Consider the following 276,815-nt stretch of genomic DNA (forward strand, 5'->3'; position numbering starts at 1 on the left):
GAGCCCCCAGGCACCCACCTGAGCTGCTCATCCCTCCTTTCCCCAGTGTCCAGACACAATGGAATTATGTAAATTCCATACTGATGGAAGCCAGGACTATTAACTGTGCTGCTTTAATTCTCCCCTGGTATTTACAGTCATTGGGATTTGGGAGCTGATATATATTATTGTTTCATCTGAATATATCTCCAGGCAAGAAAGTTGAGCTGCAAGCACAGAAATGTTCATTGCCCAGATATGAGAGGTCCCTTAGGAGAATATATCAGAGCTACAGCGTCAGCCTGTAAAATATGTGGGAGTGAGAGTAAAATACTGCCTTTGCTGGCCAGCACCTATGAACAGGCTGTGGGGAGGGCTGTGGGAGAAAGGCAGAGCTGGGGGAGGTTTCCCAGGTGGGGGCAGGGATTGGCACATGTCTCCAAGGGAGCATGTGAGCGCCAAGGTAGGGGTTTGCTGTGAACTTTGCCCCAGCAGGGCTGGGCACGGGGTGTGCTCCTGGCAATGCTGCACCCATCGGCAGGCACCTGCCTGCACCGCACAGGCAGCGCTGTGTTTTCTGCCCCTGTGGGATTTTCAGGTCCCCTTGCCCTGGGAAAGGTGTGCAACCACTCCCACCGAGCCAAAGAGATCCTCCCCCAGCCTGGTGGGCTCAACAGGGGTGTCCCAGCCCTTGCCGCATCACCCTCGTAAGTCACCACGTCAGTCCCCAGACAAATGCAGGCTTGTGGCAGAATTAATCATTATGGCAGTTTACAAGGCAATTAAAGGAAGGGGCCATGTGTCTGATTATCCAGCAAATAAGCCTTGGAGAATTACAAACGTATCAGAGGTAGTGGCAATTAACTGCAGTGATCCACGGGAGAGAGCCCCCAGAATAACGCCTCCTCCGGCTGCTGTCCTGCACTCGGGAACTGAGCAATAACACGTGTGAAGATCATAAACTGCATTTCCACATGAAGAATGCCAAGTACTGTATTTATTTATCAGCCAAAAGTGGCGGATTGCTACAAGAAACCTGAACAGCTAGACACTGCAATTATGATATTATTTGAGTATGGCTACATGCTTGCCACACAAATGAAGAAGATGTTCTTCTTGCTCCTTGGTTTAGAAGCTGAGAAAAAACCATATTCCTTCTTGTCTCTGCTGCAACACAAAAGCCATGGCCAACATTGCATTCTCTGGACTGGGATCCTAGAGACAAGGTTAGCCTGGAGTCCCTGGTGCCTTGAGCAGAGATGGGAGGTCTTGCTGTACAAATTCCCGCACAGAGGGACAAAAACAACCTCAAGACCTTTCTTTCTGCAGTGATTCCACCTTCAGAACTGAGAATGAATTTCAGATGATGTCGCGCCCCTGGAGTGGCTACATGAGGCTCCCTGCCAGCCTATGGGACCAGCCTCTCACTACAATGAGCATCTGTTAATACAGTTATTGATTAGTTCACTGACAATTAGTACAGCTGATCAAGCTGAGAATGGCCAAGAGTGATGTTTATGCAGAGTGTGTTTCTCATAACACCATTTAGGGGTGTTTAATGGGCCAGTGAGATAAGAGGAAGAGGAATATTGTATATTATATGGACAGCTCCCATACGGCTGTGAGATGTTCAGGGGATGGGGACGTTGCTCCAGCCTGCTGCTGGAGTACTCCTGCTCCATATGTGGAGCTCTTTGAGAGATTCCCAGGGATGGACTCCCGCTGCCACCAGCTCTCTGCCATGGCAATGGGCCTCTGGGTGCCCCAAACCTTCCAGGCTCTCATGGCTGCCTTGCAGGCTGTGGTGGGGCTGGCTGAGGCTGGCAGGGAGCAATGTTAATTTTAGCTGGCACCTGCTCCGCTCCAGGGAGTGTATTTATTTCAGAAGCACCATGTGTTTGTTTTTCTGAAACAAAAATGTTTCAAGATTTGGGGTTTGTGGAGAACTTCCAAAACCTTGGGATAATTTCAAATTGAAAGGAAACCACGGTGCAAAGATTCAAAATGTCTATGAAGACAAAATCTGAGTTTTCAGGTGGTTTAATTAGCAGTCTGCCTGCACCCCACTAGATATCAAAGATGCGTCTGTGTTCTTAAAAACAGCTCTGAAGCTGTTTCCAGGCCCACCTCTAAAATAAATAAATGCATACATAAGTGTGCGCCTGATGAGAATGAGCTCTGCCAGCTCATCAGAATAAAATGTCAGCAAATGCCAGCAAGTTCCTGACCTTAATTCCAACAGACTTGGAAGTTATTTGCTTCCTTCCCAGACCTTGCTATTTAGATGTTCATCACCAGGTTTTATTGGGCAGAAAAAGCATCTGCTGGCAGTGCTGACCCGCATGCCTTGCTTGGTGCTTCTGCCACCTGGGGCTGTGCAGGTGACCGGAGGGACAAGGTGACTCCCAGCCTGAGCCCACCATGGGCACCACAGGCAGCAAGCTTGGGGATGCCCTGATGCCACACAGGTGGCTCCAGTGCGCTCTCCAACTGCAGGGCCATGACCCTAAAAGAATTTGCTGGTATAGGATTTTGTGGAAGGACATCAAAGCAATGGGGAGCACCGACCTGTGAGCTGGATCCTACCTTTCCTGTGTGGATGCCCGCCTAAGGGCCAATTTGCTTTACAAATTATTGTGCAGAGCTGCAAAGGTGGCCATCTGCTCACTTCTTCTCACGGCCATGCCCTATGATGTTTCCCATTCCCACCTGCATCCAGCACAGTAAAAAATACTTGCATTCCTGCCCAAAAGCCCTTTTATTGTTGCTCGGGGAGGTGGAGCCTCCTGAGCACAAGCAGTGCATGGGGTATTTTCCCCAAACCCACTGTGCTGTGCTGCATAAGCAGCGTGAGCAATGGCAGTACATTAAATCCCTTGTTTTGAGAGCACAGGCAGCAAGAGAAGGGGGGTACCAGCCTCCTGGGGCTGGGGTTCGTGCTCACCATTGCCACCTTTGAGAGCAGCTGTCTCTCCTCCCACAATGCTGTGGCACCGGAGTTGTGGGGAAAGTATTGGGGAAGGTTGCAGCTGCGCCATGCTGGCACCAACAGTGTTTGAGGTACAAAGTACTCTGCAAACATTACATTTTCAGTTAGGTAAAGGACTGAAGGTGGTTCCTGCTACAGACTGTGGATGTCTCAGTAACATATAGGACTTTCTGGTGGGAAAAGTGGCATTTTCACTGTGGTTTTTGTCAGAGTGAGACTAGGTGGTGCAGGCTGACACTCACAGGCCAGGTTGCATTTATAACGTATTTGCACAATACGATCTCTTTTGTAGCTCTGAAACCTGCCAAGACTTTGGGAGGCTTTTTGGGCAAACAAACCACCCTGATACTCTTTTGAGTCCTTTGCTGTTGGGGTATGCGGCTCACCGCAGACCAATGCACAGGCATGTTCCCAAGTGGGATGACAGTGATCTCTCCCCGCTGCACCCCATGACACCCCAGCTGCTGCTGCTGCTGCTGCTGCTGCTGGGGGGGCTCCACAGCTGGGGATGGCCTCCCCAGCGGGCACAATGACCAATCAATGACATGGTTTTCACCTTCCTATCGTGTAAGCACCGCTACAACATCCTCTCGACTTCACAGGATGCCAAAGGCAGTCTGTGAATGGCAGGTAGGGCTGGTTTCCCTGGGGCTCTGGTGCAGAGCAAGGGCAGAACAACCTACACACACACACACACACACCCCCCGAAAGCTGCGGAGAGGCTGAGGAAGGCGACCGCGGACCCTCCGTCCAGTTTGGCTTTTCCGTGCCGCATTTCTCGGCCTTCCCAGGAGATGGCAGGCCAGCCTTACAAATCCACATTCCGCAGATCCCGGGAGAGGCGGGACCGGGACCGGGACCGAGCCGCCGTCCCCGCCCGCTGCCCGCGGGGCTGCTCGGAGGGGACACGGGCGAGTCCTTCGGAATACCCCAGCGGCGGCTCAGGGTCGCAGAGCCGTGTCCCCTGCCATCCGAAGCTCGGCCCTGGTGGGGTCCCCTCGGGCTCGGGGGACACCTCAGCACCCGAGGGCGAGCCCCGGTCCCGCCACCGGGTGGGGACGGACGGGGCTGCGACAACGAGCAAACCGGTTACACAACCTCGACGGGTTATTCCAGGGCTCCTAATTATTGATTTTGAATGGGAGGAGACAGGTTCTGCACTTGTAGGACAAACACGAGTGTGAGAGTTAATTTCCCTCCCTGTCCTTCCCGGATCTCCTGTACCTTGTGGTGCTGGTAAGCTTGGCTCGACACCCTGGGATCGGCAGCCCGGAAAGGCTCTCCCAGGAAGAGGCGGTGGTTTGGCAGGGAGCTGCAAGGGCAGGGAGACGTAAGGTCATTGATCCCAGGAAAAAAAAAAAAAAAAAAAAAAAAGACACCGCTGATTTTTGTAACACAACAGGAAGGTAGAATCATGTGAAGTGCCACAGGTATCCTAAGCTGCCTGTGTGAATGGCTGGAGCATGCCTGATGCAGTGAGTACCCCTCAGTCACACTCGGGGCGTCAGGCAGGTGGGTTTGGGACAAACCAGTTGCAGCAGAGCGGTGCTGTCCCCCAGACTGCTGTTTCCCGTGTCCGTGGTGCAAAAGACCCATGAGTAACTGCAGAGGGAGGCTTGTCCCTTAGTTAAATCCCAATATTTTACAAGCTGGCTCCAGGCTGGCTCCAGGCACTGCAGCAGACAGTGAGAACAGCCACTGCACCGAGGAAGAAGCCAGATGAACAGGCTACGGACTGCCCAGGACATCTGTTAGGAACCCCAGTGCTGCCAGGCAACCCCACCGGGACTGCCTGGAAGGAGCTGGTTTGTTCCCCAGGGTCTGAAGGCTTTCCATCAAACACCCGTGCCTGCACCTGGGGGAACACCTCCCCGAGGGTACCATTCACTGGAGAGATGCTTGCAAGCCCTCCCACATGGGATTCAGTTCTTCCCTGAATCCATGGGGCTTTGCTGGCTGTGGAAATTCTGCAGTCTGCAAGAATGTGTGTCTTCAATCAAATTTAGCACAGGAACAGGGCTCCAGAGAGGCTGTGGGATCTCTGTCCCTGGGGATACTTGCAATATGCCTAGACACAGCCCTGAGCTGCTGCTCTTGTCTCAAAGCTGAAACTTACCCTGCTTGGAGCAGGTGTTGGTTGACAGACTCTCAGGGGACTTCTCCAGTGCCTGTATCATTCCCACCACCTGGGACTTCCATGCTGTCAGCCAAATTTTGCTAGACATAAACAGAAACCTACAGCAAGAACCATGGAGCAGATCCAGGCTCAAGACTGTCCCACCGCCAGCTTCGGCCTGTCCCAGGCTGAAGTGGGTTCAAGCAGGTGTTCAATTCTCTGCACCATTCTCCCCAGGGATCTCTGCAGGTGCAGTCACAACTGCAACACACAGCATTGATCCTCTGCCCTCTCCCAAAACCAGGAGTAAAAGTTTTCAAGAGCCATGGGCTTGCTGGTGTCTTGCCTTCAGTGGGAAATCATCCCACTCTCGATTCACTTGTCCCGGCGCTGACAGCTCTGTGAAATCCCACCCTGGGCCTGGCACGGGGAAACTGGCAGCACAACAGCTGTTCCCACACACCTCTCATGGGCACAACGGAGCACAGGGATTTCTCAGCTTGTCATGTAATTGTCTGTGCCCAGACTGTTAGCTGTGCCTCTGGGGATGGTGGGAAGCCCGCTCTGTTTTGAGTGGAACAATACATTTTTCAGATGTGGCTGAAGTGCTGTGGCTGGCACTGAACTGTGTAACAAACTCAAAGGAAGTTTCACCACATTGATTCAGGCTGAAAAATCAATGGCCCTGGATCTGTTCTGCCCAGGGAAGGATCAACAGTCAGTGCTGCTCTTTGCACTGCAGTCATCTGGAACCCTGAGGGAAGAGGGCTCTGGCTGTAGGAACATGCAAGCAAAGCAAAGCAAGGGTTTTGGGAATTGTGGGTCTCCTGTGGAGAGGGGAGCCTCTGAGGCCGGTGTTGGCTCTTCAGGCACGCTGCAGGGAGATGAGCTCTACAACTGTGGATATCCAAACACAGGATGGAGCCCTACCTGAGGGTGCACTGCGCATGTGGGGGTAAGGGATGCAACAGCCTAGACTTGAGGTCAGATCTATGTGAGTGGCTCCGTGAACACTTGGAAAGCAGCTCTGGGCTGCTCTCAGGGGGTGGGAAGCACATCCGCAGCTTTCGGGACTTTTGTAAGTTAGGGCCGGGGGTCTGGTCGCAAGAGCTGGCCTTTCTTTAAGAGCAAGATGGAGATTCTCCACTTGCCGCTTGCTTGGTTCCCACCGTGTCCGGTGTTGGGACAAAGATTTGCGTGCAGAGTTCCTTGGCCCGGCTCCCCAGCCCGGAGGGATGCGGGTCCCGCTCCCAGCAGTGCCTTGCCCTGTGCTCCCCGGGTGGGCGGCCGGCGCTGCCCACCCTCCCCCAAGCCGTTCCCGAGGCATTGTTTTCCACTTATCCCTTTTTCGGTTGGGTTTTTTTTTTTTTGAAGTTTGGCGGCGGGGCGCAAGCCCGGCCCCGCGCACCCGGTGCCAGCGCTGGCCGCCCCGCGGTGCTGCCGGGGCCGGAGCTCGCCGGGGGAGGGGGCGCGGAGCCCCCCGGCCGCCTCCCGCCCCCCTCGCTCCGCGCGGGCGCGTCCCCGCCCCGGGGCCGGGCGGGGCGGGGGCTCGGCGGCGGCAGGGCCGGGCGCGCTGCAGGGCTGCCCGGCCGCCGCGGGGCCGCCATGCCCGCCAAGTCCAAGTACAACCTGGTGGACGACCGGCACGACCTCCGCATCCCCCTGCACAACGAGGACGCCTTCCAGCACGGCATCTGCTTCGAGGCCAAGGTGGGCGGCGGGCGCGGGGGTGCCGCTGGGGTCGCCGCCCGGCGCTGCGCCCCGACGCTCCGGGATGCACAGTTTTCCAGCTCTCTTTTCGCATAGCTGTGGGGGTTTTGTGCTTTCCCCGGAGCCCTTCCCCTTGGCGTTGCCTGGTCTCCCCCAAACTCAGCTGCAGAGTTGGGCGAGGCTTCCCACCTAATCCCGTAGGGATGCCCAGACCGGTGGGAAGGGTCAGGCTGGAGTGGGATCACCCTCGCGCTTCACCCCAGCATCCCTCCCTGGCCCTGCATCCCTCCAGGGCTCTGCGTGGTGTTGCTTGGGGACGCTGGCCCCAAGAGCGGGGTCTGTGTGCATCTTCCCGGGAAAGAGCGGAGGGCTCAGGCTTTGCTCTGCGGCTCCAGCGCTGTGGGTAGTGCCGGGGCGCCGCTGGGATGGGAGACGGGTGGTTGGGGTCTGCAGGGTGCCTTGAACCCTGGTGCTCCTCTAGCGTGAGCAGCCGGATGAGCTGTGTGCCATTTGCGGTGCAAGCGGTCAGGGACACGCACCCGAAATAAAAGCTTGCTATTTCTCTTTACGTTTATATCCTTGCTAGTGGATTTGGCACCAAGTGCTCTTTTCTTTTTATCTTTTCCGTTGGGACTTTTCTTTCTCTTGCTCCACGTCGGCTGTGGCTTCCCGCAGGCTGGCGCTTGCCATCTCGCAGCAGACTGGGAAAAGCCAAGCTACCGAGCAAGGAACGCTGGCCAGCAGTAAATTGGGAAGGAGCTGGCCAGAAGACTTGGAAAGGGGAAACATGAAATCCTGCCCCGTTTTCTTCTCCTGGGGGACATGGTTATCATGCTGATGGAGGTACTCAAGTGAGGTTGACTTAGGAGAAAAGCCTGGTGTAAAACCGTTCTGAGCGGCAGGAAGGCAGGCGTCTGTCACACATTGTTGTCTTCGGAGAACACGTGCTGTCAGGGGAATAAAATTTGGCATCTAATTGTGTGCAATGCCCTCGGGGCAAGGCTGCGGCTCATCGGAGGTTGTCAAAGTGTTATTTTCCCCCTTTTCCCGGGGCCGGGAGGGTTCTTCTGCAGAGGCCGTCACCTGCCCGATGGCAGGCACTGTGCTGCAGAGAGCAAAACAGTTGTTTATGGAGCAAACTTAAACCTGCTTTGCAACTATTTGCTGGGAAAGGCTGTTCAAGCTCAACTTTGCAGCCTTTCGCTCCTGGGTGATTGGAGCCGATTGCTGTTTTACTGCCAGCACCTGCTCACCCCTCACCTGCGGGGAGGCTGCAAAGCACCTCGCCTTCTATCCCACGTGCCTCTTCCATGCCAGGTTTGGGTGACCCGGCTTGGGGGCTGAGGAGTGGGATAGGGCGTCAGCAGCCTCTGGGTCTGCTCAGGCTTATCTCTGCTCCACGCTGCCGGTCTGGCTGCATTAACGCAGTGCTGCATATTAGCCTTTGTTAGCTCCTCTTTTTCTTATTTGGTATCCGGTGGCACGCGCTAATGCCAAGCACAATCCGTACGAAACCCAGCTTCTGAATTCGTGGGTTTCTCCAGCAGCCCTCGATGCCAGATACAGAATGCAGATGGCTGAGGCAATTACTCTATCCTTTTATTAGATTGCTGGAGATTAATTAAATGCTTACACTCCTTTACTTCCTTTTATCCCCAAGAATCCCAGGCACTTACACCCGCACGGCTCTTGTTGCAGCCAGGCACCCAGCGCGAGTCACAAAAATGCAGAACTCTGATTTAGAGCAGAACTTTGGGGAAGATTAAACCAGAAAAATGCTCATCTGGGGTGTCAGGACTCACATAGCTGTCTCCTAAAATCCTCCTGGGATAGCTGATAGTGCGGGCAGCGGGGATCCCGATGTTACAGCTCAGCAGCTGGATCAGTGCTCTTTGCTCCAGCAGCCTGAGATTCCTGACGAGCTTGCCTGGGGCTCACTGCAGGGGGGTAATGTGGGCCTGAGTTAGTATGTGCTGATTTATTGCTTTAATTTTTAATTGTATTTTTACACTCAGACCTGCTGCTGTCTTTAAGTGGCACGTGTGGTGGGTGCAGTGCATGTTTTGGTCCATCACTAGCAGCTGGCATCCGTGCTCTTGTTCCCCTTGTCTCTCTCCTGAGGGAGTCTTGGCATCCTGGGTGACTGGGTGGCCACTGGCAGTCAGAATTTGAACCTTTGTCAAGCAGAGGGTGATGGACTTGATGTGAGGCAAGCGGTGCTGTCACTTGAGATGTGATGCCATCAGGAGGCTTGTGCCTCTTGTCCCCACTGGAGCCACTTGCAGCCATATGTGCTGGCACAGGGTCACCGAGTCAGAGCAAAGTGTGCCCCAAGGATTATGTTAATCCATTTTCTGGAGATAAATCCAAGAGTTGGAAAATCCCACTCCATCTTCTTAGGAACAGTAATACATTTCACACTTTTGGATCTGTTTTCATTGGCCACTTCTCTTGGCACCAAACCGTGCTGTATCCCAGAGATGCCTTGGTCAGGCTGCAGGAGATCAGAGGAGCTGGCTCCGAGGGGAGGCAAAATGCTTGTTTTCTTCTGTGTCTTGCAGTCTGAATTGTTGAGTAAAATCAAAAGCCTGGTCTCTTGGGTTAGCTGAAATGTTTGGATGAAAGAACTGAGAGCTGCAGCATGGTGCAGGGGAGTGGACAGAAATTCCCACTGGTTTTCTGGTTAAATAAATGGGGATGTAGAGAGGAAAGACACCTCCTGCTCTCATCCACTTCCATGAAGAGAGGAATGTGAGCTTACTCCTTATCTTCCCAAAGCCTTGGTGCTGCAGGACAAAATCCAGGGGCCACCTTTTGCAACACCAGCAGTTCTGTGCATTCAGGAATTATGACTCAGGCTGTTCCAACGCCTCCAGAGAGAGCAGCAGGCAGAGGGAATGGAGTGGGGTGGTGGAGCCTGGCACTGGATTGCCAGACCCTCATCTGTGGAAGTGCAGGGGAGCTGGGTGCTGCTGGGTTTGCTCAGGGACATCATTACTGTCCGTGTCCTGGGCTGGGCTGGCATTTCCTCCTGCCCCAGAGGTCTTGTGGTCCAGAGCAAGGTCCCACCTGCCAAATGCCCATTATTTGGAAACAGCTGTTAATCCTTCAGTCCTGTTAATCCCTTCACAGCACCTTAATGTATGTGGTTCCCAAAGAGGGGGCAGATAGGTGTCTCTCTGCTGCTGCTCCCCCGTGTGCAGGCAAGGGGAGAGGAGGCTGCCCAAACACACCTCAATCCTTGGTGGACCCAGTGCCTGTGGTCTGGGACTGCCATGGGCCTGGGCATCACGTGCTGAAACCTGCTGTCCCTGATACCAGACCTGCTTGCAGATAAATGTGAGACTCAAGGTTCGGGAGGGTTGCTGTTCTTCTGTGCAGCAGGTGGGGTTTTTGGGTTTGGCAGGTGGGGGTTTTTTTTCCCTTAAGTGGTCTTGGCAACCAGGCACTTTCTCTCATTTTTCTCAGTGCTTTTCTCCGCTTCTGTGCGTGGGAAACTGAAGTTGAACTGAGCATCTGCTGCTGTCTATGTTTGGAGATGGGACATGGAGGAGACTTAAGTCTGATCCATTCTGTCCCTTCCTCTGAACCTCTCCAGTCCACCTGCCTACCACCCTCCAGAGGATGCGAGCACCGGCAGGCACTGCCAGTTGCTCCAAAGAGAAATCCTTCATCAGGAAAACAATTATGGCCTCAGGTGAACACTAAGCAGGGAGTACATGTGTGTTTCCACTCCCGTGTATATTTTTATGTACTTAGGGGCTGCAAATATAAGTGTTGGAAGTGAGTTGAATTGCAGGCAGCCCTGATTGAGGTGTTCAGTTCCCCTCCACTGCTTCAGGCACCCTTCCCAGCAAGGGCCCTTTTCCTGGAGGGCTGGGAAGCAGGAGACAGGTTGTGTGAAGCTCTGCACCAGTTTGGCTGCCTGCGAGAGAGTTGGCAGCTCTGTTTGGGGGCTGTTTGTACTGGCAGCTCTGGTGTGCTCTGTTGGGGCTGCTCAGCCCAGAGCAAAGCTGCAGTGTGCCTGAGCCCGGATTGCTCGCTCCAGGCTATAAATAACCTTCCCAAGTCTACGAAGGTTCTTGTCTGAAACAGTGGCATATTTCTGCCATACTTGTTAAGTCAGTTCATAGGCTGCTTAGTGAAGCTCTTAGCAAAGAAAACTCAGTCTGGATTTGGCAAAGCCGTGTGTGCCCAGACTGGGTCCCAGACGGGCGGCGCGTGGGCTCTGCAGATGCCAGAAGGTCCCGAGGGAGCAGCAGCGGGGGTGGGATGCTCCCAGCCCTGCTTTCTGCAGTGCTCTGCTCTTGCACATCCCTGCTGAGGCTGGGTGTAGGTGCAGGAAGCACAGGCCCTGCGTGGGGGCAGCTGTGGGCGGCGTGCCTGGGTGGGGAACGGAAACACGGCGAGTGGACAGTCCTGCTCCACTGGCATGGAAAAGCTTCATCCCTCCTCGGCACCTGCTGGCTCTGTGCCCTGCTGTCCCCGCTGCACAGCCACCTGCAGCAAAGGTGTTTCCCCTTTTCACGTGAGCCCTGCTTTGGCTGGTGGGAGGGGAGGGTGGGTGTGGTGCTCACGGCTCTGGTGAGTGTCTTGGAGTCCCCAGAGCTCTGTGTTTTTGGCAATTGAGCCCTGCTGCAGCTCCTAAGCAGAGCAAGTGCTGCTGGGACCAGCAGGCACATAAGCTCTGATGTCCTTAAGGGTTATCCCTGGCCAGTGCTGCCTGGTGTGAGGGTCCCTGGTGTGTTAATGCCCAGTGTCCAGGTGCACAGCTCTGGATGGGTCTGATCCCCTGCCTCAGACCACCTGGCTGCCAGGGCTGGATGTGCTGTCCTCAGGGTGCAGAGCCCTGCTAAGGGAGGAACTGGGAAAGGCTGAGGTGCCCAGCTCAGCAGAGCACCCGTCTGCTGGACTCAGAATAGAAAGCCAGGGCCTTTTTCCGTTCAAGTCGGCTGGCATCGTGAACTTTCCATCCCTTTTGGCCTCTCAGCCTGCACCACCACAGTCTGAGTAAACTTCCCTCTTTCCATGCAGCAAGGCTGGGTGTTCCTGAGGTGCAGGGCAGAGCTGGGGCCATGCCAGCCCAGACCCTTGGCTCCCCGGGCTGAGGCCATGCATGGGCAACTGGAGAGCAGGAAGAGTGGGACAGCAAAAGTCCTGGGAATGGATTTCTCCTTGCTTTCCCTGACAGCAGCAGCCCGGGGAGAAATCCTTATCAGCCAGACTGCAGACAGACAGGGTGTTCCCCGGGTGCTGGGGAAATGAAGAGGTTTCAGACTGGTGCCTGAGCACTTTGTCCCTCACTTCGTGGCACAGCCATGTGTGGCAGGGCCAATGTCCCAGTACCTGGTGCAGCCTCACACCATCCTGGATTCTGTAGAAATCTGGGGACCCTTGTGCCCCGTATGGGATGGCCCCCATCGGGCTGCTGGTACCTCTGGTAACCCCTCCCTAACCCGGGGGCAGGATCCCCTGTTCAGACAGTGCTCTCCTGGCCCTGAAGACAGCCTGGGGCTGATGCCAGCATGTCCCCCCTCCCTGCTGCCTGCCTGCAGCTCCCATAGAGAAGCCGTGGCTCCTCATCTGTGGCAGGGTCTCTGGCTCGGGGTGGCTCTGGAAGCTGGAAACCGGCAGCCAGCCAGTCCAGGCTCCCCTGTAAGCTGGGGATGATTCAGCCCTGACCTTTGCACGCGGTATTGGGCTGTTGGAGTAGCAGGAAGGCGGCAGCTCCTCCCCAGGAAGGCTTTGGCTGCCCACCTCTGCCCACCACCGATCTCATCAACACCCCTTCCAAGGTGTCCCCTGGCAGTGATGCGATTGGCCTTCAGTTTTCTGAAAATATCTGCCACCTGCTGTCACAGAAAAAGCAACTTCTCAAGAAAATTCATTTCTGACAGAGCAGAAAACGAGCAGTATTAAACAGCCTCGAGGAAAAATGAGAAACTGAGTGACTTGTGCAAACAGTCCCTTGGCAAAGTGCTCCCCTTTGTTTTCTGTTCAAAAAACAAATTTATTTTTTTTTCCTGGCATTTCCCAGAACTGGGCAGATCTTTGGTAAGCCATGGGCAGAGGGTGGGTGGTGTAGGCTGTGTGCAGAGGCCCCTTCCCACTGTGCCTGGGACAGAGAGGAGAGCCTGTTTGCATGGGGAGGGGACAGCAAGCAGAGTCCCTTTGGGTGCTGAGAAGGCCGGTGGGTGATGGCCACCTGTGCCATGGCAGGGGGAGGGACTGCCCTTTCTGGGGAGCCTGGAAGGATGGATGGAAGGCTGGATCCCACACATGGGGATCAGGAGAGGCAGGGCATACGAAGGACCGAAAGCACCCTACAAAAGAGGTGCTTTGTGCTGGTATCACAGCCTTGAGCAGCTCTGGCTGTTGGCATTGTGAGGGCTGCCTTTGTGGGGCTGCCAGGGCTCCTGCTGCATGAGGGACCCCCTTGGCTGCCCATTCACCGTGCGGGTGGCCTTTCTTCTCCTAATTGGGCTGGGGAGGAGGAGGCTGCCCAGGGCTGCCCTCCCCACCTTCAGAGCTCGGGTATCGGTGACCCCCTAATCCCATTTGGCTCTTGGGTGCGGGTGGGAGACTCCAGTTCTGTCCCCCCATCCTTTGGCAGGGTGGTGGGGCCGTGGATCTGGAGGTGATTATTTGGAAAAGCCACATCCTGCATATGTACATATGTTCTCCCCCTTGGTTCGCAGGGGCTTGGGGAGGGTGAGCTCTTTCATGGGTTTATTTTCTTTGTCAGCTCTTTTGCACAGCTTTATTTTCTTCCCTTTTGTCTCGGGCACCTTCCTTTCTCCTTCCTGCCTCCCTTTCCCAGGGGGTCAGCTGGCTGGCACGGATGCTGGCCCAAGCCCTGGGAGCCAGGACAATGGCCCTTGGAGGGACTGGGACCACCGCCGTGTGCCTGGCACCTCGCTGGGGACACGTGTGTGTTAAAAGGAAGGCAAAAATCTGTGCCTGGGAGTCCCCATGTTTTGGGGGGGGGGGGGGGAGGGGGTCTCTGAAGCTCCTGCCCTGGGAGAGAGGGAGCTCAGTGGTGGGTTGGAGTGAGAGGGAAGTATTGCACTGTGGAGGCTCTGGCTGCTTTACTTATCCTCATCTTTACTTCACCTGCTTGTTCCCACACCTATTCCCATAATTAAAATTGGTGCTGTGAGTAGGAGGGCTGGAGGAGAGGGGAGCAGGAGCAGCCCTTGGCGTGCTCATTGCCTGCAAATCACTACTAAATAGGGATGGCTTCTCAGACCATCCCCCCATCTCGCCTGGGAAGTGGTTTAGCTGAAAGACCAACCCCCAGGTCCCCATTTTTGGGGGATACTCACCACACTGTGAGGGGTTACTCTTCTGCAGTGCACTTGTCACATGTGATTTCTGCCCTGAAGGAGAAATCTGTGGAGACTTTGTCCATCTGCTGGGTTGTGTGAAATGTGTAAAAAATACCTGCCTCCAGAGTGGAGGGAGGGGAGGGTGTTTTTGGAGCTGTGAGCGCAGTAATTGTGCGAAGTGAGCCCACACTGGGACTGGATGTGCCGTGGGCTCTGGTGTGAGCACCCACAGGCTGTAGCATACAGCAGGATGCCCTGGAGACCAGGTTTGGAGCAGAGGTGAATCCTGCAGGGTTTGTGACCTGTGCTCCTTGGTTTGGGTACGTGTGAACATGAGCTGGAGAGGGGCACAGATAGGACAGCATCCAGACATCCCTACTGCTGGTGCTGTTTCTCAGGAGGCCTATCCAAGGAGGTGGTGCCTGGCCCAAGGGGGTGTCTGGTTTCTTCTCCATTACATGCTTACAGGGCACCCCAGCCCTGCTGGGCTCACACATGCAGTTGTGGCCATGAGGTTGTGGTGGGCAGCCAGGAACTTGGCGTTGCTGGAATCCATGTGGCCGTGGGAGCCAGCAGTGGATGCAGCTGTGTCCTGCCCAGCTGGCACTGCTTGCCCTGTCCTTGGGCATGGCTGTGTTCTGCACCTGCCCGGGCAAGGAAAGCACAGGGGAAGGAAAGTGATTACCAGGCACTGACCTCATGCAGCTGGGAATAGCTGAAAGAAGATCGGCTTCCTCTGGCTGCAAAAGTCTGTGCTTCTCCAAGTGGTCCTTGGCGGAAAAGTGATGTGGGAAGGCTTGGTGGGGAAGTACAACAGGGATGTTTGCCTGGCAGAGCAGGATGGGGAAAGGCTTCTTCCTCAGGTCCTCATGGTGACTGCAAGTTCAGGGCTCCGGCTGCCTCTGTCCTTCTCCTCAGCTCCTGCTTTTTACTGATGGTGTCCGGAGTTTACATCAGAAACGGGGCTGTATTGATGTCCAAGATGCCTCTCTCGGATGACGTGCCCCTTTGAAGGGGTGGCAGACTGTGTGTAGGGGATGTGACAGGGAGTTCACCCAGAGCTGTGCGCTCTCAGCAGGGCAGTGAGGGGCTGGGCAGCTGGTGCCGCGTGTGCCGCGCGTCGTGGGCTGTAATTCCCGGTTACGTAAGGCTGCCCTGCACCGCGGCAGCCTGCACGGCACGTGACGCACACGCCAGCTGTTTGGGGGTATTTTTATATCCTCTCTCTTCACATCTCCCCTCGGCACTGACGGCCCGGTGCTGGTCACTGGACACCTGCCTCTGTGTCCCCCCATGCAGGAGCTGCACATCTGGGGATGGCCTCGCCGAGCTGCTGGGCTTCTTGGGTTGGGGCGTGGGGCCTTAGCAAGGAGGACTCTCAGAAATGCAGGGCTCTCTGAGTTTCAGCTCATACACAAAGCCTAGGCGTGGTCATGCATCCCCTGCACCGTGCCCTCTCTCCTTAGAGGTGGCAATCCCAGTGGAGAGGAGCTGGGAGTCGCACAGCAACGCTGGGAGAGAAATAACTCCTCTCAGCAGCCTCTGCCTGCGCGGTGACACCTGAACATGTGTTGAGACACTTAGGCACCCATGTCAGTGCTGCTGCTGGAAACCAGTGACCTGGGCTTTCATGGTGTCAGCAGAAGTTATGGCCATATTCACGGGAACACGTAGCCCTGCTGGGTTTAGTGCCCGTGCTGTGCTGCCGAGGGTTACGTCAGCCCCTGTGTCGAGATGAAGCGTGGGAGCACAGAGGGCCAGTAAATAGGCTCAAAATGCTTTTCTTCTAACTACACGTTTTTAGTGCTCAGCATTGACTCTTCATCGCTTGTCTGTTTTCTGATCCTTCTTCAGAATCTGCCCTCTTCCATTTTATTTTTAAAAAGGTTTTTGTTCGGCGTCTCTCCGTGCTGGGTCGCAGTGGCGCTGCCTTTGGTCCCCTTTGAATAGCAAAGCGGCTCCTTTATTCTGGAGGCTAGGCCTGGAGGCTCAGCATCCCTGCAAAAACAGCCATGGTTTTGGCAGGGCTGTAATTGAATAATGCAGGGCCTGTCACAGGACAGGTTGGTCCGGCTATTTTAGGGATATTCCAATATCCAGGTCTGTAATAGATGAGTCACTGCAGCCGAAGGGATATTTGTTTATACCTGTGTGCTTTGATCATGGCCTAGATGAGTGAGTCCTGCTGGCCTGCTGGCTGAAGCTATTTTATTACTAGAAAAAGGGTTTTTGACTACTTGCAATGTTGCGGTGAGGGAACAGCTTCATGATGGGAAGCGTGCAAGGATTCAGGTGCAGCAGGCAAAATGCTGCTCGTTCCCCAGAAGTGACCCTGGGTTCCCTCTGTGGATAGTGTGGATACCACTGAGGCCGTGGTGGGACCGTAGGGTTTCCAGTGCTGTAGGAACTTGACTAATCTCCTTTCTTTCCCTACAGTACATCGGGAGCCTGGATGTGCCACGGCCAAACAGCCGGGTGGAGATCGTGACGGCCATGAGGCGCATCAGGGTGAGTGTGGCCAGAGTGCTCCTTCCCCTTCTGCGTCAGGGTGCCTGGAGTTCTCCTCCATCTGCCTGTGCAGCTTTGTCTTGTGTAAATCCTGTCCTCCAGTGTACTCATAACTCTGTGTTTTTCACTGTCCCTCTCTCTGCTGACATCTCCATGTCACCCGGGCACGGTGCTTGCAGGCTCTGTGTGGCGTAGTCCTGTTTGCAGCATGGCTGTCCCCGCGGTACCTGGGCATCCTGTGCAGTAGCAGGGCTCTGTCAGTGCTCCCAGTGCTGCATCCCGTGCTGTGGGGGCAGGAATGGGGTGGAAGGTGGATGTGGGATGTCAGGCTGCTGGCCGCGGGTGGTAACTGTAGCATGTCCACGATTAGGAGGATTTCCTCATTTTTCGGTCCCAATAACAAAGTAACAACAAGCTACTTGTGCAAGAGGTAGTTTAGGGTTTTACTGCTTGTGTAAGAATTTCAGCAACATGAAAATTCAGGCACTGCCTGGATATGGCAGCAGCTTAGTGCTAAATGGCAATGTGCAAATTAAGGTGCAGAGTAACGAGCTCTGGGGCTGGCCAGCAGTGAGCTTGTTTAATGGTGAGTAGGTCAGGGGGTGTCTGTCATCTGGTAATGAAGTCATCTGGCTTCCCAAAATACTTACAGCCAGGATATGGGACACTCCTGCCGTATAATGCTTGGCCAATAGCCAGGAGAGGAGCTTTTCTTCTGCTCCCCAGCCTCTCACCAGCACAACTGGAAGGTGTTCAGAGGGGGCTGGCAGGGGAGCAAACCATGTACCCCATAACTTGCTGCCCCCAGGCTTAAAACAGCAGGAGCTTGACTGCTCTTCAACAAGGGACAGCCCTTTGGGCTGGACCTCAGTGTGCTGTCTGTGGCCTTGTGGCTGCAGGTGTGGGTAATTTGGTCTGTCCTTGGGCCACAGCAAGGAGTCTACCCTGTCCTCCCAGGATGGCTCTCCCCTGGGAATAACACTCTTCACTGGAAGGACCCGAAGGCACTTGCAGGGACATTGGGTAATGGATGAGCTGTCTTTCTGCTGGTCTCATGGGATCCCATAAGCACCAAAGCTGCTCCTGTCACTGAGCAGCTGTACCAGAGCTTTGCTCCTCTCAGCCCTCCATGCAGTCTCTTGGTATAATCTCATTTTCCCTTTCACCAGAGGAGGAGAGGAGTATCATATCCCAAGGTAAGGAGTATCACATCCAAAGGACACAGATTTCAAGGCTCTTCTGTTTCAAACTTTGAGGGTGTAAATAGTTTGTGGGCTTTCCTCAACAGCTTTCCTATCTTCTATCTTGTCCTCTCCGTGGAGGTTGATGTTGTAACTGGTGCACAAACTGGGAAGTCCTTTATGGCATGAGTTTTTTGTCCAGACGAGGTTTGGGACAGAACAACTGTTATGCCATTGAGAGCTCTTATAAACAGCGGTTTCCTTCACTGCCTTTCAAGACTTCTGAAAGAATGCAGCTCCAGCCCCAAAAATCACAGAGCTCCACCTCAGTATGGGAGGATTGGAACAAATCTGAGGGCTTAAGTAAACCCTGGGGGAAAAAGAAGAGCACCAGAACGTCCGTGTTGACCAATACAAATAAACTCAAGCACAGTCTAGAAAATTCATAGGTACAGCTCTGAATGGCGAGGAAAGGACACAGAGCAGGGTAAAATAATGGTTTCTCATGGTGAATGATGTATTTGAAGCGTGTGCTCAGACTTTCCTCACCTGTGTAAGACAGAAGAGATGCAAGTCATTGAAAGGCTGTGACTTTGCAGATCAGATCTGCCAGAGAGACTTTGAATGTGTGTTTATTTGTTGGGGCTGCTGTTTGTGAGGAGGGTGCCAGGATGGTTGGTTTGATGGCTGTTTACGTGCAAAGCCCCCCCGGTTTCCTGTGCTTTGCCCTGGCTGTGTGCCTGGCAGCAGGACACAGCATTGCTGAGGGCGTTTCTGGCTGGGCTGGGTGCCGGGGGCTCATTTCAGTTTGGCTGGAGCTGAAGGAATGCATGTCCTCCTTAAAGAGCACAGCTACCCTTGTGCTTTACGGAATAAAATAATCCCATAATATTGGCATGGGGAAACCAGAGGAAGAAAAAGTTTATTTAGGCACAGAAAGCAAGCAATGAGAGATCATCAAGTGCAAGCAACAGCAGTTCTGTGTGTAGGGTGAGAAGCAGCTGCTGACCCTGAGGTTTGTGTGGTTTTTAGTGCAGTCCCTGGTTTAGGGGGAAAAGTGCTCTGTCTCAGTTTGTTCCAAGTTAGTCAGTGCTGGTGAAGGAGGGGAACCCTCACCATCCCCTCTGCTGCTTCAGCTCCCCTTTCTCAGTGCTGCCTTCACCATAGCTGCTTTCTGGGCTTTGCCTCTAAATGCTTAAAAAAATGATTCTGCAAAGAAGTGAGGATGCTCTCTGCCCAAGAGTGAGGATCCCAGTGGGGAGGATGCCCTGGAAGCCCCCCGTGACTGCCTGTGCTGGGCTGGGAGCAGGGAGGGACTGGGACAGCAGCAGCAGCACCTCCTGTAGCGCTGCCTCCCTTCTACTCCCCCACACTCGGGGCCTGGCAGATCCTGGCTTCCTGTTTAGATGGAGACCTGACCCTTTGGGGGCACAGAGGAGGACACTGCATAGCTGACATTGCTGGGATGCCTGCTGCAGGCAGGCTCGCTGCTGCTGCCACACTGCAGAGCAGAGCAATGGCCGTGGGCAGGACGGCTCCACCTGAGCCGTGTAGGCTGAGCCCAGATCTGGTCCCTTTTGTGGATCAGGGGTGAGAGGGACTTTAAACAGGGGGTTGGTGTTGCAGGCCACGGATGCCATCCACTTCCTCTGCACTGCTGAAGGGTTGGTGATGCCATGGCCATCCTCGTGGCCCTGACCAGAGGGAGTTTCTGCCCAGAAGTAGGAGAATGTGGAGAACTCCCAGGATTCTTGCAGCTTGGGGTGAGGAGGGAAGGGGAGGTGCTCAGCTGACTGTCTCTGCTTTTCCTTCCTGCGTGGACTGGGCTTGCTGGGGATACAGCCCTCACTGCACTGCCCCTGGTGCAAATCCCTGGCCCTGAAATGACTCAATGGAATGGGACATTAGCCATGCTAGAGATCCACTTGGAGGGCATTTTGTGAGCATTTGCTGCAGCTTTCCTCCGAAACCCACATCTCTCCTGCAGACCACTGATGGCCACATATATAATAAATACAACAGACCAGGGCTTGTTTTCTGGGCAAGCAGCAGGGCTTGTGTGAGTACAACTGGCTCCGTTCCCCTCCTCATCCCAGAACAGGGTGACCCAGTCCATGTTGCTTCATGCTCTGAACTGCTGGAGTAGGTTGGCTTTCAAAATGCTCCTTGGCTCCTCTGGAGGCAAGCTCTAAGGAACAGATCCGTACGTCCAGGAAGTTACCTGTGGGCACCTGAACATCAAAAAACCCCAAATTAAGAGTGGTGTATCTTCCCAACCCTAAAGATTATGAGCTGTTGAAGATTTCAGTTGAAAGTGCCTGGGGAGGTGGCAAGATACCTTTTTCCTTCCCCTCCCTTCCCGATGAGCTCCTGGGCCCTAAGTGACAATGACAACTGTATATTTTTTATGTTGTCATGATGTAAATACATGCAGAGGCTTTCCTCTCTGTGCCCCTGGCATGTCTCCAGTGCAGCCAGTGCTGCCTGGCTGGGGCTTGGTGCTGTGGTTCTAGAGAATTTGGAATTGGCCCTTTTGGATTGCTGAGTGCAGCTTTAATCCAGGTTTTCTTTGGAGCCAGAAAGGATGAAATCCTATATAGGCGCTTCTTAAAAGCTGCCTCTGTGAAAGTCTTCTGCAAGGCTGTTTCTGGGAAGTGTCCAGCTGAGTTTTGCAGGCTCAAAACAGGGAGGCATTCCAAGCACTTGAAAATCTTGCTTCTCTACACCTCCTACTCTGTCAGGTACATCTGATTTTGTGGGACTTTGGCTGCTTTGCATAGCTGAGCTCAGTTTTAGCAAATTGGCAAAACTGCTGAATTTCAACAAGCTTGTGTAAAGAAAGATTTTGCATCCTCTGCAGGCCACAGGTGCAGTTGGACTGGTGTGAAAATTGATGTGTGTGGCCAGTTATTTGTGTGGAGCTCCTGGTGTAACTTGGAGCTTATTTAATTAGAGTATTTCTCAGATATCCCTGCTCCTGCCAATGGTGAATTTTTAAAAGCATGAGGCCATTTACAGCGATGCCTTCCTTTTTTTTCTTCTTTTCTCTCACTGTGCATGGCTGTCCCTGCTGTAGAATGGAGCAGGATTTGGGAGCAAGCTGGCCCTGGTTGCCTGGGACAGCCCACCCCTGTCTGTCTGTGAGGACCAGCACAGTGGGAAGTGGGCTGGCCAGGAGATGCTCAGGCTTTGGCCACCTGAAGAGAACACAGCCTGCTCCGTGCCAAGTCACGGCGCTTGGTGCAAGGTGAATTATTGACGAGCTAATGACTCGATGTGGTTATCCAAGATGAACAAGATTATGTCGTATTAGATCTGGGAGGAACTGAAAGGATGTCTGTAATAATTTCAATTGCTCTTTCAGTGCTCTGACAGTCACAGTAAAGGGGTGAAGCCTTCTGGGCAAGCTCATATTTCTCCTGGCATCACTGGTGCCAGTTAATGTCATGATAAAATAATGGCTAGTCTGGTATTGCTAAGCATGAAATATGCCAGGATCTCATCCTGTGGTTAGCGTTTAATCAATAAACTGGTTAAATTAGTACCCAGATTGATTGGAGCAGCCTTTTGTCCAAGACTGCCCACAGGGAAGGGATGGTTTCTGGGAGAGCTGGCCAAAACGTGGTGACCCTGGCTTTATTGTCTGCCTTAATATCATGGCCAGGTTGGGATGAGTGTTTTCCAGTGGAGCTGTGGGCTCCAATGGAGTGCTTTCCAGTGGAGCAGTGAGTAACGTGAGTTATAATGCACATATAGTAAAATGAGTTTAGGGAGGTAAATGACTCCATGTGGCAGAAGACGGGCATCTGGACTGTTGAAGAGGTGTGAAGTGTGAGCCATTAATACTGGAAAGCAAAGTCTGAGCCCTGGAGGAAGGCAGTGAGGAAAGGGCTTTGGGCACTGCTTGCCAGAGAGACTTTGGGAAGGCGCTGAGAGCCCTGAGACACGAGCAAGTACTGCCTGTGCCGGCTCTCTCCTGAGCGTGCTGGGTCATGCAGTGGCAGGAATGACTGGGCTCAGCCAGACGTCTGACCTGGTGGGTGCTGAGGAGATGAGGAACAGGCACGATCCTTCGTCCCCTGGGAGCTGGCTTGCTAAATAAGTCATGATAAGCACATTGCCTTTCAGCTTCCAGGAATGCCTAATCTAAGAGTTCTCTGCCAAACTTGGGACAGCAGTGTGTCCCTCGTGGCCAGGCTCCAAAACATGGTGGGGTAGACAGGAAAGAGCAGGGAGTTCTCAGCTGGATGGAGGGCTAGGGTGTGGAGCCAGTGAGGATGAAGGAAACTATAACCCAGGTGGGGGAGCGTGGTTTGGGAAAGCTCCTGAGCCAGGAGGTGCATGCCATGTGTGAGACGTCTTCCCCATACCTCCTTGTGTCCCTGAGGAGCTCAGCACTTCTGCTCTGGGCAAGTGTCCCGCGGGCAGGCGACGCTCAGGGCTCTGGCCAGAACACATCGAGTGGCGCTGGGCACACCAGCACAGGCAGCAGTGTTCCTGGTGGGTGATGCTGGCCTGCAGCCAGCCCAGTGCCTTTGAGAGGGCTGGGAGCCAAGCAGGCACCAAGCCCAGGGCAGGACTGGAGCTGCTGGCAAAAAGCTGGGAGGCAGCAGTGCCTTCTGTCCTCTCCAGCCCCATCATACATCCTTGCCCTCCGTTTGCTTGGGTTGGACTTCCCTGGGTTGGACTCAGTTCCTTCTCTGGGAGCCTACGGTGTCTCCCTGTGATTCATCTCCCTCCCTGGCTGGGGGCTTTCCCCATCATGCTCACACTGAGTCACTTTACTGCCTTGTCAGTGCCACTGTCTGAGCCATCAGCAGATATCTGCGGGGAGCTCAAGGGAGAGGATGGGGAGTAATGTCTGTCAGGCTCCCTGAATGTGGGGGGAGGGCAGGCCTTCTCTATCACTCCCTCCCAGCCAGGGGATGCTCTGCTGGCTCCCACCCCCTCTGTAAGTTCACGGCCAGCGTGTAAAGTCATTTCACAAATGTCCATCCTGCATGCCCTTGTGCTTCCTCCTCTTCCTCCTGCTTCCCACTTGCTCTTCCTCAGAAATGGTTCTTCCAGCATGTTTAAGGATTGCACTGGTGGGTTGCACTATCTGTGGGGCACAGCATGCTGCACAGGTGACCCTGGCTTTCCCTGCCTCCTTCCTGTGAGGCTCCTGTGTTGCACAGATGGTTTTGGTAGGGCAGCAGGCTCAGTCCAGTGCCAGGGCTCAGCTGCACCAGCAGCAGGGAAATGTGGTGCTGCAAACCTTGCTCTCTGCAGGAGCACAGACACATGTGGAGTCTGTGGGACTGCAGATGCTACAGGAGCTGCTGGAGCTGCCGACAGGGCTCTCGGCTCTGCCTTTCCCTCCTGCCTAGAAAGGAGTGATTTGTTGCACACTCTGCCTCCCAGGTATGAATGAATTTAGCTTGGCTGTCAAGTCGAGGAGGTCTGCAGCTTGTTCTGGGAGATTTGGGGTTGTGTTAGCGCTAGTGATTGCTGTTTGTGAGGGTTTGAAGAGTTCCTACAGAAGCCATCATCCTTTGATAGCCCTCTGAGTCTTCTGCAAGGTGACAGAGCTGCCTTTGATGGCCTGAGCCTCAGACTTGCATAAACCTCTGCAGAAGGCATTGTTATTGAGGTAAAGGCTGTGCTCGCTGTCACCAGCTGTAACGCACCCAGCTCAGTGCACACCAGCCCCACCACTGTCACCAAGAGGGGACAGTCTCTTCTCCTGCTAGAGGATTGCTAGTGAAGATACCCATCAGCACTTGCCTTTGCATTTTAGAGTAAATTTCTAACTGTGCCTAAGAATAAGCTCCTGGCTGCCTGACAGGTTGTTGATAAGAAAAAAATAGGTTTGAGAGAGGTGTGATGAGGTTTGGCTGATTTCAGGCTCTGTAACTCATCCTGGCACCTCTCAGCAGTATCTGGTCAGTGCAGTGGACAACTGGACCTTTTCCCTGAGTTTGTGTTTCTTCACACCCATGGCATTGCTTTTATTTAGAGATTTTCTCCCTTCTTATTTACTGCAACATGGAATTTTCACGTGTTTTTTAACAAATCAGTGCTTTCATCAGTTTTCTGCCATCATGGCAACATTTTACTCTTGGGATGGAGTGGGACCAAATGCTCCCTGGTGCTGAGTGCTGATGCTGCATGGGCCCGAGCAGGAGAGATGCAGGCAGCCTTATTCTGGGCAGCCACATCTTCCTGCCAGGCTTGAGTGTGTCCAGAGACAATACCTGACTCTTGCTCCATGGTTAAAGGGAGAAATAACCTAGGAAAAGGAGACCAAAGAGTTAATAAAACTCACAAGCAGGGGTCAAGCAATATTTAGTATCCACTTTATGGGTGAGAAACCAAGACACAGGGAGACTGTGACTTGTCAGACTCCTTTTGAGGGAGACATCCCTGTGCAGGGAACTGGGCTGAATTAAAGTCAAACCAAACTGAAGTCAACTTTAAATGCTACTCTTATATATGATCCTTTCTGCTCTTGTGCTTCCCTGCTGGCCCTCAAAGGCCAAGGACCCTTTAATTTAATCTGTTGTGGTGTTCTCTGCTGCATCACCTCAGAAGAGAGACAAAAGTCTGGGGCTGCAGCCTTCTGAAAAAAATGCCACGTGCCCCAGTTTCTTCCTTGCTAAAATTAATTCTTGGTGGTTTTGGCTTGGTGCTGCTGGAAGATGTTCCAAGGGATGCTGTGCACGAGTAGCCGCAAGGGAGGCACAGAGTCAGAGCCTGCCTCGCCGCCTGCAGCAAGGTGAGAGGGATTTTGGTGCGCGGCTCTGTGGCTGCGAGGGCTCCAAGGATGTTACGGCGTGTTCCTGCCCTGTGCGGGAGCAGAGGAAAGGAGCACATCTGTTTAAAAGGAGAGGTTGCAAAATCTATTGTGTGAGCTGGTCTGTGGAATGGGAGTTTAATTAGGGAGTGGGAGGAAAGGATGTATCTGTTGTAGGGTGGCAGAAGGAGCACTGCCCAGAAAAGGGAAAGGAGCCAGACACTCTCCCCATCCCAGCAGAGGAGGCTGTAGCCTGCAGAGCATGCTGAAAGCCCTGGAGGTTCCCTGCTTCCTCCTGCCTGACAAGGCTGTCACCTCACAGGGAGGCTGCTGGGGCCACACAGGGCTGCTGCTTCTCCACGTGGCACTGTGGCCATGGATGTGGCTCCTGGCTGCTCCAGTATCCCTGTAGATGGTAGTTGGTGGGCAAAGTGATCTCCTTCAAATGGGATTTTTGGAAGGCATGGACTTTCCCATCTGAAGTAAAGTCTACCCAGGGCAAAGACTCTAGACAAAGAATTCTCAGAGAAGACAATGTTTCCTTCTCAGGCCAGGCTTCCCTGATTGAGGAAGAGGATCCCAGTGATTCTTAATCTGTTGCTTGTTTTTCAGCAGTGGGAGTGTAACATGATATGGAAAAATCCCCAACCAAACCCAGTTCCCCATGTCACGGGTTTGCATATGGAAACTGCTGATTTGTTCCAGCAGAAGCTGCAAAAACCAGCCTGAAGTGTGTATCTGCCACAGGAAACTTCAGCAGAGATGGTTAAATTCCAGCTTAATTCTTTAACAGGAAACAGCCCAACCTGTGATGTTTTACAGTGCTGTTGTTGGATTGCAGTAGTGATATGCGTCAGAGAGAGCCATCTCTTTCTTTTTCTCTCCAAGGCCTCCGGTTTTGTTTTAGCATTTTGCTCCAATGGCATTTTCTTATTCCCTCTTTACATGATGGATGGGACTGGTCTGGACTCCTTCAAACACTCCCTGATCCTTGGGAACTTGGGGGATATGTGTGTATCTCCAGCACAAAGAGCACATCTGTGCTGACCTTACATGCTAAGAAATCCACATTATCTAAAAGGAGCAAAATCCAGAATGATTGGCCAAAGCTGTTGGTCAGTGTGACTCGGGGTGCAGCTCCCCTTGAGCTTTCTGTGAAAAAAGACCTGTCTTTCTGTTGTTTGAATGGATCCAACTTCAACTCCCAGCTAGCTGATTTTGTGCATTTGCCTAAAGTCAGAGCCTTTGATGTGAGGAAGCTCTTCCCAAGTCCCTGAGCTGTGGACAAGTGCCCACCAAGCCTGCTCTTTGGATAAGCTAAATACAGAGAGTTTGTTTTAACCTCTGGGATGTAGGAGTCTGGGGAAACTGCCTCATGTTCTTGTTCATTTTTTTCTGAACTGTTTTCTGTTTCTTCTTTGAAGTGTATGATAAAGCAGGACATGTTCTGTAGGAATGGGTTGTGTTGGTGGTGATTTCAATAGTGCTGTGGTTTGAGGTGGTGTCACCTTTCTGTTTTGCTGCACATTGCCCAGGACCACACTGTCTTCACAGTGTCCTTTGAACTGGGATGACACCTTGCAATGCCTCCAGGGTCTTTTTAGGATACATTTCTGCCTCCTGGCAGATGCAGTTTCTGTTCCTTTTTCCTGTGTGAGGCTGCTTGGCCAATGGCATATAAAATCATCCTGAAATGAGTAGATGCCAGATTCCTGTACACTTGGCCTGGATAGCAAATACTATTTTTTTTTTTTTTTCCCAGCCCTGCATAAAAATGAGCACTGCTGTGCTTCCCTTGCTGGGGTTTCCTGGAAGCACAGTGGCTTTCTGTCATCTGTCTCTCATTGCTTCATCTCAGGCTCTGCTGCTGAGGTGGATTTCAACCCCTCTTTTCTAACTTCACCTAAAATCTTGGTACTTTTTATTACTTGGAAATTTTTTCTATAATTCTGTCTAAATCTCTCTAAAGGACATTATTCTTGTTGCCTTTAACGTGTAGAATTTAGTGAATGGGTTTTAATACCTGCATTAGTTATTGTTGAAATAGGAACTGTGAAGCAAGAGTGATATGAATAATTACCTCTTTTCTCCAGTTACAACCCAGAAACATTGTTGAGCACTGCCAGCATCTAATGAGCCCCACAGGGCTGGCTTGTTTCTGATGCACCAACCATTTAATGCTGCTGCTCATTCATTCTTTATTAATTGTCTGAATTTCATAATTGCTGATTTAGTTACAGTATTACCAGCCTGCCTTCCTTGGTGTGTCACTGCTTCTCTGCCTGGCTATTCTCATTTGCCTTCTCAACTGGTCTTACTCAAGCTTTTTATGCAACAGTGAGAGAGCAGCTTTGTGGTGAGCAGTAAAAAAAATACCAAAATAAATCCTGTATTTCACAACTTGGGGCGTAAATATCACCATGCTGTGATTTGGCTCACTTTGCTGAGCTGACACCTTTCTGAAGTGCTGTGTGGGTATCTTCTTAGGGTGCCCCTTGCTTTGTCACCTGCCCTCAGGGTGGAATTGGGGTGATTTTGTGCTCTTCTGCCCTGCCTTCAACCCATCCATGTGGGCAGGGATTACCTCAGCTTCCTCGAGGCAGGGTCTGTCTTTGAAAGGATGCATTTGGGGGAGAGAGCTAATCTTGAACACAGAAATTTTGTTTTCCTTCTCAGGTGGAGGAGGGTGCTGGGCTGGACATTGCCTGCACTGCTCAGTCCTGGGGTCCCCCGGGGCATCGGGACTTGCTGGTGCCAGAAAGGGTCAGGAGTTTATTAGGGATCACTTTGTAAAGGGGCGTGACTGAACTGCTGCAAATGGCAATGCTGCCCTTTAAGCCAAGCTTGTTCTAGCACATGGGCTCAAACCTGCTCTGGGCTGGATGAACAGAGGCCATTTCCAGGCTCTTGCAGTTCCTTACCTTCCTCAAAGGGCGGTTGCACCAAGCAGCTTGTGCTGCCTCAGCCTGCATAGGTCAAACCAATGCATGTCTAATTAAAAATACCACAAATTCCAGTCAGATGTGGGCTTTCCAAGGAATGCACTTCTGCTTATTCTAGCAACAGGTGGTAAATATTAAAACATGTACAGCTCATTTCTGGTGTTCTCCCTCCTGGACTATGAAAAGCAGTGCGAGAGCGGTGCCTGCAGATGCACACAGAGCCCGTCCTTGTTTTCCTTAGCTGAAGGAAGCAGCTCCAAGCCCGGCTGTTATTTTTATAACCAGTTTGACCAGTATCCCACACGCACCCACGCACCGGTTCATTCGCACCCTGGCTTGGTCACCGGCGATGGCAGCATGTGAAGGCAGGGGGGAGCTTGCCACCTCCCACACGGGTCCAGTCCATGCTGTTATCACTTCCTTGGCTTTCTGAAAGGAGTTTGGAGATGTTTTCAAGGCTGGGGGATAGCGTGTTGCATGGTCTCCACTGACCTTCAAGCCTGGCTGAGAGGTGCCACTTTTCCCAGCCCATGAGCACCGTACTCACTGCATGTGCCCAGGCTGGAGGAGAAATTATATGGCTGGGGTGGGATGGGATCCCCAGCTTTCTTTCATAAGCTTGGTATTAGTCAAGGCCTCGTGAACAGTAACACTTGCACAAGGACCTTGGTGGCTTTGGTGAGATGCTGGTAGAACTGAGGGGTGTAGCTGGGAAGCGTGCTGCTGCTCCAGCACCTGCATCCCTCATGGCACAGTGCTGCTGCATCCCTCATGGGCACACAGCAAGCTGCTGATGTGTCTCAGGCCTCCTTTGAACCTCTGATTTAAAGGTGTTTAACAAAAAAAAAAAAAACAACACAGAGAGGTATGAAATGCCTGAGGATTTCTTGTAAGGGAGATAAATGGAAGTCTTCAAAAGAGGGGGTTAGCATAAGCTGTTGCCTGTTAACTTTCTCTATTTAACCCTATGACTGATACTGATTTAATTCTTACCAATTCTGATTTCTCTGAGCTTCCTGTGAAACTGCTTCTGCTGCAGATGGCTCGTGAGTGTGTCCCAGTTTGCCACCTCAACTTGTGAAACTCGGAGGTAGTGAGGGGAGGTTGGAGGAAGCGGATGGAGGCAGCTCTCTGGGAGGAAATAGCAAACCGAGCAGAAGGCATTTATTGTGAAGTAGTCAATGTTATTGGAAAACATATTTTGTGTGATAGATGGGTATGCTGCAATCCTGGGATGGTTTTGAAGCAGCAACCTTAACTTTGCTCTGCTGCTCTCACAACATGGGTAATTTTAGCCTGATTCCCATTTATACCCATCGGTACTCACAACCATCACAGACGGTTACCAAAATTAAAACTGAAGTTGGATGGGAAAATAGGCACTGACCTTGTCAGTGCAAACCAAAATCATATCTATTTCAGACAAACACATGTACCTCAGAGCCGCATTTCCCATATGTGCAAATGCAAACTCCAAGGAACTGTGGAAGAGTTTTAAAAAGCATCATCATTAAGCCCAAGAACAAGCATCCAGTACTTCATTATTCCTCCTCTCTTCCCAATTACTGTGCCCTTAAATTTAAGTCCAGTTCATGCTAAAACCACCAGTCATGGGGTGTAGGCAGAAGGACAGGGCAAATTTAATGCTGGTGAGTAGTTTAAACCCAAACTGTCAGGATGGCAGAGGTGTCTGGCATCTTTGGCCATGCCATGCTGGCAGTCTGCTGATGGAGCTGGTGGGAGCCTTCATCCTGGCCTCAGATATCTCCATGTTTCTGTGTCGCACAATGGGATCCATCCCTGCTGCAAGTGTGAGTGCTACAGGCTGGTTTTGTCCTCAGTTTTGGTGGCAGGAGCGGGGAGCCCAAGCAAAATGACCACACCGAGGAGATCCCCAAATTTCCCTGCTTTTCTTGTCTTTTTGTATCCCAGTTCCTGGAGGGAGCAGGAAGGTGCTGCTGGCATCCCATGGCAAGTGCCCTGCTCATGTGTGGAGCATTGGCATGGTAATGGCCAGATTTACAGATGCACAGAGGAACTGGGGTGCAGTGGGATCCCATGGCCCCAGTGAAGGGTATGGGGAGTCCTCAGCCACAGGCAGCAGCACAGCACTTTGGTAGGGTGGCTTAAAGCAGCCTCTTAAAAATGGGTTTTAGTCCGTTTATTGCTGATCACATTAGTAGGCTAAGCAGGTATTTCAGTGTGCTCCCCTCCAGCAAGCCTGATTCCCCTGAGGGCATAAAGTGCAGCCCAGAGCAGTGGACTGTCAGATATTCTGAAGCCTTGTTCAGAAATGCCTTTCAGATGAAGCTGTCTGCCCTCCTGGGAGGTGCCCTGCTTTCCAGCCACTTCATCCCCTAACATCTGCTGCTGCTGCCCCAGTAGGGCTGGAGGAGACATGGACCAGGGTAGGCTGGCAGGTGCCTTTCTGTTTTGGGGGCAGCAGCCTTCAGCAGAAGGGAGTGATGGCTGCTCCATAGCTGGGGACCCTGCTGGCAGGAGCCTGGCTCTCTGCTGCCCTACCCTTCTGACTGTGGGGAGAGGCAGTGCTGCCTCTGCTCCCTGCCCAGCTGTCTGCTGGACACCACACAATATCATGGCTTGGATGGTTGCAGACTCTTCTGATCTGCAAGGCTGCTTCTGGCCAGGTTCTATCTGTTTGCTACTGGGCCAAAGCTGTATTTTAAATCATTCCCTTCTCTCCAGTGCTCTTTCCTTTCAGGCTCAAAGGTACACTTTTCCTCCAATTAACCAGGAAGAAAAAAGAAGGCATGGGGTGTTCTGGCTGCAGTCTGCTCCTGGTGCTTTGGCAGAACCCCGGCACTGAGCTCTCGGTGTTGGTTACCGCACAAAGGGCTAGCAGGAAGCCAGTGCTGCCTTCCTGCTCCTCCTGCTCTCCATGCCCATCCCCAGGGTGGCTTGGCACACCTGGCAGGGAAAAAAGGGCCTTTCCCTCACAGGTTCCTGTTCCCCCACAGCCCGCAGGTGGCTTCTGAGTCATTCCAGGGCACTGGGGTTGGTGCCATTTCTTTGTGTGGTTCAGTAAAGCTTGTGCCCTGTGTTTGCTATTCCTCCCAATTACAGCTGTTAGGATCCCAGCAAGGTTTCTCAGCCTTCCCTCCTGGGAAGCTCCTGGACATTTCTGGGGTTTGCTGCCATTCCCCATGTTTTCAGCAGCAGGAATTGTGAGGTATGTGCTTCCCCCCAGTCGTTAATTCTGGCGCCGTGGAGCCTGTGCCGATTGAACTCAATCCTGGCTGTCATTTTGTAATAAGTTAATTCTTCATCAAGAGCACTGCAGTGCTCCTCCCCCCAAGTGCTGGGAAAGCTGGCGCTGGTCTGGCACGTCTGTCATTAGCCCGGGCTGACCTGGGGTTAAAGTCTAACTCTGGAGGTATTTTATGAGCTGCTGTGGCAGCCAGCTGCGAGGAGGAGCTGCCGTGGGAGCTGCGGGGGCATCGCCATGGGCAGAGCAGCTCTGAGCTGAGGGTGCTCCCAGCAGGGTCCTGCCCAGCCACCCCTCTGCATTCAACACAGGTGGCTCTGGGGCACCCAGCTTTGCTCACAGTTTCATGTCCTTTCTGGATAAACACGTAGAAATACAGCTTGCTGGCAAAAACTACATCCTCTTCTACGCTTTTTCTTACTGCAGATTTTCATCTCCTGCCTCCCAAGCTAGCAGAGCAGCAGTGAGTTCTGTAGGAATTGCTTTTTCCTCGTTAATTGAATTCTCAGAGCACTGCTCTTTCCCCAATACAAGGTACAAGCTTGTAACCTTTTTTCTCTTTTTAAATTTTTTTTTTTGAGGAGGGGGATAGAGGGTGGAAGGGGACAGGGGCAGCTCGATGCATTTAGAGCAACTTCCTTTAAAAAATATTCTCTTTATTTGTATTCTGCTGGCACAATGTGACCATAAAGCATTCCTGGTACTTTCCCTTACTTATGGACAGTGCTAGTGGGCAGACTTAAATCTGTACCTGAGGCAGTTTAGATGGGCTGGAATGAAATGAGGGCATTTTTATTCAGGTTAACGTTTTTCAGATGCTTGTGAATGTGGGGGGGATGATGGATCTAGAAAGACATCATCTCTCCTCCTCAGTGTCTGATCTGCCTGACCTTGTGTGCAGCGCGTGGTTACAAGTTTCCTCACACTTCTGCTGTGCGGAAACATGCTGACAGAGATGGGTAGCATCTTTCTAGGGATGCTGAGTTTTCCCTGCTTTTCACACTTACCCATCTCTCTCGGATTCATACATAATTTTACTCCAAGCTGACAAGGTTACATGCGCTCTCTATTAAGCAACATATGTTACTCCGTTCTCCAGAAAGGGCAATTTTAATACTCTGCCAGTAGGAATACGTTGCGCAATGATGCATACACCAGCTGGCTTCTTTTCCTTCCAAAGTTCTTTAAATACTGAACTCTGCACAAAAGACAGATGTTGAAAATAGACTCCCACTAACCCGAGGTCGACAGTAAGGCTCCTGTGCTCTGATGGAGTAGATGTTTCTTTTCCGTTTGAAAAGATAAGTATGTTTTTTTGTGGGCAGGGTAAAATTAAAGGACAGTCTATTCACTTAGCTGGTTGGATTTTATGAGTGATCTTATATTTCTTTTGCGTTACTGAGACCACCTTTGCCTTTCTTCTTGAATAGTCGTGGGGCTTTTCAACTGATGTATCTCAGATGTCCATTTTCAGTCTTTGGTCAAAAATTTTAATGCAGCTCTTATAGCTTCAGTTGGAGACCAACTGTGGAGCTGTGCAAGTCCAGGAATGGATGATTTTGCTGTGTCCTTTCTCTGTGTATTTCTCTGAAATTAATTCTTCTCTTTCTTCTGGCATTTTCACATTGCTATAAACAAGAATTAATATAATTAACCCAAGCCTGCAGTATTATTACGGATATTTAAAGATCCAGAAACATGCCCAAGATGAGCAAAATGGGTAGAAGGCTAAGAAAGCTCTTCTGTTACGGCTTTTAATTGGTTATAAGTAGTACAGTGAAATGCTACATGATGTGAAACCAAAGGGGATCATGGGAATGCTGTGCAAATCCTCTTTCCTTTCTTGATTTCAAGCTGGATAATTATTTCTGTATCAGTTCTTTATTAAGCTGTAGGCTAGGATTCAGCTCTCCAACTGGAGCCATGGGTAGCTGAGCTTATCATGTGTGAAATGTGTTTTGTCTCCTGAAGCAGTCACCAAATGACAATGCAGTGCCCAGCGAGTGTGGGGTAAATTGCTGTCACTCAGCATACAGAGACACTCCTATTGCACATCTTTGGAAAATGCAGGATATTTTCCCAGCAAGGATTGGGTGGCAGTGGCCCAGTGTCTCTGGAAACATGTGGGTTTTCTTTTCCTGTGGGTCAGCCACTTGTTGTGGATACAGCAGCTGCGGCTGTGGCTGTGCAGACCATCTCAGCGCCCCTGCGGTAGCATTTCCAACCCTGCCATCATCACCTCTGCTCTCTTCCCAGCAGCAGGAAAAGCTAAAATCCTAATGCTTTGCAACCCTCTTAAGCTTTCTCTCTTTGTTTTGCAGCAGAAGGAGGAATGTTGACGAACATGGGCAGACACAGCAGACCTCTGTGCCTGGGCAGAGTTGTCATCAAGAATAACTCCAAGCCAGGGAGGTCCTGATCAGTTGTACAGAGATGTTCTTCCATGGCCCCATTAAGTAAAGGGTTTTGGTTTCTTCCCTTACAGTCTCTGTGGCTCAGATCTCACTTAGAGGAACTGCACAAAAGCTGACACTCCCTTAGACCAAATTAGGCAGCCCCTCAAAATCAGCAATGGCATCTCCTAGCCTGTGGGACCCGGGATGCTTTCCCTGCACGGCCCCGGGATGTGAGAGGCAGTGCGGCTGAATTGCTGTCTTATTGAATCCTCTTCCTTGCTAATTTGTTATTAAATGACGGTTAGTGTTTCATTAGAGCCCCAGTGGGCGCCAGTTCATTAGTGTTTTATTGGCTGGAGCTGCGCTTCGGAGCATGGGAAGCGTGTCCCGGAGAGCCGCTGGGCTCGTTGGACTGATTGCTCTAATGAGCTCTGGGTGAGGTGGGACGGGCAACAGCTCTCTGAACACATGGCTCAGGCTTGCAAAGGAGCTTGGCTCTCCAGTCGGTGTCAGGATAAAGGCCTGGATTTATGGAAGGGTTTAACAAATCTGTCTGGTCGGTCCTTCCGAGAATTTGACTTCTTTGCTTCCGTTGGTTTTTGCTGGAGTTTTGCCATGACCCATCAGCACCAGGGGGCTTTGGCTTCAGCGTTGCAGAGGCACAGTAGCTCTTCCCACAGCATTCCCCCCTGCCAGGCTCAGGGCGAGCCTGGGCAGAATCCCTTGCCTGCAGCCAGGGATTGTGGAAGCCTCCCCGAGGAGCTCTGTGTGATTCTGTCCCTGAAATGTGCCACGGCTGGGTAGCATCTTTGCTGAAACCTCCTGGCCTGTCTGCATTGCTGTCCTGGGGCTGTTACTCACCCAAAAAACCAGGCTAAAAATAGTCTGTCTCACCGTGAGATATTTTTCACTCTTCCAAGACCACATTAGTTAGCACTTGGGGTAACCTGGAATAGAAACCCCACAGCACCAGGAGCTCGGAAATGCAACTGGATGTGTATAATCAGTGATTGTTAGGACCAATAAATCAGGCAGCAGCACCCAAGGTGCCACGCAGTCACCCTGGATGCTGCAGAGAGCATGGAGCTCAGCCTGCAGCTCCTGGAAAATCACATGCAGAGCCTCAGAAAGGACTGGGTTAATTACTCCAAGGTAGTCAGGCTCACCTTTTTAGGGCCAAATCAAGACATTTCTTCAGTGTTAGGTACCAGGCACCAGTCTAGTGTCCTGACAAGACACAAAGAATGGGCTCTTGAATGCAGTTTCATCTCTGCTGATAACGATGGGTTTGGGCCTTGGAAACCCACACTGGTGGGTTCTGTGGTGAAGGACTCTGGTGAGACCCTTCTCCATGAGGAATAAGCCATGCAAGGAGCATGTTGGGGATGTGCTGGGGGCTTTGAGGCTAACCAAAGCCATGGTGGGAGCCTGAGCTCTGCTTTCTGCACCCCATCACCATGGCTTCAGCCCCAGTGTGGATGGGCTTGCCTGCTCTGTGCTCGGGGGAGGGCAGAGCTGTATTCCCCGCACTCTTTTCCAAGCCTTCTGAATCTCCCATCCCCTTCGGCGACTTTAAAATGGCTTTGAGGAATTGTGCTTTCAGGTCTTTTATCATTTGATCACAGGTCAGGGCCAGCAGCTTTTCCTGCCTGCTGGCTCTGGCTGCCAGAGTTAATAGATCACGCGGTGCTGGAAATGTCACAGCGGAGCTGGCGCGGGCCGGAGGCAGGGCACTGCTCCCTCTGCAGAGACACTGCTGAAATAATGAGAGGATAAATCAAATCCCTCTTCTTCAGGCAGGCGAGGTGCAGGATGCAGGGCTTTTTCTGGGCACAGAGGGTCTGTCCCCATGGCTGTGCACAGCTCCTTGCAAGTGGGACCAGCACATCGGGTGCCTGATGTGGCTGCACCTGTGGCAAACCAGTTATGAGACTCCTCGAAAGTCCCACAGCAGGATCAGCCCAAATGGCTTATTTAGCTATTCCTCTGCCAGCCTTCTCCCTGCTTGTAAGACTCTAAATGCCAAAGTGGGTGGATTTGGGGGGAATCTCATTCTCTCCCCAGGCCAGACCAGAGCTTTGTGTTTAGTCACTGATCTTTGGAAATTCCTGTTGGGATTTTTTCCTGTCCAGTGACTTCTAATTGAAGTGGGTAATTGCATTATCCCATCTCCCCTGGAGAGGTTCACAGAGTCCTCAGCAATCATCTTCAGTTTTATACTGAGCCCAAAAATACCCAACTCAAAATGCCATTTCACTTTTCAGAGCTCAGCAATGGCCACAAGCCAGCGGGGCAAATGCAGCCAGGCTGCAGATCCCTGGGGGCTGGCTGGGCTGGGGGGGTGGTGGTCCCTCTGTGGGGAGGCACAGCCCTTCAGAGGGGCAGAACAAATGCATTTGAAACACAAGCTACCATTCCCAGCAGCACTCTGAACTGGGCAAAGTGCTATCCACATCCAGGGGCTGTATTGCTTCGGCGTGTGCTCCTCCAGATGCTGGGCTCGGGGACACTGCAGGGCAGAAAGACCCCTTGTCCTGTCCTAGCATGGATGCTAGGTTGATGTGGGCATGTGGGATCAGGAAAACCTGTCCCTGTCCCTCTTGCCACTTCCTATTGGAGCCTCTTCAGCCCTCCCTGGGGCTGTGCTGGCACAGGAAGGCTAATTCAGGTGTTTTCTTCCATCTCCTGCAGTATGAGTTCAAAGCCAAGAATATCAAGAAGAAGAAAGTGAATCTCATTGTGTCGGTGGATGGCGTGAAAGTCATTCTGAAGAAGAAGAAGAAGGTAGGCAGCACTGGCCGCTGGAGCAGCAGTGCCTCAGCAGCAGAACCCCTCCCCTCCTGGTGCAGGGACCTGCAGCATCCTTGAATTTCTGGGAAAATCTGGTGGGCTGGGAGAGGGAGCGATGGGCTGGGGTTAACCTCATGTGAGTCATGTTCCTGCAGGGTGGCTGAGCCAGTCCTGGAGCAGTGTAGAAGGGGCCCAGGGAGTCCTGTGGGAGGTGATGTGGGATGTGACTGGTCCCCGACAGGACCTGACCCTTGGCAAAGGGTTTCAGGGGAGCAGCAGCAGAGCTGTGACAAGAGCTTCCCAAGTCTGTCCCTGGACTGTCTCTGCCCTGTCCTTGTTCTCAAGGACAGCATCTGACGTACTCATTTTCAGCTTCTTTCATTGCAGAAAAAAGAATGGGCCTGGGATGAGAACAAAATGCTCGTCATGCACGATCCCATCTACAGGTGAGGCTGCTGGGTGAGGGGACGGAGACTTGTGTGGCTCTGCCATGCCACTTACCCACACCACACCAGCACTGTGCTGGGGACTGGAGAGCTGCCACCATCCTGTGGAGGGCAGCTCATGGTGCTTTCCAAAGTCCCTGGCTCTCCTCCTCCATCTTGTTCCCAAAAGCCAATAGCAGGGGGTGTCTGTCCCAGGGAGGCCAAATTGGAGTGAGAGAGGCCCTCAGCTGTGCTGGGGAGGGGGTGGCAGGCACTGGGCAAGGCGGCCAGCTCTGTGAGCAGGCCGGGGGTGAGGTTTGCTTTTCTCCATCCCCAGAGGGCTCCTGGGCCACTGACTCTGTCCCTGGGGGCTGAGCAGAGAAATCCAGTGCTGCCTTTGCAAAATGTTTGCTGCTGCTGAATCAGCAGGCAGATTTTCCCAACTGAGGTAAAACCACTGCCAAAAAAATTTCTGATGGGCTTTAGCAGGGATGTGCTGCAGAGGTTGGGCATGTGCCAGCACCCCGTGCCACAGGAAGCATTGGTTGTGGCCTTGGCCGTCTCCTGGGCACGTGGGTAATGTGTATGCTTATATCGTCCCTTCCATTCTGTCCTTGCAGGATATTCTATGTATCTCATGACTCCCAGGACCTAAAGATCTTCAGCTACATTGCCAGGGATGGGTCTAGCAATGTCTTCAGGTGCAACGTCTTCAAGTCCAAGAAGAAGGTAAAGATGTCGGGATGCAGATCTCATCCTGGTGTGCTCTCGGTGGAGCAGCTGGGGCAGGACTCCATGGCAATGCACTGGAGCTGGCAGCCGGGGCACCCTGGTGATCTGAGACCCTGTGGCAGCACAGAGACCCCTGAGAGCTGTGCCAGGCTCGGGGGTCACCGTGCAGAGGCAGCCCAGCTGAGGTTACATTCCCCCTCTCCTCTCCTGTCCTTGCCTGCCGCAGAGCCAAGCCATGCGCATCGTGCGGACGGTGGGGCAGGCGTTCGAGGTGTGCCACAAGCTGAGCCTGCAGCACACCCAGCAGAACGCGGACGGGCAGGAGGACGGGGACAGCGAGAGGAACGGAGATGACCTGGATGTCCCAGGTATTCCGCAAAGGCGGAGGTGTGGGGTGGCGTGGGGCTCCCGGAGCCTGGCAGATGGGGTTTGCAGAGGCACTGTCTTCCCATACTGCTCCTTGCTGGCTGGCACCTCTGGGCAATGGATTTGCACAGCAATCTGGCTTGCTGTGCTTCAGGCTCAAGCTGCAATCTTGCCCAGCAAGGAACCTTCTCTAGGTGTTAGCCGTGATCCTCTCAGACATCCCCCTTGCTGGGAGCCCATTAGCAGTGCCTGGGACTCTGCTCTGTGCTTGGCTGCACACACTGCAAACATTCCCTCGCTACTTCAGCACAAGAGGCCCCAAGCCCAGATCTTGCTCTTGTCCTGAGGCACGCCTGGGTCTGGGGCCAGCTCTCTGCAGTTCCCTGAATGGACATAGCCACATTCGTGGTCTCCCATCAAACTGTCAGGGCTGCAGGCAGGCTGCAGACCCCGCTTCTTCACAGCCCTGTGGGTAGATGGTGCAGGGATGCCTGGCTGGGGGGCTGCTGGTCCAGCCCCATCACCCTGAGCTCTGCAGGGTCCCAGGGAGCAGCCCTGCTCCTTGGTGCCGGTGCCTGTGCTGGAGGGGAGGCAGATGTTTTACGAGAGGTTAGTCAAACCCTTCCCTTGCCAGGTGGGACACTGGCAGGTCCTGCTGCTTGTCTGTGTGTGGACTGCCTGCCCTGCCCTGCCATGCCATTCTGTGGGCTGGATCCCCCCCATCCCAACAGGAGCAACCTGGGCTGAGCTGCGGTTTCCTGCTTGCCTCTGTGACCAGTGCTGCCGTGATGACCTAATCACTGGGCTGCCCTGGACCGGTCATTGTTTGGTTTTCCTCTGCACAATGTCCCAGCCACGATATGCAGCTCCCTGGGGATCCCAGAGCATCTGTTTTTTGTTTTTCTTTCCCGTAATCTCTTGTTTACCTTTCTTCAGCTTTATCTGTGTTTTCTGTTCTTGATGGCCCGTTTGTCCCACATCAGGGCTTTTAGCTGCCGTTCCCCAGGTTTGGTGTGCTGGGGCTGGGTGTGTTTTTGGCTGCAAGCCTCCTCCTGAGCAACAGCAGGAAGACACAGCCGTGTTTCTCTGTACCTGCTTCCCCCCGGGCTGGAGGGTGGGTGGCATGGGGGCGGTGGGGACCGACTGTGGCACTGTTCGCAGCCGTGGGTGAACAGTAGTGAGCTGCAGGCAGGCCGTGCCCTGCCCTGACCCTGCTCCCACAGCCTGTCGCCTCTCCGGTGCGGAGAGAGTGGCTGCTTCGGCTGAGGAGACCGACATTGATGCCGTGGAGCTGCCACTGCCCGGAGCTGACATCCTGGACTTCAGCCGCGGCGTGACCGACCTCGATGCCGTGGGCAAGGAGGTGGGTGGCCACACCGAGCCCAGGGTCCCTGCCCTCTGCTCTCAGGGGGTGGCACGGCCCCAGCCCTGTGACTCTGGTGTGCATCCAAGGGCTGGGGGGTCGGGAGGGATTGTGCAGCATTCCCCAGCTCCCAGATCAAAGCCATCTGCCGCTGCAGGGCTGCCCTTTGGCTCGGGGCCCAGGGCACTCCTGGAGAGCGCTGTGCCGAGGCTCAGCTATGTGCAGCCACACGGAAAGCATTTGGGGCAGAGCTGATAGGGATTTTTTTCCACTAAAACCACAAAAATAGAAGACTTCTTGATACAGTGGAAATTCCAATGGGAAGCGTCAGCCTTTTCAGGAATTTTCTACAAAACTATTTGGGTTGTTGTTGAAACTGAAAAGGTACTTTTTGCAAAGGTTGTCAGCACCCTTAGCAAAGTGTGCTTTGGCTTTTGATGCAGCTGCTTCTTTTCTGGGTATTTTGGGGGGCTGCTCTGTGCCAAAGCTCGTGTGTGCCCAATGGCTCTCTGAGGTGAGTGCCAGGGGATCACACTTTTGACATTGGTGTTTTGCAGAGCTGCCTCCACCCCGAAGATATCCTGACAGCGTCACCCAAGATGCTGCTGCCCTCATCTGCCCAGCTGCCTGACCTGGGAACACCCCTCTCTGCCCACCACCAGATGCAGCTTCTCCAGCAGCTCCTGCAGCAGCAGCAGCAGCAGACACAAGTGGCCGTGGCGCAGGTTCTCCCCTCTATTCTTTCCCAGGGGCAGTGGCAGGGCTGGGGCACACTACTGAGCCCCTTGGTGCTGCTGGAGTATCCTGCCTGGGGGCAGTGATGAAGGCAGGCAGCTCCATGGGGAGGGGGCTCCATGAGGTGCTTAGGTCTGCTTCCCACCAGGTGTCTTGGGCCTTTGGCTGCTGTGTGCTCGCCAGTGGCCTGCCCCAGTGACTGGTGTGCCTGGGCTGTGCAGCTGGCAGCTCACTCTCCATGCAGCTATTTCTCATTTAAGCAGCCCTGGCTGCTTTATCCAACTCATTACCTGAGCTTTACTTGTTCCCTGACCCCTCACAGAACTCTCTGCAATTCATCAACTTTCTTCCTGGCCTGTGTGATGGGCTCCAGCAGCCTTTCTGTGCTGCCCCGGGGCTTTGCTCCTCTCGCATCAGTAAATCAGTATTTGTTGATCAGTTCCGGCTGAGCTGCTGCCTCCAGAGCCCACGTGCCTTTTGGGGTCACAGGTTGCCAAGTTGCTTTCCCCTCTGGAAGAAGGACCTGCATCCTCGGGGAATCTTTTATGTCTGTCCAAGTATAGTGTTGCTCACAATCCAAAAGGCTCCATGGTGCCTGCTCAGAGTGTAAAGTATTGCACCCCTTGCTCTTGGTCTGGCTTCAGAGAAAGCTGTAAATCCCAGTCCTTGCCTGGCCTCCTGTCACTCCCAGGCTTGCTGTGCTTCAGCTCAGCTCTGCCCAGGGCCACTTGGCTGGCCACGTTTGGGCAGCACCTGCCTGCCAGCATACCTGGCACTGCCTCCTGGTACCCACCTGAGGGGGCAGGTGGCCCCCAGCTGGGCAGCTTTGGGGTCCCTGCAGCTGCAGCAGCAGCTCACAGTTTGTCAGGTACAGAGAACTTCCTCTTCTTCCTCGAAGTCAGCTTCTAGTCCAAGGTAAAATAGCCTTTTGTGTTTGGTGGGGATATTTTTGTTTTCGGGTTATTTTTGTTTTGGGTTTTTTTTGTTTAGTTGTAAATCTGTGCTTTCCTGGTTCCAGTCCTTGCTGGAGAGAGGAGCAGTTGTAGGAGCCATGGGTGGGTGCCAGGAAGGGGTGCTGAGCCAATGTGGCCCCCAGGTCACTGCTATCCCCTTGTGCAGTGTACGTTTCCAAGGTTCTCCTTGCTTGAGTGTGGATCAGAGAGCTGCCCTGGGCAGGAGCTCCTGGCTGTCTGCCCTCAGGGACACGGTGCTGGGGACATAGATGTTTGCATATAGGAAGGTAGTTGTGCTGAAATCAGTGGTGGTCTTGCCTGTGGGCTCCCTGCAGGCATTGCTTCCCAGAGCCAGGCTGAGCAGCCAGCTTGCACCCCCAGAGCCACCACCCCTCAGCAGCACTCTGCCATCTGTGGTACTCCAGCCCCTCCTTGCGACAGGAGCTGCTGGCTGGGCCCTGTTTCTGGGAAAGCTGCCCAAAAAGACAGCTTTTCCAAGGCCAGCTCTGCTGCACGGCTGCGCCCTCGTGCACCTGCAGCACCATCCAGTCGGTCGAGCGTGTCTCCTCTGCTGCATCCATCTGGCTTCCTCCTGGGCTGCCCTTCCCACGCACATCCGCAGCTCATGTGCACAACTGTCAGTTCGGTCAGTGCTGCGCGCCTTGGCCTTGAGCTTTTCCATCAGGGAGGCCAGGGGACAATGTGCTGAGCCCTGGTGTGACACGGCCCACATTCTCCCCATCACATCTGCAGTACCCACAGGGAATGGCTGCTTCATCACTTCATGGGGTAGGACTCTGGTGAGCCCTGGGAGATGAGTAGGGATGGCCAGAGTCGAAGCCCTCCACCCTTGAGCGGCATCTCCCTGTGCTCACCTGCTGTCTTCTGTCCCAGGTCCACCTGCTGAAGGACCAGCTGGCAGCAGAAGCAGCGGCACGGCTGGAGGCCCAGGCTCGTGTGCACCAGCTCCTGCTCCAGAACAAGGACTTGCTGCAGCACATCTCACTCCTGGTCAAACAGGTGCAGGAGCTGGAGCTGAAGCTGGCGGGGAACACGACCAGTAAGCGCTGCCGCCCCTTCCTCTCCCCTCGCAGCTAGCCAGGGCTGTGGGGGACGTGCATGTGGGTGTTTTTCTTGGGATTTTTCATGCATTTCCAGTCATTTTGTTCAGAGGGATATTTGTGCCCTTCTGGCCTGGCTTGTGTGTGTGCAGCAGGGTGCTTGCATGCAGCATGGGAAGGGGCTTGGGGAGGGCTGTATGGACAGGTAGTTGCCTACCTCCATCAGCTATATGTCTGCTTTCCCCAGTGGCTGCATGCTCCAGGCCAGCTCCATACCTGCCCAAGAGCCCCTACTTGACCTTCCTCTCCAGCAGATGTGGCCATCAGCTCCATGCAGGAGCTGGGCTGGAAGACAGTTAACTTTTTGTCCTGCAGAACTGGCCCTTTGTTGGCCAGCAGCAGCTCCTGGCATTAGTGACACCGAATAAGCCCCTGAAAACAGTGACCCCAGACTGTCCTCCTCCGGCCAGTGTGCAGCCAGCCGTGGTGGCCAGGGGATGCCCAGGCAAGCTGGGCCTCTTAGCCGTGCCCTTCTCTTGCAGCAGGCTCCCAGGACAGTCTGCTGGAGATCACCTTCCGCTCCAACGTCCTTCCTGTCCTCTGCGACCCGACCACCCCGCAGCCCGAAGACACCCACCCGCCGCCGCTGGGCCCCAGCTCGGCTTTCCCCAGCACCATGGGCAGCCCCATAGGTAGGAACGACTGTCTGGTGAAGCTGGAGTGCTACCGCTTTCTGCCGGACTCGGGGCCGCCTGCCCCAGAGCCAGCACTGGGCAGCCTGGAGCTCATCAAGTTCCGCGAGTCGGGCATCGCCTCCGAGTACGAGTCCAACACGGACGAGAGCGAGGAGCGCGACTCCTGGTCCCAGGAGGAACCGCCGCGCCTGCTCCACGTCCAGCCCAGGCAGGACCTGGGCGACAGCCTGGAGGACGAGATCGCGGTGTAGGGGTCAGCAGGAGGTGGTGCACAGCAGCCAGGACCTGCTGGAGCTGGGAAGGACCCTGGCCGCAGCCCCATGGCCCTGGCAGGGACAGGACAGCCCGGAGGGAGGGGGGGCAGAGGAGGGAGCAGGAGGATTCCAGCACCCAGTTGGGAGTGTGTGGAGGTGAGGATGGAGCGGTGCCGAGGGCGTGTGCCAGGCGTGCTGTGCTCCAGCATGCGTGGGCTTGTGTGCTGAGCATCCCTGCTTTGCCGCAGACACTGAGCTGACAGCTCCTTGTGCTCCCCCTGGCCCCTGTCTCCCTTCAAACTGTGTGTCAAAGGTCAGGCAGAGGCAAGGCACTTCCTGCTGGATTAGCCCCTTCTGGGGCTGGAGAAGCAGTAAAGCAGAGGAAGGGTTTTACTGGGGGGATGGGAGAGCAGCTCTAGGGCAGTGAGCAGGGACAAGAGGGATAGAGGGGGCAGCGCCGGGGTAGTGAGCAAGGACAGAGCAGCTGGTCTGGCTCTCTGCATGGTGGGCAGGGTGGGGGACAAGTACAGGGCCATGCTAGGTGAGGGTTGGTGACGGTGCACTGTCAGAGTGGGTCTGTGAGCGGGAAGTGAGGCATTAATGGACAGTGGGGATGAGCCTGGAAAGGAGTTTAAGGGGTGAGATGAGGTTGCACAGGCTGGCTGCGTGCAGGGAGTTGCTGGCAGGGTGATGTGGCACTTCCAGGACAGGGTTTATCCCTGCTGAGGCAGGTGGAGGGCGTGTGGGTAGAGCCTGCTTCTCTCCCAGGTGGTGGAGCAGAGAGGAAGGCACAGCTCAGTGTGGAGCAGGCAGCACAAAGCTGTAGAGCATCCTCCCCCTCAGCATCTGATCCTTTGGCTCCTTGGCACAGCTGCCAGGTTTCAAAGCCTTTTTGGTGCTCTGAAGTCACATTTTCAAGCACTTCCCATCACCGCAAACTCCCTGCTTTGCTTTATAGACAAACCCTCCCAATTTCCAAGCAGTTGTTTTGCCCCAGACCAAGGCTGGGAGCTGCAATGCTGGCACTGGCATCTTCAGGGATGAGCACACTTTCAGCCCTCAATGGGGAGTGAACTGCTGGTGTCTGCAGGGGTGCTTCATCACACCTCTGGTTTGCACCCTCTGGAAAAGTGAATCCAAGATCTTGGGATCCCCCACCAGCCCTCGAGAAGCTCATGGCTTAGAGCCTTCTATGGGGGCCTCCAAGGGATCCAGAGCTTGTTTCTTTTCTGCAAACACTTTTATCACCTGCCTGGTGCTGAGCCTCTAGGAGGCCATGATTGAAGGGGTATGAACCAGAGTCCTGATGTCTGCCCTGCTTCACGTGAAAGCACTCGATGAGGTGGGGAATTGGCACAGTTGTCTTCTTCCCCGTCCTCCCTCCTATCCTGCTTCTGCTTTGCTTTGTTGCTTCTTTGCTGCTCTCACCTTTGTCAGCTCTGTCTCTGCTCGATCTGCCTGCAGCTAAACCCTGGCTGACGCCAGCTCTTGCTCTCCTCCAGGACTTGGCCTGGCTGCTGAGGAAGGTCCATCACTTCTCTCTGCCCTGGTCCCTTTGGGACTGAGGGCTGCTGAGGAGTGATGTGTGGATGAGGCCCTGGGGTCAGTACGAGCTGTGCTATGCACCCTCCACCACAAGACAGGACTGGATGGGCTTGAGGAGCTAGTGGGAAGGAAAGAAGGACATGTTTCAGTGTCCCCAGCAGCGCCCTGATGTCCAGGGGAGCTCCTGCACCAGCCACAGGGCAGGCAGAGTGGGAGAGGGTGCTCCTGTCCTCTGGCCACCACTACCTCCATATGCCCTGTCCCACAGAGCTGTAGGCACAGCTGTGTGCCAGCCCCTCTGCTGGGGACCCGACATCCCACTGCCAGCTTGCAGCAGGTGAAGGTGAAAGCAAGGGGTGGGAGGCTGCTCCAGCTAGGGAGAAGAAGTGGGCATGACAGCACGCACCAGCATGGCACTTACAGGGTAGGGATGGTTGGGCTTGGACAGGGATTTCCATGTGGGCAGACAGATTGTTCAGGAGAGGGGACAGCAGGAGCTCAGCTATACACACAGGGCAGATGCAGGGAGAGCCTGGGAGGAGCAACAGCCGGCCAGAGGTCTCTTCCAGGCTGGGCTGCCTCAGGAAGCAGGTGGGGGGAGCCATCTCCTGAGCCACCGCTCTGGTCCATCCCTGCTGCACACACAGAGCTCAGGCCATGTCCTGTGAGCACTGGGCTGTCAGGACCAGCTGTGGCCTCGGGCTCCTGCCCCCCGCTCTGCCCACAGGGGACAGTGGCAGGTGCCCCACAGGCCGAGGGGGTGCTGCCAGCATCATGCTGCACCATGGGTGTACACATGTAAATGACCCCTCCTAAGTCAGCGCTGCCTCCAAGACTCCTCTCTAGCCTCTCACTTTTGTTATGGACCTTGACAGGGGTTTTATAGCTATATTTTTTGTCCTTTCTTTTCCTACAACTGTCGTATTACTAACTGTTGACTCAATCTATCTGGGAAGCCAATCTGTCGATGTAAGTGCACTTAACCCTTGGGTGTTGTCATTAGTCAACTGGCTTTTGCTAAATAAATCTTTCTATTTCTCAAGGCTTTCTGTTGTCTCTTTCTTCTCACTGACTCTCTCTGTACTTCCTTCCCTCTCCACACTGGGTGCCAGCAGTGGCATCCTCTGGCCTTGCAGAGACCCCCTCCAACCTAAGTCTCCTCTCCTGTGGGACCCCTGCTTGTGGTGCCAGCCACAGGCTGCCCATGAGAAGAGCAAGGTGCCCAGAATATTGCTGTGAGTAGAAGGGTTTCAGTCTTCCCCTTCAGCCACTGCACAGCACAGGTTTGTCTCAGGGTTGACCCAACAGCTTGAGGGTGCCTGGGGGCTCCTGGCACCTGCAGAGCTCCCCACGGAGATGCAGAGATGCTAATCAGCACTTCCAGGGGCCCGGGAAATTTTTGGCTGCCGGAGAAGGAAAAGTAGGGAAGAGCCTCTCTTAAAGGATGACAGCAGCATTGGGTAGGCAAAAGGAGAGCACAGGCAGGGCTGAGTGCTCCTGAAGCAATTCATTCTGCCGCTGGCAGGAGTGATGGAGCAGTGCCCTCCCGTGGCAGCCGCCTGGCTGCTGGGACTGCATGGACACCATGGGGGCTGCAGCCTCCCGTGCCTTGAGCTCCTGCTCCCCCAGGGCCTTGGACCTGCGGTAGAACCCCTTGCAGCTGTAGCCCTCCTGGCAGCTGTGCTGGATCTGGGTCTTGACCAACCGCGGTGTGGGGAAGATGTGGCAGCACAACTGGTGGCCATGCTGGAGCACAGGCTGGCACTGGGTAGCAGTGAGTTTGTCCTGGACAATGATGCTGGCTCTGCTGCTGGCCAGCCTGTCCCTCTCAGGGGCTGGGAGGAGCCAGAAGAGAGCTCTTCAAGAGGTTGTCAGGCTGCTGACACTCCCGAGAGGTGGTGTCCAGGCTGGAGGAGAGGCTGCCCGGGCACTGCTGGGTGGCTCTCCTGGTGCAGATGAAGTAGCTGTAGGATGAACCCCAGGGCTGGTAGATGCTGCAGGTCGCTGTTGAGCAGGACTGTGGGACCACAGAACACAGAGGAAAGGGGGTCCCTGTAAGAGTCCAGCCCACCATGAGGTTGGAAGCAGTGCTGGGAACCCTTTCTCTCTGTCCCATGGGATGTGGAAGTGGTTGTCTCTGTCTCAGTATGTGCCCCTGGGATGCAGAGGTAGAGTTGGGCAGAGGATGCTGATGGGCAGCGAGGCCCCAGAACAGCACCAGGCTCATCCAGGAACTGGCTGGAGCCATCATACAGACCCACACTGGCATGGAGGCAGCCACAGGGGGTTTGAGCTGGCACTCCCGGGGGCAGCCCCCACAGCTTGGAGGGCTCTTGCTGGGAAGACATGGTGGAGAAACCAGTGTAGCTCAGAGATGGGGTGTGACTGCAGAGCCCTTTCCCCAGCAAGCACCCGCTGCCACCCACTACACAGACACAGCTTGGGCTGGGCTGAGGGAGCCATGGGTGGGCAGTGCAGAGCCCAGACTATGGGTGCCCCCAGAGAAGGCCCTGTGGCTTTACCAGGGTATGGCTGACAAGGGACCCCCATGTGAGTCCCATCTCTTCAGGCAGCGTGACAGGTCTGAGCAGGGGCTTGGCAGCACAGCTCACCTGGCAATGTGGAAAGGACAGGCCTCTTCCCTTGCCATTCCCCTGGTAAATGCTCGCTTGCACACTCTCTCTCTCTCTCTCTCTCTCTCTCTCTCTCTCTCTCTCTCTCTCTCTCTTTCCACAACCTGCTTCCCAAGTCGCTTGGTGTCAGGTAAGAAAAGCTCTTGGTGTGTTGGCAGTGCCAACGTGGAGCCCTGGGCTCACTGCTACCCTGTCTTGCCCTGTGCTGGTCCCCCATGCATGCACTGCCCTGTGCAGCCCTGGCATGGCCTGGCTGCCCACAGCCTCTGTGGGGCTGTAGGAACATCCTCCCAGTTCCCAAGATTGTGTTCCCACTCTGCTGGTGGGCTGGCCGTGCTGGGGTCCCCCCTCCAGCCTGGCTTACATCTTGTCTGTTCCCTTTCCCCCTCCAGTGGACCAGAGCATGTTTGAGAATGCCAGCGCCAGCACGGCACCCACGCCACAGGCACAGCACATCCCTGCCACGGTGGGCACCCTGCCCCAGCCCAGCCGGCCCACTGGCAGCCAGCACCTCCGCAGCCTGGGCAAGGCCATGGGTGCCAAGGTGAACGACCTCCTGCGCCGCAAGGAGCCGGCCGGCCTGCCCGGCGTGGGAGCCATGGAAGTGAATGCCAGCGCAGGTGCTGTGCTGGGCACAGGACAGCTGGCTGCTGAGGAGGGGTGAGTGTCCCCACAGTGTGCACCCCGGGGCCCTTGGGACAGGCTGGAGGGACCCAGCACAGGGCTGTATGCAACTGTCCCTCTGTGCTTGCAGGGCTGTGGGGCTGGATGCCTTTCCCCGGCTGGAACCCCCGCCTCCCATCACCAAGAAGCGGACGCCGCGCGCCCTGAAGACCCCCCAGGACATGCTCATCGCTCCGCAGCCAGAGGGGACCAGCACGAGGAGCGGCACAGAGGAGCCTCCCGAACCACCCACAGCCCACCCTGACCTCACAGAGGAGCAGCTGGGAATGGGGGACCCATCTCCTCCAGAATGCCCTGGGGTCCCCAGCATGACAGCCACCCTAGAGCCCAGTGGGGACCAGCCTACCAGTGCCTTACCTGTGCCTGACCTCATCCATAAGGGCAGCTGGGAGAGCCAGTGGCAAGTGGGTGAGAGGGCCACCGAGATGTCACCCACCACAGAAAAGCCCTCCCGGAGACCGGGGCTGGAGCATGAGCCACCAGGGAGCACAGGGCGGCTGGAGCCACATACCTCTGGCTGGGAGGTGGAGGGGACCCATCCTGACCTACTGTCCTTTGAGTAGCAGTGGGCAGCTGTGACAGGGGCACTGTGGGGGCTGGCTCTCCCAAACATGTCTCTCGCTGCCACTTGCCTTTTTTGGGGTGATTATTTTGGAGAGGGGGAAGCCTCGGGGTGGAAGGAGCCATTGCTGCCCAGTGTGGGCTCTGGGGAGCCATGACAACCTGCTTCTCCCCAAATTCCCAGGAGGGGCACAGCCTGTCCTGCCATGGCTTCTGCAGCCCCATCCTGAGCCTATTCACCCTGGTCAGGGCCAAGTTCCTGTCCTATCACGGTGCCACTGCCACCCTGTCTGCAGCCAGGGGCCTTGCTGAGCTGGGGACCAAAGGGGGTGTGTGGGGGTAGAAGTGCCTGCCTGCCCCTAACCCCATTAACTCTGCTGGAGTGAGTGGACAGTGAGTGTCCCACAAGCACCACATGCTGTTCCCTGTCTCTGCACTGGCTGCCTTGGAATGGAGGATTTCACAGCTTATGCCGTGTGCTTGCCAAGATACCCCTTCCTGGGGCACCATCAGGCTCACCCAGTCCTAATGCCTCGTGCCAGGAAGGTGCCAGGGAGCCGGGACAGCAGATGCGCCCAAGACCTTCTCCAGGTGCTGACCTCGTGGCGTTATTCTGCCCAGTGCCATCTCTTTGCAGTGGAGCCCCAGATGCAGGAGACCTGGGCTCTGTCAGGGCGCAGGGCTGGACACCTGGGACTGCACAGCTGATGGCCACTGGGCTCTGGTGAGGAGCTGAGCCCTTCCAGCTGCCGTTTGTTTCCTGGTCTCATCCCAGCCACCACAGACAAGACCAAACTGTCTGGACATGCAGCTCTCTCCATGTGGGCCAGTGTCACTGCTCCCCTTTATTTCCTGGGGCAGTGGTCTCTTTGCGAGACTGGGACGCAGGAGGCCATGTGGTTCTCTGATACTGCTGTATGAGTGTTTCCCCATGGATTACAGGAGGGGTTAGCCGGCCTGGAGGCACCTGTGCCAATGCAAGGAAGCAGCTGTGAGATGGATCTTTTTGCTTAGCTTTTATGTACACCCTCACCACAAAGCTAGTTTTGAGAAGGAAAGCTCCAAAGCTCCGATTTGGGTTGGAGAAACCCAGGAGCTCATGGGTGGGCCTGCTCACAGCTTCTTCTGGGCCACGCAGGTGGCTGGGCTGAAGAAATGTCTTCCACCACCCTAAGCCATGCTGTCCCACTGAAGGAAGGAAGCTGAGGTGTAACACGCACAGTGACAATGTGATGGCACTGTCCATGGCTAACCCCAACCCCAGACATCGGGGTGTGTGTGTGTGTGTCTGCTGCCCAGGTCTACACTGCACTGTACGTGTTGATGGAAACCAGGGCTTGTAGCCCCTCTCTGAAGAACCAGCATCTTCCATCGCTGTGATCCCAAGGGAACCTTCCCCTTAAGGGAGGGTCCTCATTCACGGCCGGTCCAGTCCCTTTATTTATGGTGTCGGGGTGTGTGTGCGGTTTGGGACAAGAGATGCAGATTGCACAATAAATTTTTTTTCCTTTTTTACCCACTGATGTGTGGCAGTGCCTTGATGGGAGAGGACACCCTGCACCACCTTTGCACCATCCTGGTGGGGAGCCAGGAGGCGGAGGGGGCGTTTGGTGCTGTCCAGGTTGGGGTGGGGGACGTGGCTGCGCTGCTGCGCTGGGCACTGAGGGGACGGGAGCCCTGGCTGGTGTCTGGGCTGAGGGCGTGCGACCCCCGGGAGTGCTGAAGGTGCTGGAGCCCGCCTGTACCGGGCAGAGGGCGCCGGACCCCGGGGTACCGAGGGGCCCCGCTCCGCCTCGCCCCTCCGGGGGCGGAGCCGCCGGCGGCACCGCCCCGTTTCCGGTGTCATGGCGGCCGGAGCGCGGCGGCGGCCGGGGCCGGGGCGCGCCGCGGGGCAGCGGCGGGGCAGCGGCGGTACGGCGATGTGAGGGGGGACGGCGCCATGTCGGGGTGCGCGTGGGGCGCGGCGCCGCCGCTGCTGGAGGCGCTGGGCCGGCTGTGGGAGGTGCAGGCGCCGCTGGGCAGTGGCTCCTCGGCCTCGGTGTACCGGGTGCGCTGCTGCGGGGACCCCCGGGCCCCCCCCGGCGCCGTCAAGGAGTTCGTGCCGCCCCCGGGGCCGCGGCCCGGCCCCGCCCGCCGCCCCGGCGCCCGCCCGCCCGCCGCCGACTGCGCCGAGTACGGGTTCCGCAAGGAGCGCGCCGCGCTCGAGCAGCTCCGCGGGCACCGCAACATCGGTAACGGCACCCCCGCACCCCACCCTGCACCCCACCCTGCAGCCCGGGCACCCCCTGCTTCCCCCGACCCCTAAACACCCCTTCTCGGGGACCCTCGTAGGCACCCTAGAGCTCCCCCCAGAGTAGTCTCCCCCTGGCCAAACTGGTGTCTCCAAACCACCCTCCCAGCCAGGGAGGGGAACTCCCAACTCCTTTGGGAATACAGGCAGCCTCGCTCCCAAACCCATCCCCAGGCCAATGTGCCCCTCGGATTGGCACCCCTGGGTGGGCAGGTTTGAGGGCCCTACCCTGGACACCTCAAAGCAGCCTCCCTGCAGTGGGTGCTCCCTGGTATCCCCTTGCGGCAGGCTCCTGAGTGCCCCACCGCTTCCCTGGGTGGGGGATCTGCAGGCGACATCCCCAGGGTGGGCAGGAGAGATGGGGAGAGCGAGTCACTGCAGGCCGGGCACCCTTGAGTCTTCCTTTGGGTAGGGTGCCAGAACCCCAGCAAGGACTGTGCTCCCTGTGGGATAGCAGTGGGACAGTGTGTTCCTTCTGGGCTGCACCTCTTGGGTTGCCTTCATGGGTGGGAATGAGCTTGGGAAGGGAGGAAGCCTGTGTGTCAGAGGCGGTTGCTGGAAGTGCCAAAGTTCACTCGCTACTGATATTTTTTGTCGGTGTGAAATGCTTTTTAATGCCACAGTGTGCCTGGGCACCCAGACAGCAGTCGGGTTCCCGCTCTGCAAAGTTTGTCACAGGATGAGATTGACATGTCTCTAAAGAGCGGCACTGTGTCCAGTTTGCCCACTGGGATGTCCTTATCCATGTCCCAGAGATTGTCCTGAGCAGGAGCACTTGGCCCTGTCACTTTAGCAGAGCCTGGGGGCTGTTGTGAGACCAGCCTGTCCTCTGAAGCCCACAGGGGTGGCATGGCTGGTTTTCCCTTGCTTCTTCCTCTCTGGTTCTCTGTCTCTCTGAACATCATCCGCTACAAAACATCTGAGCTGCTTTCCGCAGCTTTTGTGGTCTGGGGCGGTGGAAGGTGCTGGCTGTGTGCTCGTTACCGATGCCTGTCCCCGTGTCTCGTAGTGACACTGTATGGCGTGTTCACCAACCACTACTCTGCCAATGGCCCGTCCCGCTGCCTGCTGCTGGAGCTGCTGGACATCAGCGTGTCCGAGCTGCTGCTGCACTCCAGCAACCAGGGCTGCTCCATGTGGATGATCCAGCACTGCGCCCGAGATGTTCTGGAAGCCCTGGCTTTCCTGCACCACAAAGGCTACGTGCACGCGGACCTCAAGCCACGAAACATCCTGTGGAGTGCAGAGGAGGAGTGCTTTAAGCTCATTGACTTTGGACTTAGCTTCAAAGAGGGGAATCAGGTTTGGAATGCGCTGCTCTTGAGGCAGATGGATCTGTGTTGAGTTGTGTGGCTCTTTGATGTTTTTGATGTGACCTAATCAGAGTAGGAGCTGAGCTAGTGCTGAGGGTTTACTGGGAAAAGCTAAAAATGTTGTCTGGCCCCAGAAACAGAGCTCATGTTCCCATTCTCCTTGCATGTCTCTGGTTTCTGTTGATGTCTTAGCCTTTCTGCTATAAATTCCAATGTTAATGATGCACTGAGGAAAGTGGTGTCTCAGCTTCCTGGGAAGTTTGCTAGTTTTTATGTGGTCAGATGAGTAGGAGCACCCAGAAATGTAGAATTCCCTTTTATCATCCCTTATCATGTGTAGTAGTAATGCAAGCTTTGCCATCAGCCTCCCCAGTCAATGTTATCTCTGTCAGTGTCCTTGTGCTTGTCTTTACTTTCACCCTATCTTCAGCAGCCTTCCTTCCTCAGGAAGTCTGGATGTTTCCTTCCCACGTGTATCAAAAGCCCATAGTCTGGTCCTGGGTGGGCAGTGTCTGTTCTTTACTGACACAGACAGTCTCTGCCTGTTCTGCTCTGCTTTTCCCCTTGCTGGGCTCTTGCTGCATCTTCTTGCTGTCACTTTTGTTTCGGTGATACTGAGTTGTTCGTTGGTCCTTGCCCATTTTATTCTCTTCCATGGCTTCTGATGGAAGCAGAGAGCCTCAGGAGGTTCTGCTGTTGGCTTGATAGAGCTTCCATTCATCCCTCCCTCTCTCAGTAATGGCCTGTGAGGAGTCTCAATAAAGCTTTTCCATCAGGTAACCTTGTAGCACACTTGCCTTTAATCACTGGGTGATGAATGGTAATTTTTTCTGTGTCTTCCTACATTGTCGTGGTTTGTCCCTATTCCACGCACTTTACGTGCTTAGCAGTTTTAAATTTATATACTTTTTTACTGGTTTACCTGGTATTGACAGTACAGCCCACTGATTGTGAATATCAGAGGGTTGTGTGGGTGACCTATCTCTGAATTCTTGGGTACAGGAGTTGTTTTTCATGTTTGGACTTCTTAACTCCTCCATGTTGTCTTCAGTTCTCCCACATTCTTGGCTGAGTTTCTGGTGGTAATCTGTTGCTGTCTATCAGCAAAATACACACTCCTGGTGTCCTGTGTCTAATGCAGATATTTTTATTTAATTCAGGTCTGTGTTTTGCTGCTTGCTGTGTGAGTTGCCTCATAATAGTTGATTGGGTTTTATTTGTTTCCATGGTTTCTTCCAATCTGCTTTCTTTGGGCTGAGTTTCCTTTGCCCTTTCTCAGAAACACACTGGTTATGTGGGTGAACCTTCTGACCTTGCTTTGAATATGCACCAGGTACAGGTGTCCCATCCCCACCCCTTCCTTGGGCTGCAGCCTACATCCATCATTTCCTTATCTGAGTCAAAGACCATGCTACTTTTATTTATGGCAGCCCTGCCAAGCTTATCCTTACACAATTTTTCCTGCCATTACTGTTTAACAGGGAATGGTTATACACAGAGCAAGGTCTCAGCCACTTACAGCTCTGAAAATGCTTTAGGTGGTAGGAGTGAAATTCCATCTTGCTCTTTTTGCTGGTGCCATTCACCACAGTGTTTTCTCTATCTCTAAATGTTGTTTGGGGGGCTGCCAAGTTACTGCTATTGCCATGCTGGAGGTTCTGCTCCCTGCTGATAGGAGGAGGGACACGGATGAGCAGTTTGTGTATCATTTTTAAGTTCATAAACCACTTTTGAGCGCTGTTGCCGGAAGATGTCTTCTGTAAACTTTATTTTCAGTCAGAGAACCACGTAATCTTGGTCTGGATATATTCTTGTGGTAAGAATTCCTAATCCTGTGCCTTACCCAGGAGGAAGTAGGCTTGCATATTCTTCTGTCATTCCTTGAGTTGCATCAGTGTGTCTAAAATGAGCCCGCACGTGTTAAAAAGACATAGCATGCAATTTGTCTGTGGACACTTAGAAGACTTGGCTGGACAAAGCCACAGCTGACTGACCAGGTACTGCCTGGGAGCAGCAGGCTGGACTGGAGCCTTCAGAGCAGCCCCTCCAGACAGTACTTGTGTGATTCTGTAATTCCCTATTTTCTTAGGAGCAGGCAGCATGTGGGCATGTTCTCTCACTGTGCCAACCACAGCAGCTGGGCAGGTATTGATTGCTGCAGCACTTGAGGCTTCAAGGGGAGATGGAAGAGGTGCATGGGAAGTGCCTTTGATGATTTCCTTGTCTGAGCATTTTAGCTGCCTGCTTCATTCTTTTAACATTTTGTTCCAGAGAACATCAGCACTTAAATAATGGCAGCAGCTCCTGATCCTCAGTGCTCAGACAGAGCTGTTTGTGCTCTCAGGCAACCGACGTGGGAGCATATTGTGGGTGTTCAACCCTTATCCCAAAATTTCTAGCATCTTCTGCATGTAGGAGAGGTTAAAGGGCCAGTCCACAGGGACATCCAGCCCCTTCCTCCCAGCAGTGCTGTCTTTCAGAGGTCAGATGTTAGTGCTGTTTTGCTGGGAGATGTTTTTCTTTCAGACAGTCCTGTTTGTTCCTCAGCACAGCAGTATAGGGAGTTGAACTGCCTGCCTCGCACAACTGACTGTACAATGCTTTCTGTCAATTTAGCAATAGTATTTTGGGGACCCATTTGGAAGGACGTCAGAACTGATTTAAGGGTAGAGTGGAGGACCTGTGTGTGGACAATCAACTTTTTCTGTGTGTTTGGTCTCCTGTAGGATGTGAAATATATTCAAACAGACGGGTATCGGGCTCCAGAGGCAGAACTGCAGAACTGCCTGGCGCAGGCAGGGCTCCAGAGCGAGACGGAATGTACCTCTGCTGTGGATCTGTGGAGTCTGGGAATCGTTTTACTGGAAATGTTCTCAGGAATGAAACTGAAACATACAGTCCAATCTCAGGAATGGAAGGTGAGACAGTTCTTGCTTGCACCAAATCAATCCTCCTGCTTCTTGTTCATAATCTGGATTTGTGAGGTAGCACCTGGCAACTAGGTAGTGTTTCCAGGATGTTTATCTAATCCTATTGCCTTGAGAATTAAGGTTCCAGAGCCTTAAAGACCCACCTGCCCTGTGGGACTGGCATGTCTGAATGCCGCCTGTGTTCAGGTTACTGAAATAGGAGTGTTCCAGGAGTCTCTGTTTAGAGCCTGTGTCTTGCCTGGATTTGGTAGGCAAGCTGTGCTGGCTGTAGGTGTGGCACAGGAAGAAAATCAATGGATGATGTCTGTCAGCTAGTCCAGCAGCACAATGACAGAGGAATTATTTGCTGGGTTTAGTTTAATGTTATCTGTAATTTGGAGATCTTCTTGTAAGTGTGTATCCTGAGAAAACAAGAGGAAAGCTCTGTATTGTGAGCCTGACTGTCCTCTGTTCCGTGTGAAATAACTTTTTGTGTTCCCCTTCCCAGAAAGAGTGTCCTTTCAGCATCACAATCTCCACAGTAACAGAAAATTTTCCTGCATGTGGAAATTTCCAGCTTTTGCACAGGCAAATGGGAAATATTTCATTTAATGTGAGCCTGCTAGTTTGACATATGAGGCTTGGCATTGGGGATCTCTCACAAAACCCCAGATACCACAGCCTTCTGCATCCAGTCTGGAAAATGGTGGGGTATTGCAAGCTTTGCACAGTCTGGTTTTTTACCTCCCTAATGGCTGTTTCTTTTTCTTTCCAGACAAACAGTTCTGCCATTGTTGATCGCATATTTGCCAGTGAGGGGGTGGTTAATTCAGCCATTCCAGCTTATCACCTCAGAGACCTTATCAAAAGGTACCGTAGCATATTTGATAACTACTGCTTAAAGATGTGCTCTGTAAAGTCAAGCCTTGCTCTCAGCAACTTGGAGCCCACACCTCACACTTTTCTTTTTCTTTTTTTTTTTTTTTCCAAATCTCCCACTGTGCTGGTAACAAGTGCAAGCATTAGCAGAGATGTTTCAGTTTCTCTGATTTTGGCACAATTTGGAGTAAGCACATAGAGAATATCAGTCATGACGTTGATCATTTGCTGTTTCAGTGTTTTGCACTTTCAGCCAAGAAATTGTATTTGGAGAAAACTGGAGACTTTGCTGCTGTTGGGGATTGTTATCATAAAAATTAGGGAGGGGGCAGAAAGTGCTGCTCTCCACTGCTGTCAAGATTGAAGGGCAACTCTTCTGAGGAGTCTGCCAAGGGGATTGTTTTCACTGTCCTGTGACTGTGCTCTGAGGCTACAGAGGGAATGAGGACACAACTTGGCAGAAATAGTATTAGGAGCCTCTGGTAAAGCCAAGGTAGGGATATTCTCAGGCAGGCTCTGGGTTATTAGCTGCTTTGAATCCCATGTGTGAAAAGATGTGGGAGCACCTTGGAGTGTGATCACTCTCATGAGACTGCGTGTGTGCCTGAGATGTGGGATGAATAGCCTGAGGAGCTGGAGCATGCTGTGTTCTTGTAGACTTGTTGGTGAGCAATTCCTATTACTTGGTGCTGAGAGACATTGAGAAGGAGAGCCTGCTCTACCATCTACCCAAAATGCTTTCAGGGGATCCTGGTGTGCTACAGCTGCAAATTGCAAGATATGCTTTCTGCTCTTCTCCTTGTACCATAACCACCCCAAAGATAGGGTGTTCCTCCATGCTGGCTTCCAGCCTGAGTGGAATTTGTCAGTGCAGGAATGTCACATGCATGAACATAAAGGTGTCTTCTCTTGCAGCATGCTTCATTGTGACCAAGGAAAACGAGCCTCTGCTGAGAAGGCTTTATGCAGCCCGTTCTTCAGCATTCCCTTTGGTAAGCTGTGCCTGTGGCCCCTGCTCAGGGCTCTCTCAGCATGTGCTGGAAGCAGCAGAGAGGGCAATTAACTGTTGTTTCTGGGTCTGTTCTCATTGCTGCTCCTCTGTGGCACTTGCCAACTCTCCATGGCACCACAGGAGGGAGGTCAGAGTGATGCCTGTGCTCTCAGTGCTGCCTGGCCGTCCAGCCCCACAGGCTGTTGCTTTTTCTTAGCTGGACTCTGATGAAATTCTGTCCCCAAGAGTGTATTGGCAGCAGCATTCATCTGAGGGCACAGAAATAACCAGGATATTTACCTAACATTCTGACTGTTGAGGTGCTTTTGAAGAGTTCAGTGCTATATATGGTGAGTGGATGGGTTTTCTTATGCCAAGTGTTTCCCAGTTCAGAAATCACCAGGAATATGAGCACCTTGGGCAGTGGCTGCTGGTGGCATCTGCTGCTGCCTCTGCACAGGTCAGATAGGTGCAGTGTGTTTGTGTGGTGTGAGCCTGTTTCTGCAGTGACTGGTCTGCAGTGACCTGTGTGGCAGGTCATGGACAGATGTCAGTGTCGCTTTCATCTGGTGCTGTCCTTTTGATTTAATAAAATAGTGATGTTTCCTCAAGACCTCCCTGTGTGGATTGCAAGCAGTCAGGAAAAGGTGGGCTGAGACTTCCCTGTTTAGCCTTGTGTCCCTCCCTGTTTTCTGTTCCAAATACAAAATGGAAGCATTCTCCAGAGCTTGTCTGCTTTCAAGAACACCAGTGATGAGCTGTGCATCCAGCTTTTCTGCAGAATAAGTTAATGCTTCGGCTGGGCTAGTATTCTGCCTTGAATCTTAGCCCTGCTTTTCTTAAGCTCCTTGGGGTACCTTGCAGAGAAGGGTATTAAGTATTGCTTCTTGTAGATACTGATATTTCTGTATGTTAGGCAAAGGTAACAAACTCATTCCTGTTTTCAAACTTCACTTGTGTGAGAAACTGGGATTGTTATAATCAAAGCTGCCTTCCATGGCTGAACCTTGCAGCCAGTACTGCTTTAGAGCAGACAGAATTGTATATTGGCAGTGCTTTCTGGCCTGGTTTTAAACACACAGACCTCTAATTGTACTGAGGAAGGTGCTTCTGTGGTTAGTGCTAGGAGCTTATATAACAGCTTCCATTTTTCTTAGTTCTCTTTGCTGCTTCTTTTCTTTGCCAAACTTGCACATACGCTTGTCTGCACAAAGAAGCATTTACTGCTCCTTTCCCAGCAAGTCAGAAAATGATCTGTCATTGCCTTTCACTTGGACACGGCTTTTCTGTTTAGAGCAAAGACAGCTGAGAATGGCTTTCCTTGTCATATACAGCCAAGTCTTGACTTTCCAGTTCATCAAGTTCTTTCCCGTGTTGTCAGTGTGGTTGGTGTCACCTGGCATTTGAAGAGGAGCATAGGAGCTGGGCAGAAGGTACCTCCTAGGGCAGAGGGGTATTGCAAGAAATGTATTTGTCACTTGCGTACAAGAAGACCAGGTGTCTCTGAGTTCTAGAGGTTGGTTTGTCTCCCTCTCTGAAAAAAAAAAACATACGAAATGAAGGACAGGTTTACTTTAGTGTCTTTTCTCCCAGGTAGCAAGTGACAGGACAAGAAGAAACAGCCTCAGGTTGCACCAGAGGAGGTTTAGATCAGTTATAAGGAAAAATTTCTTCAGCAAAAGGGTTTTCAAACATTGGAACAGGCTGCCCAGGGAAGTGGTGGAGTCACTATGCCCATTAAAAGATGTGTGGATGTGGCTCCTGGGGACATTGTTAGTGGTGCGCTTGGAGTTCATGATTTAAAAGGTCTTTTCCAACCTAAACGATTCTATGATTCTGTGAATAAAAGGGGCAGCATATAAACACCATGGTGACATTTAAATGTTCCTTCAGTCTTCATTCATCTGATGTGTCTTGGTTGCAAATACTCCTGTGGAAGAATAGTCTTAGAGGTTTGCTTGGAGCTGGAACATGGCTGGTTGTCTGAAGGCAGCACCTTTCTTCAAAGGGCTGTCCCTGAGAGCTGTTGGGGCATCATCTGTACTGATAAGGCCTTTCATACTCTGAGCTTTTCATAAGGGCTCTTCCGTGACAGGAGGAGATTTACAGCATCTGTGCTTGCCTTGCATCTCTTCTTGCAGTGAGACCCACTTGTTCTGACTGTGCCTGGTGGAGATGTCAGCTCCCTCACAAGCATTATGTGCTTAGCTTGGAAAAGTATTTCCTAGGAAACAATAGTTCACTTTGCACACATGGTAAGAAGGCTCAGACTGGAGAAATGAAGCCATTTCCCTTTTCTCTCCCCTCTGACTGTCAAGTGGCAGAGCTGTGAGGTCCTGCTATTGTGTTCAGCTGCTGTAGCTGCCAAAACAAATAAGCACATTAACACTCTCCAAGTACTGCAAGTTGGGTGCCTAGTTCTTAAATTCATTAATGGCCTGTCACTAGTGTACAGGAACATGAAATCAAGCCTTTTTCCTGGAGAAATGGCATTGTCCCTGTGGCTTTGAGTTTCGAGAGGACTGGTTATCCTCAGGATGTGACTCTCATAGTTTGTCATTAGCTTTTCCTCCTTGACTGTTTCCTTCTCCCACAGTAGCATCTATGCTATCCTGTTGGGCCATCCTGGAGCTGCTTATTTTCTAGAGCCAAGTGCCCTGTGTCCAGCACCCAAAGGGTTTTATTTCTGCTCCTGTGAAGTCCTTCACAGGATCACTGCTCACCCACCTTGTGGCCATGCCTGATTCTACAGCACTGCATTGTTTAAGTAGCTTAGGTGTGGTGGTCTTCAAAACAGTAGATTGCAGTTGGATTTTGGGGGGAGGAGGGTTTATATGGTGTTCAGGGAAGAACTAAGAGATATTCTAAGGAGATCTGAGGCCTTTGCCTTAGTACAGCTGAAGAATTGGAATTAGAGAAGCTGGCCAGCCTGTTTTCAGCTTGTCTGGGAGCAGGGACAGGAAAGGCAAGTTGCAGAGTATTTCTTTCATCTTCTCACATCTCCATATATATGGGGTAGTTTGTTCAACTAGCATAGTTCTTGAGGTCACATCAGTTTCTGAGACTGGGCTAAGTAGACACAATTCTAGCCTTAATTTAAAAAGCAATTTCAGATGCTGGCCTCAGAATAATTGCAGTGCACTGAACCCTTTGGAAGAGTCAGTGCACAGGTAAAGATAAGATGGAAATGGAGAATTCAGACTAGATGCAGTTAATAGTGGAGAGAAGCAAAACTGTACTGCAAAGAGCAGCAGGTGCTTGAGTATAATAATGCATATTGAGTCAACTTGCTGTTTGCTTGCTCCTTTGACATTGACTTCGTTTCTTTAATTCTGTGGGTGTCAAACAGCTCCCCATATTGAAGATTTGGTGATGCTCCCCACACCTGTGCTGAGGCTGCTAAATGTTCTAAGTGATGCTTCTCTGCAGTGTGAAGAAGAATATGAAGGTTGGTGCAATTCCCATATAGCAATGTTGCTTTACAGACTCTGGTTTTTTTGGCTCTGGGGATGTGAGACCAAGCAGGTGAGCAATTAATAGGCACAAGAACAGCAAACAAAGAGCTGCTCAGCTGAGATTTGGTAACAATTTGGGTCAACTGCACCAACAGACAATAGATTGAGAGAGAAAGCAGAGCTTGTAGGGAGTTCTTGAAGAATCCCAGATTTGAAAAGAAAAAAAAAAAGTTTATTTTCTTCTTTGGTTAGATGCCCACTGAATTCATAATGTGTTTGTGGCCCTGAGCTTTTGGATATGTACAAGACTCTGAAGCCCAGTAGCACAGATCCTTAAAAATTTGCTAATGAACTATTCCAGGATCTCAGCAGAAAACTAAAATATCTCAGTGGAGTTCTTAAAGTGTGGTAGATGGCAGGCATGTTGGTGGGATTTGCATTTTTGCTTGCTGTCAAATCCACGTGAGCAGCACAGGTGAGAGAGCTCTGGGGACATGAGTTTAAAGGCCGAGTTCTGCTCACACAAAGAAGGGTTTGTGACAGCTACTTTAGTTCCCTTCCTCCAAGTGCTATAGCAGGCACTTGTAAATCCTCAGTGTTTTAGCTACTGGAACCTGCTGCTGGAGCTTCACTGCCTGCAGGCCTCTGTTCCTGAGCCTCAGTTCAGACACTTCCATCTCATTACGAGGCCATTAAGCAGTGTCAGCTTCTGCTGTGTCACCTTGTGCTTGGTTATTTTAAATTGAGAGGAAAGGAATATTTGTTGTCTGGGTGTTCTTGATGTGTTCATCTCGCCTTCACTTGTTTTTTGGCTCACCTTGGTTTGCAAAGTGAAGGACAACCAGCTCTTTCCTTTCCCAGATATCCTAGAAGACATAAGGGAGGAGTGTCAGAAATATGGACCGGTGGTTTCCTTGCTTATTCCAAAGGAGAATCCTGGTAAAGGCCAAGTAAGTGAATGGAAGGAAGAGGCTCTGTGTTCCCACATACACTCCATGTGCTACAGGACTGCTGCTCAGTGCCTGGAAATCTCCTAGCCGATGGCAGTGCTAAAAATAGATGGCTATTTTGAAGGACAGCACAGGTTCCTTCCTGGTTATATAAGGTTACCTAACCTGGGAGGTGCCCAAACAGCTTTAGCATGGATGGAAGGAATGAAGGGGAGAAGCCAATGGGTGGGAAAGGAATTGCTGAGGATATAGACCACCAGCATACTTTCTCCCACCTTACCAAATGGAGGAGCAGGAGATGAAATCCCAATTTACAGATTCAGCTCTTTCCTTTATAGCTCCAGAGCTCTCTGCTCAACCAAGGATGGAGGGGGAAAATTAGTTTAGGAACGGTTGCCCCCATTGCAGGGGTGGGAAGGGCCAAGTGGCATAGTGCACTGGAAGTCCTATTTCTCCTCTCTCTCTTTCAGGTCTTTGTTGAATATGCAAATGCTGGTGATTCCAAAGCTGCCCAAAAAATGCTGACTGGAAAGATTTTTGATGGCAAGTTTGTTGTGGCTACGTTTTACCCACTGAGTGCCTATAAGAGAGGATATCTGTACCAAAACTTGCTGTAGGCAGTAGCAACAATCAGGAGAGTTGTCTTGCTCCTCTTCCTCACATGTTTTACAGTTGAATGTGCAAAAGAGCTTCCTAGCCCTGCTTCCGAGTCACCTGTGAAGGAGAGATGCAAAGGACTTGAATGGGCTTTGAAACTTTACTGCTGCTTTGTGATGTGCCGAGGAGGCCGGGATGGCTTTCAGCGTGTGCTTGTGTGTGTGTTGTGCTTGCTCATTTACAGGGGTGTGGCTCTGCCCCCTTGGGGGGGCAGGAGTGGTGACAGTGGCAGCCCAAGAGGCTGAGAGATCTTGGCAAGGGCTTTTCAGTGATTTGAAGTGAGACCAAAGTCTTGGCCTTAGCGCTGGGCTTAGCTCCAGGGAGAGGATTTCTTTGCCAAGCTTTCCGATAACGCAAGTACTCCTCTCCAGAGGGGGGAAGAAGGAAGAGGAGGAGGAAGGCTTGCCTGCTTTTTGTTGATACCTGTTATAAATGAAGCAGAAACACCATCCTCTCTAAACCAGAGCAGGGGGACTTCTGAGGCTTCTCATGTAGAGCAGAGGGAGGCAGTGAGATTGGATCTGCTGAGCCTATGGGGTTGCCCTGTTGCCGTGACCTGAGCAGAGCCGTGCGTCTGATGCTGGGCTGGGGCAGTGAGGTGTGGATGATGCTGCCTGTGGGGAGCTGAGCTTGCTTGTATGCCTGGGGTGGGCCAGGACTGATGGTGGAGACCTGGTCAGAGCAGTGCCAGCCTCAGTCCCAACACAACCTGTAAGCACTTTGTAGCCTGAGTAGATGTGAAAACCCTGCCGTGTGGATTCATCTTTCTAGCACATACCCTGTGCTGGCACTGATGCTCCCTAGCTCTGATGCCAAATCATCTGTGATATGTAAGTGTCTCTTGGTGATATTTTTGGAAAGGAGTGCTACAGCACACAGTATTCTTTGTGTCACAGCAGGACTCCTGCCCTGGGAGTCTTATAAGAACAAATATTTGTCCGTTGTAGGTCCCACGCTTGGCTTTTCTGTGTTGCACGTTTTGGTTTTGCATTAACCCATTAAGACTTGTAGATTAGGAGCACTGACACTTTTGGTCCTTCATAGGTTACAAAAAGGGCTTGAGGCAATCTGAGATCCTGTATGGAAAGGGCTTAATCAGTCATCAGACTTGACTGGCCAGGAGAAGGTCTTTCACAGTGTCAGGGACAACAGCCACATGCCTTTGGGGAAGACACTGTGGTGAGCAGCATCACTTCCCCTCCAGAGCACGCTCTGCTCCCGTGGCTTCAGTCAGCTGCTGGCATGGCGTAGGCAGAGGCTGTTTCCTGGGATTTCCAAACCTGTGCACCCAGCGGAGCCTCTCCTGCCAGGGTGGGCACTCTGCTCCTGATGGGCACAGTGTGAAACAGCCCTGTTTAGAGTCACCAGCGCATTCTGGCTTGTGGTCTTGCTACCAGTTTTAGTGAGGAGGAAAGCCCTCCTGAATTCTTTTCTTCAGCTGAAATACTTGCAAACAGCTGCCTGAACCATCCCTGACCTTCCCTGGAATAATACCTGAATTACCTTGTAATTACCAGTTTACTGTTTGCATCTTGCTGATGCTGGACTTGCTGGAATCCTGCACTTAAAAAGTTCCTCTTGATTTTTTGCCCTGTGCGCGGTGTGTCAGGAGATCCAATGTCTGTAGCATTTCATGAGTCTGAGTTCCTCTCTGTGCTGGTGTAGAGTCCTGTCTAGTGTGGCCCTTCCCAAACTCCCCCAGAAAGGACCAATCTCTGAATTCTTCTGTTGCCTTTGAGATGGTGGGCTTGCCAGGGGAAAAAAAAATAAAATCCCACAATGAGTTTTAAGGTGTGATTTGCTGATCAGATTTTTCTGGGAATGATGCTACTTTGGTGTACATAGCTGTCAAGCAGCCTTTGCATAGATGGGGTGTGTGATTCATTGCTTTTAATTTAACTGTCCTTTTAGTGAAGCACCTTTTAGTGTCTGGGAGGAATTGAATGATTAACTGGGTGAGGGTTTTTCCTATGTGGAGAGCAGTGTTTAAAGTATGGTTGGGTCTTGGCTGACCTCCTCAGCTGTGTGTTACTGCTGTCCCTGCAGGTTGAGCCAGGGGTCAAAGCACTTTGGTCCAGACGTGCACACGTTGAATGCCACCATGTCAGCAGCACTGAGCTGGCAGGGGCAGACCCCAGAGCTCCTGCCCTGCTGAGTGCCAGCCCAGGTGGGGCCACAGGGAGCTCCCCTGGGTGCAGGGTATGAGGTCTATCACCCACAGCAGTACTGGGACGGGGAGATGCTGGGATGCAGGTATGGAACTTAAACGTGTTTTGAGTTCTCACATGTATTTGTCTAGGACTGTGAGCTGCTCTGTCATCTTTCAAACCTGACTTTTTCAGTCAGAATTATACTTTGGATTTTCAGCTAAAGATAGAGCTGTGCCAGGATTGATCTTCAGAGAGGAACTACAGCCTGTTCCTGCAGCACAGCAGGTCTTCCACCAGAGTTTGGCTGGGGTTTTGTTCAGCTTCTTTAACAGGGGCTAAATAAATCCTCAAGATGCAAACTCCTGCTACCAGATATTTTTCTCCAGATGTTCACTGACCAGGTTTGAGCACTGAGCTGGGTAAAAACCCCAAAGCTGCTTTTCTTTATATTCCTCCTGGCAAGAGTTGAAGATGTTGATCTCTGTCCTGTCACTGGATCCACCCTTCTGCAGGCTGTGGGGTACAGGGAGGTTTAGAAGCATTGTATTGCTGTTCCTTACCCTCTTCCTTCAAAGACTTTTTCTGTCAAGATGAAGCTCACTCTGGTGTCTCAGTGACCTGGTGTCTCGGCGTAAGTTTTAGCCCTGCTAAAACCTATGAGTTCCTTAACTCTAGATTATATCTGAAGTGTGTGTGGTGATTCCATCCAAGGCATCTGTCGTGGTGTGTCTGGGATGGGCCTGGCTTTCCTCATCTCCAGATGACTGCCTGCTTGAGGTGCAGAAGTGTTGAGGCTTGCCACTCAGATGCTCACTGGGTTTCCTGGTCTGTGCTGCTCCCTCCCAACAACCCTCAGTGTAGCACTGACCTACACAGTTCTACCCTAGTCGTAGGGTCACTGGTATTTCAATCACTGGCCAAAGCACAAGTCAGCTCCAATCTTAGCTGTATTCCTAATTTTATTCTTACTGGTCTTCAGCCTCAAAACAACATAGCCTGAGCACCGTGTTGCACCCAGGTTCTTTCCAGAGGGTTCAGTACACTTCCTCCTACTGTGCCGGATCCTGTAACCACGTGCCTCCCTTCAGATGTCAACTGTTGTATCCCGTCATGCACCGTTGCTGAGCAGATGTGTGCTTGATACAGGTGATTAATAAATGATGCTTCAGTACAAAGTGGTTGTCCAGCATGCCCTTCTTGTGGGACACTGAAATGTCACATAGCTGAGCAAGTGCTCTGTCTGGGGGGACAGGGCTGTGACCCAGCCACGGCAGCGTTGGTATTTATACTCAGCATCTGTGGTTGTCAGAACTCCTTTGCCCCTCTTCTAATTCCCAATAAAGCATTCAGTGTGCATGGAGTATGATTCTTACCCCATAGGCATCCCGAGGGGGGAGAACACAGGTCCAGCCCCTCAACTCATTCCAGCAGTTATGATGGAGTCTTCCCTAGCTTTCCCCCCATTCTCAACTTACTTTTATACTATTTCTTTGTGTTAAGGTGGAGCTTGAGTGACTCTAGTCATACATGCCTTTGTTACTGATTGGTGTAAAATTCTCTTGCTTCACTTTCAAAGATACAATCAAAGAGAATACAGAGTGCCTGCCCAAGGAGGGGTGGTTGTAGCTTGGAGGTGGGGAACTGGGGGATGGAGGGGCCTGTTAATATTACTGTTAGGCTTTAACGAAGCAACTTCATCTAAGGAGAGGGATTTCACCACAGCTGTTGGCTCAGTAGCAGGGCATCTTCCCCTATCTCCTGTGCTTTACAGGGGATATGCAAAGTACCCCTGCAAAGTATCACCTGCAAAGCACCATCGAGTTCCCCCTCCCTGGGAGAATTTCCAGAGCCTAGCTGTGGTGTCTCCACTCTGCTTCCCCACTCTATTCCATCCCCCTTAGCAGATGTGTGTGTATCTGGAGTCATCGTGGAATAGGTTTCCACGCATTCCATCCACGGAGCAGTAGCTGTGATTTACCCTATAATTTCCGCACTGTTACAACTCCTGTTAAGATACTAATCTAACTACTCTGTTTCCTCTGGTTGTGCCCCCAGTTACCTGTCCACAGCGTCCCCCGGCATTCTCCCCCAGCCCCACACGCCGGTGTGGCTGCAAGCCGCGGTGGGTGCGCCGGGGTGACCTCTGCCTGGCCAGAGCCCACCATGTCCCCTCCCGGTCACTCGGGGCGCGGCTTCCTGCGGCAGCTCCGCTTACTCACGGCCCACAGGGGCGCGTTCCTCGCTGGCACTGGCGTAAGGGTATCCGGAATGATGATATCCACAGGCAAAGCGCCTGGTGACGCAGGAACCTTTCCCGGGAGATGCTGCGGGTTGCACAAGGTCCCGCGGCCGCTGTCGGGAGGGGACGCGGGGGCCGAGGCGGCGGCGGGTGAGCAGTTTTTTGGCTGCAGCCCACTCTGGCACGACCCCAGGGCAGCCGTCACGGCACCGAGCCTGGCAGAGCTCGAGAGGCGTTTGGGCTCATGGTGTGGCGCTTGGGGGTGTCCTGTGCAGGGCCGGGAGTTGGACTCGGTGATCCTGAGGGTCCCTTCCAACTCAGCAGATTCTGTCATTCTGGGATACCACGCGACCCCTGATGACGGCACGAGGGGTGTCTGTCTCATCGCTGCTGACGCCACAAGGCTCCCGGGCCCGGCCGGGCTGTTCGGTGCGGGACTCCTCCTCCGCAGGGACCTCGCCTGCGCTTTTTGGGGTGGATTTGGGCTTTTTCCCCCTCCCCTCTCACGGCCCCGAGCCCGCCGGGGCCGCGCGCTGACGTGGCGCGCGTTGCCATGGCAGCCACCGGCGCGCGCGCCCCCGCCGGCGCCGCAGCGGCCGCTCCGATTGGCGGCGGCTCCGCGAGGGGGGCGGGCGGTCTCGTCCCCTCCCCCGGCGCCCATTGGGCGGGCGGCGCGCACCACGTGGCGCGGGGCGCGGCCATTGGCTGGCGGAGGGCTATAAAGCGGCGGCGGGGGGCGGTGGCCCCGCGGCGGCGGGCGGGATGGAGGCGGCCGTGGATCTGGGGAACGCGGCGGTGGCCGAGCTCCGGGAGCGGCTGGCGGCGGGCGGGCAGGACCATGTGCTGCGCTTCTGGCCCGAGCTGGACGGCGCGGCCCGCCGGGCGCTGGCGGCCGAGCTGTGCCACATGGACGTGGCCGAGATCAACCGCTTCTTCCGCCGCGCCCGCGGAGACGGCGGCGGGGCGGCGGCGGCGGCGGGGCTGGACGCGCGCATGGAGCCGGTGCCGCGGGACGTGCTGGGCAGCGCGTCCCGCGACCGCGGGCTGGTGCCGCGCTGGGAGAGCCGCGGTAGGTGCGGGGGGCGGCGGGGCTCGGCGCGGCGCGGAGCCGGCGCGGCGGGCCCCACGCGTGTCTGCTCTCCCAGGGCTGGCGGAGATCGCGGGGAGCCGCGTGGCCGCGCTGCTGCTGGCCGGCGGGCAGGGCACCCGCCTCGGCGTCCCCTACCCCAAGGGCATGTGCGACGTGGGGCTGCCCTCCCGCAAGACCCTCTTCCACCTGCAGGCCCAGCGCCTGCGGCGGCTGCAGCAGCTGGCGGAGGAGCAGCACGGCACTCCCTGCCACATCCCCTGGTGAGCCCCGGCCTCGGGGGGACAGGGCTGGTGGGGTGGTGTCGGCAGGGTCCGGCTAGCACTGCTGGGTCAAGGGCCGGTAGATTGGCATAGCCCTCTGGGTGTCAGCAGCCCGCAATCCTCTGGGTTGGTGCAGTTCCCTTTGGCAGCCCGAGGTTACCCTGGCTTGGTGCAGTTCCCCTTAGTAGCCCCTGGATTGATGCAGAGCCCCTTAGCAGCCCAAGGACCGTGGGCTGGCATAGATCCTGTTGATGCCAGCGATTTTCTAGCCCCTTAGAGTGAGTGGCTCAAGGCTCAGGGTGGCACTGGCAGGTCCCACGTTGTCGGACTCAGTCCCTCGGCCCTTGGGATAGGCTTTCATGTCCCCATGTGGGACAGCAGCCATGCAAGATGGGAGATGAGGGGCTGAGATGCTTTGTTGACAAAACAAGAACTGGTCACTGCAGCTGGGTGTCCCCTGCAGGGTGTTGTATAGTTTTGGAGATACCTCTTGCAAGGAAGGGTGAAACCCTTCACTGGCTTGTCAAAGTGGTGGGACCACAGCAGGTCAGATCCTCCTAAGTGTGGAGGGGGGGAAAAGCGTGTCCTGGGTATTCCCCACATTTGGGATGAGGAGTGTAAGACCCAGCCTCTCTTTCCTGCTCATTGGATGTCTTCTACTCTGCAACAGGTACATCATGACAAGTGGCCGCACTATGGAGTCCACCAAGGAGTTCTTCCAGAAACATCGGTATTTTGGCTTGAAGAAGGAGAATGTCATCTTCTTCCAGCAGGGCATGCTGCCTGCCCTGGGATTCGATGGGAAAATCCTGCTGGAGGAGAAGGGCAAGATTGCTATGGCACCAGGTTGGTGGCCAGCAGCTGACAGGAGAGGTGGCGAGGGGTGAGACATGGTGCTGAGGTCCAGATTTGGAGCTGCAGCCTGCCCAAGGCAGTCTTCAGTGTGACCTGGCCCATGGCTGACTCAGGCTGGGAGGTGTCTGTCTTGGCAGGGAGGACCAGGGTGGGGTGCAGCTGGGCTGATGATCCTCCACATCAGCCCATGGGGAAGGAAGATGAGCATGGGTGGCTGACGGGGCAGCTCCCATGGTGTGTTCCCTCTGCAGATGGCAACGGGGGCCTGTACCGGGCCCTGGGCTCACACGGCATCATGGACGACATGGAGCGGCGGGGGGTGCAGAGTGTCCATGTCTACTGTGTGGACAACATCCTGGTGAAGGTGGCTGACCCCAGGTTCATCGGGTTCTGCTTGGAGAAGGGAGCGGACTGTGGGGCCAAGGTATGGTTTTAGGAGTAGGCAAGTCACTGTTTCTACAGAGCTGGGTGGGATCTGTCCTGCTCCTTGCCTGGCTTCCCTGACTTTTCACCCTTCACTTGCTGGCTTGCCACAACCAGGAGGGATAGCTAAGTAGCTGGAGCTCACTGGTGAAGTAACACATGCTGCCAAAGTCCTACCTGCCCCTTGGATAGTCCTGCCGGCCCCTGGAGGATGTAGGGCATCACTGAGCCCTGCCTGGCACTGCTCTTCTGCCTTTTACAAATGTGGCACCAACAGGCCCAGGGCTCAGAGGTCCCCTAGTCCCTGAGGCCAAGAGGCTGCTTGGGAGCCCTGTGTAGCTGCCTGGCTCACACCCGGATGCTGGGCAGCTCTTTTCCGGGTGGCTGTGGGTAGCACAGGCAGATAGGATCCTGCCATAGGCTGCCAGCTGTCCTCAGCCTGACATCCTGGGCACCAGACCAGGACATGGTGAGTGCAGCTGACGTTGAAGCCAGCCCCATGTCTTGTGGATAGGCCATTGCACACTCAAAGCTTTACTTAAAGACTGGCTTGACAGCCAAAGGTTTTGTTTGCGTTGGGCTCGGCTCTGGCAAACAGGTGAACGGACTTACTGGCCTTGAAGCTTTCAGAGAGTAAGCTGAGAAAGGGAAGGCAATTTCTCCTCCTGGCCTGTATGAAAGAAAAAGGAAATAAACCTTAGCATGCAGAACGGAGAAAGCCCTGTGCCCCTGCATGCCACCCCTCTGTGGTGACAGTGATGGGTAGGGATTTGCTGGGGTATCCCATGCCCAGGTGGAGGTGTGTGGGGTGAAAGGAGGAGGAGGAAGGTCAGGGGGATGGCTCTGCTGAGCCAGCAACCTTCTGGTTGTGCACAGCAAGCTGGCTAAAAATATCCATGCCTGTTGGCTTGGTGCCAGAGCCTGCCTTTGCCCTCTGGATGTGTCTGACACCCTGTCATCCAGCCCTGCCATCTCAGCCTCCTCTAGTCCCCACTGCCAGAAGCACCTGGGAGGGGGGGCTCCAGCATCACTATCCCAGCAGAGGAAAAAGCCTTGTCAGGGCCTGCTTTTTACAAGGGAGTGTGTTTGAAGTGTGGGGCTTTGGGTGCCTTTCCCTGACAGTGCTTCCCTCGGGCAGGTGGTGGAGAAGACCAACCCCACGGAGCCAGTGGGCGTGGTGTGCCGGGTGGACGGCGTGTACCAGGTGGTGGAGTACAGCGAGATCTCCCTGGCCACGGCCCAGAAACGGGGCCCAGACGGGCGGCTGCTCTTCAACGCGGGCAACATCGCCAATCACTACTTCACCACTGCCTTCCTGAAAGATGTGGTCAAGTAAGGGCCTGTTGGGGTGCCGGAACAGGAATTCTGGTGCTGAAGGGCTGGTGCTGAGCGCAGCTGGCTGTGCTTTGCTTTCTGCTGGTTGAGCTTCAGGCGTGCTGGGATGAGGCCCCCCCCACGTCTGCCCCCTGCACAGCTGGTCTGACCCCCACCTCTGTGCACAGTCCCTTCCTTGAGATAAGGTTTCTCTGGGCCTTATCTGGATGCTGCTTCCAGTGTGCAGGCGCATGGGGCCGTCTCTCCTGGCTGCTGTGGGGATGAGCAGCCTGTGCCTTGTGGTGGCCAGGGTCAGAGCAGAGCAGCCATTCTGGTGCAGCAGTGTCTGAGCTGGGGACGTGGCTTGCTCAGGTGAGTGACATCTCTTTCTTGGCCCGTTGCAGCACTTACGAACCACAACTGCAGCACCACGTGGCTGAGAAGAAGATCCCACATGTGGATATCACTACAGGGCAGCTAATCCAACCCGAGAAGCCCAACGGGATTAAGATGGAGAAGTTTGTCTTCGACATCTTCCAGTTTTCCAAGTATGTCCTTTACTCTCTGTGGGGACCAGGCTGCTGGCTCTCCCTGGGGCAGCTCTGGGAGCCCCTGGGGTTGTGGCAGGGTGTGCCCACTGACAATGCCCGGGGATGAGGATAGGATGCCAGCTGCTGTGCTGTCCAGCAGCAGTGGACAGTTGTGCTTGGAGATGAGCAGGGACACGAGCAGCTGGAGGGATGGGTGCTGTGTGCCTCTTGCTTGGCTGAGCCCTGCTTCTTGGCCAGAAGAACATCTGCTGACCCTACAGGCTCAGCCCTCCCCTCCCTCCTGCATGGCTGTGAAAACAGCCCATGGCTGTGGGCTGGGGGAGGACCTTGGGCCCAGCTCAGCCACCCTGCCAGGGGAGAAGCCAAAGTGATGAAGCAGCCACAGTTTCCAAACCCGACCCTGCCATGCTGTGTTCCCCCCAGGAAGTTCGTGGTGTACGAGGTGCTGCGTGAGGATGAATTCTCTCCCCTGAAGAACGCGGACAGCCAGAATGGCAAGGACAACCCCACCACAGCCCGACATGCCTTGATGTCCCTTCACCACTGCTGGGTTCTCAATGCAGGGGGGCACTTCGTGGACGAAAACGGCACACGTATCCCTGCCATACCTCGGTGAGTTGCTTCTCCTGTCACTTCTGCATCCTTTTTGGGCTGGACATCAAGCACAAGCCGCTCCCAGCACAGATAACAGTGCCACTGAAGCAACCAGCTGTGGATCCCCTTTCCTGGGTGATCTGGAGCAGAGCTGGATGTGGGCAGTGTGGTGGCAACAGGAATGGTGCTCAGTCAGCAGCAGACTTCCTTCAACACCTGTGAACTGAATCCTGCCAGCCTTCATTGCACAGACAAGGTTGCCTTTGGAGGGAGGAGGTGGCTCCATAAAGCCAGAGCACACCAGCAGATCCATGCAGCAGCCAGGCTGGCATCAAATCACCCCTCAACCACAGGACCTCCCACCACCCTCTTTAGAGATCAGCAAACCCCAGACTCATTTTGCTCTGTTTTTCCCCCCCTTGCTAACCCTTGTTTATTCCCGTGTAGCGTCACAAACGGAAGGTCAGCTGCCAGCCCAGCAGATGTCAATGACAAGTAACTATACGTGTCCCAAGTGCATGGTGGCGGGGCTGTGCTTAGGGACTAACGGGCTGCAGGCGCAGCAGCGTGCCAGGCTAACGGGGCCGGGGGGCTCGGGGCCGCATGCTGGCGGTGGGGCATGTCACCGCTGGGCACGGTGGACGCCGCTTCTCATGGTGGTGGGCGCAGGGAGATCTGCTCCCTGCTGGGCTCCTTTCTGCAGGGAGAGCTGGCGGGATAACGGGATGGGGCTCATGCTGTCGGTACAGGTGCAGGATGGCAGCAGCCTGCTGCTGACTGCACGCAGCCCCCAAAGGTCACCCCGCAGGCAGGATGCTGTTAGCAAACTCCCTGGCACGTCCTTTGATGACTCTCCCCTAGTCATCACAGCACAGCACGGACTGGTCCCGGCCGATCCCAGAGCTAGGGACGGCTGCCATCTCCCGATGGCCGCCAGGCGTCCAGGCAGACTGAAACGGGATTAAAAACATGAAGCAAACATCAGGCAGGCTTTGATGTAGCATGTGTGAATCTGAGCGCAGCAGCCAGCTGGGCTTTGTGTAACTCCAGCTCTTGAGTTTGGAAGATCCAGACCGTGACACCAGGGAAAGCCCCTGGCTCAGTGCGTGGAAGTTTACGGGAATACACCGGGAAGCTTTAACTCTTCCGTTAGCAGCAGCGTGTTCCGTGGGCATAGAGCTGGTGAGTGTGAATGACTCACAGACTAAGCAATCTGGTTACCTCACCCCCCTCCCCCCCGCAAGCTGTATCTTCAGGTACTTTCTGGTGGAATACAGCTGTTTTATCTCTGTTTTTATTCCAGACTCCAGGTGTTTTCAGGCTTATGATAGGCCATCACACTAGTTACAATGTAGGAGAAAGGATGCACCTTGTCCTACATTTACCCTTCATTACCAGTTAATGTCAATTTTTTTTTTAAACAACTATCTTGAATCTAAGTCCAAGGCAAATACCAGTGTGGGTTGGGATGGGTGATTTTTATTTACTCACACTTGGGACAGGAGGGGGCTGAGTGAGTGCGTGACAGCAGGAACGAGCTTCGAGCTGGGTGAAGGGAGTGTTGTGACAGATGGCATCCTGCCATGCCTGCCTGGCTGCTGTGGCCAGTGGCTGGGAAGGGGCACCCTGGGGTGCTGCTTCTGTGGCTCCTTGTTGGCTCCACCCCCAGACTTACATGCCAGCTGGATCCTGGGATCATCGAAGCAGATCCTATGAATGCTGGTGGCAGCAGGAGCAGGGTCAGGGACCCCTCACAGGCCCCTGCCCAGCAGTGTTGCTGCAGTGGGCAGCTCTGGTGTGGTTCTGACATTTTGCTCACCAGCTGCAGCTCACAGGCAGAACAGAGGAGCCAAGACAGTTGATCTAACAGGCAAAGGCAGGAGGAGCTGCAGGGAGTGTTTCTGAGTGAGCAGAAGGGTTTACTGTGTGTCCTCAGGTTGTGCTATAAGCAAGAGAGGGCTTAAAAAAACCCTCTTGTGTCCAGCCAAATGGGAAGGTGCTCTGTAGGTGCACCTCACCTCACCCCAGGGTGCAGGAGAAGGAGGATGAAGGGGTGACTAGTTTCCATGCAGCATCAAAAATAGCGAGGCTGGGGGCACAGGCACTGCTGTAGTTAGACACATGGAAAGGCATCATGAAAGCCCCATCTAAAGCTCTTTTCCCTTTCAGTCGTTGCTGGTATCTAAGCTTTAGCTCGCACCTCTGTGGAGAGCACGCAAGGCTTGACTAACCCAGGGCAGCTCTGTGCTGGTGGGGTCTGCGTGGGCCGGCAGCCGCCGGGGTCCAGACAGCCCCCGACCTGCGCCTGGCCTCGGCAGATCTTGGGCCCCATCTGTGTCCCCAGTGGGACATCTCTAACTCTCCTGACTGTGTCTTTTTCTCTGCAGCTTGAAGGATGCAAACGACCTGCCAATCCAGTGTGAAATTTCTCCCCTTGTCTCCTACGGAGGAGAAGTGAGTACTGGCTCTGCAGAGCTTGGGGGGCCCTTGCAGATGGACTGGGCTGGCAGGGCACACGTGAGGGGATAAGCCACAGAAGTGTGACTAATCCACTGGGGAGCTTTTTGGGGTGGTGCCCCCCAAGTTGCCAGCACAGGAGGGGAGCAGAGCCACCCCTGAGCAGCTCAGCAGAGCAGATGACGTGTGGTGTGCTCCTAATGAGGCACTTCTCATTCCTGTAGGGTCTGGAAACATACGTGAAGGACCGGGAGTTCCGCACACCTCTGATCATCGATGAGGACGGGATCCATGAGCTGGTGAAGAACGGGATGTAGTGGCAGCATGGTGCCCAGGCAGGGCTCCCATCCTGCCAGGAACTCAGACACATGAAGGTTGATAGCTGGGACTAGTAGGGACTGGTCCTGCTCGCTCCAGCCCTGTGCAGAGGAGGATTTAACCCACTCGGTTCTTGGCACGTTGTATGCTTCTATTTATATTTTAATTTAAAAACCAAACACTATGGGTTCCCCTGCCATAAAGCACAGCTGTGATGCTGCTCTTTGCACTCCAGGCTGCGGGCATTTATTTTTAAACATGTATATAGTAATAGTCATTGTACATGCAGAGAGAGGATTTTTATGGTACGGGGCTGGGTTTAATCTTGAATTTTTATTTTTCTTAAATCTACAGGACAATTTTTTTTTTAATAGGGTCCTTGCCATTGCCCTTGTTCTCCCTTTTGGTCATCCTTTGTATATTGCACAACTGGAAGCACCCAATTAAACTCTGAATCCCTCCTGTTTGTCATCTGGTGGTGTTTGAGTGACAATGACTTTCCACCAAGAGGCTCATGGAGCAGAGAGCCGACTGCATCATGCCAAGTGCAAGGGTTGCTGCCTGGGGTGGCTGCAGACAGGGCCTCAGCCCCACAGTGCTCATTTGGGGTGTTCCTGGAGGAAGCTGAGAGTTGCACCTTCCTCTTACATTTCTGCAAACAGTGGCAAGCCTTGAGCAGGTAGGAACAGGCAGGTGTGTTGCACTGCTGGCATGCTCAGGGTGAAACCAGCCTGGCACTGAGCCTTCAACCAGTGCCGTGTGCCCTCTACTTTTCCTGGAAGGTCTCTTTGGCTCCTGCAAGAGCCCACTGCCACGGAGTGTGGTGTCCTGATTCCCTCGGGCAGATTCCCTGCCGCCTCCCCTCCTGTTGGGGAAGAAGGATAGAGCTTGGCCAGCTCCTCTCCTGATCCTGATGTGGTTACAGCCTCCCACTGCCCCGTGGCTGCCTGGGGACTTGCAGGACTGGGCATGGGACCCAAACCACTCCCTCTGGGGGAAGTCACCACATCTCCCCCCCAGGTGGCTGCTGGGCATCCTAGGCTCAGCCAAGTACTCGGTTCCCTGGGCACTGTGCCTGGGCCACCAGGGCTGTGTGGGGGGTCCTGGCTGGCGCTGTGCCTGCCACTGGCTCACCGCAGGCTGGCTGGGCTGTGTGGCCGAGGCTTTTTGCTTTTTGGCTTTGCAGACCACCACCTTTGCATTAGGTCCTAGGACAGAGCGACGGGGTGCTGGCTGCTGCCGAGTTATTTGAGCACCAATTCCAGGTAGTAGGAGGGGAGTGGAGCAGAGCTGGCTGGTGTTTGTGCTGGTGTACACGTAGGGCAGCCTGTGCTTCTCCCTGCCGGCTGATCTGGGGCAGTACATGGGGCGCTGCTCTGACCTGCTCCCTGCCAGCCCGGAGGAAGCTGTGCCCTGTCTCTGTCACCCTGGGCAGTCCTGGCTCACTGGGTGCTGCAGCCCCTCTCTGGTGGCAGTGATGAGGGTCGCCAGTGTCTGCTGTGGGCGGTGGGTGGCTTCTCCTGCCTGTGATCCAGTTGGTTTGTCTGGAAACTCCAGGCTAAGAGTATGGCAAAGAGGTTGGTTCAGGAGCACAGCTACAGCCCTGGGGCTTTGGGGTGTCTAGTGGGACAGGAAAGCCTTTTAGGGAGTTGCTGGCCTGCTGCCAGAGGTGCTACTTCCCTCCCATAATGTGAGAGTGGAATAAAATACAGCCAAAACAGTCTGGAGAAAAAAAAAAATCTTTAATTGTGGTTTTCGCTGTTGCACGAAAATTATCATGAGCCCATTATTATTATTTTCTCCCTGCTGGGTTGCGTAGCCGGTGGCCACCGTGCCAAGCTAGTGCCTGGAAATGATGTCAAGCCCCCAGCTCCGCATGGAGCTCGGGGAGCTGGAGCACTGATCCCGTGCCCTGTGCCAGGCAGGTCGGCTTCTGGCCGCTGTCCTGGCCACGCGTGCCCGTGCAGGAGTCCCAAACCCGGCGCCGGGGGCCCGGAGAGGGGTAGCCCATGTGGGACCCTCTGGGCTAGCTTTGGGGTCTTGTGGAGCGTCCCCATTGCCCGCATTTTGGGGGTGATGCACCCGGCCCCACAGTGCAGGCGGAGGGTCCTGGACACACGTGCCATGCCACAGCCACGGGGCAAGCATTGGAAAGTGAAACGTTGCCTATTGCTTTAAGTTCCCTTGCTGGCCACGGGGACTTTTTTATTTTTTTCTCTTGCGCTATGAATGGGTTTTGCTGTAAATTATAGCTTTGCGCACATTCCCTCGGGCCGAGGAAAATAACCTCCGCCAAAGAGCCAGCCCGGATCGCTGACTGGCTCCCCCTCTCCGCTCCCTAATTGAAACCAAATGTGCAAGATGTAGGATTGTGGGATTTCTGGCCGGCTCCCAGGAATCCGCAGAATGCGAGCGAGCTCCCAGAGGCATCTTGCATCAGCCCGGGGAAGTTTGCTCCTCGCCTGGCTCTCCCGGCCCGGGCGAGGGGCGAGGAGCCCACCCGCCCTTGGCCACCGCCCCGCTCTGGTGAGTCGCTCTCGGCTGCGTGGGGAGGTGTTGGACCCTCCTAGGCTTGGGGTTTTGGGGGTATGGGTCAAGCGTGCTCCGCGGCAGAGCCCCGGCAGAGGGGCTGCGGTGCGGGTCTGCCTGGGAAGGATCTGGGCAGCAGCGGGGCAGTGTCCTCACTCGGGGAGGTGACAACTGACCCCTTTTCGCCATCTGACCCCCCCCAGTGCCAGCGTTTCCTGGTGTTCCTCCTCAGCTCCCGCCTATGTGTCTGTTGGCACAGTTGGCGGCAGTGCTGGTCAGCCAGAGAGGCCCTGCTGTCCCCAGGGTCCCCCAGCCAGGCACCAGGTCACGCTGCCGAGGGGAACACAAGGGCACTGCTCTGATGTTTGTGAGCATCGTGCCCCAGTCCTGGTGCTGGGCACCCGCTGGTGGCTTCCCAGCCTTGGGTGCGTTGGAGCGATGCTGTGGAGCCCTGCTCCGCAGCGGGGCGATGCCGTGGCACGGAGCGTGGAGCAGGGCTGGGAGCTCTCGGCTGTTGGGGAGCATTGCTGGATGCAGCACCCACGGGATGGTGTCCCCCGGCCCCCAGCTGTGCTCCTGGCAGGTCTCTCCAGGGCAGCTGGAGTCATGAGGATGTGCTGGCTGCTCCTCGCACCCCGGACGGCTGCGATGCCCCAGGCTGAGCCAGCGAGCCCGTGGCTGGGGAGGTGCTTGCTGCTGCAGAAAATGGGGCTGCATCCAGCCCAGAGAAGGTCTAAAATGGCATTTTTGGAAGGGAGGAGTACTACGGGTCCCGGCATGCTGCACTGTGCTCCCACCAAGGCTGTGCCGGCGGCACGGCATGCTGGGGGCTGTAGTGCCAGCTGGGGCAGGGATCCTGAACCCCCTTATCCCAGCTCCCTTGGGCCAGGGTCACAGGGAGCCTGTCGTCACTCGAGGACATTCCCTGAGTGCGGCCTTGATGTGTCCCACCCGCCTGCCATCCCAGCAGGACGGGAGCCCCGGCCCCATGTGAGGACAGGGGCTCTGCAACAGGAGCCCTAGAAGTCCCGGGAGCCTCGTGTCCAGGACCTGGTGTGCACAGATGGTGCAGGCTGCTGCCACCCAACCCTCTCCCCACGGATGATGCTCTTCCAGTGCCAGCAAAGGTGACAGTGCCCAGCTGGGGACCTCACCCTGCTGGGGACCTCACCTGGCACAGGCTGAGAGCAAGAGGGACCATGGGTCCAGGTGGGGTTTATCTCTTAACAAATGTGGATTCAGTTTTGTCCCCAGTTATATCCCTTGGTTATTTCAGTAGAATAAGGAAGGAGGGAAATAAAAAGGGAAAACAAAAAAAAAGCAGCAGCCAAGGGAAACTCAAACCCCGGGCAATGCCAGGGAGGAGCTGAAAAAACTCTCTGCACTAAAACTTTCCAGTGATTGAAAATTTTCAGCAAACATTTTAAGGCAAAGCCTTACAAAACCATCCTTTTTGCAGGGCTGGTGGAACAAAACGGATTTCCAGCTGGGCTGCCACTACTGCCCATGTGTTTGACCGCGTGTCCCTTAGCCCCCAGCCTCATGGCCCGAGTCACTGTCCCCACACACACTGTCCCCCAGCCCCACTCCCCTGAGGCACTATGAGCACTTCCCAATGGCTACGTGGGGATGATTTCCCTATATTAGACTAAATGTAAATGCATCCCCTACAGGAGATTACGGCATGTGGTATCCTGATGCTTAAAGAGTTTACTCAGCCTGAAAGAATAGTGGGGAAAAAACATCCCTGGATATTTTTTGGAATGCAGAAGGAAATTAAGATTTTAATGTTGGGGGGAACTGGCTATCATCAAACGCAGGAGCCTCCTGCGTGTGCCTCTCGGCAATGCAGCTGAAATTCCCAGTTGCAGCTGAGTTAGTTGCAACTAGCTACAGTCTCCCAGCTGGGAATAGGGGAAAAAAAGCAACCACATATGTGCTTTTCAAAAAAAAAGGGAAAAAAATAGAAAAAAGGGGGGAAATCATCCCAAGTGCAAGTGTTTACTTGTGCCTCCTGCAGAGCTCATGGCATTTGGCAGAGTTCCCCAGCGATCCAGCAGGGTGCTGTGGGGTGCACAGAGCCTCTAGCAGAGTGCAGGTGGCAGTTCCTGGGGTTTTACTCTCCTCTTGGGTGTTGGTATGGCCCCAGCAAGGCCCGGTCTCACCCCTGCCACGCCGAACCCCAGCTTTGTCAGTGACCAGGGCCGTATCCAGCTCATCCCAGCCGGCTTTGTGGGATGTGGGCATGTGATATGTGGGAGCTGGTTTGGGTGGGTTTGGCCTTTCTCTTGGTGGTGGGGACAAGGCAGTGTGGTGATGCAGGGACACAACCAGGCATTCACCTGCAGGGTCAGTGGTGCTGGGCTGGTTCAAGATGTGCCAGCCAGGACAGACATCCCTGGTACAGTGGGCTTGACTGGGATTTACCCCAGCAACCAGCCCCCATTTGGCCAGGAGCTGTGGTCTCTTCAACCCCCAGGTTAGTAGATTGTTTTCTCAAAGGTTAGTGTGAGTTTAATCTAGATTAAAACAGCCTTTTTTAACAGAAAGAGAACTAATTGCATCTGGTGCTGGTGTGAAGTGTCCTCTTGGCAAATAAGAGGAGCTCAGGGAGCCTGGGGCAGGGCTGGTTATGTTTAGGGGTGTCCCTGGTGTATCCCCCAGCACCGTGCTGAGCCCCATGGTGGCTACCCAGAGGTGTGTGGGCACAGTGGGAGCTGCTCTGGGGGTTCCTGGCAGCTGAGAGCTGGCTGGAGCCAAGGCAGTGGCTGTGGTGACAGCCCTGACACAAGGGCAGGCACGTCCTGGGGAGATCTCCTTGTGCCGTGGGCTGACCCCTCCGAGGAGAGGCCTCGGCAGCACCAGCCCTTTTTCTCCCCATGCTGCGGGCCGAGTCCCATTCCCAGGACCCCCAGGTCCCCTCCAGCCCCATCCCAGGCTCCCCTCGAGGCAGCGGGTGCGAGCTGGCTCCCACACCCTCTGTCCCTGGGATCCGCTCTGCCATGGGGAGCTGCGGCAGTAAATACGCTGCAAATCTCGGGTGGTTATCTGCGCTCCTCTCTGCGGAGCCAGCAGGCAGGGAAAGCACTCTAGCACCCTGCTATTACTGTCTTATTGTTGTGCAACTTCTTGCGTTCAAAGGCGGCCGAGGGTGGGCGGCCCAGCCAGAGCCTCTGTGCCCCGCGGTGCCCGCAGCCGCTGCTGGCCCAGGGCACAGCCCAGGGAGCTTTCCGTGGGTCCTGTGGCCATTCCACGTGGATGTGGCACACCATGGCTCCCAGGGGTGGTGGCCAGGGTCCCTGTGACCGCCACCACAGATCTGAGGCTTGGGGCTCTGTTCCTCCTGCGAGGCTGAGGTGGGGACATGGGGTCTCGTGCAGGAGAAGTGCTCCGATGCTCAGCTGGCTGCCCCAGGCGGGGCTGGTGTTTGCCCTCTCCTGAGCTGCCCCAGTGTGATGAGCCCTGGCTCTGTCTCCACAGGACTGCCGACATGTCGGCCATCCCCAGGCCGGCCCTGCTGCCACTGCTGCCCCTGCTGCTGCTGCACATCCCACAGGCTGCGAGAGCCCAGGTCAACCCCGGTAAGTGAGACAGGGACCAGGTGCATGCAGGTGCCATAATTTCATTTCCCTGGTCTCTGCTCCTGCCAGATGGCCAGGTTTGGGCTCGCATCATCTCCATCATCTCTGGGACTCTCCTGGCTCTGGCAGCAGCCTGCACCTGCCTGGTCGTTCGGCTGTCCTGCACCTCATGTGGGCACCTGCAGCGGCCTGCAGAGCTCCCTCTGTGTGCCACGGGTGCTGTCCTGCCACTGTCGGACATGGCAAAGCACTACCCCAGAGCCCTGGGCTCTGAGTGGGGCCCTTCCCCTGGGGACTCACTGTGGCTGGAGGCTGCCAGGTGCCAGGGTATTGTTTTCTCTGCTGGGCTGTGCCTTCTCTGGCGGTTTTTGCAGCAAACCAAGGCTGGCTTTAGTGAAGTGGCTTGACTGGGTGCCTGGCTTCTGCTCAGAAACCACAACAGTGCACCAGCCGGCAGCAGAAGTGTGTTTAGATGGCTGTTCCTGCAGGGCTCAGCCCCATCCTGTGCTGCAGGGATGGACAGAGCCCAGGTTTTCCCAGGGTTTCCCCAGGGAGTCCCTGTAACAAGTCCCTTCAAAGGCTTCTTCCATCCGTGGGAGGAGTTAGCTGGGTCTTCCCTGGAGGTTGCATGGTGCTTGCTTAGGGAGGCAATCCTGCTTCTCCTGCAGACATCTATGGCCGGCAGAATTGGATTTGCCTGGCCAGGATTGTTATCACCAAGACAAAAAACATGGGCTGGCTCCATGCTTGGCAAGGATTAAATGGGAATTCAGCGGGAGCTGTGCTCTGCAGAGCATCACGAGTGGGAGAGCAGGAGACAAGAAGAGACGCTCCCACTGTGCCAATGTTCATGATGAAGATGCGCTCATCCCTCTGCCTGATGCAGGGTATGGTCCCTGTGTGAGGTGTCCTGGGGGTGGTGGCACAATGGGATGTGGGTTCCTTGCCAGTGCAGTGCCAGGCGAGCCAGGAGCCGTGGGGGTAGGAGGTGGCCCAGGCACAGTGTTGTGCCTGGTCCTTGCCACCTCGGTGCGGGTGTTTGCTTGGGGTGGTGTGTGGAGGGAGCGCGGTGGGTTGGAGCCGGCAGCCAGACGGTAAACATGGCCAAACAAGCCGCCCTTTCAGCAGTGCTCTTGGCAGCCAGGCGTGAAAAAATAACTCCTGTGAAGCAGCAAGGATGCGGTGCTGAGGGAGTCAGCTGTCACTCGGGGGTGCAGCCCGCCTGCCACCCCGGGTACTTTTCCACTCACAGCCAGGCTGGGAGCAGGGCTGGTGATGGGAGCTGAGGGGTCAGCAGGGAGGATGAGTGCCTGTCTTTGTCACTTGTTCCCCCAGGGACAGGGAGCAGCAGGGCAGCACGGCACAGTTGCTGTTGGTGAGGTTTTTGGGCAAGTGGCCTCCGGACTGAGCCCCCTGGAGCTCAGCTCATGGGGACAGCAGTGCCAGCTCACAGGCTCTCCAGCACAGCTAAGATCCTTGCCAGCAAGTCTGACAAGATCCCTGGGGACAGGGCCCGGTGTGCCTGTCAGCCCTTGGAGCGCCACCTCCCCTTCTTCCCACTTAGCTTCAAGCTGGGCTGGCATCAGCTCCTGGCCAGAGCCTCCATCTGACTGGGAAGGTGCCTGCTTTGGCAGGACTGTCCCATCCTTGCTTCATCCTCTCTCTGTAAGCCAGAGGGATGGAGAGTGCTGCCCTGGGGCTGCAGTGCCTGAGGCACGGCGGATGTGCCCAAGCCCAGGCCATTTCATCTGGTCTCGGAGCCAAGGAGGGATTCCCTCCTGCTCAGCGCCCTGCTGGTCTCATTGCAGCCGTGTGTCGGTACCCCTTGGGAATGTCGGGCGGGCACATCCCTGACGAGGACATCTCAGCCTCCAGCCAGTGGTCTGATTCTACGGCCGCCAAGTATGGACGGTGAGTGTGGGCACCCTCCTGCAATAGCCACAGCAGGGGCTGGGCTGGCATGGAGGGAGAAGGGGCACACCGGACTGGCCTCGGCCACCTGCAAACATCTCCTCCACTCTGGGCTCGCAGGCTGGACTCAGAGGATGGTGATGGAGCCTGGTGCCCCAAGACCGCAGTGGAGCCAAATGACCTGAAGGAGTTCCTGCAGATTGACCTGCGCGCCCTACACTTCATCACGCTGGTGGGCACCCAGGGGCGCCACGCTGAGGGCCATGGCAATGAGTTTGCCCCTATGTATAAAATCAACTACAGCCGGGATGGCACCCGCTGGATCTCCTGGAGGAACCGGCACGGAAAGCAGGTGAGGAGGCAGGTGAGGGCTGCATTGGATGGTAGGTGAGGAGTCTCCTCCTGCCCATCCCCACTGTGCTCCTCTCTCTCCAGGTGCTGGATGGAAACACCAACCCCTATGACATCGTCCTCAAGGACCTGGAGCCGCCCCTCATCGCTCGCTTTGTGCGCTTCATCCCTGTCACTGACCACTCCATGAGCGTCTGCCTGCGCGTGGAGCTGTACGGCTGTGTCTGGCTGGGTGGGTGGTCCTGTCCTGTCCCTGTCCCCGTGTCCCCAGTGCCCACCTGGCCATCCCAGTGGGGGCTGTCTGTCCCGCAGCACCGGGGATTGGTGGGGTGTCCATGCACTCACCCTTCCCCCCCTGCAGATGGGCTGGTGTCCTACAACGCACCAGTCGGGCAGCAGCTCATCCTTCCTGGGGGCACCGTCATCTACCTGAACGACTCTGTGTACGATGGGGCCTTCGGGTACAGGTGAGGACTGCGTGCCACAGGGGCGGCAGGTGTAGGGGCTGTTTCTTCCCTGCACTGTCAGGCTGATGTGCTGATCCTCAGTAGAGCAAATGTTTGTGGTGTCCTTGAGGTGGGGGACATGGCCAGCCTGGGGAGACTGCACATCATGAGGGGGACAGCTTGATGGGGAAAGCAGCCCCAGCCCTTCTCTTGGATTTGCTCTAGCTGCACCACATGTTAGCACCCCACAGCCTTTTCCAGAGAGAACATCAAGAACAAAATTACCCCCTGAGCGTCCCAGAGCCTGTGAGGAGCTGCCAGGGGGTGCTAGGTGGTGGCAGGTTTGTGGGGTTGGTGAGAGTCATGGTCCTTCTGTCCCCTTGCACGTGCCAGCATGACAGAGGGCCTGGGCCAGCTGACGGACGGGGTGTCGGGGCTGGACGACTTCACGCAGACCCACGAGTACCACGTCTGGCCGGGCTACGACTACGTGGGCTGGCGCAATGAGAGCACGGCTGGCGGCTACGTGGAGATCACCTTCGAGTTCGACCGCATCAGGAACTTCACGGCCATGAAGGTCCACACCCCCCCACCCTGTCACCTGTCCCCGTGCCCCTCGGTGGCCGTGCTGACAGGCTGCCCCACAGGTCCACTGCAACAACATGTTCGCCAAAGGGGTGAAGATCTTCAAGGAGGTGCAGTGCTACTTCCGCGCCGATGCCAGCGAGTGGGAGCCCAGCGCCGTCTCCTCGGTGCTGGTGCTGGATGACGTGAACCCCAGCGCCCGTTTTGTCACCGTGCCCCTGCTCCACCGCATGGCCAGTGCCATCAAGTGCCAGTATTACTTCGCTGACACCTGGATGATGTTCAGTGAGATCACCTTCCAGTCAGGTAGCTGTCGCCATGAGCCCTGTGGAGACCGGGCCCTCCTGGGTGGGGGGCTCAAGGCGATAGTGGGGCTGTGGGGCACCCACAGCCCCCACCCTGATGTTCTCTTCTCCCTGGCCAGACGCAGCCATGTACAACAACTCAGTGCCCCCCGCCGAGGCACCTGTGGTCCCCACCACTTATGGTAAGGCATGGGAAGCATGTCACCCTGTGCTGGGTGGGGGGCTGTGCCCCATCCCATGGAGGAAAGGGGCAGGGGCCTCCCCACACCCCACTGTGACCAGCTCTTGCTGTCCCCTTCTCCGGCCAGACCCCACACTCAAGGTAGACGACAGCAACACGCGTATCCTGATCGGGTGCCTGGTGGCCATCATCTTCATCCTGGTGGCCATCATTGTCATCATACTGTGGCGGCAGTTCTGGCAGAAGATGCTGGAGAAGGTGGGCAAGCTTGGCATGGCTGGTGAGGTGCCCTAGGGTGGGGGCTCATTCTGGGTAGGTTCTTCTGGGAGCTCAGCATGGAGAAAACAGACTCCATGCAAGGGCTGATGCTCCCTTCTCCTCCTCAGAAAGGTTGTGCTTTGCACTCATCTCCCAGGCAAGGGGACTTAGCGGAGCAGGGTGGTGGCTTTGGGGCTTGCCTGTTTGTCCATGCCTCTGTCCTGAAGCTGATCTGGGAAAGAGGAGCCTGGGTGTGGAGGGTTCTCACCACAGCCACCACCTAACCAAGGTCATTCACAGAAGTGATGAAGCCAAACCCTTCTCCATAGAGGCAGACAAGAGAAGGGGGGAACATGAGGACAAACCCAGGCAGGTGTTGCAGCCCCACAGAAAAGGCACTAGAGAGGAGGTTTGGGCACATCCCTGGTACCATGGAACACAAGAGACCCCATCCTACCCATGCTGTGGGGAACCCCACCTCTCTCCTCCCTTGCCCCACTGTCACAGGCATCAAGGAGGATGCTGGATGATGAAATGACCGTCAGCCTCTCCCTGCCCAGCGAATCCAGCATGTTCAACCACAACCGCTCCTCCTCCTCCAGCGAGCAGGAGTCCAGCTCCACCTACGACCGCATCTTCCCCCTGGGACCCGACTACCAGGAGCCCTCCCGCCTGATCCGCAAGCTGCCCGAGTTCACCTCGGGGGAGGAGGACACAGGTGAGAGCCAGGACACCCTGCATGCTCAGAGCCATCTACTGTGCCCGAGCCTGCAGCAGCCCTCTCTCCCCAGCCCCAGCTTCTGGCCACTCTCAAATACTTTGTCACAGAGGGGAGAGGTCACACAAGCCCCTGTGCACCCCACACAAAGGTCACACAAAGCCTGTGACTGAGAGCCATCACTAACATCCACTGCCAGACTAAGCTGTGTCCCTCTATCACCCTTGGGATGCTCTGGCACCTCTTCCTCAATGATCTGGAGGTCAGGCATTGATCTCTGCTCATCTGGTGCTCAGGGCTTGATGAGTGTGTTTGCCATTGACGGGGAAGGAGTGGAGCAGCCTGTGATGCCTGCAGGAATGCAGCCCTGTGGGGCGGTGCAGGGGCTCTGGGGAGGACAGGGACGGAGTGTGAGCAGCCACCAGGGAGCAGAGGTGCAAGGCAGGACACCCACGGCAGGGCTGGCCCCGCTGTGTTGTCCCAGGCTGCAGTGGCCCCGCGAAGCCGTTCCAGGCCAGCGTCCCCGAGGGCGTCCCGCACTACGCCGAGGCCGACATTGTGAACCTGCAGGGTGTGACAGGCGGCAACACCTACTCAGTGCCAGCCCTCACCATGGACCTGCTCTCTGGCAAGGATGTGGCTGTCGAGGAGTTCCCCAGGAAGCTGCTGACCTTCAAGGAGAAGCTGGGGGAAGGCCAGTTTGGGGAGGTGAGCAGGAATTGGGCCTGCCCCAAGCAGGGCTCAGGCAAAGCTCCTCCCAGTTCGCAGAGGCTGTGGAAGACTGTCAGTGAGCAGAGGTAATGGCTGCCCCTTGCTCCCCCAGGTTCACCTCTGTGAAGTGGAGGGGATGGAGAAGTTCACAGGGAAGGACTTTGCCCTGGAGGGCTTGGATGGCAGCTCCGACCACCCTGTGCTGGTGGCTGTGAAGATGCTGCGGGCGGACGCCAACAAGAATGCCAGGTAGGGGCTGAGGGGTGCACACACCCCAGCACTGCCCCCCATGCAGAGCCTCACCAGCAGAGCTGGGATGCTTGGAAAGCATCCCCTGTCTCCATCAGCTGTATGCTCAGTGCAGCTGCAAGGACCACACCTCTGAGCTCTCTGGGGATTTTGGGCTGTCACATGTCAGGATCCTTGGTCCTAACCAGCTCCCCAGTGCCTGTCTACCTGCTGAGCCTACCCTGCAGCCCACGTTCCCCAGTTCCAGGGGAGGGGTCCCCCAGGAGGCTTGGGCGGGTGGGTGGCACTCTTGGCCAGTCTGTGCACACCATCATGCCCCTCTGGGTCTGTCTATCCGATCCGTGTGGTTTCTGTTCCGGAAAGGAATGATTTTCTGAAGGAAATCAAGATCATGTCGCGGCTGAAAGACCCCAACATCATCCGGCTGTTGGCAGTGTGCATCACGGATGACCCCCTGTGCATGATCACCGAGTACATGGAGAATGGGGACCTCAACCAGTTCCTGTCCCGCCAGCAGGCAGGCAGCCCCCCCGCTGGCCACGCACCCACTGTCAGGTAGGGCTGCCCAGGAGAACAGGGGCAGGCAGCACTGCTTGCTCCCAGGACACCTCACCTGGGTGCAGCTTCCTTCCTGGGCTTGCTCCTGGGACTCCCGTGCACCCTCCTTCCTTCCTGCCTCCCTCCCTCCCTTCCCTCCCTTTCCTTCCTTCCCAGCACTCATCCCTCCCTTGTGCCCCTGACAGTGACCTGCGGTTCATGGCCACCCAGATTGCCTCGGGCATGAAGTACCTCTCATCCCTCAACTTCGTGCACCGGGACCTGGCCACGCGCAACTGCCTGGTGGGGAAGCACTACACCATCAAGATAGCCGACTTTGGGATGAGCAGGAACCTCTACAGCGGGGACTACTACCGCATCCAGGGCCGGGCGGTGCTCCCCATCCGCTGGATGTCCTGGGAGAGCATCCTGCTGGTACATGGGGGCTGGGGTCCTCTGACAGGCACTGACACGGCTCTGGGGATGCTCAGTGCCTTCTTTCCTGGGGCTGGGGGGTGCAGAAGGGATGGGGAGGTCTCTGCTCTCTGCAGCCCAGATTTGGGGTGAAGCATGGGGAGAGCGGGAGTGGTAGCAGCTTTTTAAGGCAGGCTGGGGGGGACTATGGTGATTTTTGATGTCCCAGTGCAGGACATCCTTTAAGTGGGATACTTGGCATTTTATCCTGGCCACGGTCAGACCAGGAAGAGGGAGCAGTGTCAGTTTTTACCTTTGCAGGGAGCTGGGTCCTTGGCAAGCCCCAGCTCTCAGAGCAGTCACTGCCAGCCAGACCTGGAGCTCACCAGGCCCTGGCCCCAGGCAGAAAGCAGGTCTGTGGGGCCAAGCACCCCTCTGGGCGCAGATCTGGATGCTGAAGCATCCAGGAGAAGGTTTTGATCCCTGAGCATCTACAACTTCTGGAGCAAGATGGGGTAAAGCCCATGCCTGACCTGCTCTGCTCCCTCTGGCCAGGGCAAGTTCACAACAGCCAGTGATGTGTGGGCATTCGGTGTGACGCTGTGGGAGACCTTCACACTCTGCCGGGAGCAGCCCTACTCCCAGATGTCCGATGAGCAGGTCATCGAAAACACCGGCGAGTTCTTCCGGGACCAGGGCCGGCAGGTGGGGATGGGATGGGATGGGATGGGATGGGATGGGATGGGATGGGATGGGATGGGATGGGATGAGATGGGAGGGGCAGCGGTGCACCTGGGACATCAGGGACCTGGGGAAAGACTTTAAGGTGGCTGGATAGGGAGCTTGGCTGTGAGGCAGTTATGGGACAGGAACTCCTCCAGGAAAGAATCCTGGTGAAGGGCCCACCATGGCAAACCCTGCGCTTTACACAGCCCAAGGCACTGCTTGCTCACTGACCCCACTTGAGCGTTTAGGGTCTGGGGGACAGAAGCAAGTGTCCCCAGCCACCTTGCTGTGCCATCTGGGGGTCACCTTGCCCCTGGGCACACAGCAGTGCAGTGCCTCACCCTGGGGCATGGGGAGATGGGGCACCCTGCGAAATGGGGCTCTCCGGGAGCTGGTTTCTGTGGCAGTAACTCTCCCTTTGCCATTTTTGCCTTTTGTTTTGCAGACCTACCTTCCCCAGCCTGCGCTGTGCCCTGACTCAGTCTATAAGCTAATGCTCAGCTGCTGGAGACGGGACACTAAAGACCGTCCCTCCTTCCAGGACATCCATCGCCTTCTCCAGGAGTCAGCCAGTGAAGAATGACCCTTGGCTCCTGTTCATCCTGGTCCCCATCCTTCCCTGTCCCCAGAGGAGCCCCGTATGCAAACTGAAGCCACTTCACTCGGTCTTAGCCATAAACCCCGAGCAGCTGCTCTTGTTCTCATTGTACAGTGAAGCCTCAGAGGAGACCCCCAAGGACAGCAAAGAGCCACGGATGGGGCGGCTCAGACCTCCCGCTTCCTTGCAGACCTGAGCCCGGGAGCAGCACGGGCTGGGATGAGGGTTATTTATTGACGCAGCGCGTTCTTGGTGACAAGGACCAGGACAGAGCGGCTTCTCTTCCCTGGCTGGAGGGCAGGAACTGCAGGTGGCCTTTCTCTGTGAGGAAGCTCAGCCCACGTGCAAGGCAGGCACCTGGGGAAGGGATGTGTGCAGGTGTGTGCCCGCTGGAGCAGGGACAGAGCGGCAGCCACCACCTGCTCAAGGAGGAGCTGGGAGCTGCCACTGCGTCTCACTGGGCTGTGCAATTACAAGGTGAAAACATAGACTCCACGGACATTTGGGGCTTTGGACATGCCACGTGGAGAGGCAGGAACTGCCCTCCCTGCTGGTTATCCCCAGCTGCACAGGGAGAAGACTGAGGGCATTCCCAGCACCTCACCCAGCTGCTGGAGTGGGCAGCCAGGGAGGAGCGGGCATCCTGTGCCGAGGGGACATTCCCTCACTGACCACAGCCACTCCAGTGCAGCTCAACTGCCCACGAAATGCATTTTGGATGCCCCGTGGGTGATGCAGAGCAGCTGGCAGCAGGATGCTAGCACCTTCCACTTCCATGGGGAAATCTCCAGGTCCTCCTCCCCCAGGGTTAACCCACGTGTTCATCTGCCAAGAGAGGAGTGTATGTAGCAGAGTTTCATTGGCAGCTGCCTGATGCCCATGCCTGCAACAGCCCACAGGCATGGAGCAGGGCACTCCAGCTCTCCCTGGCTCTCAGTCTGGGATCACAGTCCAGCTGAAGCACCTGAGCTGGACTCTGCCACCCTGAGCACCCCACAGCATTCTGGCACCAGTCTGTCTTCCCAGATCTGGCAGCATCATGAGCAAACTGGGCAGGTGTCAAAGCCATGTGCCATCAGGACCCCTGGCAGGTTACCAACCATGCCCCAAAATCGGACCCCCTGCAGATGGACAGGAGGAACTTTGGACTTTGAGGGTACACAGACCCCTCCACACTTCTGTACGCATTAGTTCAGCACCATCAGTCGCGCGTGGCACAGTTCCCAGTACCCCCTTGCTAAGGCATGTATATATTCAGTAGATGCACCTATATGTAGGGGCAAACCCGCTGAAGAGACACTTGGTACGAGAATCTGGTTCCATGGTTTCCTTGTGGCACTTCTGAAGGCAGCTCAGCTCGCTGCGGGGCCCTGGAGCTGCACCGTGTGCTTGGGATGTGGTGTGGGAACACAGGTAACAGCCTTAGAGTTAGAGCAAGGATGATCCAGAGACCAGCTGGCTGACCCACACTAGATGTCCATCCCAGGGGGTGGGAGGGAGGCTCAGCATCCACATCAGGACCTGTCCACCAGCAGGACCGGGGCAGGACAGGGGCTCTGGGAGAGGGGAGGGCTGTGCTCTGCAGAGAGACTGGCTGGTCTCCCGTGTGGTCCTGCTGGCCGCGACAGAGGATGTCTCATCCCTGCTGAGTGTGTCGAAGACGAGGACAGGCTTTGTTCCTGTAATGGAATTGGTATCCCTCGGGTGCCCTCTCCGTGCTCAGGGTGAGCTGTGGCCCAGCCCCGCCTCAGCAAGCTGGGAGCTCTGCGGCACGCAGGAGCACATCTGCAGCTCCCAGCGCCCGGGCACCCTGCACGGTCTGCACGGCCCCGCAGTGTTCAACCACACACTGGGCTGTCAGGGGCCAGCTGTGGGGGCTGGTGTGCCCATCCCCTGCTCCCGCTGGGACCCTGAAGAAGCACGGCTCTACCTGAGGTGTCCCGGAGCGCCCTGCGCGCCCAGACCTCCCTGCCACGGCGGCGCCGGGAAACGGGGCCCTGGTGGGCATTTCCTGTGGGCTGCCAAACGTTCCTGTGGGGCAACGGCTGGGGGGCTGAGCGGAGCGGCAGTGAGGGACACAACGGGCTCCTCTTGGCCGGGGAGGGGAAAAGGAAAAGGAAAAGGAAAAGGAAAAGGAAAAGGAAAGCAAGGCAGCAGGGAGACCCGAGCGGAGTGGGCGGGGCTGCGCGGGGTGGGCGTGGCCACCGCGCTGTGGGCGCGGCCGTTGGGCCGGGGCGTGTCCCGCACGTGCGGGAGGCGTGGCCTGCGGGCGCGTGCCGGTGTAGCCCCGCCCCCCGCGCTCGGCTCACCATCACGCCACCGGCGGTGCGGGCCCCGCCCCCCTGCTGCGCGCCCATTGGCTGCGGGGCGGGGCGGGGCGGGGCCCGGGCGCGCGCAGCCCTTATAGCGCGGGGGGCGGCGGGCGCGGGGCAGTCATGGAGCGGGTGGTGCTGGTGACCGGTGCTAGCGGGTGAGCGCCGGGACCGACCGGCCGGACCGCCGGGGGCCGGGAGGCTGGGAGGGGCGGGCTGGCCTGGGCAGGGCTCTCTCTGACACCGTCCCTTTGCAGCGGCGTGGGGCTCGCGCTGTGCCAGCGGCTGCTGGAGGAGGATGGCCGCATCCACCTCTGCATCGCCTGCCGCAACGTGCAGAAGAGCGAAGCCACGCGGGATCTCATCCTGGCCACCCACCCCGCTGCCCAGGTCTCCACCGTGGAAGTGGACCTGGGCAGCCTGGCCTCCATCCTGCGGGCCGCCCGTGAGCTCCGCTGCAGGTATGGGATCTCCGCCCCATCAGACACCCCCCTGCCCGCGCTCCGCCCCGCTGGACACCCCTGTCCCCCCTCCAACCCCGACTCCTCTGCTCTTCTCCACACAGGTTTCAGCGCCTGGATTTTGTCTACCTCAACGCTGGGATCATGCCCAACCCGCACGTGAACTTCAAGGCTCTCTGGCATGGTCTCCTCACCGGGTAGGAGATGTTGCTGGGGGTTCCAGCTCCCCTTTTGTGGGAGGCTCGGGGTGCTGGCATCGTCAAGACGTGCCCTTGGGTCCGATGCTGAAGAGCCTATCTCTCTTCCTGGTGTGACATAGAGCACGTCCCTGTGGGATGCATGGTCTTTTGTGGGGTGGGTTTGGCGACTGAGTGCCGTGCTGGGATGGTCCAAGGCACCCAGTGCCTCTTCTGATCCCAGGTGAGGCCTGCTGTGTGCAAGGGGAGGGCAAGAGGTCACCCAAAGCCTGCAGCCCCGGCACTGCGTGAGAAATGCTGCTGTGTTGAAGTTTAGTCATACTGGGTCTCCTTAATGTTGTTCTCATGCCAGTGTAGGTTTTTGTAGTTTTTAATAGCTGTGGATCACAGTATCTTGTGAAGCTGATGGTGTTGGTATAAACATCAGCTTTTTGGATCAGCAACACGGGGAGGCTGAGCTGGGGAGCACAGTCACTTGTGTGAAGTCTAATAGAACTGTTGGGGTGTTGAGCACTGATGCCAGACTGGTTTCCTTGCCTGTGTTAGGTATGGCCCGAGGGCTTAGTTTCATGCTGGAGCTTAAGTTATCTGAGCGTGAAACGAAGGAAAGAGATGTTTTTAATGGTACTTTACCATGGGAGAGTGAAGGAAGGGACAAGTCTTCTCTGGTCTAGTCAGTATTGAGACACTTGCAAATAAACGACCTGGGATACTCTGTAAACTTTTCCCATCTTTTTTTTTCATGGTTTGATGTTTTCCTTGAAGGTGAATCTGTGTGGAGCCTGTGAGGTGGAGGGTGTTTCCAACGGGCTGAAGTGGGGAAGTGGTAGATTTCTCCTGGCAGTGTCTTTCACTAACTCCTGTCCTTGGCTTCTAGGAAGGTGCTTCACATGCTGACCACTGCAGAAGGCATCATGACCCAGACGGACAGGCTGAATGGAGATGGACTTCAGGAGGTGTTTGCTACCAACCTCTTTGGACACTTTATCCTGGTGAGGCTTCGTATGGAGATTGAACCCTCAGTTTGATGTTTGATGTGGGTAGGGATGGGTCTGGGCAGTACAGATGAATCAGTTCTCACAGGTTTAGATGCTGCAGGCTGACAGATAAAGAATGACAGATAAAGGCCTTGACATTTGTTTAAATAGCAATAAATGGTGACTTTTGTTGCAAGAGTTGATTTAATTTTGAGGTTACTCTAGTGAGCCAGCAGCAGATCGAGGTAAATCATATGTAGTTCTCCATCCAGGACAAATACTAAGGCTTGGTTGTATTAAATTCTGAGGTGCTCAACTGAGCTGTCCAAGAGAATGACAGCTGCTTGTACAAGTGTCTGCTTTTGGCTAGTCTAGGAAAAGCTGGCCAAGAAAGCTGAGAGAAGCCTGTAAATACTGTCAAGTTATGCCCTAAGACTGGGAAATTGATGTGTTAAATAAGTTAACAACTCTTTTTCAGGTTCGTCAGCTTCAGTCTCTGCTCTGCGGTAACGAGAAGCCCTCACGACTCATCTGGACCTCCTCCAGCAATGCCAGGGAGTCTGCCTTCAGCCTCTCTGACTATCAGCATGCCAAGGGGCAGGAATCATACAGTTCCTCTAAATATGCTACTGACCTGACAAGTGTGGTTCTGAACAGGAAATTTAATACTCAGGTGATGATGGGGTTTGTTTCTGAAGAAACCTAACGAGCTGCTACTGTTTGTAATTATCATTACACTGTTGTTACCTAGTTGCATTCATTCACTCATAGCAATCTGCTGCGTTCCTTAGTGCACAGGTAAGAGCTGAACGTGGCTGAGGTTGAACTGGTGGTGTAGGGGGTGGAGAATCTGCCGGAGAGATTGCCAGATTCTGGAGTTCTTGCCAGAAAAACTTCCCAAAGCAGGAGATTTTAGGCATGGTCCCTACTTTGCAAGGTCTGTCTCTTTAGACCAAAGAATTGGTATTAAAAGAGCAAAGATCTTCTGCTTTTTACACTCCCAGTGCTGCCTGCAAGCACTGGAGGTGCAGGCTCTGCTGATGGCTCTGTGCTGCTGCTCAGGTTTGTCACACTGAGGTGCCCTTCCTGTCCTGGGGATTGATGGATTTTGTTGGCAGCTGCAGCCGTGGTCCAGCAGTAGTGGTTGTGCTGTTCTCAAACACTTAAGAGAAAATGGTTTAGTCCTAAAAGGCTGGGCTCTTATCTCCAAAGAAGAGGTAGCCTTTGGTCTGAGAGGGCTGTAATTTGTGGGGTATCTGCTGTGGCTGCTGAGCTGCATGGAGATTACACCAGGAGGCTGCGTTTTCTATCCTGTGAGTTTCTAATGGGCATGGATTTAATGCAAATGTTTCCAATTTGAACCTCTTAAAAATCACTACATCTAATTGCTCTCTGCCCTGGTACTTAGTGGAGTATTACTGTCTGATGTCTATACACACCCTCTCTTGCTGAGGAGTACTGGGAGGGAAGGAGTGTGACCCATTCTCTTAACTGTGGTGTAATTGCACACTGACTTGGTTTTCTCTCTGCAGGGTCTGTATTCCAGTGTTGTTTGTCCTGGGCTTGTTATGTCCAACATGACCTACAGAATTCTGCCTGTTTTTCTGTGGAAGCTCCTCATGCCCATCATGTGGTTGGTAAGTGGATGTCCTGCCTGGTTCTGGGCTGTGACACACTTCACTGCAAGTGATATACAAGCACACTTCTGGCTGCTTGCTGCCTGTGCTGATATAGAGTTCTTCCTTCTGTTGGGCTGGGCAGGCTGGACCCTCTGCAAATGTTCCCTTTCTTATCCTGGGGCCCTGATTTCCAAGCTGAGTTTGGAGGTTGGACACTGTGCACAGGGGCAGGGTTCAGCCCTTCAGGCACAGCAGTGTTTGTCAAGGCTCCCCTTGGAAGGTTTGCCAGTTCTGCTTGGGCTTGTGAAACATCACTGTTTTGCTGGCAGCAGAGCTCAGGACTTGGCCCCAGCTTGGCCCCTGTGCTTTGAAATGCTGTTCATTTCTAGAACAGCCTGTTTTTCAGTCTTGTTCTTTCTATTCCTCTAGAAGGCAGTGTTGCATTTTTCTTTCCAACCCTATGGAAAGCAAAGCCTCCTGCTCTCTATTGCCTCTCCCCCTGCTTCCCCAAAAGTTTCCTTGTCTTTCTTCCTCTGGCCTTCAGCTTTCCAGGTTCACTGCAGTTCTGTCCCTGAAGGCTGCATGCTCTGAGCCTTGATGCTCTTGCTGCAAGAGTGGCCTCTCATCTTTAGCTGCCCCAGTTGCAGCAGCTGATCCTGATGGATCACATTTCTCCCGGCAGCAGAGAGGCAATGCCTTCTCAGTTGTCCTCAAAGCTGGCAGTCCTGCAGATCCCCTCTGCCTCCTGCCATTCCTGCCCTTGAGACCATTCCAGAAGAGGCACCTGCAAGGTGTGTGTGGCCTGTTGGCTCCTGCCTTGGGGTGAGCTCTGTGTGGGAGCGGGGAGTGACACTTGCTGGGGGGCTCCAGAAAGCAGTTCGTAGTGATAAAGGGATGCTTTACTCAGTGTGCAGTGTTACCTATTGCCCACTTTGAGAAGCATTTGTACCTCTGGTAGATTATCTGGATTGTTTGGGCTGCTCAGGGCTTGCCAACAAACCTTGGGCCACAATACAGGTTCTGTCATGTCCTTCTTTTCCCCTCAGATCCGATTTTTTGCTAAAACTTATACTCTGACACCTTATAATGGAGCAGAAGCTCACGTAAGTAGTTCACTACCTGATTTTAATATTCCTTCCTTCTGGGTAGCTCTTCTGGGGTCTTGTGGCTTGAGCAAAGAGCCTCTCAGCAAAGCTGGTGGGTGAGTGCTGTATTTGACCCCCAAATACCATACAGCAGTGAGTGTGGGGCACCAGCTGTCCCCAGGGCTGATCTGCCATGTGGTGCTCTATGACCTTCATCCAGTACCCATAAAATAAATGATTTTGGGGAAAGATCTCGGTCAGAGGAGAACATCTTTGTGCTGCTCTTCCCAGGTGTGGCTGTTCAAACAGAAGCCGGAATACCTGGATTCTCTCGTCAAGTACCACAGCTGCACTTCTGGACTGGGGAAATGCTACATGGAGCCTCGAAAGGTAAATGGAGAGGGAGCTTCCTGCTGCAGGGGACTTGGCTGGGGGTCTGCCATCTGCTTTGCATGGGAGGGTTGGTGCCGAGGGTGTCCTGTGGAAGCAAGGTGCTTGCTGAATGCTGAGCAGCAGGGAGGGACATGGGGTTATCTGCAGTGTTTCCTAGAGTAACTCCTGGCTTAGGCTGGAGTCTGGAAGATAATGGAAATGATGATTAGAACAGGTTAAGTGTGTAATGATGCTTCCCCAAAATATGTTCTGGTTTATGCCCTGCTGACAGATGTCTTTAGCTGGCTCTTTGTGAAGGTGGAAGCTCTGGAAATGCACCCTGCTTATCCCCAGAGCTGTCCTCAGTGTCTGCACTGGCTGCCACCATGGTGATGGTCTCATAGTGTTGTTCTCCTTGTCTTCCAGATGGATGTGGATGAAGACACTGCTGAGAAGTTTTACCAGAAGCTGTTGGAACTGGAGGAGCAGGCTCTAGAGAAATACCGTGATCTCTTAGATTAAGTAAAGCCAGTCTCAGGGGGGTGAGAGTGTTGTATCAGTAACACGGGATTTCTTCATTCTGGTGCTACTTGTGTTTCCAGCCGTTCTGCAGGCACACGGCTTCACACACAATCTTCCTTCTTGTCAGGAGGTGAACAGTTCCTGAAAATGGAAGTGTGAAAACTGAGGAGAAATACTTAGACCTTTTATTATGGGATTTTTCTTTTGGCATAAAACTGGAGACCTTGAGCAGGCAGAGTCTGTCTTAACACAGTTGCAAAGCAGTGTCTTGCAAAAGCATGACTGAACTGTGCATGGTTCAGGAGCAGCCTCAAAACCTGTGGTTTCAATCTGGCTCAGTGCAGTAAAGGCAGCAGTCTGGGGCGCTGCCCTGCATCTTGGCTCTGCTGGTGTTTGTAGGTGGCTCAAACACACCACCTGTGGCTGATCCTGACATACTTGAAGGCTCACCTTCAGCAGAGCTGCTCTTAAACTTGTTCACCAAACCTGGGGCTGGCTGTGCAGACCTGCTCAACAAGATTGAACCTTACTGGCAGGTGGGGTCTGCACAGCAGCTGAAACCAAGCTCCTGAAGAGCTGGCCTGAGAAGCACACACCTGCCTCAACTGTGAGAACAGATGCCTTGCTGTCCCCTGGGTATGGGCACTTAAGGGTTTTAACCATGACTGGCTGGAAAGGATGATGTTAACCTGGACTCAGGGCCAGTCTGCTCTGTTTGGAGCAAGAGTGAGAGGTTACCATGTTGTTTTATCTATTTAACTCTTTTTATATCAAACTATTGTACCAACCATTCTTCCTGTTGTTCATCTGGGGACCCTCACCAAGTACCTGCCACCAAGTAACTTCAAGTGCTGTAATGAATAAATGACTGAAACTGACTTGTCCTTGATGCAGTGGTGTTTTTACTCCAGTGTCCGTCTACTTTTGACTTGGAGGGCTGGAAGGAAGTTTGGTTTGTCGCCTTGTGCTATAAACCTGTGTGTACCTGGGAAGTGTGGAGTCTCCTCTCTGCCTCAGGAGAGCTGTTAACCACCTTTCTGGCTTACTTCTTTAGTTAAGGAAAGATGTGAGTGATTTCTGGAGACTTCAGTGCGGTTTTGTGTGCTGAGCCCCTGTAGGAAGTCTGAGACTATTTCCCAGCCTTGGGCTCTTGGGAGATGTCTCTGGTGCTTGCTCACCCTGCTGTGCCATATAATTACTGGTTTAGTGCTCCCTGGTAAGGGAGCCCGGGCACTTCCCTGGGGCTGCCAGGGATCAGGTGACATTAGAGGGCGGCTGTGCTGTATACCCAGGCTGGTGCCTCCTGCCAGGGTGCCCAGAAAGAGGAGTGGCTCAAGTCTGGGTAGGAAACCTGCACAGAGCTGGCAGCCAGGAGAATCCAGGCTTTTCATGGAGTTGGCGTGCCGGGATACCGATTTAAAGAATCTTGCTTTTATTTTCTAAATTCTTCCCATCCCTCACTGGTTTTGAACAGAGCAGAGGGCTACTGCCAGTGGGGTGGTACCAGCAGTAGAGGTGTGTCAGTCTTGAGTTTGGGCTGAGGAGACCCTGCCAGTTCATCCTTGCGTGAAGACCTGGGCCCCCAGCACTAGTGTGGATAGGAATGTACTTGGTTTTGGCCTGACATTAGAACAGAAGGAGGAGCTGGCCAGTGTGGGGTGGTGCTTCTCCCAGCTGTGGCTGTAGCTGTTCAGAGATGTGAAGCAGATTGGGCTGTGCCTGCGTGGCTGTTTATTTAAATGCAATAAAGCTGGTCCCAGCACCAGATCTGGATTTTCTGGCTTTGTTCAGCTGTGTCCTAAAACACCCTGGCACCAAACCCCTCTATTTCCAGTGCAGTGCCTTCTCTTCTCCACAGGGAAGGAGTCAGTGGCTGGTTGTTCTCTTCAGCTTGGGGCATTTGATCCCCACAGCAGCCTGCAGCAGTGCTTGGCTCCTTGTTCTGGAGAGTGATGAAGCACATTGTCTTGGTTGGTTCTGGATGAGCATCTTGAGCTTTGCTGTGCTCCTGCCCTGGGATGTAGTAGGTGACACTCACTGCCTCCACCTGCCCCAAATCCAGAGGCACTCAGTCATTCCTTATCCCAGCCTCATTCTCTCTCTGGGCTGAGATAAATGAAATAGCAAGGGTTACTTGGAACAGAGTCTGACACAATGCTTCTGAGTTGAGTGCCACTTAGTGGGAAATAGGCCAAGCTGATCACCTGTAGTGCCCTGTGCCAGCTGTGTGCTGGCACTGCAGCTGTGCCAGGCTTAGGATTTGAATGCAGTGAGGTCTGGAGATCCTAGAAGGCATAGCTTTGAATAATCTAGCATAGTTAAGAAAAATAAATGTTTTCTGGTATATGAGTTTGGTGGTTCTGTTGGGGTTTTTTTCTCAAAGCTTGGAAAAAAGGGGAAAGTTTCTAGGATGGGCAGAGGTTGATGACCAGAGGTAGGACCTTTTAGTTTTTATCTCAGGTGTGCCTGTAGGATGAAGTTGGACATTTATCAGGAAAAGTGGGGATGGGATGGGACAAGTGGTTTTTGCCTACGGGGCATGCAGTGTCTGATAAGGGGAGAGGATGTGTGACCAGTCTTTATCCATGACACTGGTGTCAATAAAGCTATGAACATGTTTCTGCTTCATCTTAAAAGCTCTCTCTAGCTCTTCCTTGAGGATTTATGGCTCAGGGCTAGAAAAGATGTGTTTTTCTGTCCTACTGTGAGCTCAGCCTGCTGCATGGTTTAGTTTCCCCTCAGTAGCTGTGATAGCAGCTGGTGCTCTGAGATGTGTGTTACATCCTGGGAGATGCACATGTAGGATTCAGGAGTTGTGGGGGATCAGCTGCAGCACGTGGTTGTGCTTGATGTGGATGCAAAGTGACCTCTGGAGACCTTCAGAGTCACGTGAAGAAGGAAGAAAAGGTGCTAAAACACAAGCTGAGCCCTGGAGAGTTGAACAACCTGAAAAGACGGGATGCACTTGTGGTTTCCCACGAGTTTGGTTCTGCATGGAGCTGGAAATCCACAGTCAGCCCAGGTGTCTCCTAAGGAATGCTCTTCAGTTGGAGGAGGTGCTCCAGTGTTCCATGGCACTTGTCACAGGTCCCTGCTTCTCTGTAGGGGTTCCTGCCTGCTTTTGTGACCCCAGGCATCATTGTCCACGCCTTTCTGCAGAAAAAGACTTGGCTGTGCTCAGCCTCACTTTCTGCCCCTCCCTTCCCTGTGGTGAGAAGCTGGATGTCTTTGCACCTGAAGGATGGGACTGTTTTGTGGTATGGGAGCCATAACCACCTCCCACATTTTGTCTTTTGTCCTGAAGGCATAGGTAGGACCTGGAGCCCTGAAACAGGGACTGACCAGAGGACAGGGCTCAGTTGTTGGCTGCTCCCAAGGGTGCTGTGCCCCTGGTTTGGCTGCCCACCACCCAGCTGGCTGTGAAAAGACCTGGCCAGTGCTGAGGATGTGCAGAGAAGGATGGCTCCTCATGCCCTGCTCCTGGCTAGCAGACACCTGTGCATGGAGCTTAATCCCCCAGCTAATCCCTTTCAGCTAGACCTGACTCCTCTGTGCAATGAAAACAGGTCCTGCCCTGAGCCAGGAGCCCTGTGGTGCAGGGTGGTGAGAAATTCCAGCTGGGATAGGGGAAGAGCTGGCAGCAGCAGCCATGAATCACTGCTGATACAGGAGCTTGCTCTTTGTGATCCTTGGATATGGAGCTTTCCAGAGAACCTCCAGGGCAGGTCTTGAGTGGTTGCCCTATGAAAGCCTGCACAATCAGCTGCGTGATCTGATATCTCATGACCATGCCTCATCCTGAGCCACTGGTTTTTCACCTTTGTGGGCAGACACGTTGCCTTGCTCCAAACAGCCTGAGTTCTCCACTGCTTTTCAGCTCAGCTGGCTTTCAGCTATGTAGGGCATGGATAACAGGAGGGTGGGTGGCAACTGAGCCCTGGCCAAGGGAGGATAAAGCTTGAGATCAGTGTGTCAGCTGAAATCCCGTGGTTGGGTGACCCTTGCCCCTCCAGGAAGGGAAGGGAATGAAAAATAACAACAAGGACTGGCATGTCCCTGTAAACAGGTGGATGTAATACAGCCAGCTTGTTTGGAAAGATCCAGGCTTAGTGGATGGCAACTTTCATGTTGAAAGTCTTGGAGGGGAGCTGCCCAGAGTAGGGAGAGATGTAGCTCTGAAGAGCTGGGTGAGAAATGGGGAGCAGAAACCCCTCTGAGAGTGTTGCAGCAGCATGGCATGGCTGGCTGTCAGGGAAGAGCCAAGAGGGACCTGGATCTGTGTGGGTTTTGCTGAGAATGGGCAAACAGTAGAGCCCTGAGAAGTTTTTGGCTATGAAGAAGAGCTTGCACCTCCAGCCAGCCCTACTCCAGGGGCTGGTGGCCTGAAGGCTGACCCAGGCAGCTCAGGGCTATGTCCAGGTGAGGTCTGAAGTCTCCAGGGATGAACACCTCGCAGTCCCTCCCAGGCCCTGTCCCAGGGCTGCTCTCACACACTGCAGCTTCTCTGCAGCTTCCCAGGGAGAGTGAGGCTGAAGGGTGCAGTGTTGGAGGCTGGGGGCAGAGGTGTGCCATATGGCCAAGGAAATGGGAAAGCCCAAAGAGAGCCAAGACTACCCTCAGGGTCAGGGAGGATTGTCAGTGTTGCTTTGAAAAACAAGGAGTTGTGCCCAGAGGAGAACTCTCAAAGGGAACTCCAGATGGATTCAGGGAGAAGAATCAATGTGAGTGGTAAATTCTTTGTTAAGCTCATCAGCTGATGCTCCTGTGTAAGAGCAGAGCTTGGAGAGGCTATGATGCTGTAATTAGCATTTTAACAAAATGCTCAGTGAGAGGGGCCTGGAAAGGCCCTGCCAGACACCCTCTGCAGATGCAAGGATTTGTATCAAACCAGAGTGCTAGCAGGGGGGAAAACAGGGCAGGCAGATGACATTCACCTTGAGGCAGAGCAGCTGAGCTGCTCGCTGGGCATTCATATCTCCCTTAAAGCTGCCTCAAGCACAGCAAACAGGAGTGTGGCTGGGTAACCAGCCTGGGCTCAAGCTGTGCAAGGCAGCACAGATGCTGAACGTGTATGTAGGACCCTCTTTGGTGAAGGAGAAGCTACTAAGGACAAAGATGACCTCAGGGTGCACCACGGAGGCACAGCTCCAGACTTGCCGTGTTTCTGTCTGTCTCAGCAGAAGCTTAGGTCAGCTCAGCTGGTCTCAGTGGAGCTATGTCCCTTGGAAGCTCCATGAGTCACCGTGGCTGGCACTCCTCTGGGCAGCACATGGCAGGTGAGGGAATATTTCATGTCTTTGTCATCTGAGCAGAAGGTGGCTCATTTTTGGTGAGCCAGGAAAAGCCAAACTGGCTGAGATGGTTTGGATAAGTGACTTCTAAGCAGCAGTGTGTGAAGGCTGTAGGGATGCAGCTCTGTCCTGGCTAGCCTGTGGAGTCCTGGGACGTGTGTGCATGGCCTCCAGGTACCAGGGGTTTATTAATGGCCTTGAAATGCAGTAGCACTACTCAGAGCCAAGCAGATCCTCACACTGCCTACCCACACTCTGCCTGTCAGCAGCTGCCACAGCTCGGGGTTCTGGAGGGCTGGATCGCATCCCTGCCTTGCATTCCTTGGATACCTTTCAACAGGTCATGGCTTCCTTGGCTTTGGGCAGCTCTTGGGCTCACTCAGGCTCTTCCTGCTGTGCCCAGCTCATGATAGGCATTCTTGTCTGGAGAGGGATGTGCTGTCACTTGGGTCTGGGCTGCATGGATGGGAGCAGGCAGAATGTTGTGGGAGGCACGACTCAGGTGCATGTGATGGCAGAGGTGCTGGAGGGTTGGATGGCTCCTCCTCTGGGCTTGCTGCTAGGCAGCGGCAGAGGTCAGGGTCAGTGAAGTTAGGGAGAGAAGCCCACAGCAGGCACATTGCCTTGTGTTTAGGCTGGGAACACCAGATCAAGGTCAGAGGAGTTGGAAAGGCAGGAGCAATTGGCAGCTTGGGCATGGCTCTGTACATGGGCAGTGGGGCACATCTGCAGCTGTTTTGTTACAGACTCACTGCAGTGTTGGTGGCATGGGCTCTGGAGGCCCCTGCTCAAGGATGTCCCTCCTGGAGCAGGACTAGCCAAAGCATTAATAATCCACCTCTTGGTTCCCTGCAGGGCCACATGGTGCTGGCCATGTCCTTGCGTTCTCCTGCTCTCCTTCCCTGCCCGAGCCATGAGGCTTTTGGATTCAAGGGTGTTATGAGCTGGTGTTGTGCACCTGAGGTAAGAGGTCCATCATCTTAGCCAAGCATGGGCTGTAGGGTGAGCTGTCTCCAAGAGGGACAGTGTGTGGGGTTAGTGTAGCACCGGGGCGCTCAGCCATGGGGACATCCATGATGGAGCTCCCGCTCTGCATGGGGTGGGTGCGCTGGCACATGCCCTGCCCCAAAGAGGGGCTTTGGGGGACCCCTCTGCCATGTGCAGGGGGACAAGAAGTCCTTCTGGGACTGAACCTTTGCCTTTCTGAAATCCAGGCATGGGGCCAATGAATCACGCAGCAGCAGGGCAGCCCAGCAGGAAGCTCTGCCGGGTGCAGCTACCTCAGCCTCGTGGGCACCAGTGGCTTCCTCCCACCCACGTGGTGGTGGCCCTTGGCATTTCCATCATCAGCAAAGCCCTTCCGGTGCTCCTGGTGTCCCAGGCACAGTGTTTAATGAGGAGGGACAACGAGGGTAGGACATTCCTGCAGGAAATGTTGCTCCTCCATGAGCATGGTCATTCTCTGACCATGGAGTCTGAGAGCTGTGTCCAGCCTCTGCTCTCCTGTCTTTTCCCAAACTCAAGGACAACAATGTTGGGGTGTCGAGCAGTGGAGTTGGCAAGGATATAGAGGAGAAGGGTGACCATGAAGTCAAGGTGGTTGGGGAAGAAGCTGATGGTGTGGAGGTGTCCTCCCAAACACCTCTTGGGCCCCCAGAAGCCCCCAGGATCTTCAGTGAGGTGTGGCACTGACCATGGTAGAGTGATCTGCCCACGGTATCCCTGAGCAAACAGAGAGCATGTTGGAACAGGTTTCATAGAGTCATGGAATATCCTGAGTTGGAAGGGACACAAGAATCATCAAAGTACAACTCCTGGCCCTGCACAGGACACCCCAAGAATCACACCAGGTGCCTGAGAGCATTGTCCAAATGCTTCTGAAACTCTGGCAGGCATGACCACTTCCCTGGGGAGCCTGTTCCAATGCCTGACAGCTCCCTGGGTGAAGAACCTTCTCCTAACATCCAGCCTAAGCCTTGCTGGACACAGCTTCTTGCTATTCCCTCGGGTTCTATTGCTGGTCACCAGAGACAAGAGATTGGTGCCTGCCCTTCTGCTTCCCCTTGTGAGGAAGCTGTAGACTGCTATGAGGTCTCCCCTCAGTCTCCTCTTTTCCACGCTGATCAAGCCAAGTGACCTGCCTGCTCCTCGTATGGCTTCACTTCCAGGCCCTTCACCATGCTGGCAGCTCTCCTCTGGGCATTAAGAGGACCCCCAGGTGACGCTGGGCAGGTTTGGTGGCACTGGCACTGGTGCCATCTCCAGATGTGCTGCTGGTATATGGTGCCTGCTGGAGAAACCTGTCCCAGCATATCACACTTGTTCAATCAGCTTCCCTGAATGCTGCTGCTCAGGCTGACACTCGCAGCTCGATGCCTGAGGAGCATTGAGTTCACTCATTCCCAAGGGATATGTCAATACTGTCAATTGTGACACAGGCCTCTGTCAGGGAGAGGTCATGTTTTTATCAGGTCTTGCTAATCTCTATTTTCTCCCCACCTTTTTTCCCTGCCCATGCAACCCTCAGTGAGGTGCTCAGCAGTGATTTGATTGCTGTGGGGCAAAGGTAGGCTTTCCCGATGTTTATCAGAGCACAGGTACGTGAGCTGTGGGTCCAACCACGGTGGCCTGGACACCTCAAAACTTCTGCTTGGAGCAGGACAGGCTGTCCTGGACCTGGCCATGCTCACTTTGCCAGCAGTGCTGAATGTTGACCCCCAGCAGCCTCTGCAGGGGCTGGCTGGGGTGCGCAGGCTCGCCTGGGTCTCCCTGCAGAGTCCCCTGACCTCTCAGGTCCACGGTTCAGCTCAGGAGAGTGCAGAGAAGGGTAATAACAAGAGGGACATCCCAAGGTGGGTGCCAACACAGCTGGGAGTCATGTGGGTCAGCCAGGCTGGTTTCTCTGGAGCCAAAAGAACTGGAGCCAACCAGTCCTCAGAGCCTCACTTTTGTCCAAGTTGGAGGTTTCCCCAGAAAATTCTAATGGGGTTTTTGTCTGGGAGATTGAAACAGAAGGTTTTGCTTCCTTGCTTTGTCCTTGAGCAGTTCCATGGCTACCCCAAGCCCCTGCTTCCCCTTGAGGACCCTTCTTGTCCCCTGCCCTGTCTTGGCAGGGTTGCTCTGAGCACAGCTGGGCCAGCATGAAGACAGGGGAGCATGGAGGGGGCCCAGGAGAGGGGGGAAGGTGTGTGGGCAAGGTGCTCCACTCAGGGCTCCATGGAGACATTGCTGTCCTTCTGCACCAGCATGGTAAATCGTGGCTTTTGTCTAAAAAACACTCATTTTGTGCTGAAAATTCATCATGAGAGGTGCTGCTTTTTGTGACGAGGTGCCAGTGCCAGCTTGTCCAGTGTGCAGATGGGTGCTGGTGCAGCCGCCATGCCAAGGGGCAGTGTGGGCACACATGTGCAGTGCCTGGGCATGACACTTCCCACTGGTGAATCCTTCCTGTCACAGCCTCCCACTGAAGGGTGGGATGTGCAGATGTGAGAGGGGCAGAGGGCACAGGCTGATCCTTCCCAAACAGGCCAGAAGTGGAGGGGCAGCTCCTATCCCTGCGTGTCTGAGTGCTGATGCAGCAGCCTGGCAGTGTGTGGGTGTGCTGGAAGTGTGCTGCTGAGGCAGGGCACTGATGTTGGCCAAGTGGCCTCAAAACCCAGGGACTGTCTTGCAGAGCCCCACACAGCAGAGAGGGCACGTGTCTGATGGGACGGGATGTTGTGCTCAAGATTTGTGTTTTGAAACACAGCAAGGCAGAACCTTGCCTTGATCACAGGGGCCAGGATTAATTACAGTGTGAAGTGGGGATGGGTACACTCAGCTGGCATCTCAGGGAGGCTGGATGGAATGCCTGCATCCCTGAAGGTGCTGGGAATGAGTTAGGGCTCAGAGGGATGGACACACCCTTACATTACCCACTGGATTTCTTTGTTGTTTTCTATGCTGTTCAAACCAGGACTAATAGCCAGACCTGTTTTCCTGACTGTGCCATGAGTGGGGTAGCCATGGGGCAGGGGTTTCCATGGATGAAGAGCAGCCTACTCTGTAGGTACCAGTGCTAGCACAGGCACAGGACAGACTCTCTTGATGTGTAGGAAAGCCTAGGTGAGTCCCAAAAGTCTCTGACACTGGTGGGAAAATGTCAGACCTCAGCACCTGCCAGTGTTTGGTGAATGGGAACAGGAAGCCAGGAATTTCAGCATAATTTCATTATAAGGCAGAACCTGTATGAAGCCCTGCTTTCCTCACACTGCAGTGATCTTTGTCACTGAGCTTTGTCATCAGTGCCTGTGCAGCTCAGCTAAGTGCAAGTTCTCCTAAACCCAGCTTTAAGCTGCTCTCATAAGCTCTTACAGGTGGAACAGACCTGTCCAGGGAGCCTGGGGCTCATCCCAGCCAGCTAATGCATCTGACACAGTGCAACTCGCCTGGCCTGCTCCTGATTACAAAAACCATTCTTGGAAAGTTCCATTACTACTGGTTTTTGAACACATTTTTAAATACATTTTTTATTCTGGCTTGGACAGGCCTGCTCTACCTGCCCAGGTATTCTGACGGAGGAATGCTGAAGGGTCAGGCTTGGGGCAGTCATGCCTCCCGCTCCTGTGGACAGCCCTGGAATGGTTTCCGGAGCATGTGCTGCTCTCCCAGGTATCATTTGACACACAGACGTAAACACAAGTCTCACTGCTGAGGTCAGGAGGGAAACCTCTCAAATTGCTGTGCACCTCAGGGTCACATCACGAGTTTTCCTGCCTGGTTAATTCACTCCATGGGACGGATTTCCTCCTTCAGCGGATGGGCGTAGGAAGGAGCTTCCCTCACCCTGGGCACCTGCAGCAAACCTGTGTGGTGGAGCTGTTGCACGAGGCTCTGTCACTTGCTGTGGCTGCTGCCAGGCTGTGTGGCCTCCTGCCATCCCAGCCACACGTTGTGCCAGGTGTGTGCCAGCTGCTGAGTCCGCCTCTCACTTCACAAGCTCGCCTACCTCCGCCAGCCCTTGGCAGCTGCAGGAGTGTTGCCTTCAGGAGCTCTGGCTGCTGCTGGCAGCAGGCGTGGAGCTGTAGAGCCCAGGAACATGGTGACATATTCCAGCAGCCTCTCTCTATATGTGACCTCAGGAAGGCATGGAGACCAGCTCACAGTGCCTTGCAGAATCCAGCGTGGGAATACAGGCCACACCTGCTTTGGTCTCTCTCAGCAGGATGTGGTGCTGACACCCAAGGCCACAGGACCAAAACCCATATGAGCTGAGGCCACAGGGAGATTCTGGGAAGAGCTCCAGCATGTACCAGGAGCGTGCAAGGATCAACCACAGCCTCTAGCTCATCTTGCTCACCTCTGGGCCAGATAACAAGGAAAATTATGTGTCACATCCATGTCATGCTAGGGATCTCTCAGGTTTTGACCCTAAGTTAGTTGATGTGTGTCCTTTTGGCCTGGCAGGAGTGCCTGACAAACTAGAGACTTGGTCTGCCATGTGGTGACAGGCTGGGGAAAATGGGGTGACAGGGACCTCATGCAGTTCAACACAGGGAAGGGCAGAGTCCTGCACCAGGGCACGAACAGCCCCCCACACCAGTATGTGCTGGGCCACCCAGCTGGAAAGCAACCTGTCAGAGAAGGCCCTGAGGGTGCTGGTAGGGAACAAACTGAACGGGAGCCAGGAACACGCCTTGGCAGGGAAAAAGGCAAATGGTGTCCTGGGTGCAATTAGGTGAGGGCTGATAGCAGTCACAGGGGGGATCCTTCCCCTCTGCTCAACGCTGCTCGGCCCACACCTGGAGTGCTGCATCCAGCGTGGGGCTGCCCAGCAACAGGAGAGACACTGGAGAGCTTCCAGTGGGGGGCCACTGCGATGGAGAAGACCCTGGAGCATCTCTCCTGCGAGGAAAGGCCGGGCGCGCTGGGGCTCGTCCCACCTAGAGGAGGCTCGGGGGGTCGCGGGCAGGCCAGCACGGCTCGCTGGCCCCGGTAGGAAGCGTTTTAACTGCGAGGAGCTGTGAGGAGCCGCAGCCCCGAGCGCCCGGGTGTCCGGGCCGGGCGGTGCCGCGCGGGGGAGCTGCGCCCCCGCCAGAGGGACGGGGCCGCACCGGCCGGGAGAGCTGCCGGGCATCCCGGGCGGGAGAGCTGCCGGGCATCCCGGCGGGAGAGCTGCCGGGCATCCCGGGCGGGAGAGCTGCTGGGCATCCCGGCGGGAGAGCTGCCGGGCATCCCGGGCGGGAGAGCTGCCGGGCATCCCGGGCGGGAGAGCTGCCGGGCATCCCGGCGGGAGAGCTGCCGGGCATCCCGGGCGGGAGAGCTGCCGGGCATCCCGGCGGGAGAGCTGCCGGGCATCCCGGGCGGGAGAGCTGCCGGGCATCCCGGCGGGAGAGCTGCCGGGCATCCCGGGCGGGAGAGCTGCCGGGCATCCCGGCGGGAGAGCTGCCGGGCATCCCGGGCGGGAGAGCTGCTGGGCATCCCGGCGGGAGAGCTGCCGGGCATCCCGGCGGGAGAGCTGCCGGGCATCCCGCCGGGTCCGCCCGGGCACCCGCGCCCAGCCCCTGCGTCCCTCGGGAGCGGTCTCCGGGCGAGGGCGGTCACCAGAGACCCCAGCTGTCCCCAAAGGGCAGGATGTGCCGCCGCCTGTGCTGTGTCCCTGTCCCGCCGATCTCAGCACGGCCTGACATGGCAGTGAATGGCTCCCCGCATCCAGTGCCGGGGGCATCCCGGGCCTTAAGCCTCCCACCGCCACACCCGTGGCCTGGTTTGACCCGCAGTGTCTCCCTGCTGCAGGGCCCCCGCACAAGGCTCTGCCCTCGCAGGGGCCCAGACAAGCACAGGGAGGTGAGGCACTAAGGACATGCTTTCAGGGGGCAGGTTTTTGCACTCACGGCTCCAGGCACAGACATGCTCGTTTCCTATCTAGAGACTGTTAAACTCCCTTTTCCCCATGGTGATGGTGATGGTTTTTCTTGTAGCACTTTGAAGAGCATTGTCTACCTGCATCCTCGGGCAGCCCTGGCTTTGCTCAAGCTCAGTAACACAGAATGGGGTCAGGCATGGGGATGCTGGGGCCTCCTGCTTGGAACAAAGTTTGGGCCAGCCTCCATCAGCAAGACAGAAAAGCCAGAACCACACCTTCTTGCTCTGCTGTCCTCCTCAATCTGTGGATTTGTCTTGTTTTTTTCTTGAAGGAGGAATGTTCAGACTCTAGAGATTACTGCTCTGAACCCAGAGTGTCTGTCAATTTCTCTCCGTGCCCCCAAAGGACAACCTTAACCCCATCTTTAACCCAAACTAAATATCACCAGAAATGCTTTCTTCCCCTTAGAAAGAAAAGAAATCAACAGGGGATGTCAGTAACGTATGAAATATTTCCTTTTAATTTTGAAATACTGTGGTTGATTTGTTTTCCATTTTTCCAGGCTTTGAAAGTGATCATTAGGAAAAGGCCTCCACAGACGCTGTTTGCTGTGGCAGCTCTCAGGGCTGGTCTCACTGCCAGCCCTGGCAGTACCATGACTGCACGGGGGTCTGGTCCTCTGGGCCAGGCTGGGGGCTCCAGAAGCCCTGGTCTGGCAGCCTCAGGACAGCCTGTGCTGACAGATGGAGTAGCTGCCCTCAGGGAAGTTGAGCCATGGAAACAGAAGTGAAGGAGCTGATGCTTAAGGGACCTATTGTCCTTGAGACAGGCTGCTGGGGGAGGCTTTTACAAATGCCTTTTTTCCTCCCACTGCTCTCCAGTTGACCAAAGGTTGGCTGTCCTCCTCCCAGCCTCCCTGGTTGCTTCCCCTCCTGCTCTGCTCCACTCAGCCTTGCTGCAGAGCCCACACGGCCCTGCCCCCTTCTCCACAGGCTTCCCTTCCCAGGGAGGCCAGAGGAGAGGGAGGCACAGCGCCATCCCGCACGAATCCTGAGGTCAGCATCTTCTGCCATCTGCTGTGCCACAGCCACTTCCTCTCTCACACAAGATGTTTTCTTCGTGTCTGGCAGCTCCATCCCCACAGAGTGACCGTGGGAGACAGTGGTGGGATGGAGGAGCTGGAGTCCCCCTAAGGAGGGTGCCTGGTCCCAGGGCTGCAGGCACCAGGTTTGGGGTGGTTTTGGGATGCGGGTGCATTAGGGACTGGGGGTGCTTGGCTTGTGCACAGCCTTGCTTCAGCAAGAGCTTACGTGGTCTCTCGTGCCACTTGCTGTGTGTGTGACCTCTGCCTGTGACCCATGGGCATGTTCTGAGGAAAATGTGAGCCCATGCCATAGCTGGGACGTGGTGCTGGCCTGCGTTGGTGTGTTTATAGGCGCATCTCAGTCTTCCTTCCGCGTCAGAGAGGCCCAGCCATAGGCATGGCAGTGCAGACACCTCCGCAGCGGAAGATGCTGTGCCTGTGCTTTCCCTGGGAACAGGGTGTCCAGAACATTTCCGTTTGGCAGGAGGTGCAGAAGGATACAGGACTGCCAGAGCGTGGCCGCTTCCCAACGGCGTCAGCCTGAATTTCGGTGAGCACACAGAGGTCTGCACTCATGGCTGGGAGCCTGCCTTGGAATACGCTGCTTGCGTGACCCCAGTGTGTGCAGTGTGACTGGAGAGCCACGGTGTGCCGTGCCATGCCATCGGGAACATTTCCCTGTCACCCAGAGGATGGAGGGTGATAGACAGGCTTTTCTGGAGATGGAAAAGGAGCCAGGCAGCCCCTAAGGATGGCTTTCCGTCCGCCCCCAGCTCGCTGGCACACAGCAGGAGGTGGGATGCGCAGGTCGGCCGGCTGCTGACCGGCAGCGCAGGCCCTTTGGGGAAGTGGCTGGCGGCTCCTCAGAGCAGCCCCACGTGCGGGGGCTCCCCGCAGCCTGCTCCGGCGGGCGATGCCCGAGTGCCCCCCAGGGCCAGCAGCGGGCTGGGGCCGCGAGGAGCCCCCGCCGCAGGTGGGAAGCGCCGCCCGGGACGGCCCCGGTCCCGCCCCGCCGCCCGCTCGGCCCCGCCCGGGGCTCGTCCCGCCGCCGAAGGGGAAAGGACCGGGAGAGTAGCGGAGGGAGGATCGGAGGGTGGGAGGGAGGACCGGGAGGGACGGCAGGAGGAGGAGCGGGGCGGGAGCCCGGGCCGGCCCCGCCCGCCCCGCCGCTCCGCACCTGAGCGAGCAGCGGCGGCTCCGCGCCGGCCCCGGCCCCGGCCCCTCCGCCGCCCGCCCATGGCTCGGCCGCTGCCGCTGCTGCTCTGCTTGGCCGCGCTGGGCGCCGGCTGCCGGGCAGGGACCCCCCCCGCCGGCACGGCCGGGCCCTCCGCCGAGCCGCTGCAGGACGAGGCGGACAACCAGGAGAACATCCTCTCCCAGGTACCGCCGGGGCTGCGGGGCTGCGGGCACCTCGCGGGTGCTGCACCCGCGGCGTGGGGCTGGGCACTGCCGGGAGGTGCTGTGCGCACCCTGAGGGGTGCTGCGTGATGCTGGGTGTTGTATGTGCTCGACAGAGCTGGGCGATGATGAGTGTACACTGTTGGCGGTGCTGGGCGATGCTGTGCTCGTCCTGGGTGGTGCTGGGTGTACACTCTCGGTGGGGCTGGGTGATGCTGTGCACTCGCCCAGCACTACTGCCGAGCACTGGAGGAAGTTTATCATCTGGCGCTCAGTGAAATCACTGAAGCCCGTCTGGGAGCACTTCACAGACTCCATCCTATCATTTTTCCGGGGGAACTCAGAAAAAGGGGAACTCCTTGGGAGGAGAACTGGTGGAGCCTCTTTGTGTGCCGAGGGGAGGGATCCAGGCTCTTTCCCTGCCAGTGGGATGCGGTGGAGGTTTCTGTTAGATTTGGCTGATCAGGCTGTGTGTTATTATCTGCCCTCGGAAATGGCTAACGCAGAGACTATTGGAAACGTACCGCCAAAGTTATTTTTGTGCTTGGGCTTTCAGAAGCGCTGTCTGCAAATCTCCGTAAAGGAAATTCCTGGCATTGTATAGGGCTAATCAGAAGTACTGCTTCACCACCAGGTTACACTGCTTATATAGGGTGGCTTTCAGTCCCTCTTCCAATGTACCCTTACTCTGCTGGTAAAACAGTCTTGCTCTGGATAGCAGGTGACTTATTTGGTCTTTTGGACATTGAGCATTAAAAGAAAGCAGGATGGGGTTTGTATTTAAAATTATTGTATTTAAAATTTAAATTTTTCATTCTGCACACAGTGGAATAAAAAATACCCGGTTGGAAGAAGCCAGTTTTTATTCCCCTGGTAGGCAGTGATTAGCTCTGCGCTCTCTAGAAAGCTCCTTGGCTGGCAGATTCTGGAGAAGCTGGCCAGTTTCCTCGAGGCTCAGGGTATCCAGAGTGTCCTTGTTTGGACCTTGAGCTCTGGGCCGTGCTTGTCCCTGGCTGTGCAGGCAGAGGACGGCAGGTTTGCTAACTGCTGGTGACCTGTGCTCAGCTGTTAGGTGACTACGACAAGGTGAAGGCGGTGTCCGAAGGCTCCGACTGCCGGTGCAAATGCTTGGTCAGACCCCTGGGCCGCGGCGCCTGCCAAAGGATTAACGAAGGCGCTTTCAGAGCCGAGGATTTTTACACGGTGGAAACCATCACGTCAGGACCCAGCTGCAAGTGTGCGTGCGTGGCCCCCCCCTCGGCCCTCAACCCTTGTGAGGGCGACTTCAGGCTGAAGAAGCTGCGAGAGGCAGACAGCAGCGACCTGAAGGTAGGAGAGCAGCTTGAGCTCCTGACACTTTGGGGACAAGGAGATCTTTTGAAGCCTTTTCTTTCTGAGCTTTTTCTAAAAAAAACCTTTATTTCCTAACATTTTTTTCCCTAAACCATCTCCTAGTTATATTTATATCTGCATGTTTGATATAAAAATCAAGCTCATCTTAAGGGATTGAGTCGAGCAGCTGCAGTGGATGATTCACTCAATTCATCCCGTGCTGCCTGGGGTTCACCGTGGCTTTCTGTGCTGAGAGCCCAGTAGGGACTGGGCTGCTCCCTGCCCTTTGTCCAGCTCCAAATGTCCCTGGAGGACAGCTCTGATCCGCTCAGCAGTTGCCAGGTCTTTTTTCTGTTGCAGAGAGGGACTCCCAAGGACCCACGCAAAAAAGCTGTTTTGGCTTCCATGGGCCAAAAGCTGCTGATGCGTCAGCATGAGGGTGTGATGCACAGCTGGCTGATGGCAGGATGGATTTGTTGTTTTAAATGCTGACACTCCTCCACTATTTAGTATTTTGTCTCTCTAGTAATGTATACCTCTTTTCCAAACGTGACAGTGTTTGTTTTAAGTACTCCTGACTTTTACTGGATGCTGGTGTGGCAGCTGGCAGCAGCCCCTGCTGAATTTTCCAGTTTGCTACCAATGTAAGGCAGCAGAAAGTGCCACTGGCTTGGTCCAATCCTGGGGAGCCCCTGGAGCGGAAGGTTGAGTGCTGGTGGCACTGGTGGCCCCGGATCCCTCTCAGGTGGGAAGGCAGGCGGCACGCGAGGCGCTGTGGGGCAGCTGCCACCGAGGCCACCACGATGGGCTTGTTCTAATTAATTTGGAGCTTGACAATGTGTTTCATCTTGTCGGACTGCAGACAGTTAGCAGCTTCTTGTCCAAGCGCCCCTGCAGCTAGGGAAGATAAACAGACACAGGCAGACAATCCATCATTCCAGGGGAGGAGGAGTCCCAGTCTGGAGTTGTTTGGTGGTCCCTCGTCTGGGGGAAAGCCAGGAGGTCCCACGTGGCCTTAGATGAGAGTCGTGAGCTCTCTGCGGTTAGGGGAGGGACACCCCCCGAGGTGACAGAGGCACCGCTGTGGTCCCTTCCCGGAGGCAGGCAGAGCTCCTGCACCAGCAGCTCCCTGAGCTCTGCAGAGCCGGTCAGCCTGCAGAAGGAGCAGAGCGGCGTGCCTGGCTTTGCCCTTGGCTCCGGCTGCTCTTCCCACTGGGGAGCTGCTCACAGCCAGCTGCGGTGTGAAAGCCTGTCCTCTAGGAACTGGCCCCGGCTCCCCCGCTCATTTCGCAAGGACTCGCAGCCAGGCGATTTCACAAGGTTTATCCAAACACACACACACGGGGGTTTTGTTTTCTGTGCCACCAAGGTCCATCCCAGGAGCTGGGCAGCAGGATTGCTTTCCCTCCAAGCACAGAGCCCCTCCTGGGGTCGGAATCACTGGGAACAGCTGCTTCTTGTAGGAGAGGCTGGGAAGTAGTAGAGGACACAGCTCCAGTTCTTACGCCACTCATGAGGAGCAGCTCCCACAACTCCTCAGTGAGGGACCGGGTGAGGCTATTCCATAGCTCTGAGCAGTCCCAAAGGGTTTTACTTTCTTTGCTGGTCCAACCAGCACTGCTCTTGCCCAGTCCAGCAGCAGGAATGGCACTGGGTCATTTGTATGTTGTGTTTTACCAGACTTTCTTATGATCTGACACAAAAGCCCTGGGTACTCCACGTGTGGGAGAGCTGTGGGAAGTTCCCTCCCTTGGGTGGGCTGGAGGATGAGTCCCTGAGGGAATGGTGAGAAAGAGAGAAAAATCCAGGCAGCAGGAACATAGCCCTGGGCAACCAAACTCAGTTGAATGGCTGCACTGGTCTTCCCAGCTGAAGGTTTCAGTCCCTTTCAGACCTTTCTCAAGGTCCACTGGGAATTCATGGACCATCAGACCACTGAGAGCCAAAGTCCACAGTGGGTGAAGGGAAGGCAGCAGTGAGTTGATAGGAACATCAGTGTGGTCTTTAGGGGAAGGTCAGCATGGTGCTGGCCAGGAGGAGCATAATCTCAGACCTATTTTTGTGAAATTGCAGCATGCTGCCTGTAGGCACAGTGGGTGTTGTGGGGGTCTTGGTGCAGAGACAGTGCGAGGAGGCTGTGTTCAGGATCGTTTGGAAGGAGGTTAATGCAGTCTGCAACCTTTGTGCACTGATGGAAATTCTCCAGCCTGGAGGGAAAGCGCTGGTCTCCAGTGGCTGTCTGGCAGGCTCTGTGCATTGTATCGGTCGTCTCCATCCAGCTCTCAGTGGAAAGTGGATGCATAGCCATAAAACAGCTCTTGTCTCTTAATGCTGCCATTTTATCTGGCCCCAAAAAATCTTTCCTTTGCTGTCAGCTCCACAGGGAGACTGCAGAGGCCGGGGTGGAAACTCCAAGTGCTGCCAGCAGTGCTGCCTGTGATTCTCCCATATTTATGAAGCTCTGTTGACCAGTTTGTAGCTGCTGGGAGAAAATGTCACCACCCTGTAGTAATTCCTATGCATTGAATATCCTGCTCAGCCTTCGGGGCTGTGAAGTCTGCAGCACCACGCTGGACATGTGGGACACATGGGACTAGGGGGAGGTGGCCCAGGAGCACTTCCCACCAGTCCTGCCATGCTCAGTGTTGTCCTCTGTGGAGCAGCACCAGAAACTGGACAAAATGCAGAACAAGGGCATTGCTGTCCAGATCCCCAGGAATGGTGACCAAGGGCTGGTGCTGGCAGGACACGGGCACAGGACTGACTTAAATACAGTGTCTGTGAAATGGGTGGCTGCAGAAGAGGGCAGCATCCCTTTGATAAAATTGTTCTCCAGGAAGGGAACTGCTGCCAGGCTGGCACCGAATTTCTATTTCTTCACTCTTGCAATTTGGGAGTATTTTAAAATATTTTAACAAGTTTCTTCTTGTTCCAGGAAAAAGAGCACAGGATGGCACAAACTCAGAGTCTGATCTCAAACTGAGCTGCCTTTTTCTTGTTGCCTCTTTTGCTGGCAGTCACGTCACTGGTGGAGTAGTTAAGCCTTTGGGCTTGTGGGAGAGCCTGCCTAGAGCTGGCAAAGAGAGCAGCATTTTACCTTGCTCTGCTACTAATCCCCAGCACCCAAAGCGTGCTCCTGAAGCCCTGAGGCTCTGTAGAGGTGCCGTGTGTTGCTCTGCATGCCGTGCTCTGACCAGGGCAGCAATGCAACAGGGAAAACTTGCTTTCTAATCAAAAACCACTCAGATGGGTGCACCGCCCTTGATTTTCCAGCTGAGGAAACTCTGTGGGGTGTGTTACAGCAAGTGCTGCCGCCTGACTCTGTTCTCTCCTTGCCTTGCAGCTCTCCTCCATTGTCGAGATGCTGGAAAGTGCCTTTTATGGCTTGGACCTTCTGAAGCTGCACTCAGTCACAACCAAGCTGGTGGGGCGGGTGGAGAAGCTGGAGGAGGTGAGTCCTGCTCTCAGTGTCCTTGCCCTTGGTGGGACTCCTATCAAGTTCCTGCTGCCTTTGGTGCATTTAGAGCCGCGTTGCTTGGGAAGAAATGTTAATTAAACATTTGGCTGAAACTAAACCAGACCAGACTTGGATGTCTGAACTAGACCGGACCACAGGCAGTGCCCAGTGCATCCCCCACCCCATCAGCCTTGCCTGACCCTCTCCAGCTCCCCCAGTCCCTCAGGGCCTGGACTGGGAGCAGGATCCCAGCTGTGGCCTTACCAGGAGCAGCATCTCCTTTGGGTCAGAAGGCCCTGCTGTTAAGTTTTTCCTCCTCTCGGTTTTACTTGTGTGCTGGTGCGATGGTTGCTCTCAACCAGGAGCTTTTGTGCTGTTCGATGTGGGGGCGAGAGGTTCAGGACTGGTGAAGGGGTACACTCAGCAGGACTGTGGGGAGCCAAGGAGCTCAGATTCCTGAAGGACCAAGTTACGTCTTGGCCTGTATTAAAAAAGAGCAGAGCCCTCAACCTTCCTCTTTATTTTAGAGCAGACTTCCAGTGAAATAATTTTCACTTCCATACAGTTTAATATTTCTTTGGCTAGCACAGCGTAGGGTTTGCAGTTTAAGCTGTGCTCAGCTATGTAGACACAGGTTGCCAGATTAAATACTGGAGTTTTCTCCCGTGGTCCATATCTGGGACGGTAATTCCACATTCTTGTTGGAGTGGAGCAGTCCTGTTCATCTCCAGCCAGGAGGCGAGAGGCAATGATTTATAAAGCCAAAATTCTGCTTGCAAAGTGTTTTGGGAAGGCACGGTGTGCTCCATCCTGAGGTCAGGAAGGAGACAGCTGAGGGGAGCACGCTTGCCTGGGGGGCTCTGGATTTCCAAGCATGGAAATTGACCCAAAAGGGGTTTTGAGGTCTGAAAATAACAAAGCACCAATGTTCCCCTTTGCAGTCCCACCCTCTTCCTGTGGTTCAGTGTGTTCTCCAGTCGTTACTTGGGTTTGCCAAGGGATTATTTCAGGTGGGGTTATCACTGCACTCTGCTGCAGTACCACAGTGGCCCTGCCTACCAGCCAAATTCTGCAGGGGGGTTCAGAGCCAGCAACGCTGGTGGCACACTGGGCACGTGGGGTGACCTTTGCAGCCTGGTCACTCTGCTCACAGCCTGTTGCAGGGAGGCAGATGGGCAGAAAGCTCAGTGGGGCTGAAGTACTTTGGCCAGAGATGGAGCTGTAGAGGTGTAGGAGCTGGGAATTCACAAGCTGGGATCTTTAATTTCCCAGAAGTGTGGCTGCAGGACCATGTAAAAGCAGCTGAAGCTGCCTGCAGGCACTTGGACAGGATGGAGGAAGACAGGAAAGGCCTGGGTTAGAAGGAGATTGCCCAGTGCTCCGGGGCAGAGCCGAGGTGATGCAGGCAGCAGGTGTGAAATGCCTCCTGCTGCTGGCTTAGCATGGAAATTCCTGTTGGGAGGATGTGGAGGAGGATCACACCCTGCATCAGCCTTGGGGTCTGACACAGTGGACAGCTGAGATGCTGAACTGGAGCCTGGCATGGCTTCAAAGCGTCGCCCTCCCAGGCGGGTGTGCTTTTGGCAGCTGCTCCCCGGCGCAGCAGCTGAGCAGCCTCCAGCAGCATCACAGGTCAGGCTTTGGTGCTGCTTCTCCACTCAAGGGGAGGCAAATTCTATCCCTAAGCAGGTCATAAGCCAAACATTACACAGGAGAAGCGATAAGGGCACAAGGCTGTTGGAATCAGTCATCCTCTCCAAAGGAGGATGGTGTTGAAAGCTGCTCCTGGGGGAGCATTGTGAGATCCCCTGTCGCTCTGCTTACTGCGGCAAAACGCTTGCTGAAGCATCCCTGCGTCATTGGACTCGGCCTCCAAATGTCCTGGTAAATCTGTGTGTCTCATGACTCCTGGGTAAAGACTGGGAATTCAGATGCCTGTGGAGGGAGCTGGGGGTTAACCCCTCTGTTTTTGCAGAGATTAGAGGGTTTCATGAGTTCTATCCAGTATAACAAGGTATTTTAGACAGATGGTGTCGGTAGAGGGAAGGAACCCTCAATCCTTGGTCCATGGAGTGCCTTGTCTAGCAAGGCAGCTCCTCTGCTTTGTCTTTAGCTCACAGCTGTCGCATCAGCTGGCAATTCTGAGGTCACAGATGGAGGTCACGGTGGGTTTTAGGAGAAATTAATGGCAGGACAGATTGTAAATGAAGGATCAGGGTAGCCACCCCCAGTGCCTGTGCTAAAGTGCTTTGACTGATGTGCCACCTATCCAAAGCAGTTGCTGTTTGATGTGTAGAAGCCGAGTGATGAGCAGAGACTGCAACAATCCTTTGGGTCCAGGCTGGGGGACTGAGAAGGGCAAGGGGTTTTGCCTGCTGGATGAGCTGCAGCCAGCCCCAGCTCCCTCCTGGTCACTTGACAGCTCTCTGAGGGTCACTGGCTCTTGTCCTGTCCCCAGATTCTCAGATTCTGTGGGAGCAGAGGGTGTTGGGGAGGAGCAGTCCCTGAGTGCTGGCACTGTGTGGCCAGGCCAGGAAACTGAGATTAATAAATGCAAGATGAACTTGCTGCCACAGGCCAAGGACACCAGGATGACTAAAGGTGTTTCAGCTTATCTTTTCCTTCTGTGAGCTGGTGAGTGTGGCTGAAGATGGGGGTTGAAGAACCTCAAGGCCACTCTCCTGCTCCATGGGAACCTGTGGCAAAGTGTGGATCTGGGTTGTGCACACCAGGGATGGAGTTCCTGGATCCCACTGGGGTCAGGGGCATCTTCTTAGCAGCTGAAGTGCCCAGCCCCGTGGAGAATCCCCAGCAATGAGCCCAGGATGGCAGCACAGAGCTCCAGGGCTGTGGTTTGGGGGCCGCAGAACATCCCTTGTGGTTAAGTGGGGTAAAGTCTCCTCTCTCTCTTTTCTAGGGCATGTCCAGGAACTTCACACAGGAAGGCCAGAGGGCAGGAGCCAGCGGGGAGGAGGATCTGCAGGATCCCCCTGGCAGGGAAAACTGTTCCAGCCTCCTCACCAACAGCCTGGCCGACATTGAGAGCTCTCTGCAGCGGGATGCTGAGGCTGCCTACACTCACTCAGAGGTACAGCCACGCAGGCACAGCTCGGTGTCACTGCTGCTGCTCAAGCCAGCCCTGGGCTGTCTCCTGGATGTGGCCACTAGCCTGGGGTGGTTTTCTCCGTGGCTAGAGCGACCCTGTTTGTGTGCCCCCGACTCCAGTCTGTGTGTCTCGGCACAGCCCAGCTGCTGCTGGGACGGGATGTAGGTGGAAACAGAGGGAGGCTGCTCCCTCGGCCTCCCCCCTTCCCACGGGGCTGTTGGTTTTCGAGGTCAGCGGTGGCTGAGCTGCTTGGAAAGCGTGATGTCATTGCGGGGCCGGCTGGGAAGCGGTGGGAAACTCAGAGCCTTTGATTAGAAGGGCTTGGGGCTCGGTGGAGGGACAGCCTGTCGCCTGCCTTCCCTCCCTCCCTCCCTGCCAGGCAATTACCCCTCCACCGCCAGCCCCTGCGCCTGGCCGGCTCCGGGCAGAGGCTCGGGCATCCTTCTGGCCCTGGCATCCTCCTGGCTCGGGCACCCAGCACCACACCGTGGGGTCTGCCCAGCAAGGGGACATCCTCTGCCTGCAGCAGCACTTTCTGTGCAGCCTCAGACAGGGGTGAGCAGGGTGTTTTGGGAAAAGTCCTGTCCAGGGTGTCCTGAAGTTCTTGCTGCTTCAGTGGTGCTATCTAGGATGGCCCGTGCTCCTCCGATCCCTGCTGGGCGACTCCTGGAGCATCCTGCCCTCACCCCAGTGTCCTGCTACAGGGCAGTGGGATGTGTCTGGCGGGGGGGACAGTTAGTGTGTCATTTCCAGCTCAAACAGGGGTGCTCAGCTCCAGAGGATGGCAACAGCCTGCACTTGACCCCACCCCTGCGCTGCGGATGCTGTGGGGATGGGCTCCCCGAGCCCTGGTGGGGTCAGGGCTGGGCTCCCACACGCACACTGTGTCAGCAGGCAGGGAAGTGGCACCAGCCGTGCCGTGCCGTGCCGTGCCGTGCCGTGCCAGCGCTCTCTGCCCCAGGGAGAGCCGTGCCCAGGCGGGGTGTCCGGCCATGCTCCCAGCCCCACTCCCCTGCTCCCCACGCCGTGAGCTGAGCAGCTGCTGCCTGCTGGAGAGGAGCCAGCCCCGGCCAGGCAGGGGAGCGGAGCGTGGGGCTTTTATTACCCCGAGTGACCTCATTTCCCAATATTCCCCTTTTCTCGTTGCTAATTGCAGCAGGGCCCATCTTCTCAGCCAAATGGGCACGGCTTCAACCCTCGGGCTGGCTTTCCGATTTCCTTTAATGAGATGAAATCCTTCAGACCTGAGCTGCAGCAGCTGGTGCCTGCCCCGGGGGCTTCCTGGTCCTTGCCTCGGAAGGTTCCCGCTCCTGCTGGGAAGGTGCCTTCAGCCTCTCTGCCCTGTGAGAGCTCAGTGCACATTGCACACTCTGCAGATCAGCTGCTGGAACCGGCCCCTGGCATGCCAGGGGGTGAGCCCTGCTCTCCCTGCCTGCCCTGCATCCCTGAATCCCACAGCCTGGGCCTTATGGACCCCTGAGTCCTGGAACAGCAGGGTGGCACCAAGGATATGGAGGAGCAGCTCTGCTGTCTCCTGGAGGGTTTCTCGTGGCAGAATGGACTGAGGGAGACCCTGAGGAAGGAGGGAGCTCAGATCCTCCTACCCAGCATGGGGCTGCGCAGCCTGATCTGCCCTGTCGCCAAAACATGGTGTTTCTGGTAACAACCTCCTGTGTCTCTTCCAGGGAAAATATGAAGAAAGATTCCTGAAGGATGAAACTATCTCCCAGCAGATCAACTCTGTGGAATCCCTCTCGGAGCTGCACCTCTCTCTGGAGGACAAGAAGCCTGAGCAGCTCTTGCAGAGGAAGCTGCGGGTGAGGAGCCGGCCTCCTTCCAAGCCCACCATTGTCCGAGGGGTCACCTACTACAAAGCCCAGTCCACCGAGTCAGAGAATGACATCGAGGAGCAACGTGAGTTGGGTATGCAGCCATGGTTGGTGGGATGGCTGGCTGTATCCTGCCGCAGACCAGTGCCTCATCCCCTGGGAATGTGTGCGCAAAGCGAGTGGGAGCAGCAGGGGGAGGTGGGACAGCTGGTACCTCACTGCTGTGCAGCCTTTGAGCTGTGTCTGTGGAGCAGTGAGGCATTGTTATTCCATGGAAAATCACTGCTAGCTAAGGAAATAGGTCACTGCTTTGGTTCAAAACACCCAGCATCAACACCTTTCCAGAAGTAAATGGAGGTTTATTAAATGTGTTCGTGTTTCAAATCTGCCTGCCCAATGGCATCCCGTGAGGTTTGTGCTGTGGAAGGCAGCTCGGAGCTCACAGCCCTGGCTGTGGTGGGAGCAGGGGCTGAGCCCTCAGAGACCCACAGAGTGGGCAGCATGGGCAGAAGGACAAACACCCTCGCTGTGCAAATTGACTTAGCAGAAAGGTTGTCCAGCCCTGCCCTGCAGGGGGGGCTTTGTGAGCCCCTGGACATGAGGAGGAGCAAAGGGTGCCCATCCTGGCTGGGGAGCCCCAGTGGTCCCCGTGGCCTGCCTGAGGTACCTGCTTTGGCATCCCGGGTTAGGTAGGTGGGATCTGGTTGGGAATGAAGCTGGGTCTCCATCCTGCCCAATCAGTCTCTGGGATGTGTCAGGGCAGAATTGCTCTCCATCACCTCCTGCTCTCCCAGCCTGAGGTGGTGGATGTGGCTGTGATGGTCTCGCTCACCTCCTGACACGGGTGCTGTCAGGCTGTGCAGTTCAGCTCTTCTCTGAGGGGACATGGAGAGGGATTTAGTTCCAGACAGCCTGCAGGGGTGGGCAAGGAGCCAGCTGGAGGGGCTGTGGGGGATTGGCTCCCCTCGCTGCGGGGCTGACCCCTGTGCCTGTGTTTGGCAGCGGACGAGCTGTTCAGCGGGGACAACACGGTGGACCTGCTGATCGAGGACCAGCTCCTGAGGCCCAGCAGCAGGGCGGGCGAGGCCGTGAGGAAGCCCTCCCCGGTGGGGTGGCCGCCCACCCCTGGCAGCACTCCCACCACCCTGCCAGCCGCTGGCACTGCTGTGACGGCCACAGTGCCCCCGTCCCCTGCCACACCGGACCCCACCGCTGTGAGCTGGCTGACCCCCACCCCAGAGACCGTGACTGCCCCGGCAGGGCTGGTGGAGGAGGGGACCCCACAGCTAGCGGCAGCCTTGGCCAGCACAGTGGTGGCCACAGCCACGGAGAACCTGCCCGTGGCCACCCCCACTGGAGGCTGGAGTGACATGGAGAGCAGCCCAGGAGCTTGGGTACAGGCGAACACCCCCGCAACACCGGTCAGCCCGGCCATCCCTGCCACCCCAAAGGAGGGCCTGGAGGAGGAGGACATCAGGAACATCATTGGTGAGTGCCTGCAGGTCCTGCACCCATCCAGCTGTGTGTGTGGGGGCTGGCTGGTGCCCACAGTGTGTCCTGCTAAGCAAAGCATACCTGGATTTGGTTGCAGGTGGGAGGTGTCATGGAGATGGTGGCTGGGCAGCACTTCACTGGGGTGCCAAGTTTACTTATGAACTCTGGAACCTACTGGAGTTTCCTCCCACCTTTAGGGGCTGGGCTGGGCAGGGCAAAGAGACAGGACCTGAGGCAGGCAGCAGCCTCAGCTGGAGCAGGAACATGGCTGAGGCTGTGGGGAGATGTTTGCGGTTGAAGCTACACCAGGACGGCAGGGGGTACCTGCTGGGTGAGGAAGGGGCTGGAGGGGGGTGATGCCTCCAAGGTCAATGTGGCCACCCTGCCTCTGGCCTCACAAGCTGCCCACGCAGGGCGCTGCAAGGACACACTGTCCACCATCTCGGGGCCCACCACCCAGAACACCTATGGGCGCAATGAGGGAGCCTGGATGAAGGACCCCCTGGCCCGGGAGGAGCGGATCTATGTCACCAACTACTACTACGGGAACACGCTGGTGGAGTTCAGGAACCTTGACAATTTCAAGCAAGGTGGGTCTGCACTGTCTCTGATAGCATGCTAGCCACTACTCAGCTGATCCAAGTAGCATGCTCATTCCTGGGGATACTACATCGTGGGGGGATGATCTGTCTGGGGACCGTCCCCTCTAGGGTGCTGGCACCTGACATGGGGGGTTCAGAGCATGGGACAGGTCAGGCTGTGGCTGGTGGCCAGGGAGGGAGTGCAGGCAGAGCTGGAGGCAGAGGGTGCTGAGGCATGGCCACCCGCCCCACAGCAAAAGGAGGGTCTCACCAGCCAGTGTCTGCCCTGCAGGTCGCTGGAGCAACTCCTACAAGCTCCCGTACAGCTGGATTGGGACAGGGCATGTTGTCTACAACGGCTCCTTCTACTACAACCGGGCCTTCACGCGCAACATCATCAAGTACGACCTGAAGCAGCGCTACGTGGCTGCCTGGGCCATGCTGCACGATGTGGCCTACGAGGAGTCCACCCCGTGGCGGTGGCGAGGCCACTCGGATGTGGACTTTGCTGTGGACGAGAATGGCCTGTGGGTTATCTACCCGGCCATCAGCTATGAGGGCTTCAACCAGGAGGTGATCGTGCTGAGCAAGCTGAACGCGGCTGACCTCAGCACCCAGAAGGAGACCACGTGGCGGACGGGGCTGCGGAAGAACTTCTACGGGAACTGCTTTGTCATCTGTGGGGTCCTTTATGCAGTCGACAGCTACAACAAGAGGAACGCCAACATCTCCTACGCCTTTGACACGCACACCAACACGCAGATCATCCCCAGGCTGCTCTTTGAGAACGAATACTCCTACACCACGCAAATAGACTATAACCCCAAGGACCGCCTGCTCTACGCCTGGGACAATGGCCACCAAGTCACCTACCATGTCATCTTTGCCTACTGAGACCCCCCACCACAGTGGGGCACTGCGAGCCAGGGGCCACCAGCACCTTTTATTATTATTTTTATTGTTATTATTGTTATTTTGTACAAATTGAAGAGTAAATGATGGGTTTTGTTTCAAGCTGGTTTTTCATGGCGGATTGTAGATCAATCCCCAGGCCAGAACCACCTCCTTCGTCTTTGCTGTATCCTTGCTTCTGATTTTCCTTCCCAAGGGAAGGAGGTTCTCCTTTGGAAGGGCAGCCCCGGCTCTCCTGCCCAGGGAAGAGGAGGTGGCCCAGCCACAGTCCTCCTGATGATGTTTTTAGCTAAAGATGATCAGCAAGACACCCTGAACCAGTGCAAAGCTGCACGCACCAGGTCCCAGCGGGATGCTGATGCCTGCCTGTCCTGGTGGAGGACCTGCATGTCCCATGGGAATGTCCCGTCTCTCAGGACCATCTTCCCAGCTGGCGGCCAGCAGGCCCTTTGGAGATCCTGCTGTACAACGGGGCTGTGAGCACAGCTCCAGCAGCCCCTGGTGCTGGTACTTACACCGAGGACTGTCCCCTCCAGCCGGGGCTCTGCTCTTTGCAGGCCGCTCTGGGGGCTGGGCGCACCCTGAACCCTGACTCATGCCTGGAGGGAGCTGGCGGCGGGAGGGGGATGCTGTAAATACGTGTAGATGGCTTTTGTTTGTTCATTTTGTAACCCAAAGTAGTCCCCCTTGGCAGTTGCTGGGTGAAGGCTCTACTCAGCTGGGTGCTGGGCTGCCTGGGCACGGGCTGGGGAGCCCTGGGGGCTGGTGGAGCCCTTGCTGTGCCACTCCATCTCCTACATTCCCTCTCAGGTCCCTGCCCACCCTGGTCCTGGACCATCAGGATCCCCTCACAGGGGCACAGCCCTTGCCCTCCTGCCCAGCAGCATCTTGTATTTACCTGCTGTCAGTAATAAAGGATCCAGTACCTTCGCAGCTGTTTGGGGCATTCTTTGGCTCTGGTTCACCCTCTGCGTGCATGAAAATGCACAGGGCTTTTTGGGTGGGTTTTGGTTGGTTTGGGGAGAGCCAGTTTACACACCAGATGGGGACAAACCCCAGAGGGCTTTAGGCTGCTTGGGACTGGCACTGGGGCAGGGGGACATGGCCATGTCCTGCCCTGAGCAGAGCTTGTCTCTGACACCTCAAGTTGTCCTCAGGTCACTCAGGCTGCAGTAAGACCCTCATGGGCTCCTCTGCCAGGCTCTGGGTGAGCAGCTTGTGTGGCGTGCCCCCTCTGCAGCAGCAGGAGGGGGACTGGGTACATGTGCCATGCGCAGTGCCAGCACTGTGCCAAGCAGAGCCACACTGCAGCCTAAGAGATGGCAGGCACAGGACAGGTGTCGCTGTAATTTGCCTAAGGAAAACAGCATTAACAAGCACAATAATAAATATTAATAATAAATAAAGGAAGGATTTTATTGCCTTCAGTACTAGGGACACAGAATTACACAGGATGAGAGATGCTCTCCACCACCAGAGCCCAAGGGTGCTGGCTGAGGATGTGGTGCTGCAGCAGTCCTGAGCCCCCACCCCCCACCAGCAGCCCTTCCCCAAATGCCAGGCTGTGCCGCTCCCAGCCACCACCTCCAGCCCCTCCCCAGCTCCCTGGCAGCAAATGCCCCCCAGAGCAGCCAGCCGCCCCCACCCACGGCCGTGGGGGAGCCGCGTGCCTCTGGCTGGGGCACTGCTGGGGTTTTGGACTATTGTGTGAGCTGGCCCACAGTCAGGTGGGCTGGGGCCAGGAAAATGAACTGGTGCAAGTAGAGCAGCCAAACCCCTGGCTGAGCCCGGCTGATTCCCAGCAGCGCGAGCGCCGAGAGGACGGGAGGCAAAGGGCCTGCGCCGAGGACGTGGCAAAGGGCACAGCTTTTCCATGGTGTTGCAAGGCACATACTTCACAGGGGTGTATTGCTCCTCATCCTCCTCCTCACTGCCCCTGGAGCTGTTTGTCTTGCTGCAGGATCAACCTTTATTTCCTAACAGCCACACACATACACTAATAATAATAATTAAAAACCCCACATGAGCCAGTTAGTGCTCACACCATGAAGGAAAGGCAGCTGGCTGGCAAACTGAAGCCCATCATATTCTGTGCGAACTGCAGAGGGGAAAAAAAATAACGTAACTACATGCTGAAGTCATTATGCAAGGCTGATGCTCTGCTGGCGGCTCATCCCAGCTGAGCACCAGTGTGCTGGAGCTCCTGGGCCCAGCTCCGGCCTGGGACTCGGCCAACAAACGTGGGATCAATGAACAGAGCTCCACAGACACTCTGGAATGGCAGCAGTTGGCTGCACTCAGTGTTTGGGGCAAATGGAATGTTCCCCCAGTGCCCAGCGGGTGGCTGTCAGTGCTGGCGAGGCAGAGAGGGGTGTGTGGGGCTTGAGTGTGTGACCTGTGTGGGGCTTCAGGAGAAGGTGCTGTGGCTGTGTCCCATGGAACTGAAGCAGCCCCTCTGCCCCAGCAGGGCCAGTGCTGCTCCACAGGCTGTTGTTAGCAGTGAAAAGTATTAAATAGCACAGACAAAAAACTCACTCAAACAAAAACCAGGAAGAAAAGAAAAAAACCCTAAACTCAAAAAACCTAAACTTCACAAATGCATCTGCTGCGTGAAATCACTTCCCTTGGGCCAAGCCTTCAGCCATGTAGCCATGAGGGCTGGGGCAGGCAGCAGCAGGATCCTGGAGAGCCAGGTGAGGGGTGGGCAGTGTCTCAGAGGCAGCCCAGGCCCCGGGGCAGTGCAGGTTGTTCTGTCTGTAGTGCTTTAGTGGTAAGTGCGGGCTCCCACTGCCCTCCTGGGTGGCTTGGGCTGGGCTGCCCCTCCACACCGCTGCATCCCAGGGCTTTCAGCTGAGGGAAGCTGCACAGGCAGGGATTTGGGCAGGGACTGATGAGGAGTGGGGCTGTCTGGTCAGGCTCAGCACCTGCAGGGGGGAGCTGGACACTGCTTCCTCCTGCTGCCTGGGCACACCACAGTGAGAGAGGCCTGGGTGTCTGCTGTGATGTCTCTGGCTCACCTCCGGCAGCCTAACAGGGACAAAAATTAAAAACAACCCACAATTTTGGACAGTGCATAAGTAGCAAGGATGGCCTGTGTCCCCCCATGCTGCATGGGGCCCCCAGGACTGTCCCTGGCAAGGAGCCAGATGAGCTGCATAATCCCAAGGCAGGATGTGGCCACTGGGTAGGGTCAGGCACAGGAATGGGCTAAAGGGGACTGTCCCTGCCGTGCCCACGTGCCAGGAGCCCCAGGACCTGCCAGGGAAGGGGCTCAGGCTGGCGGCAGGACCTGCTGCATGCCGGGTGCTCCCCTGTGCACTGTCACAGGAGCTACTGCAGGGATTTGACAATGGCCCTCAGGACATGGGGCGTCTCTGGGACGGAGGGGGATGAGCTGTAGAAGGTGCCGGTGTGATTTCTGCGCTGCTCTCGGAGGTACGGAGGGACAGAGGAACTTTTGATATGGAGGATCCTGGTGTCCATCACCTCACAGTCAATCTGCATCATCACCTCATAGTCCTGCCCATTGATCACATTCTCTGCAAAAGTAAGGATTAAGAAAAAAGGTCAGAGGTAGCCCTGCAAGCCAGGGATCCAACAACACTAAAAGCAGAGCTTTCTGGGCCTTTTTTCGTCTGGAGCAGGAGCTGCAGTGGGGGAACTCCCTTTCTGCAGCTGCGCACATGGAGCTCCATCTCACACAGCAGAGCCCCAGACTGCTTGTGACACCTCAAAGAGCCCAGACCACATTTAGCATGTGCAGTCACACCTAGAAATTAATGTCTTTTATTTCCCCTTCTTCATCTGCACATAATTACTGACGGAGTTTGCACTGTGTAACATTTATTACAGAACTGTTGTTCTTGAGCCACTAAAGTATGAGAGCGATTGAAGATACAGTTTATTTAAGAAAGCTGAATGTTTCACTTTTTGTAACCCTCTTGACACTGAGGATCTTGAGGAATTTCTTCACCAGTTTATTAATAAAAAAAAGCTAAAATGTGATCTCTCAAAAGAATTAACTATGCCTCACTCCTGTCCTGACCTGGCTGTTGTACTTGAGTGATGTGGTGACATTGGGCAAGGCCCTGACAGACCCCTGGACACAGGAAGACCCAGACCAGCACGTGGGACCCCAGTGCGGCCCCAGGCCCGGCACATCTGCTGCCACAGGAGCTCCTGGGCTTACAGGCTGTGCACATGGCTAGCATCTGCTGCCTGGATTTAAAGGTGGGAGACTATTCCCTGCAAAGACAGTGTGCCCAGGAATGCAAGAGCTGAGATCGGATTTCCAGGCACGACCAATCCTTTCAGAGTCAGAAGACTGCCACTGGCAGGGTTTCCTTTCTGTGCAGAGGAGGATGGAAGATCACCTAATGGAAAGCGTATGGACTGGAGGAATGCAATATACATTACTAATTTTTACTGTTTTCCTGGATTAACTCTGACTCTGGATGACAGCTGACAACTGTGGCCGGACCCTCTTGTACCCCACGCCACCTGCAGAAGCCATTAGATCAACTATGTCTGGTATAGTAATGAAAAGCAGGAGCAAACCCTTGCTAAGGGGACTGAGAGCCTGCAAGGGAAATCAAAGCTCCCACCTGCAAGAAATGAAATGGAAAAAGCTCTGTATGTGCCACAGAGAGATCGAAGCCAGGAGCAGCTGTGCAAGTCTCTGTGCCACTGAACCAAAACCCCTGACAAGCACCTCGTCCCTCCTGGATGCTGTGCTGCTGATAAAGCCCTGCTGTGACTTCAGGTGCCATGTGCCCAGCCGGGACCCTTTTAGAGGCCATCCCTCCAGGTCACCCTTCCACTCTGCCTTTGGATGTGCTCTTGGCTCCCACCCAACAGGCTCAGGACCAGTCAGCAGAGGGGGCTGGGCTGCTGGTGCCCCTCAGGAGAGGGGGCTGGAAAGGGGAGCACAGGGGCACGAGGGGAAGCTGAGGCGCACAGAGCCTGGAGCCAGCAAATGGGCACACATGGGCTCCCTGTGATACAGCAAGCTGGAAACAGTTCCTCAGCCCTCATGCTGCAGTGATAGGACTCCAGCTATGTGAGAAACAGTGCTCCAAAGCCACAAGTGGGTGAGGTGGGATGGGATGGTGGCCAGGGCCAGGAAAACCTCTTGGTAATGCAGTGAGTTTCCCTGACTGCCCGCAGCAGCCAGCACAGAGGGCTATCATCAGGTTCCCGATCATTGCACAAGACAGAGGGAACAGCAATCCCAAGGGCTGCCCAGGCAAGGGAGGGAGCTGTGCTGTGTGGGTGGCACTGGGGAGCATGGGAACCAGCCCAGCCCATTCCGGCCAGCTGGGATCCCACTTCCCCCAGTGCTGACACAGCTCCCTTGCAACAAAGTGTGCCATGATTAAGCAAGCCACAGCTCTGCTACCCCATGGCAAGAGGGGTTGTGTCTTCTGAGTCCACCACAGCAGAGGGAGCTGGGAGGAATCATGCTCACGATGAGCTCCTCTGGCCAGCAGGCACACAAGGGACGCACACCCCCCAAGAAGACACTCACAAAAAGTACCCAAATCCTGCCCTGGGCCTCTGAGTTAGCCCAGGAATTAGAGGCAGGTTTAAAGCTGGCATCTGATTCTTTCCCTTTTTGGGGTGAAGGTATTGAACTGCTGCAGAAAGCCTCTGCAAAAGGGATTGATCTCACAGGGGTGAGGGCAGTAGTGGGAATGGCTCAATGCCCACTACAGGCATTTCCAGCAGCCTTTCTCATTACCATTAGCTCCCAATGGACACAAGACAGGAGGTGGGATGTTCCCCAAAGACAGCAGTTACTGCTTGGTGCTCCTGCCAGGCACCTGGACCAGCTTCGTTATAAGGAGGGGTCTGAAAGTGGTGACAGCCCCAGGACAACCGGTCCACCCCAGCCCAGGGAAGGGCTGATGCTCTGTGAACACCCAAAACAGCAGGCAAACGTGACCTGAGTGCAGCTGGCACAACCCCCTGTTAGGGAACACCAGCTCACTGTCATTGCAAAGAACGATTCCACACGGCTCCATCCTGAGCTCCATGCCATTACACTGCTTCATGATCTGGATGAGGAATAGACAGCATACTTAGAGATTTCTGGAAGATGCTAAACTGGAGAGATTTCAACCACCTTGGAGTGGCTAGATTGGATGAGACTACAGTTTTGATAAAAGAGAGAAGCTGTCCAAAATCTTCAGAATGCATTTCAACCATGGCCAGAGCTGGAAAACATGAGTAAAAATGGGGCTGGGCAGAAGTACTACAGAAAAACCTTGAGGACTGCAGAGGATCGCTGTGGATAAGCCAGCAAAATGACAGGACTAGAAACAACAGCTCGACTTCAAGAGAAACATATTTAACTTTGACCGAGTTTCTAATGATAATGAAATACAAGCCCTGCATGAAAGTGCCTTGGGGAGATGAGAGGATCTCCATGACGGAGAGTTTTTAAGGAAAGGCTGGATGACCAGCTGCCCATCAGCCCCTTGGGCACCTTGCTCCACACAGGCATACTTGCATTCGCTCCTGGTCTCTCTGATCCTGCCCTTCTGTGAGTTGCAAGTGCCTACTCATGACTACAGCTGCTGTCAGCACCTTCCCAAAACTCAGCACCTGCAGTTGTGGGTTCTCCACTGGACTCCACGGTCTGATCTGATCCCCAGTACAAGCAAATGATTTTGCTTGGTGATTCCTGTGTCAGATCATTTAAAAACAGCCTTGTCAGGCTTTCTCTCCTCCCCCTCCCATGCAGTACCAATATCGGGGAGGCACCAGCAGGGCAGAGGGTGGGATTCCAGAGGGGCCGTTCCCAGTTCCCAGCAGTGAGCTCACCAGCAGCGTGTGGCTGATCCCTGGAGGGGTCAGTGTGTGTAACTGATGCTCAGGCCAGCCTGCACTGCCCTGCCTGAGCACACACCCACCACCCTCCCAGGGAGGCACAGGTAGCAGGGTGTCTGTGAAGCAGGCCTGACAGCCCCAGTGCTGCCTGCTGCTCGTGTGCCAGCACACATTACACAGGGCTGCCTAACGGCCCAGAGCAACGCTGACACTGAGTGATTTCTAAAGTTTATTGTCTTGAATTACCTATGACTGATGTTCCGTGGGATTACGTAAGTGAAAACACAGGAACGGATCTCCTGTAGAGGTGTCTGGATTTATAAATAGATTTATTGCTCCTCTTTGAAGTTCAGAACATACAGTTTCTCACACAGTGCAGACTCAGGCTTAAGGAGCCATCCTTGCTGGACCAAGCACCTGCGCTGCAGTTAATTATTTGTTAACAGGTTTAAAAGCCATGCTTCAGATGATTGACTATTTCAAATTAATAGCAAAGGTAATTGTGCCAAGCGTTGCTGCTCTGACTGCACTTTCCCAAAGAGCCTTGCTAGCTCCTGTGGGCTGTACCAAACTCCCAACACAAGCCTGGTCTAGGAAACAGAAACCTAATTCCCAGTGCTGCTCTCCCCCTAAAAACAATCATGTTGCAATATCCAACAGATGAATGTTGAAGTCTGCCGTCCAAACCAAAACCAAATAAGGCTGAGGGTATTAACTACTGCTACAAATTACTGAGGATGATGGAAGATTGTCTTCATTTGAAGCACTGGATTTTCAAAACTGTCTTACTGAAAAGGCCATAAAACCAAAATCCTCCTTCTTCCCTCAGCAGCACAGACATCCATCAATCAGCTGACTGTTCAAATGTCTGTCTGTGAGACTGAGCACCTACTTCTATGGGAGATGCTCTCTCAGAGAAAGGCAGAAGACAGGCAGAGGACAGGCAATGAAACTTCTGTTCTGCAGTTAGTCAGAACAAATGGTGATGTCAACTGTCTCTCTAGACTTCAATTTTACACATATTGTTGGGCTGTTCAGCCCTACGGACACATCTGTCTTACAGATGTAATTCTGATAATTTATCCTTTCCTGCTTACATACATCTTCCCCAAAAAGCTCTGCTGTAGCAAATGTTCATTGTGAAATGGGTGTCTGCAGAGAAACTGAAACAGAGCTCCCCTGAAAGGCCACCTGAGTTTGCTGGAGTGTTTCAAGGCTGTAACCAAACACCATGGAAAAGCTCTACAGCTTTCTGAAGGTGTACTCACGCCATAGGTACATTTATAGAGCCTTATTCTACCAGAACTATGAATTTTACCTTACTCTGGGCAATATCGCAGTGGATTACCAAAAAAATATTCTGTAGGAGCAATACTTCATCATTCAGTGAGATGCTCAGTCCTCAGACCCTCTCCTAAGGCCCCAGCTGCCTTTGAAGCAGACAACCCGTGTACCTACTGGCTGGTTTCTGAGTAGGTGACTTTAAAATGGTCAGAACCTGCCTGGCTCTGTATCTGCTGTGCTCACTGAACACACATTGAAGGTACTATCAGCCACACAGATCTGGACTACATGTCCTTGCTCCTCGTAAGGTACAGGAAGGGAAATGACTTGCCCCATCCTTACTTTAACTACCTGTCTTTGTCAGTAAGGCTGCAGAATCATCCCCTCCTTGTGGACAACAGCAGAGGGTGAATTTGCCCTTGGAACCAGCTTAATTGATGTCAAAACAGCACACAAAACATCTGTGTGTAGGGTGATCCAAACCCACCAACTCTCTCAAAGCCATCTTTGCTGAACAGCTACTCACACTCTGTGCTTTCCACAATTCCTTCTAAAGAGAAAGTTTTCAGTCTGCATCAGTGTTAATTTACCCTCGGAGCCCCTTCTGCAGGCCCATCTCTCACAGCAGCTGGAACCAGGGCAGCTTTCAAAGAGCCACTGATGTGTTCCAGCACCTGCGTGCTTTGTGCAAGCTGCACCAAGCTGACAATGATAAAGTTTAACTTTAAGAATGATTTAGCACCTAATTACCCAAATAGTTTTTACTGTAACCTGCCCTGGCCCAAACCAGAGCTTATGTTTAGGGTAGCAGGGTTCAGAAAGCGCAAGCTTCAGGAGTTGAAGGCACCAGCTGCACTCTGGCACTGGCCTGTTGAAGGGCTGCAGCTGTCCCCACACATAACTCAGGGGGCTTTCTCCGCATTGTCACTTCTGCAATCTTCCATCTCATCTCTGTTGAGAAGCCCTGACTGTCCTATCCAGCACATCTGGACAATGTTTCCATCTGAAGGGCTGGTATACACTACCAAATAAGTATATAAATGAAGCAGTGTTACAGACTAAAAATACACTCACTGCAACAACGCAGCAGGATTCCTAAAACATTTACAGATTGGCTTATTAGACAGGATTGTTTGAGGCAAGGGAGAAAGTTATAGTGTGACCCAAATAACTCCCCTTTTTAAATGCAAATTCCCACTCGAAACTGCTTCCAAACAGAGCGGTTGCAATGATGTCACCTCTGTGAACTAAGCTGTCCTCAGTTCCTGGCACAGGCTAAGTGAGATCCTGGCATTTCAGTCTCCAGGTCTCCTACCACCTCTCAGACTGTGAGACAGGCATCTCCAGGAGTACAGAAACAGGGCCATGGTCTGAAACACTGGATACACATCATCAAAGTCACTTTGACAAGCCACGAGCTGACAGCAAAGAGACAGGGTCTCTCTCCATCTATTAGATGAGTCTCTCTCATCTATTGGAGCAGTGGTGTCAGGGGTTATCCAAGGGAAATATACACAGGCATGAGAGGTAAGAAGCAAACTGGAGAAAACAAGCTCTCTGTGGCCTCTGAAGTAAATAATGGAGCCGCTGGAGAGACTGGCACTGGCTGTGGGCGAGGAGCATCACGGGCCCTTAGCTTACACCACCGTGTGATTTTGGTCAGCAGCACCTGTGAGCAATGAGGTCTGTGCCAGTTGATGCATTGCAGTACCTGGTCTAGACTGGGAGGTCTCAGGGAGAGGGAAGGAAAGTTGGCTCTTCCCAGGCACCATTTCCCACCTGACTGCCCACCTCTTCTTTCAATCTTCTTTCCTGCTGCAATCACTTCTCTCTAAGGAAAGAACGTGAGCTACAGAGGATATGGCCCAGTGTGGACTTGGTGTGACTGCTCTCATTTTGGAGAGGGAGCCAATGGTCATCTCAGGAAGAGAAGATCAGACTCACCAGTGTTGACCCTTGCAGGCACTTCATTTAAAACTCCCTCGGATGGAGCATTTCTCGGAAAAACTGAGACATTTCTGACAGCTCTGGCTGCGCATATGTGCGTTGTTGGCAGGGTAGCATTGCTGCAGGATGACCATATTTAAAATCTAACCAGCTGTGACAATGCTAATGACAAGAGGAAAAAACCCAAAGAGAAAATAAAGACAAGGGTCAAAGGAGTTCTGCTGCACAAAAAACTCTTGGGAGTGAAGGAAAGAGGCTAGAGGAAGAACAATGCACTTAGAACCATCCCATGCCCACTTGGGAGGCACTAAAAGGATAAACAAACTTCCCCCACTGCCTGCAAATCCAGACATACCCACTTTACAAGACATAAAACTGCACACAGGAGAGTAGCCTGGAAAGGCATTCCAGTAAAGGCTTCTTTAGGGCTGGAGGGCTTGGCCCAGGACGAGGGCACTGCTCCCTGTGAGTGCATCGGGGAAGGACTGGGAGCCATGGCATCTCCCCAGCACAGACCTGCATGTGAATAGACTGGTAACGACCCCTTCATTGCAAAATGAGGCCATCTGTTTCCACCTTCTAGAGAGACCCTAAACTGTGAGTGAGCCTTCCCTCTTGCCTCACAAAAGCTTGCTTCCTTTTAGCAGTCTCAAAGAACTATCTTTTTCCAAGTTTTCTGAACACTCAGGTGTGCTACTGTGCTGAAGAGATCACCCTTATCCTCACTCACTCTCCCTCTGGGGCCTCCAATGGAGCACTAAGGTAGGACTTTCCTCTGCAGGAGCTGTGCTCTCTTCCCAATCTGTTGCATGTGCCAGGACACACTCAACTCTCACAGATTCTGCCAACTTGTGCAAAACTGAGACTTCAGTTGAAGCAATTTTTTAAAAGTTTGCCTTGTCACCTGCCATTTTAATGATATTTATACAGCCTCAGTGGTTAACACCAGCACAAGAACACTTTACTCCTTCCTTTAGCAGTGCTGACTTCCACTTTAAGTGCTCCTTTACACCTTGGTCCTTCCCAGGCACTAGAGATTCCCTGGCAGGCTTACTCTGAAAAATATTTTTATTATTTTTTTTATGCCTCAGGCATGCTGTTCCTCAGTATCTTTTTCTGGCCTAACTTCTCATGGTTTGAAATTTAGTCTGCCAGAAATTATCCTCTTTTTTTCCCCTATTCCCTCATTTGGCTACAATGTCTATTGTTTAAAAGATATCTTCTTACTTCTATGAATTGACGTGAACGTGTTTCTTAAGCCCACTGGATTTTTTAGTGTTCTTTTAAAGATTTTTGCAGTGAGCTTTTAATCTTTAAACAATCTTCATTTGTCAGCATTTTAACCCCACTCATTTTTCCTTTAATGTTTTCCTATTTTATTTAGCCCTTAGCTTTGAACTGTGGCACTTCAAGTTGTAGGCACTTATTGATAGAATTAATTTAACTACTGGACCTAATTTTTATTTTCAAGAGGCAGCATCACATTCTGATTGACATGGGCCCTGCCTATCACCCAGTATCACTTGGATCCTGGTGTTAAAGTGTGTCACTGATTTAAGACAGAGGGCTGGTGGGAGACTCTATTCCCTTACAGTTGAAATGTCTTTATAGTTTGGACAGTATCCAAAGAGTGAGCTGAATTTTCCACCTGTCTCACTTGGATACATAAAGTTACCTCATTTATTTAGATACTGCAATCAGCTCTTGCTCGTAGAGGAGATTTTTAACACCATCTTCTGTCTGTGTGGGGCAAGCACTCCCCTCCCCATGAGCTTCTGTGATTCAGTGCACTTGTCAGTTAATTATGAAACTACTGCAGAGCCTGTCTGAATGCAGCACGCTAATAAAGAGAGCCCTTGCAAACATTTGTGTCTCCCAGCTACAGCAACAGGAGATTTACAGCTTTAATGTACGAGTCCTGCTCTGAAACAGGGGTGCCTCCTTTCCCATGGAGAGGGGCAGCTGGGGCTGGCAGTCATTTCTTCATCCACATTCACCCAAAGGCATTTGTGCTGTACGGGGATAAGGCACAGCCTCTTCCTCTGGGGCTGCTACAGAGTCAGGCAGGATGGAGGGAGATGATTTATTTAATGAAGTGGTGAATGACCCAAAATGTTCTTCAGGAGCCCAGGATGTGTTTTTCAAATACTTTCCAAGCCCAGAAGATGCCCAGGAAGCACACCAGGAAGCACTGGGGTAAGGTGGGCTGTATGAAGAGGTGAGAGAAGTGCAGCATGGAGGACAGACCCAGGATCTGAGGAGCAGGGAGAAGCCTCCCAGCCCTGCTGGCAGGAGTCTCCTTAGAGACTGTGACCCAAACACTGAAACAGGCCCTCTCAGACTGCTGTGTTTTCACCAGTCTCTAGGTTTACTCCAGTGATGTCCTCAAGACACAACTCATAAATGTGAACCTCCTCTACCAGCTCTGTTGCAGCTTTTCATGTTTTTACAGGGTGAGCTCATTATGGATAATTATGCTTCAGATCACTGCAGAAATAAAGAGCTACCAGAGTTGGCCCACGTATCACAAACATTAAACTGTGTTTGCCACCTATAATTTCACACCAAGAGGAATTATATAATCTTGAATTTACGACATTTGAAGATATATTAAGGCAGATTGCCTAGGCTGGAGGCTAGAATTACAACATGCTGCACACAGCACAAGGTAGCCAGGACGGCAACAGTAACCTCACAGATTGGGGTGAAAGTTCCCTCTTTGCTTTGCAGCACAGTGCTCTCTGCAGAGCTTGGGAGAGCACATGTCCATGGCAGCACCAGCATGCAGGGCTAAGGAACATCCAGGAGACACATACACGCTCAGTTCAAACCAATTCTGCGGCTCCGCACTGGTGCCCGTGCTGCCAGCCTATGTCACGGGCTTCTTTTTAATTATACTTCGTGAATTTTATAGAAGTGTGTCATTTGTATGGAAAAACCAATCTGCTGTAATAACTCCACACTGGCATTGGAAACACTAAGCATGAAGCCCAATTAATTGATGACTAATTCTCTACCCCCTTGGTGAACGGCACGTTCCCAACAAAATGCCATCCGCAGCAGTTATCCTGTCTGCACAGGGAACACCAGGCCCACTGCCGCTTGGCCTGCTCCAGCAAAACCCATGAGATACTCTTTTCTGTATTTATTAACAGGCAAAAAGGCACTGAAGATCCTCTGAAATAACCTTCCTGTTATTTTGAATACATAAAAATAGATTACTCATTTAGCAATTTAGGTAAACAGCTCGTTATGAAAACTCATTAGGGAATAAGCCTTCATGATTTCATTTCTTGATCGTTTCCTGTCCAAATAAATAAACATGAACTCAAGTGACACAGATTCCATTACTTTTGTGCACGGATTCTTGAATGATTTCTTTCATACTTTTTTGAATAATTTAATCTCCTCCTTTCTGTCAAAGGCAACATATTAACAAACATGGCTAGGGTGAGCAAAGTCTTTCAAAGATAACAAAAGCTGTTGAAAACTTCTATTTAAGATTTCATCTAGGCAATGATCAATTCTGATTCAAAGAAATGTAGCAAAGTTTGAGGGAATATTTTGTTTTGACAAACTGCACTTCTACATGACTTTGAGAATAGAAATGCAAATATCAGCATCTTACAAGATTATTAAAATCTGTTGTTAAAATTCCTTGTTAAACTATGTTCTGCCATCATTTCAATCCTGACCTCTGAAGCACAGCTTTACATAAGCAGGGGAGCAGAAGTACATCTCTGACATTAGCAAATCCTCGTAATTACAGGAGAACCACAGTACCCTGACATGCTGCTTGTCCATGGCTGCACACAGGAGACTGCAGGCTCTCCCTCTTTCTCAGCCCAGGCTCAGTGATCAGCTGTTGCCGTGAGGTCTGACCGAGAGCTAACCACGGCTCTGATTCTTGCCTAGTCACACTTCACTGAACTACTCTTACTCCTCAACTGGCAGCTCAAGAAGCAAAAGAATGGCAGTTTCAAAATGACTGAAACAAGAGCATTGGACACATTCTCAGACGTACTTCCCTATATCCTGGTGTAGAGAACTTGATGGACTCTCAGTGACTTTCCTGAAAAACCTTAGCAGTCACCCTTCTTTCATCTCACATCTAGGTTGTAATCCCACATACACAACTTCCAGAGCTTTGTACTCACACTACAGCTTGTAAGGCTGTGCTGAGTTCTCAGCACTTTCTGCTAAATGCAGATAGCAAGCAGAAACACTGAGGGAAGTATCTCTATAGCTTGTGCTTGTGCAGTCAAGGGATGTGTTCTCTATACCTGGCAGAGTGGCATGAGCTTCCCAGCCTGGTGCCAAGGACAGCAACTGTGAGAGGGAGCCATGGGCACTGAGACTTGGCTTTTAGGCACAAGGAGAACAACAAAGGACAACAGCTATGGATAACGGGGGCCATCACCCTCCTGGAAACTGTTCTGAAGCTATCCAAAGTGAGAGAGAGGCTTCCCAAGATGTCAAGCAGTAACCTCAAGGGAAGGCAGTTGCTGTTCAGTCAGACATGTATTGTTTTAGACCTTCCTCAGTGACTGACTGGGAATTCTACTTCTTGCTCGGAAAAAGGGAAAGAGCATCTTTTGTTTGCTTGACCCTGGAAGGCAGAGGAAGTTGAAGACTTTATTTATTCAACCCTAAGACATGGGAACTTACAGACCATTGTCACTTCCCAAAGAGCTTTTGTTTTTATTTTGCTCCTCAGTCTGTGTGGGTTCTGTTTGCCTTACAGATTCTTCACAGACAGTTTGCTACCAGCCTTGGACATCTGTGACTTGCTTGCACATGGCTGTCAGTTGAAAGGAGGTTCTTTGTAGCTGCATGCAAATAATCATACTGCTTGATGGCAGAAATCGCTCCAGTTTTGATCAAAAAGCCTTACCACTAGATTTGTTTTCCACCTTTATAATTAGAATGTGTATTTCTGAGCACTTTTGAAGTCTGTTACGTCAGTATGATGATGGATGGCAAGAAGGGAAGCTGAGGGAACTGGTCACGATCAGAAGCTGGCCAACACAACAGAGCACGTGGACTTTGCTGAAGTCATCATTCCATTCCATTTCTGCCTTTGGGAGATTATTTTGCTGCTGGATTTCATGGCAAAAAGCAACCCTTAAGAGAACAGGGCTCCTTAAGAACCCAGAAACATAGAGGTTATCAAGAGTCAGGCACACAAACAGCTACCTCAAAGGCAGACTGAAGACAATCCCCACTGGGCTACATCAGACTAAGGATCCATCCAAAATATTTGTAAAAAATTCAAAACTCTCTCTCTCATGGTTGCCAATTCCAAGAAAATGAGCCTTAGATTTCACCAGGGGCTTTCTCATCAGGTCTCTCACTTTTGTTTTGGCTTAGAGCGCAGACACCAACCCTCAGTTTAAAGAGAGTGAATGATGGAAGGAATTTCACATATAGGGGAACTGTTTTGCACAGGAATCCTAAGAAGAAAAAAAAGGCCTTTTTGGTCTTTGTGCTGCTGCTAGGCCAGCAGTATTCCTGGTGTATACACTGCACAGACACTTAGAGCTGCTCCTACCAAGAGCAAGTGCAAGCTGCAAGAGTACCTCACCTAATCCTAGGGAGAGCTGCATTCCTGAAAGTGGCTTCTTGGGCCAAACATTGACCTGGATCTCTGACACTGCCTCACTGCTGTGTGCTGCAGAGAGCAGTCCTGCTGGGCTGTGCTGGGCTGCAGAGCTGCAGGCATTCTGCAAACAAAAGGCTTGTGGGAAGAGTGGCTCAGCTATGCTGTTCTCTATAGGTTACTTGGATCCAAAGATCGATGTTGTAACCCACTGCATTTTTTACAGCAGTTAAATAAATAGAGGGCTAATGGCAGATGGTTTCACTTAAACTTCAAGAAAGGCACCGCCTATATGTCAATTTGGAATTAGTGTAATGAGCCAACAACATTCTGAATTACAATGAAAGCAAATTTAGGAATGAAACCTACTGGAGACTTAACTGGTCTCAAGTGCATAGTTAGATTTCTAAAATAATAGCTGCAATCCAGCATAACAAACATGACTTGCTTGAAAACAAAAGTCTGAGTTTAACTGTAGACTGCAGTTCGTTTTCATTCCCATGAGAAACTGCAAGACATTTCTTCTTGGAGTAACTTCTCAGGAAGGGATACCAATGGTGCCTTCAAAACCATGCAGAGTAGGACTAGCACTCCCCAGTTCTGCTTTTTTCCTTCCAGGCTTACCAATGCTGAGGTCCTTAGGTACCACCAGGCAGATTTTCTGTGAGTACTGCACGTGTCCACAAATGTTGGGGCTTTGACACTGGGCAGGGGCAGGTCAAAATTGGGCATGGCTGGCTGCAGGGGCCAAAGGGAGAGCTGTACCACAGGACAGCAGCCAGCAGGGGCATGGGACAAGGGCAAAGGGCTCTGAGCATCAGGGGAGGCAAAAAAGGAAAAGCTGCCAGCAAGCATTGACTGTGAACTGGGGGATGGCCCAGCAAACTTGGAAAGGGGCTATGACCCGGGGTGAAGAAGGAAAAGGGACTAAGAGGTGGAGGATTAACATGTATCAATATGTAACAAGTTCCTACACTTAAAAAAATTTACACTTAAACATATTTAACATATGTTAACATATTAAACATATTTAAATAGGCAAATACGCTCCTGTGCACCTGCACAGTGAGGATCTGGTTCTATCCTAAATGCTCACTGAGGGGCATTGGGTGATTGAGGCTGACCCTGAGAAGGAGCACATGGCACAATGTTACAAGGTAATGGCTGATTTTACTCTTTTCCAACACAGAGCAACTGAACACTTGAAAGCAAGTCTTTATCTTGAAAATTAATAACATACTGCTATTGCCTTGAACAAGATCGTCTTTTAAACTTCCATCTTATTGACTGCACACACGTGCATGTACACATCAATCACAGGATTGTCTGCTGACATTTGCCACTACCTCACAGCACGAGGACTGCCTCTTTCCTCCCAGAAAAACTCTTCAGGCTGTAACCTTGACTCTGTTTTGTACCTCGGTGAAAATTGCCAGATCAGTCTTGCAGAACCACATCAGGAACCACCATGCAGAGCCATGCAGGACAGCAGCGGACAATGCATTCTACTTCATACTCATCATCCATACCCCTGTTCTCTGTCCCTGCAGCCAGCAGCAGGAATGGCTCAAGCCAGCTAAACACAGTCTCTAGTGGACCTCAGAAGGCACTAGAGCAATCAAAGTGTGATCAGAAAAGGGTGACTGTCCTGCTGGGAAAAGACTGTCCAAATAGTTCAAATGGCTGGTTCTCAACTGCACTGTCAAGTATTTAATCTTTGGAAACAGCGTCATGGGTAAACTTTAGTACACAGAAAAAGGCCCTGCAGAAGCAAGTGATGAAGTTCTGAAAATGTTTCAAAACAAAGACCCCTTCACTTGCATTCCTGTCATCTCCTCTGCCAGGGCTGTGGCAGTAAAAAGGAAGGGCAAGGAAGTAGCAGTAGAAAAGGTTTCCCTTCTTGCACAGAGATCTGGCTGAGGCACAAGGAAAGAGGGGACAAGTTCCTTCACTGAAAGCTTTGCCAATTTCTCCAAAGGAGACTCGTTCTTTTCCAGCAGCCAACTCTCTGCAGGTGCACAAAGAATTAAGGTGGGCTTAAAAAAAACAGCAGACAGCTGGGAGGAAAGCTTTGTTTTCAGCTAACTTCCAGATGCTTGTGCAGGACGTCTCTAGTCCCCACAGAGGCAGAACAGGGTGGAGAAGCAATGCTCTCAAAGGAGAGAAATGGGTTCCTCTCCAGGCAGAACATTTTAGGGAGTCATTTCTTCCAGGTTATCAATGGTCAAATTAAAAACCAAGCCAAGTTACCTACTGGCTCTTGTGTGTCTTGTAACTTTTTTCCTAACACCTGGCTGGGTGTCACAGAGGAATCCGTGTTTCATGCCGTTGTTTACTTAATGCTATTCTTGTGTCTCATCTGTTTCGACATCTCTGCCCAATTCCCTGGACATTTTTTTTATTTCTTGGATTATGCTGATGTTCCAAAAAAAAATCCCGAAGAACTGAAGAAAATATTTCACGATGTTTCATTATTAATGAAGGATAAGATTTGTCACTGGATTCTGATGCATATTTTCCAAATTATATTTACTCCAACAAATGAAAAGTTATTTCAAGTTAAACAGGACTCAGTAAAACACTAAGAAGAAATACTTTGTAATTTAGAAACAGTGTTTGTACTTCAAGTGATAAAGTGCCCACTTGCATGTGATAATTCAGGTCAGCCAGAAAAGGATTTTTGTAATAGACATAAAAAGGGAGTTTCAGGCAGATAAATGCCAAAAATAATTCTGATACATCTAATAAAAATTCCCCTAGGACAGCTGTACAGATTATCACACTCGGCTGTACTGCATGGGAAAGTGCAATTATCAAAATGCCGAAAGCCTCAACTGATTCTTTTTTCTTAGTTTATGGAAATTCGCAACATCAGATAATGTTTTCGGCATGCTGGGATTTAACAATAACATTTGAGTTTATGATTCACATGTACTGTAAAACACAGATGTTTTAAAAAAGCATTATGTGCACAGTTATCCAGAAAGTAAAGTTTACACTGTTCTGGGCTTCTCAAAGCATTTGAGAGTGTGGCAGTGTGGCCACTCATGTGGCAGTGACCCTGTGCCCCAAACATGTCCTAATTTGGCAGTTCCTCACCATCTGAATTAATGATATATTTGTGCAAGTCATGTCCTGTCTCTCATGTGGGACTGAAATGTTGATCCAGAACATTGCTGTGCACTAATAAGCCTGTGCCCCAGTGCAAAGCTGTTTTTCTCTGCTTTTTTTTCTCTGCAGCACGGTAACATGATGATTATTAATCCTGACCATGCGGTGCTGAGAGGTCCCACTCACACTGAGTGTTGTATAACAGTGTGGTAAACAGCTGAGGAAGGCCACGGAAGGCAGTCAGCATCCTAACAAACCATCAAGGCCAAGGAATTTGCCCTGCTAAGCAGGCGTAGGAGGAACCCAAATGAGGAGATGAGGACAGTCTCCACGGGCTCTGTAAGCCACCAAGTCAGAGAAGTTAAATCCCATTCATGTAACCCTTAATCAGCGGGGTACAAATCACCAGGACTGGACGACACCCTCCATGTCCTTGAAGGAGCCAGAATGCACAACTGCTGGCCAAGTGTCCCACCTCTCCTCACAGTCCGGGTGACTAAGCATAGGGGATTTGCCAGTACCCCATCTCCAGTGGGGACCCTGGCAACTAAACCCCAGTAATGACCAGTTTTACTTCTTTTGCAAAGCTGTAATGAGAGACATTTGGCCTAAGTCTGCTTTTCATGTACGAGTCAGGCACATCACTTTGAAATTGTTCTCTTATCGTTCCCTTTGTTCTTTTGCACTTACCATTGATGTTTACAGCTGGCAGCACTATAGACATCTTTGGTCTCCTGGTCTTGTTATGTGTGGTGGCTGGCAGTAACAGGTGGTCCTGGAAAACAGAAGAAAAGATGTGTTAAATCTACTCTCAAAGTGGAGAGCTGGGAAAATGCCTTTCCATTCTCTCTTACTGGCAGTCCACACGGAACTGTTTACAACAGCTCAGAAAATTCATATTGTTGAGGGAGTCTTCCAAAAGTCACAGCAATTGCTCATGCTGTGTAACCAAGAAGAAATCCCTACTGCATGCAGCAGAATATGAAAAAGCCTTGATCATGTGGAAAGAGATAGAAACTACTATTAAGCCCTCGTTCAGCAGAGTGCTTATGTGTATGATTGAAGTAATTTAACTTGACTTCAATGATATTTAAACGTGGTTAAGGACCTTGCTGAATCGAAGTTTAACTTGCAGAGCTGTTTACTTTATATGTAAGTCATCTTGCTGTCTCTGTCAAGCCCTACACCACACGCCTCGTGCAGCAGGACTGCACTGCTCAGAGTTGGGATGGGGTGTGAAACACAAGCTCTGCTGACAAAACCTTCCAGGGAAGCTGGATGGTAAAGCTGTGCTTTAGTATCTTATCTTTAGTGGGTGCTGCTGTAAGGCAGCAGTGTTCAAACTGACTACCCTGGCTCTGACAGTGGAAGCTGCATCTGGAGGAAATGCTCTGGATACGGACCTGGCCTGCAAGGAAAAATGCAGCCTTTCTTCAGGGTTCTTTTGCTGTGCTGAACTCAAGTTGCTCAACTTGCAGCCTGGAAAAATATGGTTCTTCCCTTATCAATGGAACTTAAAAGCTCTGGTCCAGGCATCTCCCATATTATTCAGCCAGTTTGATGTTCTCCTTTCATGCTTTCCCATGCTTTTTCCACACAAACATCTCATACTTTTGGGCAAGGTTATCTTTTTGGCAGACTGAATGAGACTTCCTTCAGGACACACTAATTTATTAATGTCAGGGTAACTGTAATTTTGCCATTTTAAAATATAAACACTACACTGTTATATTTAAGATTTGGGTAACTGAGTTACACATAAAGTTAGGTGTTAAACATATCAAGATATTCTGTAAATACATTGCAGAAATATCACTCTCTTTTTTTCCCATCAAAAATTTCCCCCCTCAAAACACTGAATGACTGACCATGAGAAGAAAACATTACTTAAATAAATGTCTGCAAAAAACATCTTGGTACCAAAATTATAAAACCACTCTGGTATAATTCTCAGATCACATATGTAATTCCCATTTCACTTCTGAACCACTTAAGACAACATTCACTTAGACAATGAACCTTACATAAAAACTGTTCTCGAAATCCAACGTTCCCAAAGGAACAGGACAAAGATAAGATGTTCATTAAATTACATTTTATAACAATGCCCTTGTCATGATTTGATGACTATTTTTAGCAGAGCTTAAAAAATGTTTATACTGTTTTTTTTCTTTTTTAATGCTTCTGATAGTCCACATCATCATTACCTCCCAAACCACAAGTACTGCACAGATGATCACCTGAGAGTCATTACAAGCAGCAACTGCTTTTTGCTAACCTATCTGAAGATTGGTGCATTAATTTACGCTGCCTTATAATGGCACCTTTATTTACTCTGTGTATGAACTGTATTAAGAACTACCACAAGGACTTTACAGCTGTATCCAAATGTGCTTTGGAGTTGCTGCACAACCTCTCAGTGATTCAACACCAACTGTGGAGAAGACAGACAAACAAAAAGCTCTAAACCCAGACTGCTCCCAGGAGCTAATGTGCAGGATGCACAGACTGTCTGGAAGCTGCCTAGCTACAGTGAGATGTTTTATAAGTCTGGAATTGGTGAAATTTATCTATTTCTCCAATCATCTTTATCTTTAATACACACTGTGACAATCAGTGCAAACTTGCAAAGTTACCTAACTACCCTCACTCTCCTTTGAAGTCAAAAGGGTATGCTGCAGAATATCAGGTATTTTGACCACAGTTAGCCACCCACAACATTCTCAAGCCTGAAAGTCTTCAAATAGTCCAAACCTTTATTTGAAAGCAATACATAATTAATTCTATGCCACAGAAAGGAGTGTACAGATGAGTGATTTGAAAGAAATTAGACATTTAGAAACATCGTTTAGAATGTATTTCTAAAATGTCCTGTACTGTTCTGAAGGATGCTGAATTGCATCCCAGAGGGGGGTGTGACACTATTACTCATCACTAATTTTAAACAGTAGGCAAAAAAAACCCCTTAAATTAAAATGCTGTTCGTGATATTAACACATGGTATAAAACTGAAAATGAATAAAAGCAAATTTTGCAAGTCAGCATCTGGCTCAGGAGCATGAGTGTCAACCAGAGGCAGAATAAGTCAAAACTATTACCCAACAACAGATGGCTTTGGCTGGGACCAGGAGTTACACTCAGACGACAGTTTAAACAGACAAAGCAGACCTGAGACTGCTGGCAGAATGACTGGAAAAATATCAGCCTGGAAAAATATTCCAAATGAGCCCTTGTTTCAGCATTGTCATTTTGCTTTTGATCATCTCTACAGCTCTGTGATACTGAAGCCAGATGAGATGGTCTGACAGATAAATATAGACACAGATACTAAAAATCCAGCCACGAACACATTACCTTCATTTAGTAAGTCTCAACAACACATGGAACTGCAATAAGGATTCTGAGGTTTCTTGCATATCACATCAGTGTTATCAGGACTCTAGCAGGGATTAAGCTTTAGAGCCTCATGTATCTCTAACCCCTACAGCCAAATGGCAGTAGAAATCCTACTCCACTGTGCTAGAATATTCCAAAAGTCCTGCTGCTCTTGCACCTTCAGCCTCAGTCTCATGACATGTGGTTTGGTACTCAAAGTCCCTCCTACCTAGACGCATGAAAAGATGCAGACATTTTAGCTTTTATTAAAAAAACCTGGTTTTAACTCCCATAGTTTAAGGACGTAAACAAAACATCATCACTGCATACCATGAGGTTTCATTAGAGGAAAAAAATGCTAGTCATGGGTCTTTTTGATTTCATTTTGTTTCTTAAACTATCATCACTTCTAAGCTGGGCTCTTGGCTTTTAAATTAGTAGAACTAGCAATATTGCTTGTTTTGGCTTTTGCAATGCATATCCCATCAGCCACAGCACCTCCCAGGGAACAGTCCTGCACCTCCTCCATTCCTGTTTCATTGTGTGACAGAAACACATAGGAATTAATCCTCGCAGTATGCCCACGATGGAGGAAAATATTGCAGGGACTGTTTGGAGGAGAGGTGCACGCATCTGAGGGAATCCCGCGTGACACGGGACACAAAGGAGCGGATTTCCAGCCCCGCAAGGCTCTGCACTCTCAGCATGAGCTGTCTTTCCTCCTATCCCAGAGGTTACTATCTGTCAAATCAATTCCCCCAGATTTTTCTTACCTTCTTAGCTGTTGAGCTTAGGTATGGGTAAGTATTTTTCAAAAGGCTTTTCTGAGGTCTTAATTAACGACACGATGTAGATGTGCTTTGTTAGAGCATATTTAGCACATCTGCCTGTGTGAACACTGCTGGTCGTGCTGCTGCAGGGCAGGCCAAGCCTCTGACCCTTCCCAGTGGCTTGGAGAATGTACCCTGCAAAGTACAGATGTGATCCATGCAGGAGCCAAGGCTCCAGGAACACAGCCCCCAGCCCACTTCCCACGAAGGCTTTGTCAAGATGTCCCAACGAACCCTGCTCTTCGTTAAGAGATCCATCTCTGACAAACCAAGGATAATCTTTTGCAAAAACCAGTGACATTTGTTGCTTTACAGCAATAAAAGCTCTGAGGAGACTGGATTAAAATACCAAAGGAAAACTTTAATGTGCTGTTCTGGCAATTTGCCTTGATGAGGAGATTTGATCTTTACCATTGCCTTGGAGACCACCTCCGTGCTAGAATATTGCAACCAACAAAGGCAGCTGCCCGAGCAGAGGGGGCAAATGGAGCCAGGCGCCTCGGCATGCCAAAGGGCACTCTGTCCAGCAGCTTCCCAAGGCTTCTTACAGCAAACAAACACTGGAGCTGGGCATTTTTTCGTCTCTGTTTATGACTAAGAAGTCTCCCAGGGAATTGTGTGCCTCAACCTCCTCCAGCCTGACTCTTCCCGCTGTGATTCTAGGACCACATTACAGCCACCGCCGACCCAGGCTGAGGAGCTCCCCACATCCCACTGAGGGGCCATTTTTCTTTAATGGCACTGCTTCTGCAGTATTCAACATCTCCTGACAGTTTAAAAGATTATCTGTTAATCTGACCACACCTAGTGATCTCAAGATAAAGCAGATAGAAAAAAAATGCTTTTTCAATCATACAAAAATTGTGCATCAAATCCATGCATTGTCTTTCGAACCTGTTTTTTCTGAACATCTTCAGGGATTTCGAGCCAATGACATGGCACTGGACCTTCTTTACAGGTATGCTTTTGGCAATACAAAGAATGTGCAACAAAAATGTGCTCTCCCAGGCCCAAAAAACTGCATGCTGCTTCAGAGACTCATCCAGAGTACATATACTCCAAGGAGTTAGACTTCTTAAACCCCTGAGCTGACAGAGCCCACGAGCCAGCTTTTTTTCCCACAAACAGCAGATATAACACTTCTAAAAAAATTTCAGGATCATTGTTTCAGGCTTTCTGCTGTTGCCAGAGATGTGATGCGTCTGTCCTGTTCTGCTACACAGACCACTGACCTGGCCCTGAACAGCATCACAGCCTTTGGCACACAACTCCTGGCCAAGAAAGGGTACCTGAGAACTTCATTCACAAGGAATCCAGGGCTGGATCTCAGCAGCTCTCTGAATACAAAAGGAGGTTGTTCCCCAGGGAAGAGAATTCACCAAGGTGCACTCAGAGCCAAGGGGCTGATTCTCATCTACCCCAGCAGTTCCCAACACCACAAAGCACAGATCAGATGTAAATGGGAGTCAGGTCTTGGCATTTCTGGTTTCCACTGCCAGTTCAAAAAGGATATGTATGAAAGTTTACAAATTTGTAGAGGAAATGGCTGTATAATTTCATTATGGATTCATTTGGGTGACGGCAACCATATGGTCCCCTGAGGTTACACCACACTGGAGGCAGCACTGGTCCATCTGAAAATGCTAGAAGTTCCTGAAACACTGCCTTCACTATCAGTGGATGTTAAACGGCAGAAATGCAGAGGGGAGAGTGCCTCTGGAAGCACTTCTGACCCTTTTATCTGAAAAGCATGGGGATAGTTTTGAGAACAGAAAAAAAAAGGAGAGGAAACCAATTAAAACCTCTACACAAACTGTGACTCATAGCCACCACTCTTTGCTCATCATACCATGAACTTAGTAAAGCTGACTTGTTTTTAAAGTTGATGCATTGAGTTTGTTTGCTTGGTTTCTGCGGTTCTTTTTTAAAGATAGACCTTAGAAATCCAAGGAGGTCTACTCACCTCATCATGGATCCTTACAGGGAATCCATGACATGAAAAGTACGGGAGCAGGTGAAACATGGGATAATGACTGCAAGGAACCCACAGAAAACCCACAATAGAATTTCACACGGCATCAGCCTCTCTGCACCACTCTTGACAGCCCACCCTGAGAGGTCCCAGTAGCTTTACCCCTTTGAGTTTAACAATAATCATTTAATTTGGTTTGAAATTGTACCAGTTCTACCTGTATAAACCTTGACATTAACCAGCACACATTAACAGTTTGATTTTGCAGGACAATTAAAGAAGACAGTTTGCAATTGAGAATTCAACCCCTAATCATAGCATCTAATTACTTTTCTAGGTTTTAAGCCCATTTTGAGGGATGGGGAGAAGACTGCCCCAGAACAAGAAAGCTCCAAAAAGTGGTGGGAATAGAGATTCTTTTTCCGCTTTTATTTTTGTCAAAATTGCTCCTTTTCATGCCAGTGCTGTTCCAGTCCCTGTGTTTCTGTGCACAGGTGGTTTTTACAGCCTATACTTTGCGCACAGAGATGGAATGAAGTGAAGAGATATGATTTTTATTTAAGTGTTTTACCAGAAATAGCTCAATCCCACAGTCAATAAAATGTCCTGTAGTGTAAGATTACACCTTTCTGCCATTCCTAGACAAATTTTCATAAATAAAACCTAACTGCACTCTGGAACAGTTTCTAGTCACTGTCCCTGCAGAAGGAGGAGTTGCTATCCAGTTTAGTTTCCACATGAGGGACCTTTTAATGAAGAAGTCTTTAGCCTTTTATTGTAAATTGTGCTACTGCCAGATGTGATATGGCCTGGGCTCCAAAAGCAAACTAACTGGAAAGCACCTCATTGTGAGTCAGAGAGCCTTGTGAAAATCCCAGAGACCTCAGAGGAATGGAAAATTCACTCTGTCACAAGCTTCCTCTGGAAGAGTTTCCCCCACTCCCTTCAAAGGCAGCACTGCTGCTTGTACACGAGCAGGGCTCAGCTTTGGAGTGTTTTCTCAGTGTAAAGGAGAACCAGCAGCAAAGGATCTCCTGGATTAAGAACCAGAAAGGTTATGGAGACTACTAAGAATAACAGAGACCTGCTGGGAACTGTGTCCTTTGCAGTTCACAACCATGCAAAGCATTGTGGAGGTGCACAAAAGGCAGCTGTAAAGCACGTGTCACACAAAGGTGGAAAATATTGATACACTATTCAGTTTTTCTATTTTCATGGCTTATAATCCTTTTATTCAACATACAAGGCTGAAGAGGAGGAATCAATTAAAACCTCTACACAAACAGTGACTCATAGCCACCACTCTTTGCTCATCATACCATGAACTTAGTAAAGTTGAATTGTTTTTAAAGTTGATGCACTGAGTTTTTTTGTTTGCTTGGTGTCTGAGTTTTTTTTAAAGGCAGACATTAGAAATCCAAGGAGATCTACTCACCTCATCATGGATCCTTACAGGGAATCCATGACATGAAGAGTATGGGAGCAGGTGAAAGATGGGATAATGACTGCAAGGAACCCACAGAAAACCCATAATAGAATTTCACACGGCATCAGCCTCTCTGCTATCAGTCTTGAGACAACACTGAAATATGCTGGTTATCAGGTATCTATGGACTCTAGCCAGTGGGCCTCTGAGAAGGCACCGTGTCTCCTTCCAGGAAGTGGAACATGAGCACACTTCCAAAGACACGCTCATTAACCTTCTGTCCTACTGAAACATCTATCTTCATCCTGTTAACCAAGTGACACCAGAGCTGCAAAATTACCAGCTTCTCTCAAGATCCCCATTCCTTTGCAAATCCCTCACTCTGGAATTACCCAAGATGAACCTGCCTCATTTCTACCCAAGCTATTTGAATATCTTTTTTGACTTTGACATCCTAAATAAGAGGCACTAAATACCATCATCCTTGCCCTGTGGATAGGGAATGCCCCAGGAAATCACAGTTTGCAGAAGCTTGAATGAGGCACAGCAACACCAGCCCAATTGCAAGGGAGAATGAGGTGAAGGCACCCCATTTGGACTTTATTTCTATCATAAATGTACTTTTCCTTGTAGTTTTGTCCTTTCTTTATCTGAATAGGAAGGAAAAAGGCCATGTGAACAAGGAGGGCACAGGACAGAGACTGGACAGAAATCCTGCCAATTAAACTTGTCTGCAGAACTGCTCTGCAGGCCCAAAAGTAAAGAACAATGCATGCATTTGCTATGATGTAATTTTGGTTTGGCAGCAGATTAAAAAAAAATTCCTAAATGCAAAGTAAGAGGATGTGAGGGACAGAATTCTATGCTTAAGTAAACAGTTTTGGTTAAAATTGTATAGGAAAGTTCTAAAGGACTTGAAAATGCTTTGATAATTTGTGTGTGTGTTATTTGTGGAAATCAGCTGAGTTTCAAAACAAATTGGAAAAGGTATGTCTAGCTGACTTAGTTCTGTGCATCTGTGAAAGGTAAAAAATCCCAGCTTGTACTCGTGGAAAAGTTCCTCAGTTATGTTTGATAAGGATCAAATTTTCTTCTAAAGGCTCTCTCAATCAAACCAGCATCATAAAATTAAAAATGTTTGCTTCAAATTACTTGAAAATAATGTTTCTCTGCCATCTTCTGTCCTTCCCAGGGGCTATAGGAGCACAGAAATGCAGTTCAACTGTAACTCCCAGCTGAGTCTGTCAACTATCTTTGCAGATTTTACAAAGTTGTAAGACCCAAAAGGAATTAATTGTTTTATTACTACTACCCATAAAAAGAAATTCCCCTCCTTCTATAATTCACTGCAGCGAAGCTCTGCCTGTGCATAGCATCTGTAGGCTATTAGTTTTGCAACTGCAATCTGTAATTGCAAAAACATGTCATTTAGATAGGGCATGTGAATCCAGCCCAGTAAAACCAAAAAGGATATAATCCAGATTCTTTGCTTCTCTCACAAAACATTAACCCAAAGTTGCTATATTTGTCAGCAAGACCTCAGGTCTTCTACAGAAGACAAATCCTGGATTCCCAGAATTACTGCTCAGCTGGAGATGGCCCCAAAAAGCACAGCCAACCCGAACTGTAGTGGAGAATGTTACTATCAGCAAACACCATTTTTCTGCTGGTCTGCCTCTTGCAGCCCAGCCCCACAAGCACAGAGCCAGCCAGGGCATAAAAATGATGCAGTTTCATGGGCACACTCCTTAGAGTGGAGCGTGATCTCTTCAGATCACATTCCCAAGAAACAGAAGTTGGATGGCTAAAAAGAAATTTATGCCAGGCTTTCTCCAAATGCTGGATCAATGTAACACTGGGGTTCCAAAACCATTTGCTAATACAGCTGTCCTCTGCTTTCTCTTCCAGCTGACTTCAAAGCACAGTGAAGTACTAGAACACTTTGATCTCGCTTTGTGGTGACATCTCCATCCTGAGAGCTCTTCAGAGCCCACTTGACAATGCCACAGCCAACCTCACTCACTGTCAGCAGTAGCCTTCCTCCACACAGGAGGGTGGACCAGAAGGCTCTTCAAGCAGCATTTCTAAGATCCATAAGGACCTGGGCTCAAATTTGGAAGACTGTCAAGATCATACTTCTACCTCACCTTTTCCTTGTCTTGCGAACCAGCAGACTTCTCATGAAAAGACTGTATGAGAAAGATGCTGATAGCAATCAGGGTTAAAAAGATACCAAAGATAGCAATCAGGGTTAAATACACATGAGAAGTGTTCAGGAATAGCTACATAAGTCCAGGAAAGGTTACACAGGCTGTGACTGAACGCTCTTCTGGCAGAACAACTTAATTTCAAAGCAGCAGAAAGGATGCCTTCTTACAGAGCAAAAATGCCCACACATGCAGACAGCTGGGAATGCAAGAGAACTTTAAAATCCTAACCAGAAACAACTGTGAAGTAGAGCCAAGACTTCAATCTTTTTTAAATCAAGGCAATTAATCTGATCACAGTGTGTTCATTCCTACAACACATATGGCACAAGATCCAGCCCTGATGTGAAGTTACTGTCTTCTTGCCTTCTGCAGCAACAGAAAGAATTTGAATCTCCCATTCAAGCTCCACACTATGTAAGACAGCTGCAAGCCAAGAAGTAGAGTACCTGCAGTTGTCAATGCAACAGACTCAGCATCTTGGACAGCTCAGCTAAAGAAGCTGAGACACTCAGAATTTGGACACAATGCAGGATTCAGTCTGAAGGGCAACTTTTATTAAGTGGATCCAAACATGTTCCCATGCAAAGAAAAATTACATATATTACTAGTGTACAGGTGAAGATACATTTAAAGCTGTGAATAAAAATACTACTAGACTGCAAAACTCCATTTCACAGAAGCTGCTAATGATTCTAAAAAGTGTGCACCTGGTCCATCATATGGCACAGCAGGACCCAACTGTTCATCAGCCCAAAAACTGAGCGTGCACAGATGCATTTCTGAGTTGAACACCTGCTATTTACCTTAAAACATGTTTTAGTGTCTGCAAAGAGAGCATACTTGCCCTTTGCAGGCAGGAGATCAGGTACTGGATTCAGATCTGGTTTGAGGGAATAAAAAGACAACTGCAGCATACATCTCGCGGTGTGACATCCTCCCTTTCCGGATCCATCCGCTGATCTGTGACTGCTGCCAACTTGCTGGAAATATATTCACTGGGGAGGCTAAGCAAACAAACTGAAAGCAAGGCTAATGACAGGAGGGAATAAAGTAAGTCTGAACTAAATTCAGACCAAACCCAGTGGGAGCCCAACTCAGGGTGCTCCTCTCTCTTCTCCCTGCTGGGACAGCCACAGCTTGCTGCTGCTTGTCCTTGAGTGCCTGTCCTGGTTTCAACTGGGAGAGAGTTAATTTTCTTCTTAGCAGCTGGCATGGTGCCTGTTTTGAATTTATGTAAGAATAAAGTTGATAACACTGATGCTTTGGCTGGTGCTGAGAAGAGCTTACTGTAAATCGAGGACTTTTGGCTCTCCCATGATCTGCCAGTGAGCAGGTGCACTGCTGGGAGCCTGGACAGCTGACCCAAACTGGACAAAGGGATATCCCATACCACAGAACGTTGTGTCCAGTACACAAACTGGGGAGAACTGGCTGGGATTGCTGCTTGGGACAGGCTGGGCATCAGTCAGCAACTGTGCTGTGCACCACTTACTCCTCTCCTCTCTCTCTTTTTCATTATAATTGTTACTACTTTAATTATTATCATATTGCTTTTATTTTAATTATTAAACTGGTTTTATCTTACAAGGTGTACTTTTTTACCCCAGTTGTCCTCCCCCACTGGTGGGGAGACAGGGAGTGAGCAAGTGGCTGCATGGTACTGATTTACTAGATGAGGTTAAACCATGGTACTGCCCAAGAACAGACAGTGGCAGCTTGATTCTCATCTGCAGCCAGAGAGATGCTGCTTCTGAGACCACAGCAGATGTACAGGAAATTAGCAACAAATTTTTCCTAATTGTGGAAGTTGCATCAGTTACACAGAAATACATCAGAGGACTGGAAAGTCTGGGTTAGAAGAGTTTGTTATCCCTCAAATTCTTGGAAAAAGCAACTGGCCATGAGTTAAGTTTCTGGGGATCTCCTCCTGCCCTCCATCCTTTAGCCTCATGTGCTCAGGGTACCTGAATCTCTCTCTAAACCTCTATGAAGCTAACTCCTCTTCATGGAGATGGAGGTAATCACCACCCAAGCAGTGGGAAGAAACGATGTTTTAGGTCACAGGCAGAAAGCTGTTTTATAAACACAGGTATGGGTTTATTACTTTTACTAAACTGCCTTTGACATGGTTTTAAAAAGATAGGTCTCATTTGCATTGTCAGTACCTGCTGGGTAAAGTGGCTTTGAAAGCACCTTTTTATGGAACCTAAAGAATTGGGTGCTCTTTCTTCTCTACCAATTTCTCTCCTCTGATTATAGTACAGAAAGTGGTTTCCCCCTCCTTCCACATTATGTCAAAGTTGAATAAAATAATACCTTTATATAATCACCCACAATGCAAGTGCCACTGCCAAACCCCCAAGAATAAAGCAACACGGGACATAAGGAAAGAAACACACCCAGGTATCACAGAAATAAACGCTCTTCTCAGCGAGCAGTCGGCTGCATTTTTGCCTGAACCCCCCAGATATACCCAGAGCTCTGCAATGACTTCAGCTCAGACCTGGGTGGGTTTCTGCACATCTTGGCAGCAGGGACAGGCAAAGTCCCTGGGCTGCCGATGGCTGGATGGTGGTCTGGCACACTCAGGCCATGGCTGGGGCTCCAAATCCAAGCTGCCTTCTGTTTCCCCCAAAATGCTGGTGCACAGACAACAGAGTTTTCCTATTAGGATGCAGTGGGCTGAATCCAAATTTGATGGCAGCGTTTTAAGCTGTGCAATGTGTATTGCATTCCAGCTGCTTGTTGGAAAGATGTTTCTCATTCTGCAGATCCTGGGACATCTGTATGGCTAAGGATTCATCAACTATTAATACCTTCTTCTAATTAAAGAGATATTCAATATAATGATGTTAAAGAAGTTATTGCCTCTGTTACTAATAATCTCAGTTAAGAGAGTATGAAGATGAACTTTCCTTTCTTTTTTTTTGCCCATTGGTTTGTATTTAGCCTAGCCTGATGAGCTTTCTCCTTTTCACATTTGTATCTACGTTTCACTTCTAAATCTCAATTCTGAGTCCAGATTTTTTGCCAAACGTCTGCTCTGTTTGAATTTCTAGTCTTGCTGAGGAAGACTTAAATCAGTTTTAGAACCAGACATCATTTTATAAGGGAAAAAGGACTATAAACACTTAACATTTCCCCCTTAAAAGAACCCCCTCAGACCAAAACAAGAAAACAATCTGATGGAAAATGGTCTTAAAAGCATATAGAAGGTATGTGATTAACTCATACTTGGAAGCAAAAAGGATCTTGGATGCCTGACATTGAGGATTCTTCCTTAATTACCCCCAAGCTACCTTAAGTGCACTTCAGAATGGCATAGCCTGAGCAATCTGATCCCCATGACCACCGAAAACAGGAGGGTTCCTTCTCCTTCCCTGCCATCCTCTGGCAATTGTCAGACTCTCCTGACAGTCCCCCAAATTCCTCAAGCTGTTTTCCCACCAAGACAATAAAAACGGCCCAAGGAGGGATCTGACCAGAGTATGAACAGCCAAGGAACTGGCATGGACAACAGGAACCCTCCTTTCTGGTGGTGGTAAACCATGTAAATGACTCACTGGTCTTTACCCTCAAGAAGTCCTGGGATCTGCTCATGTAGCTAGGGAAGAAATCAACCAGTTTTGAACAGTGTGAGAGTACTACAGTGCTGTACAAGCCATCATACAAGCCACCCGTACTTGTCCATTGCACAGCTGGTAGAAAACAGCAATTTCCACAGAAAAAGGTTTCTCTTGTGACAACAGTTCGCTTGGATCCTGGTCTGAAGCCTGATAATGGACAAACAGAGCTGTAAACTGGTGCATGAGCATCACACTCCTAGTCCATCTCGTGACTGTGCATGTGAGTAACTGCCTGTCTGCCACAGCAATTGAATTAGCAAGATCACAGGCACCAGATTAGATAAAAGAGAGGGAAAGGTCAGCTTTGGGAAGATAAAAACATGGAGATTCTTGCTTGCATGCTACTCAGAAGACATCAGGCTATGGCTTTCAGGCTGGGCCTGGCTCTCTTCCTGCAGAGTAATATGTTTTCTTCTATCAGTACTTGCCAGCTCTCCACCACATTTAGAACATAACGACTCAAGCAAATAGAAGGCTTTCATCTCCCCACTCAGCGTGAGATCAATTTTTTCCAGCTTTAGCTGTCTCACAGAGCTATCTGGGCTCCCTTTAAAACCTACAGAAGGAAAGGCACCTCTGGAAGGAAATCCAGTCCACGCAAGGGTAGGTGTTTGGGATAGGTGGGGAAAACTGAAAAGAGCTTTTCTGCCTCCATTAAGCAGAGAAGGAGCCTTGAGTGGTGCTTGAGAATTTGTGGTGCCTGTAGTCCATAAAGTAGCAACAACAATCTGTGAAATGATTTAAGAAAGAAGCCAGATGAAATGAAATTAAGGAAGAAAAACAGAAGTATGAGAGGAACACTGCAAATTAAGCAAACCTAAGCCTTTATCAGTGCACTTCTCACTTGACATGTGCCAATAACTTAAGACATCTAGAAGTACAGAAAAATGCTTTTGCCTTCAAGTGTTCTAATTATGTACATTTTTCTCGCGGAACACAAAGTCTCAAGCTAATTTCAACATTTTCTACAAATATTCTGCAAAGTATGATGCAACTGTATCAGCTTCTGGGTAACCACAGAAGCTCTGTTTTCATAAATGTGGGTTTTAAAAATGAAATGCCCCATTGACAACATTTCACCAAACCACTGGAGTTTCCAGCTTTTTTATTTCAAAATACAGGGGACTTTCAGGTCAAAGAAAGCTCTACCAGAATTCTTATCATAGAATAAAGATGTGAGAAATGATGCATGAAAGGTTTTAGGTGAGGACATGCATCAGTGTTTTCTTAGACACTGAGGGTACAAATAATAAGGCAAAATAATTGATTTCACTACACGGATAGCATCAACTGCACGGGCACTTTTTAAATCACCCGAATTACATATGAACCCTCCCCTCTTTTCTTGCTCCTGTACTGGTTTTAATTCTACACAAAAAGATTGAACATCTTAGACACACCACAATTTCTGCAAAATATCAGAGGTACTGAGCAGCCTGAAGGCACCAATCCAAATCCTCTCTTCTAGCTGGAGAGTCACTCAGCTTGCCATTAACCAGTTTAATATGTGTAGTCACAACTCTCTTTATTACCCCAACTCGTCAACAAAAATACCTTATCAGGCTCTTAACATGAAGGTCTACAGAAGAGCAAGAGCCTGAGGCTACATCCTCCTGGTGGATGTGTTCCCTTTCATTTCCATTCCCTCTCGCCCTCTGAACCTCTTCTGGCTTTGCAGAGCTACCCCTGACCCACACAAAGGCAAGTGAACTCCAGACAGTCCCCAGGCTGCAGATCATTTCCCCCTCTCCCTCTGATCCCACACAGATCTGTTTGTAAGCACACCAAGAGCACACACAGCCCTGTTAACAACTGCACGTGCCATTACTGGGAGGGAAACCCAGACCAGGAGCACAGCAACACATCATCTGATGGGCCAGATTGAACACTGTAACTTCCTGCAAGCCAAGGCAGCTGCATCAGGGCTTTGTAAGGACATTTTCAAACAGAAAAAGCACTACAAGCAGGTAGAGGTGATTTGTAACAGAATCGGACAGAAGGTGCCACAGCTGAGGTACAGGGTTCTGGTTTCCTTCTTTTAATCCACACCAGTCTTGTTCTTAGATGCCTATTTCCTTTGAGAATTAAGGTACTGGAAGTGACTTTTACAAGCAAACAGGTAACTTCTCAAATCAACCATCAAGATTTGGAAAGACTAAGTCATAAGGGTGTCAGTTTTGATCCACGTGAAGAGGTTCTACTCTGCTGGACAGTGATGGTTAGAACTGCCAGGAGAGCAGAAGAGGGATGGAGTGCTGCAGGGAATTAAAAGGTAATTATCTGAGAACTTACAGGATGTCAGGTTCTTCTTTCTGGCCTATCCTGCACTCCTTACATGCCTGTGTGCATGACAATGAGACTGAGGGACATACACTCTTTTAAAATGCATTTCTTACCTCCTTTTGACAAGTGCCATGGTGTGGGCAGTATCCTCCTCCTGGACTGCCATACCAAGCCAACACTAACCAACTCTACCCTGAAATGGAAATACCCTGTCACGACATTGTTGTTTACCCAGCTGGCTTCACAACCTTTTTTCAGCATTTGTAGAACCACACCAGTGTTTAGCCTGAACCCCAAGTTCCTTTCTGCTTGTATAAATGTAGTTCTTTACACTTATTCACCTAGAGCTGCAATTACCTGCTTTTGCCAAAATTTTACACCAAGCAAACTGCTGCATCTGTTGCTTTTCTCCAAATGACGGCACGTTTACATCCAGTTTCATGTGGATGAAACATCCAGTGTACATGTTTTTCTATGCTGGCACTTTGGAAACTGAGCTTGAGAAGTCAGGAAACTTCATGCCTGGATTGTATGCAGCACCTCTGCTGCCTGCTGGAGAGTTAAAGCTTACAGCTGGTTAGCAAATGCCAAACAGATGGTCCAGCAAGAGCAAAGAGAAACCCACAGTGTTACTTCCCTGATGTCAAGGAGATGCCCTTCTGGAGATGCTGGTCCCAGAGACAGCAAAATGGTTTCTTTTCAGTCACCTTTTCCAGGAGTCACCTGCCCACTGATTACTCAGAGTCCTTGATGAAAAGCTCCAGGTCCGAGGGCTCAGCACTGTTCTTAGAAAGAAGAGCTCCATGCTGATTTCCTGCAAAGGAGATTAAACAAGAGCCTCCCAGATGCTAACAAGTGACTCAACCTAAGAATCTCCACACTGAGGAACAGCTTGGGAATGTGCACTTCTAGAGTCCCTAGAGCATTGTTTAACACACAGGAGCCTGGTGGGATTCAGATCCAAAGGCCTGTGTTCCTTCCTCACGCGGCGCGACTCTCTGAGCACAGCTCAGAATGCCTTCCTCATATTGGATATAACCCTCTTGGAGACAGCTGACACTTGAAACCTTATTTTGGATAGTCATGAAACCAAGGAGTAACAACAATCACTTATGCAATGCTTAGTGGCACTTTGCCAACCAGTTCCAAGGGCAGTGGCCCATGGCATTTAACAGGAAGTCCACTTCTCCGTGGCATCCTCATTGTGTAACGTGCTGTTCAAGCTGTGCACGTGCCCCTCCTGCACAGCTTTGCCTTCTCTCATGAAAAGCACTTTCCAGCACCAGAATTATTCACAGGCACATTTTAACATTTGCAATCAAAACACAAAGAGGATTTCCTGAACAGTGGTTTCCAGTGTGAAGGATCTCTCAGCTTAGCCCACGGCATTCCAAATTCTTAATCACTAACACAAAGCCTGACAGCCTCTACCAAATGTGCTGGCAAAACTGGAGTTTATCCAACTGCACGGTGAGGAGCAAGCCATGCCAGGCACGAGGCAAAATGAGCTCTTCTCACATCCATTACCATCCCAGTAGATAGACCACAAGCAACTAGGAGACACAGAAGTTGAAAACAAGTTTTATGTTCCACTTTGAAGCAGTTTCAAAGCCAGTTTAAAGATAAAAATGTACAGTTAATTCTATCACACTTCTTGTCCTAGGAGTGTCAGCTATTTAAAAATAAAACCTGGAAGCTGCAAGAGTTCTGTTCGGTCCAGTGGGAGGTGATGATAATCTGCACACACTCATAACAGCACCTGGGCTCTTACTTCATAAAATAAGCTTTGTGTGCTGTCCAGCTAAAAATCTGGCAGAAGGATTAATTCAAACTGGAAGCAAGTAACTTCATCTGACCAGAATTAACTCTAAAAGTGTGCCTAAGACTTTAAATAATGGTCTCAAATGTAATACTGTAATGATTAACATTCACTAAAATGTAGGACACTATCTAATGAAACCAAAACCACCTCAATTCTGCATGCTTTACTTTTATACAGACCCTGTCTAGAGTGTCAGATAAATAAACTGAAAATGAACAGGAAAAATCACTAGTCTTAAGCTGTGGAAGTGTGAAGTACAACTAAAAAAGCAAGCACAAGTATTTTAAAGCGCTCTCTTCATGTACTATCATTCAAGGCAAACAAAGTATCATGAAGGTAATTTTTTCAAGCAGTTCATTCCCACCAAATTCAAGTCAATGTCTTACTGGCTACTGCAGTTCCAGGGCTGAAGGTATCATTTATGACTCTGTTCAGTTAGGGCTCGGCCAACATTGATCCCACAATTAAGTACTGCTACAGATTGTAAGCAAGAGCCCATCGTTCCCTTCTGGGAACTGTTCAGAATAATCTGAGCAAAATTTTCTTCAATGAATACCATGGTATCACTAAAGAAAGATGCATTATCATCTGGCATAATTAAAGTATTACTAATGCATTATTGAACTTGGGTTACTTCCTGAAGGAAGAGAACTGCTTCAGAGCTTCATATTTTCACCACCTGCTCTAACTGAACACACATTAATTGTTTGTGGATAAACTTGTGCTCCTGCTCACTTTGTTGACAGCAGTGTCTGTTCCATACTCTTATTAAATGCTGTTCTGTACTCATTAAGTGAGATACTGCTGACACTTCCTCCACTGAGACCATTCCCACTTTATAATCACATCTTCCTCCCATGCTTCTCAATTATACTTCTCTAGCCTATGCCCACACCAATTTCATAAGCAATGGGTCTTTTACAGAGGTTTTCCAAAACCAACAATCTTTCTTTCCTTCTTGCCCACAACTCTTTGTCTCTCAAGCGTGCAGCACATTTTAAATACATGTATGCTATTACTGGTCACGTCTGCCTGCAACCACTTTGGGTTCTGGAGACATTTTTTGCAGCATGTTTTATTTTCACTGTAATTATCTGCAGTATATGTTGTCCTTCCAAATACTAGTTTAAAAATAACAAAGTATTAGTTAGATCTGGAACGTGTAAAGCTGAAAGAAGTTCAGTGACGGCATTAATATGATTCATGAAGTTCCAGCAACCATAGAGAGGACCAACTAATCAAGACTATACACACAAAATCCAAAAGGAGCTTTGCTTCATGCCAGACATATTCGAGTTGACTTTTCTGCCTCTGCTTATACATCTGTCCTCAACACCACATCCATTCTTGATTTTATTGGGAGGACACTGGGGTTCAAAGGGACCCAAGGAGATAAAAATCAGAGCGACTAAGACTTTGCTTCCAAAATGCCTTGGAATAGATTCCCAAGTAGGAGCAAAGAACAGAGCAAAGGAAACAAAACCCCACTTGATACGACAGGCATTACCTCCCTTCTCAGAAACACCATTCTGCATTGCTGTTCTGCCCCTCCTACCCACTGTTTGCATCTGGCTGAGCCAGGAGGCTGCAGGAGATGCTGCACTGCAGCTGGCACTTGTGGCTGCTCCTCTCTGCCTTCCACCCCTACACACCTGGGGTGTCTCACTGCCTGGCTGCTTCTCTTCCCCCTCCTCTCAGCCCTCCTGCTCTCCACAGCACACACACAGCTCTTTGCTGCTTCACTCCCCAAAGGATGTCCTTACGGTGACAAATGGTGACACAGTCGGGTTTGCTGGAAAATACCAGAAGGTGTTGACAGAAACACTTTTTAAGGAACTGCTGGCCTTAAGCTGCAAATCTAAATTAACTTCTTTTGAGCTTCCTTTTACCCAACTTGCAGTTGTATTGTTCTCATGCACAAGTATTTTGAGAATCCCAGGACTGAGTGAGGCCATTTGTGTTAGCAGACCAACATACATTTTTAGACTTAATTTTAGATTATTAGATTTCTCTCTGGAGGTTTTTAGACTAAGCTCAAAGATGCTACCAAAGACACCATCTTCCCCAGCTGAGTAACAGGAAGAGCACAGAGAAACCTTCTCCCCACCACCTCTCAGGCCCTTTGAAAGTCACCTCTCCCTGATCCCCACCTACCTGAAATATTCCATATCAGAAAGGAAGACAGTTCAAGAAAGACCAGAAAGCAAGCTGGCTTCATTGTTTTTATATGGACCAGGGATTTGGAAGGAAAAAATTCCCTGACACTGAAAGAATCCAAAGTTTAGCCAGAAAAAAGGGAATGTGTAACAAAGAATGCAGCAGGCCAGACTTAATTTTCACTATCAACACTTAGATGGAAACAGGAGGTTTTCATAATGGATTTTCAAATTTGAAAGTCAAATACAGCTGTAGTTTGACAGAAGCTGACTCACTGAGCTTCAGGGCATGGTGAAGCACAATCACACACACTGTTTGCTTCCTCAAATTCTCCCAGAGAGGCAAGAACTGGCCTCACAGAGAAGACAGGCTAAAGGGTGACCTCTGCTCTGAAAAGGAAAGGCAGTTTTATCATGGATACTTTGCGCTGAGCCTCAGTTCTTTTACCACATATTATTCTCAGCTTGTGTATAAAATATAGGACAAGATCTTAAAATCCTACAATCCTGGGATAAAGTAGCTTTTTTCCTCTGAATAGCTAAGCTCAGGCTCCCCTGGAAAAAGGGCAGTTTGTAAAATCTTTTGAAAATCTGCATGTCAACTTGCAACAGTTGCAAACATAGGACTCGAACATAGAGAATAGCAGCTCTATCTCTAGGGGCAGCAGGACTATGTGGGTCTAATCAATTCATCTGAATGAAACACCAAATTACACGTCCCAGCCTGCAGAAATCCACAAAAAAGTCAACAGCAGAAAACTCCATGCTCAGTAAAAACCACCCATTGTCAAGTACAACAAAGTAGGAGGAAAGTATATGTTAGGACTGAATTTCTGGCTGTGAAACACCATCTGAAGCCAACTTCTTATAAAGTTTTGCGTGCAGGATGTAGACGGCATTAGGAGTGCAGTGAGTTGGAACCTGCCTCGTGCTCTCTGAATACACTCAGATTGTTGTTGCTAGAAGTGTGTGCAGCACAGCAAACTGCTGCTGCACAAGCATGTCAAAGCCAGACTTTATAATCTTGCTTCCTGAAAGTTATATAACATCCCAAATACAATTATATCATCCCAAATACAATTAGCACAGCACAGGCTTATTACCAACAGAAGCACATAACAACCTAGACATTTTTATTCTATAAACAAAGAAAGAACAGAAGTTCTGATTAAAATTTGACTTAATAATTTCAGCAAAAAATTGTTTGCAGAACTTGAGAAACCCTTAAATGCTTACTGCCGATGTTGGCTTGTAGGACCAGAAATTCATAATAAGAGGTCCCCCTGAAGCTCTATGGTTTATGGCACTGAAACGGAAATTTATAAAGCAAAATCCTGGTCTTACAGAAGTTGGTAAAGGCTTTGCCATTGATTCCCATAGGGTCAGCATCACTCTTGCCCTAACAAACAGAATCACCTTTTATTACCTACTTTTTACTGCATTCTACTGAAGATGCTGTATATGCACTGCAATAAATGCAAGTGGCAAACTTTGATATTAGGAGACATTTGTGCTTTGAAATAGAGAAAGTAGTGAGAGGAAATGTCCAAAGTCCTCTGAATTTCCCAAGTGAATCAAACTTTAAACTATGTTTTCCTTAAGAACAGTAATTACATTCTTAACCTAAAAAATGTCACTGTCCTTAAATAAACCTGCAGAGATGTCATCAAAGGGTCACTGAGTGAACCTTCCAGGATGGGGAAATCTACTGCTTAATCATTCCAAGTTGTGGGGACTCTGATCCTAACCACATAAGAGTGGAATGATCTGAAGCAGCACTGACAGGCCAAAGTAAATTGGAAGGGATTTGTTTTCTCCAGTGATTTACTTAATTACTTTTCAAATTAAGCTAGCTATTCAGGTAATTCTAGAAACAATCTCAAGGCCTGTACTCTGTGGCAAAACAGATGTGAGCTCTGAGAGACAGCTGTGTGGGTGCCAGGCTTACAGAGAGGCAGCCAGGTGTTCTGTTCCCTGCAAACAGAGCACCTCAGATCCACCAACCCGAGTTTTGTATCCATGCTCCCCTGGGGTTTTAGAAGACATTAAGCAGACTTGGTACCACAGATGTTACAGAGCAGAAATCAAAGGTGTTGGCAGAGCAGCAGACTCTTCCTGTTTAAAAATGACATTACAGACTCCCCTGATAATAGCAGTAAATTAATTTCTTTAGACACTCAGAGCAAAAGCCCTGCTTCTTGTATGGACTCAGCTGATCCAAATGCTACTTTCCTCCTTCCTCCTTAAAAAGGAAAAAAATCCCATGTAATCTTCAACTGTAAATATGTAGATCTGCAAGTCTTCCAAGGCAAGGAAAGAAAATAACATCGATGAGATCATGGGAATCTCAGTTTTACAGGTATCAAGCATCACCAGAACAACATGCAGTGCGCAAGAGCTTTACTTCCCAACCCTGCACTTCCAGAAGCCTTGGCTGAGTCCTACCGTGTAAGAGGCATGGGTAGCCCTAGCAAATCCAAGGAACTCAGGGCAGAGCTCCCGTACTGCAAGTGAGAACACACAAAAAATGTTACATTTTATCACATGCATCCAGGAGAAATGCTAGGGTTTGTGAGGCTGCACATGGAGCAGAAAACGATAACAGATGATCCAGGAACATCAGCTGGAAGGGATCTCCTGAGATCCACAGTCCTACCTTCCACTCAGAGCACGATACCACCAGAACCACCCACTCCCTGGAACCTTCCACTGGATGATTCTTGTTCTATTATGTTATAGGGCTGTTAACAGCTTATTAAGTATGTGGGAGTGTCTGCATGGCAAACTGTGAATGAGGAGAACAAAACCTTTCATCTCCAGGCCTTGGCTCCTCACTTGGACAAGCGCAAGCAACACCAGTGAACTGTGGAACAAACTGAGGAGGAACCAGTCCCCCCTCAGCTCCTAATCATCAGTGAAAAGGGAGCTGCGGTCCAGAGAAAATGAAGTCAGCAATCCCCAGGAGGAGGTGAAAGGGCACCCCCCAGGCTGGGGCCCTGCTGATGGCACCCCTCGGGCTGTGCAGGAGTCCTTTCTTCTGCACTCACAAAAGAATCCAAGCAAGTCATTTAAAAGTGCCTCAGGGCAGAGCTTGCTGCTAGATCAGGTTTGCCCTGTTAAAACAATAAATGAGGTAATGTACAAAACTGCCTTCTATTTGAGGACATTTCATTCATAAAACAGAAATACCAAAAGCTTTGCTACCAAATAAACTTCGCAGATGGGTTTAAAAGGCCTCCGCACCTCTTCCTGCAGGAGAGCAGGGCCAAGCTGTAGGGATTCTGTGGCACAAGGCACACAGCTTCCAAGGACAGCTCTGCAACTTGAAATGGGAGCTGACAACCTCCGGGTCATTAACCCGACAGTGTAAACAGGACCTATGGACACGTACATGCACTCAGGTGGGCTGGAGCAATGGTCCCAAATGCAGACCTCTACAAACACTGTTCTGCTTTGTGTTCTGAGTTTCCAGGAAAACTTTTATTCTCTGCTCCCTTCTCCTCATCCTCAGGATATGTGGAGCCTGGTGCTGGCTATATTTGTGTTGCTAGCTGAAAGAACAGCAGAACATGCCAAGCATTTAATAACAAAATTCCAGCCTTGTGACACAACCCAGTAATCCCAAGACTGGAAACTAACCTCATATTTCTACTCAGCACAAAACCTTAATCCTAAGAAGAGCACCGCTATTTTCATTTTGCCTGAACCTTTCCTACAGATATGCATATCACAAATTAAGAAACTTGCTGTGTACCAGGTGGAACAGAGTCGTATTACCTGTGTACCTATGGCATGTAGAGATTGGTAGAGTTATGACAACACAGAAACTGCTAAAACTAGTTATGATGATCTGTGTGCTCTTACACAGAACTGGCTATAGCTGGATGAGCTGTTGTTGTGGCCACTACTGGTCCCTCACTACCTTGGGACCCCTCTCAGGACACTCCTACAAAGAGGAAACAAATGGAGCTTTGTGGGCTCCTGGGAGGATCATGGCTGGGTGTGAACATGCACAGAACAATTCTCATCTAACACCCCAAATGCAAAATGGCAGGGCAGGAGGCTCAGCAAGCCAAGAGCCCAGATTCAGCCCAGGGACAGATGTGCATTATAGACGTATCTAATGACTCACCAAGACCTCTGCAAAAGGGAGGGAATAAGCTCCTCCAACGCCAGGTTGGTGTTTCAAGCACTGTTTGCCTTGATCATTTCCACCACCAGACCCTAATCAGCTTCTCACTACTGCAGTTGTCCTGGCTTCAACACCAGTCAGGGTTTCAGTGCAGAAAGTGCCATGAGACACCTGAAATTCCATTTTATAACAGCTTTTACTGTCACTAACTGCGCTGCAGATGTGAGGCTGTGCCTGACAAAGCTGCAGCACAAGCCTCTGCTGTATCTCAGCACAGAAAGCAGACCTGCTCATCTGTCTCAACTTACAAGTCACAAAACAGCAGAAAAACTGTGGCCCTACACACAGTCCTGTACAGCTGAGATAAGTGACACATAAAACTGCAAATGCAGGAGTTTTAGGGGAAGATAGAAACTGTATTATGTTAACAGTAATGATTTGTGCAGAGGGTACATTTATTTCTATACCCAGAAGCACAAAAGGTTTGTACTGCTATTTCATAGCTGTAATGTGTAAGTTTAACCACAGGGTTCATGAAATTTTGGGCTGTCTTGCCTTGGAACTACAATGTTTTCTGCAAAGCTCTTTCCATTCCCAATGTGATGGGCACATTTTGCAAAGACCATGATTTGGCCATGTTACCGTAAAGGATATACAGAAGCATCATTTCAAAAGAAACAAATTTACCTGCAACTTTGATTAAGTCATCTTTTGGATCTCTGTTAGAAGCAGTCTTAAGGACACACATAAAAGGCCAGTAGCACCCACTGCTACACTTACTCTGCGGAATGACACCACATAGAATGTATCCTCCCTTCGGTGAATTGCTTCGAAAAAGTCTTGATAGCTCCTCGGAGAGGCATAATACACTTGCAGCTCATTCCCTGAGTTCCTGCTGAAATAAAGAACGGCAAAGGTAATTATTTCAGACAAGACAGTTAATTTCAGTGAGACAGTGACTTTGAAGACCTGCTTTTTAAAGTAACCGCAGTAGCTCTTCATCCACTAAGAGGAGCATGAGGAACACAGGTGAAGACAATGAAACTACTCAGTACTTTTTGAAAGTTCAAGGTGCTTCAAAGGTCTAACTATGGGAAAGATTTCCAGATTTTTGTTCGTGCTTCTGAGGCCAGCAAAAACCTGTTTGCTAGCTCAACAGGAAAAAAAAGCTTCAACCTAAAGTGTCTGAAAAATTGTGATGACTTCTGAAAATAAATTTTAGGATGAAATGTCATTCTGAAATAAAATATAAAACCATTTAATAATTTAATAAATTTATTTTTCTGCTAAGAATCCAAACCACTGAAATTGAAAGAAGTGCAAAGGTAAGCATAAACAGCGCTTTTAATTTACTGTCAGATGACAAATCCACCTTCTTTCTCACCCACCCTTTTTTTTCCACGCTATGTCCTCTGGTCAACTCAAAGACTTGCTCTTGATTTTCAATTTAGACAGAGGAGCAAAAATAAGATACTCACATAATTCTGGCTTATCTTTTCCACGGTTCTCATCTTACACGTATCAGACACAAGGAAAAGATGCTCTAAACCATTCTAAGCCAAAACACTGGCAAGTCCTACAATCATGGTACTTATCCACTGTTTATCTTGGAAAGGTGAGAAGTTCCTAGCATATACTGCTATCATTTATACTTTCCCAATCCCACTCCAAAATAACTTATTTATTTAACACTGGAAAGCTGTACTCAGGGAAACCATTAGCTGAACTTTCAACCTGTCATTTTAATTTCCCCCACTTTAATAGCACACTGTGTTTGTGGCAAGGACATGATCAGGCTATCCCTCCCCTCCCAAGCTGTCTTCTGCTGACCTGGGTTTTGAACTAGGGGGGTTAATTTAGACTATTTTAGTACATTTCTAAAATATAACAAGACACAAATCTATCATCAAGTGACTTTCTCAAGCAGCAATAACAGTAGGCTGTCATTATCTTCTCCTCCACTGCTAACAGAGCCCTGTTGCAAGCAAAGGACTGCAGCTGCCAGGCCAGTTGCCCTTTCACAGGATTGGGGGTGTAAGTCCTGGGGGATCAGGAGCAGGCAGCTCTACACTACACATCCCCTTTTGCACAACTGTGCAAGAGAGGAATCAGCTCCCATCCTTCACACACAGGACACAAAGGCTGGAGCTAATCTGAGCTTGATTACTCATTCATGAAAACACGTAGGCCCACCAAGCCACCCCTGAGATGGAGCACTGAAGCTGGGCTGTGATGAAAGGCACGGCGCCCACGCACTGCTCGGTACAACACATCCTGAAAGCTGACCCGGGGCCCACAGATCTGTGTGCTCGCCCACACTCCACGAGATACAGAGAGACCTAAAAACCAGCTATGGGAGATGACTGTCCCAAAGCTCTTGGAAACCACCGGGCCTTTATAAAGCTGTCCTGGTCACGTAACAAATCAAACACAAAGTGATATCGGGGATTACAGGCAGTACATTGCACCTACCTTTGAACATCATCTGATAACCACCTCTCCATCAAAGGAAGGGAGGAACTTCCGAGCCAAAGCCAGATGTGAAACTACCAGTTGTTTTAGTAACATCTTTGCATATTACAAAAAAGCATCATATTAAACTGTGTATGCCAAACAATGGTGCTGAACCTGGCCATTTATTGGGAGATCAATAAGTCTTTTGTTTTAAAACTTTGAAGGACACTCTGTTATGCACCACAGAGCACTGGGATGTTACACATAGGCTTGTTTCGGGAAGAAATGAGGCAGGACACAGTGCTTTATGCATCAAAACCCGCAATATTAATAGCGCAAAACTTAGGATAACAACTGCAGAGTCTCTTTTTGATACCTGAAGCCTTAAGAAACACACTTACAGAAGTCCTCAACAAAATCACCCCTGAAGAAAGCTACATAGACTATAAAGACATTAGGCTTGAAGATTTTCTTTGAAATCATCTAAAAATTTATCTTCTCCACTGCTCTGACTTCCCTGAAATTCTTTTCAATCCTCAGCTTCCTGATGGAGATGACAATGGAGATGGAGACCACCACTTCTACCAGAGACATTCAGTAAACCTGAAGTTAAGCCTACTTTGAGCAGGAAGTTGCACTAGGGATCTCCTGAGGTCCTTTACAGTCTAAACTACTCTGTGATTTTATGATTTCATGGAGCACCTAATAGCTGATGGCTCTGGGAGGAACTGGAAGTCTGTTCTATGTTCTTAGCAGTTCCAGCACAGTCATAGCATGCAGCTGCCATGACTCACTGGTTCTGTTCATATAAACATCATTAATCTGAAAAAAAACCCAAAAAATCTCACTTCCTTCAGAGCACAACAGATTATTCCATGCAGAGCTACATGATGTTGCACACCGTTTCTAATAATCCAGGTATTTTTTTTCAGAGTAATGCAAGCATGTATATTAAACTGCTTTATGCCATGAGCCTTGTTCATCACTGTTCAGTTAGAACAGCTATCCTTCATCTGCCTGTAGAATTCAAAAAGCTTTTTCTTATTTTTTTTCTTTTAAGTCAAGACATATCAAGATTTGACAGCCTGGTTTCTGTAACATTTGCCTGCAGCTTGCTCTTTTCCTCCAGGCTGATCCTGCTTTCAAAGCAACAATGCAAATGGAAAGGCCACAGCTGTCTTTCTTTCCACAGCAACATTTCAGGTGGTGTTCTCACCAAAAAGTTTCATTTATACTCCATTCTGCTCTTACACTCCTCTTTGGCACCTTAGAGCAGACAGCCTCCTCAACAGTCTCACACAGAATTCAGGAGAGAGAAATTTTGTTTCCCTAATCTTTTCTCTCCAGTACTTCCTGCCACCAGGAAGAGGGACAAGATGGTTATGGGGAGGGGTGGGCAGGGGACATCAGGAAATGCTGCATTAATGTGCTCCAATAATCAGCAATGGAGACAAAGAATGTAAATGAGACATAATGGTACTTTAAGTTCATCATAATAACTTGGTGATAGCTATAATGGCTCTACTCCTGAAGACAGAGAGAAACCTTTCCCTTACCAGATTCATGGCCCTTTGAAACCTTCTTACAAACTAACGATGTTCTCACAGATAGCCCCAAGTTAGTTCCTCCCTAAATATTCAGATCTGTTTAGAAAGGGATTCTGGACAGCAAAGTAAGGATTTTCTTAAAACTCATGGCTAGAAAGACCCTGGAAGAGCGGAGCTGTGATACAGGGGTTCATTTAAGCGTAATATAAATTGTTAGAAGCAGTTATTTGCTAAGGGACAGAAATTAGTCCAAGAAAAGTAGCTGCATTTGGCTTAAGAATCCGGAAAAGATGAAAATGGGCATTCTTTACCAAATGTTGGTGAAAAACTAGGTTAAGTAGAAAGCAGTAACAAAGGAACTGCTCCGCTTTACCTGAGACTGGTGTCTGTGTAAGGCATGGCCATTAGCTGGGAATCTGCTTTGTCACTGAGGGAGCTCTGAAAAAGGGAAGAAGGAAAAAATGACACAAGGTGAAACCAATAAGCATTTCCTTGGTTTGCCACTACATAGAATATAACACACAGAATGGGGTGCAGAGATTAATCAGTGCTCTGCATCAGAAATGTGGATTTTCCCACTGGTGAAACATGAGAAACTGAAATGGTCAGCAATCAAGCTGGAACAACAAAACCAGCAGGATTTTAATACAGCCAAATTTGAAGTCAACATTCAGAGACAAGAAAGGGAGTTTGGCACCATACACAACAGTTCTAAATGCTCTACCATTCTGCTTTGGACATCAGTGAGAAGCATCTGAAGTTTAACACGCAACACTTCTTCCCTAGAAAACTGCAGTATTTCCCACATTGTAATGCTCAATTCCTTTTAAAGCTGGTACTACCCCTAAACAAATTAAATACTTTGAAAATTCATTGTCTTAATTTCAGCTTTGGTATCAGTATACCATGTAGGTAAAAGATTTTTAAAAATGGGAAATATGAGCACAAGTCTCATATAGATATATAAAAATATAAGCACAAGTCTCATATATATATATAGCCATATAGATATATACATATATCTATATGGCTACAATTCTGTAGCCTTACCAAAAAACCATGTATCCCTCTAGCTAAAATTTAAACAATAGAAATATTTCAACAAAACCAATCAGCTTAACAGTGAGTCAAATAAATGTGCTGTAGGTTGTATTTCTCTCCGTTGAGCAATTGCTTATCCTTACAGAAAAGCCACAAAAAGGGTAACTATTGATTTCATTTTAGAAAATGTAGAAGCTATTTTGATGGCTACTAAAGAAATTCAAAACCCTGAATCCAAGAACAGGAATGGAAGAACAACTTTGACAACGTAACAATCAACCAAACCCAGCAATTTCAAATGGGAAGTGTTGGCTGCCCTAATTACAGGCACGATGGCTACTTTTGTCTATAATGACAAGTGCAAACAAGTCAGGGAACGCGGTTCATGAAATTATCTTGTCAGGCCACTGAGGCAGGAGCAGGAAGGGGCGCACCTGTGTGACTCGTGCTTTCTGCTGCTGGTTGTTGGACAGCCTTCGGGATCTGGTTCGCTCCACCTCGTGCCTGTGCACCCATCCTCGGAGTTCATGGGTCAGCCTAGGAAAACACACAGCATCAGCACAGATTTCAAACAAGGCTGCCAGAATATTTCAGTTGCATACAACAGTTTAGCCACTACACAGACACTGAAGATTACTATTATTTTACCTTATGATAACTTATTTTTAATACCATAGTAAGAAAATACAATTTTAAGATTAAATGTGTAAGGGATTATCTATAAAGTATTAGATTCGTGGATGTTTCCACACAAAGTAGATACAGTCCATTCTTTTGTCCAACGAACAGTAATTTTGAAATTACTGGAAGGACTACTGAAATTTAAAATCAAAAGTTGATCAATTCAAGACAAATTATTGGTTAAGGCTAAATTATGGCACATAAATCTGAGAGGAAGAATGGACAGACAATGGAGATAAGGTTAGTGACTCATATCTATGGAAAAAGTGGAGCTAGGTGTTTTCAAACAGTGAACAAAGAACATCTGCAATGTCAGGTTCAGTCTGCTTCTATCAGAAGGTGAAGAATAGAAGACCATCTCTTAAATAATTCAGATGGAAATGGCTTTTAGCTGGACTTGATTTCCAAATAATTAACATTTCTACATATGAAGTGATTTCTCTTTTAAGCCACGAAAGCCACCCAGACAATCAGAAAACTGTTATTTGGTTACTGCAAATGACCAGTGAAGAGAGTGGTGAAAATCATTACTAAAACCATGGAAAGATTACAAAGATCCAAGTGGATCTGTCCTTACAGCAGCAGACACTGGACAGTGCAGACCCTTATGAGACACTGGTCACGTACTGGATGAACACCATGAATGGACAACAACATCATTCGCAGCAGCCCAGTAGCACTCAGCCAACACAGAATTTATATCTCAACTCCTAATAAACTTTAAATGCTCACAAAAGGCAGTTTGCTCACCTCAGCGACTCTGTCCTGTTGATCAGAGGCCGGCAGGGGGGCGGCGGTGGTGAAATATATAACAGAGGTTCTTCTGAGACTATCATTAGTGCTTTGTTATCAGACACAGAATGGTCATACCTGGGAAAAATCAAGAAAAGCACATCAAGAAGTCCCTTAAAAAACTTCATGACCCTTTGACCAAATCCAGAGAATGAGCACTAACACCAGCAGACCCACGAATATTACAGCTGCTCCTGTGAGACCTTTGATGCAGGTGAGTAACAATTCCCATCAAACATCCAATGTTCTCAGTCAATCCCTCAAAGGGGGCTGACAGCTCTCAACACAGGGAAGACAGATGAGCATTAGCAGATGTTGGATCTCTTCCCAAGAAGGCCAGATATTGATAGACTATGTAGTCTGTAAAATATTCCTCACAGAATGCAAACTATGTGATCTCTGTAGACACAACTTTCTTTTTCATTCCAGAGCTGTGCAAGATTTGCTACAGAAATATTACATTTATTATCCACTAAAACCATGCGGATAGACAGACCGTAAGCTATATGACAGCCGAGCAGCCACAAACTATATTACAACTGAGTGGAGAGGATTTACATCTCTGTCTCCAGAATCTAGCTTGGTTTTGATAAAAAGTGAAAAGGAGCATGTATTTCTCAGTACAAAAATCTGTAATACTCTCAGGGCCTCCTGAGGGGTTAACTACTTATCACCAAATACCTAATGTAGTTCTCTCTCTTGATAGGTTATCAATGTAACAGCCTCAGTCCTCTTGGTTTTGACAGACTTGTAGCTCCTGAACCTCAACTTCTTTCTGAAAAATCAGGTATAAGAGCTTATGAAAGCCTTATTCATATCCCCTCTCTTTCCCAGCTTTCTCTCCAACTTCATGTCTGCTTCTCGTGTCTGCTGCATCTAGGACTGATAAAGGAGAATATGCAGCAAAGAGCAAACAGTTTGCCAAACCCAGGGGGAAACAGTGAAAGAGAAGGAGGTACAGGCACAAGCACACCTTCCTAAGAGAACCACTCTACTCTTCTGTCCCATAGGTCATGGTCTAAAATGTACCACACAGGATACAAAGCCCTCACCATGGCTACAGCCTTAAAATGCTCCTGATTTATTGCCTTCTTTTTGCACGGCAAAATACATTAGGGCTTTCTGCACATCTGTGCCTAGCTTTGTTCAACCAGCCAAAACACTCTACTGGAAAGGGACAGTCTAATAGGATAAATCTTGTAAGGGGAAAACATGAGCTGTATTAGCCAGACTTCAATCTGGAGACAATTATATGTTCACTTATGCACTGCATGCTAGAGACCTAGGAAGTCTGAAAGCCAGTATTTAATTAAAAAGTGGATAAGCACAAGGATGGACTTGGACTTTTTAAAATGAAAAAGCACAGTGCTAAGTTCAGAGTGTGTTCTTAGTCGTGAACTTCCCCAGTCTTCTCTTGAGCAACTAAGAAAATAAATATTCCAGCTTAAAAAGTAAGAAGAGATAGATAATATGACAAATATCACAACTATGCAAGCTAAAATATAGATCAGAGGGAAAAAGCAAACAGATGAACTGAAGAAGGTCCTGAAAATCTCGGTGACAAGCACTTGTGGATATGCTCTCTTCCCTAACACTTTGCAGCACAGCCACGTGTACACTTCTGAAGCTCTATGTGTTGGGTACTCTGGCAGATAAAACACCATATTCATTTGAAAAGCAAACTGTGCAGCTTTCAAAACACTGTGTTTAAAACTCAGGTACTCTGTAAAAGAAGCAAGAGCACTGGCCAAAAGGGTGAGCAAGGCAGTGAGGGCTAAAAGCACCACTGCCCTCTGCCACCTAAAATGTTAAAGGTTTCCATCTCACCTATTAGTCTTCTCGGGAATGATGCCCTCAGGTATTTTCTGATCTGTGCTGGACTCCTGGACAGCTGAGAACTCCAGAAGATTTCTGGTCCGGTGGTTAGAACTCACGGTGGAATCAACTCCATTGGGATCCTTTTCAAATACACTGGAAAACATAATAAACATAGCAAAATGTACCACAAACATAAGGGGTCTGCAAGGCACTTTACTGTAAGGCATTAAATACTCAGGTGCAGAAGTTTCTGGCTGCTGTTACAGTACACGGATAAGGTGCATGTCATATCTAATGTAAAAGCTGATGTGTCATTACAATATCATCATTCAAAGCAGTAGCAGTCAGAAAAGCAATTCTGTTCTCTTTTTCAGTTTTAGTTGTTTGAAAGACTGTGATGCTCTGGTTTTCACATTCCCCCACATAAGCTTCACCTGATGAAACTAAGAATACTCTGCTTGTAACCCAGGTCCACAGGCATAAGAAAATTACCTACATTCAAATCAAAGCACTACCAAACTTTAACTTTCATCAGCCTCAAAGTACAATTTACATAGTTTATATGAATACAACATGTAAGAAAAACGTAGCTATCAAATTCCATGCAGCTGCAAGCTTGGAATGTTACGCCAGACATCTACCAGAACTGTACACAAATATGTTCAATTCTACTTGGATTTAGAACAAGTGGCAGGGCCAACAGGCCCATCGGCAGCAGGCCATGGTGCCAGACACCCTGTGGTTCTGGTGTGTACTCGCATGGATGGAAGGAGCCTGGCCTGGGGGCTGCTCAGCCAGCCAGCCATGCAGCACAGGAGTGTCTGTGCTGCTCTCCATGCAAAGAGACGGAGCAACACTGCACATGTGAGCTGGAAACACAACCACACCATTGCTGTACCAGACCTGCATCCTCGGTCACAAGGGTGAGTTACAAGGGAGAACTCTCAAAAGCACAGAAGCAATACTTCAATTTCTCCTCTCCAGAGGCTGGCTTTCCTCTTTCATAACGCGGTTGCTTCCTGAAATATGCATGTTTACAAACCCAAGTCCTAACTTCTTGGCGGACAACAGCAGAGCATCACCAGCAGCAACACAGCGAAAACACAGAAGTGCAACAAGCCCCCAAGCATGCTGATGAGATCTCTGCCATTCATGCTGATCACAGCCCACAGAGTATATTTTAATTCATGCCCCACCCCTCCTGTGCAGCAGAGCGTAAACCCTGCAGGGGAGTATTTCCTGGTTTTACATGGCATCACTTTGCAACAGGCAACAAATACAAATAGAGACAGGCAAAACCTAGCAAGGAGGGCAGATTAAATACTCCACAAATAAGCAGAAGGCAGACAGAATTGCCCAGAAATTCCCTCTCTTTTGCCAACACTTTTGCACTCCTGTTAGTAGCAACCCAGGTGTCCATGAGCACAACTGTGCCATGTTCTGAACCACAGGAGTCAGGACAATCCTAGACCCAGGCTGACGTTGCCTTGATTACCTGCTCTCCTCCGGGTTTCTAGGCAGCAGCATGGAACGAGGGCAGCAGAAATGCTCCAGGCTCTGCTTTCACTTGTGCCAATGGGCAGAAAAATACTTAAGAGTTTCCTTACTGCCTGTGTACACCGGTATCCAAATGTCTTGCTGCTTCTACTGCATGGAAAGCTGGATGGTTTATTCATAACCTCCTATCAGGCAACACCATATCTATCCAATTTTACAGAAATAATCTCCACTACCCACTAGGTTTTATGAGATCACGTTTCTTCTCTGCCAATGAAAGCATCAGCACAACTGGCAGTGTCTCAAGCCCAAGAACCAGAGCTCAAAACTAAGGCTGATGCTTAAACAGATGCCTCATGTTCCTGCTGGAAGCCACCCACCTATGAAATGCCCTTACTGCACTTAATCTGGAGTCATGACAGCCAGAAGTACATGGCAGTTTATTCACTAGACCAAGAATATCCCTCAGAAGATCTGAAAACTGTTAACTCTCCTGCAAATCCTTTCTCCCCAGCCTGAAGTGTATTAGCAATCCAGTTGCTGGACCTCCTGGATCTGGTCTTTCAGCCTGTCCTACTTCTCTCCCTTCCCATTCAAAATGACACATGGAACCAGAGAAACTTCCCATGTAATTAGTTAAAGCCGAGAAAAATCTAAGCAGAAGAACTGTAACAAATTGCATTTTTCCATGATGCTTCTTCCTTCCTATTTGTCTCATTCTGCAAAAATGATTCTTGTTATTTCAGGTTCCAGGCTGGAGAGGTGAAATGTCACATGCAACACATTCCTACTGCAGTTCACCCTGAACTCTGCACAACAGAGACAAATCCAAACCAAGGATAAAGACACACACTGCTCTACAATCACAGCTAATCTTCCCTTTTTCTGATTGAGTTGTTTTACCTACACACCCATTCTAAACCACACACACCTCACTTTACTGCATCAGCTCTAGAAGAGAGGAAATGTTTATTTTCCCTCTTCTCAAGTGTAAAACATCTTTTTCTTTTCATCAAAAATCAGCTGAGCACGGGATGTTTCCACCTGAAAGCAGATACCTTCGGCAGCAAAAGACAAAGAAGGAGGTAAACAGAGTAAGTTTTGCCACCCTTACAGGCATAAACCATGGCTCCCACTTCTGACAATGTGAACACAAACTTGAGAACAAAATATGGTATTAGGGTAATCTTTCCAATGCCCCTTCCTTTATCAGGATTGTTATTTTTCTTTTGAAGCAGGGCTAGCAGCAATTTCTGCTATATGGGCCACTTCTGCCCCTGCCCTTTCCCATTCTTTTTCTAGGACCTTGAAGATGACTGAAAGTTTCCTTCTCAATGTCTCAAATATGTCTGGGGGAAAAAAAAAAAAAAGGAAAAATCCCCTTTGGTGCTGCTTTGGTTTGTGGCAATGACCCAAAACCAAAATAACTATAGTTCTGGATAAGGAAAAGCCCCACAAATTGAAATCCTGCCCCACTTCCACCTTCTAATTACTTGGGGAGTTTTGTTAGTTTTTTCCCATCTGAATAGAAGATGATGTTGTTCTGTTGTATCATTTCCTTCTCTTCCCTTCTCCCATGAGGGAACACCAGTGAAGTTTGTCTATAAATAGGGCTCCATCTTCAGGAAACAAATAGGGGAGGACATGCAGGTAATGGTCCATATCCTCCAGATTCTCCAGGGCCTTTCCTTGCCAAGTGGGTACCTGAGGGTCTGAGACAGGGTATCAGAAATATTCCTCCTTCGACATTTCAAACTAATATGAGGGAAAAAGCATAACTTAGGAGCAAGGAATCCCTTCAAGCAGCTGGCATGAGGATGGACCTCTCCTGCAGAGCTGCATCGGGAAACATCTACTGACCTCAGGCATGCTGAGCTTTACAAGTGCCAAGCAAAACAGCAACAATACAAGCTGCAACAGGAAGGGTCTACAGAACACATCCCAACACCATGACACTGAAGAGGAAGCAAATATTGGGCATTTAAAAACACCAGGCAGAAGAGGCTAGAAAACACAAAAAAGAAAGGTAGAAGATCCCACTCTGAGGGAAAAAAGTTTCAGGAAAGCAGTATTTTCAACTAAGATATCAACAGTTAGTTTAAGAACTGGTTTAATATGACAGATGGCAAAAGCATGGACAGTTTTTTCATTCTGTTGAACTATAAGATGAGAAGTCAGAAAAGGAAGAGCACTTTGGCATACCTGCCCTAAGCAAGCCCCACTATTTGCAGGAACTGAGTTACTGCCCCACATCAAAAGTCACAGAAGACTCAAGCTGAGAATTGGCTCTACTGGACAAGACAGCCTTTTAGAAATTGGAATCTTTCCTGTTTGGCTCGCTCACACACCTGGGGTGCCTAGCAAGGCTTTAAGAGCCTGCATTTGGACATCCCAGATACCGTAAGCATGAAAGGGTTTTCACAAGCCACAAAGACCCTGTCCAAGCTGGCTGAGCTCTCAGCTTGTTTCAGATGCAAAACCAGATCCAAGGGAAGAAAGAAAGAACCACTAAATACTTCATGCAGATGTTTGTTCAGAAGTGTAGATAAATTTGATTATAAGAGGGAAAGAAAAGCAGCACTCCTGCCATGGCTTCTCCAGGCATTCAACGGCACCTGATATTTTAGCTGTATTTTTACTTCTTTGGTTTGAATGTCAGTTTGATGAATGTGAAAGCGAGTCTTGCCAGGAACCCAAACTAAATTTCATTTGTGCTTCTGGCTGAACAAATCCTGTGCACTTCAAGTTTTGAATACTGACATTTAAGTTGTACAGTAATTTGTAGACGAAAGCCAATAGTGATATCATAACAAAGAGTTTTCTGGGGACAGAACCATCTCTGAGTATGAGCTGGGAGGTTTCCAACCAGCTAAAGTTGACATTGCAAGGAGACACCAACCAAAGCCCTTGTCCTCTTCCTAACTGATTCCAGACAAGGCTGCCATAGTGCCAGACACTCTGGAAAGTATTTCTTGTTTCTATTCCTGATGAGTGCACCATCTGCTGACAGCAAGGCTCTGCCTTCTCCTGAGGGCTGCTCCAGAGCTACCCTCTCTGAGTGCTGGGCTGGAGAGAGCAGCTCAGCTTCTTCCCTGCAGGGGAAGAGAAGAAAAGCAACCCAGAGTGGAGTTTTTTGTGTGGTTTTGTTGTGCTTTGCATGTTTAAAAAACAATTTGTTTTTAATAAAGCCCCTGGAAAAGAAAGGAAGAAAGCAAATATTGACACCCAGAGCACTTTATTTTTTGCATGTATTCTGTACCATTATCTGGCCTTTAATGCCAAAGCTTGTGGCTGTGACCAGCAGAGGAAAGAGGAAGGAATCCCTTCCTGCTCCCAGAGTTGTAGTTTGTAAGAAAATCAAAGGAATCCTGTTTTCCTTAAGCAACAACCCATCAAGAGAGGTATTGAAAGGTCTGGAACCTAGACCCAAGTCCAATTTACTCAGCCTGTCCTTTTCCTCTCGATTTCTCCCTCTCTGTTCAAGAAGAAACTACAACACAAGACCAAAGGTGTGCTGCAGAAGCAGTTTTTTGTCTCTGGGCCATCTCCAACACAAATGTACACTCAACTCAGCACTGAAACATGTTCTTTCAGTGCCACAAATGTTACATTAAGTTTCCTGTATTACCAGTGTTAAGAGCCACAAATGTCCTCCGATGCTTCTTCTGTTGTTGCTAAAATACCCAGAGGGCTTCATCTTTCCTTGGCAGACAGAAGACATGGAGCTGGCTAACATGGCACTGTCTCATGCCTCTTGCACTCATCTCAGAGTTTTTTCTTCACATTTCACCAGCTCCTCTCCGCTAGTGTGTAAGACATTTGACTGTCATCATTTGTATATAGGTTTATTATACTTAAGGCTTGCAAAAAGCAGAAAACCAATCCTTTTCTATCCTTCACAAAGGGCAAAAAAAGCCCAGGATTGGATGAACTGAGAAAAAGAAACTCACAGCCCATGATCTGTGGTTCTCTGTCCTCAGAACATCTCTTAGAAATGCTTCAAGCAGTCATTGCAAGTTTGGGAGTTCCTCTTCCATTCCTTCTGCAAGCCATCGGTGGTTCCAACTAACCTGCCCCACTTTGCTCTGGAAAGGAGGGAGGAAGGGAAGAATTGCTAAGGAAACAAAGTAATGTAAGGCAAAAGTAACCCTGTGTTTGAGTTGCTAATCACTGCCCTCCACTTTGGGCAGGTGCCAGACACATGGCTTTAGTCTACTTAGCACATGTTATTCAGTGGGACATTTGGGATGTTTCTGAACATACCAGGACACTGCTTGGGGTCACCTGCCAGGGCAGCACAGAGGTGACTCCAGGCCACGTCAAGACCCTGGCCTGGCTGCTGTGGGTGGGATCTGCACTGACAAACCCCAGCACACAACAGACAGCTCCAACACCTCTGCAGCAACACAACACTTGCTGCATGTGATGATACATGAACAAGATCAGCTCCTTTGCCCACACAGAAAATGCTTCCTATAAGGGAACAACAGCTCTGTTTCTCTAACTTTCCAACACCCCATCACTGAGGTATCCCTACGCTCCTGCTTGCCATAAGATGGGTCTGTTTCCTTAATCACAGAGTCTAGCACAAAGTCTCAAACAGAAAACTTTCACAAAAGCACTGCTGAATGCACCAGGCCTCAGAATAATCCTGCTTTCCCACACACCAACTCAAGATTCCTCAGCTTGAGTAAGGACACTAGACCATGGTGACACCAATACAGGTGTGCTCAATGGATGGTGCTGTCAGCAGCCCAAATCCTTCATGCTCCAAAAGCTTAGCAGACCCCAGTAGTGCTGACTAGCATCCTGCAGGCTAAGTGGAATGCTAATCTGGTGAAAGACTTGTGTGTTTATTACTTTATCCTTACAAGTGGCACATTGTGATTGCAAGCTGAACAATCCTTGGGCAATTTCCTCATTTTTAGTTAAAGATGATTAATCTTAGCACTTCTGGGATTTTTTTTCCTGTTTGTGCTACCAATTTAAGAAATGAGACACAACCCTAAATCTTTCAGCAATCAAGAGCCACTGCTTCTTCATTTGCTGTAGTCTATGACAACAGCAGACAAATCACACTTCTCAGCCAGCCAGGCCAGTGTCTTTATTTGCAGACTGCTCAGTGGATCTAAATTTTTACTAGATTATTCAGTTTCCAGGACAGTCCTGGAAAGTAGAGGAAAATCCATGAGGACACCCTAGAGAGGAGCTGCAATGAAGTCTCCACAAGAGGCCAGCCATTCTAGTGCAGCTGCTTGAGGTCAACAGGACACAAGAGGTTTTGAAGCAGCAGCAGATTTACTGAGCTACATCAATCACCACCTCAGTCATCCTCCAGAAATACAGCTTTCTTTATATCACCAAGTCTGTTTTCCAGTTTGAAAGGGGTTCCAGCCATATAGAGGTAGCCAAATTGTAAGAAAACACAAAATTAATAATAATACTAAAAAAATAGTATCACATCACCCTCTCAAATCTCCTGTTCCAATCTCTTTGCAAGTCTGCCTTTCCTCTCTCCAACTTCATATTTTTCTTTGTTTTCTGTCCACTACATATCTAAAGTGGTAGTTAGGACACATTCTGGCTGGCTGACATCCTAATAAATGCTCTAAGACTGCTGCTAGGTGACATACACCATGTAAGCTTAAGCAGACTGATTATGGGGAAAAAAATAACTAGTTGAACACTTCTTATAGTCAAAAATATAATGCTACAGCCACCAGCAAATACTTGCCTTACATGCTTTGCTGCTACTGGCATAAGAAGAGATGCAGAAAATTTATCTTTTGCATCTTCTGTGATCATTCTCCTTTCCCTGCTTTTTACACATTAGTTGGGTTATTTTCCTGCAAATATTTTACGATCACATGTAGGATTTGCATTAAAAAAACCCAAACCAAACACACAAGACAATTTATATTCAAATGAGAACAGGGAAAAGAATCAGAATAAAAATATTCCCAAAATAAATACACTGATTGTTTAGACTAGAACATGTGTGCTTGGTTTCCATTTGTTTCAGCCTTGTTTGTGCTTGTTTAACACATTTTCAGATCTGGTTACTCTACAGGCACAGTCCAACAAAAACGTGGAAATCAAAGAAGGAGAAAAAGGCATGTAGGAACTGCAATAATTTGCAAATGACCAGATTTCATGTTGTAAGTGCTAAAAACCCAGCACAGCTAATTAGATGTTTGTCAATGCCAGAAGTCAGCCATGTCTCAGGGATGCCATGCCAGCTGGGAATGCAACCAAGGCAGGCTCCACAGAAGGCATAGGTGGAGGCAGGAGAGCCTGGCTCCCAGGGATACCTGGCTCCCTGGGATACCTGGCTCCAGATGCCCTGGTTCCAGCTCCCAGCCCTGCTGAGTGCCAAGGCCTGTGTGCTCACTGCCTTTTGTGCAAACACTGCTGGTTGCCAATTCCTGCCTTGCACCTCATGGAATGCAAGGCTGGGGCAAGGGGGTGACCTCTGCAACGAACTGAACCCAAATGTACCCTTTTCCCTTCACACACCTCACCAATCACTCTTTAATAATAATAATAAAAAAGAAGTTTTTATACATGTTGAATTCAAATCCAAACAACTCACAGAGATTACAGAATAGTTCACTGACACACAGATGGGAAATTCCTGAGCACCCTTCTTCCAGCATAAAACAAACGGATAAAATAGAAACACTAATAGAATTCCTACTAAATTACTTCTGCTTTTAATAACTGAAAGTTTCAGTTTTCAATACAAAGCAGCAACAAACCCAGAAGAGTTTAGTAACACAGTACTACCTAATGCAGAGTGACCACTAACTCCACACAAGCCACTTTCACATCCTCAATTCACACTGGCATTCAATTTATATTTAATTAGACTTGCATTCTTTTCTTAGAGATACCATGGTGCTGTGTCAAAGACTGAAGGATGTTCTGAAAGGCTTGTTGGTAATTAAGCAGATCGGACTGCACTCTCCCTCCAGTATTTTCAAGCAGATTTCATGTGCCACCAGGCCAGCTTCCCTCCCAGACTTTCACTCCCACCCCTAAATTCCCAAGTTCAACATTACAGATCACCCCCACATGTATCTGTCAGCAAGAAAAAATGTGTCAGCAGAATAACTTTATCTGCTAAACTTGTTTGCCAAAGGCTGCCACATCCTGGACTGCTTCCCTTTAAACCTTAAAACAGCTGAACAGCAGTCCTCAGAGTCCTCCATGAAACATCACAAACATCTCACCACTCACACAGTCAACAAGACTTAAGACCAATTTAAAAAATTGTGTGTTGGTCTTTATTAGAGCAACACACATCCATTAATGCAGAGGAAAACACAGAACTAACTACTCAGCCACCCATCCAGATGGGATTCTTCTGTGGGACGGCCCAAACACTGCACCTTCACTGATCCACTGCAAGCCATGGAGGGTTTGCAGGACTCCCTGTTCTTCAGCTTCACATCCCCATCCCTGAACCATCCAACTGCTTCCCTGCTTTCTCTGATTTGACAGAAATAGGTAACCTGTACATCTGCCCTTTCGTTTTACACCTAGTCTTCCAAGAATCCTATCACTTCCAACAAGAACCTAAGAAGCATCTTACAATAAGGCCAGCTAAGGGAATTTCAAAGTCTGCTACAGAATTTAGGGGGTGAATTTCCCATGATTTTGCTTTTTTTTGGATGTCACTCTCTCTTTGCAATGGTTCATTGGTTTTAAGTAACAAAATATTCACTGCTCATGTGCTTGGATGAAAACATCCTGAGCCTGAATGCTGGCACACCTCCATTCAGGTGTGCAAATGAAATGATTTCTTACACAGAAAAAATGGCAACACAAGGTTTCAGAACATATTTACCTCCAGCTGACCACTGCACAGAAATCAGGGATTCCACAGTTAGCTAATTTCGGAGAAAAGAGTGTTTTTGCTGAAGTGTAAGCTAGCACGGGTATTATCTCAAAAAAGTCCTTATTTCTGTAAGAAGTTGCAGGGACTGAAAAAAAGCACATATATCAGAAGCTTCTGTTCTTAAGGACATAGCAGAACAGCAATCCTGTATTTGTGGAGCTACCATTCAGTGACACTTTTATAAAACAGAAGAAAATGTGTATGGGAGGAGTGAAATCTAAAGAAATGGTTTGTATATCCCACATTCTGGGTATTCTGAAGAGTATTGCACAACCAAACATTCACATCACCTTGATACAGCCTAGAATTTTAATTGCAGTGCAAGCATTTATTCTGCTAGGGAAAAAAAAAAAAAACAAACCAGAAAGAGTAATTCCTTGCAAACTTGCAATTACATTTCTCTTCATTGCCTAAATCCAGTACTGATGCAAAACACCTGGTTCAGGCACAGCAGTTATACTGGCATGCTCAGCTACTATACTGGCCAGGAACAGTCAGACATCCAAGGATTTCTTTTTGCTTTATCTACTTTATTAAACATCAAACATGTCAAGAAGTTAACCCTGTCACATTCCTGTAGTTACTGACTGCTGCAAAGATATGAACACAACCGACCTTTCAGCCTACTCTGACAGCAGTGCCTTGCCATCAAGCTCAACACCTTACTCATTCTTGGGGGTTGGGAAGACGCCACAGGAACTTCAGGGCACTGTGGTAAAAGTCTTCCCACCCATCTCGCTGTGATTCCAAGCCTTTCATCACTAACAAGAGTTCCATGCATTCCATCATCTCACTGCAAAGCAGACACAAGTAAATTTTCCCCCAGCTTTGGAAAGGTGACCTAGCAATTCTCACCAAGTGTCTCTCCCAAGTGAGTGGTAATGTTTGAAATGCAGACAGGATTTGCAAATCAATCCCTTAGTATCTGGAAGCTGATGTCTCTGCCTAATAGTCAAAAATCACAGTATAAACCCTAAATACACTAAGAAATGGTCTACCTTAACCTTGTCCACATCGAAGCAAAATTATCAGCTGTATGTCATGTCCTGAGATAAACAATATTTGCAATAAGTGCAAATACTTCAGAAGTCATTTCAGCTTTAGCAAATTTTCTAATAATAAAAATATAAACCTCACTTCCTAAAAATTTATCACAGTCGGAAACAAAGTCTTCCTCCATATTTATCCCATTCCTTTAATTTGACTGGGATTTTGAGGAGAAATGGAGACACTACTGATTGGCATCCTACTGAAATATTATCCCCTTTTAAAAGAGCAAACAGCTCCATCTGAAAGGTCTTTATGTTCCAAAGCCAAGTTAAATGGACAGGTATGTGCAAGAAGTATTAGAGTAAAAAGATTCTCCTTTCTTCCATAGATTCCTTTATAAAGTGTCTGGGAAGTGATGTAGCTTTTCCCTGCTGCTCTCTGGCTCCTCTGGCCTACTGATAACGGTTCAAATAAGAGAGGTTTCTGATTACCACTCCAACTAAACAAGGAGGGGGAACAACCTCTTCTCCAGACCCACAAGACAAGTAATACAGGGCTTACACTGTAATGAGGGAGATTGCAGCTGGACACATCTAAGGGTCAGGACTGCAAGGCATGGAATGTACAGCTGGATTTCCTGAGTATTTTGAGTACTAAAGCAGCTTCAAGTCATAGCTACTGAAATTAGCACAGGTATGAACAAGCAGATAAGCTCTCCAAGTCTGACTTTTTTCCTAAAAGGACTCTAAACACAGTTCTTAATCTCTGCAGGTATAAATGGAGCAGACAAACTGCTGTATGCTGCATTGAATAAAAAAATGCCAAACCAGGAGAAATTACAAGTACAAAATCTGGCTCTTATTGCCAGAAGGATTCCAAAAGAGGAACCATTATACAGATGCATCTTCCCCTAAACAGGAGAAGAATAAAGGACAGATTTCAGATTTCTAGCTCAAGGCTTTAAAACACAACACTGGCTGTTGTTAATGATTCAAACAAAAACCTCAGGACAGTAAACCTGCTAGGCGAAGAGGAATTTCTAAGCAGCTTACCTCAATGGACCATAATTCAACATTATAAAGGCCAGTATCACCATCACACACAGTGTCCTTCTCTTTGGAGATGATACTTTGAGCTTCTGGTTCTAGACAGAAAAAACAGAAGACATTGAGTAAAAGAGGGGCACAGATATGCAGAGGTACGTCAGAGGCTAAGTACACCAAATTATACTAGCTTTTTAGATTTATATTTGCCTAATTATGTGTGAATATATTCCTGAACTACTTAAAAATAAAACTTTGGTTTATACATTATATTCAGCTTCTATCCAGTGAAATATTCAGAAGCACCATGAAGAACTAAAAGTCTACCAGATAATGTGTCAGCTGTCCTGACCTACAGTTGGTGAAAGCCATGCTTGGAATGGGATGCTGGGCTAGAAACCCTCAAAGGTCTTCCAGTCACCACTCCCCCAATTCTGCTCTAGCATCTTCCACCTGAACAACTATTTTCATATAAAAGCAGACTTTCATCACAATCTCTTACCTCTAATACCACTTCATCCAGCTGCCTCTTCAGCGTGCTGTTTTCTTTCTTGAGTTTCTCATTCTCCAGCAAGGCTGCCTCCAGCCTGGCCTCGAGTCCCAACATGTATTCCTTCTTTTTCTTGCGTGACTGAAAGGCTGACTCACGGTTTTTGATCATGCGTTGCTGCCGCCTCAAGACATTGACCTGAACATACAATAGACAGGCCTGTTAACAATCCACAAGTTAAAAGTGCCTCCACTTCATGCAGAATTTCTACTTCTTTACTTTGTCAAAGGTCTGCACAGATAGTTTCCCACACTCTACTTCAAATGAGCTGGAATGGTCAGGACACAAGCACTTCGGGATCATGGTACACCCAAGGAAAAAACAGGTCCTGCACAGTCTCAGTTTTCTTCTGCATTCTCAATGTTCTACGTGCAGGGATCACCAAACGTATACTTGAGTTTGATTTGGTCAATCAAATCACAAAGATAGAAAATACCTATCTTCAGGTCTGCAAGGCAGCAAGAATGTCTTTCACCTTCACTTTTCCCTGCACCATTTTACAGGCTACAATCAGTCATCTGCTTTCCTAACAGGAAATTTCTAGGGTTTCCAGTCTGTTCTGTACGGAAGTCATTTCCACACTGATTACATCTGCTTCTGTACCTTTTCCACCTATGCTACACAGTTTTTGAGATTTTGAACAGTGTTCCTGATCTCAGACTGCACATTCTATGTGTCTCAGGACTTACCTGGCAGTTTAAATGCAGTCTCTGCATTCAGATCAGGAGTGTGGCTTGGATTCACATTTCCAGATTGTCCCACTAAATGTGTTTCGCTTCACATCACAGAACAGTCTCTGAGAGCACACACACTGGATTCCTTCAGGATGAAGCTCAACCAGCAAATATACTCCAGGAGAGCACATAATTCACTCTAACCACTAGCAGGCATTTAGCCTGCAAGACCAGACTGGGACTGCTCAAAGTAACCTCTCCCCATCCTCCAACAGTCCTGATGACTGATTTTTTCCCAAGCAGGAACACTCCATCATCTTTTACCACTTACTCATTTTGTGGTTTGCACCGAGTGGGACGACCCAGACCGAAAGCATCTTGCTGCTGACAAGGATAACAATGATGGATACTGCAGAACTATACAAAACTACTTAAAATCCTAAGTTTAAACACTAGTCTGTTGATTTCCTTTCCCTCACAGATTAACAAGCGTTTTCATTAAGAACAGAAGACTTCCATCACATTATTAAGCTACAACTGGATGTGCCTTAATGACAATTACACTGACAGATAACTGAATGATCCATCTTACACAGATCTGAACATCCTTCAGTACCTACCACCACATGCACTGGTGTAACCTGTATCTCTCAGAGCAGGAACATTAAAGAAAAAAGATGAGAACTATTCCAGAAGTATTATTCTAGGGTAATAGTATAATCACACAACAGTAACATTAACTAACTCAGATTCTGAGTCCGGCTATGTAAAAAACCTTAACCACAGCTTTTCAACTCTCTCCTTGCATCTACCTGCACACAGACAATATGTTGTTCTAGGGCACTGGTGTCTGCAAAAAAAAGTGGCCACAAGCTGTCTGAAGACAACATTCTTCTTCATAATGCTGCAGTCTGGTGACAAAGACGAAGAAATCATATTACAGTGCATTAGCATTCTGGGTTTTTTATAAATTCTAATTGCTTTTTATGAAGATCATTTATTGTATGTCTAGTCTGCTGCCACCAACAAAAGTCTGTGAAAACAAAGCTGTTTGTACTTACTCCAGTTTCTCTCTTTAGCAGAGTGGAGAAGGAAAAGATTTAACACATTTTCATTAACACTAAGCTCTGCCTTGAATTTTTTAAGTACTACAACATTTAACATAAAAAAGCTTCTGCAGACATATAAAAACTGGACCAAAAAAAGATTCAGGCTAGCCAAGAACTGCAGTGTACAGAACACACCAATTCAGGGCCAGGATCACTTAAACTGTTCAGAGATGAAAAAACAAGGAATGAGTTCATGCAGCAGCTTTGGCTCAAGTTGTGTGCTATTCCAAACAAGGAGTTCCATTCCCCTTTTTAAAAAGAGGTTTTGCATCATGGAGCTGAACAGAGAAGACCAAATTGTTTACATCCATTCTTGTTTGCAGACCTGTTGAGGATTATTCATTACAGGATAGCTTTTAATTACGTGTCTGGAACTCCTGGCAAATCTACATGCTTCCCTGAAGAAAATAAGGTGTTAGAGGGCCAGTGCAGTGCCTCTACACTAAGAGTGTACATCCTAAGGTACATCTGCCACTGTTTCAGATGCTGCCATCTAGATTTTATGTGTTATTTATCCAGACTACCCTCTTTTACTCACAGTTCTCCAAATGCTGTGAGGAACAGCAGCTCTTCCAGCCTGATTTCAGGTACTTTGTGCAGTATCTGCATTTCAGTCTGTGCCACACCATTTTGACTCATTTTCTAAGCTTGCTTAAATGAAATCCAGTATTTGTGTCCCTAGGTTATTTTGGTTTAATTTACAATCTGTAAACAGCTTAAGGTCTTTGGTAAACCCTCCAGGTCTTGCCTGGCTCTTCTTGGGGAATGCCACAACTGCACACCTGATCCCACCTAAATCTGATGCAGGAAAGAGTTGTGTGAGTGAAGTGATGCAAGACTGCTGAACCTGGAAGCAGTATGGCCATCAGCATTACACAACTGGCCTGGCATCAAGATAAACATGCCCCCTGCTCAAGCACTTTGATAATCAGGAGAGAGAGGAACTAATTTATCATGTCAGTCTGCTTGAGCAACATTGCTTTGTGCAAGTGCTGAACCAAGATTACAGGCAGCAAATGCCTCTGCCAACTTCTTTTGCAGCCTCCAGCTTTTTAAGTTATATTGTATTGATGTTCTGCTCCAGATAGCAACTACTGGTTCTAAGGAAACACAGACCATAGAGGGAGAACATTGGCCTTAAAAACAATCAGTCATCAGTGATGCAACTTCTGCTTTCTAGCTTTGAAAATGACACCACCACTAGCACGGATACACACAAAAATGCGGTAAATAAGGAGAACTGGAAGGGTCATTGCAAACCTTTGCTTCAAACAGCACTAACCAGATTCAGATTGTCCTCTATCTCAGAGGTTTTATAAAGAGTCATGCACTTTACAAATAAACACTGCTACCTCAATTTACTTCCAAAGAAAACTCAATTCTGAGCAAAATTTAACCTCCCTTCCAACACAAGCTGTACTTCTAGAAGTAAGAATGTGTCTCATACTCCAGAGAGATGTTTGTACACGTGCTGGGAAAGTTAACAAAGAGCTAAAAGTACAAACCATTCAACTTAGCATTTGCTGGCTTCTTATCTCAGCTTATGAAAGCTGCCGTCTTTGAAGATGCATCTTTAATTGCAGGAATACAAAGCATACGCAAGGTTTTTCTGTCCTTATGGAAGTTCTGCGTTTTGTTGTCTCTAACTCAACAGAACACAACTTGCCTAATGAGTTTATGTTATACAAATATTAGACAATGTACAGCACAGAAAAGAGGATTCTTCAACAGAAATCCACACTTATGCTGAAGGTATTTTGCATAATTAATCTTTTCTAGATTTTCAGTATTCTGGCAGTTCCCCACGGCTGGCAGGCTGCACATGTGTGCCACCAGGGTCTCACACCTACAGCTTGCCATCAGCCTATCTCAGTGTAATCCCCTGGATGTCTGAGTGTTAAGCTAACAGTTTATCCCTCCTAAGCCCAAAAGAAAGTCCTGCAGTGTTTCTTTTTATCCTGCAACATCTGCTTAGATTAGCAAACAAAAACACGTGTTCCAGAGCTCAAATGTCAGCTCCATCTGTGCAGCTCTGAGCACCACATAGTGTCCAAGGCAGCCGGGAGATGTTTTAACCCTGCTGGCACCAGCTGAATCCCAAAGCATTTGTTCTTTCTCAAAGCACTTTTTCACAGTATGTGTCAAAGAGCAGTTGCAACTGTTTTTTCATGTTGTAACTAACACAGGTAAGATGTGCAGCACTTCATAAGTCTTAAAATTGCCTCCCTAAAACAGCTTTGGGTGGAAATACCCACACCACCAGTCTTGAAATCAAACACCTCTTTGTTACACCAGCTACACATGTGAGTACTGATGTCACGGATACGGAGTACGATGACAATAAGGGGGTTTTGTCAAATAAACCTTATATTCAGACAATGCCATGCTAGCCCTGCTTATAGGGAGTCCCAAATCCAATGACTGCTGGCAGGTCTCTTGAGTTAACTTTGCATGACAGGGAATTATAATTTTAAAATGCAGCACACTTAACTGCTCTGCCTACTGACAGACCTTTGTTTGCTTCTGGGACACTGAATATCAAGTTTCCACTGTACTCTGGCTGCTGAGCTATTTGTAGCACAATGTTTTCATTATAAAATGCAGCCCACACACAAACATGATTAGTGAGGAAAAGTTAACCATCAAGCTTGAGTGGCAATCCCAGACACTAGGAAACCATACAGCAACATCCCTCCAAAGAAGCTGAACAGGCTTCCCACTGCTTTTGGGAAACAGTGACCTGCACTGCTAATAAGCAGATGCCTATACAGCAAAATTCCATGTGTTTTCACCAGTGTTTTCTCCCTTACACTGAGATATGATAGGACCCTCAGCTCACAACTGTGCTTGGAATACCACACTAGAGAATGACACTCAGAATTTTAAAGTTACCAACAAGAAGCTTTGGTCCTTTCCACAAGCATGTCTTCTTTGGACAACACAATGCAATCAAAGCAGCTCCAGATTACTAGGAGCTAGATCAAGTTAACACCCAGCTTGCTAGATGGTTAAGATGTCAAAGCTGAAGAGGGGAACAAAAACCTCCACGCATCTCAAAAGCTACTGTTTACATCTACTGCTTACTGTGAGCTACTATGGAAAAACTTATTTATTTGCACTGTAATTGTTGAGAGCTTAACCCCCTTCTACTCATTCAATACATGATCAAAAGGGAGCCTGAAGAGATTAGGATCACATGGAACTCAGTAACTGAAGTTTCTAAAAATCATGAGTAAAATCTGGGGAGATAAAGATGTATGGAAAAAGAATTAGGCATTGAAATTTCCAGTTCATCTACTTCCAAAGAAATGTTTTTATTATATAGATTAGAAAAATGATTTAGCACTGATCAAAAATCAGATATATCAAATCTTCCTGTATGTAAGAGAGCTCCACGACTGAGAGCTTGCACTTGAAAAGACAAGTGATGGAAATTATCTATTAGCACCGTCTTCTGCCACTATGCTTGCACACCTGGTCTGCAACTCCAGGCAGGCCAGCAGATATTTAGCTGTTCCTCCCTGTTCTGTTCCAAGCTGCTAAATTCCCTGTTTACAGTTGGAAATCCTATTAGCAGTTTTCCTGAGACTCAGAAGGGACCTGGCTATCCCATTAAGGCCCATATGCAGGTAACTGTGTCCAAGCCTTGGTTAGCAGCTATCACACAGAGTCAGAACTTACATCCAGCCCCATGGATGGGGTGCTGCTCTGAAGCAAGGGCTTTGTCACCGGGATTTTGCTGCTGGCTGAGCCGCTCCCAGCAGCTGCAGGCAGCGCATTCACCGTGTGGTTCTGAAGTGGTGTGGCCCCTCCAGTAACAGCAATGACTGGCTGGGAGGCAGGAAGCACCCCAGAAGCCTGGAGCTGTACCACAGCAGGCTGGGGCAGCACCATGGATTGACCTGGAACACAAGAACAGCAGCACTCAGCACGGATGAAACGGATTTGTACACCACTTTTCTGCAGGGGCATACTGATATCCTCTCCTGCCCCTCACAGTTTATCTCAAATCCATTACATTCCACAGAACAGGAATGGAAAAAAGAAGTTCTAAAGTTTACAGGACTCTTAATCCATCTTGCAAACCAAAACTACAGATATTAAAGGAATCCAATAAACCAAGCTCTGTCCCAAAAGCTATTCAAAGTTAATAAAATTCAACACTTTGTTATATACATTACTCAGTATTGCTAATACTTGAAACACTGAACAACTTTTTCAAGGAGTTTAGCCAGCTTACCTCAATCCTCCTTCTGCCTTTTGTCTATACCTACTTTATTGCTGTATTTGATGGAAAACTTACTACACAGAAGTGACTCATACCACACAGATCAATTCAAACTAGCAGAGAGATGGAAGATGAACAAAAAAGAACAAGGCAAGTTACACTTTCAAAACTTACGTTGAAGCTTCAATTCACACTAAGACCAGTTTTTTAGAAAAATGTCTTATGCAAGAAAGTTTATACACAAGCTGAATAGAGCTTAAAGAAAAGCAGGCAGGAAAAATGAGGTAATTTTGACAGAGATTGAAATGGAATTAAAAACAGTCACTTCCAAGAAACTTCAGTCCAACAACTACATTTAACTAAAGCAGGTGCTTGAGTAATATTTTGTTAATGTCTCTCTAATCCTCTGTAACAGGATGACCTCGGCAGCTTTCAGAAAGAGCACATTCCAGCAGAGCATTCCAAACAAAATGCACAACAATGGATTACACATGTATCCAGCCTTCTGGAAGGTGAAAAGTGAAGTAATTTACCCAGCGCCAAGATCTTTTATGTATGGAATAAAACTACACCCTTTCTTGCTGCAGACACAATCTTGAAGACATCGTCAGTTAGTATGACCCTATTTGAGAATCTTAAATGATGAATTTGAGACCATTTCAACATTTTTTTAATGTATAAAGGATATGATGCTCTAAGACCATGCTTTCTCCTTTAAGCTTTTATAAAAGGGACCGTGAAAATATAATTTCTCATTCTTCTTTGAAGATAATGGCATATTTCAAACTGGTAGTTCAAGTTCAACTTGTCATATACAGGGGATTTTGACTGATGAAAAAAGATCCTTATGGTTTTTGTTATGGAAGCTGCACAAGAGAATTTCTAAACATGTCATCAGTTAAAGTAAATGGAAAGCATGGAAATACTGTCTCAAAAGTATTTCCTCTATACTGTCTCACAGAAACTACTGTCCTGACTTTTCTTCAAGGAAAAGGAGAGGATGATCTTCAGAGAATTAGACTTATATCCAAAGAAATCCATATCCCCAGCATTCCTTATTCCAGATGGTATTTTATCAGCTGGAACATCAGAAGGAGTAAGAATTAGGTCATGCTGACTGTTCTGACCTGTGTTTTAAGCAGTCCAACAATCTTAGGCACGTTATAACAAATGTCAGCATCTCCAGATTTGGCTGAACCCCTGATGGAAGAGAAATTAGTAATGGAGACAAATTTTTCATCATTGCAATAATTTCTAGATACGTGCCCTTAAGAATTTGTCTCATTTTCCTTCCATGCCTCACTGCTTGTGCAATCAACCGCAAGGGACTGTGGCCATCAGCTGGTGAAACGAGCAACTGCAGCCGACAATTCCTGCAAGGCAAGCAGTGTCCCTGCTGCCTCGGCTGGAGAGTGAAACAATGCTTTGGATTTTGAACTCCAAAAATCTGTTACAGGGTACCTGTAGCACTGAAGAATTATCACGGGGCAGGAAGTCACTTTCCTCTTGGTAACATCAGCAGCTTTTCTAACCTCTGACACGGCTCTCAATTTTTAGCAGATTTCACAACATTCTCTTTAATGCTATTTAGTGAGCTAACAAGCCATAAACTCATGCTCCCACCATCCTGTGGAAGAGTTTCATGTGGGCAAAAAAAAGCTTGTATCACTTCTCCCAAGCTTTCCAGCTTCCTTCAAGCCATCCTAACTGATTCTGCTGGATCTTCCTTCGGTTAAGACAGAACAGCACTGTAATCACCTTATGCACCACCTGACATTGCAAGCAGAGCAGGGCAAAGCATCCCAACAGATCCTTCCAACTCAGCAGTTTCATCTCCACAGCTGCCAGTGCTCGGCACAGCCTCCGTCTTCCATTCCAAATAATGGAATTACATAATCCACTCTTCCATTTTACACAATGCCCGTGTGAGTGCTGTTTCTCACAGGACTGGATGAGAGGAGTAAAGCAATCTTCTCAACCTAAAGCTTTTCCAGCAAAGCACGTAGGACCCATTTTTCTCCTATTCCTCCTCTTCCATGCACCAAACCTAACTTCATCCTATCAGCCATCCCAAACAGACAATGCCGCCACCAAGACCTGGCCCAGTCAAGACAATTCACCTACCTTTGGGAGGTGCTGGCTGGATGTTAACAACTGGCTGATTCTTTGGCAGTGGCACAAGCGTGGGAAGAGTCTGAATAATGATGGTTTTAGCTGGGATGCCAATGTTAGCCTGAGCTTCAGGCACAGCAGGCAAAAGGGGTTTGGGTTGTATCAAAGGCCTGGACACTGTCTGACCACACCTCTTCAGGCCCCTCGCAGAATTATTTGCTAGAAAAGAAAAAAGAGCGTTGGGCCAAAAGGTATAAAATACATAATTCAAGCAATAATGAAGCGGCTTTTAATGTGGGGGTTTTTACCCATTTATAATATTTGTTAAAAATAAACATATCTGATCAAATATCCAAGTCATAAATGATAGGACATCTAGTGTTAGTTAATAATTCGGATGCAAGACAACACACTTATTACCTATAGGATGAAAGTAACTCAAGCTGCCAAACCACGAGTGTCTCATACCAGATCGAGAAGAGATGCTCACAGCAGGCTTCTTCCCTCCACCTCCTTCAGGGGATGCAGGGCTTCTGCAGCTCTTGCTGTAGAGAGAGATGGGAGACATCTGGGAGCTACAGCTGAAGTCCACATCATCCTGCAGACAGAAAGCACGTGAGATCAATGCTTCAGAAACTCAGAGAAGTGTCTACTAGCAGTTCAGAGTACATCTGCTTTTCATCATGTCTATGTTGCTGCTGCAGCCAACAGGAAAATGGTTTTGTTCTGCAGTTTAATTCTGGTCAACACCAGGTGACACTAAAAAAAACCCAACAAGTACTTCTCCCCATCAGCAGAGCAACAGGAGGCAGAGGCCAGCAGCTGCCAGACTCAGAAGCCTTTAGCAGGCATTTTGTTTGGCAACATGGCTAATGAACATAGCTGAGGAAGAGAGCTGAACATGCTCTTATTCAAATGGGTCACAGAGAAGAGGTAAGAAAACACCACTGACGGGTTTTTGCAAGGGTTGGGAAAATAAACTGTTTCCTCTTGTGCCATGAATTGGGTCAGAGAAGTAAATCACAGGGCTTTTTGTTTGTCAGAGCTGTTGCTGTCTGTGTTACAGGGAGGTTTTTGCATACAGGCACATTTTGCACTGGAGAGTCCACAGATGATGGCGAAGGGACCGAGCAGCTGGAAGTGGCCGGTGATAAGGGTTCTGTCTTCACGTTTGCATCTGCAAGAGGCAGGTAAAGACATTTTACTGCACAAGTTTTTGGCAATGGGATATCAGTAAAGGACACACTGTCCTACACCAGCTATTTAATTCCTGAAGCAAGGCACAGCAGAAAACACAGCAAGATTAAAGGTACTGAGCAGCTTGGGTTGTAGGGCAGCCCTTGCCAGCTGGACCCATCCTACAGAAGCACAGCATGATTCTCATCACAGAGCAAAAGGCTGTAGGGCATCAAATAGTTCCACACGAGTTTTAAGAGCTCACCCTTGTGGGACAGGAGGGGAAGAACAACACCTGCAAAATACAGGTTAATTACCTGCATAAGCATGGCCCGTAATATTCCAAAGGTCCGAATCCCAAGACATCAAATCCAAGTCAAAATGAAAGTTATAGAGATCATTTTCCTGAAATGACAGTTCAGAAACAGAGACAAGACAAAAAGAAAGATACACTGACACCATCAGCCATTACATTCACATTCTCACAGCTCCAGAAAACCAACCAAACAACATAACTATCAATCACTTCAGGTGCCTTAAGGTATGCAGAGACGAAAGTCCTTAAAGGAGAGTTCTCAACTGGAACACACAAAACAAGGCTCCTTTTAAACTTAGGCCTGTAGGAAGGGACAGGTCAGTTTAAGACCATCACTAATTATTGTACCCTTACTGATAATTCATAAAGCAAAATTCTAAGTTCAGTCATTGAACCATCTCACATAAAACACAAGTTTCAGCAACTTGGTGCTATCCTGTCCTTCATCTGCCTTGAAAAATCTATTTAATGCTCTTGCACCATTACCTCTCGAAGCGCTTTACAAACAAAAGCAGCACAGGGACAGTTTACCAGCAGGAAAAGAGACACAAGATTGATTTGTTCAAGACCTGATGAACAGTATGTATTAGGTCTCCCTATACTTGAATACACTGATGTCAACATCTAAAGCCAAGGACACCAGTTTCCTTTTCCAACAAAAATTAAAACAAACAAACAGATTAAAATCACTTCATACATATTATTTATCATCTGACCTCTAAAACAACAATTGGGGCTTCTTCTCCATTTTTTGTTTGTGCATCTGTAAGTCTCAGTTCCCGATGCAAATGTGGTGCTTTATGAGCACTTGCACGAAAAGTATAAACATCACGCACCCAGCTTATACAACTACACAACAAAGATTTTCCGAAAAACCATCCTGCAATTGGATGGACTCTTATATTCTCAACTTGCCTTGTGAAGGGAGGTTCAAAAAGCTTGTAGACTGCATAGATATTGGTACTTAGAATGAAGAGAAAGATCATCAGAGCACATTTAAAGGACAAATGACTAAAAAAATCACAATGTGAGCTGTGCATTAAGAGCCTTCACCCAGACAACTAATGCTGACCAGCTGATGGGGAATATCTCTCCCTTGTACAATCAGTCTGTTCCCACATTTTCTCCAGTGACTGGTCCCACACGTGTAGGAATGCTCTTAGAACCTGAGGTTTACACTGGATGATAACCCAGGGGTTGGGCTGGAGGTGTTAGGACACAGTGGGCAGAGAGAAGGCAGGAGGAAGATCAGGGAGAGGAGAATCCACGAGGCAAATGCCCTGGGAGAGGAAAAGCAGTTTGAAAAAATGGACAGTGAAAAATATGGAGATTAAGGCATAAAGTTGCGAGCAAAGGTTTTTTGAGAAAATCTTACATTAAAGAAGTAAACAAGAAGCCATCTAATAAGCAAGGAGCTATAGCACAGCCCCAGCCTTCTCCTCTCAGGTGGCCCTGAGCAAGCGCTCCCTCAGCGCTGCCCTGCGGGGCTCACCTTCACCGGGGCACTGACAACACCGCTCCTCCTCCACGGCGCCTCACACGCTCACCCTGAACCCTCCCCTTTGCACTCTCCGCTTCGCTCTCCGGCCGTGACGCCCGCAGTGTGTTTAAGCGGTCGATATCTCTGACGCAGGGTGAAGGCCGGGCAGCCACGCTCTCCTGCCAGGCTGCCCCGGGGGGAGCCCGAGCCGGGCCGGGGCTCACCCCGCGGGCAGAGCGCGGAGCCCGGCGCCCGCCATCCCCGCCATCCCCGGTACTCACGTCGGGCTCGTCCCTCGGGGCCGCGGCGCCCAGCAGCTCGCTCAGCTCCTCGCCCAGCACAGCCTCTGCGAGAGAGAGAGCGGGCTCAGCGCCAGCCCGGCCCCGCCGGAGAGCTCCGCGCCGGCCCGGCCCAGCCCCAGCCCCGCTCCCGGCCCCCCGAAGCCGCGCTCACCCCAGTCCAGGCCGCTCCCCGGGGCGGGCAGCAGCCCCGCCGGCTCCCACTCGGCCTCGGCCGCCGCCATCGCTTCCCCTTCCTCCCGAAACACACGTCTGCTTCCGGCCAGGGCCCGCCCCCGACGGCGGCTGCCGGCGGACACTCGGCGGGGCGGGGCGGCGGAGGCCGGGCGGGGTGCTGGTGACGGTGCTTGTGCTCCGAGTTCCTGGAGAGAGTCACAGAGTCAATTCGGTTGTAAAAGACCTCTGAGATGAGCGAGTCCAAGCTCTGACCCAACATGATCCTGTCAACCAGACCGTGACACTGACTTCCACGTCTCGTCTTTCCTTAAACACTTCCAGGGGCGTGACTCCACCACCTCCCAGGGCAGCCCATTCCAATGCCCAGTCGCCCTTTCTCTGAAGAAATTTCTCCGAATGTCCAACCTGAACCTCTCCTGGCACAGCTTAAGACTGTGTCCCCTTGTCCTATCACAAGGACAAGCCTGGGAGAAGAGGCCGATCCCCACCTGCTTACAACCTCTGATCCGGAAGTTGTAGAGAGTGGTAAGGTCACCCCTGAGCTTCCTTCAGGATAAACACCACCAGCTCCCTCACCTGCTCCTCAGGGGTCTCGTGCTCCAGCTCCTTCACCACCCTTTGTGCCTTCTCTGGACACGCTCCAGCACCTCAATGTCCTTCCTGAACTGAGCGTCCCCAAACCGGACACAGCACTTGAGATGTGGCCTCACCAGTGCCAAGTACAGGGGAAGAATCACTTCCCTAGTCCTGTTGGCCACATTATTTAATGAAGACTTCTCCCCCCCACCCCAGGCACACAAGAGGCATTGGTTAGACAAAAGTGTTTATTCGGATCCCGCTGACACAAGCTTGTTGGTGGAAGCATGAGTGGAGCAGATACCGGGGAATGTCCAAATTCCCAGTGGGAGAATGTCCAAGGGTTGTGTGGCAGGCTGCCCCCAGCACATGGCCCTCAGCCCCTGGTGGGTCTCCAGCTGTCTTCCCTGGAGACACCTCCCCTTCTCAGGAGAATGCTGTACAAGCAGCATGGCGGCAGTGTCCATGGGCAGCGCTGGTCCGGGCTACAGCCACAGGCATGGAGCCCCTCTGCTCCAGCAGCAGCTCCTGCTGGGCCTGCAGCCCTGGGGGACATGGTGGGTTTCAGTCTCGGGCAGGCTGGAAGCAGAGGAGAGATGGAGCTGGTGTTACGCACTTCAGTCCCAAGAGGTGTCCCCACCCAGGAGTACCCCAGCTGGGAGGATGGCCACCCAGGTGAATTTTGAACAGGGTGCTGGGAGGGTCTTGCCAGCACTCACCTCATAGGTTAGCATCATATGCTGCATTGGTGAAGGTGCCCGGCGCTCCTAGGTCACTGGAAGGCAAACACAAGGGTGTCACCTTGGAGAGTGCAGGAGCTTGTGAAGGGCAGGGGTTAGCACGGCCCTGTCAGCCCCAGAGATGCCCCCACATAAAAACAGCCTCACACAGGCAGATCTGGGTGTCAGCAGGGAGAACACAGGGCTGTGACAGTGACAGCCACCCTCCTGCAGAGCACAACTCTCACCTGGTGGGTTTCAGGAGCTTCCTCTTCTCCTCTGATAACGGTGTTGAAATGTCCATGGGGATAAAGCACACAGAACAGAAAAAACCAGATCTGTTTAGTGAAAGTCATGAGAAGCTGCATCAGCAGCATCTGAAATTGAGCAGAGTTTGACAAGCATGGGATGGGGCCGGGAGAGGGCTGAAGTATTTGCTGCTTTCTTCAGAGTGATGGTGTTTATCTGGCTCTGCCTTCCAAACCTGGCTGCTGACGCTTTCAGCTGGACAAACTGCCAAGGACCCAAGCAACTCAGCCAATAAAACACGTGATTGGAGGCAGTCACACTGTTAAACTCTTCTGATCACCCCAGCCTCCCCTGGGACTCTGTCACCACCTTGCCTGAGAGCCCCTGGCCAAAGCTAGGGTGGGCTGCAGGAAGCATTTCTGTACCTCTGTCACTGAGCCTCTTGGCAAGGAGGGCAATGAGCCCCCCAGAGAGCACAACACCAGCTACTGCCAGGGCTGAGCCACTGCTGTAAGCCAGGACTTGCTTTAAGAAGGCACCATCCTCTGAAACAAAGCCACAGAGCCACACATCAGAAAGTTGTCAGCCCCCCACCACATTCAAGATGTGCTTGGAGGAAAGTTGGAACCTTCACAGTGCTAGAGGAGCTGGGGGGTCCCACCGTACCTGCACACACAGGGGGCTCCCTGGTCCAGTTTCCCGTGGCCTCACACTGGAGCATCTCTGCTCCCATCCGAACAAACCCCTCCTCGCAGGAAAAGGTGCATGTGGAGTTGTAGGTGAAGTTCCCGTGCACGTGAGAGCAGCTCAGCTGGCCTCTCCTTGGGGGAGCCAGCACCGGGCAGCTGATGGCTGGAGATAAAACACAGCAGGAGCATCAAGAGGACAGGACTGATGGCAGTGGGATGGGGACGTGGGTTGGCAAGCCAGGGGATGAACTGACATAGCCTGGGGTGCTGAGGAGAGCACTCTGCTATGACAGGGCCCTCCCAGACACATGTGAGATCACAAGATGCACCTTTACAATGTGTGGGGCCGCCAGTCCAGGTCCCCGTGGCTGTGCACTCACGGCTCTCTGGCCCCAGCAGCACAAACCCCTTGTGGCAGGAGAAGGCACACGTGGAGCCAAAGGCAAAGTCCCCGTGGAGATGGGAGCAGGCAGCCTGGCCCATCTTGGGGATGGTCAGTGCTGAGCATTTGATGGCTGCAAGGGTGAAGAGGCACATGTCAGAAAGGAGCCTGGGAGATCACACTGTTGGGACCAAGGGGCTGGGGAACATTGTAGTGTCATCCCAAGGCAAATGGCACCCTGAGCTGTGGCAGCAGCTCTACCTTCACAGCGTGGGGCATCCCCTGTCCAGGTCCCTGTGGCTGTGCACTCGCGACTGTCTGACCCCATCAGTGCAAACCCCATCCGGCAGGAGAAGGCACACATGGAGCCAAAGGTGAAGTCTCCATGGAGGTGGGAGCAGTTTATCTCTCCTTGTTCTGGAGCACTGAGCACTGGACAGGCGATGGCTGCAGAGACAGAGATACATTTTGAAGCTGGAATCTGTGGACTATGAGGCTAAACTGCTGGAACAAGAGGACCAAGAAGGTCCTCTGGGGAACATTCTATGGTCAACACAAGACCTGTGACACCTTGAGCAGCAGCAATACCTTTGCACTGTGGTGTGTCCCCAGTCCACGTCCCTGCAGCTGTGCACTCGCGGCTCTGTGGCCCCATCAGAGCAAACCCCTTCTGACAGGAGAAGGCACATGTGGAGCCAAAGGTGAAGTTCCCATGGAGGTGGGAACAGTTCAGCTCTCCTTGGTCTGGAACACGGAGCTCTGGGCAGCTGATGGCTGCAAGGCAAAGAAGCACACTTCAGGCAGGAGTCTAGGGACTACAAGGCTAAACTCTCGTAATGAGAAGACCAAAAAGCGAACATTCCGGTGTCTGGCCAAGGCCTGTGACACCTTGAGCAGGCAGCTCTACCTTCACATCTTGTTGCATCCCCTGTCCATGTCCCTGTGGCTGTGCACTCACGGCTCTTTGGCCCCATCAGCACAAACCCCATCTGGCAGGAGAAGGCACATGTGGAGCCAAAGGTGAAGTTCCCATGGAGGTGGGAGCAGTTCAGCTCTCCTTGGTCTGGAGCACTGAGCACTGGACAGGCAACAGCTGCAGGGATGGAAAAACAGTTTGAGCAGGAGTCTGAGGACTATAAGGCTAAACTGTTCAGTCTGAGAGGCTTCAGGGGAACCCTAGTGTTACCCCATGACCAGTGACACCCTGAGTTGTAGCAGCAGCTCTACCTTCACAGTGTGGGGTATCTTCAGTCCAGGTCCCCGTGGCTGTGCACTCACGGCTCTTTGGCCCCATCAGCACAAACCCCTTGTGGCAGGAGAAGGCACACGTGGAGCCAAAGGTGAAGTCCCCATGGAGATGGGAACAGTTCAGCTCTCCTTGTTCTGGAGCACTGAGCACTGGACAAGTGATGGCTGCAAGGACAGAGAAACACTTCAAGGAGGAGCCTGGATACTACAAGGCTGAACTGTTTGGTCTGAGACACTGGAAAAACCTTAGCATCACCCCATGGCCAGTGACACCCTGAGTTGTAGCAGCAGCTCTACCTTCACAGTGTGGGGTATCTTCAGTCCAGGTCCCCGTGGCTGTGCACTCACGGCTCTTTGGCCCCATCAGCACAAACCCCTTGTGGCAGGAGAAGGCACATGTGGAGCCAAAGGTGAAGTCCCCGTGGAGATGGGAGCAGTTCAGGTCTCCCTGGTCTGGTGCTCTGAGCACTGGGCAGGCGATGGCTGTGAGTACAGAGAAGCACTTTGAGCAGGAGTCTGGGGACTACAAGGCTAAACTGTTGGAATGAAAGAACCAAGACGATGGAGAACATTTCAGGGTCAACCAGAGGCCTATGACACCTTGAGCAGGCAGCTCTACCTTCACAGTGTGGTGTGTCCCCAGTCCAGGTCCCTGTGGCTGTGCACTCACGGCTCTCTGGCCCCATCAGTGCAAACCCCTTCTGGCAGGAGAAGGCACACATGGAGCCAAAGGTGAAGTTGCCATGGAGGTGGGAGCAGTGCATCTCTCCCTGGTCTGGAGCACTGAGCACTGGGCAGACAACGGCTGCAAAGTGAAGGGGTACACATCAAGAAACAGGTTGGGAACTGGGAGACTAAAATTCTGGGAGCAAGGGGCTGGGGAACACCACAGTGTCACCCCAAGGCTCAGTGACAGCCTGCACTCCAGCAGCAGCTCTACCTTCACAGCGTGGGGCATCCCCTGTCCATTTCCCTGTGGCTGTGCACTCACGGCTCTCCGGCCCCACCAGTGTAAACCCCATCTGACAGGAGAAGGCACACATGGAGCCAAAGGCAAAGTCTCCATGGAGGTGGGAGCAGTTAAGTTCTCCTTGTTCTGGAGCACTGAGCACTGGACAGATGATGGCTGCAATGGGAGAGCAGATCTCAGATATGGTATAGATAGATAGGTTAAATCTAACAATTCAGGCTCAATCCAAATCAAATCTTACCCAGACTCACCTCTTCAAAACTGTAGTTAGTACAATGATTTTTCTGCCACACAAGTGATTTTCTGGCAGGGACACAGCTGCTGCTCTGCCAGAGCCCTGTTTATCCCTTGCACTACTCCGGGCCAAAGCCCCTGGGGGGAAGGACCACAGCTGCTGCAAGTCCTACTCACCTCCCTCCCCTTACTGGAGCAGAGACCAGCCTCCATCCTTGTCACAGGGGCAGGAGGATGGCTTTGGGACTGTAAATAACTGCAGTGGCCACAGGGTTTTGTGCCAGCCTCCCCAGCCTGTGCCCAGGGTATGCTTTGCTGCATGCCAGGGCAGCACCCAAGGTTTGTTGGGGTGAGTGGCTCTGCTGCCTACAGGACCACCACAGGTCAGTGCCAGCAGGGCATTAACACCATCCAGCCCAGCTGAGACAGACTCCATTCGCTGCACCTTCTGCTTTCAGACTGACACCAAGCACTTTCCTAGGTAGGCTTTTCCTTTCACAGCTATTTTACAGGCATTCTGGTTTCCCAGAGAATCCCCAGAGGTGTCTATTGGTGAACGTGCTGTGTGGGTGGAAGCAGTTGACCCAGCCCCTTTTGGGACCAGCCAGCAATGGGCACTTAATGGCTGCAGGCAGGCAGAGTTTGAGGCAGGGCAGGCAGCCTTGTCCCACACAGTCCTTGCAGCACCATCAGCCTTGCTTGCAGCCTTGCTCTGCTCGTTTTTGGAGTAAGCCCAGGTGGCAGCACTTGCTAACACCACTTCGTTATCAGCACAGGTGACCAACTGACTCATCTGATTGTTTGCAATAAAACAAAGATCAGTCATATTGCAGCCAGCAGGAAGAAAACAAGCTGGGAAAGCAAGGCCTTGGGAACCTGAAAAGCCTGGAGCACACAGGCTCAGCCCAGCTTGCCTGTGGGGATTTTCACAAAACTGGGAGCCTGCCCCTGCTGGGGATGCTGGTTACGAAACAGTCACATCACATCTCCATGCCTGTTCCCCTTAACTGCAGAAAGTTTTGCTAGTCTCAGCTGCCTAAGGCAAGTCCTGGGTTGGACCACAGGCCCACCCCACACAGGCAGCAGCAGCAGTAACTTCAAGGCAGGCTTTTTTTAAAAAGAATATAGATACAAAGATGCTGCCCACTCCCCACCCTTCCCAATACAGAGGGTCCCCAGTTGTGTCCCATGTCTGCTCCAGTCCTTGACTCATCCCATTCTTGTGCAAGGCTGCAGGTGTACCACACAGCAGCACAGGAAAGGTGGAGCAAGGCTCTTGCACCCCTGGCACTTCTCTGGGATGCCTGGTGCCTGGCTGCAAACCCTCAAGCCATTGACAGGAAGACTTTCTCTGCCCCTGCAGCATAACATACCACAGCTTTCTCTCCTTTGTTGTTTCCTGCCACACTCTGTCCCTCCCACCTTGTATGTAACCTCATTTCATGAGTCCTTGTCCCCTTTCAAGGTGGCCCATCCCTGCCAGGATAGACCCTTCCCCTGGCTGTGGGACAGCAGCCCCTCTTTCCTCTTTCCCAAGATACCAAACACCTTCCCAAGGCAGATCAGGGTGGGCTTTGGGAGGTAAGAGACAGTGCCATGGGGTTGACAGAGGAGCCAAGACACCGTCCTGACCCTGCACTTGGTGCACACAGGGCGCTGACATCTGAGTGGGATTCAAGACAGGGCACTGGGACAGCCAGGCAGAACGGAGGGCTTATCCAGAGCTCACAACTGCTCTGCCCATTGTAGTCTCCTCAGGGAATCCCACCCCACATGCAGAACCAGGAGATGCTTCCACAATAGGTAAGGGCACAGCAAGACTTGCCTGAGCAGCATTGGGCACACAGGGCTGGTCCCTGCAAAGCATCAATGCCAGCCCAGCCCCTGCCAGGCCCTACCTGTGCAGGTGGGGATGTTTGCTGACCACTCCTGGGAAGGCAGGCAGCGCAGCATGCCCGCCCCTCGCTGCTCAAACCCCTCCTGGCACCCAAACTCGCAGGTGGAGTTGTAGCTGAAGTCTCCATAGGGGTGGCTGCAGTTCATGTGCACTCCCTTGGGCTCCAGCTTGGCACACTGCACAACTGGGAGAGACACGGTACCACAGCCCGTTAGGAGCACAGGAACCCTGCTTTGTCACCAGGGTTTGGACTCTCCAGCAGGGAGGGAGGGAGGGATGGGGATGGATGTCTCACCCTCCGCGCACTCAGGGCCGTGGAAGCCGGGGTAGCACTCGCAGCGGTAGGTCCCTATGGTCTCCACGCACTCGCCGCGCTGGCTGCACGGGAAGGGCTGGCAGGAGGCTGCACACACAGGGGACAGTCATCAGGAGCTGCTGGCCACCCTGCTGAGGTCCCCAGCCTACCCAATCCAGCTCTGGTCTGCAGTCCCCCTGCTCACCCCGGTAGCACAGCGCCTTTTTCTTCCGGTTGCAGGGCTCGTCGTTCCACTTGCCAGACTGCTGCGGCCGCTGGATGTAGATCTCCACGCAGTCCTGGTTGGAGCGGCGGTTGTTGGGCTCCCCGAGTGCCCAGTTTTCCGCCTCCTTGGTCAGCACCTTCCTGGTGCCCACCCAGGTCCAGATGCCGCCCAGCTTGCGGATGCCAATCCAGTAGTAGCGCGCATGGTGGGGCAGGCTCTTGTTGAGGTACTCGATCTCCTGCTTGTTCTGGATTGCCACCAGGTCAGTAAAGAAGGTCTGGCAGTAATTCCTGGCCTGCTCCCACGTGTAGTCCCCTTGGTCGCTGTAGTGGTACGTCCAGGCACCCACCTCCACCCACAGCACCATGCCTGTGGGAGAGGATGAGGTCTGGGATTGATGCAGAAAGGATGGGAGCTGGGTCAGGGATGGGATCCCTTGGGATGTGAGGGTGGGCTAAGCCTGCATCATGGCCAAGAGATGCCAGTGACCAGCTGGGTGAAGGGATCAGATGAAGGGACAAGTGTGGATGAGAATGGGGCTCTAGGTACACAAAGACCTGGGTGGATCAGGCATGGCAGAAGGAGCTGAGGACAGAGGGGGATGGCACAGGGATGAGGAAGGTGGAGATGATAGGGTGAAGGCTGAGATGGGGCAGCATGGGATGGGGCAGGCAGAGCACAGGAAGCAGAAGAGCTCCAAGCAGTGATGCCAACCTTGTCTCCAGCATAAGGATTGAAAGCTCAGCCCCATGGCCCTGTTCCCCTGCTCACAAAGGCTTCCCTAAGGGGAAAGCCCCACTTCAAGATGTTTCCATAAACACAGTTCCTTCCTTGAGTGCCGATGTGTACCACTTTGGTTTTCTTGCTTTACCCTGCTACAGGAGAGTCAGATTGCAGCAAGGCAGAGCAGCCAGTATACCCTCACCCCCAAAAGCACTTGGACCCCAACCTGCTCATCTGAGCCAGAGATGGTCTAAAGAGTCTTGTAAAACTCAGTGTTGCAAAACAAGGTCTTACAAAAGTCAAGCTCACATCATGGTCATGCCCACCCGGCAGGGCAAAGCCAGAAAGTAACTGGAACCCACACCCAGAAGTGAAGGGCACTTTGCTGAAACCCTGCTCTTATTTACAGCATTTCACACCACAACTTTATGCAATCAAAGGGTTTTAGCCACAGAAAGAAGCTTCCTCCATTCTCCCCAGAAGCAGCTATCTCCACAACTGCATAAAGTTATATGTGGATATCGTATCTCCATCTGTGCAGAAAGTGAAATGGGGATCAAAGTCTGCTCCAAACAACCAGCCTGGCTTACCCTGTATCTCGGGAGAGCACTATCACACTGCGGTTATGCAGACAAAGATCTGGGCATTGCAGATTAGATGCAAATACAGGTCTTCTAAAGTCTAATTAGGACTGTTGTTTGGTCCATTATTATACATTTTCCTAAGTAATTTCCCATAATTTGTCTGCTTTTCCCTGTGAAAGAGCAAACTCTTCTCTTTGTTCAACAGAACTGAAGCTGAGGAAAATGTGGTTCCCTCCTTACCTTTCAGGAATTGGGGGCTGCAGGACAGGAACTCAGGGCACCTTTGGGAGCCTGCCCCACTCTCAGCTCCCACCACCCTCCTCCTGGCCCTTACTGCTCCCCAGCACAGCTCAGGGCAGCCACCTGCTACCCTCACACAAAGAAGCCCATCTTCTCCATGTCCATCCTCCACGTGTTCTCCTGCCTCTTTCCTCCAGCTCCACCAGTAACACCCTCTCCATGGCACAGCTCATCTGCCCTGTCTTATGCTACCTCTTGCTGCCCCACCTGGTGCTGAGCCCCAAGTGGGCACTGTTTTCCTGTGTTTTGACCCCTTGGCTCCCTTGGCAGCCTTGATACCTCTTCCCAGGGTAGTGCTCAGCAACCACTGCAGTTGAGGTGCCTTTGTCTTTTTGTTTTTCTCTCAGAGCCAAATCTCAGCCTCCTCCTGACACTTCTTCACTTGCCTCATTTCTATTCCTTAGCTCGTTCACTAAGGTTCTTAGGAAAATAATTCAGCTCACAGAGGATTGCCAGAGACAGAGCAGGCACCAGTAGGTTTTGCTCTGTGCGATGCCAGTACGTGAAGGAAATATCCTACAGGCAGCAGAGCCAAATTAGCTTCTATACTCCTGATGTTAGTTAGCAGCTTTAACTTTCCCTGATGCTGCCCCAGCTGTGCTCTGAACTCTTACACCGGTGGGTCCTGTGCCTATTGTCCATGCCCCAGTCCCCAACACGGGCGTGGGTGTAGGCAGGGGGTAGAGCTGCCTTTCCCGGTTCACAGTACAGTGCCCCAGCTGCCACGCTGCATTTGGGGAACCAAACACCCTGCAGGGACCCCAGGCATGGCCTGGCCCTCCCTGGGGGAGCACGGTCTGCCTGGAGGGAGCTGGCACAAGCAGGGGTAACCCCCTCTCAGGCCAGGAGGATCCAGCCCTGGGGGGTGTGACTGATGAGCCCCCAAAATAACAATGCTGCCTTCTCCAGTTCCCCAGACCTGCAGACTGCTTGGCAGCAGGGTCACACTGGGCTTTCTGAGCGGGTGGTGGGTGGCTTACCCCATGCGATGGCAGTGATGCCCAGGTAGATGCCAGGAGAGCCCAGAGTACGTGTCCTCCGAGCAGACCGCAGTCCCACAGCAGAGCCCTGACAGGGAGGGAGACGTGAGCATGCACATCCCAAGGGGCTCACACATGCACCCGCTGCTGCCAGGCAGTCCTGGCACACACAAGGGCACATTGCTTGTGGCAGCTCACACGCAGGCACACATGGTGCTCCCAGCCACGTACGGCTCTGCTGCAGGAAGGGCCCCTTCCAGTGAGGCACTCGGGGGAGCTGTGCCTACAGCCCAGCTGGACAGCGGGGGAGACACTGCCAGCAATGCACTTCACTCCCGGGGAGCCCCTAAGTCCAGGCCGTGTCCTGTGCCCCCCGAGCCCCTTCCTGCCCAGCCAGGGCTGGCATCTGCCTCTGCAGTAGCAGTGCCCTGTGTCCCTGGCAGTGTCCTGTGAGCCTGGGGTCGCTCGGGCAGAGTGTCTCTGGGACAGGCTATGTGTCCCACAGCCCCCAGCAGCGGCACCGGTTCCTGTCAGTGCCTGCCCACAGCCCTGCGCTCCCCTAATCCCCTTTTCTAGGCAGACCCTGAGTCATCCCCAAGGAAAAGAGCGGGACGTACCATGCCGGCGCCGCAGACGCACCGTGCCCAGCCAGCGGCAGCTGTCCCGCGGTGGGCAGTGCTGCTCACGCTTCCTCCGAGCGTGCAGCGCATCGCTCCCTGCCCCTGGCCTCTTCCCCTCCCATCCCAGCCCCGCTGCCAGCCCACATCCTGCTCCACACCCCTGCCTCCCCCACCACAGAGCTCTCCAGCCCCGAAAAACCCTCCTCTCAGCCCGGGGCCGGAGGGGAACAGTGGGGTCAGCACTGGCCACGGTCCTGATGGGACCTAGCTCGGCAGCAGCCCCATGGCATGGGAGCTGGTGCATCCCCACGCTGCCCTGGGGACATGACAGCCACAGGAAATAACCCACAATGAGCCAGGCTTGCACGAGCACCCCAGGAGGTGGCAAAAGGCCCTCCAGGAAGTGTCCAGCCCTAGTCTGCAGTGCCCAGAGCACCGAGAACTCTCTGACTCACCATGTCCATGTGGCAGTGCCTACACTGGTGGTCGGAGGACAGGGGAGGGCTGAGGGGTGATGAGGTCCCTCGTGGGTGAGTGGGAGTGTGGCTCACAGCCTCACAGCTCCTGTGCCAGATGCTCTCCTCGCATGCAGGCGTTTTGCTCTGGCTGTGAATCTTCATACACCGTTTATAAACAGTTACTTACACAATGTATTTTTCTGTGTTTACCTTTAAGTCTTTATGAGAAAGGTCCAAGAACATGCCAGAGGAACTTCCCCCTTACTTATTAACATCCGTTAGGAATTTCCACCAGTGTTTCAAGAACATGTCTAATTGTGTCCACTGCCCCTTGAATCATTATAATCATAATAAATCTTTTCTTACCCTGTCCTGCTCGTAAGCAGAACTGCCTTGGCCAGATTTTCTGCAGAAATTACTCTGCCCACTTCCAGCTAAAGCTAAACAAGAGCCATGCAGGTTACTTGTATTTTCCAGTTCCAGAGAAATTGATACTGCTCCACCAGGACTCATTCTATACAAAAGGAGGAACCCATCCCACAAAGAGCCATAACCCACTACAATTACTTTATCGTTGGCCAGTATAAATGAAGCTTGCTTCCTGTCTCTGGATATCTTCCTTGAAAAATGTTTTACTGCAGTTGTCTATTTTTATGGAACTGCTGAGTCTGTACATCCAGTAATTCAGGAGCCCTCACTTTTTAGCAGCTCATCTGCTGAGAGCAGTCAGTTACGGGAAGGGAAGAAGCAGCCAGGCAGGCAGAGAGGCTGAAGGGCAGCTGCTGGGGCAGGAGAGCAGCTCCAGATGTTGAGGGTAATCTGGTCAGGGTGAGAGCTGCCTCTCTACTGGTGAGACTGATGGGACTCAGAGGGATGTTCATGGGTACACCGCCCCAGGGCAGAGCACGCTGTGCCCCTGCCAGTTTCACTTCTGCTGAAACCCAACATGGTAGGGCAGGGCAGTAAAAAAAAAAAAAAAAAAACCCCACCTTTATTTTTGTAACTACAGATAGTTTTTGTTATTGCTTTAAAAATTGAAGCAAGGTGGCTGAGATGCAGAGGTTGTTGCTGCTGCAAAGCCAGTACCTGACCAAGTTCAAGCTCTTTGTGGGGGCAGGTGCCCCATGCCTGGGCTCAGAGAGGGGATCCTACATGGCAGGACGGATACTGAGGCTTGCTTTGCAGGTAGTGGGAAAAGGTACACGTGATAGGAGGGAGAGGCGACCCGATTCAGCTCTGCTAGGAGCTGGTTAATCTCCAGGAACCCTTTCACATCTCAGGTGGGTTCCAAGGCTGGCTTCTCTGGAAGGGATTCAGGATGCTGCAGGGCACATGCTCCTGCTGGATTCCTGCTGCCCTGCTCACCAAGGAAGTGCCTGTCCCTGCCTGAGTAGTGCAGGGATTTCCCAGGTGCCAGGATGGTGCATCCTATCCCCCAGCCACCCCTCCAAGGGCACAGCACAAGCTGCCAGCCAGGGCTTTGCTCAGCACGGGCTCAAGGGAGCAGGCACAAAGACACTTTCCTGTGTCACCTCCTCGCTGTCCCTCTGGACCCAGGCATCTGGAATGGAGAAGTGCCTCCTTTGCTGTGCCCCGGTGCTGAGCAACAGTCGGGGCGATGCTCTCTGTGCCGTAGAGCCCTGCCCAGGCTCTGCCTCTGGGGAAGGGGCACGGCTGTGCGTTGTTTATGGCAGAGCTCCCGTCCCACGGTGGCACAGCCTGTTCCCCTCCTTGTGCAATGTCCCCGCAAACCGCAGAGGAACCGAGTCACCCCGACACGGCCCGTTCGGCTCGGCTGCTGCCGGCGATACAGCGGGCACCTTCCTGGGAGCCCCGCTCGCCCCGGGGAGGGCTCAGCAGCCCACAGGAGCAAGGAGGCACCCGACCCTACCCTGTCAGGACTGTGCGGTGGTACCGGCGAGGACACACACGCCTGGGTGCAGCCCCGCTGCTGCCATTCCTCCATTCCTCCCTGGGGACACGGGCGGCTCTCCCTGAGGCTTTAGAGGCATCTCCTGAGCGCGGGCAGGAGATCCCCTCCCACCACAGGTCCCCAGGAAGTGCTTGACCCAAAGGGTGTCCCTGAGCTGCGGGTGCCCTTGGGCAAGTCTCCCAGAGCATAGCTCCAGCAGCCGGAGCCTCCTCCTCCACCCTGTTATCAGCTGCTACCCCGCCCCAGGCGGCACCTGATAAAATCTTTCTCACAATTTCAAAGTGTTTGGACACTGGGAGATGCGTTTGAGTGCCACCCTGGTTTGGACAGACTGAGACAGTTGCAAGGATTAGCCAGGACCAGAAGTCCAGGGACAGGTACCCTGCACCCCCCACCCACAGGGACCTTGTGGCACTGGGACAGACCTGGCTATGAATTATCGGGGTAGCTTTGGGAAATCACTCCTGCCCACCCCATCCAGACCCTCTCAGAGATGTTTCTATGACCTCAGCTATAGGACAGCCCTCTGCCTCCTGCCTTTCACTGCCAAGCTGGTGATGGAGAGCCATTTCACTGAGTACCCCTGCCTGTGCTGCCTGCCGGCTCCCTGGCACCCAGCAGCAGCCACATGGGCATGGCACAGATAAGGGTTTGCCAAACAGGATGCTTGGGGCATAGATAACACTGACATTATCTCACTGCTTGAGTGGTAGGGCGTAAACAAGTGACTCTGCCCACCCGGGGAATCCCAGGCAGCACCTCTGCCCTGCCAGTGAGCTGAGGCACAGGGTGGGTACGGGGTGCCGGGCTGCAGCTGCAGGGATGTGCCACGTCCAGGGGCTGCTCTTCAGCCAGGCAGGCAGTCCTTGCCCTAAGTGACAGCAAAACCACCCAGCCTACAGCTCCTGGGAACTGCGATTGCTCTGCTTGTGTCCTGCGGCGCTCTCCATGGCACTGTGCATCCCTGGAATGCTGGGACAGGCCACAGACCCACCTGGCCCTGCCCCAGTGGAACCCATCTTCTCAGCAGGAGAGTGGTACCAGTCACACTGGCTTGGTGTGGGGGCAACCCAGGCACAGGAGGCACTGGCAGCTGATGGAGCAGGCCACCCTCACCCTGGACATCAACCAGTGTTTTTGTCACATGTCTGGTTTAATGCAGAAATTTCAGCCTTCTCCTGTCTCACATAGCAAGCCCGGAGACAGATTCCCCTGTCACCCGCTGTGTACTTGCTCCTCTCCCCTGGGCAGCAGATGAACATGCTCAGCACTAAGAGCTGTGTCTCCAGCCAAGGCCAGCCCCTGCACAGCAAAAGACATTCTCTCCTCTGGCCAGGAAATCCTGGGGCATCCCCTCCAGGAGGCACTGTGTTTCACCTGACACAGAGGCAACCTAGAGGACATTCTTCACCTCCTGGCAGGCCAGGGCTGAGGTTTCCTCTTCTAAAAGTTCCTTTCTCTTTCTCACCTCCCTGTTTCAGCACACAGCTGGTCCAGCTTGGCTGCTGCCAGTGATACAGCAGGCACCTTCCTGGGTGATGATTTCTCCCCTGGCATCTTGGCTATATTTCTGCTCCAAGGAGCTATTGTGTTGTCTATTTAGATTACTGATTTATTATCTGCAGGTAGGGCAGGCACTGGCACACATGTTTTAAAGTCTTTTTTATGCCTCAACCACTTTGCTTTTGTGGATCTACAAACTGCCCTGTCCACGCTACCTCTGCTGTTACAAACTACTGAGCTCTGCCCAGTGCAGCATCCCCTGGGTGTGTGACTCCGGGGCCATACAGCTCTCCATGCACAGGGTCGGTGGCACTTGCTGAACTTGGCTCTCCCTAAGAGTCTTGCCTTCTGGGGCAAGCCCCTGCAAGAAACAAACAAAAGCTAAAATAAGGAGGGGAAGGACGTTCCTAACCACTTGTTGTCACCTTTGAAAAGAATTCTTACTCCTCTGACATTTTGCAGCTCTGCTTTAAGAGCAAGATGGTCACAGACACCAATCTAACCGGGCTTTATCCATGGGCAGAGAGGTACAGGCTCCTTCACATCTAAGCAGCAAAACCAAAAGGTCTTTTCTGACAGGAAATGGCAAGGCAACATAGGCAGTGTTTTCCTAGCTTCTTTTTATTTTCATTTACCCTTGAAAGGAAAAGGACTGTTTTGCAGAGAGGCATTTCGGGAGGACTCACTGGCTTGACAGGAGGTGAGGTAGGACGTTCTATCCCCACCCACCCCTGCTGCGCTGTGGGGTCTCAGGTGGCCCAGCCCCGCACCGGCACCGTACCTGGCTCCTCAGGGCAGGGCGCAGCTCCCCGGGCTGCCCGGCTCCGACCACAGCCGGCCCTCCTCTGCTGCCTCCGCGGCTGTCACACCGTTGTCCCACGAAGGCTTTCCGGTGCTCTGCAAGACCTAGAAACCCGCTTTTGCCCTCCAGGCACTGACGTCCTTCGGCTGAGGCGCGGGGCCGGGAGCAGCGTCCTTCCCGAGGGACAGCGGCGCGGGCAGCGAGCAGAGCTGTACCGGCTGCGGCGTCCGTCCCCTTTGCCGCGGGGGTGCCGGCACGGTACCGTGGGGGTGCCGGGGGCCGCTGTGCCGCGTCCTTTGGCCCGCGGGCCGTTGCTGTCCACGACGAGCCGGAGAAGGCCTGCGCCAGGGAAGTCCATGATGACCACCCCCCAGCGCACGGGCTGGCCGCCCCGGCGCCGCAGGTGCTGGCAGCAGCGGGGGTTCACAAAGCGGGCCACCTCCTCGGGGCAGGTGAAGAGCCCATTGCCGGAGCAGAAGGTGAGGTACATGGTAGCGGGGTCTCCGCCGGCCGCCTTCTCCAGGTGCCGCCGCACCCGGGCCCACTTGCGCTCCAGTGAGAGCACGTTCCAGGCGTCGCTGATGCTCAGCTGCTCGTAGGGGATGCCCAGCACCTCCCGCGCCAGCGCCTCCAGCACCACGATCTTCCCGCGCACCTGGCCCAGCGTTGGCACCTCCTCCCGGCACCACACACAGCCCTGTCCCTCCTCCAGCAGGCAGCGGTGCAGCTGGGCAGAGAAGCCGGGCCGGGAGAAGATGGGCAGCTCCTCCTTGATGCGCATAAGCACGGCCTCGCCGGGGTGGGCGCGGAGGAAGCGCAGGGTGCGGCGCAGGACGCCGCGCAGGTTGGCCCGCTGGAAGGTGCAGAGGTGGTAGATGCGGAGCTCACCCCGCGATAGCTTGCAGCGCACATCCAGGAAGCGGATGCCGGCCGCCAGCTGGGCCTCCAGGCCCCAGCTCTGGCACCGCAGGCGCCGGCCGCCGAACAGGCTGAGGGAGTCGTGGGTGCCAGGGATGGAGAGGCGGGAGAGGGGCAGGGCGTCGGGGAGCTCCGCCATCCAGTCGGGGCAGCAGGCTGCTGGCTGGGGTACGCAGTCGAAGGCAGCGCTGCGCCGGGACCATGTCTCCATGCCACCGGGAGAGCGGGCACTCCGGCACCTGCCTGGCCCCCCGGAGCCCTGCCGTGGAGGAGAAGCAGACCATGAGCGGTGGGAACATGGCTCCCATGCATCCCGATCCTACCCTCCCCAGTGGTATCCCCCCCATGCCGTGAAACCCTAGAGCATACCATACCCTATGAACATACCACATGGCCCATATACGTTGCTGCCGGTACTTCTGTCGAACTGTACTCTTCCCCTCCCACTCTCAAGCATTCGTCCCAGTACCCCCGAGCCCTGGTACGTCCCATCCTCCCCCTCGTTCACCCACCTGGGTTTGCCTGTGGCTGCGGAGCAGAGCCCGATGGACAGGCCGCGCGGCCGTGGGTGCCGGCGGCACACTGGCAGGTAGAGCGGGATGCCAGCCATTAACTCGGGGACAGTCATGACGCGCGTCCTGCCTCGCAAACGGCACGTGCACCTGGGATTCATCCTCAGCCCTCGGCCAAAGGAGAGCACTTGACAGACACACCGGGCTGGAAAACCTCCTGGCTGATCCCGACAGCAGCCATTCAGGACTCTGCACCTCCCTCCCCAGGAATCAGGACAAACGGGATCGAGGTGCCGCGGGGCCCCTTGATGCTAACCACGGGAGTGGCTGTGCAGAGCCGCGGGGTGCCCACATGTCTGCTCCAGAGCCATGTCCTGGTGGGACCTGGACCAGCCCGGTGATGATGGGCATCGTCCCTGTCAAGAGGGACAACGCACAGGCAGGCACCCGGAGCAGGGGTCTGTACTTGCCAGCACACCCCAGGACCTGCTCAGCGAGAGTTGCCTAGGAAGTGGGCTTCATGCCCTTGCTGCTCATGCACCAGTGACTGCTTCACGCTGGAGTCACTGCAAGGCTGCCCGGCGCAGGGGTAACCCACCTCCTGCCCACGGGACACAGCTGCCGGGCACCCCCGTCGGCAGCACACACTGAACCCAGTAGGGTTTGGAGAGGAGCCGCCGGACAGGTCACAGACTCCTCCGAGCATCCCTCCGGGGCACATCCCCTCCGCCCGAGCGAGGCGGGCACAGGGATCCCCGGAGGGCGTTCGGCTCTACCACTGCAGGGACACCGGCGGGGACAGGCCGAGAGACACGTTCCCTGCGCGCTGGGCGCAGCGGCCGGGCTGAGGGGGGCTCCCTGCGGCTGCCCCCGGCTCGGGGGGCACAGACCCGCCCCGGGCCGCCCCGTCCTGCCCCGGGAACAGCCCCGTCTTGCGTTCGGCTGCGGCTCCCCCGGCACGGAACGCCACAGCGGCGGAGCCCCGCCCCGGCCCGGCCGGGCCCCGCCCGCTGCTCTCGGCATGGCGGCGGCGGGCGGCGGCAGCGGCGGGAGCTGCTTCGTGCTGGGCGCCTCGGGCGAGACGGGCCGGGTGCTGCTGCGGGAGCTGCTGGCCCGGCGGGTCTTCGCCCGGGTGACGCTGATCGGGCGGCGCCGGCTGAGCCTGGGCGAGGAGGCGGAGGCGGCCGTGGTGCGCGGGCTGGGACAGGGCTGGCCGTGGTGGCGGGGACCGGGGCGGCGGCGCTGACCCTCGGCCTCCCCGCAGGAGCAGGCGGTGGTGGACTTCGAGCGGCTGGGCGAGCACGCCGCCGCCTTCCAGGGACACGACGTGGGCTTCTGCTGCCTGGGCACCACCAGGGCCAAGGCTGGCGCAGTGAGTGGGGACTCCCCTGTCCCCGGGAGAGTAGGGGTCCCGCTTGTCCCCTCCCCTGCCCGCCCGCTCCCTGCCTCACTGACCCTCCTCTCCCCTCGCAGGACGGCTTTGTCCGTGTGGACCGGGATTACGTGGCGCAGGCAGCAGAGCTGGCGCGGGCAGGGGGCTGCAAACACTTTGTCCTGCAGTCCTCCCGGGGGGCAAACGCGCAGAGCCGCTTCCTCTACCTCCGCGTGAAGGTGAGGGGGCAGCTGGGGTGGGATCCTGGTGTTCTGCAGGAATCACAGGATGCTGGGATGCTCGGGAAGGAAGCAGGAGCTGAGGTCTTGAGATGCAAATGGCTCTGGGGGTCCTCCTGGTGCTGCGGGACAAGGGAAGGGGCTGGCTGGACAGCTATGCAGCTGGCTTCTTCTGAAGCAGCACGACACCTGCGTGCAGCAGCTGTCTCCCTCTTCAAACCCCAGAAAGACCTGCTGAGGTCTCTACCCCAACCCCAGCTCCCCAGCCTCAAGCTGCGATGGCTTCACAGCTATGTGGGGACGCTCAGGGCTGTGTTCAGGTGAGACACAAACTATCCTGTGGTGGAAAGCCCACAGGCTCCCCAGGTAGGACCATATCTGTCACAAAAGCTTTTTTCCCCGTACGTTGTGTGCTGCAGCTCCCACCACCTGCTGGACTCACAGCTGCCTTGCCAGCATCTTGTGCCGGGTGGATCCATCCCTAGGCTGGATGCTGACTCCAGATGCTCTCCGGAGCAGCCTGTTGCAGTTTAGCGTGATGGTTGCAAGGGTGCGCTGCTGACCTACGGTCTGTGTCCGCCGTGGGCACTCACCCCAGCTGCCTGGCCTGGAGAGCTGATCCCTGCCTGGCCTGTTCCAGCTTCGCATTGGCGTTAGTGCCATCCTGCCACGGCTCAGAAGCTCTCTCCTGCCCTTTCATGGGGTGGCAAGGATGGTGCTTGCAGTCATCCTTGTCTCCTTTCATCCTGCCTGGCTGCTCTGACAGGGAGAAGTGGAGAACCTGGTCCAGGCTGTTGGTTTTGATCGCTGTACCATTCTCCGGCCAGCGTGAGTAGTGGTGGAGGAGGGAGGGCACAGGGCTTGGGTGGAGGGTTGGCAGGGCAGCAGGCTGGGAGATGGAGGAAGAGGAAGGATCCATGAGGGCAGGGCTGGGGAGGGGAGTGGAGAATGCCACCAGCTGCAAATGCAGCTCATGGATGAGCAGACCGCTTCCCAGTGCTGCAGGGAGCAAGCTCTGAGGTGTCCCATGGCCCATCCCGATGCTGGTGCCGTGTGCCATGCATGGACAGGAGGCTTGGGCTGAAAGCACAGGTTGGGGCACATAGGTCAGAGCTTAACTCCAGATGGACCTTGACCTTCTGCAGAGGGAACACTCACCTGTGACCTTTCAGCTGTACTGTGCTCTCGCTGCCTAGGAGAACTGGCATTCTGCTTTTGGCAGCACAGTGGGGAAAGGAGTTTAGTGTCCAAGGGCTCAGCTCTGTCACATTTCATGACCCTGCCAAAGCCCCCAAGCCCATGTGGATTTTGGGAGCTGGTCTGGGCCTTGGTGCTGCTGGAGAATTCTGTGCAAGTCTCTAGCTTTCCCCCAGGGATTGTTTCAAGCTGACCCACCTTACCTCCTTGCCCTGCAGGGTGCTGCTGTGCAAGCGCCAGGAGTCCCGGCCCATGGAGTGGATAGCCCAGCAGTTCTTGGGCGTTGTGGCTCGGGTCTTCCCCACCGCTTACTCGGTGCCTGTGGAAACAGTGGCCAGGGCTATGGTGGCCTGTGTGCTGCAGCCAGGCGAGGGGAAGGTGAAGGTGCTGGAGAACGGGGCCATCCATGAGCTGGGAAAGGCAGTGCCACAGCAGGGCACATAGAGCAAAAGGGATAGCAGGCAGGAGCTTGAGTCACCATTCAGGTGCTCTTTGGGCTGAGGATGGATGCTTGCTTGGAGAGGTGTGGGGTGCTTGCATGGCTAGCGTGGAGCCAGAGGTATATGCACTTTTTTGCACTGTGGATGATTCTGTCAAGGGATCAAAAATGCAGGTGCTGGCTGCTGACATACAATGTGCTCTGCTGCGTGGGTCTGTAACACTAATATGGGTAAAGATGGTGTAATCCAGGCCTTGAATAAAACCCTATGACTGATCTGGTTGTGCCGGCTTTGTGTTGAAATAATGTCTGTCACCTGCGCATCAACAACCCAGCCTCATCTGCTCAGATTGTGTCACTTCAGGGAATGCTTGCAGGCAGGTGACAGACACAGGAAAGCAGAGACAAGGCACAGCTGCCTGTGTGGAGGCTGTACCTCACAGAGCACACGGTGGCACCAGTGCTGCTTGGATAGCAGAGCTGCTGGATGCCTAGCAGCAGCTGCTGAGGCGCTGGGAGTGGTGCCTCTGCCTGCAGCAGGTCTCTGCAAACACTCCTGTCCTCATCTGCCCAGGGTGCTGAGGGACTGCTCTGGGGATGCTGCTGTTCACACCTGGGCTGCCACTTGGTACCTGTAGTCACATAAACACCATGAAAATACTTGCATTGACTTGCAAACGCCTGTCCCTCTGGGCTTTCCTTCCGGGCACAAATGAGCCTGAGCCCAGCCCCCTGTTCCCGGGAGTGCTCTGCATGTGCAAAAGATGAGGCCAGCCCTGTGCACACCTTGGAGGGGGCTTGCTCCTGCCCAGGTGCCAGAAGGGGAGCAGGTTCCTTCTGTGGGTATGGGCAGGCATGAGGAGCAGTGCAGTGTCCCAGGCGCGGCCCTGGCTGTTCTCAGGCCTTGTGCTCGGGGTCGAGGAACTTGGTGGCTTCACAGATGGGATACAGAACATACGTGACTCCCAAATTCCCTACTGGCCAGAGTCCCAGTGCTCCGGGTAACACTGCTTTCCAGGATTTTCTCTGACCTCACCCATGGCTCCTGTGTCAGTGACTTGGATGTGGCAAGTGGAGGGAGCCTGGATCTCATCTCCTTCTACACAAGCATTTCAGTCATCTGGTTGGACCTCAGAAGGTTGGTGGAGGCAGCAAGATGGTGTAAAGCCTGCACCTAGACAACTCCTCAGCCACGTGTGGGGCTCAGTTCAGGGGGGCCACAGAGCCACAGCTGCTGGTAAGACTGTCCCAGTGAGAGCAAAACAATACCTTTAGAGTAGTATTTAATGCCCAAAGGGAACTGAGAGGTAGGCTAGTCAACATCACACAAGTGTGAGGAGCACAAAGGCTGGTCACACCTGCAGCACTGGGTTACACAGGCATGGTGTGCTCAACGCTCAGAGATTTTTTTAAAAAGGGCGTGTGGTTATACAAGGGAGTGGAAATGAGTGCTGAAATGGTAAGACCTTAAAAGAAGTGAAAATTGAGATGAGAATAAAAAAAAAGAGTTCAAGCTCTGGAAAGTTACAGGTGAGAGACAAGCCACAGAAGACATAAGGAAAGCATCCTAAAGGCATAAACATGAATTATGACTTTGTGAGAAGCAGAAAGTTGTCCAGGGAGGCTCAAGGACAGGATGTAACCAGGCTCTATAGGAAGGAAAGAGCCATTGCAGAAAGTCTCGGTGAGTTACTTGCATTGCCCTTTGCTGCTAGGGAGCTCACACTACCATCATTCCTTCAGGGACACATATTTGCATGACTGTCCCAAAGCATGCAGGACAAAAAAAGATATTTTTAACCCCATTTTTAGAACACGTGGTTAAAAGTCTGCCAGAAGAAGCACTCAGATGAACTGCCAAATACTCTCCTGGGTGAGAATTGCAGCGATCCCTTTACCAAAAGGTCAACACTGTTAAATATGATGCTAGTTCTTAAAAAGTTCCAGTGGGAACCAGGAAACTGCAAAGCGGTTAGGCTGCCTTCTGTAAGAGGCACGTTGCTAGAAAGGGTAATAAAGTCTGGAAATAACAGGGCCCAGGATAAATCGGGTGTAATGGGAGATTCCACGCGGCTTTTGAGGGGGCAGTTGCAAAGCACAAGCCTGGAGCACTCTTGGAGGAAACCAGCCATTGTGTACACAAGACAATCTGCTCCTCAGAGTGCACTCAGATCTCCAAAAAGCTCTCCCAGAAGGGCTCTTAAAGAAATTAAGCTGTCGTGGGAAGAAAAGGAAGGTCTGTGTAGTTTCTTATTGGAAATATTTTCTTAGCACTCCAAAGCCTTGAAACACACAAAACAAACATTTCTTGCTGGACAAAGGTCTGTGGAAAATGAAAACTACTTCTGTGTAACCCTTGTTTCTGCTCAGTGGTGACAGTTTCTTTTTCAGTGTTTCAGATGAATCTGTGTTAAAATGCACAGTTTCAATCCCAGCACACAGTACAACTTCCTTATCACCCTCCCGCACGGAGTTTCCTCACACATTTTGGAGCTCAGCTCCCCAATTTGCTCTTTGCACTCCTTAAACCCCCACCCCAGAGCTTTGGAAGAGATTTTAGATCATCAGTCCCTGAACTACGGCAGAGGGGATTTGCCCACCTAGGGCTGAAGGAGATAAAGGAGATAAAAGCCTGTAGGGAACAGATCCCGTCCCTCCAGAGGGTCTCACTGGGCAAAGCTCCAGGTCCCTCTGAGCAGCAGGAGGTCTGCAGAGATGGAGCCATGTCCTTGGCATGCTTGGCGGGGCTCTCTGCCTTCCAAGGGCACGCAGCCCTGGCTGCAGCTGGGAGGAGAGCATGGAAGGGTGCTCAGAGTCTGCTGGACAGCATTCACACAAACCACCTGGTCCCACAGACCCAAGTTCCCCTGGGATTCCAACGCTGACTTTATTACTGAAGATTAATGATAAAAGGATAGCTGCATTCCCAATGGCTCAGCAGTGGGGGTTTCCAGGAGGTCCCATAGCTCTGCTGTCCTTCCCAGCCCCGAGCCGTGAGAATGGCCAGGCCCTCTCACCCAGCCCATGCTGCCACTGGCTTCCCTCTGAGAAGGGGGTGCCTGAAAAGCTGGCAAAGCCTCCTGCAAACAGCACCACTCTTCAAAGGAGCTTTTCAAAGCATCCTCTGAGCTGGCTGGCACTGACCTGGCACTCAGTGACATCTTGGTGACATCCTGGTGACATCCCTGCTATCAAATTCATGGCCCTGATGAACGCTCTGGCCCCAAGGGCACTGGCACAGCCCAGCAAAGGTGCAGAGTTTGCAAGGCTGTGTTCCTTCAGAGGCCAGGGGCTGCACCCCACCTGCTGGCAGATGGGGCCACTGAGCTCTGTGGTGGGATTGGGATTGAGGCACCTCCAAGCTTGTAAGAGAAGCTCATTCTGAATCCTCTGGGAACAAGGCAGAGTGAGAGCAGCCTGGAAGAGCAAAGGCCCTCCATCCTCCATGGCTGCTGCTGTTCCCTTCTCTACTCTAGGCTGGTGGGCACCTCAATGCCAGCTGTGGGAAGGGCAGCCCACCAGACCCCAGGCCTAGTACCTGTGCCTGGGTGCATCTTGGGGCCTCTAATCAGTCCAAGTCATTATCATCTGAATGTCTCATCCTCTGAAATTGCAGGCTGTACTTTTTTTTCATTCAGTTTCCACTACAAAGCAGTACAAAGCCAGCTCAAGCACTCCAGGGAGGCACAGTTTCCAGCAGACTTCGAGCTTTCACTGACTGCCCTGAGGTGCCTGAATGCAGACACTCTCTTGCTGCGTAATTCCACAACAGGTCCAAAATCCAGCCAGGAGCCAGAGCCAGGCAGGCACAGCTCTGACACAGCCCAAGAAGGGAAAAGGGGCCAAGGTCTGAGCTTAAATGTAACCCTGTGTTGGGGGCAGGGGGAGTTGGTCAGGGAAATGATGGTTGTTAGTGCACCTGGGTGTGGACAGCCAGGTTGGGAGCAAAGTCCCTATTCCCAGCTCCCAGTGTTAAAAAAGGCACACACTTTTTCATAGTCACCCAGAAGCCAAGGTCTGAAACAAAAGTCACAGTTACCCACCAGCCGATAACCACTGTTGAGGTGGTGGATATTTTGACATCAGCCACAGCCTTGGAATCAGTAGCAAGACTTCTCATAAGCACTTTTATTTTTCTAAAAGTACTATTTTTCACTGGAAAAATCTCGCTTGAATGAAGCATTTCTACCTGGCTCTTCTAAATACTGAGCTGGAGCCTGGTACACCATTAAAAGAAATGCTGTAGACTTCTTGAAGCCCCCCCAGACATCAGCTTTGCCCTTTCAATTTGATTACCTGACCTCACCCCAGAAAATCCACTTTTTTTTTTCTCCCTGTGTAAGCTTAGAGAGAAGAAAACAAAATCCAGAAGCCGCCGGGGCCGGGGCCAGCTGCAGCAGGCCGGCCGGCATTGGATACGGGGCTGGCGGGGGTCCAGCTCCCGGCGCTATATAGGAACGAGGGAGGGAGCTGGGCTGCAGACGGAGCCTCTGCTGCCTGCTTTAGCCATCACTCACACTCTTCTCACGGCCGAGGAAACTACAGCCTGCCAAGATGTGCAAAGGATTAGCAGCGCTGCCCCACACGTGCCTGGAGAGGTGAGAGTGGCCGGGATGTGCGGGATGCCAGCGGCTGCCTCCCCGCAGGGCTCTGCTGGGGCGCCTGGGGGCACAGGGGCTCTTCCTGCAGTACATCCCGTGATGGGCATCTCTTATGGGGACTGGGATGATCCAGCTCTGAATGGGGAGGGAAGGGAGGCTTGCTGGGGGTGGCTCGGTGGGTGCTTCGAGTGGCTGGGATGCTTGGTGGGATGAGTGCTGATTCAGCCCCAAACTCCCCACTCTGCTCTGGCAATCTGTCTGCTGGGTGAGTTTGGGCTGCTCCAAACCCACCCCTCCACTGTTCTGAGCAGGAGTGCTTTTTCCTCAGTTTTTAATTTCTGCAAAGCATGGAGGAGGAGAGGAAGAAAAAAGCAGGACAGAGGTTTCACCTTTCTGAGGTGAAAACAGCCCTGTCTCCAAAGTGCCTCAAAATCCTCTTTTAATTGCCTGTATGTTGCTCACATATGGAATAGCCAGACCTGGCCCCCCTCATGAGGCTCACCTCTGTGCAGAGCACCAGCTCTGCCCCCCTTGTGGGACCCATCCTCATCTTCAGCCCTATCCACCCTGGTGCTCATCCCAAAACCTGCACCTGATGGTGGCAGAGGCTCTTCTCTACCCCTGGGAGCCCAGGCATGTTCCAGCCCCTGGCCATTTCCATGCTGATTGGAACTTGCCCTCTCCTCTGCTCCCACAGGCTTTGGAGGGGGTCCAGTGAGAAGCAGAGGTGCAGGGCATCTGGGGTCTCACTGCAGCAGTAGGGCACTGGATGCTTCACCTAAGGAGGAAACTTAGAAGACTCAAGGGAATCCCTCAATGAGGATTCCCTCATGCCTGCAAATGCCTTAGCACTGGTTTTTGGATGAGAGTGACAGTGGGAAATTCACTGCCCTGAGGGGAGTACCAGAGAAGTTCCAGCCGAAATTGTGCCATTGGGGGCTGATGCTGCTTGCCCAAAAGGCAAATTCTCATCCCAGGCACGAACAGGAGCACAGGCCTGTGACAATTTCTTTGCTGGAAACTTGTCTTTCAGCCATCCTCATGAATCCACGCTCACCTTGCCACGGGCAGCCAAGAGTGCTCTTCCAGTTGTGGTTGGTCCACATATTTCTGTTCTGTCACCCTTGTTGTCACTCTTCTGACACTTTCTAATACTAAAAAACTTTCTTAAAAGAGATTTTCTCCCACTGCTGCTGTGCTGATGTTTTCATATGCTATGCCCTCAAATCCTCACTCTGGAAGGCTTCACTTACACTTTGAGACACAGAATTAGGACTGCATTTGTCCCATGTGGCTCACCTTGTATTGCTCTACGAGGCTTTCCAGCTGCTTCCCTGCCAGTGTCATGAGACCCTCCTGCAGCTCCTCACAACTTGTCCCCGAGTGCCATACCCAGGGGCTGCAACATCTGCTGCTCAGCTGCTGGCCCCCTTCTCCTACTGCTCGTGACGTTGAACAGCACGGTCCCAGCCTGCGTTCCCCCAGCACCATCCCCACGCTGTCACCCATGAACTGACCTTCCTCCTGCAGCTGCCTGGGGTCTGGAGAGCCCATCCAGGGTCCCCTGCACACCCAAGGGGCTGGTACCCCCTGACTCTCCCCACAGCACGTGTTTGCCAGCCTCTTCAGAGAGGGATGATAGGTTGAAAGGAATCTCTTCCTACGGCCAGAGCTGCCTTGACTCCTCTCCAATAGACCATATTTGTCCATGTGTCCACCATGGGTCTGACACAGCTGCCACTGACATGCCCACACAGCATCACACTTGCAGCTTTATGGCTCCTCAAATCCCCTCTGGAGCCTTTTTCCCTGCCAAGGGGCACTTCCTCTGGTACCTCCCTGCCCTTGGGCACGGCATCACCTTTAGCTTCCAGCTATGGCTTTAAACTCCTTTGAGCTTCTATTTTTGTTTTGGTTTTAAAGCTGGAGTCTCTCCTGGCCCTCCCCAGCAGCCCTTCTTGCTCTTGGTATGTTTGACAGAGCCCATATTTTCTATTAATGCTTCTTGGAAGCTATTTCTCAGACTTTTTCTTGGCTTGCTCCCACATGTTCTCACAGTTAACCTTCCACCGTTTACAGTCCTCTTGCTTTTTCTCACTCAACCATAGCTGGGGATTTTTTTAAAAGATGCCTTTTTTGTCTACAGCTGCCTTTTTTTCCCCTGTTGTTTAGCCTTCCCTGAAGCCTTGCTTGAAAGCTTGTAATCCATCTCCTGGAGGACGCCAGGATGGTGTCTTTAAATAGCCCTTCCCTCCCTCAGCCTGCAGGCTTTCAGCCTGCTCCTGTCCTTCCTTGCTTCCTTTTAACAACCGTCCTTATCTCTGCTGTCTCCACAGATTTCATGAAGGTCCCACTGCCAGAAAATTGCTCTGGTGCAGGGGGGAGGCTCTTGCTGCTTTCCCCACACCTGCAGGGCTCCAGCAGGGTGGGCACCCACTGGTGGTCCATTGATAGCACCACAGGATGGGGCCACCCGAAGTGTCCCGTTGGGAGCAGCAGGCAGTGGAGCTGCAAGACAGGTCCAGCGCAGCTTGAAGGAGGGGCTGGGCTTAAATGAAGCCCCACTCAGCTGTGTGCAGGGTGTGGGGCTCAGCTGGGGCTGCTCAGGGCCTCAGTGCCCTTGGAGGCTGACAGCTGTTGGCCATAAGTAACTGTCTGAGGATGGGAATAAGAGAGCAAGATTTTGAACTGGGTCTGAGCACTTGTTGTGTGAAGTCACCGTCAATTGCATCCAGACCTTGTGCATGTCTTGGCCTCATCCACACCAGGGTAAGGGCTCCTCAGGTGCTGCTCAGACAGCAGCAGAGCCCTGGTCCTGTATTCCCACCTCCTTGGGTCATCATGGGCTATGTTTGACTCTCGGTGCCCCTGCTCCCAGCACAGCTTGTGTTATCCCTCTGCCTGCTTGGGATCTCCTGGTATCCACTGTCCTTGCTTCAGAGGTGGACAGTCCCCTTGCTCTTCCCCCCTGCTCCTGCCAGATGAATCCCTATGATCTGACACACAGCCCAGTTGCTTGGAAGAGACTGTCCCTGCTGCACAGCACCTGGCACTGGCTGGGGCTTGACCATGGCAATATCCCCACTCGTCCCTCCTGAGCTCTGAGCCGTGGCAGGGAGTGGAACAAGGTGGCATTTCTGCTCAGCCCCTCCTGAGAAATGCTCCCTGGGTCCATGTGTCCCCTTCCCCGCAGGAACCTCTGGCTACAAGCCCAGATGAATGGGAAAGCAGAGCCAAGGGAGAGGCCGTCCTGTCCCCTCAGCTTTCCTGTGGCACCCACTGCATCCACCCACTGCTTTGGTGCTAACAGGGCTGCAGTTCCTGCCCACTTCACCTGCTCCCCATCTCTGCAGCTGTGCCATCCCCACGGGTCAGGGCCATGCCAGGGGGTCCCAGTATAGCAGTGCTGGCCAGCGGGGTGCCAAGGGGCAGCTAAGGCTTGCCAGAGAGCCAGCCCCAGGACATCAGGAGCCAGCTCTGGCTCTGAGCGCTTATCTGCATTTCACGTATTTACTTACAGCGAGACAAAGGGCAGGATCCCTGTCCCAGACACCTCAGTGTGGGAGCATGGCAACCTTGTCACCCTTTTCCTGAGGTCCTGGGCTTTCCAAGGTTCAAGTTTCCTCAGAAGTACCAGCAATCGAAACTGTCCCTGTGGCTGCTGATGTTGTCCGTGAACAGTTGGGTTTCTGAGTGTGCACTGCCCCATGCCCTACACCCGTGGTGGGCGGTCTGTGCAGCCCCAGGCTGGACTGCTCTCTCTGGCTGGTCCTGCTGCCCATGTCCATGCAAGGGTAGCTGGTCAGAGGCAGGTTTTTGCAGCAGAAGTGGGGGGCAGCTGGCAGGGAGCAGAGCAGACACCCTGCACCAGGTCTCCAAATGTCAGCCATGGGGACTGGCGGGTGGAAACCAAAACACAGAGAGAGAGTTTTACAAGGAGGGAAAAAAAATCAAAGGAATTGAAATGAAATAGCAGACATAGCAAGGGAGTGATATCCCCAGAGAGCTTGTGAAAATAAACAGCAGAGAGGAATATTGCAGGGAGCCCTGAAGACAGGGAGCTGCAGCCCGGCTCTGCCAGCCATGCCGAAAGCTCAGCCCAGTCGGCCTGTGAGGAGCAGTCTGTCCCCTCTCCCTCATCTCCTGTGCCAGCAAGATGACCTGGAAGCCACCAAGTGTTGTTGTTCCAGGAAAAAGTCCTGCCCTGCAAAGATGGGGTTTGGGGGGGTCTGTTTTCAGCTCTTTATTTCTTCAGCCTCATGCAGCACACCTGAGTGTTCCCTGCAAAAGCTCAGCTTGCTCTTGCTACCGCCCTCGAGCTGCAGCAGAGGGGAGCCTCCTCGGCAGTTTTGGATGGTCAGGACCTAATTAATAAATTGTATTGCATGAAAGGGAATGTTTTGGGAGACAGCTGGGCCTGATGTCAAGCCTCAGGACTTGCCTTTTCTCTGCATCCTCCAAATGCAGGTCTGGAGTGTGGCCTCGGTGCAATGGGAACTGGCACTCAGCCTTTGACAGTCTTCAGCTCCTGAAACCTTTCTTCCCCCTCTGCCCAGAGAAGGCAGCACCCAGGAGGTGCCTGTTTATGGGACCCTGACCATTGCAGATATAAGGCTTATCTATTACTGATAAGCATTCTATGTATCTATACCTATAAGGCTCTGAGTGCTGTCAGCAGTGTGGGGCTGGTGGGCACAGTGTGGGTTGGGACCATGGGGCAGGCACCACCCAGCACAGCACCCACACAGCCTCTTCTCCAAAAGTGGCTCCTTCGCCTCCTCACTGCTTTGAGCTCATCTCTATAGAGACTGAGTGCTGCACACATGTCCCTAATTCAGCCCCAGAGCAGCCTGACAGCTCTGCTGATACAATTATACTGGCCACAGATGGGGACAGAGCGAGGAGATCAAGAGCTGCCGCTAATGCGCAGCGCCTGTTTTGAAGCGCCGCAGACAGGCACAGCCTTTACAGCATCACGGTCCATTTGTTCATCTGGAGTTAATTACAGTGGGTGCAGGGCAGGAACTGTGAGTGTCCCACTGCCCCGTTCCTCTGCCTGACCTGTCTCTGCTCCTCCCCTGCTGCAGGGCCAAGGAGATCAAGACGAAGCTGGGCACACTGCTCCAGAAGCCTGACTCGACCATTGACTTCATCATCCCTTACCCTGAGAAGCCGGAGAAGCCACCCAAGGCCCAGAAGTGAGTACTGCACTGGGCTGGGCTGCAATGGTACCTGTGCCCAGCCAGTGGGGTGGATACAAGCCCTTTTGGGATGCAGAGGAGCTGAAGCCCTGTTGTGGCCTGGCACAGCAGGCTCTACATGGCAGGCAGCTCGTGGCATGCTCCTCGTGACCTGCCTGCTAGGTGCAGGCTCAGGAAGTTATGTCAGGGCAGCATGAGACATGTCAGGCAATACAGCTCTATGGAAACTAGATTTCCCATGGAAACTCAATTTTCTTTTGATGAGATTTCGTGTTATTTGATAAAGGTTTTCCCAGAGGCATATGGCACTTGGACTTCTCTGAGTCACCTGCCTCAGCCCAGAGGTGCCAGCCTTCGCAGCCATCTGGCTTTGGGGTGGCAGCGTGTCCCTGAGCTGGGTGCACAACCTCATGGCACAATGCCTGGCTCTGGGCAGCTCTGTGATGATGGCATCTCCTCACCTTATGGCCTTTGGCTTGACCACTGCTCTCCAGCACTGGGCTGGTGTATAATATTGGCTTATCAACATTATTTAAAGCATATGAAACATTAATTATTTTGCCTGCTAATCCAGGGTGCAGGGGTGATATGCAGGGGGACATTTGCCAGCACAGTGCCTGCCAGCCACAGCGCTGCCTGGCAAGAGCTGCCCGTGCCAAGCAGGGCTGGCAGAGCCCGATGGATTGTGTGGTCCTCACTCCATTGCTGCCATGCCCCAGATGCCTCTGTGACAGAGACACATTTGTCTCCATCAGCCATCCCCGCAGAAAGCTGGAGAACATCTGCACTCCCTGCTGTCTGAAGGAGTTGTTTTCTCCTACGCTGCATCGCTGCGCAGCCCTGGCATCACTCACCTGTCAGCATCTCACTTGCAGTTAATATCATCCCTGGGACATTCAGATAATGGGAAAGTGAATTTGGTGGTTTCCAGGAAATCTGGATTGTGTTAGGTTGCTGCAGTGATGCTCCTCCTCACTGGGGTGAGAAGTCACCTGACAGGAACATGGAGGCAGGGAGAGCTTTGATCCTTGAAGTGCAAATGCAATTCGAGGTCCAGAAAGTGAAGGATAAGAACCCCCTGTCGTGGTCCCTACTGTTGGGTGCTGGTGGTTTGGTAACAAGTGAGGGCTGGCCTCCACCCTGAGCAGGCCTGGCATTCCTGCCGCTCTCCGTGCTGGAGCCACCTGGGCAGTGCCTGCACTTCCCCCAGACCCACTGCTGAAACTCCTGGGCTGCCAGGACCCGGACAGGCTGTCCTGCCTATGCTCCTTCCCCGGCCCCAGGGATGCTCTGCTCACCCAGGGGGTTACAGCCCCCATGTGTGGCCCCTGCAGCAGCAGAACAAGAGAGGGCAGCATGGCCTGCCGGGAGTGGAGATGGTCCACAGCCAGCCCAGCGCTCAGTGCCGAGCAGGGGGCCTTCCCTTGCCCTCCAGCCAACACTGGCAGGGATGCAGAGAAGGACCTGTGAGCCCAGGGCAGCGTGGTCAAACTCCTCGGGGCTTAAATAAAACAACAAAAAAACCACAAACAAACACCACCACCACCACCCCCCCCCCCCCCCCAACTCTTTAGTCTTACTGCAAACATCGCACTGAAAAAATATATTTAAAAAAAAAAAAAAAAGTGGAAAACCGTGCAGATGGAAAACACTGGAGGTTTCCAGTGGGAAGGGTGCCGAGGCCGGTGACCCGGCCTGCCGCAGGGCGTGGGAACGGGGCGGGCGGGCTGTGGGAGTGAGTGGAGGGCGCTGACCCCGGCCCCAGCAGCACGGGGCCGGAATGACCAAGCCCCTGTGGCCCCCGCCAGCGGGGAGCATCTATCCCCACCCCAGCAGGAAAACACAGGGATACTTCCCAGCCGCCTGCAGAGCCCCTGTGCTGCCCTCCCGTCTATGGGCGCTGGGGTGAGGAGGGGACCTGTGGCTGCAGAGGGGACTTGCTGTGCAGGCCAGCCGCATCTCTGCTCTAGCACGGGAGATTCGCCCTCCCCACCCCATCCTCACCCTCCCTGGAGCTTGGCTGTCCCCAGGAGAAGGGCATCTGTGCTGTGATGCAGAAGCATCCCCATTCCATCCCCAGACCACTGCCTCTGCTCTGAAAGTCTCTGCAACTTGTTACTCATTTCTCCCTGGTTTTAAAGGGATTATTTAGAAACCTGGAGCCCAGACTAGGGCTATGGGGTAATCATGGACTACCTGAGCTTTCTTTACTCTCCTCAGGCCATCTCCGGAGGAGGCTCTGCAGTGGCGTGATTCCTTGGAGAAACTCCTGCAGAACCCCTGTAAGTTCACATTGCCCTGTGGTTGGTCACCTCCCCTCTTTCCATGTCCCCTGGGGTGCTCAGTGAGGGCTTGGCCCCCCTTGCACCACCAGTGCTCAGTGAGGGCTCACCCCTCCTTGCCCTCCAGATGGGCTCGCCAGCTTCCGCAGCTTCCTGCGCTCCGAGTTCAGTGAGGAGAATGCTGAGTTCTGGGCAGCCTGCGAGGACTACAAGAAAACCAAGTCCCCTGTGAAGATGGCAGAGAAGGCCAAAAAGATCTATGAGGAGTTCATCCAGACTGAGGCACCCAAGGAGGTCAGTGGCCATGGGGCAGGAGATGGTACTGGGAGGTATGAGGCTGCTGCCCTGCCAGCCTCCATCCCAAAGGAGAGTGGTGGCTGCAGGGCACTTCGTGCCATGGTTGAGGGACTTGGAGCCTTGTCAAGGGGCAGCCCCATCCCCACGTGCTGCACTCTCATCCTTCACAGCTGTGGAGCCCCTGTTTGCACGCTCAGCCTCTGCTGGGCTGTCTCTAGCCACTGACACCCCCAACACCTCCCTGTCCCCCCCACCCCCACAGAGGCGTGACATTAATCATAAAGGATGACAAGGTACAGTAATCCTCCTACCCAAGTTAGCTTTGCAGCAGGACAGAGCTCATCCTGACAGCTTTGCCACCAATAATTCTTCCAGAGAAATGAACCTGCTTCAGTCCCTCCCCTCACCCTTTGTGTGACTGTTGGTGGGACACAGCAGGCAAGGGCAGATGCCATCACTCAGCCCTCCAAAGGCAGGCTCCCACCCCTCTTACGCTCCCATCACAGGTGAACATCGACCACTTCACCAAGGCTGTGACCATGAAGAACCTGGTGGAGCCATCACCAACCAGCTTTGACATGGCCCAGAAGAGGATCTTTGCCCTGATGGAAAAAGACTCCCTGCCCAGATTTGTGCGGTCGGAGTTTTATCATGAGTTAATCAAGTAGCAATGCAGCAGGGCTGTGCGAGGTGTCCCCACTGCCCCTTCTCCTGCAGCCGCTTTGCTTTCTCAGTACCACCCTAGAAGAGCACCCAGGGGTGTTGCTAAACACCTTCCCCCATGCTTTGGACTGTCAAACATCCTGGTGTTTCCTCTCTCACCATCACTTTCCTCTCCCACAAAAGACCAATTTGCAGAAACTCCCTGGAGCTGGGACCCAGAAGGGTGAGGGAGCAGCCCCAGCTCTGCAGTGATCAGGAGCTACTTGGCCAGCTGGTGCATCCCTGGTGCTGCAGAGCTTGGCACTAGCTGGAGGCTCTGAGGTGCCAGCTCTGCCTTCTTAGGACTCCTTAGAACATGACAATTTTTCTCCCAGTGTTTGGCCCAGGCTTGCTTGTTTGGCCCAGGCTCGCTCCCTCCTCCCAACTTCCCAGGCGCTGCTGACACTGCCCATGTACCCTGCAGGTGCTCCCCTCCCTGGCCAAGGGGCAGGTGAGGCACGTCCACTGCCTGATTGGCATCACCTTGTCTTCAGAAAGCAGCCAGTCAGCAGGCACAGGGACAGCTGTCCAGAGACGGGGGCACGGCAGGGACAGCAGTGACACCGTACAGCAAGGATGGCACTGTGACAAGGATGGCAGGGACCGCTGTACGGCAGAACCAGGTGCCGCAGGGTGCGCCTGGCTGGCACCAGGGGTGAGCAGAGCGAGCCTGTGGCACTGCTTCCCCAGCGGCTCCACCTGGAGCCAGCCTGTTTGCTTCACTCTAAACACAAAAAAAGAGGATAAAACGAGACCTGCTGGTCCAAAACACTAGACTGTTTAGCAACCCAGAACTCCTGCTCGCTCAACCTTTGTGTGATGCCCTGAGCTCCCAGTGCACATCCCACGCCCCATCCCAGTGCTGGTCGCAGCCCTCGCAACGTGCTGGGATGGCAGCTCCAGGGGCTGCTGCAGGGCTCTCCTGCTCCAGTCGCTTCTCTCTGCAGTAGGCATGCCAAAGCAATACTTCTACACAAACCCAACAGAGGGGCGTCGAGCACAGGAGGGATCAAAGTCATGCTGGGGGGAAAGAAAGCTGAAATTCCAGCTGTTCACATCCAATTTGAAAAAAACAAACCCAAAAAACCAAACGCAAACTCAAACCCATTATTGGAAACATGAAAAATAACTCCCTGGCTTCTAGAACAGAGTGCAGACTCTGCTGAGTTTGTGTAGCCTGCATCTCTCTCTCCTGTCTCCTACTATCTGCCCAGGACATGTGTTTCCACAGGCTGTCTCTAAAAGGACCAGCTGTTTTCTAATAGTTCAAAGCCAGCCCTCTGCTAGCAGAATAAATCACACCTGAGGATGGGGCAAGGGCGTACATGAAAAGCAGCCGGGGTCCCATTCCAGCCTTGAGGGAAATGTGACAAACCCCTGCTCCACGGGGCCTGGATGGTTCATCCCCCTGTTGGTTTCCTGGTGCATCATCCACAGGGTCATGGCTTGCAACCTGACAGGTGCCAGCAAAATATCCATGGCCATGCTGCCCACAGGCATCCCAGACCAGCCCCCTTCCCCAGGCTGCTCAGCCTCTCTGCAAGTCATGGGGCTCCATGCAAAATGCAGTAACATAAACAACGGATTTGCCAGCCTCTTCAAGACTTTCAAAATCTGATCAAAACCCCACCAGCCCCAAATATTTACATGTTGTCACTATGGCAATGAAGAAAAATACATCCCGAGCTTCAGGAAATGGGCTGTGTTTTCTATGCAGGAGCAGGGAGGCAGGGGAAGGATGGAGGCAGTCACAAACGTGACTTTTTTTAAGCTCTGGAGCAAAAGGCCTGGGAAAGTCGGTGCTGGAGCAGCAGGGGTGATGCTCACAGGCATTCCCCTGGGGTGAATGCAGAGGGTGGCTTGGGTGGCCCTAAAGAGCCCAAGGGAGCCCATGAGCAGCAGGAGGGTCCCATCAAAAGGGCACAGGACCCCCCAGCAGTGCCCACCATTCAGGTGGGCAACAAGGGGGAGGTAGAAGCAGGACTGGGTGTGGGATGGGGGGCTTGGCCAGCCCCTCTGCTGCAGGGTGCTCCCCCCACCTCTGCCTGTACATGCTCCCTGCACCCTCCCAATATCTCCATAAACTGGTGTCAATACAAGTAGGTTCAGCATGTTCAAGCTCCCCATTTACAGCGTGACTCAGAAATGCAAAACTGAACAGGCTTCCCTGCAGAAAGACCTGGATCTTTCATTTCTGCTTAATCCTTTGGCAGCTATTTCCAGATTCCCTCACATGTTTCACAGTTAAATGCTGCCACCACCACCGCCATAAGGTCGGGATGTTGCTGGAGGCTGTCTTGCTACGCACCATCAAACCCTGAGACGTCACTGCTGCAGCAGCGACACGTGGGGCAGGGAGAAGGTGTCTAGGTATGTATGTGTGGAAAAGAAAGGTGCAGGCTGGGTTCAGGAGAGATGAAACAGCTCTGTTGGAAATCCCTCCCTGGCTCAATTTCTGCTAAAATGCTGGAAGTCTACTTTGGGGGCTGCCAGTGATCTACTGGGTGGCCATAAAATGTGGCCACTGAAGCATTTTGGAGCTCTTGGGAAGTTGTGTTTGTGTAGAAGGGTCATTTGGCAGGCTTGCCTGGAAAGGTGGTAACACCTGTACCAACCCCATGGCCCAGCTTTCCACAGGCTCAGAGGTATTTACTCCTGGGCTGATGCCAACCATCATATTCTGGTAGGAAATATTTCATGTATTTTATCACTCTAGCTTTCGTGAAATTTGGCATATATAGCACTATATATACACAACATGTACATCTGTATTCCTGGAGTCATATATACACATACACATGTATACATACTGGTAACGTGGGCATCTGGATCCCCTGAGAGGCAGAGAGCCAAAACCCAGAGTTTCTGGATGTGGCGCTTGGGGTCCATCAGAGAGATGAGGGTGCGTGGGTTTAGCGTGGTCCCAGACCCTGTTGAGGGAAACCTTGGCCATCCACCTTAGCGAACACAGAAGTGCATCTTCCAAAACATCCTCTGGAATCACCCTGTGCCTGTGGCTGCTGTGTGCCATCCTGGCACCTGGGCTGCTGCAGGAGGCAGGTCTCGTGCTCCCCGAGGGACCCCAATCTCTGCCGTGGGGCAAGGCAACCCCACGCTGCAGCCAGGGGCATGGGGCACTAGGCACTGCCTCCACACCACCCTGGCGCCCGCTCCCTGCCACAGGCACATGTGGAAAAGGGCTCCCTGCAGCTGAACACCTCAGATGAACACCGGGGGATGGTTTGCTGTGTGTTTTATGGTGACTTCAGCGACCCGCAGCCTCGCACCTCATCACAGGGTGAACCACCCAGCTCTTGCCCTGGGGGCTTGAGGCTGGACTCTGCCAATGCTGCCCAGTTCCAGCCTTGGGGACTGCCAAAGCCCAGTGGCTGAGGGTGTCCCAGAGCTCGTCCAGGCTCCCCTCAGGCATTGGTCACTCCATGGAGGGTGCTGCATGCTGTGGCCAAGGGCTGGAGCGAGGCCAGGAGGGCGCATCAGCCCCTCACACCCGTGAGCTGCAGGTTTTCAGTCTGAAGTTCTCCATGGGATTTCCACCAGAGATCTTCATGTGGGGAAGATGTGAGGTGCTGGTGTGCACCGAGGAGTTGTGTTAACCCATATTCATGTACCACTCAGTAATCCGCACATAAACATGTATTTCTGCTACTGTTTCAATGGACTGGTCATTTTGTCTCTTCGCACTGAAGGTGCAGCTTTTTCATACCCACTACAGGACACTCCCAAAACTTGTGCCCAGAAGCCCTGGCAAGACCAAAAGCCTCTGAGAACTTCTGCTGCAATGATGCAGTGGTTTCTCAGCAATCTGGAAAGGGAATCACCCCAGGGAGCTGATCCAGAGGACACACCCCAAAAGTGTAGCACAGGCACCCCCAGTCCCACTGCTGCCTCAGGCTGTGGCTCCCAGGGCCAGCTCATGCTCCAGCAGCAGTAGCTGTGGTACCACAGGGGCTGAGCAAGGGCCGTCCCTGCTCTCTACACTCACAGGGCTCAGCCCAGGGACAGGCTCAGCTTTGAGATAAAATATGTTCTGCTCTGGAGCTCGGTGTTGGAAAGAATCTGCAGCAAGGAGGGGCTCCTTGATGTCCCCCACTCCAAAGCTGTCAAGGGGGGACTCACACTCACCCCAGATCCTTGGCAAGGATGGGTGATCCCCATGCTGAGCTGATGGTCTGGCCAGGCATAGACCCACAAAAGCCCCACAGCCCCCAGGCTCACAGTGTTGAAGGTGTCTGAAGGATGTAATTGGTGTTGTTTCATCAGCTGTTTCACCTTTCTGTGACTTAAGAAACAATCTCTGAGTGAAGCCACTTGTAACATAACTTTTTAGAGCAACCTTGTCCAATGAGTTGGATCTCCATGCATTTCCTTTGGTTCGCATAATGGCATTTTAGAAGGGACTAACACAAACATTTTTATTTAGAATGCATTCATCATTATTTAAATATTGATACAGTTTTTCAATAGTAATCAAGAGTTCCCAGTACCAGGGGAAAATAAAACATAGCCACATGCTTGGCTATGTTCAGCACTTTAGCAAGCCTCTCCATCTCTTAGCTGAACATGCATGGTGATAGGTATTAGTACATTGAATAAATACAAAATTAAGCACATGTTAAAAAAGAAGTTTCTCTATGGGCCTGGAGAGCCACAGCCTCCTCCTGCCATGCCAAAACCCCGGTGTGAGAGCTGTTGTCTGGACTGGGATGCAGAGCGCAGAATACACAGTTGCCAGAGCAGCAATATCTAATGAGGGAGAGACCAAGGGCTGGGAGACAGTGAGATACCTGGTGCTGCAGCCCAGGGCAGCAAGTCCTGCAGCCACCTCCTGTGCTTCCAGCTGCAGGTCAGTGCTGAAGCCCACAGCAAGGGCCGTGTCTAATCACAGCAATTAAAAAGTAAGCTGCCTTCTGGCAAAGCCCTGGAGCAGTAATGAGACAGACACATTCCTCCTACCATCTTCAGGAAAAGTGAGCCATGCTACTACTGAAATACATAAATAACACCATAAAGACTCCAACATTTTCAAGTATTCCCAAGCAGGGCCTTTCCTCCCCAGATGTTGTGGTCCTATTTCCTCACAAACTGCACCTTACAAGCCAGGACGGGCAAACCTGAATCCAAATGGCACTCCCAGAGTTAGGAATATACACCTGTCAGTCTGGGAGGGAAGGAACAGGTTTCTGTTCTGCTCCGCTGGCGTACTTAACCTGGGAGCATGAAGGTCACAATTAATAATATAGGAAATAACGAGCCTCCCCCAAAGTGACAGCTCTGCACAGCCCTAGGAAAGATCTTTGGCCAGCATAAACGTGGTGCTACAGAGGGAGCAGCGGCCAGAGGGAACAGCTTCCCTGTGATGACTGAGGGAGGCTGAGCTTCCCTGCGATTGTGGCTGTGATGATTGAGGGAGGCTGTTCGAAAAGTTTTGGTCTCCCTTCAAGAAAGAGTAGGAGCTCTTCCTGTGCCTGATACTGCAATGCAGCACAGCCTGAGCTCTGAGCAAACATTCCTGACAGCCTAGACATTTGGGAGCTGTGAACAGCTAAGGACCAGAGCCAGTCCTTCTCACCTAAGCTTTTGCAGATTAGAAAGGGGAGATCACAGTCCCCAGCGCTTCCCTCAGCTTCCTCTTTGCCCTGCACCTCGCTGGGTATCTCACGGTGACCTCGCCAGTCTGGTCCCTCCGTGGGCAGAGCCAGGGCTGAGCTCGAGCTCCCCAGCACCATCCTGGGCTCGCAGGGCTCGGCAGAGCCCCAGCACGCCTGCAGTGACTGCCCCCAGCTCTCCTGTCAGACACAGACCCCAGCGCTCCTACACCGACCGAGTCAGAGGAGGGTTTGCTACACAAACTGAGCCTGGATTGGGTTACAAATGCTGGCTGTTGCATGACATGGGATACAACTGGGACATTAGACAGCTATTGGAGACAGCTCTGTTGCTTCATGCCAATGAATGCTTTTGCTGCCGTATATTCTTGTGAGAGCCCACCCCACCCCTGCCTTGCTGCAGGTTCAGGCGCACTGAGAGATGATGTTGGAGTTGCAGTCTAAGGTGTGAATGTGGTTTCTTTTGCAGTTTTCGGGCCCACAGCCAGCACCAGGTGGGCTGACCAAGTCCAGGTAGTAAGGGGACTTGAGGAACCGGCGGTAAGAATCCTTTTCCATGAGGGTGAATATTTTTCTCTGAGCCTCATCAAAGCAGGACAGTGTAGGCTCCAGCATATTGTGGCTCGTCTTCTCTCGTGTGCATGAATCCAAGTTCACCTGTAGGCCAAAGGGACAGTGTAAGTAGAACCTGTCCCAGAAGTGGCGTAGGAAAGGGAAAATCCAAGTGTGCCTCTACCATGTGTGCTTGGTGAGCAGTTGTCTGAAATGGCTGTTGGACACCCTGTAGCCTCATCAGAACCTGTGCAGCTGGATACCAGTGATCCCTGCTACCAGAACTGCCAGGGGAGACTGACACACATCCCTCTGGGATGCAGCCAGCCAGGAAACTCAAACTGCATGGGAGCAGCTGGAACATTGGGAATCATAGGCCTCTTGGGCTTCTCCCATTTGAGTGTGTACATGGCATAGCCATGTGCTTGTAGCTAAACACACTTTCTTTCTATCCAAGTTTAATACAAAATCAATTAAAAAACCACCCTGTCCTTGCTAACTAGCAGAGAAGCAGAAGCCTTCATCTCTTGGGAAACTACTGATCTCTGCTTGCCTGTGCTGCTGGTGCAGAATTCAGGGTGGTGCCTTTGCCCAAGGAATGTGCTGTGCACGTACCTCTTTTGTGGCCTGCACTGAGATGAACTCATCATAGATCTTCCTGGCCTTGGGGCTGAGCTTGGCTGGTGACTTGGTTTTCTTGTACTCCTCACAACTAACCCAGAACTCGATGTTTTCCTCACTGTACTCAGATTTGAGAAAAGCACGGAAAGCAGCCAGTCCTCCTATGGATTGTTTAGGGGAAAACCAGGTCAGGTATGAATGTTGGTCCCTGGACAGTCGTACCCCGAATCCCGGCAAGCAGTGATTGTGGGTTCTCCTTCCCAGAGCTGAATGAAGAGCTTCCCTGGGGCTGGCAGTGGGGACAGCTCATGCATGCTGAGGGAGGCTGGAATTCAGACAGGCCCCACGGGGGTGTCACACGTGGGACCCCAGCGGCCTGTTCCCCCACTGTGACCTTCAGTGTCCCTGCCAGGGGAACACAAGCAACTTGTGTGTTCCCAGGAGGCCTCGAGGAGACAGCCAGCACGCTCCACAGAGTCTCAGACCATGGGAACAATGTGAAGGAAACCTCAAGGACATCAGTGTAGCCCACAACTGATGGGAAGACAAAGTCTCCCATGGGCTCAGCTGCAAACAATATCTCCACTTTTTGGTTCTTGTTTAACCCACATTAACTGTGTGCCCCGGTCTTGCACTCCCCTTGCACAAGGGCTAAACCAGTTGCCTTCACAAAAGAGACAGCTCAGCACTAGGGCAAAACCACACTCATGATGCATTGGGATTGATCCTTGCCTTGGATCTGAGCAAGAGGCCCCTTCCCCACCCCTCCCAGAGGGTGAAGAAGCTCCTGTGTGTCCCTGAGAGACACAAGATAATGTCCCATGTCCCCTCTCAGCACTGCTTACAGCACACATGCTCTATAGGCAGCATAAGAGCCCTCTTCACTTACTGTCATGATGGATCAAATTTTCCAAAGAGTCTGCCCATTTTCTGACTTCCTCCTGGCTAAGCCTAAAAAGAGACAATGGAAACATGGGGATGAGTTAAAGAGAAAATAGAAGGGACAAATTTGGTTTGTTTCCCAGCACCACTAGAAAAATCTTTTTCCCGGATTGTTGTAAGAGCATACACAAGAGGCTGAGAATGAAATATCAGCTTGTTTTACAGATACCCACAGGGATCCCAGATCTAATATACAGAAATTTTGGTTTGCAATCCTCATCACCAGCCATGGGTGAGAAAGGAATTTTCCTGGAAAAATTGCTGTGGAATTTATATTTATTTGTGCTTGGCTGCATCTCTTGCTGGAGCACAGACCTGGAATCACTCTTAGAGGTCATATCAGTGAACTCCAAAGGGCTGATTCCTTTAACCTGTCAGGGGAACAGTAGCTATGTGGAAGAGAAAGGAATGTGGGGACTAAAAACACATGGGGAGCACATCCTGCATTCATTTCCCCACCATACTAGAACATCCTAGGATTCATCTTTCCCAGGAGCAAACCTTGGCTTTTGGGGTCCTCTTTGGAGAGAACACCATCTCCTTGCACCTCAAGGAGAGCAGTGACGCCCTGACAGGCTGCTGGCTGTTTTCTGTGCCAACACCTCTGTGCAGCTGTGTGGACCATTGCAAAAATCCAGCTCCAAGAGGCAGTGATGCTGATTCTGCAATGTGTCCAGTTGCACTGGGTCTGGGAAGGAGTCATTCCCCTGCGCAGGAGACTTCCCTCCCCTGTGCACATTCCTATTTAATCACAGAAGTGGTGGCAGGAAGGGACCTCTAGTTCAGCATTCTTTGTGGAAATTGAAGCCCTCAGGTGTTGATAGTCAGCTGACAGGACTATCAACACCTGAGGGCTATTGCCACACTAGATTTAAGCACAGGTGTCCAGGAGGAGCTGGGAAGTAGTAGTGGTGGTGTTAGTAGAGTCTAGTTTGGTGAAGGAGTAAACAATATGCTGCAGCCAGTCTGGTATTAACTACATGACTGCATCTGCTCTTACCTCTGGCTTGAAGATATCTTCTCCTTCTTGCCCTGGGAAGAGCTGTAGTCACAGGAATCTGACTTCTGCAGCAAGAAGCCCAGGCGGTGCTTCATGTCTTTGGCACTGGAAGAAAAAAATCAAGAAGGAGATGAAGACAATGCATTGCACTGCCTCTGCAGCCTCCTCAGTGCACAGGCTCCTCCAGCATTACTCAGTGACACAAATGCAGGTCACTGAGAGTGACTCCAGTGCTGATTTCTCACTCATTGCATAATGCACATTTTTGTTTCTAAACAAATACAGCAATGTCAAAGAAGCAATTTTTCATGTTCAACAGCTTCTTGCGAAGAAGGTCATCAGCCTGGAAGCAGGTAGCAAAGGGGGAGAAGCTGCTGCTTTCCTACTGTTTACGGTTAAAACATTTTGATAGAAAATCATCACTGTGCTGTGTGTCACCTCTCTCTGAGCTGAGTTGCCCAGCTGCCAATGTGTGGTTCTTATACCCTTACTAATCCTTTCCCGCAGCCCTTGCCATTTCCCCACCTTGTCACCCAGCTCCAGGAACAGCAGGGCCATGCCAGGCCACCCCACCAAGCCCATGACACAGAGGAAAGGGCAGAAGTCAATGGTTTGGAGCAAGACTGTGGGGTGAGATCAGGGGATGAGCCAAGATCTTCACTGCAACCAGCCCACTCTGACTGCAAGCTACTCCCTTGCTTCACAGCAAGTTCCTCTGAAGATTCATCTTTAATTTTGTTCCACCTTCTAGCGTGCTCAGGACAATCAATTCCTCACAGCAGCTTCTAGATATGCAGCTGATACTGGCCTTGGTGCCTCTCTGGGATCCCTTCCAGTTTAAGAATGAGGAGTGGGTAAATCATTCCTGTTTGCTCAGGGGCGCCAGCCCTGGCCTGCCCCAAGGTGCAATGACAGAGTAAAGCAGGAAATTCTCCTCCTTCTCCTCAGATCTGAGCATGGAAAAGAGCAAGAGGCTATGCCACGGGCTGAGCTCTGGTAGCTGCTCAGCCTTCCAGCACTGCTCTCTGCTCCAGCCATAGCACCCTGTCAGGAGTTCTGGCCGTACCTTATCTCACTGCTTGCCTCAGAAATGCTTCCTTAACAGCTCCAGCACTCGGGGAGAGCAGAGGGAACTCACAGCTGCCTTAGAACAGGGTGCCTGTGGCCAACACCAACATCCAGGCTCTGCCCAGGCACACATGGGGACTCTGGGCTGCCCGGCACTCTCATGCTCCTTGCCAGGAGAAGAGACTGCCCAATTCTGCAGGAGGGTGGCAGCAGGAGGAAACAAGACACTGCTGCTTGCAGTGAGTCCCACAGATTTCTGGGAGAGAGGGATTTTGTTAGGAATCCTGGACAGAGGCAGTTAAAAAACGTGAATTATTTTTCCTTGCATTTTTTCAGATGTTCTTTTTTTTTTTAATCCCCATCAAATGTTCCTGCAAATGGGAAGTGTCAACACTTTTCTGTTGCATTTTCAGCACTTGTTTTCAAATCTAACCATGAGCAGGAAATTTTATCCTCCAGATGGGAGCCAGCTGAGTCTCTGTTCGCATTTTCCCAACCCCTTGCACAGCTGCTGGGAAGCAGCCTCAGGAGTGCTGCTGAAGGCATGAGTGGCCAGAAAGGCAGCGCTGCACCATCAGAGACCTGCACAAGTTTGGACGGGCTGGATGAGAAGGGAGCATTACGCCTCCTTCCTGGGGGTCTCCAGGACCCAGAGCACCTGAAAGGAGCAACACCCCTCAAGGAGGGCTTGTGCAGGCATAGAGACCCCTCATGCTAGGCTATGGGGCAGGCCATGCTGCTGAGGGCACATTTGGGGCTGTGCAGGTGCTGCTTTGCTGATCCCATACACCGGGGTGCAGTCAGATCCTGCACTCATGGCAGGGCTACAGCTCAGCCCATCCTGACTGGCACCACACAATAGGGGTGTGATGAGCCCCACACCAGCCTCACAGTGCTGTGCACTGGGGTACAGCCTGACCTGGCCCCTCACCATCACCCAGGGAACTCAGGCTGACCCCTGGTGCCGCATCCCTGCCTGCTGGCGGACGGGTCTCCGGTCCTTCCAGGCTGGGTTTCTGCACTTGAAATGCATTTCGGGGGATAATCCTTAATTTTTATGCTCTCTGCCTTGCTTCCCCCTCAAAATAATAAAAAAAATTCAGCAGAGAGAGGAGTCAAAGGAGAAAAGGGGTGCAAAGATTGCAGCAGAAGCAGCTGACAGGAATATCAAAATAACGCTATGCTAAAAGCTTCTGGTTTTGACGATGGGAAGGAAGACAGCTTAGAGTTCCCACACCTCAGGACGAAATCTTTCTGCAATTCTGCTTCTAGCTAAAAAAAACCCCAAAGCCTCTAAGCAATCATTTGTATCTAATCTTACAAAATAATCAGAGCCAAATCTGTCCTCCTGCCTCGGACACAAAGCGCAATGCATCAGCGTGTCTCCGGGCTAATAAGACCATTACCAGATGCTCAGAAATAAACAGTACCTTTTTAAGCAAGTGGCTGGCAGCGCAGCGAGTCCCTTGCACATCTTGCTCCCGAGGTCGGATCAGTATTCCAGGAAAAACAACAACGCAGGAGGCGGCAGAGGCTGCGTACGGGTCTGCGCCGACTGCAGAATTCAGTCTGGTCTGTGAGCCAGCTGCGCTGCCTTGGCTCTGTTTTATAGCCTAGCCCAGACAGCCCAGCAGCACTGGGTGACCCAGTCAGGAGTCAGCACAGCAGCAGCACCCGTCCCCTTTTTGCCCACCCAAGAGGAAGAGGGTGACGTATAAACCCAGACAAAAGGGTGAGAGAGATTGAAAACCTTACCCGAAATGAAGCTCTGTGTCTGGCTGCAGAGGTGGATTCTTTTAAAAGGGCTGAAAAAGCTTCGGGGACTTCCTCTATTGCAGGAGGTTGGAATGGTGCAGATGAAAAGCAGGTTTTCGGGGGGGGGGGACACAGATAGTAAAAAAGGTCAGAGAATCAATTCTGAGAAGTGAGCTGAGCTTTGTTGGTTCCTCTGTTAATTTCCTTTCCTCTTCTATTTAAAGTAACCTGGATCAAGAAAGGGACAAGAATTTTAAACAGAAAAGGTTACCGTAATCCCAACAAATGCAGAAAATAGAGCTCTTAAGGAAAGAAGAACGTAAATTCAGCAGGGAACTACCCAGGCAGATGAGACTTTCCTGTTTTATTCTAGAGTCATGTGAATATATATTTTTGGTGAGGCTGTAACAAAAGCTCAGCGGGGTGAAATCACTTTTGGAATATAAAATATGCATGTCTTGGAACACAGATTTGAGGATAGCTCAGTACATGCGTGGAAAAAAGGAATTTAGGGGGTTGGCAACACATCTGCCTTAGATATAGGTATCACTGCAACGCATTCTCCATTTGCATTTGCAAAATCAAAAGCCAGACCTTGGGACTCTGGTATCCCCAAGGAAAGATTCTTAATTAAAATAAAAGGCTTAACTGTGCCTTCCCAGAAAAGTCTTTGAAGCAGTTCTGAGGGTACTTTGTGCTAAAGAATGAACCCATGAGACACCCTAGTCCCAAGGAGAACAGAATGACTTCACCTACGCCCCTTGTCCTCAGCCCTTGGATGGTGCAAAAGGCAATTGCCCCTCTGGAGAGAGAGAATTGGCTGATATTTATCAAGTTGCAGCTCAGCACAGCCTGTACAATCATTATCAAAGGGGGAAGGCTTTGGGCAGACGGACGTGCATATGGGCTGCTGCGTTTCAAGTCCTGTTCCCGCTGTGAAATAAAGGAGCTACTGATTAGCAGCAGGCTGCCCGCCCACACTACCCACTGCTGCAGCCCCTCTCCCAGAAACCTTTCAGTACTTTGTCCACAATCTGCACAAGTTGCAGGATGAGCTTTTCCCTCCTGTGTCTCTAGAGCCTACAGCCAGCAGCACAGAGAGTCCAAATCCCAGATGAGCTTACCTGCCTTGGCATACTACATCCTCCCAGATCATTAATTGTGCTGAAGGGCAATGCTCTAATTAACTCTAAAATACTTTTGTAGGAGTGTGACTGTCCTGCTGCCAAATCTGAGGCAATGTGCCTGCAAGTCCTGCCCTGTTTGACTAAAAATCAGCTCCAGCTCAGGGCAGTGTAAAACTAACTGAGTGAATGCCCTCATCCTTTTAGTGTCAGTGAGTTGACAGCTTTTGGGTGGATCCGTAGGAAGCAACTGAGCACTGGCAGAGTTGGTACCAAAGATCTCTGGTGTCTTCTGTTTGGGGAGAAGTCAAACGGCAGAACATAGCCAACAGGAAAAAACGTAACTAATTATTTACTAAATATCTAATTAATTTAATTTGAATATCAAATGTGTGCAATTTTACTGCTGGTTATGTGTCAAATGCAGCATTTTCATTCAAGCAATTCAAGAGCTCAGCTGGCTGACACAATCAAGTAGTCAAGCCCCTCTCTCTGGCAAGGTCAGAGCTCTGGCTCAGGCAGGTCCCAAAGGCTGCTTGCTAGGGCAAGGAACTTCTGTGCAGAACACAAAAATTCTGCAGTTTGTCTGGAAATTGTTGTATAGCCAGATTTAGGAATGTCACACTTCTCTGTGGATTGCAAGCACGTTTGCTGCGTGTCTCTAATGACACTCAGACTCTGGTGCTGTCAACATCAGGTCACCTTCTGCGTTCCCCAATTTCCATGTGAGCAGGCTGTAATCAGGAATTTCTGACACTGTCATCACAACAGCCAGCCTAAAGAGCTTTTGCAATTAAGACCATCCTCCCTGGACTGGGCATGCAGACTCCTAGAAGTGCTGCAGTTGAAATTTCCCTTTTTGCAGTTCATTAGCACTGACTGGTTCAGCCTGGCCCTCATGAGAGGAGTTTGGGCTTGTGCACTGCTTCTCCTCTAAGCTGTGTTTCCCAGCTGTTGCAGTTTAATATCCTTTCAGCTACTCCAGCTGGTCTCCAGTTTAAAGTACCCCCTTCCATCTCTCACCATCTTAGGCAGGCCTCTTCTCCCAGGGTACAGACTGTGCTGTGCTCAAGACCAAAATCTCTTCCTCCTCCCTGCCAGTCAGTGAAGTGGCAGCTCATGCCACGTTTTACGCCTGGCACGTCATCCCTGGCTTGCTTCACCTGCTCATGGAGAAATCAGCGGTGACAATGGGCTGGGATGCAGGGCTGGGGGTGGGGCTGGGCCATCCCTCGGCCGTGCAGTGCTTTGGAGGTACCCAGGGGCTCACAGGAGCCAGCAGGACCATAAACGTCTGTGGTACCCACCGTGGCATCCCTTGCCCCCCCCTGCCTCATCCCTGCTGCCTCCCGAGCAGCTGGAGACAAGGCTCTGAATGGGAGCTTTCCCTCCCACCACTGCCAGGGAACCACGTCACACACGTGTGCTCACCCCCGTACACGAGTGCGTGTGGGATGCGTTCCCCGGCTCCGTCGCAGCTGAGAGGCAGCCCGTGGGAGGAGGTAGGGCACATGAGGACCGCTGCTGCTTCTGTGGTCATTGCCCAGAGCTGAGCTACCACAGGCTGTTGCCCTCCCACCCCAGCCCCTTCCCTTCCCACCCCAGAGCAGCGTGCTGTGGGATGGGAGCGCGTGAGGAACGTGTTGCTGCTTTGCGTCACTGGAAACCGGGAGGGCATGACACGGGAGCTGTAAGGATGGGCTGCTGGGCCAGGGCCTCTCCTGTCACGGCTGTCTTCCCCAGCCTGCCTTGCAGGGGCTGTGACCCACTCTTGTTTCTCTTCACTCGCATCTCACAGAGCCAGCCAGGCACCTTGGGACCGGGCAAGCAAATGCCTGGGTGCATGGGGGGACACTGGGCAGGGCACTACACATCTTTCCCGTGGGCATCAACATCCAATACGTGTCTGGCAGCATTTGTGAGGAACTGGAGCAGCTCCCACACAACTGAGAAGCACCAACTGGGGTGGCATTGGTCCCCAAGGCTCCAGGCTGCAGAAGCCCTGCACAAGCAGCTCTCTCTGGTGACATTTCTGCCCCGGTGAGTGGCCCCAGTGCTGAGCCCTGCTGTGGGGAGAGGACCTGGACTGCTGAACTCCTTGATTTGCTTCCCCCACAGCCCCAAGCATTCTTTGCACAAAACCCCTTAGTGCAACCACCCACCACTGATTTTTTCCCCAGTACACCTGATAGCAGGTAGGTTTCCTTCCAGCACTCAGGGCTGGATCTTACCCACACAGGTATGTGGTTTCAGTGAATTACAGCTAATGAGCTGGGAGCAGAGAACCCTGGAAGGACCATTTGGGCCTGAGCTTGGACGAACGGACTCGGCACCTGTCTGTGCCTGACACTTCATGCAGCCACATTTCCTGTCCCAGGGCACTGACGGTGGCCTGACCTCCCTAAGAGACACACGGTGAGGCCACGCTTGTCCCCATAGGGTCCCCCAGCCTGCGCTGGGCTTCCCAGAAACACTGTCCCACAGCAGAATCTGAGAGAATTGTCCTTTCCCATGGCTCTGCAATGCACTGTCTGCCTTCATGCATGACCACAGCCATGGCTCTCGAAAGCAGCCCCCAGAGGCGGCCTGAGGAGCGGCCGTCTCCTCCCAGATTAGCCCTGACGGGAGCGATGAGTCACCATTCTGCAATATGGGTAATTTGCTGCTCACACGGAAACTTTCTCAAGTGCATGGATGTACCTCCAGGCTGACCCAGTCCACTTTCTGCTTTGCGTGCACAAGGCAGAATTGAACTCTTAAAGGCAAAGCAGCTTTAGTTTGCTGTCGTGGTTTCTTGATGAGCCTGCTCTTCTCTGAAATGATGCTCTGCTCATGTTAGCATATTCATTTGGAACCTTCCTTAGCTCCAGCTTCAAGCAGTTCATACAACCAAACATGCAATCCATCCAATTTTCCCATGCTCTCAGTTGTTTCCTACTTACATGTGCACCTACAACATCAGTGGCCTTTTGTCATTTCTAAGGGCTTGGAATTTCCTCATTATTCTGAAGGGCTGGTGGGAGTTGTATTTTTCAAGGTTTTGGGCTGCCTACTTGTCCTGTTACTACCCAGAAGAAAATATTTCAGCTTGTATCAAAGGAAGAATTTTGTTCAGCCCAAATGGATGGGTTTTTCCTCTCCTGGTTTGGATTTGCTAATGAAATAAGTGTTGCTTTTTGGTGTGGTGGTTTGGGTTTTGTTTGTTTGTTTTTTGCATGGCTATTGTTCTTTCTTCATGGCCATCAGACCACAGGAAAAGCTATTATTTGAGTAACTTTCCTTCCAATTTCCCGAATCTCTGTCTCCTCATCCATTTTGATTAACAGCCTCTTAAACATTTCCTGCTAATCACTAAGACAGTTTGAATAACACTGGACCACAAACCAAGTCAACATATGGCTGTTCACTGATGCTTTCTCGATACAAAAACCACTTTGAAATGTCTTATTTAGCCACTTTTAGTCCATTTAATATGGATTTTATGACACTTTAAGCCAAATATTGGTAGCACGTCATATTCACTTATAAATCTATTTCACCACCATAACTCCCTCATGAAAAAACTATTAAGCTCATTAGAAAAGGTCTATTTTTCCATTAAAACATGTCAGCAGGGAACAATGACATCACCACCTTTTCTGATTGGCCTGCTAGTGTCCTGCGCTGATCAACAGGTTAACAGCTCTGTGACTGGACAGCTCACCCCCTCTTAGGGAACCACTGTAATCATGAAGACTAATCATGAGGAATCATTGAGGCTGGAAAAGACCTCCAAGATCACCAAGTCCAACCTTTCACCAAGCACCTCCATGCCAACTAAACCACAGCACTTAGTGCCATATCCAGTCATTTCTTGAACACCTCCAGTGATAGTGACTTCACCAGTTCCCTGAGCAGCCTGTTCTGATCCCTAACCACCCTTTCAGTGAGGAAATTCTCCCTGATGTCCAAACTGAACCTCCCCTGGTGGAACTTGAGGCCATTTCCTCTCATCCTGACACTGGTTGCCTGGGGAAAGAGATTAACCCCCATCTGGCTACAGCCTCCTTTCAGGGAGTTGTAGAGAGTGATAAGGTCTCCCCTGAGCCTCCTTTTCTCCAGGCTAAACACCCACAGCTCCCTCAGCTGCTCCTCGTAGGACTTGTGCTCTCCAGAGCCTTCACCACCTTCATTGTCCTTGTCTGGGCATGCTCCAGCACCTCAATGTCTGTCTTGTAGTGAAGGGCCCAGAACTGGACACAGCACTCAAGGTTCAGCCTCACCAGTGCCCAGTACAGGGGGAACAATCCCTGCCCTGGTCCTGCTGCCACACTATTCCTGATCCAGGCCAGGATGCCCTTGGCCTTCTTGCCCACCTGGGCACAGCTGGCTCTTGCTCGCCCACTCTTGACCAGCACCTCCAGGTCCTTTTCCACTGGGCAGCTTCCCAGCCTCTCTGCCCCAGCCTGGAGCACTGCATGGGGTGGTTGTGACCCAAAGGCAGGACCCAGCACTTGGCCTTGTTGAGCCTCATACACTTGGCCTTGGCTCATGGATCCAGCCTGTCCAGATCCCTCTGCAGAGCCTTACTGCCCTCCAGCAGATCAACTCTCCCACCCAGCTTGGTGTCTGTGAACTTGCTGAGAGTGCACTCGATCACCTGTTCCACATCATTGATAAAGATGTTAAACAGGACTGGCCCCAACAGTGAGCCCTGGAGAACTCCACCGGTGACCAGCCACCAGCTGGATGTAACTCCGTTCACCACCACTCTCTGGGCCCAGCCATCCAGCCAGTTTTTAACCCAGCAAAAAGTGCACCAGTCCAAGCCACGGGCTTCCAGCTTCTCCAGGAAAATGCTGTGGGGAAAATCAGAAATCATGGCTTATTTCCAGTCCTGTTTTATTTTAAAATGAATGAAAAAGAACCACTCTTCATCCTGAGAGCTCTTTGGCCCATTCCTCCAAGAATCTTAGTGCAAGCCAGTTGCACTTAGCTGGTATAAGACCGTGTGGATCATCCCCAGGGCTGCGCAGCCCCGGACAGGGAGACACTCGCTGTCTTTGCAATGAACACCGAGCTGCTGTTTATTTAAATACACGGTTCTGTGTTCCTGCCTGCTCTTCCTGAGCTGTTTGCACTTACTGCTCGAGGCTGACTGGGAAATCCCCTGTTGAGCCAGGAGCTGGAATGGGCTGTGGTGGGACTGCTCAGAGTGACCCTGTAGGCCCATCAATCACCGCATTTGCTTACAGCCAGTGGTTGGCACACACCTCTCACTTGTGGGCCGATTGCTTCACCCTAAGGCATAGAGGAGGAGGAGGCATAAAGGGAGGCAGGAAGAGGGTTGATACGTCAGAAATTAAGATGTCTTTATGTACAGTGTGCAACAAAACCACTTCTCATGCCTTCTGCACCCTAGCAACCCAGCTGTGCAGTGCTTTCTGTTCTCCATCTTTAAAAAGCCCAACCTTTCAATGTGTGTGAGTTATCTTCTGCCCAGACAAGCGCCAGAGGATGAGAAGTTACAAGCTACAAGGCTAAATCTTTCATCACTGCAGATCTAGTGGGATCTACTGTCTTAACCTCAGATGGACCTTTCTTCTTCCCTTCCTTCTTATCTTCGCAGTGGCAGCTTAGCAGGATTAGAGGTGCCATACCACAAGGCCCATGCCAGGGAACAAAAGCTAGAGGTTTATTGACTACTGCAAAGCCCAGGGGACGTTTTGTCAGTGAGGTCATGGCTCTGTGTCCTAAGCACGTTGCTGGCTGCTCCAGTCACAGTGTAGTTGTTGAGTTCTCTAAGCCCAGTCACAAAAGGCAGCTTGGAAGCAGCGAGCATCTGTCAATGCCTGTCTCAAGGGTATGCCTGTTATTTTAAAGGTGATGTCTGACAAGCCTGTGAGTGGGGTGGCAAGAGTCATGATTGCAGGCTAAAGAAACACAAAAGCAAGGACAAGCGGCTGCAGCAGAGACAGCATCTTTTCAAAGGCACCGCGGGACGCCAGCGTGCTGCATACAACGGCTGGGCTGACTTGACAAGAAGTAAAAGGTCTTCATGTGGCCCCAGCCTGAGGGGCAATTCTAAAAAGTGCCAGGTATCACACGGATCAGTCAGCCCTGATGTGCAGCTAGTTTAAAACTCACAAACAGGGAGCAGAGGAAACACTGACAACAGTTGATCCTTGCCTGAAGTTTCTTGACCTCTCTCTTGGAGGTGACTCGGACAAATGAAATTGCAAGTGGCAACCATCCAGTGTAGCAAAACCATGGAATTACTACACTGGGAAAATGCGAATTGCCACAGAGGCCGATTACACGGGACTGCATACCGTGTGTAACAGACATACAGAGGCTACTGGAAAACAGCCCTGCTTGCTGAGCCCTGTTTTGTCAGGACGCCTCGCTATTGAAAATTTATGTTGCAGGAGTGTTGAAAATCCAAGCAGACCTGAGTTTCACTGTCCTACAGAGGAGGAATAAAAAAAAGATATAGAAAGAGTTGTGAGCAAAATCTATGGCACATGGTACATGGCTGTGCCCTGCAGCTGATGCTCAGTGACAACATTTAATGCTTTATCATTTAGAAATTTCTACTTAAAAAAAAAAAAAAAACGAAATAATTGCTTCACGTTGTTACATTTTATCCTTCTGAACGTCTCAGCAGGATGCAAGTGGCTGAGATTTTAGTGTCTCTTCTGAAACCAGTCTTTCTGGTACTCCAGATGCAGGCTGGATGCTAAAGACTGCAATTACTGGCTCAGCAGGTGAGCCTCCGGTATGTGCGCACATGAACGTGCTTTGGGGTTTCAGCTAGAAATAAGTTTTAACACAAAAGGAAAAAATATGGGCTTCTACACGTGTTTAGAATCAAGCCTCCAGTATATCCATAACTGGCTCATCTAACACAGGATCACTTGGATCACACAAGAATCTGACCAACACTGCCTGCAACAATCCTAAACTGTCATCCACAGAGGACTTGTGGTCCCAAAGACGTAATGCAAAAAATCAAAGGAGATGCTCCATTGGATAACCTTATAAATGGAGCCACAAAGGCACATTACGGACCTGGACTTCCTCAGAGTATGTTCAGCTCCAGGACACTGTCTCTGATCACTGGAGAGACAAGGCGGCTCTAAAGATATGCATCACACTGAAAGGAGTAGCAATGCTCACTATTATCATGGTATAAATTGACTGCCACCATGCACAAAGAGTTTTGTATTCCCTAAGTATGGGATGTTTATCTTATTTGTTCATCATAAGAAATTGCAGTTTGTGACAAATTGTGTTTCCTCATTTTGTGAAATAATTCTGCAATCCCAGTCAGTCCAGCTAAACCTCACCCACCAAAATCTAACATGAGATTGCCACTCAGCTTTATTTCCCTAATGGCCTTGTCCCACCTGGAAAGGACTGCCAGACACAACCCTGGTTTGTTACACAGAGCACTAGATGACCCTAAAAACATGCCCAATATCCCATCAGCCAGCAAATCCTGCCTGGGCATTGCCTGTCCTCTCCCTGTGTCACTGAGACAGCCTCACACCACGGCCACGCTGCCCTGTGCATCCACCTCTGCTCTGTGGGACATGTCCTGCCCTTGTGCTGCCACCACACACCAGCTGTATTTCTCCCTGTCCTGTGAGCACCAGCATCTTGGGGTGCCTGCGAAGGGAAGGCCAGGCTGCGAAATAGAATGGAGACATGCTGGTTAGGAATGGGGAAGACTGGGGTCGTGAGAGCTGGAAAGGGAAAAAATAGCCAGTGATGCACAGAAGGGGCAGGAAGCTCTGTGAGGAGAGGCCACAGAGATTAGTCATGGGAAGGAGGAGGACACGTCCCACAGCATCTGGACAAGACAATCTTTGGGAACACTGTCCAGCAGCCAAAGATCTCCAGGGACATTCAGCTGTCTCTGGAGGGAGCATGTGCACGAGCTGAGTGGCCCTGCTGACCTGCAAGGGAGGTCACAGTGAGCTGAAAGCAGCGCCCCAGAACTTCAGGACAGTGTAGTAGGATCTCTAAGAGAACTGTGCCAGACATGGGCTCCAGAATGATTCTTCAGCTCAGCAACACCCAACAATCTTTACTGTCATCTTGTGCTTGAGATGCACCAGGAGAATCACTTATATTCTGAGTAGGAGCAGCTAAAAATAGTGCTTATATAACAAGGATGAGAGACGAATTTCAAAATGGAACAAGAAAACCCAGAAGCCCCTCACTATATGCTCCCACAGCTTTCAGACATGCTTTGTACAGCAAATGCTCTTGCTGTTTGTTAGGCAAAGAAGCAAATTGCCTGTGACAATGGCAGATGCCTGGAAGGCTTCCTATTGGAATGATTTCTTTTTGCCCCCTCTTCCTTCAACATACCTTGTTGCTGTTCATCTTTTAACCCTGCTTCCTTCAACCAAAATATTTGGGGCTGAGCTGCCAGCAGGTGTGCAGAGCATCTGGTAAACCATCATATCAAACCTTTCACCGGGACAGAGCAGAATGGGCATCTGCCATTTCCTAAGTCAGCATCAAAAAGGCAATTCTCCCTGTTTTTTTTCAGGCTCGTCCTCAGGGTGCTGCAATTTCTGCCACGTGCAGAGGGTCTGTCCCTTCTGATGTGGGCTTGTGCATCTGCAGCTCGATCCCTGAATAAGCACCACAGAGCTGTAAAATCTTTAAGCACTTTTTGATGAGAGACAAGCAGAAGGCTCAAGAGTGGAAACAGCCAAGAGCTCAGGCTGCCGTGATACCGCGATCCCTGGTGCTCACACTCTTTCAGACGGTGCATAAAGGTACTCCTGGCTGCAGGAGGACACACACACATAGGGAAAAATCTACTTGCACTCACCAGATTAGCTGCCTAGACACCTCTCAAAAGCTGCAGGAGCTCTGAATTTAAGCCTTATCTTAAGAAAAAAGGCCATTTCCCTCCCTTCGTGGAGCCCTTTGAACAGGGTGGCCCCCTGCCCTGGTGCTGTCTCTCACCTGTCTCACACACATGCTGCCTCTCCCCACAGCCCTGCACAGCCCCTGAGCAATTCCCGCCCCGCTGTGAATATAATGCAGAGGAAGTGGCTCATTTAAACTCTCTGAATTGCTCCGGGGGCTTCAGGGGGTGCTTATCCCTCCTGTTCTGGTAGGCAAGGGCTCCAGGGAAGCTACCTTGAAATCCAAGCTGTATTTAGAGTGACAGGCAGCTGATGCAAAACAGGCTCAAAAGGCAGCTTGGAAAAGGTAAGCTGAGTAGAGAGAGGCCTGGCCCACCCCTCCCAGAGCCACAATAAAGTGCTTGATGTGTCCCTTCTCTGCACTTGATCACGTTCCTGCTGCTTCTGTGTTTCATATTATGCAACTGATTGACTTTGCAAGATATGAGAACAGAGTGTCTCCCTGCCCTGCTCCCTGATGTGTGCTAAGTGTGTTAGACTGGAAGGATGGAGCAGAAATCAAAACAAGTCCTGGAGCCTCCTGGTTTCCCTGCTAATCGCTGGTGCTCAGATCCTTGTGGTACAGTGATCTGAAGGCACCATCCTGAGCATGTTTTCATTGGTCTGCAGAGCTGTTCTGCTGCAGCTTCCCAGTGAGGACTGGGATACTTTCTGTACCAAGCAAAAACTGTGCTCAAACAGGACTTTTCTCTTTGAGGATTAATGAGCACCTCTTGAAGCAGACTCTGACCCTTGAGATGTGAAGGAGGCCAGCCAGGAGGCACAGAGGCCAGCTGTCTTGCCAGCTGTATCCCCATCACAAAAGGTTAAAGTCACAGGAGTGTGGCCAAGGGCATGACCTGCTCAAGCAGTGCCCTAACCCCTGAATGCATGGCTCAAGGCATTTCTCATGAAGGCTCAGATTGCTCCCACTCAAGAACCCACTGCCCTAGAGCCAGCATATTCCACTGTAGCATCTTCAGCCTGGTGCCACATCCCCAGGGCTGGTGCTCAAAAAGGACTCCCCACCACGATGTTCATACTAGGAGGGAGAACGCTCTGTCGACAGATGACACCCACTTTGTGTACTTCCATGACCAAAGTACATCACTGTGATCTTGCTGAGCTTCACAGAGCTGCTTCGTGAAATCTGGTGCTGACAGGAGTGGGTTTGCTTGTTTTTCTCCATTTTCCTGCATCCAGCTGTGGGTTGCCTTTACTTACAGCTCCTGGATAATAGAGGCTGAACTCCACTATGCTTTTTGAATTCTCCAGTATATGCATGCTTGGTCCAAACCCCATCAGTACAGTACAGGAGGCAAGCTGGACTCTGACAACAAGAGAGACCAAAGTAGGCTCAAATTTTGAAGAAATTATCTCTAAAATCCTGGTTGTCTTTGTTCTGTATGAGTCACACAAGGTAATGTGCAGTACATACTGGAAGGGGAATGGGGACAGCTCTAAAAGCAGGATGTTTTTTTTCCCCACTTCAATTTCCCTCTCATGTATTGCCTAGAGATACTCTTAAGAGGGCAGGGGCAGGATATGCTGCCCTCAGCCCTAGACCAACAAAGTCTTGCAGCAAATAATTCACTCTAACCATGTCTGCTTGGTATCACGACAAAACAGTAACAGACCCTGAACCCCCAAATCAGGTATTATTAATAAGGACATGGAAATTAGTCCCAGCCAAAACTCCTGATCAGATTTTTATCCAGCTGTTCTGTGTTCTGCAGCTGCTAATGCATTTTCAGTGAACCTGTTTTCAGTACTGGTACAGAAACATAACTATTGCAACCGGCCTCCACTGATGAACTAACTGGCCTAATTATTCAGGGTTTGCAATTCAGTGAAGCAAATATTTTGTTTAGCAGCAAGTACATCAGATCAAACCTCCAGGAGCTTGTCTGGAGACACCCTCACCCTTCCTAATCAGTCCAGAATCCCCAGATATTCAGCCATGGAAAGGCAGTGCTGCACCTAGCATGTACAGAGCTTAGAAGCAGTGTTAACTACAGACTGGTAATGAGGAAAAGCACGGAGAACTAGAACATGAGCAATCCTGCCCAGGGAATGAGGGAAGGGAGAGCAGAGCGTGCCATGCACAAAGACAGGCTGCTGAAGGTCAGTGCAGGATGAATGGATGACACACAGACACTTTCAAGCAGCTACATGGCTAAGCAGACAAAATTTTTTCCCAGGAGCTAAAAGGCCACCAGGCTGGGACCATGCTGCCAAGAGCACAGGACAGTGTGCAGAAAGGGAGCCTTAAGCCGTACACAGTGCCCTTCCTGCCACCAAGAGCACAGGCTAAACTCTTTAGATTTAAACTGAAATTTAAACTAAACTCTGCTTCTCCTAGTCTGGACAGGTTTGCTTTCCTGGTGGCCCATCAGGAAAAGCAGTATGCCGTTCTCTGGGCAGGATGTGGGATCTTGTGATGCCTTGTTGGTGCTGCGACCTGACCAGAGTGCAGGTCTTTTGGTCATGCCATAAACACATTCTTCAGTTTTACAACCAGGAATGGCATCCTAGAAACCTGGTTCTGGGAGCAGTGCTCTACCTTATCAGCACCTTTTAATCCTCACCCTGTTGTTTTTTCACTACAATTCAGGCTTCACTTCAACCTTAATATTTCTGCTACAAATCTCTTACACACCTACATCTGGGATAATAATTGTGCTCTGCCTCCTTCAGACATTCAGTAAGAGGTTGGAAGATGGGTATTGCTCCTCAAGGGGGCTGCAGAGCAACTGGAAAGAGTCCAGATTGCAGACCTATAAGGTAAAACGAAAGAAGGAGAGTTTGTTCAATCTAGAAGTCCTGCAGAACAAAGGGACACAGGGTAAGGATATATGGAGTACCTAAACATCACAGCCATAAAAGGCTGCAGTTACAGAGAGGAAGATGATAAGCTGTTAGTGTGTCCATGCTGGGTAAGGACAAGAAATGTTTGTCCTTGATTGCAGCAAGTAAGGATTGGATTAGATTAGGCAGCAGACAAGATTTTTCCAGTTGTAAAATCATGAAATACTAGATTGGATCACCTGGAGAAAGGCTTGTAACACCAATATGAAGAGCTCCCACTAAAAATATAGTTTATCTGCCTCTGCCTTGGAGCTTGGTGAGGCTCTAGATCACCTTTCTGCACTCCTTCAGAGAGGGTTTATTGGGGAGATGGTAAAACAGGAGTTTAAAGTACAGTTTTAACATTTATGGAGATTTGTGGCTGAATATTGGGTGCATGGTGTGTCCTGCTCCTAACAGTCCCACCTGGCTGCCTCAGGGACAAACACCCCACTCTTTTTGAATAGCAGGGACCCACTGGTTCTGTACAATCCTGACCTTCCCACTCTTCCAAAACTTTGTTACCCTTTGACCACTGCCATAAGCCAGGCTAGGCTGCATCATCAAAATGGTTCACTTTTACTTTATTTTTTTTTTTTACTAAATGGATTTCCAGCGACTCTGCAGCCCTGGGGGAAAAGAAAGTTGATTTTCTGGCTAGAGACTGCAGTTCGCAGTGACCAGTCCAAAGAGAAAAGATGATATCAGTGTTTCTGAGTTTCCAGTTAATTGTGTTTACTGAAGAATACATAGCATTAGAGTGCCTTGAGTTTTGGCCAAGTTTGTAAAAGTAAATAAAGACAATTCCAGCCTAATGTTAGAAAACTGACCCTTGGATTATTTCTGAGATCACTTCTTCCAAGAGCTAGAGCTGATGTGTATGATGTGAAATAAGGAGCACTGGACTCATATCTTATTATTTCAGCAAAGAAATGTCTTTGACTGCTGTAGGGGGAAGGCACCTCTCCTCCAAGTGACAGGCCAAAGACAGAGCAGCTCCTTCACCCCAGGGCTTGTCTGGTGACCCCTCTGCAGCTCAGTAGACTTCCAGTGACCTTCTCAGGAGGATGTGCTGCAAAATGTGCTGTGTAAGGAGGCAGCAGAAGGGGAGATGCTCCATAAAGGGGGACAGGCCAGGAGCTGAGGATGGCCCCAGCACAGGCTGTGTCCTCACTGAGGGCACCATCCCACAGCACCTGAGCATGGCAGGCTGCACAGGGACCAACCAGTGATTCACCCACAGCCCTGGGATGGATCAGGGCAGGGGACATTTAGGGAGGCCTAGCAGGAGGTGGGGTTGGAGGCAGACTAACCCGCCACGCGCCTCAAGGCCTGAGTTTAAACAGAGGCCCTGGTCCATGAGCGGAGGGTGTGGGTGGGGGCCCAGGTGGGGCAGGCAAGGCCTGCTAGTGCCCTGAGGGGCTCTGATACACTGATCTGCTCTCTGAGCCACCTCTGCCGTCCCGTGAGGAGCTGTGCTCTTCCCATGGGCCATGGCAACCCTCAGGTGCTGGCCGGTTCCTCTCTGATCCTTTCCAGCCTCTCTTCCCGCCTGGCCAGCGCTGCCAGCCAGGGTCCTGCTGACTCCTCCTGTGCTTTATGAGCACATCTTGCAGATTGCTCACAGCAATCCAAACACGGCCATTTCTGCCCAGTACAGCCCCATTAGCCAGCAACTCTCTCTTCGGTCTTTAATGATTTAAACCACAAAGCCATTTGTCATGCTACATCTTCTTTCCCAGTGAGTAAAAGTCAATTAGAGTTTTCAACTTTGCTCTGAAACAGGCCCAGCTCCCTCCTGCTTTTTTATGCTACCAGGAAACCATCTACAATAATGACTTCCTTGGATGTCTAGTGCTGTGTTGCAGTGAATTACAAGCTCTCTAAACTTCCCTCCCTGTGTACCAAACACCTTACACAGGAGCCATGTTTTGCTGTCAGAAATTCCACGATGAATTAGGTTTTGAACCTGTCACATGGCTGCCTTTTAAATTTTAATCTTTATGCTCAAGAAAAGAAATATGATTTTGGCTTCTAGACCTTATTTCCTATTTCGAACATGTAAATCTTAATTCTGCCTTAGTAAAGGAATAAACTCTTGAGAAACAAGTGCTCCAAGAGATCTGCACAGTCCAAGCACGTGGGAGTCCTGTGGCTGTCAGTGGGTTCTGGTGGCCTGCTGTCACCCCAGGGCCCTGGCCAGCACCAGGTGCTGTCACACAGCCCAGACTCCCTGTGAATGACTGGCTGCAGCCAGGCCCACAGGGGCTTCAAACACGGGGCTTTGCAGAAGCAAATCAGCTCCAAACACAAGCTCGGAGTCTCTTGCATTTGTCGGTGCTAGGATGTAGTAAGGCATTAAAATGTGACTGGCACATATTAATTGTATTAGAGCTGCAAGGGTTTTAAAGTTAAAAGACAGTAATGTTCCTAAAATGAAAAATTCAAAACTAGTGCTTTCTATCATACTGATATTTTGATTCGAAGGAATAGCCATTAATCAGAGCTAATTGAAATTAAATAAGATTTAAAAAATTAAATTATTTAATTGCCTGGCCATTTTTAATTAAAGAAAACAATTCAATTATTAAATAAAATCAGATGTGCTTAGGTTCATTGCTAGTCAGCAATGAGTTCATACATTTGCTTAAATTTCATAGAATCATGGAACGGTTTGGGTTGGAAGGTTTGTCATACCACCCTCTTGTGAGCAGCAGATTCTCAGCAGGTGAATGGCATCCCTGATCTCCTTGACTGAAATCTCCTACCCCACCAACGCGTCAGCATCCTCCCTTCCAATGTTGTGGAAGAGCTGTGAATATCCTTCTATTTGTAGATATCCCCTCCTGGGCAGTTTGTACTGTATCACCTGCCTCAGAGAACCCACACAGTAATTCCTGCTCTGTGGCTCACCGGCAAGCAGAGATGTGGGCTGGCCTTTGAATCCACGACATCCTTTCTGGCACCTCGTGGGGTGAGCTCCACGCAGTGCCAGGCTCCTGGTGCTCTGCTGAGTGTGCTCCCTGGCATCCACATCTCCTGACTGGATGGGGCTTGCCCTGGGAAACAGCTCCTCGGCACGAATCAGAGCCTGAGTCACTTTTGGGGAGAGCAGCCGCTGTTTGGATGGGGCTGAACATGTGCGCAGGGAAGTCTTCCGGAGGGTTTTGCTCATCTCTGATTCAGCCTTGAAAGCAGCTGGCAAAAGCCACCAGGCCTGGCTTCAGGCCCAGCTCACACAATTAGAAAAGTATTAGCTGAACTTAATAGGAAAATCAACATTAAGCAGATAGGAGCTGGTATAGTTGTTAAAGACTATGTAGTGTTTTTCCCTGGCAGAAGCCCAGGCTAATGGAGGGCTTCCAGCACCCAGAGCAGCCTCCAAATGAAGGCTTAATTGGCCTCTGAAGCCACTCATATAATTACAAGCACTTTTAATGAAGCATGAAAAATACAAGAGCTGGGACTGTGACATGGAGGGAAGAAATTACCTCATTCATCTCAGAAAACACAGCTTTACCTTCTTCCTTACATTAAACCTTCTTCCCAGCTCCTGCCTGGCCAGCAGACTCCTGTCAGGTGCTAATTTCCAGGGCAGTGGTAAGACCAAGGGGGAATCTAACACAAGACAGAACTTCTGCCTTCTCCTGGCTGTGGGGACGCCTCTCCAGCCCCTCCCCCCCACCCCCGGGTGTGGGGTGGACACTGCGTGGACACTGAGATGGACTTTGACTGCCCACTGCTGGTGTGCACAGCACAGCCCTGCCTGCAGCAACACAGCTGCTCTGGCTGTTTGAGTCTGCTTTAACTTCAGCTAAATGACACCCCCTGATTTCTGTTCAACAGCTGCTCTCTGGAACACAAGCCTCTGCCCATTACTCAGACACAGCAGCAGCATCTGTGGCACCTGCTTCAGTCAGAGCCGTGCGCATTCCCTGCCAAACCAGGCACCTGCAGCCCCTGGAACGTGTGTCCCACAGCAAACTGGTGGAGAGTCCAAGGTACTGCTCCTCAGTTGCTTTGCTGAGTTGAGGCAAAGATCAGTGGGGTTTGAGCTGATTGCTGGTCTATGATTTTCTGGTTCACTGGGGGCAATTTGTTGGCTTGTTTGTTTGTTTGGGGGAAGACTCTCAAGTCTTATTCATGGAGTAACTGAGGTTTGGAAGGGGGTCAGAACCCACCTGGTTCAACACCAGGGCAGATAGGACATCCTGTATCTTTTCTATGGATCAGGTGGCATCTGGCCCCACCAAAAGGAAACCTCAATCAGGAATGTTAGGAAGGATCTAGAGGCAGTTTATCTTCAATCAAGAAGGCTTCCTCCCTGTATATATGAGCAGAACAGCTGTACCAGCACCACACCCAGCCTTGTCCAATTAGCCATGCCATCACCCTGGCTAATTAGCCTACTCAGAGCTTTCCAAGGCGACAGAATTATTGCTCATTCTTTCAGCATTGGTTCAGATCACACTGCACCATTTCACCTTATGTTTTTCCCAGTGTTTATCACTAAGGCCAGGGTCAGGGTCAGGAGCTGTGTGCATCCATCACCCACACCCCTTCTCCCAAAGCTAACACAGGGAGAGGAAAAATTCAGGACAAAAGTTCCAGTGTCTCATAAGGAAAGGGAAGGCATGGCACAGGGACTATCACAGCGGCCAGAAGAACAGCAAGGAGGCAGTAGTCAACGGTGTGCCTGCTGTAGGGTAGATGGACACCACTGAGCATCACTTTGGCTCAGGCTGGCTTTCACCACACTGGGATTTGAAGGCTCATGGCCCTACACACACCGTGGCCTTCCCTCTTGGAGCCTGCATCCCTCCCTCTGGAGAGCTCTGGTGCTCATTTCTTACGTGCCAACATACACCCCACACAGTATCCGTACAAAGCCCCTGAGTCACTCAGAATGGGCATGAGAGATGAAATTTCCATCCTCTCCAAGAAACTGATTTTGGCTGAACTTACTCAGCCTCCTGTTATTGCTGTGGCATTCATCTGCAGTTACACACTGAGAGATGGACACTGGTTTCTGGGCCACATCTCTTTTCATGTGACTAACACTGTTTGCCAGCAACTTCTGCCCAAGAATTTTAGCCCTGCACAAGCCAGACTGTGTCAAGAAATACTGCAGGATAACCTCACACATAGCATTTGTGATCTTAGGGGGCACCAGCCAACCTGCTGAACCAGGCAGTGCTCAAGAAGAAGGAGAGCATCATCTCCCACCCAGGAAGGTGGTGATTAACAGCTACTGTTTCCCTGGCACAACCTGGACAGAGTCAGCCCCACAGAAATGACTTTTTCCTTGGTTTTGCTGGGTTTTGTATAATTTAACAGCTAAAATGCTAAAATTTGATCAAATCACGCTTGGCTAGAGCAAGACCTGTCATGAGCTTAACTGCCCTCAAGTGATGATAAGCAGAAAGTGCAGATAAACAAGGCACCTGGAGAGAAGCACGTTTTGCAGCAGCCTGAGTGAGACTTCAGAGAGGCTCACTTGTGCACAGGAGGCTTTTCCTCACATGTCCTAGGCACAAACCTGGGATTTCGCTTTGAAGTGTCTGCTCTGGCTCTGCCCCAAGGGCTTGCAGGGGTTCCCTGTTTTCAGCTCTGCTCAGATAACCATCACACCACCTAAATGAGTGCAGCACGGCAAGCACTGAGGCAAAGCAGTGCCAAATGATCCTTCAGAAGCCAGGAAAGGACCCCAGCACCCAGCCCACCTGTTTTTTTACAGCTGAGATTACGCAGGTTCCTGCACGCTCTCAGTTGCCAGATAATGACTCCAGGTGCAAACATCAAGAGAACAGTTGTGTCTTTGGCCACGTCTGCACAGCCCTGCCACAAAGGTAACAGAGAGAGACACAAACAGGGCCTGTGCCATCAACACAGAGACTTGTTATTGATGGGTCTGTCATTGGAAGAGGGCGACCAGGAAACCAGTGCGTGATCACTCAGCTCTAGATACTGGAGATCCCTCAGAAGCGAGCAGGGGATAAGAGCATCCAGGTCATTCTCAGCAGGGACAGAAGAGTTCTGTGATACAGATGATCTTTAAACTGAGGTTTGGTGGTCTGAGTTTGCAGAGTCAAGAGGGCCAACCCTTCTGTCCCCTCCAAGCAGCTGACAAGGAACTTCACATCGTGTGAACCAGACAGCAAAACTGCAGGTACCAGAGAAGTCTGGAAGGAGGTTGGAGCCAGGTGGGGTTCAGCCTCTTCTCCCAGGCTATTTGTGATAGGACCAGGGAACAAAGTTTTAAGCTGTGCCAGGGGAGGTTCAGGTTGGACATTCAGAGGAATTCCTTCACAGAAAGGGTGATTAGATGCTGGAATTCGATGCCGTGGGAGGTGGTGGAGTCACTGCCCCGGAGGTGTTTAAGGAAAGACTGGATGTGGCACTCAGTGCCATGGTCTGGTTGACAAGGTGGTGTTGGGTCACAGATGGGACTCACTGGTCTCGAAAGTCTTCTCCAACCAAATGGTTCTCTGTGACTCAGCAGGGGTCTGCTGGGGCTGTGGGATGGACACATGGGGGTACCAAAGCTGCTGTTCCTGCTGGCTGCAGGTCTGACCCTGCTGACAGAGACTTCTAAACCTCGGGGGAAACCCTGACAGGGCATGCTGTGGCTAAACCACCTTCAGAGAAGAAATACAGTGTGCTAATGAAAGGGAGGAGGTTGGGAGGGCAGGGAGGAGCTGTGCCCAGGGCCACACCGGGGGCTACAGTCCTGCGCCCTCCATGGCTGTGCCTCAGCTTGTGCCCTGTGCTGGAAGTCAGGCTCTGTGCTTCCTGGAAAACCCCAAACAACTGACTCCTTTCATCAGGGAAGCACCTGGGAAGAATATTTTCAAAAGATCAGACTATTGCACTGACTATTTTTTAGTCCTTAAGAAAGGTTGCTCTGTGCAGTGCTACTGATCCAAGCCCCCCTCACCAGCGTGAGGTGGAGAGGGTGGAAGGTACCAGCAGCAGAGGGATGCACGCAGCTCTTTTGGATTTGACTGGAGAGCATGTGGGATGTTGATTCCCAGGCAGAGGTGTTCATGTCCCGTTTTTCTGAAGGAGAAAGGACATGTCAGAACTTTTCCAACAGAGGGAGTACCGGGACAGCCGTGGCCACGATCAGCCATCACCTGAGGTGCCTAACTTGGCGCTGGAAGAGCTGGGTGCCCTTATATCCATCCTCTGGGTGCCGTGTTTCTACACCGTCAGGATGAGGCTCAAATTTGATAATCAGAAGGCAAGCATTTTAAACTTGGAGACCATTCTGAGGTGAAAAAAATACTTAGCCTCAGTGACAATCTCTAAATTACTGTTTTAAAGGCCCTTGTGGATAAAGCAAAGCAAAAGGTCTCCCGGTCTGCGGACCTTCCCTAGGAATTATGAAAACTGGCTTGTGGTCACTACAAACTGGAATGGAAATTATTTCCTACATGCCACAAGGACACATTTCAGACCAGCAGTCTGTCCTCAGGCAGTCTAGGCTGATAGGCAACAGATGAAGTGCAACATTTGTATTAGATTTGGTGACCACAGCAATATCAAACTTATTAAAGTTTCATGTTTATCAAATTGCCAGCATACGCTGATAAATGATCCCCTGTTTTCACTGAACAGGGAGACGAACAGCTCCCTTCCTAGTGTGCATACTGAAAGTGCAAATATCATGTTTCCTCTGTTTTGAGGAAGCATTTTTGGCAAGCTTTGCAAAACTTACTTTAGTGAGTCCAATTATTCTAGCTGTGGCAGAAAAACTCAGCGGAGAAAGACAGGAACAGCAGCTTCGGCCTGATGAGAATCTGGTGTGAAAACCAGAGGTGACCAAGGACAACTTAGCAAAAGCTAAGAAATGTATCAGCAAACCCACAATAATCATGAAGCATGCCATGACTCAGGCTAAAAGCCTGAAAAATTCGAGGAATGGATAATGCCCAAATGGCAAGGTCTTTTGTCATGGTCATAACAGCACGAGTGACAGCAAGGAATTAATAAAATCCATCCTGCTGCCTAGAGTGCAGAATGAAGGATGGGTTCAATTGTCCCTGGTGTTGCTGCTCACATCTGCTGTGTCCCGAAATGTCTCAGATCTTTGCCAGATCACACAGACTCCAACACAACACAGTGAATGAATCAGATAAGATTTCTTGCACGACTGGAATTAAACACTCACACAAGGACTTTACTGGAGCAAAGCTTTATCTCTGCTATGCCTGAAGCTTCCCTGAAGGCTCGCTAAGATTCACAGCCCTCAGCCTATCACTGTGTTAGATAACCAGAAAGTTTTCTTCAGGGTTCCTGCAAATCTGAAGAAGAAATTGGATGGCAGTTTGCTGCTGGTACCCTGATGCCTGGTAACCGAAGGCTTTTGTTGGAAATTCTGGTATTAGCAAAGAGGAAGAGAGACTATGACTGACCAGTAAAGACTGACAAGGAGCTTCCCTGCTTTGAAGCCAACCTTCCCATTAAATTTCTAAGTCTGGGAGTTGGAAAAGAAAACCACTACTGCAAAACTTTCATAATCTCGGAAATAAAACTGTCCCAGCTTACATTTTAGAATACAGCCTTTTTCAATCCTCAAAAACCAGTTGAACCTTCCTGGAAAATTTCTCAGTCATTCTGAAGATTTCACTGAAATGTGATGTAACATTAGTATTTTTACCTAATTTTTGTGGCGAACAACTTTGGGTAATTACTGAAGAGAAAAATCAGAGTGACATGTAGCTTCTATATCTTCAGATGCTGTCTTCTTTTGACAGACTTTGAAGAGACTACATTTACATATTCATGTGGATATTTAGCTATATATTTTCAAGTTTTTTGGTTAAGAATTTTTTACTGCTCTGATGAGAAATCCACCTCACCACTTTGTAAGCCCTAGGACTATTTGTCTCAGCTAAATCAGGACGTGAGAACAATGTGTTATAAGGAAGAAGTAACAATAAAATATAATAACATATAAGCTGAAAAAATATTACAGCAGAAACCCTCGCTGTGCTTTAAATGGGCAGAATGAGGTGTGTCTGTATCAGTGCCATATTAATTACACTGTGAGAGCACATGATGCAACACTGCAGTCATCATAGGCAGCTTCACAGCAGAACCTGAGCTCCCAGGCTCCGCCTAACTTCAGCCTAAACACCGAGGTGTGGCCTTCTAAACGTGTTTGAGTGCTCTCCTAGCCCTGGGGTAGCCCTCTCCTCTGCAGAGCTGCCCTTTTAATATCAAACTCTCCTTACAGTGTTCCTAGTTCTGCACTGTGGATGTTTGACAATGCCTGCCCTGGCAGCTCAACCTGGGCTGCAGCATCCCTAGACATTCATGATAATTTGACTGGAAAAGCAGAGTGACGACATGCCTGACATGAAGCGTGTTGGCTCTGCTTAAACCACGCAGTGGTTCAGCGATAGCAGACTCACTCCTGATGCAACACAGATTTTATTCCCTTGTCTGCTGTAAGGAGTTTGATTTTACAGTTAATAGTGGATTAGGAGTCACAGCCCTCTTGTGCATGACTAAGCAACAGTCCCACTGCTGCTTTTCCCAGAAGGACCAGAAAACTCTCAGCCCAACACTTGCTGCTGTTTGCACCGTTTCCATGGGTTGAGAAAATATCTCTCTTTAAAAAAAAAAACCGAACCAAAACCAGGTTGTCATGTGAGGAGTCCCTCCGGGTTTCTGTAAGACAGAAATAAATCCAGTAATGCAGAACTCCAGTAGGAAGGATATTTTGGGCAGGATTTAGAGAACATTCCCGCCTTCAGCATTTCCTGTGAATACCACACTGAAAAAAGCACATTTTAAGAAAGGCCTGTGAGTGTCCTAGGTAAGCCCTTCCGGAAGGTGGCCGGAAGGTGGCCGGAAGGTGGTCATTAACACGCCGTTGTCTAATGAGCACTGATGTCAGAGCTGGCTGTAAACACCGCGTGGTTCAACCGAGGAAGCGGCTTCCTGAAGATTAATGGTGACAGTGATATATGTCATATGTAAATAGCACTAATCAGAGATGCCGGCCGTGGAACCACGGGCCAGGCAGGAAATGAACACAGCTGAGAACTTTGCAGACTCACTTTCTTATTCTGACCTTTCAAAAGACAAAATAAATTAATTCAGTTTAGCGCAGATGTAAACACTTTCCCCGGCAGTTCTGATGAAACTACAAAGGTTCCCAAGCCTCCGCCACTCTTGGGTTTTCATCAGGGCTGGCTTAAAAAATCCTTTTGAGGAGCCTGGCTGGCAGACCCCAAACGCAAAGTGTTATGTTCCTGTTGTCAGTGCTCCTTTTCTGAAGCAACGCAATTTTGTTTCCTTCCTTTTAAACAGCGGCAACAAAGGAGGTTTTTTCAAGTGAGCTGTGTGCAGGTGTCGCAACGCTTCTCCTTATCTAACTGAAGTATCTCAAATGCCAATCCCCTCCCCTGGGATGAATCTTTTAAGTGCACCACTAAACAAATTCGCTGAATTAGCAGACATCGAGGTCCTCTACTCGACATTTCCAATAAAACTAATTTCCTTGCGGATTTGTTTTGTGGGCAAGAGATAAAAAAATCCAACCATAACTTGGATCATATAACTATTAAATTTTAGGTCCAATTATGGCTTCCAGTAAGAAATAAACAACTATAAATTTTGAGGAGTGATAAATTGTTCAGAAGTCACTGAAGAGCAGAATTATTTATTAAAACCAAATTAATTCAAAACATATAATTTTAATTTTCATCTCCTCAAATGTCTTTACATGAAAAGGAAATATGGAAATTCAGTGAAGTTTCTTTCCATGCTTATTTCCTCACAGGACAGTAGAAACACTCTATTGGTTTTGGGGTTTTTTTCTTCCCATAAAGACGAGTATTGCTTCCCTTCAGCAGAAACCTATCCCAACAAAAGCCCTACTGGTAAGACTGGATTTGAATAAGGACACTGCTGGAGCTTGGCTGTGGAGGAGCCTGGGCAGTGCCAGAACTTGAGCGTGGAAACGGAGGAGGCAAAGTTTACACTTACCTGGGAAGTGAGGAAAACACCTTGGAGAGAGATGCAGTGGGATTACTAACAAAGGAGGATTTCCCATTGTGCGCCAGTTCTTTGTGCTGAGCTGAACTGCTCAGTCGGGGTTGCACTTCTATTCAGCTGAACTGAAAGCCTGAATCTCTCAGTGACTCCCTGTAAAAAAGAAACATGACATTCTCAGTGTACAGCACAATGCCCTTGTTGCTAACGCTGTCAGTCAATGTTTCTTTCACAGAGGGCAGCTATTGTGTCTATACAAATCAAGCATGACTTGATCATCAGCTGTGACAGGACCTTATCAAGCACTAAGAGAAGCCAGTGCAGACACTTTTCAGCCAAAGAACAGGAAGGCCCAAAGGATCAGGACATCACCTCATCATCCTGCACTTTATGGTCTATTCAATTTTACTTTTGTGTCACATGAAGATTATTATGAAAATACATTTTGTATTCATCTAACTCTTGAAAATTGTATTTCTAGAAGTAATGGAACATTAACTCGATGTTTTTCTCACATTGCAGAGAGAATCTTGATTTGAGGGCTTAAAAATCAGTAGATTTGTGAGAAATGAGACAACTCTTAAAAAGATTAATTTATTGAAAACAGAAAAAATTGAAAAATTACAGAAATCAGAAAAATATAAAAATTTGGGATCCTATGGCTCAGTAGATGGTATGCCCCAGGAGCGCAGGGATTTGAGATCTTCTGGCTGAGACAGCACTAGACCTCAGGTAGAGAAAAAAACTTGCAGTGCTGGGTTGACTTAAAAAAATTACTAAAAGCCCCTTAAAAGGGGTAAGGCTTTTAATGCCCAGCACCGATGTCTCCCACAGCTAGTCTGGAGAGAGCAAGAGGGGAAGAGAGAAGAGGAAGAGAGCCCGCCTCTCGGCTTCGTCCTTTTTATAGTTTTTGATCCGCCCCCAATCCGCCCCCAGTCCGCCCCTTCGGTCCAAGGCGATTGGTGCTTTCCCTTTGATGGATCATCTCTGTCCACCAATGGCTCATCGTTGTCAAAGGGGGTGGTATCAGTTAGAGATAAGGGAATACAATGCCTTCATTAAAATTCAGGTATTCAGGTTGCCATGGAACTTGCCTGCAGAGTAATGGCTCTGTAGCTAAAAATAGCTGCTGGCTAATAAGACTGGGTGGGGGGGTTTTGGCCTTGGAATCAAAATGCAAGTGAAACACCTACAAAAAGTATTAAAATACATCCAACACACCTCAGAACACTTGTAAAAGTATACAGTAAACACAGGAAAGGTAACTCTTATGGTGTACCAGTGGTTTGTAGCTTGAAAAGGGGCAAGTTTGTGATTTTTAACTGGGAAAATTTTAACTGGGAAGGGTGCAACTCTATTAATAAACTTTAAACAAATAGAAACACTGATAATGGAACTGGATTTTTGTACCTGGGCTGATGGGTTAATTGTAACATTCAATTTAAAAATAATTAACTCAAAATTAATTATTTAAAGCACTTAATATGCAAAGACCAAGCACAAATAGGGATTTCATGTATGACAGATTTCTTCTCAAAAGATTTGTTAATATATTTCAGTGGTTAGAGAAACAGTTGGGAATCAGAACATTCGGTTCTCATCACAAATTTCTTTAGAGCTTTCTAGATCTCTAGTCATGTCATCAGCATAGTATTCTGGGTCTGCTTTTTCTGGTTTAAAATAACTCATTCGTTTTTCTATATCGTCATCTTGCAGCACCCAAAACGGCCCAGAAGCATTTCCAGGGTCATTAATACTGTTGCTATAACTACTGTAGCCTACAGTGCAAAACAGGGATGCTCATTAGCACCAGCAGCAGCACTGACAAAACACAGACTGGCTTGGAGGCAATTTGGCTACCTCGTGGCCTAGATTTAATATTAGCTTTCTATTAATGGGGGGGAAAAAAAAAAGTGTGTGTGTGTGGGAAAGACTTTTCCCCCATTTGTGATTATTCCCTCCCTCTCCCCACTCCTCCAGCTTTCCAAGTGAATTCTCAGGAGGTGCACAGCACATGGCTGCAGTCAGGACTGATATGACTGCTGCAGTGTAGTACAGGAATAATTCAAGCATCTAAGGCATAAAACCCATTTAAGGTCATTTAAGAGTGGGTTGGACAGGCCCTTCAGACTGTGCCCGGTGGGTGCTGAAAGAGGTGACTGACACAGCTGCTCATCCCCATCTAGAAGCTGCCTGGCACAGTGGCCGCTCATAATTCACTTCTGAGTGATGTTTCATGCTCCAAATCTTTCCTGAATCAGCTTAGATGGACTATGGAGGCTACAATCAACGTTTTATTATGGCAGATGAGCACAGACTGTATTTTATACACATAACAGGTCAAAAAAGCTCATGTGACCACCACGTTGCAGAAAAGTGAAATAAAATCATGCAGTCTATATTTATTTACTTATCTGTAAAAGACAGAATAAGCTATTAAACACAGCTGTGGTTAAAGCCAGTTTAAAATATGCATGGTATGGTGCATAAGCCAACTCTGAAATTGAAAATGAAGTTTAAACCGTAACCCTGCTTCTTAATATCCCTTGGGTTACAAAAGGCAGTTGTGCACTATTTCCCATTTAGTCTGATTTTAAAATTTGTATCACATATGTAGTACATGAGACTTTTCTTTCAGTTTTTCACTCTTAAAAAAAAATCACAATAGATAATATCTTTTTCTTCTTTTTAATATATTACAAATTTGGATTCCTAGCAGAATCCCAATTTTTTTTTTTTTAATTTCTTTTGAATATTAGTATCTCCCATTCCCATCCTCCTCAGCTCCACAAGTCACGAGAAAAAGACCACAGTGGGACTCTCACCAGAACTACCTATATAAGTAGAACTCAACAAAATTATGGGAGGTAACGAGGTCATGTCTTCCCCTCAAAGCTCAATGTCTTACCTGAGTAATCAAGATGAGACACTGCCATTTAAAACATGAGAACTATTTAATCAATTCACTACTGCACAATTTTAACCTTTTCCAGTGCCTCATTCAGCTAACACTGAAGATGTTTCTTTAGTAGATGTATTGTTCCTATGACATCTCCAACAGAAATTAACTTAAACCCAAGAAACTTAAGTGACATCAGACTTGTATGTGAAGAGGTAATTTGTGCTGATCAGCCTCAAAGATTAATACATTTTTACCTTATGCAAACTGAAATGAGAAGTTTTAGGTTATTTAGTATCAAAATAAATTTTTTTTAAAAACCATGGATTTTTTTTTTCTGAACTAAAGACTTTCTATCCTGGATGGGAGATTGCAAGTAAAAATAAATCCATAGATAGAGAAGTTAAAGCGGAGGTGTTTAGTGGACAAACTGGATATTAGCAGTAGGTGGTTGTCACTTCTGAAGAATGGTGCAAAAATTAAAATCTCTGCTTGCAAATTGACTGATCAACCAAAGCTTGGAGGAGACCCTGAGAAACCCTGAATTTGAGGTCAGCATGCTGTAGATGGAACTGTGTCCAGCATATGTCACTGAGGCTGCAGAGGGCAGCTTAAGCGCAGACGGGACCTCTAAGAGCTGAAGATAAGGGTGTACGTTACCTTAGGTGACATTATTGCCATTAAGTTAATTTTAGGAGACTAGAGCATGTGCAGGTGTTTGGGAGCATGTGCTGGTGTCACCCTAAGCCTAGCAGGAGGTTAACTCCGCAGAGCAGCCGCCGCTCTCGGCTGTGGTTTGCCTGTGTGAGCCCTGCAAAGCTGCAGTCTCACTTCCCCAAATGACGAGGGTAAAACAAGAGCTGCACTTGGTTTAGAGTTAAAGCCTCGTGTAGGCGCAGCTGCAGTGCCTGGGCTGGTGCAGAGCCACCTTCTGCCACCACCTCCTCTGGACACAGCCCCGGGCCCGGCCGGGGCAGCCCGGGCTGGGGCAGCATGTGAGAGCCTGAGCAGCACGGACCCAGCGGCGAGGAAGCAAAAGGAACCTTTCCAGAAGCTTCTCTAGAGGAAGATGGAAAACCCACTTCTTTTATTCCCCCAACTAAACATTTCTGCTTCGAAGGATAAACCCTATTACAAAGTCATGAAATCAGCAATTAAGGAAGAGCCACACAAGGCGAGCAAGCCTGGGTAAGTGTTCAGGTCATGCCGACCCTCTGAGTGTTCTGTTTACATGGAGGATTCTTCTAGCATAGCTTGTGGGGGTGAATTTGGGGCACAGATAATTTTATTTTTGACATATGTATGAGAACTCACAAACCGCAATCCTAGAAAATATATGTGTAAAATATTACTCTTTAAGAAGAGTTGTCTCAAAGAACTCTTGTTTTTTTGAGGACAAGAAACACATCAAATTAATGATCTAAAAATACCAAGAAAGAAAGATTGCAAGAAGTTCTGAGAAATGCTTCTCTAAAGCCTGAATATGATCTGGGAAAGCTTTTTTATAAAATTTCAAATGACAGGAAGCAATACTTCCTTTTTTCTTTGCGAAACATTAAAAGTAGAAGACGCTGAGACAACTGTTTATGTTCTTTAATGGGAAGTTTGGCCCCTATGTCTTTAAAATAAATTAAAAGGATGCTGAAAATGAAAGGATTTCCACTTCTCTTTGCCAGTGCTTCATATGTAAATTTGTGCTAAGCTATGAAGAAAAATCCATTAATGTGAATAATATATGTAGGAGAAGTAACACCAACATTCCTGTAAGTGAAAATAGGGACATCTGTAATGCAGAAGCAGAAAATGCTTGAGAGGGAAAAACCAATTTTCAACAAGGTTTCTTAAAAAGCTACTCCAATTCTGTTGTAGAGCTAAGCAGAAGAGAAATAGGCTGAGCCTGCTCCTGCAGAAGCCTGAATTACATGAAGGTGATCATCTTGGCAAACCTGGAAACTTGACAAAAGCAGCAAGGTAAGCATGGTAAAAGACTGAGTTGATGGGGATTCCTTCCAAGAAGCGCCCGTGTGACTCAGGCTGTTTCCTTTACCTGTGTGTGGGCATTCAGACTGGGCAGAGAGGAAGGTTTGTAAAAGTTATCCATCTAGCCCAAGGATGCAAATGGTGCAGAATTATCTGGTATTCATCAGGGCAACTCACCAGGAGTGTTTTCACACCACTGGTCCCCATACACTTGGAGAGAGGTTTAGACCTTGTGCCAGCAGCATTTGTATGAGTCCACTGATGACACAGAGCAATAATCAACTCAGAAATGCAGCTTGCAGGAAAATCATACAGCTCCTTGCAAAGCAAGTTTTCCAAAGATTTCTGGGATGTGCAAATGCTGTATGTGTGTTAAATACTGAATGCCTTTAGTTCCTCAGTAACTGCAGTAATTGGTTGAACACTCTTGTCTCCAAAATTCAGCATACTTCAATAAGAGTTTAATTCCTCACTTCATTGGAGTACCAAGATCTCACTGATACATTAAGAATTGCATTTGTAGGTCCTGACTGAGAAGAAGTAACATGTAAAATTCTGCAACACCATGGCCTAAAAAATGTACCGGCCCTTTCTTTCCACCACAGACCACTCCAGAACACTTCAGTGCTTACCGTACTCTTGTCTTGTTTCAGCAGTTCCCACTTCGGGACCAAGCTGCCTGCTTTGGCCAGCAGTGCTTCTACAAGCCCTTCTAGTTGTGAGCACATGGTAGAAGTCACCTAAGGGCCCAAACTCAGCTTCTACAAACCATGGAAAAGTGGCTGGGGAGGGGGTATCTAAACACTTCCACCGGTGCAGCTGGACAACCAGGCCATGTTTATTGCTCACGTTTTGAGATATCCTGGTTCCAGACATGTAAAACCATTGTAAGATTGCATCTATAAAGAGAAAGCAGAGCTGCCTGCATGCAGACAGAGTTGGGTGGCTCATACACCCCAGGTATTTAACACAAAGTACAGCCACTTGCTGCATTCTTACAATCTGTGAAGAGGCACTTTCAGAGCAGTAATAATTCTCTGAGGAATTTCCCCCTTTTAACACACCATCACTTCCTCACTCAGCCAGCTCTCTTTTTCTGTGTTACTCTCAGCTGGTGCCTGACTAACAGAGATTTGACTGTTCTTGTATGGAAGAGAAACTTGTAGATTTTTGCTGGTCTTTATATATAGATTAGAGAGATGTGACAACTGTATTTGTCAAATATGGAAAAAAAAGCCAAACAAAAAAAAGAAAATTACTATTTTTCAAATAATAAAGTGAAATAATAGTTTGAAATTTGTTAAGTGATTTACTTAGCTTTTAATATTTCCATTTTTCACACAGAGTTACTAAAATAAGTAGAAAGAATTTAATGAAACTGCAGATGGAAACTGGGGTGATAGTAGAAAAGCTAATTAATCTGTTAGTTTAAAAGTTAATCTTTTGTTTAAATGTTAAACTGTTTAAATTAGTTTCTTCTCATATTTAGAAAGTGGCAAAGCTGAACAAATCTTGGTTTCTGCCTGTTATTGCACAAACTCACTGCTGCACTCAGGGGTTGGGGGTCTGTGAGGCTACTGGATTGTTGCAGATTCTGAAGGAAAACCAGAAACTCACACTGGGAGTTTCCAAGCCCAGCAAAGAACTTCTCCATCATTCCATGCCTTTGTGGGTTGAGTACATGGTCTGAAGTCATAAGGCTTTATCTTTCACTGTGACCAAAACAATTTCTGTAGTTACAGGAACCCACAGTCGACACAGTTCAGAGTACTTTTTGTAATTCTCATAACTAATGAACTCTGTAAGGGAGTGAGGTCTCATTTTCCCCGACTCCAGAGTCCCCCTGCTTTACCAGCCTGTGCTCATTTCCTGAATTTCATTTCTCCAGCATTTGTTCCTCTCCTCATGAACTGTTTTCCCCTCCCTAGTTAAAATTTTCATTCCTTCAACCAATGACTTCAGCTAGGAAACCTGTGACACCTATTAAAATAATAATAAAAAAATTCCTCCTTTTGAGTTCTGTGCAAACTCATGGTGATTACTGGCTTAAATTCCTTCCCAAAGAGATTGGAATTTCCTTTCATCTAAACTTCACGTGCCTGTGGATTTTGCCAAGGGAGCCCAAACTGTGTAAATCAGGCAACAGAACAGCAAGCCTTGGTGAGGAAGTGGGATCAAATTCCAGAAACATTCAGTCCATAAGAAGCTGATCTGATCAACTAATCTGGGACCAGTCACTTACTGATACTTTCAGAGTACTGTGATTTGCCCTGGAATGAAAATGGTTCTAAACATCCATATCCACAAAGCACCTGATAAAAATTGACTTCACCTTCAGGCTGAAAATTTAAGTCCTAGTCCTAGCATGATACAGCTCACCTCCTGCTTACTCCAGTTCTGGTCTACTAAAAATCCAAGGAGTGTTCAGGTGTGCATTCAGGCTCAATGTATACAACACCAAAAAGTAGGTACCCCAAAATTGTATTTACATGAATGAAGTGAGGTGGTTTTTTTCCCTTTCTTTGCTGTTTCCTAGGGCAGAATTTTTGAAATCAAAGTGAAACACATGCAACTTGACATATTTGATGAAGAATATGAGGAGTTTTGTAAATGAGGCACAGTGTCTCAGAATAACAGGACATTTGAAATGTCTGTGGTAAAGAAACCAGACTACATGTGCAATTGCCCTATAAGACTGACACCTAAACCATATTGCTACAATTTTGTCTTCAGGCTATAGAATTCTGCATGTTTCATTAAAAGCAGACTGTGGTAACAGCCTCAGAGTGAGCATATTCAAAACCACATCTCCGCACGAGTATCTCAAGTTTAAATAGCTGACAAAACCTGGTTCCCTTACGAGTTTTACCGTGCTACATGGTCTCAATTCCCTTAAAGATTAGTAGGACAACACACATACCACAGTGAAAAATCTCTGTTCTGATGTTTTTATGAAAAAATAAGTATGACTCTGCAGGAAAAAAATGTCAGAAAAGAATGAAAGCAAATGTTCCTGAAGTCCCTAAGAGAATGGTCTCTCCTTTAGTGATGGGATCTAATCAAAGGCTTTGTGAAACAGCCCTGAGCCTCAATGGTAACAGATGACATATGTTACACAGCTTCCTAAATGCACAATATGAACAATTCTTCAAAACTCATTTCTGTTTCTTAAGCAGTGTGTCTCCTGAAGAAGCAGTGAAGTGGGGAGAGTCTTTTGACAAACTGCTTTCTGAGAAAGGTTAGTAGTTTTTTCCTTCTCCATGCAGACTGTTAGGATAGAAAATGGATGGTAAAGGATGGAAAATTATAAAATCCAGTTATGCCCTTAAACAGATGTGGCAGTTGCCTAAACTAGGTATGATGGGTCATTTATAGCAGAGTGTGTTTCTTGCTCTCCTCATCTTCTTAGGCTATAGCTTGCTGTCAACTTGTGAAAATAGTTGAAAATAATTTTTAAGTTGGGTGTTTTATTGAACAAAGTAATATAGCAGACAGCAGAGTCCCTCCAGTAAACAGGAACATTTAATCTGAATATTGCTCAGGTATTCCTGACTGAATATGTTCTCTGTACTTAAGAAAAGACTTTGTCACTCCTGATACAGTTTGTTTCTAAGCCAGTGACTGGATCCAAGCTCCAAGCTGGCCAGCATTTGAGAGGCCCTGCTGCTCCCGTAATTATCAAATGCACATATGTTCCTGCCTTCATTTTGGAGGGGCACATGTATGTTTCAGCTGCAGTGCTGGACACTGTGTGCTTCTCAAATCTGTTCCCTGAGCAGTTCACATCCACGCCATTGCAATACTTCCACAGATGAAGTATCTTGGGAAAGGAAATATCCTCAGCATAACAACAGCAGGATAAAGCAAGTGATAAGGATGCTGAAAGCCATCCATTTTAAATTGCTCCTAGAGAAGAGTTTACTTATGAGCAAAGGTTCAAATAGTCTTTTGATCAACCTAAATTGAAATTCAGATGGAATAAAATCAGTCACTTCTGCATACACCCACGTGTTTTGCTTACTTCTCTTTCTAAATTTATAAGATCTTGGTAGTGGTTTTTTTCTGATGCTGAGAATTCTGTAATGAGACTTGCAGGATCATAATGGAAAAGTTGCACTTATTTACAAGCCTTTATGTATTTTAAGACAATTATCTGTAATGTGGTATTATTTCAAGGGAGCAAAACATATTTTACTACTTTGCACAGACTGTTTGAAAAGAGTAACTGTCTGATGAGGATATAATTTTTAATGGAATTCAACTTTCCGTTCTGTAGCTGGGCTGGATGCCTTCACAAAGTTTCTGAAAAGTGAGTTCAGTGAGGAGAACATTGAGTTCTGGATAGCCTGTGAGGATTACAAGAAAAGCAAAAGTATGCGTGAACTTCTGCCAAAAGCCAAGACCATTTTTGAAACATTCATACAAAAAGATGCTCCAAAAGAGGTAAAGACATCCTTCATTATACACAGTGTTTGACACAATGGGGAAATTGTGTGCATCTGAGGAAATCTGCTTTTAGGGAGTGCCTGCCCAGAAGCAGGTTCAAGAGTTAATCATGCAGTCCCCTGACATAAGAAGACTGTATCATAAAAGTCAAAACTCTGGAAGGAGCATGGGCTTGTTTTGATTGACTCCTTCTCCCTTTTCCCCCCCTCCACCTCGAATTGTGTATCCTTGGTATGTCACTGTCAGCACGAGAACATGTTGGTATGACAATCCTCACCAATGTAAAGGCCTTTTTGTAGTATCATAAGAGTGAAAAAAGTTCTCATATTTACAACTTCTTCAATTTACTGAAGTGTGTTAGAAAGGATTCATGAATGAACAAAAGGAATATTTTTTGCCTGCCCTAAGAAGGAGATGAACAGGTTGGGAGATTATGAACTTTTCAATGAAATCAGAAGCAGCCTCTTGAACAGGTCTTTCGGACTTACAGTTTCCTGTACTTCTATCACATTTGAGCAGATCAAATATGTCACTTGCCAATACCTGTATTATTATTTTTTATTTGCCAGAATTGCAGAAGTAACTTCTGCTTCCTTGTAGCAAGGATGAAAAAGGTATAATTCTCATTTCAGTGAAAGGATTGCAAAGTGGTGCAGTTTCCACCTGCAATTCCCATAAATTCCATTACAGATCTGCTTTTCCTAGGAAATGCCCACTTTCAAGGACTTATGTCCCTTTTCATTTCTCTCCCTGCTGTGTGCCTTTCGGGGGAAGCAGCTCTGAACAGCTAACAAGTGCTGACACTGCCAATGCTTCAGACTGATGGAAGAAAAGAGATGAGCAGGAGGAAAGCTGAGGAGGGGACAGGGCAGGGAAGTCACAGCAACATAACAATTTCTTTCTCTGCCCTACTTGAACTCGGTGCAGGCTGCATGGGTGCTGTAGCTCGCCTTGGGCACTTGGCTTTGGTGTGACTTCCTCCCTTGGGTTCAGCTGACAGCTGAGACCACACAGCTCTGGGGCTCCTTGTCCAGCAGAACTCTTTTACCCCCACATTCCTGAGCCTACAGTTCAACGGGATCATAAAATTTTGGATGGGTGGACCCTTCTCTCATCACTAATTGCCCTTCAGCTCTTAGTTCTAAACTATTTGTTCTAACTAGTTGTATGGAAATGACAGGTGCCTCTCAGGGAGGAAAAGAAATGCACATTATAGAAGTCACTTTTTGACTGAATCAACCATTTTTAAAATATATTTTATTTTTCAAAATAATGTGCTGAATTAGTGTATGTTACTTAATTAAAATTCTTATACAATTAAATATTTCCCAGAAAAAATGCAGCAGCACATGGAATAAATAGTCACTTTGATATGCTTATCCAATCTAAAGCCTCCAGAGACCCATTTAAATATTTTGGTTTTGAATTTTATTAGAATTTCCTCACCTTCCTACTACTCAAACTACACAGAAATCAGAAATTTCTAATATTCACTAGTATCATCTTATTAGAACAAGTTCTACTTAAACCCCAAATGAGAACAGGGGAGTTCTGTAACAGCCTGGTGTTGCAAAGCTGGGAAGCTGCAACTATACGGTGATCACTGTTAGAAAGTTACTTTTAGTCAAATATCAGAGCTTTTCTTCTGTTTTACCAGGTACGATGATACATTTGGGGAGACTTTCTGACAGCCGTCATTGAACACGAATTCTGTGGTGTTGACATCCTGTTGTGTGGGGGATTCGAGTTCCCCTTACCAGAAAACTCTCACCAATGTACAGTGTCAG

At 50.9% G+C, this 276,815-nt stretch overlaps 14 protein-coding genes across 19 annotated transcripts in view; 10 read left to right on the plus strand and 4 right to left on the minus strand.

Moving 5' to 3' along the window:
- The first annotated feature begins 6,647 nt into the window (after positions 1–6,647).
- On the plus strand, positions 6,648–44,997 carry NOS1AP (nitric oxide synthase 1 adaptor protein). Of its 2 annotated transcripts, none has more exons than XM_082287469.1 (10): positions 6,648–6,794; positions 16,559–16,630; positions 35,842–35,934; positions 36,313–36,386; positions 36,986–37,094; positions 37,324–37,465; positions 38,687–38,826; positions 39,384–39,551; positions 41,409–41,574; positions 42,118–44,997. In XM_082287469.1, exons 1-10 carry the CDS (start codon positions 6,690–6,692, stop codon positions 42,519–42,521), a joined length of 1,473 nt encoding a protein of 490 aa, XP_082143595.1. In that variant the 5' UTR covers positions 6,648–6,689; the 3' UTR covers positions 42,522–44,997. The 2 variants fall into 2 exon arrangements, with proteins under 2 accessions (XP_082143595.1, XP_082143596.1); XM_082287470.1 differs by having other exon boundaries at positions 36,328–36,386.
- A 1,924-nt stretch (positions 44,998–46,921) lies between these two features.
- On the plus strand, positions 46,922–49,462 carry LOC309576279 (uncharacterized protein C1orf226; the record flags this gene model as incomplete). The annotated part of the gene is given in 3 exon segments (XM_082287475.1): positions 46,922–47,047; positions 47,049–47,362; positions 47,457–49,462. Coding segments are annotated over 3 exon segments (933 nt in total). The 3' UTR covers positions 47,950–49,462.
- Positions 49,463–49,799: 337 nt separating this feature from the next.
- On the plus strand, positions 49,800–64,699 carry UHMK1 (U2AF homology motif kinase 1). Its single transcript, XM_082287308.1, has 9 exons — positions 49,800–50,178; positions 51,247–51,539; positions 54,277–54,468; positions 55,235–55,329; positions 56,254–56,330; positions 59,679–59,777; positions 60,646–60,734; positions 61,205–61,277; positions 64,521–64,699. The coding sequence occupies exons 1-9, from the start codon at positions 49,887–49,889 to the stop codon at positions 64,664–64,666; spliced, it is 1,356 nt and encodes a 451-aa protein (XP_082143434.1). The 5' UTR covers positions 49,800–49,886; the 3' UTR covers positions 64,667–64,699.
- Positions 64,700–66,542: 1,843 nt separating this feature from the next.
- On the plus strand, positions 66,543–74,092 carry UAP1 (UDP-N-acetylglucosamine pyrophosphorylase 1; the record flags this gene model as incomplete). 2 transcript variants are annotated; one of them, XM_082287613.1, is made up of 10 exons in its annotated part: positions 66,543–66,849; positions 66,926–67,130; positions 67,801–67,976; positions 68,237–68,409; positions 69,547–69,740; positions 70,127–70,270; positions 70,697–70,885; positions 71,315–71,362; positions 73,255–73,321; positions 73,549–74,092. In XM_082287613.1, 10 exons carry the CDS (start codon positions 66,543–66,545, stop codon positions 73,639–73,641), a joined length of 1,596 nt encoding a protein of 531 aa, XP_082143739.1. In that variant the 3' UTR covers positions 73,642–74,092. The 2 variants fall into 2 exon arrangements, with proteins under 2 accessions (XP_082143739.1, XP_082143740.1); XM_082287614.1 differs by lacking the exon at positions 71,315–71,362 and having other exon boundaries at positions 66,561–66,849.
- Positions 74,093–76,078: 1,986 nt separating this feature from the next.
- Positions 76,079–87,727, plus strand: DDR2 (discoidin domain receptor tyrosine kinase 2; the record flags this gene model as incomplete). Its single annotated transcript, XM_082286815.1, has 17 exons — positions 76,079–76,168; positions 79,652–79,752; positions 81,561–81,663; positions 81,784–82,015; positions 82,099–82,246; positions 82,376–82,481; positions 82,854–83,037; positions 83,108–83,351; positions 83,470–83,532; positions 83,659–83,789; positions 84,297–84,507; positions 84,992–85,215; positions 85,331–85,467; positions 85,831–86,022; positions 86,211–86,439; positions 86,974–87,123; positions 87,590–87,727. The coding sequence occupies exons 2-17, from the start codon at positions 79,662–79,664 to the stop codon at positions 87,725–87,727; spliced, it is 2,583 nt and encodes an 860-aa protein (XP_082142941.1). The 5' UTR covers positions 76,079–76,168; positions 79,652–79,661.
- Positions 87,728–90,177: 2,450 nt separating this feature from the next.
- HSD17B7 (hydroxysteroid 17-beta dehydrogenase 7) lies at positions 90,178–95,448 on the plus strand (the record flags this gene model as incomplete). Of its 2 annotated transcripts, XM_082286836.1 has the most annotated exons (9): positions 90,178–90,212; positions 90,312–90,515; positions 90,620–90,712; positions 91,590–91,704; positions 92,168–92,362; positions 93,222–93,326; positions 94,355–94,411; positions 94,685–94,783; positions 95,192–95,448. In XM_082286836.1, the coding sequence occupies 9 exons, from the start codon at positions 90,178–90,180 to the stop codon at positions 95,285–95,287; spliced, it is 999 nt and encodes a 332-aa protein (XP_082142962.1). In that variant the 3' UTR covers positions 95,288–95,448. The 2 variants fall into 2 exon arrangements, with proteins under 2 accessions (XP_082142962.1, XP_082142963.1); XM_082286837.1 differs by lacking the exon at positions 90,620–90,712.
- Positions 95,449–109,742: 14,294 nt separating this feature from the next.
- OLFML2B (olfactomedin like 2B) lies at positions 109,743–123,521 on the plus strand (the record flags this gene model as incomplete). Of its 2 annotated transcripts, none has more annotated exons than XM_082287075.1 (8): positions 109,743–109,886; positions 110,970–111,233; positions 114,580–114,687; positions 117,611–117,781; positions 119,485–119,722; positions 120,631–121,116; positions 121,536–121,712; positions 121,996–123,521. In XM_082287075.1, 8 exons carry the CDS (start codon positions 109,743–109,745, stop codon positions 122,595–122,597), a joined length of 2,190 nt encoding a protein of 729 aa, XP_082143201.1. In that variant the 3' UTR covers positions 122,598–123,521. The 2 variants fall into 2 exon arrangements, with proteins under 2 accessions (XP_082143201.1, XP_082143202.1); XM_082287076.1 differs by having other exon boundaries at positions 119,485–119,713.
- A 704-nt stretch (positions 123,522–124,225) lies between these two features.
- On the minus strand, positions 124,226–197,197 carry ATF6 (activating transcription factor 6). Of its 2 annotated transcripts, none has more exons than XM_082287479.1 (16): positions 197,081–197,197; positions 196,909–196,973; positions 195,149–195,236; positions 194,738–194,832; positions 194,124–194,253; positions 193,668–193,874; positions 190,997–191,217; positions 185,485–185,670; positions 184,992–185,083; positions 173,562–173,705; positions 171,693–171,812; positions 170,696–170,798; positions 169,594–169,658; positions 166,000–166,111; positions 142,078–142,162; positions 124,226–126,154 (listed from the first exon to the last, which is right to left on the minus strand). In XM_082287479.1, the coding sequence occupies exons 1-16, from the start codon at positions 197,148–197,150 to the stop codon at positions 125,946–125,948; spliced, it is 1,992 nt and encodes a 663-aa protein (XP_082143605.1). In that variant the 5' UTR covers positions 197,151–197,197; the 3' UTR covers positions 124,226–125,945. The 2 variants fall into 2 exon arrangements, with proteins under 2 accessions (XP_082143605.1, XP_082143604.1); XM_082287478.1 differs by having other exon boundaries at positions 166,000–166,114.
- An 814-nt stretch (positions 197,198–198,011) lies between these two features.
- LOC309575958 (P-selectin-like) lies at positions 198,012–208,789 on the minus strand (the record flags this gene model as incomplete). The annotated part of the gene is given in 19 exon segments (XM_082286855.1): positions 198,012–198,258; positions 198,399–198,454; positions 198,647–198,677; positions 199,073–199,192; positions 199,314–199,499; positions 199,666–199,851; positions 199,980–200,165; positions 200,307–200,492; positions 200,626–200,811; positions 200,946–201,131; positions 201,264–201,449; positions 201,586–201,771; positions 201,907–202,092; positions 204,069–204,251; positions 204,363–204,470; positions 204,568–204,957; positions 207,176–207,263; positions 208,620–208,763; positions 208,766–208,789. Coding segments are annotated over 18 exon segments (2,817 nt in total). The 3' UTR covers positions 198,012–198,258; position 198,399.
- A 3,763-nt stretch (positions 208,790–212,552) lies between these two features.
- LOC309576052 (1-phosphatidylinositol phosphodiesterase-like) lies at positions 212,553–213,620 on the minus strand (the record flags this gene model as incomplete). Its single annotated transcript, XM_082287015.1, has 1 exon — positions 212,553–213,620. One exon carries the CDS (start codon positions 213,618–213,620, stop codon positions 212,553–212,555), a length of 1,068 nt encoding a protein of 355 aa, XP_082143141.1.
- Positions 213,621–214,942: 1,322 nt separating this feature from the next.
- HTATIP2 (HIV-1 Tat interactive protein 2) lies at positions 214,943–217,323 on the plus strand (the record flags this gene model as incomplete). Its single annotated transcript, XM_082286904.1, has 5 exons — positions 214,943–215,110; positions 215,186–215,293; positions 215,395–215,532; positions 216,299–216,360; positions 216,948–217,323. 5 exons carry the CDS (start codon positions 214,943–214,945, stop codon positions 217,171–217,173), a joined length of 702 nt encoding a protein of 233 aa, XP_082143030.1. The 3' UTR covers positions 217,174–217,323.
- Positions 217,324–221,648: 4,325 nt separating this feature from the next.
- Positions 221,649–233,914, plus strand: RGS5 (regulator of G protein signaling 5). Its single transcript, XM_082287512.1, has 5 exons — positions 221,649–221,766; positions 226,857–226,967; positions 229,191–229,252; positions 229,380–229,546; positions 230,056–233,914. The coding sequence occupies exons 1-5, from the start codon at positions 221,723–221,725 to the stop codon at positions 230,215–230,217; spliced, it is 546 nt and encodes a 181-aa protein (XP_082143638.1). The 5' UTR covers positions 221,649–221,722; the 3' UTR covers positions 230,218–233,914.
- Positions 233,915–234,730: 816 nt separating this feature from the next.
- On the minus strand, positions 234,731–241,631 carry RGS4 (regulator of G protein signaling 4). The gene is made up of 5 exons (XM_082287586.1): positions 241,492–241,631; positions 238,994–239,098; positions 237,941–238,002; positions 237,046–237,212; positions 234,731–236,535 (listed from the first exon to the last, which is right to left on the minus strand). The coding sequence occupies exons 1-5, from the start codon at positions 241,533–241,535 to the stop codon at positions 236,284–236,286; spliced, it is 630 nt and encodes a 209-aa protein (XP_082143712.1). The 5' UTR covers positions 241,536–241,631; the 3' UTR covers positions 234,731–236,283.
- A 28,040-nt stretch (positions 241,632–269,671) lies between these two features.
- Positions 269,672–276,815, plus strand: part of RGS18 (regulator of G protein signaling 18) — a gene marked incomplete at both ends in the record, with an annotated part of 8,402 nt that continues 1,258 nt past the window's right edge. The window contains 4 exons of the mRNA XM_082287016.1: positions 269,672–269,790; positions 270,472–270,573; positions 273,759–273,820; positions 274,859–275,025. Coding sequence (XP_082143142.1) covers positions 269,672–269,790; positions 270,472–270,573; positions 273,759–273,820; positions 274,859–275,025 — 450 coding nt within the window. The remainder of the gene's footprint in view (positions 269,791–270,471; positions 270,574–273,758; positions 273,821–274,858; positions 275,026–276,815) is intronic.

The sequence above is a fragment of the Coloeus monedula genome (assembly GCF_965178545.1).
Source record: "Coloeus monedula genome assembly, chromosome: 9".
NCBI lineage: Eukaryota > Metazoa > Chordata > Aves > Passeriformes > Corvidae > Coloeus > Coloeus monedula.

Bases quoted from the DNA above. Each gene is read 5' to 3' on its own strand.
- NOS1AP (XM_082287469.1), top strand. From the start codon at position 6,690: ATGCCCGCCAAGTCCAAGTACAACCTGGTGGACGACCGGCACGACCTC. The intron at 16,631-35,841 runs GTGAGTGTGGCC...CATCTCCTGCAG, and splicing joins CGGCCATGAGGCGCATCAGG to TATGAGTTCAAAGCCAAGAA. The intron at 37,466-38,686 runs GTATTCCGCAAA...CTGCTCCCACAG, and splicing joins AGATGACCTGGATGTCCCAG to CCTGTCGCCTCTCCGGTGCG.
- UHMK1 (XM_082287308.1), top strand. From the start codon at position 49,887: ATGTCGGGGTGCGCGTGGGGCGCGGCGCCGCCGCTGCTGGAGGCGCTG. The intron at 59,778-60,645 runs GTTGGTGCAATT...TTCCTTTCCCAG, and splicing joins GTGTGAAGAAGAATATGAAG to ATATCCTAGAAGACATAAGG. The intron at 61,278-64,520 runs GCAAGTTTGTTG...ACTGGTCTTCAG, and splicing joins GACTGGAAAGATTTTTGATG to CCTCAAAACAACATAGCCTG.
- ATF6 (XM_082287478.1), bottom strand. From the start codon at position 197,150: ATGGCGGCGGCCGAGGCCGAGTGGGAGCCGGCGGGGCTGCTGCCCGCC. The intron at 193,875-194,123 runs GTATGAGACACT...TTTCTTTTCTAG, and splicing joins GAGCATCTCTTCTCGATCTG to CAAATAATTCTGCGAGGGGC. The intron at 185,084-185,484 runs GTAAGAGATTGT...TTTTCTGTCTAG, and splicing joins TGGATGAAGTGGTATTAGAG to AACCAGAAGCTCAAAGTATC.
- RGS5 (XM_082287512.1), top strand. From the start codon at position 221,723: ATGTGCAAAGGATTAGCAGCGCTGCCCCACACGTGCCTGGAGAG. The intron at 226,968-229,190 runs GTGAGTACTGCA...TACTCTCCTCAG, and splicing joins AAGCCACCCAAGGCCCAGAA to GCCATCTCCGGAGGAGGCTC. The intron at 229,253-229,379 runs GTAAGTTCACAT...CTTGCCCTCCAG, and splicing joins GAAACTCCTGCAGAACCCCT to ATGGGCTCGCCAGCTTCCGC.
- RGS4 (XM_082287586.1), bottom strand. From the start codon at position 241,535: ATGTGCAAGGGACTCGCTGCGCTGCCAGCCACTTGCTTAAAAAG. The intron at 238,003-238,993 runs GTAAGAGCAGAT...GTCTCTTTTTAG, and splicing joins AAGATATCTTCAAGCCAGAG to GCTTAGCCAGGAGGAAGTCA. The intron at 237,213-237,940 runs GTAAGTGAAGAG...AACAATCCATAG, and splicing joins AAATTTGATCCATCATGACA to GAGGACTGGCTGCTTTCCGT.